This window comes from Phalangium opilio, unplaced genomic scaffold, assembly GCF_054372755.1.
Source record: "Phalangium opilio isolate 3A_F unplaced genomic scaffold, DU_Popi_V2 ptg000032l_1, whole genome shotgun sequence".
Taxonomy (NCBI): Eukaryota; Metazoa; Arthropoda; class Arachnida; order Opiliones; family Phalangiidae; genus Phalangium; species Phalangium opilio.
In genome coordinates, this window is record NW_028324159.1 from 1,875,485 (window position 1) to 2,119,277 (window position 243,793).

Consider the following 243,793-nt stretch of genomic DNA (forward strand, 5'->3'; position numbering starts at 1 on the left):
TATCTCAATTTAGGAACATTGGCACATGGTTAAAATTACAGTTTTCTGCTTGGGATGATGGTGTATCCCGTGTCTTTCCTTGGTTGTAGACATACAAAGCCGTGGGCGCATCCATTATCAGAACCGAGTATATCCGCAGAAATACACGAATAACTTATGATAAGTAGTTTTCCGGAAACAAAATCCTATATGGTGATATCATTCTACTAACTTCAGCCGTTATCAGTCCACTTTCTTCCAGGGTCTCCTTAATCTTTGCTCAATTGCTTTCAGACGAAAGTGCCTGCATTTTGTCCACATTTTTTAATCTAATTGCAACGGTGTGGTGCTGCGAATTTTCATGTATGAAACTGCATTTCAGTTCGACAATCTGGCCCCAACGAACGACTTCAAGGTGTTTTTCGTCCTTATTAATCTAGGATTACCAAAAATATTTAATGGATATGAAAATAACTATATTTAACACAAAAAAATATGAAAAAAACACACAACATTTTTGGTTGTTGGTTTTTCACCAGTTTTTGACTCCGATTAACAGCGACGACGAAGATGGCACGGTAACACGAGGTCTTCTTTTTGCGACCACCTATCGAAATCCCGGTAGTTCCACCGTGGAAAAGGGTAGACCGTTATTGGTCACCATGGTCCTCAGTGCTTTTTCGAAGTTCATTTGATTCGGCGAGTCAGCCTTGAACTTGATCACTTTTTTGACTGGAGCCACAGCTGCTTGCCGGACCTTTCTGCCTTCTTTTCCCTCAAAATGCCTTGGTGGGTTTTCTTTTGGAATAGATGAATGAAAATTTTAAAGGAAATGATAAATCTGAAAGTATATTATTAATGGATATCACATTACCTGGACGTTACGCTCCAAGTTACCTGCAGTGCTTTGCTAGACTTAGTCCATCAACACATGTTTCCCACTCGCACTACACCACGATATATTTCTTCACAGCACCAGTATCGCTTAAAAGATGTCCCCGATACTCGTAGTGCTGCGCACTCCCACACCACTCACTCTCTTTGAATTTCAAAACAAATGCTTTAACGATTTTCCGAGGTAAAGACTGAAGATTGGAGCCGCTATTTCCGTCGTCCTCGTCCTCTGAAGCATTAGTAATTTCAGGACTGCTTAACTTAGAGGCCTGGAATGTTTCCGCGGAAGAAACAGGTGACACATTAAGCACCGTTTCAGCAATTCCCTATTCATAATCTGAATCGAAATCGCTACTTAAAAAATTTAATATAGGATAAATAATATGGAATACAGTCTAGGAGATAGCCACTAAAGAATTTCCAAAACCTCCTGAAAGTGGATATCTCCTCGTATATTTCGTACATTGGTTCAAAAATTTAAGGAATGTTAAAAAAGTAATATAGAATATAGTCTAGGAGATAGCCACTAAAGAATTTCTAAAACATCCTGAAAGTCTTTGGCCCTCATATATGGCGTATATTGGTCCAAAAAGAGGGTGATACGGGTTCCATAGAACTTAGGGTAGACTAGTGGAAAAATACAAACATAATTTTATCAAAATCTTTCCTGAAGCCATTTCCCGAGTTAACATAAAATTTAGCCTAAACAATGAGGTATGGGAAAAAAACTAGAAAACTCTGGCCTATGTTCCGCTATTCTAAGAGGGATGAGAGAAGAAAGGGGGTAAAAACTCCGAATGCTCGATTCCGGCCGAAAAATGATTCGGAGAGGTTTTCACCGTATGATTATTAGGATGAGGTTCTTACAAAATATGTTTTATTTCCTTTTTGATTCCATAACCTATCTTACGTTTTACTTTTAAGGTTCAATTCACTATAATTCCGAAACGTTATTAACGTTGTTAAACGTTTCAGGAGTTCGATGTGGCCACAAACCTAATTTCATCATATCAATGGTTGCGTGTCACTGGCTTTTAGATAAGTTGAATAAAGAGTCCCAAGGCTCGGTTTTTAAGAGTTTTGCGGAATTGCAAGGGACAAGTTGCAAAGATGCCAGGCTGCTTCGAATGTCGACGCATTTTTGATAGCAATTGGTAACAACACTTTAGTGATAGCCTTATAATGATCTTTGGCTAAAGCCTAGATTAGCAGGTTTCAATTGCAATTGTAAGGGGGATCTATCTACTTGCACCAGACCTTTAAAGAGGCAATGGTATTAGAAATCAATCTCAACATAAATATGCCTCAGTTTTGACTAGCTGATGTGTTTTTTATATGTTTGGTGAACAGCCATTCATTTATTTTTTATTCGTGCTCAGCCCTGGATCCAACATTGAAAATGGATTTTATTCAAAAGAACCACAGTAAAACTATGAGCAAATCCATTAAGGCTTTAATTGTAAGCGTTTTCAACACATTTTACGAAAGCAGTCAAATTTTAGCTTTACATACTTTTGTTAATATTTAGGGATTTACGCATTCTATCCAAAACATGTTGAACCTTTCTACAAATATATTATTTAAGTTTAAATAAGTTTTCAAACACAAGATCTAAATAGTGCCAATTCTTTCTAGAGGTCTAATAGTTTCCAAAAATATTATTTCATACTTGGGTTGCAATAATATTTAATGCACGATGACGTATCTTCCAGATAATTAACTAGAAAACATGAAAACAGCTATTGAAGAGTAAACACTATACTCTCCGTATACCTCAACAATAGATAGCTTTATTGATAATTTTTTAAAATACTGAAGCTCGATTGTGTCTAACCGTATGAAACGAGAAAATACATAAATATCTATATATTGTAAAGGCATCGAAATGAGGAATAATACTTTCCATATTTTCATTTCATATTGGGAAAAATTACAATATTAATGTTTGTACGATTACTTAACATATTAGCGGATAAAAAAGTAGTATAGGTATGAACCAAAGAGTAGAAGGCCTGGTATGTTATTTTACAGGTATTAAAAATCGAAGTACACATCGTATTGTCTAACCATTTCTTTTGCCCTTACAACTGTATAGTAGTTGATAATAATATTCAGCATACACACATTTATTATGAATACAATGTCTCAGTACTACTACTACTAATTTCTAGCCTTACTAACAAACTGATGGTTTTCTGTAAAAGAATCAGCTATAAAAAGTTTAGCAAAGATGTACAAATAATAAATAAGCGTTCGTCTGATCACATACACTCTGCATATTTTAGGGATTTTGAAAGAAACTGTACTAACCGTAGGAAGGTATAAAGGTAAACGTTCCACTTCTGGGAGTACCACGTGAATCCAATGTTCGTGGAGTAAACGTTCGCTAGACAATCCAACCTTATTTCGCAGGGAATTGCAGCCCTCCACTCTACATGGGATGTAGAGCTGGTTCCTATGCATTTTTTATGTAGTTTAAGTCTAAAATTGCATATAATTATAAACTAAATGGAGAAACCCTTATCAGAGTCCAAACCATAAGAGACTTAGGAGTCATATTTGATGAAAAACTAAATTTTATCGCACATGTTAAACATACCTTAGCTGATTGTTATCAAAAGCTAGGCCTAAGTCTCAAAATTGCAAAAGATATAAATTCACCAACTTGCTTTGTAAAACTTTACCTAACTCTGGTCAAACCAAAATTAATATTTGGAGGCCTGGTTTATAGCGACTGCAGTGAATATCAACTATCCAAACTAGAACCGGTACAGAATAAATTCCTGAATTACTACAAATACTACTTTTTGCCGAAAGATACACATAAGACAACCCAAAGTAAATTAAAACTAGATACCATCAGTAAAACCCTAATTAAATTAGACATCATATTCCTGCAAAAGCTAAATGGAAATTTTATAGACTGCTCCATGTTGTTAGAACAAATCAAGTTCCATGCTCCCAACCTGAAAACTCGCCACAGAAGCGACAGATTATTGAAACCCAACATAACTTCACTAGAGCCAATGAGCAGAATGATGAAAAACTATAATATTTATGGATCTCATATAGACATTTTTGACAAAGCAAAACCCTCCCTGAAAGATATTTGTATATAACCCTATAACTCTAATTTTTATCTTAGGACTTCTGTTTTTACCTCGCGACATTTATTCTTATGTATTTTCATATTCCGACTTATATTTTTAACTTATTTTTATCTTATGTTTATATTTTATCCTATGACATATTCTTACATTATTTCTAAATAAGTATTCTAAAATATACCCTTCACCCCTAACTTATTACCTTATCCCCGTGTAAATACTTGTAGGTCATATACATGTACCGTTTATTTGCACGTAATAAACACTATTATTATTATAAGAAATGAAAATTCTTTGAAGAGTTTGTGAAAAAATAATCTGACACCATCTTGGTGTCAGTCGTCAACTGGGTGTCACTGCCTCAAGACTCTTTTCTATACAACTCCTTTGTAGAAGCCCCACCATTGGGAGGCTAGACGTTTCTCGTAACCCTAGCCGTTCGCCCCGTACATCTTAACCTTAACGACGACGACGATGATGGAGATAGAAGCCAGTATGGACAGACTGGTGTCCATGTGGGCTGGACAAAAGAAGAGATGATGGTGGTCATTAGAAGCCAGTAAGTTCAGACTGGTGTCCATAAGGGATGGACAAAAGACCAGCTGATGTTTGTGCTTAGAAGCCAGTATGTACAGATTGGTGTCCATGTGGGATGGACAAAAGACAGGACGATGGTGGTGTCAGAGAGACAATGGAGTAATATCTAGTGTAAAAGAGGAATACATTTTTCCAAATTTCCGGGAACTGTAACAAAAAGACAAGATTAAGTTCAAAGAGTTAGTTTAATTAATTTAAGTGAATCAAAAATTACATCGAACCGATCGCGTTACTATGAGCCGGCGGCGGCGGGAGGAGTGAACGAAGAATTGAAAATATTACAATGCAGTACATGTACAAAATAGGTCGGTTTTGCGATTGTTGCGCCACCACACCAAAACTGATTTTAACTTATGTCAAAGCCTTACTAATTTATAAAAAATAAATTCACAGGCCGGAAATTGAGAAAACATAAGCTCCGATTTGCAATCTGTGAACGCAGTCCCCTGGGGTGTAACAACAGACAGGTCGAAATTAGAGCCTCTCCGTGACATACGTCACTTTCCAGCATTGGTAGCCAGGCGGCGCTACTATCGACTTGCCTACTTTTTAATTTTACACGTAATTTTAATTACGGTAAAATTTAAGAAACGGCACCAAAACCCCTGTCCCTGTCCCGGACGCGTCCGCGAAACCGGTTTCGAAACGAACGCTTACGATGAGAGAGAGAGAGGGAAAACGAAAGCGTGCGGGGAGAGAGATCGCTAGCGTACGCGATGGCGATACGAAGAGAGATGGAACCCAGATCGGAGGGAAACGAAGCTCCGCTGCCTGCCTGGTATATTAGTGAGAGGGGGAAGAGGGAGAGGGGCATCCCGCTCGGAGAGGAGAGAGAGAGGAAAGAATGGTAGTTTAAATCTCGCGGGCTTTTTTAATTTTACACGGAATTTTAATTCCGGTAAAATTTAAGAAACGGCACCAAAACCCCTGTCGCTGCCCCTGTCCCTGTGCCGGACGCGTCCGCGAAACGAACGCTTACGGTAAGAGAGGGAAACCGGTCGCGTCCGCGAAACGTACGCTTACGATGAGAGAGAGAGATCGCTAGCGTACGCGGTGGCGATACGAAGCTCCGCGTAGAGAGAGAAGTGCCTGCCTGGTATATTTCTCGCGGGCTTTTTTGAGTGAAGGGAAACAAGATGATAATTTTCGTGCACTACTGCACTTTGTGCGCGTGATACATCAGAGATTATGCTGGATGGTTAGGTTAGGTTTCGTAAAATAGAGGGGACGCTTTACGGTCATAGTGATTTCTGGTTTAGGGGATCCAGGATTTTGTTTAAATACATTATTTGATTCGTATGGTTTTTAAAAATTATACTTTAGTGGGGTGCACAATTTAGTTTCATTAATATTATTTGAAATGTGACGTTATTAGCAATTAAAGGGATACACGATTGTGTTTCAGAAATGTTTTTAGTTGTGCGATTTATTGGAAATCAACTATACGGGGGGTCACGTGAGCCGTGTAAAATTACTATTAAGGCCCAGCCCTTGGGCCATCTTGTTAGGATAGGGAATTGCACATCCTACAGAGCGTGGAATGTTTCACACGCGTATCCTTCATCCATGACTCGACGATACACGTGGTCAGAAGAAAATCAGTTCTAAAATTTCTTCATTGAATACGTGGGTATATCTGGCGATTTCATTTGATGTTAACCAGCAGGACTAAAGACTGGCTGACTCCGATCGGGTATTATTAGCCCGATAAAAATCGTGTCTCAAAATTTTATTTTTTTGTTCCATTATTTCGTCGAGCTAGGGTCACAAAGGACCATACAGCTCCAATAATATATGCATATTGTTATATAAAATTTGTGTCTGAGGGTTAAATATTTAGAAATTTTTTTAGTCCTATTTTAAATGTGGGAATGGAAGTCTAGTTCATTAGGTAGTGAGTTCCATATGGGAATTGACCTTCGAAAAAACGAGTGCTTCATTGGGTCCTTACGGGAGGGTGGAAGAAACAGCTTAAAGTCGTGGCCGCGGGTGGTATACAAAGTAGGGGCATTTTTAAAATAAGGCTGACCGGGCGTGTGGAGTATGCGAAACAAGCTGGTGATGTCGAGAGAAGTACGTCGCGAGGACAAAGACCCCCACCCCAAGGAAGAAAGTCTAGAGGAGCGAGGGAGCTGCCGTAGATGAGAAGGGATTTTCGAAGCACGAGCTTGGATGTTGTTATCTAATTGGATATCACGGGCTTGATAAGGGTTCCATAGTTGACTACCGAATTCTAATATGGGAAGAACATAACAGTTAAATAGGCGTGTCATTAAGGGATTCGAGATTTTGGGGAAATAAGCTTTGATCGTTGCTAGTAGGCCATTGGCACGACTACAAGCTTGCTTTATGTGACTATGAAAAGTTAAATTGTGGGAGATGTGCACACATAGATCGCGACACTCATTGACCCGCTGTATGTTATGATTGTTAAGGAAGTAGGGGAATGGAAAATTGACGTCAATTTTTGAACGCTGGATGGACAATACTAAAGATTTTGGCCATTGAAGGCCAGAACATTTGTTTTTGACCAAGCTTCAAGGCAAATAAGGTCAGACTGCAATAGGTAAACATCGTTGTAACAAGGGATCACTCGACAAATTTTTAAATCCTTCGCAAAGAGGCATAGCTGGGAGACGAGGTTAGTAGGGAGAACATTAATATATATTAGGAAGAATAGGGGCCCAAGTACGCTTCCTTGGGGGACACCGCTAGTGACTGGAAGGGGATCACTAAGACAGGCACCAACACGTACCGATTGGGTTCGATGGAGAAGATACGACTGAATCCAACGATAAACATTATTACGGATGCCTAAGGCCTGAAGCTTGGCCAAAAGACGCTGATGGGGTACCGTATCAAAAGCCTTAGCATATCCAGATAAATAATGTCCACACTGTGACCATCGTCAAAAGCCTGAAACCATCTGTGAAGCGCACATAGGAGATTGGACTCAACTGACCGATTGTTTAGGAAACCGTGTTGAAACGAACTTAGGTGAGGGGTAACAAACTCTAGCAGGGGTACGCGGAGACACCTCTCAAAAACTTTGCAAATAGTTGAAGTAAGGCTAATCGGTCGATAAGTTGTCGCGTCACTTCGACTGCCCTTGCCCTTATAAATAGGGCTTACATGAGCGGTGCACCAATCCAAGGGGAGAATGCCTTCGGAAAGGGAGAGGCTAAAAAGAGCGTGACAGGGGTGAGATAGGGACGAAGCACAGTTTTTTAGATGGCGATTTGGTATGTCATCCGGGCCAGAGGCACTTTTCACACGTTTAGTTAAAAATGAACTTTATTAAACTTAATCAAACACGATAAGTTGAATGTTCCAATTTAGATATTTTTCCGCATATCCCTACATTTTACTTGAACCCAGAAGTTTCCCCGGTTTGATTATTTTGTCAGCTTAACTCTCACACACGTTTATTCTATTCAATCTTGTTTACCAGCGTTTCCCACACTACCAGCCTAGCAACGTTCCTCGAACATTATCAAAGTTTTGGTTCAGTCAATAAGCATTCGTATTTCACTAGGCTACGTGACTATAGCCTGTCAAATACAATTTGTGTTTACAGTATGTTCAAAGCTAAAGAGCCGTGTCTCCACCTCTATGAATCACTAACCTTCGCCTTGGATTATCAATAAACACCCGTTACTATTTCAAATCACAGTAATGTTTCTTTATTTCCCTTCCTTGTCTCCCAAAACCCCACCCACAAAAAGTGGATAGTTTTTAATTTTCTCTCCTCTCCAAAAGCGTACCTTAAAGGAGAGAACCCCCTCTCCAAAAGCGTACCTTAAAGGAGAGAACCCCCTCTCCAAAAGCGTACCTTAAAGGAGAGAACCCCCTCTCCAAAAGCGTACCTTAAAGGAGAGAACCCCCTCTCCAAAAGCGTACCTTAAAGGAGAGAACCCCCTCTCCAAAAGCGTACCTTAAAGGAGAGAACCCCCTCTCCAAAAGCGTACCTTAAAGGAGAGAACCCCCTCTCCAAAAGCGTACCTTAAAGGAGAGAACCCCCTCTCCCAAAACATTTTTCGTCCCACTCACCTCTCACACTCACGAGCCATTGCTAAACGTATGGTTTTCAAACTCACCCACTTTTGCACCCCTTCTACGCCCGTAAAAACTCGCACTCTTTTAAAATTTGTATTTCGAATTGGCCAAGAGGTTCACTCCAAGGTTTCGTGATATTAAAACGTTGCACTCATTTTCTTGCCTATTGTTTTCTTAAAGGCCTACCACTCCCACTCACCCTCCACTCACAATAGTATAATTTCTGAGTCTCTCCTCTCAAAACGCTCATTTCGCTCCAAAAGGAGAGGAGAGCGTCCATGTCTGCTTGTATAGGACGCAGATGAAAATGCTGGTACATTAGTCCAACGGGCGTGTTTTACTTATCAGGGGTAATTATGATACTAATGGTTTGATAAATATAAATTTCATTTGTGGTAAATTATAAATAGCAACGCCTACCAAGACACATCTTTTTTATCAGTAACATCTTTTCTAATTTACGGTGAATTTTGAATATATCTATTAACTACTTTGGAACAGAGAACCTCCAATGAAAATTTAAAAAATGGACGCGCGTAGCTTCAATAGAGTATGACATACCACAACAACTGGAAGAAAATGCCAAGACCCCAAACCTCCGAAAACGGAAACTGGCCGCCAAACGTAATTTTGTTTTCCCCTGCGTGTGTTTTATTAGGGGTCCACCCGCATTTTGGAGATAGACAAAAGCCACTCTCGTCAGCATTCCAAATGCGGTCTCCGCAGTTATGTATCATCCCAAGGCTTGAAATAAAGGCGTGATATCCTTGAAACCACCTATTGATCACGGATGGAGTACACGCAATGGCTCGCGCAATATGCAATGGCTCTGGTGTTTTTAATTTGATGGTTGGGTGCCGTTTTAGAAATACACGGAACCATTCTCTCCCAGGTCTGTTATTTTTGAATGAATTTTTGCGCCGTTCTCTTTCAATCAACCGTTGAACCATTTTCATAGTTTGGCACTTAACCCGTCCATAACCAATTTTGGACATGTTAACAGCCCAATCTGATAATTCATTCTCCTCTTCGGTGGTCAATATTGTTTTCCTTCCGGCTTGTGAACTCCCGTACTTCATCGTGACCTTGCTGTGTAAGGTGGTTTTTGGTATTCCATAGGAAGCAGCGGCTTTTCGCAAGGATATTCGCTTTTCAAGAACATCTTTTGCGGTATTCTTAAGATCTTCATCCACGTATTTAGATTTATTTTTACGATTTTGATACGCGCCTAAAATTAATTAGGAACCTAAATAATGGTCCTAAGCATAAGTTAAATCTTAAGTGGCACGCGGTAGACATAGGCCTGTAGTTAGGCTTATAGTTTTTCGACTAAAACCAAGGTAAAACTTATAATAAATTCCCTATTTATTTAATAATTCTTTTTATGGTCTTATGCATTAAATTATAAAAAAAATTTCGTTTAATAAACATAGGTACCTACCGATTTCGTCCAAATCCATCTTTAGATGATCACGATGATTTTTGCTTTGAGTTTGAATCTCGCGGCCTAATGTTAAAATGCTTTTAGTTGACGCCTAACCCGATAGAGGCCGCGAAATAGCGGTGGAAATACCGCGTTTTGGCGCGAAGCGAAAGAAATTAAAGAATAGTCTGCTAATGGTGTTATACAGTCTTTAAAAGTTTGGTCTTTTACTTAACGATGTTCACGATTACCATAATTATATGTTAGGATGAGTTTAGTACAAGTAATCAAGAGGGCAAGCGGTGTATTTTTCATCGTTCCGAATTAGACGTAATGGACATATTTTTTTGATTAGGAATTGTGAGTGAAATATCTTTTCTACCATATTCCCAAGGGTCATAAATTGTAGCTAAGGAGTGGTACTTTTGTTTGAAATCAGGTGAGTGAGCGTACCTTTCCTCAGTAGTTCTCGAAACCTTATTTGCTGAGGCCGTGGCAGTGACATTCCCTAAAATTTCCATAAATTTAATATGCTTAATTTGGGTACTCTGCTAATTATTGTCGTATCTTCTCGGGATGTTTTCCTACAATCTCGGGATGATTTTTAATAGATTCGCGATGAATCGTTGATATTTTAGGCCTCGTTTTCTCCGAATTGAAGCCCCCAAAACAAATTTAGGCCGATTTTTAAAAAAGTGTACCGAATTAGACTTGTTCGGAATTAGACGTCACCACCATACATGGAGCTAGTTTTTTTTTCTTCAAGGTTTCGTCGGCTTTAATTTTTATCAGAGTAGAACTGTCAGATTTGCCATTAAAATTTTTCTTTCTTTGTCACTTGTTTCAAGATAAATTAAATTGCACCGAACAAAGCTATCCATCTTAAATTGTAACTAAATCTAGAATAATATCTACACGGCGGCTAGGAGGATTTTTTTGTTTGTTATTGTTCGTAGTTCGGTATATCACGGTATGGTGGCGCACAGTCAAATATTTCTCTAGGTTCTCTGCCTCTCGCTTATTGGCTCATTTGAATACATTGTGGCGCGAAGTACGTTTTTACTCAACTGAATATCCTCCATGTTCAATGCTAAAATCACAGCTGGGTTGGGGTGTAAACACTATCCTCTCGTTTCACCTCAACAATATACTTAGTTCACCAGCAAGGCTGTTAAGGATACCATAGCTGATTTGTGGCTAGCGCACTAAATTTACTAGAAACTCCAAAGCTATAGCACGATCACAATCACACCCTTTACTGACCTTATTTTAACAACAACAGTAACTTCTATTATAATACCTAAACCTGTTTCTTTAGATGTGTTTCTAACTTTTAGCTCACTCTGAACAGTTAACGTGTCTTCATTGAAGACACGAAATCCCAAACCCAAAACTCAATAGTCCACTGTTAACGAATGAAAGTTAATTGGAACGATTCTTCTTTCCATTTTGTTTTCCAAATATCAGTGGAACGATTCTTCTTTCCATTTTGTTTTCCAAATATCAATGTAGCATAGTTTAATTTATATGTAAACACCCATTTCAAATATTAATATCAAATAGGATCGTTATTCTTCTATTCAAATTCAAAATTACCAATATTAAATCTAAGAACTTAGTTTATCCACTAAGTTATCACATCAGGAGAAACAACACTTCCTCCAACCTTTTGAAGCTTTATAACTTTTTTTTTCGGGGGTTTTCTTGAAGAATCTTGTTTGTTAGCATTACTTTTGCTAGATTTGGTATTTTTTCATCGTTGTTGGCATCCGTCGAACTCTTCTATTACTTTTTCGAAATCATCCGTATTTATAGTTGGTACCCCATCCTTTGTATTTATCAATACTACACGACTAGTCTTTCCGCTCGTTTTGTCTGCTTTCGTTTGCTTCGGCGTTGGATAATCTTCACCAGATTCTTCATTGTCGGTTCAATTTCAACTGTTGGTCCTGCACATCAATTGCTTCCCTTGACATTTAAAAATCCTACTCGACGAGTCTTTGCGCTTTTTTTGGCCTATTTTCCTTTTCTTTGGCAGGGGATCATCTTCAGCAGATCTTACGCAAATGGGAGCGATTCGGTTTCAAATAAAGGTTTCGGAAAATCGTCTTCACTCAAGTCATCAGAAGAATCACTCGGAAGTGTTGTGGCACCGATAAACAGTCTCGATCCTACTTCGTTTTTGTCATAATCCGATGTATTGTCTACCAAAATAGTTTCGTATAATTCTTTGACAGCTGTTAGTTGAAGGTTTTCAAATTTGGGCGATTTCAAGTCTAATTTTTTGGATTTTTTCCCTGTCGCAAATCGATTATAAAATGTAGTTTGAGAGATAGGGCAAATTGGCAAGTTACGTTAACAAACAATCTAGAGCAGTGCCGTCACGCGTCAGCAAATTTGTTTTCACGCTATAGGATAAGCAACTAATTACTATTATTCTATATATACTCTGTTCCAGCTTCGGTTCTCAGCATGCAAAAAGCTAGAACTTTATGTAACATAGCTTTGTGCCTGCTGACAAGAGACGAAAACAATGCGGATGTTCAGGATTTAAAATCTCGAAATCTACATCTCTTGTAGCACAAAGCTACGTTACAAAGAGTTCTAGCTTTGAGCGTGCTGACAATCGATGCTAAAATAGGAGTATATATCGAAACAGCTGCCGTCGGAGAAAGGGAGTTGTATATCTTATACCGTGAAAACAAATCCCCACACGCGCATTCTTTATCCACCCACAGCCGACTCGATCACGCTTTTGGCTGCACGCGCTATAGAAGCCCGTTCAATCGGCCTAAAAACGCTTATCACACATTTGAACCCAAAAAATCAAAGGGTTACATGGCCGTCAATGGGAGGAACACCGTTTTTTACCCTTATTTAGAAAATACTAGTTTAAATATCTTGAAATTTTAATGCGATGTGCAAAATCAAGTTTGTTTTTTTTCCAAAGTTTCAAAAGTTCATCTTTTTATACTTTTAATGTAAAAAAATTAAAACGGAAATTAGCCAAAAATAAAGGTCTTAGTCTTCAAACAGATTGTGTTTTTTTCCATATCACTGGTTCGAATCTCTTGAAATTTTAGGGAGAGGCATATTGAACAGTTTTTAATTATCATGCACTACCATCTCCCTCTGCTAACTTGTAGCAAACTTTCCTCTTATTTTGCTGCTCATTACCGGTGTCATTCCCTTGAGTTTCAGTTCGTTATAACTACCATCATAAGTTTATTTATTTCAAACCTAAATAGAAAAAAATTGGATTGTTTTTCTTTTTGTGCTACTTAGAATTTACAAATGTATATAACGTTGTGACGTGCCATATCAAATAGTCTCTAACCACTTTTAGAAACTAGACAGAGAAATTGGGGAGTAACACTGATTATATCCTGAACTATGAGAAAGAACAATACGACGGTTGACTAAAGTACACTTGATATTACATCACTTTGCAAAACCACGAGTAAAATCTTACTGCCCCTATTGAATTTGTCGCCATTGGTTTTAGACTAATTAAAATGTTCCACTGCGAAGCGTGCCAGGCACGAATGGAGATATAACGTCTTGTCTTTAGGAACCTTTTAAAACGAAATTCCAAATACGTACTCTCTCAAAGTAATTAATGTAATGATAAAATGTTTTCGGGGAATGGAATTGTGGTCGTAAGGCGAGATAAGTAAATTTTTAAAATTGATTACCAGTAAAATAAGTTATTTCAACGGAAAACGGTAGTGGAACGTTGTTTTTCTTAAAAGAATGGTTCACCCATAAACTTTTTCCCTGTAATCCCTTTAATTACACCCAAAACCAAGATTTCGAGAGTTGAAAAACTTTTACATAAAGTATATTTTAAATTAAATCAGAAAAACTAAGGGCATTGAGGCTGTATGGTGCTTTTCCGCAAAGCCAGAGAGAGTGTGATACGTCACTCTCATATTCTAGGAGAGCGGTAGCTCTCTTAGATAAGACCTCATACTGACTTTAATGTATAAGGATGGTTTTTTGATTGGATATAACTTTTTTTGTATTGTATTAATTGCTTTAACAAAATTCCACAGAACTACAATTGGGGCCCTCAATATGTGGTTAAAATTTCAAGAAGATCCAATCATTAGTTTATTTTATAAAAAATAAAGTTGCTAAGGGTGGTTTTCATTTCCATAAAATTAATCAGCCCTTTTGGTGAAAAAGTTAAATTTTCCCATAGAAATAACATGGAGTTTTTTTTAAATTTGGCCATTTTGTCGCCACCCTTTTGAAATGAAATATTCGTTTGTTACGTTTGGGAACGGTTTTATATCAAAATTTAAACCTTTTTCTAGGACCATTTTTAAGTATGTTTAATTTTAAATTTTAAAAACTACCCCAATCTGCGATATTTTAGCATTTATACACTGTTTTATTAGGAAATATCAGCGAGACCAATGTTGGCCTTTTTTACCGACGACCGGTAATTAAGCTAGATTACCGACGACCGGTAATTAAGCTAGATTACCGATGACCGGTAATTAAGCTAGATTACCGACGACCGGTAATTAAGCTAGATTACCGACGACCGGTAATTAAGCTAGATTACCGACGACCGGTAATTAAGCTAGATTACCGACGACCGGTAATTAAGCTAGATTACCGACGACCGGTAATTAAGCTAGATTACCGACGACCGGTAATTAAGCTAGATTACCGACGACCGGTAATTAAGCTAGATTACCGACGACCGGTAATTAAGCTAGATTACCGACGACCGGTAATTAAGCTAGATTACCGACGACCGGTAATTAAGCTAGATTACCGACGACCGGTAATTAAGCTAGATTACCGACGACCGGTAATTAAACTAGATTACCGACGACCGGTAATTAAGCTAGATTACCGACGACTGGTAATTTAGTCGCATTACCGACGACTAGTAATTTAGACGTATTACCGACGGCTGGTATTTAAGCTAGATTACCGATGGACGCGCAACGCCCTAGGACTTTTTCTCCCATATTTTCTAAAGAATTTTAATTAATATGAAGACTGAAGTGACAGATATTAATAAAAACTGTCATTGTAGACAATGACTGGAAAGTGTAAAAGATAAGGTTTGAAAATGAACTGCCTGAAGTAACAGATATTAAAATTTTCACTTTTGAAGACATCATTATAAAACATCAATTATTTTAAAAAATTCTTATCTTACTTTTTTTCACCAAAATTACTTCGGGAATGTATTTTAAAAAGGAACATGCGCGTTATTTTAAAAATACTACGGCTTTACATTTTATTTTTTATCAAAAATTTAAAATTAGGTAGAAAATTGACCCTATAACGTGAGAAAATCGTTGAGAGCTTACAAAATATAAACCGTATTAAAACTTTACAAAACGTATTCTTAAATTGTAAAGCTTTCAAAGTATTAAATATTAACGTGCTGTGTTGCTCTCAAAGATCACGATCAATCTACAGATCTTTTCGACACTAATAACTAAATCACAAAGAAAAGGCCTATATTATTTTCCGCTTCGCAATATTTTCAATTTTAAAATATAAAAATTTAAACTCTTCAAGAGAAATCTTTTCAGATATCCAAGCATTTGAATCTCCTAGAATCAAATGTTAGTTGTAAGTAAAACCAGTACCAAGCTAGTATCCCTTAAACCCTTCTAGGTGACAACTACTATTGAGGACAAAATAGTTGGTAAATATTGCTGAAAAATATTTTGGGAAAATGAAATTTTGGTGAAAAAAAGTAAGATAAGAATTTTTTAAAATAATTGATGTTTTATAATGATGTCTTCAAAAGTGAAAATTTTAATATCTGTTACTTCAGGCAGTTCATTTTCAAACCATATCTTTTACACTTTCCAGTCTTTGTCTACAATGACAGTTTTTATTAATATTAATTCAGTCCTGAATCTTATTGGCCAAGGTATGTATTGGACAAGCTTCTACTAAAAAGTAAACTCGACTATTACGCGGTTGAGCACTAGACCGGCGACAAGGTATGTTGGCTACTAATGTAGCGCCGTAGAGCGCCGTAGCAAAGGCCTAGTTAGTACGCTAGCGAATCGTGGCATATCGTAACCATTTTGATGCACTACAAGGGTACTTACAGTGATCGGGAACAGAATAAAAACTAACCGCACACCTAGAGTTAACACTCTGACAGTCTTTTATAATACAACTTGGCATTTCGGCAATTAATTTTGATTCAAATTGATCAACGAAACGACTAACGAGAGCTAAACATACTCTAAGACGAAGTTGTCAGACTCAAAAAAAAACCGGACCTAAATTCTTCTGCTTGGAGTGCTTAAATCTCATTGGCTAAACTTCTTTTTAAACCCGCCAGGCATCTGGCAGGTCTGGTCAAGCACGACAGTAAAGTTTAGAGATAGGGGTTAATGGTGATGTCCGTATAAAATTTTATTATAATTATAAAATGAAAACTATCGCTAATAATTTAATTGCAGTAGTACCACTATCTTTATAAAAAAAACTATTGAGCTAAGAGACAAAAAAAAAGTTTAAGGGTGAGCCATTCCTTTAAGCATGCCTTTAAGTTTCAGTTTAAAAGAAAAATTAGTATCTGACCCTTCAGTCAAGTGATAACCTCAGTCTTATCGATACTTTTTAGGTCTTGATTCTAACCAAGACATTTTTGATTAATACGTAGAAATAGCCATTGTGCCAGTAGCGTGTGCGTAGTAACTAAGGAATGCTTACTATGGCGTGAGGCAGCTAAGGCTTAGCGTAGACCCGTGACTAGTGAAATAAGAGCTGAGAGGTTTATTATACGGTTCTGACTGATCCCACCTCCGTCGCCAATTTGTTGTGTCGTTGTGTAATTAAACGTAAGACGTGTATTTAATTTAACATCATTTTAATTACAAAATCAGCAACAAAAGTTACAAGTGGTTCGAATCAGTCAGTCGTGGCGTAGTAGTGTTTTTACTCTGTCCCCTATCGATACGTACATCATACTTTTGCCGAACATAATAAGAAATAGGTTTAACCGCGTTATTTAAAATGCAGATACGACAAAAATGAAGTTAGAAAAATTCGCAGTGAATCAATAAATATAACTTAAGCTCACCATGATGTGTCGCTCCAAATTGCCCGCAGAACTCTACTGAGTTTTGCTTATTTTTTTGCAAATTTTTCATTGGACAAAAATGTTTTCGTTTGAACTCCAGTGGTCATGAATTCATGACCCAAGTAAATAAAATGGTCTCGAATGTTACAAATACCGACTCTTTCACTATTAAATTTCTCGGCAAATGATTTTCTAATTAAACTTCGAAGCTTGCTCTTCTTGAGAAGTACCGGACGTAGTTGCCAGTGAGGTATCAAGCTGAAGCGACTCGGTTGAGTAGTCGAAAGACATATGTTTGAAATATATAAGAAATTTCTGTTTGATTCTAATCTATAAACTCTTAATATGCCCGAATATGCACAAATCCATACTCACCGACTTGGACGTATGTAAAATATATTTCGTTAAAACTTTCAATGTATATTACAAATAATCGATTTCCAACTGTATTTTAGGCTCAAACAAATTGAAATAAGTTTCGTTTTTGAAACTTAGCGAGACACGAGCATTAAATAACGAGAAAAGGTCCATACCGGTCTCTAGCCACGCGATATTCAAAACATTGTATGACTCAATAAAATTTTAATCCCCATTTGTCAGATCATTCATCATCTTATAAATTTCGACTTCATGCAAGTTGTTGAAATTTCTCGTTTTACGTCCGCTAATACTTCCAATATTGTTATAATAATAGCCCTTAATTGCTGTATTTTTGGATATGCATTTGAATAAGGAAAAAACTCGAGAATAGAAAATGTTTTATGAAACATTACTTATTGAAATAATATTATCCCTTCAACAGAATCAACACTCACGAAAAAATGGCCGCAGTATTGTATACATTTTACCAGAAAAACTTTGTGATATTTACACATCTGGTTGCCTTATTTCTGGTAATTTTAAGAAGGTTTAACAGACTCTTTGTGAAACCACAATCCCCTTTAAAATTACTTAACGAAACCACATTTTCCCTTTAAAAAACCGAAATAACCAATACGCATACTAGTTATACTTTAGGCGACGTGGAAAAAAAAAGAACAACACGTATGTTTGATTGGTTTTAATTTTCAAAAATGTTGCGTGTCTAAATAAAACAACGGTTTACTACCAGGGTTATAATTTCCTCTGATAGAATCTTGAGTTTTGTTTTGGTATGACTGAAAGTCTAACATAGGTTGGCTTCCGGGATGTTTGCCGTTCTCTGAGTGGTGATCAAAACCGAGAAATTTCACGCAAGACATTGGTTCGATGTATTTACAGTGAGGCTGTAAGTCTTCAACCGCTTTCTAAGGTCATTTTTCAAATAAGTAATAGGGACCAACGTTTTTCGTTAGGAACATACTAGTATTACTTTGGAAAAAAAAATTTCAAAATAAAGTAAAATATTAGAATGATTTAAGCAAAGCCGGATATAAAGAAATGCATCAGACATTTAGAGCAATAGGGCTCGAGAAGCGGTTTTAGGAGTTCGATGTCAATTCATTGATGACATCTGGTATTTTTGCAATTGCTTAGCTGGTTTTTCCTTTTTCCTGGCAAAAATGATAGCGAAGCAATTCTAGCAAAGTTTAATGACATGACGGAGGCTGCTGGAATTGAGCGCAACAAGATAATATAATATTTATTAAAAAAAATATATCAAATCTGTTTTAAAGTCTTGTAAAGATCTATAGCGTTTGCGCCGACAACACGGGGAATATCAGTTGCGCATTTAATATGAACGATGTATTCGAGGACCCATGGCCTGTCACACTAACTTTTGTTAGGGCAGAAGATGTTACATCAGAAAGTGAGGAGGAACTTGTATTTCAAGGACGTAAACTGAAATTTCAATTGCCTTCATAACTCATAGGTTGGAACAACATTGACGATATATTGTTAGATGCCACTACTGAAGTAAGTCACCGTCAATCCACACCAATCGAAGAATATGACGAGTCGTCTGACGAATCCTTAAACGAGTCACGGATGATTCATTTGGCGTATCATCTGACCTCGACCACCCAGATGAAGACTTCGGGGCATTAAACCATAGCATATTCGCAAAAGATTTTCACCTTTGGAGTATTGGAGCTAAGACCATTAACAACCCCTCGGACTTGCAACGCAATAAGATCCTCGCAATGAAATTTCCTCCTATAGGAGTTACGGCTGTTTTCGCGACAACGAATAGAAACTTATAGGGTGTACAGAACTTCCGTTACCGGATATCGCTTAAAATAAGAAGAAATAAGATCGTCTTCTTCTAAATTCAGAGGCCGAGGTCGCGACGGTTTAATGTGCAATTATGATAAAATAGGAAAATAATATATTGCTAAATTAGCTTCATATCTACAATATGCGGTAGTTAAAAAATATGCACACGCGTTAACATTTTCGGTCTCATCTTCATGCATCGTCGTGATCCGCCATTTTTTAATAGCCAAGAGGAACCTATAAACCGGAAATCCGGTGGACCCTAAAAGTTTTCTCAATTTACCGCAAGGGTCGCCAGGATCGCGCGTAACAGAAAGCCATGAAAAGTAGAAAGCTTGCGTTGCGAGTCCCGGGGGTTGTTAATGGTCTTAGATTGGAGAATCAAGGAAGGCAGATTTCCAACTTTAGCCAAATTGGCAAAAAGATATATGTCCATTCCAGCTTGTTCAGCTGATGTTGAAAGCGTGTTTTCGATTGTGGGCTATATTTTGAGGGCGAGGAGGTCTAGAATATCACTTCAACGTGTTGCTCATTAGTTACCTCTGCGAGAGTATGGCTATCTAAGCAGAAATCAAAGGCAGAGTAACTTGCTACAATTTTGCCTTGAATCGGACACATAAAAGCAGGGATTAGGGCTACTGGCAAAATCCCGCGGGGGAAGTCTATGCTTCCTCAAAATAAAAGCGCGTCAAATATCGAACTAATTAAAGCAAACCGCGCGTCCAGTGGGTCCCTGAATATGTGACTTTCCACCGGAACCCCAGTTTCAGCATGGCGAAGACACTGGCCATTTTTGGGTGTGTTTTTTAATGCACTTATAAATCGCGCCCACTAGCCTTCGTCAAGCTAAACCTGTGGTTTTGGAGTACAGTAACATTTTTTGGGGATTGACTGAACTCGCGCTTTAAGTCTTGAGAATAACGCTTCCACGTTATGCTCGATACTATTTTGACTCATAGTACCTCTTGGGTTGACGTCGAAACAATGGGCTTAAAATAATAACGCGAGAAATTGTTATTTACAAGTATCTACGCTAATGGCCATTGGCAAAAAAGATATCCGACTGCGGTCATCACGGAGGAAGATGTGGGCCCAATCCAGAAGGTGATTCTAGGGGCGCTTGATGGGATAGCTTTGGGGAGCCCTCTACCGTGCCTTGGGAATTTCAGCCTGATGGCCGGGGCCCTAACGTACTCCTGTGAAGATGCGTTTACTGGGCAATAGTTGAAGGAAAACATATCCTACTCGGTGGTGGGGGATGCCGTGCTCTCAGTAAGGAGAACTAGCGAACTTCCTAAGCCGTTTAAGGTGATGTTCCGAACCAGGGACCAGATTACAAAGGAATCGGCGGTGCTATTCCGGCGCCTGAAGGTGCTCAACAGTGGCTTTGCCACTAAACTTTGGAGATGTATCCGGACGTACGTGGATCGTGCGTACGGTACTGGGTACTGTCCATTGATGGTTCCTCTTTGGATTCCATTAAGAACGCTTGTTTTGTGGGCTTTACTGGAGTGGATAAGGGTACTTTCAAGCTCCTGCAGCCCACGGAAACCACGTCAACGGCTGCACCTGAGTCTTCGGCAGCGGACTGGACCAGCGAGCTGGGAGATCTTGCTGTAGAACTCGCTGGTGTCGCCTTAGGTACAGAGGGAGAGGGAGGGGCTCATTAGGAAGATTTATCTTCCTTGGATGAGTCCACCCTACTGGAAGAATCGGATGCAACCCTTCAGGGTCCAGCCGATGAGTGTTCTAGTGATCATGACGATGGGAGGATCTTGGGACTGGGAGCTCGCCTGTCATGGAAGGAGGTGCTACTGCCCCTCTCAGGACTGATGAGGTGTAGCCAGGTCCCTTCTGAACCCCTTTCTTAAGGAACATGGGGACGCTACGTGCCATTCAAACCAATCTGCACCATAGTAAGGCAGCTTCCGCAGTAGTCTTTAGGAGGTTTGCTATAGAGGGTCTTGATACAAGAACAGGTGGATTTGCCATGGCAAAATCCTCGGTCTCGACACAGCGGGGCGGCTCTTCTATGAAGGTACTGCTGTTAGACCTAAGGCGTGTATTCTGGTCCGGAAAAATCTCGGCTGTATCTCTCTACCGTTATACACGTCTCAGGATACGGCGGCCGTGAAGTTGGTACTGGGCTCTAGGCGGACCGAGATGACGTTCACAGCTGCCCACGATGCGGACTCTCTCCCGACATTGGAGGTGATCTGTTTGGTCGATCAATGCGAGAAGAGAGGGGATAAAGTTTTCATTGGCTGCGACGCCAATGCTCATCACATCACGTGGGGCAGTTCTGACTGCATCAGGAAATGTGATCATCTTTTGGAATGTCTAGATGGCTTTATACTCCATATTCTTAATCAAAACAAGGAACCTACTTTTGTTACTTCTAAGAGAAGGGAGGTCATTGACCTTACGTTAGCCACGGAAAACCTTGCGTCTTCTGTGTCTAATTGGCATGTATCTAATGAGCCGTCTCTGTCCGATCTAGAGAGCTGCACGGAACGGAATTTTTTCCGTTTTCCGCGGAGTTCGTTTCGTTCCGCCGGCTTAAAACGGAATCGGAAGGAAGAAAGATCTATATAACGGAAACGGATCGGAATCGGAAAAGCTAATGAAGGAGTTGTGGAAACGGAACGGAAACGGAAAAGCTAATGAACGATTTTGTGGAAACGGAACGGAAACGGAAAAGCTAACGAACGATTTTGTGGAAACGGAACGGAAACGTAAGAGGTAATGAAGGAATTGTGGAAACGGAACGGAAACGGAAGAGCTAATGAGCGATTTTATGGAAAAGTAACGAAACCAGGAAAAAAATGTGTTATGCTTACGGCATGGATAAAGAATACCCCTGAGGAATTTTCACTCTACAGGATAGGACACTCCCTATCTCGAACTACAGCTTATTCATACACTCTATTACAGCATCGGTTTTCAGCACGCGCAAAGCTAGGTCTCTATGTAACTTAACTTTGTACGTGATGTCACGAGACGAAAAACTTCAGCATTTAATGTATCCGCGAGTTTTTTTAGCTCGAGTGTAAGGACCTCAAGGCCTTAGTTTCAGATGCGTGTGAAATTGCATACAGCCTGCTGCGCGTCTTTGAATCTAAGGCCTGAGGTTTTTCGTCTCTTGTCAGCACGCACAAAGCTAAGTTACTTATAGACCTAGCAATGCGCGTGCTGACAACCGATCTTGTAACAGCGTATGTACAGAATAAGCTGTCCTTCGAGATAGGGAGTTGCCTATACTATAGCGTGAAAAGAAATTTCCTCACGCGTATTTTTTATGCACGGTTAAGGAATTAAATAGGATCGGACACAGATCTTTTGTTCTCTTCTGCTCTCTAGTGAGCTGCACCGATAGGATTTTTTCCGTTTTCTGCGAAGTCCGTTCCGTTCAGCCGGATAAAAACGGAAACAGAACGAAACCGGAAGAGCTAATGAAGGAGTTGTGGAATCGGAACGGAAACGGAAAAGCTTATGAACGATTTTATGGAAATGGAACGGAAACAGAAAAGCTTATGAACGATTTTATGGAAACGGAGCGGAAACGGAAAAGCTAATGAACGATTTTGTGGAAACGGAACGGAAACGGAAGAGCTAATGAAGGATTTGTGGAAACGGAACGGAGAAAGGAAAAAAATATGTTATGACTACGGAATTGAAACGGATCGGACACAGATATTTTGTTCTCTGCAGCTCTCTAGTCCGATCATAGGCATATTTGCTTTACTGTCGCGACTACTTCTGTTCCGGTGGGGACGGAGATACGAAATCCAAAGCGGACCAATTGGGCCGGCTATAGAGAAGACTTACTCCTACGCTACGGAGAGGGTCATACCCCTAAGCTAACATCTGCTAAGGATCTTGATAGAGCGGCTGCTGTCTTGTAGTGCTCTATCATTGAGTCGTTTCACCGAAACTCTCCACTTAAGACCGTAAGCCGCTCGAAGCTTTCCCTTGGTGGAACGCGGATCTCAGCCGGCTTCGGAAGGGACGCGCAAGCTATTTTACAAGGCCAAGCCTATTGGTGACTGAACTGGCTTTAGGCAGTCCCTTAATACCTACAACAGGGCCAATAGAGCTGCTGAGAAAGGCTCCTGGAGATCTATAGACTTTGCATTGCTCTCGGTCACATACCTCGTGACTGGAAGCGCTCTAGGTTCATCTTTATTCCCAAGCCCGGGAAGTTCTCCTATCTCGAGGCAAAGGCATTCAGACCCACATGCCTGACCTCCTTCTTCCTCAAAATTTTGGAGAAGCTGGTGGACAGGTACATTAGAGACAAGGTACTCTCGGTAACTACTCTCTCTTCTTCACAATTTGCCTGTCAAAAAGGCAAATCCACTGAGACAGCCCTTCACGGCCTTTCGAATTTCCTGGATAGGGCATTCGAGTTTCAGGAAATTTCACTGGCCATCTTCCTCGATAATGAGGGAGCCTTTGATATGGTCTCTAGCACGGTTATTCCTAAAGCTGTTAAGAGATTTGGTATCAGCGACACTCTTGGCCGATGGATCAAGTCCATGCTTACCGACCGCGAGGTGACGGCGTCCCTCCTTGGGGACTCTCTGGGGCTGACCACCAGCGTGGGCTGCCCTCAGGGTGGAGTTCTCCCCCTCTGTTGTTGAGCCTGGTGGTGGACGAGCTCTTGGGGTTGCTCGAAGGTGTAGGGGACTGCCGGTTCTTCGGGTATGGGGACGATGTGGCGATAGTAATTACCGTGAAATTTCCGGCTACTATCGCCACGCTTATGAGCTCTGCTCTCTCTAACGTTGAGCAATGGTGCCGAGTGGTTAAGCTCACTGGCAAAACTGCCCTTGTTTCTTTTACCCAGGAAGAACACTAAAGACCTGTTCAATGATATCTTGGTCAGGTCCTGACCAAGTCCTCCTTGGTGAAATACCGGGGGGTTATTTTCGATTGCAGACTTACATGGAAGCCGCACCTTGCATCAAGAAGGCCAAAATGCGTTTCTGGAGAACCAGGAACTCTGTCGATCAGACTTGGGGCCTCAACCCCAAGGCTGTACACTGGCTCTATACTGGGATCATTAGACCCATAATATCCTACGGGGCATTGGTCTGGTGGACGAGGGTCCGGCTCAAAACGGTGCAGGCTGACCTGTGCAAGCTTCAAAGGCTGGCCTGAATTGGTATCACGAGGGGGGCATGAGATCGACCCCGACCGCTTCCCTGGAGAAACTCCTTGACACGGTTCCTCTTCATCTCTTCGCTGAGGAGGAGGCTGTCATGGGGGCCTACAGGCTCTACAATAATGGCTGCTGGGTACCCAGATTTTGGGATCACAGCCATACTAAGCTCTTCCGGGAGTATGCCGTACATGAGCCATCGCTGACGATGTACTCTGACAAAACCGTTACCAGTTTTGATTTTACAAAGCCATTCAGCATCCACTTTCCCAGTCGGGCCGAGTGGACTAACTCGATGCCTCTTGGTACCGGGAGTTAAACTATTTGGTTCACCGATGGTTCTAAGACTGATTCGGCGCTGGTGCCGGCTACTACTGCCAAACCACAAGGGTCGGTTTCTCAGTTAGCCTGGGCACCTAAGCAAGTGTGTTACGCTAGACGAAGCCTGCATGACTGGTTGACTGTCATTCAAAATCAGCTCTGGCATAATATGGAGGGCCAGAGACAGAAGAAACTGTTTGTCAAGGGCCCCTGCAGGTCTCGGGAGGGATATTTGGCTGGCCACCGGTCTTTTGACCGGACACTGTCGGCAAAATAGACACTCCATCTGATGGGCCTTGCTGACGACCCTCTCTGCCGGTTGTACCGGGAGAAGGAAGAAACTCCCTCTCACGTACTGTGCGAGTGCGATTACTTCGTTTCACTCAGACTAGATCACTTTGATTCACATACTGTGGAACCATCGCGGGTCTCTTCCATGACGGTGGAACGAATTTTACGTTACGCCGCGGCCACGGGTCTCTTTAAGGCCTGAATATGAGGGTGCACAATATGCCTCTGGCATCGGTGCTAGGACGTGAGCCACCAACTCCCCCAATAATAATAATAATAATAATAATATAAGGAATTCTTGGCATGTAAGCAAGCCTTTGTAATTTTTAAACGTAACTTGTTAGGCCGTACAAAACTAGGCCCTAGTAGTTATTAAAGAGAACGAAAATGGAGGAATAGATTTAAGCGCGCAATCAAGTTAGGCTGACTTCTGACTCAAAACAAATTCTTCACGTACTTTTTAAATTATTTAAATAACAATGCTTAGACTTCATTTAATAAATAACAAAGCCGGTAAGTTTCTCATTTAATAAATGCTTGTTAATTTGAGAATATTCCGAAAACTAACTTCGCTGTAGTTTTTCAGTAAGGCTTTTCTTATTTCCCTTAAAAACCGGAAAACCTTTAATGCTGTTACGAAGGGACGCTAAACCTAAAAAGGTGTTTTTCCGTTTAGCATTACAAACGGGTGTGTCAAGTCATATAAGCAATGGGATACCATCCCTTTAGAGTCTATGGCATGTTTATCAGGGACTTGCAGACACCATATATAAATATTTTTGCAATTTTCGTCTGAAATTATGAGACCGCAACATTTTTCATCATTAGCGTTAAGTTCAAGGCTTCAACCAACTTGGCTCCACTCTGCTGGAAAATTAGCTGACGCGCTTACGTTTTATCATTAAAAAAAATGCCATAGTGGTACCTATAATTGTATTCATTCTTTAAAGGGGGCATTGTCAAATTTCGGAAAGTTGTTTTACTATAATAAAGCCTTAGTAGTAGGAAAACCCCAATTCAAAAACAGGGGGGTGCTGGGGGTGCCAAGGGGTACTGGGGTGTGGTGAATTCATCGTTTTCAATGTCTTCTTCTTATTTTTAAATCAATACGTTGCCTTGTAAACTATGTTAGGCTTAACAACGAAGTAGGCGGGAAATACGAACGGAAAAAAGAGTGTACGGTTTTCGGATACGACGGTGCACGTGATTCCTCAAGAGGACTGGGTGAACTATGAATTTCGTAACCTGCAATGGTTTAGAATGGAAATAAAGTGTAAATACGAATATATATTATCTCCGATATTGAAGTTGAAAATTGAACTTTTCGCTAGCCCTTGTCTTACACGTGACTCGGGGCTTTCTATGTCACGTTGACTTTCGACAACGTGGTGGTGGAAGGGGAAATTATATATGTTAGGCTTAAAGATTAAGCGTCATATTGTCTTTCGTCAACGTGTTTGAGGGTGCCATGGGGTGCCGAGGGGTACTGGGGGTGTCTCGAGGGAATGTAAATGATGCGGGATACAAAGGTCATTTTTAAAGAGTATAAAAGAAGTTGATACAGATAAATGATCATTAAAAGGCTAACGGGTCTTTCTTCGAGAAGTTACTCCTACAACAGGACATTTATCATTCATGTAAGTATATCTAAAATATTTTCTTTCTTTAAATTAATCATATATAGGATTGATCTAAAGTGATCTGCATCATTTAAAAAGATGGATTTAGGTTTGATACACCCTTTCACTGGGCTCGTGGCTGGTGTTACCGGATGTGGGAAGAGTGTGTTTGTTGCGAAATTAATTGAGCATAGGATAATTTGTCTTTCACCCGTTCCTGAAAGAATAATTTGGTGTTACACTGAATATCAAGCGAAACTTTTTGATACTATCTTAAGCCACACACCAATTGTGGAGTTTCACGAGGGATTATTAGATGTTAACGTTTTAGAGAGTAATACGAGGAATTTTGTTATATTAGATGATCTTTTATGTGAAATTGCTAATAACAAAGATGTGACAAATCTTTTCATAAGGGGTTCCCATCATAGAAATACCTCAGTTTTAATATTAATGCAAAACTTTTATTACCCGGGGAAAGAAATCCGTACACTAAACTTAAATGCGCATTACTTAGTTATATTCAAAACACCTCGTGACCAGTCGGCCATTATTCAACTAGCGAAGCAAATTTACCCAACAAACAGCAAATACGTCGTAGACGCATTTAAGCAAGCTACGTCTGAAAGTTTCGGATATCTCTTTGTAGATCTCAAGGCAGGTACTGCTGACAATCATAGATTGCGTTCCGGAATACTACCAGGAGAGCAAGCTGCACTGTATATTCCAAAATGACAACCATCATCGAAGTAAACTTTTTCAGGGTAGACAGTGAATGGGTGATTAAGGAAATGTGTGTGTACTTTGAGGAAACATCAGACTATGAAGTTTGGATTTTTAAGTCACCGTGTCCCTTTTCGCAACTCTCACGTAGTGATAAAAGACAATGTGCATGGTTGACCCGCAATATTTGTGACTTACGATTTGAAGAGGGTGACCACGATTATAATTCTCTACCAAAAGTAGTCCAAGACATCCGTAAAATAGCCAGTACCTTTGTGACTAAAGGACTCGAGGAAGCACAAGTGTTATCACGTTTGTTGGGAACTGAGGTAGTGAATGCCGAGGACCAAGGTTGTCCTCGTCTCTCGACTGTAGTGTGTAAATCCCCCAGAGCGTGTACTTTTCACCGGGACGAGAATAATTGTACGCTGGTCAAGGCATTTCACTTAGCAACATGGCTCCGTCGGAAAGATCACACAACCATTTAGATTTTCTAAATACCTTCACGTGGAGATTAAAGAATTCACTAAAAGTCTTATCAGTTTGGTCTTTCCTTGACCCTTGTCGAGGATTTGAATTCTTACGCATATAATGTAAATAAAGTGTTTGGATAAACCATAAAATGGAACTAGAACTGATAAGATAAATTGGAAGTGGTGTTTGTAGTTCCCACGTGGAAGATATTTCTAAATCGCATCTAATGTAAATAAAGTGTTTGAATAAACCATAAATGGAACTAGTACTGATAAGATAAATTGGTAGTGGTGTTTGTAGTTCCCACGTGGAAGATATTTCGAATTCGCATCTAATGTAAATAAAGGGCAAGAACGAACTTTTTCTTGTGAAACTCAAAGGCTTTTATCGTAAAACTGAAAAATTCTAACTGATAACATCATTCTACTGCGTCTTCAGCTCTCTTTCACACATCAAACTTAAAACTAGAAAACTAAAGTCTAGTGTTAGCTTCCGGATACCTTCAATTGTACTAAAAGACTCTAATATTAATAATGTAAGTACACATTTTCTTTTAATTATTATTCCGTGAACCCTCGCTCCTTCTTAATTGGTTTTATTTATAACCACTAATACTTTATAGTTATTATATTGTTAATCCTCGATCGTTTTTTATCTGCAGGGACAATACGAACGTTTTTGAAATATCGTCAAGTAAATCTATTACCATCACGCCCAACTGCATGATTAGACTAGGATTTACGGATGGGTCCACCGGTATTTTTCTAACCGAGGGCGAATACTATCAACTGTACCGAATGAAAGAAGAAATATTCTTCCAAAATGATGACGCCAAGCCAACTTCATCTTTCTTTGAGGGGACAACCACCAAACGGATAGAACTGAAAACCTACTAGGAACGTAAAATGCTGAATATCCGCGAAATGACAATGGGAAGCTGTAAAAACTACGGAATGTTTTTCCCTACCAAAAATGGATTTGCCATAGGACTTAGGATATGGCAAAATCTTAAGGAGAAACACCCCCAAGTTGATTTTATGCTTAACGAGACCTAGAAGGTTTTCCACGCGATAAAGGAAATTGTTGTTCTTCAGCTCACGAACCTAACTAAAAATTCGTGCAACGGATGTTTCATCGATCATCCGTCTCAATTACAGCATGAATGTCTTGTACACGATTGGGCTGGACGGGTTGAAATGCACTTTTCAAGTGCAGTTAGTAATTGAAATATAAAATCAATTACCGATGTTTTCAGTAAATCAAAATTAAGTTTTCACTTCTGTAAACAAATGGTAACTAAAATTGTTTGTGACTCTAAACAATATCTGTGAATAAATAAAATTTTCTTATATTCAAATTGAATTATTACTTTGTACCAAAAAGATTTAATTAAATTATTGAAAAACAAACCTTGATTTAATAATTATTTATTTAAAAAGTTATACAGGGTGTTACAAAAAGATTTGTCACAAATTCAGGGGCGCATTGTACGGGTCATAACAAGACTAAGTCACCAAAGAACTGTGGTCCAAAACTGAACACCCGCGGAGATACGGGCCATCAAAGTATCACGTAAAATGCGATGAATTTTCCCTTCAAGTGAAACGACGAATATGGCTTGACCATATTGTTTTCAATTAATTGGTCATAATTGAAAAAGATTCGATATTTAAGAAACGATCGATTCTGGGGGCAGAGCTAAAAGCATTTTAGACCAAAAAATTAAACATTTAATTTGGTAAAGTGTTTTAATGTGGCCTAAAGTTACAACGACGTTTTCAGATCGCTGTAGTTTCTGAGTGGCTTGGTTTTTCATTCATTAAAACGATGACCCATTCAACTTCTTTGTCAAGCCAACGAGTAAAGCGCTTTTACGTGTAAGCAAGAGCGCCTAGTTATTTGAAAGATGTCGTGATAACGGCATGAACCTAGTAAAACCGGCGTTTTTAACCAGACCGTGGTATTTTTACCCAATCTCGCATGTCTGTTATCAAACCCCTGTGGAAGTTACGTTTGCCATCGAACATTCGTGGATATCTGTGTCGTGGGACATTCTTCTAAGACAGATTCACTATCGGCCACGAATGCAATAAATGACGCATACGGCGACAAACGACAATGCTATTTCTCACGTGATTGTAATACTGTATGACGCGTAATCTTTCGAAAAGTAGTCAATTAAGTACATTGCTGCTAGTAATGATTGGTAACTACACCTGCTAATACATTACAATGTTTTTTAAAGGGTCTTAAAGTAGACCAATTAAAAAACAATTGTTTTGCTATAAGAAGGGACTGTGCTAGTTTCAAATCACTTCAGAAAAAACTTACAGTCCTAAAAGTTATGGAAAATTATTCAAACGAGGAGCTAGCCGATATGCACCTTATGTATGGACGAGCATTAGGGAATGCTCTGGAAGCCAGGCGCCTTTACCAAGAGATGTTTCCTCAACGACGATTGCCGTGTCGTCAAACTTTCGAGGCGGTAGATCGACGTTTGCGAGAGACAGGGCAACTACGGCGAAGGGGTGGAGATGGAAGACCGCAAGATGTACCCGAAAACTTAGAAAACCAAGTCCTGCAAATCGTACAAAATGATCCCGGAACCAGTACCCGCAAGGTGGCAGATCAACTTGATGTGAATCATGTAAAGGTTTGGAGAATCCTAAACAATCACGGATTTCACCCGTACCACCACCAGAAGGTTCAGGCTTTAAATCCAGATGACTATCCAAGGAGGCTACAGTTTTCAAACTGGTTTATCCACCAATGTGTTGCGAATCCCCAATTTCCAGGCATGGTCTTAGTGACCGACGAGGCCACGTTTGCCCAGGACGGAATCATCAACTCTCACAACATGCATCAATGAAGCCAAGAGAACCCGCACGCCATCGTGGTAGCAAGTCATCAAGTCAAATTTAGTTTAAATGTTTGGTGCGGCATTGTTGGTAATCTTTTAATCGGACCGCACTTCCTCCCACAAAGACTTAACGGTCAACATTATCTCCAATTTCTAACTGAAACGCTACCGGAACTCTTAGAAGATGTGCCCTTGGCTCAGTGGCGCGACATGTGGTTTATGCACGATGGCGCTCCCGCTCATTTCAGGCGCGACGTTCGGGCACATTTGGACGCCACCTATCCTGGAAGGTGGATCGGTCGTGGACGACCTGTTGCTTGGCCAGCTCGTTCGCCCGACCTCAACCCTTTGGATCTCTTTCTTTGGGGTCATTTGAAGAACATGGTTTACGAAACGGAAGTTCCAAACATCGAAGAGTTACGTAGAAGGATCACTGAGGCATGCGAAACCATCAGAAATACACCAGGAATCTTTGAACGAGTTCGTGGGTCTTCCGTTAAAAGGGCCGAAGCTTGCGTAAGAGCTCAAGGACAACATTTTGAACAAATTTTGTAAAATTTAATTAATAAAATACTATCTCGATGCTCATTGCACCCTTTAAAAAACATTGTAATGTACTAGTTGACATTTGATCTAGCAGGTGTAGTTATCAATCATTACTAGCAGCAATGTACTTAAGCGACTTCTTTTCGAAGGATTACGCGTCATACAGTATTACAATCACGTGAGAAATATCATTGGTCGTTTGTCGCCGTATGCGTCATTTATTGCATACGTGGCCGATAGTGAATCTGTCTTAGAAGAATGTCCCACGACACAGAAATCCACGAATTTTCGATGGCAAACGTAACTTCCACAGGAGTTCGATAACAGACATGCGAGATTGGGTAATAATACCACGGTCTGGTTAAAAACGCCGGTTTTACTAGGTTCATGCCGTTGTCACGACATCTTTCAAATAACTAGGCGCTCTTGCTTACACGTAAAAGCGCTTTACTCAATGGCTTGACAAAGAAGTTGAATGGGCCATCGTTTTAATGAATGAAAAACCAAGCCACTCAGAAACTACAGCGATCTGAAAGAGCCGTTGTAACTTTAGGCCACATTAAAACACTTTAGCAAATTAAATGTTTAATTTTTTGGTCTAAAATGCTTTTAGCTCTGCCCCCAGAATCGATCGTAATATCGTATGTTTTTCGATTATGACCAATTAATTTAAAACAATATGGTCAAGCCATATTCGTCGCTTCACTTGAAGGGAAAATTCATCACTTTTTACGTGATACTTTGTTTCTAAAGATGGATTCCATAGCTATTAGCCTAAACATTAAAACCCTAATTGAAAAATGTTTCGCACACTAGGCAATATTGATCAGCATTATGGTGTTACTTACCGTCGAAAAGAGAGTGTTTTTCAGAACTACAATTGAGTACCTATTTCCATAGCTTACCAGGCTCAGGTCTGAAATATTTTCGTTTTCAGTACAGTTTTATAACTGAGTTCGGTTTAGAAAAGGGGCAGATGACTAGTACCGTTCGTTCTGTTAGTTCTTATTTTTATAAATAATAATCTTCAGCTTTGAATAAAGATGTTTGTTTTTCAGGGATATTTATTTTATATTCCGTATACTATCGTTAATGCTGGCAGACTATTAACTATGTCAAAGTTTTTCGATGAAAGATGCACTTACAAAAATATGGTACCTAAGTAGTGGTGTAAATTTTATTCTGCACTATTTCTACACCTTCAGGGTGTTGAAATCATGAGAAAATAGTGCGATATTTTATTAACACCATTAGCTAAAATGAGTTCAAAAACATTATCCGATAATTAAACCTGAATGGATTAAAATAACAACTTCTATTATACCATTAAATGGTGTTAATATAATATGAAAATTGAGCCAGTTTTTTTAATAAGCATTGGTTTCCATAAATAGTGTAAAAAAGGCACAAAAAACTTGATTTGTTCAAAGGTGCCCAATTGATACGTAAATGAAATAAAATAACTTCCAAATTCCAATACCATAATAAAAGTGTTAAACTAATTTGAATATGAAGCATCATTTTAAATGCCATTATTTTAACTAAAAAATGTAAAGAAGGCACCATTTAATTGATGAAGTTTAAATAGTGCATCAATTCACGCCATATTCAAATATTATTGCAAATAAAAAGGACATATTTGGCATTTTTGCAACATTTAATGAGCTTTTCAGGCAATCTGCCGAATTTTTTATTATTACTAAGTTCAATCGTGTTGAAGGTAGTCAAAAATTGCGCCATGTCATATTACTAACCAAATCGAGTGAAATATTTAATTTTTCAATAATTAGCACAACGTTTGCGGTGTAACACAACCCCTTTTAAACACCATTTTAAGTACCTATTTACAACATTGAAAACCACTATTTACAAAATTTAAAACCCCTATGTAATAAAGAGTATGCTTTGTTTATAATGCGCCACTTTAAAATCTTTCTGTATGTGCAGTTTTTCGTTTTGCACTCTTAAGGTGGTTCCGTTTTCCTGTGGCTGGGCGCCTTTATCCCCCTTTCTTCTTCATTTTTTTGGTGTGACGTAACGCATTTTGTTATAAATTAGATTCTCGCATTTCAAATTTCCTGTAAATTTTTCACTCAAAATTCTATTCTAGTTCACGTTACACCTCATAGGTGGCGTAGTATAATATATTTTCAAATGAAACAAATTTTCTGCCACACCGGGAACTGATCCCGCGACCCCTGATCCATACATGACGCCAGTTCTGACGCCTTAACCGTCTGTGCAACGATCTAGATCCCCAATCCCCATATAAAGTTTATTTATCATGGGAGCTGATTAGTTTAGTCAGAGATTACGTATTATTAGTCCGGATTACACACATCCCATCTAGCAAAGCTAAACTAAAATTTTTAAAATTAAACTATGTATGCTACTTTGGCTAAATATTTGAACATAAATTCAAATTTACAAATGATTATAACTGTTTCGCACATTTGTATTTGCACTCGCGAATATGGTCTAATTGGTTAAAATATTTATCTACATAATATAAAACATCCATCAAATTAAACACTAATAACAAATTCAATTCATTTTTCAAAAGTTTACCTTTCCATCCAATCTTGCTGAAGTTAGCGGTAGTAGTTAGTAGAGGGGAACGCCGGTTAATTGTGGTATAGGGAGTATCCCCTACCCTTCAATGTATTTTAAATTAGTCACATGCTTAGTTTGGATATTCCTTCATAGGAACTATACTACTATGAATTGGAAATTTAAACAATCTATCTTAAAGAAGATGAAAACCATAATGCTAATTAGAGTAAAACTTAATAGAACAGTGAAAAAACTGCCAATTTGGAGGTCAATAATAAAATGTTGCGTTAGTGATAAGGCTAAGAAACTGTGAATGTTTCAGTATAAAATTATTTAGAATTACTTAATGAATATAAACTTAAAATATATCATTCAACGTCTCGTTTGAAACATCAATTTTTTATGGAGCCTGTTGTTGCCATAAACAAATCCCACTTGCCGTGGGAACAACAGGAGGCAGTATGTTTGCAAGTTACTGTAGCAGTTTGAGATGACTGAAAAATAAGTAACGCCCTGACGGCAAAAGATCCACGATTAGAGCGAGATTAGTCCCCTACCTCATTTACCCCACACATCGCAGCATAGGCTTAGATAAGACTTGAATGTATAAGAAAGGTTTTTTGATTGGATGTAGCTTTTTTCTTATTATGTTTACTTTTTCAAAAAATTCAACTGAACTAACATACGGGCTATTGATACGTGGATAAAATTTCAAGAAGATCCTTCCAATAGTTTATATAATGAAGCCTTTAGACGCTCAATATTTTTCTCAAATAAAATGAGGGACACATATAAAATTCATCATCTTATAGACTATTCCCAAAACATTTCTATAATTGTGCAAATAAAAATCAAACATGATGTTGAATGCACAATATTTAGAAAAACCTTAAAACTTTATTGGACAAATATCTTAATTAAACTCTACATGATTTATTCAATTATATTGAATATATTTTTTGGACACAATATAAATGTTGACGTTGAGTCCATAAACCGGGTAAAATTTAAATGACCAAACACTACATATAAAACTTCAAAAACACAGACTTTGAGTTATTCGAATGCAAAATATTTTTCAATGGTTTGAAAAACATGAGCAATAAAAAGACTTATTCAATATATTTTCAGTTAACTACGGAAATTTTATCCAAAATTAACCGTAAATGGTGTTTAATTTCTTAAAAAAATAATGTGGCATAGTATTTTAACTGTCTATAAATGTTTGTCTGGATAACGTTTTTAGCCATATCGTAGTATACGATAGGCTCTTAGTTTGACCCGAGCCGTCGTAGTAGTAGTAGTAGTAGTAGTAGTGGCCGGGGTTGTCGCTTCGTTATCGTCAGATTTTAGCTTAAAAGGAACTTTATATTACCACAACCCACCCATAGGGGTTACTGGGCTGGGTTAGAGATTTAATTTTAATAAAAAAATTTTCAGGTCAGACCCGGGAATCGAACCCGGGTCGCTGGCGTAGTAGACAAACATTCTACCACTCAACCATAGAGACTTGATAGAAACCCCGAGTATTTTATCATTTATTTTTATCTCTAAAATGTCGGGGTGATGTGGGGTGGGGTACCTCTTAATCTGTGGGGTCGGATACTTTTGAATTTTTATCTGTGGGGTCGGATACTTATGAATTTGTATGTTTGGGGTTTTTATATTCATTTTCTTTTTATGTGTGTGCTAATTAAATAGATAACGATTTTCCCCGACTGTTTAGAGTAGGGAATCGAGGGCAATTCATTCTGACTTTATGCAAGGTAAATCATTTAAGCATTGAAAAAGATAGCGCTATTCACTCATTAGGGTAAGGTATAGAGGGGTTATCCACTCATTAGGGTAGGGTATAGAGGGGCTATTCACTCGTACGATATGGCTACTATTACAAGCCCTTGGGCCGTCTTGTTTCATATACTTTTTATTAACCAACGGGGCCTCCCGTTCTTCGCGCGAATTATTGAGTGTGTAGGGTCCTCTATATAAAAAATTAATGTTGCTAAGGGTGGGTTTCATTTTCATAAAATTAATCACAGATTTTAACCAAAAACTGGAAAATGTCCATAGAAATAGCATAGGAAACTTTCCAAACTTTCATATTTTGTTTATACCCTTACAAAAATAACTATACGTTAGATTGATTTGAAACGGTCTTAGCTGAAAGCCCCTTATTAAAAACTGGCGCCTATTTTTTATAATTAAGAAAAATCAAGTCTAATTATTGTTTATCATAGTTTTAATTGCATGCTCTGACTTACGTGGTTTACCCTCAAACTGTGGATCTTAAGACGTTTTAGCATGGGTTAAGTAGTGTAGAAAGCCACTCTTGGACTCTCGTCGTTTTACCGCTGATATAATCAAAAGTTTGAGCAATTATCTTGCTTAAAGGACATTTTAACTTATGTGTGTCCAACTAATTTAGTTGCGAAGTACAGATTAAAGCTAATTAAACTGGATTAAGAATAAAGTATAATTAATCTAGATTAGCCTTTAAAGATATTTATACTTGATTAACAGATGAAGATAATTAAAATTTATTACCAATTAAAGATAATTAAAATTTATTACCAATTAAAGATAATTAAAATTGATCCCCAAATAAAGATCATTAAAACTGATCGCCAAATAAAGATAATTAAAATTGATCACCAATTAAAGATAATTAAACTCCTACCAATAGGAGAATATTAAACTAGATTACCAATAAAAGATAGATACAATTTTTTTTAAAATAATTGATATTAATAATCATGTCTTCAAAAGTGAAAATTTGAATATCTGCTACTTCCGGCCATAAATTTTCTACATTCGTCTTTTACTCTTTTTCGTCGTTGTCAACAAAGACAGTTTTTATTAATGTGGCTTTGCGCCCATTCCAAGGAGGGGTATAAATTCATATTTAAACGGATAACAGAATCAAAATATTCAGTTATTGGACGGTTTCATATATTACACTCTAGATTTTGCGGACGAACAAAATGGGAACAAATGAAATGGAATTTCTGGGAAAATATCGTTTTTATAAATACAGGTATATAATTGATAATAAGCAGCATTAGAATAAAATTTAAAGTGAATTTCAACTCAATAGATACACGCAAGAGTTCCCGGCAAATTACGGCACAATCGAGGTACTAAAGTTAAAGTTTAAAAATCATTTTAAAACGTAGTTTTCATATTTAAATGTGTTCCGAAGCAAACATGGACAATGTCTAATCAAGGGTCGAGATACGAAGACACGGCTGATTACTTACGAAGAGCGTTCAACATAAGGTACATTCCGAAAAAATATATATTGTCGAATTTTAAATTGTACGCCACTTTCAGAACGCTTTTCAACGAACACAAAATTGGGTATTTCGATTTGTTACAAGGTTTGGAGAATCCAGAAAAATTCTATGTAAGTGAAACATTTTCGGCTAGAAGGGTTTTACGATAATTATAAACTGCACTACCACATTTTGAGTTTATTTAGGATAAACATTGCGTTATGTTTCCGGTACCACTTTCTTACTTCTCCGACCTGGTGCCTAATTACAGCCCATCCTCGCCATTCGAAACTGTGAAGACGATAATCGTGACCACTGGTCCCAAAAAAGTCGTTTCTACTTCCTTATCTTTGCTAGCTTTGGATAATATAGTGAATTTTACTCTTCTTAAGTGAGCTTAAACGCGTACAATTCTCATCAGAGTTTTTCTAGGTGGTGGCATTAACCGGGTTGAGCATTCTTATGATGTCAGTTTTGCTTGTATTTTATTTCTTGGCGATGAACCGATACAAATTCTTGTCTTTCAAAAGTATGGCACACGATACGGTGGAAAATATCTGGCATTACTCGGCCTTAATGTCTAATGAAGGTAATTGTTACTTTTGCTACAAATAAACCTTAGTAGGAGAGTATTTAATATTCGGCTAACTGTCTAGCACTTCCTGTCGTTTTGCTCCAAATGACACCTCGTTTGCTTGCTTCGTCGTGGATCATCGGACTGACTTTCATTCTGTTTTTCTTCGGTTGCTACTTGTGTACGGAGTTCACGATCGAGAGTTACAATTACATCGATACCCTATCGGACCTAATTGAATCGGGAGTGCCTCCTTTAACTATTGAAGGAGGCGGGGCTTTCGCTGCTCTTAGAGTTTTGGTATCAACACTTCCCTCTCTCTTTTGTACCACTTTGGCGGCATGAAACCGTTATTTTCTGTATCCCAACAACGTTAGAGCACAAGTGCAACTATCTTTTTTACATTTTCATTATAGTGCTCTATTCTCATATCCAGTAATGCATTGTTTTGGTTGATTATTCATTGTTTCTCGCTTCTAGGCTAACGAAGACCAGGTTGTAAAGAAATGGTTCGAAGGGTTGACTGGCGAAAATTTCATTACTCTGATGGACCTTCTGGATTTCGAAGGCTATATTCCAGTTATTTCAGGGGAGAAAGCCTTCATTATAAGCGCAACCTATCTAATGTGGCTATTCGGAGAAGTTCTGAACTCTGATCCCTCTAATAAAGCGTTTTTTGCTGACCAAGGGGGATTTTATTTTTCTAAAGAACAAGTCTGCTTTGATAATTTGAGCGTAATTTACAATACTTCTTGGATCACTAGCTTTCCAGAACTCGATGAATTCGGACAAACCAGGTCAGCATTATTTTTACGTTGATTCCTACCTTTCTTAATGAAAACTAATTTTAAGACGAATAGCAGGGAATACCGTTTAGGGAACAAGAAGCACGTGATAATCACGTTCATTTTAAAGCATTATCCCAACAAAAACATCTCTGTAAAAATATGCCAAGTTGTTTGGCCGTAAAATGAAGTGATATCTAAATTACGGCCAAGTTATTATCTCCAGGTGAACCAAAAAGAAGTGAGATCTAAAATACGGCCAAGTTATTATCTTCAGGTGAACCAACATTTTATTCGACTTAAAATTTCTCAAGAATGTTTTTCTGACTTGGCCATTAGAATTTCAAAGATTCGTTTAATTCCAGATATGGATCGGAATTAAAATATTAAATCAAATTGGTTAAATATTCTTGAATAGCCTTCGTGGTTAAACTTGTAACTTCCGTTCTTCACCTTCACGGGCGCAAAGAAGAAGGATGCAAGTTTGGAATGCTAATGGCCAAGTCAGAAAAACATTCTTGAGAAGTTTTAAGTCGAATAAAATGTTGGTTCACCTGGAGATAATAACTTGGCCGTATTTTAGATCTCACTTCTTTTTACGGCCAAACAACTTGGCATATTTTTACAGAGATGTTTTTGTTGGGATTTCACTCCTTTTTGTACGTGCATGTTCTTGTAGATTTATAGAAGTAGGATTATGAAGTGAAATAAACATTTGTACTTTTAGATTTTTATTTGTTCTTCAACAGAATAGATTTAAGAAAAACTAAATGAATCAAAACACGCTTAGAACCATTTCAGACGAAATGAAAAGGAAATGAGTAAAAAATTCATTTACTAAAACATTGTAAAAAACATAAATTTTACAATACGAAAGAATCATTTTAGTGAAAAATATTAATATTAAAAGACGAAAAAATTAAATTATAATGTCCTATTACGAGGGGATCTAAATTATAAAACTCCCATTTCAGGGGCTAACAGGAGAAAATTCCCGCATTTGGGACTTTTTCCTTTCTTTGTATTCTAAGTCCTGCTTGTATGCCAAATTTTATCATTTCCCCAACACCGGAAGTGCCCTAGAGGTTTAGATGATGACTCCAGTTCTAAACCCCCATTTCAGGGGCTAAAAGGGGAAAACTCCCGCTTTTGGGACTTTCTCCTTTGCTTGTATGCTTAGTGGTACAAGTATGCCAAATTTCATCATTCTAGCACCACCGGAAATGCCCTAGAGGTTTTGATGATGTGTCAGTCAGTCAGTCAGTCTCATAATGTGTCATTTTCACATGGGATTTTCACAGAAACCAAATGAGTTAAAAAGCTGAAAGTTGGAGAACTTCCTAGGATTAACACTGTGCCCTTGAGGTGCAAATATTAGTGGTGTACTATTCCCCAGTACCGAGTTACAAGGGGGTGAAAATGAGGCTGAAATGTTTCGGGTAAAGGATTGCTGGTAGTGCACGACAACTTGGCGGGTGCACTGCCTGTAGTGTTGTTACTTTATCAATAAACACTCAGAATAAAGTTATAACCATTCTTTATTCAAACCCGTGGACTACTGCCTACTACATTGATAACCAGGTTTATTTTTATGCCCTTATCTAATCGCTTATCTTATCTTATCTATACTGACGTCACTACATCACATCACATCTTTCTTTTTTTTTGAACAGGAAACTAAATTACAACAGTAGACTAAAACTAAAATTATTAATTAACAAACTTTGGGTATTACCGTTAATGCAACTATTCTTATTAAAACAAACTAAATACAAATATACAAAACTAAATACAAATATACAAGTTATAAAATGTTAATGTCCAGTAGTCTCAGAACGGCACGGCCCCATATCTGCTGGGAGGGACTCCGCGACGTTCTCTTTCAGGATAGCGTCTAACTGCCGGCGTAGTAACTTCCGAAGTTCGATGCCAGGCTGGAAGTTCCGATATGTCCCCGGCCTCGCTACCAATTTCCGAGCGAGACCTCTGACTCACTGCAACCTCAGGGACTGCCTTGAAAAACGACGAGTTCCTTTCCAGAAGCTTCCCTCTGCGTGCCGCCGTGATTTGGGACCCTTTTACTTCGATGATCTGATACGGGTCGGGATCGTAGAAGGCCGTCAGCTTGTTTCGTTTTTCTTGTCGGACCAGGACCTTGTCGCCAACTTGGAATGTGTAATGGGACGAACGACGCTTCTCGTCCGCGTAACCCTTCATGGAGGCCTTCTTTCTTCTATCCTTTTGCCGGACTTCATCATCAGACTTCGTCTTTCCGACCTCGGGAAACCAAGACCGAATCTTACGTCCAAACAAAACCTCCGCTGGAGATTTCCCCGTTGTCGAGTGAGGCGTCGTACGGTAGTTGACTAGGAAATTGCTCAACTCTCCTTTCCATGGCCGCTTTTCGACATGGGTTGCTTGTATAAATTTATTAAGAGTCCTCATGAAGCGTTCCACTTCACCGTTCGCCTGCGGCCAGAGTTTCGTGACCTTCTTATGGTAGCAACCCAGCTGCCCTAATTTCTTGGTAAAGGTGTTGGAATTAAATGGTGGTCCGTTATCTGTCTTTATTTGCTTCGGAAATCCAAACATGGCGAACACCCGTTCTAACTTGTCCAGAATGTTCGAGGACGAGAGTGACGTCACAATCTGAACTATAGGGTAGCGGGAATGCTCGTCGATTATCACCATCAGATGGCATCCATCCGGGAATGGGCCAGCGAAATCCATAACCAAGTGTGACCATATTTCTTCAGGTAGCTCCGTCATAGACAGCGGCTCTGTTTTCACCTCTCGAACCACGGCTTGACAGGCAAGACATCGTCGGATTTTTGCTTCTACCAAGTTGTCTATTCCCGGAAACCAGACTTTCTCCCGTAACAGCATCTTTGTTTTTACTATTCCTTGATGTCCAACGTGGGCCAATTCGACGCACTGATCTCTCAAAGATTCTGGCATGACAATTCGGGTTCCTCTAAGAACGATTCCGTTTTCATGCAGTGATAGCTCCCTGCGTATCTTCTTGAAAAGCTCCAGCCCCTTGTCAGCAAAGCCGAGCTCACTCCTCCCTGGTTTGAGAAGCTCCTGTATAAGTTTCTGCATGACTGGATCTTTGGCAGTTTCCTCCACTACCATCGCCTTACTAATAGCCTCCGGCATGGCGGTTTCTACTATGCCAATAATGTATTCTTCTAGATCGTCTTCTTCCAGGTCATTACTAGGCATCGGGTGACGTGACAAGTAATCAGTGGGATTGTCCTTCCCCGGCCGGTACACGGTATCAAAGGTATATTGCTGAACCTTAAGGCACAGCCGTTCTATTCGTGCCGACGTTCGTAGGTGCGGCTTTCCCAAAATATGGACCAGAGGTTGATGATCAGTATATACTGTGAACTTGAGGCCATATACGAACAAATGATAATGTTCTACCGCCCATTGTACCGCTAGTAGCTCGCGTTCCACTTCCGAATATCTCCTCTGGACTCCGGTAAGCGACTTGCTTGCATATGCCACCACTCTAACTTGCTTCGAGACTGGGTCCTCTTGACTTAGGATCGCTCCTAGCCCCACCGGACTTGCATCAACCACAATATTGGTTTTGTAAGACGGGTTGAAGTAGGCCAACTTAATATCCGCACTCAGTCTTTCTTTGAGTGTCTCAAAGGCTTGCTGCTGTTGTGCAGTCCATTTGATGGGGGCCTCCGTTCTCAATAGCTGCCGTATAGGGTATGTGATTGTAGCCAGGTCTGGAATGAACCTTCCACTATATTGTATCATTCCTAATAGACTTCGCACCTCTTCGATGGTGGTTGGAGATTCGAGAGATGTGAAAGCCGTGATCTTGGCTGGATCAACTGAGACTCCTTTGTCCGAGAGAGTGAAACCGAAGAATACCAATGATCGTTTTCCAAATTGGCATTTACCTTCATTCAGAGTCAACCCCGACTCCTGCAATTTCTGAAGAACCGCCTCTAGGTTTTGGTCGTGCTCTTGATCCGTTTGTCCACAAACCAGGATATCATCACTTGCGTTTATCGTTCCCGGGATTCCCGCTATTACTCGTGCAATTATTTCTTGAAATTGCTCCGCGGCTGAAGTGATCCCAAATATTAAGCGTTTATACCTTCTCAAACCCAAATGTGTTGAAAATGTCGTGATGGCCCTAGACTCTTCATCCAGTTCGATCTGGTGGTACCCCATTTTTAAATCGATTTTCGAAAACAGCTTTGCCCCGTTTGCCAGGGCCAGAATATCCTCAGCCGTAGGAGTTGGGTGGCGTTCTCTCATGACTGCCTTATTGGGAAGTCTCATGTCGACGCATATCCGATATGTCTGCCTTCTCTCTCTGGATCCCTCTGTTCCAACATTGTCTTCCGGATTCTTGTCTCTTTTGGGTATCAATACAATGGGAGAGACCCAAGGCGTAGGTCCCGTGACCCTTTCTATGATATCTTCGGCCTCCAGTCTCTCTAGTTCCTCCTTTACTATTTCCCGCATGGCAAACGGTATTCGACGGTGCGGCTGGACCTTCCCCGGAACAGATTGATCGACATGTATGTGTGCTCTGTATCCTTTCAGCTTTCCTACTCCTCTGAACAGGTCGGGGAACTTTTCTTTCCAGTCTATGGTCGTCGTGACTGACCGTATTTCCAGAGTGTTTGACGTCTTCCCTTCCGTCATTATTTTGATTAGGCCCAGATCTTCTGCGGTTCTAAATCCCAGAACCGGTATCGTTTTGCATCGAACCACATATATGTAAGCGGTTTCTCTACTTCGCGGGGTCTTAAAGACCACTTCACAGCGTCCTATTACTGGTAAGAATCCCTTGGAACCATACGCCCGGAGCTTAATTGTAGTTGTCTTCAATGGTGGCAACTTGAGGACTCTATACGTCTCTTCTCCCATGACGTTGACCGTCGCTCCCGAGTCGATCATCATGTTTAGCTCTTTACCATTGACAGAGAGGGTGATTTGCGGGGATCCTCCTTTTGAGCTTTTGACTGTGTTGACGTACTGTTCCTGTGATACTTCTTCCTCCGAGCTTACTTCATCAGAGTCCGCCTTTTCCAGTACCCGAACCCTTTGGGTTTTTCTTGTAACAACTTTCCGTTTGACTTTGCAGCACCTTGCGAAGTGATTCCTTCTCTTGCAGGCGGAACAGATCTTTCCCTTCGCTGGACAACCTTTTTCCCCATGTGGCCATTCGTATCCACAGTTAAAACAAAGTGTATCACGCTGCGATGAAGTATGTCTTGGCTCAGTTTCGAATTTTTGTGCCGACTTTCCTGATCTGTACGTTCGCACCGAATCAACCCGGTCACTGAACTTCTCGACCTTCACTGTTTCCGGTTTTTCCATGTCCGCTGCTTGCCGATCCGTAGCTTCATCTAACCGTCCTTGTTTCAGAATGTCGTCCATTGTTAGTTGTGGATCTCTCAGCGCTGCTCTCCTTAGACGTTTCGATTTGACTCCAAGTATGAACTGGGACTTGATTTCTCTATTTGCGCTATGAAAATCGCAGTGTACTGACAGCTTCCGAAGACGGGTGTGGAATTCGTCTATTGTTTCGTTGTCCTCTTGCTTGGCTCGTTTAAACTGAAATACCTCGTATTCAATATTTCGCTGGGGAGCGAAGTGAGTCTGCAGTGCTGTTTTAGCTTGATCATATGTTGTTCCTACGTCAGGGAGAGTAGTGAAGATGTCGTATACTTCCTCACCAACCGTATGAAGAAGCATGGCACGTTTCCGTGCGTCTTGTGAGATATTCATGGCAAGTAGGAATATGTCGAAACGCTCGATCCATTTTTCCCAGCGTGAAGCTACTGAGGATGAATCGTCATGCGGGGTGAAAGCTGTCAGTGCTGGTATATTTGCCGTCGCCATATTTCAGTTCGTCCGTACGCGGTTAAAGTCCCCGGCTATCAGAAGAGCCACCAACTGGTTGCGCGTCACTTGAACTGTTTAAAGCGAGATTCGTCCGTCCGCGATTGAAGTCCCCGGCTATTTAAAACCACCGACTGTATACGCGAAATCTCGTCCGTACGCGATGAAAGTCCCCGGTTATATTGAAAACCACCGACTGTATACGCGAAAAGCTCGTTTCCGTCGCCAAAATGTAGTGTTGTTACTTTATCAATAAACACTCAGAATAAAGTTATAACCATTCTTTATTCAAACCCGCGGACTACTGCCTACTACATTGATAACCAGGTTTATTTTTATGCCCTTATCTAATCGCTTATCTTATCTTATCTATACTGACGTCACTACACTGCCGTGCACCCAGATACCTCCTGAGAGTATGAAGCACATTTTATTAAATATTTTAAGAATAAAACACATCACATATTATTTGCGCGAAATACGAATCAAAATACTATAGATTCAATAATTTTTCCAAAGAATTTTAACCTTAAAAACTCAGCGATAGCGCAGCTTTTATTAGTGAAACAATTTTTAGAACTTTATAAGTGTGAAATTTATTAGATTACACCTACATACAAGAAAAAATAATTACCTATTTATATTATTGGTATAAAGAATAAAAGTCAACGATAACGTTATTATATTAGATAATGTACTTTCAAACTTTTACCCGTATTAATTGGATCGAAATTGATATAGTCTATCCGGTTATTTTCGTAATGTTTTCGTAAAGTAAAACTTTCAACTATCTGGACTTTGAATCCCGTTATCCCATGTACTTTGTCACCTGGAAGAAACTCATGGAGGAATCGACTAATATTGACATCAGTAGCATCGTCGTTCCGTTCTACATGCTCTTTTTGTTGATGTCAATATCTTTGGCCTTAACTTTCTTCGAGATATTTTTCCAAAATTTATTTTAATTTCAATCAATAGAACCTCATTTGGACACTGATTGATCCAATGCTAGAGAATATTTCCTTATGATTATATCCTGTTTATATTTATATTTATTTATATTTAAATATAATTTTATTGTTTGTTGTTCATGTTCGTTATAAAAAACCTTTTATTAAGGTTCACCGTAATGCAACTACCAGTGAATTTAATATTTATTAAATTAAATTATATCCTAATTTGATATGGGAATAAATTAATTTTCTGGATTTGGCACTGAACGAAACGCTAGTCTTATTGTTAAGCATTGAGTTAAGAATCTCTACTATGAAATGTTTCAATATGCATTTCCAAAAAACATATAACGCAAATTTTTATAATAAAACTGGAAAACTCTCGTGTGGTATTTCAAATGAGCAAAAGTTAAGAAAATATTCTGAATATTCGAATTTAAAAATTATACACATTAAATACGCCGAATGTTTTATTAACATCATCTTTATATCTTCAATATTAATATTGATGTACAAATGAAACCTTTCTTGGCGTTGCACGCTTCTTGTAAATACAAATAAACTTTTTGTAAAATTATTACTATTTTTATTATCGAATTTTGCAACATTTTATGTATCACTGTGGATTCATCAGACTTTTTGGCACATTATATATTTGTTTATCCGGAACATACAAGCTCTGGTTAGTTTGGCCACGATAGTTCTGACAGGGCCTACAAGAAATTAAGTGTTTAAACTCGTCGATGATCAATATATTTCAGGGAACATCATGTGGAATTAACCTGCTTTCGTTTTTATAATGGAACATTAAATTTAATCAAATTCAGCGATATCGTAACTTTTAATTTGTTTGTAAAGTTTCAGACTTTTAACAGATATATAAGATATATATTTAAAACTGAAACGAATTTTTTTATTTAACTGAAATTTATATCTTAACAAAGGCAATAATATGTAAATATATGCCAAGCCTCGCTCTTGAACTGCTAAACATCCACATTATAAAATGCTTCATGTTCAATTCAGAACTACTATTTATTGAAAAATTATTTTAGCTTAGTTTTGCAACGGTTAAGCTGAAATAGATATTGACTTAAAACTACTAAGGGCTCTCTTCAGTGCACACAGAAAAAAGTTAAGAAAATAACCCTTTTGCCTTAATACGAAAATGCAAAATATTTTTTATCATGTTTTAAAATGCTCATGTTTAAGAAGGAATAGTGTTTGAGTTTTAAACACCGTATGTTTAGGTCATATCTAGTAGGAGTGTGCGAATACCACTTTTGGGTATCGAACCGGTTACGGAGTACCAAAAGATTTTCGTTATCAAAATCCGAATCTAATAGTTTATTGCAAATCGAATACCGAATATTTTTGCTAACCGGTTAATCGCGAATAGTTAAGCCTGGTATTCGCCAATATTTAACCCTAATTCTCGCGAACACTAGGCTTAACTATTCGCGATTAATCGGGTAGCAACCCTAATAGTAGGGTATTCGTGCCGATACCAAAACATACAGTGGAAGGCAGGGAGGAGCGAGGAGCAAGGGGTAAGATGGTGAATGAGAAAATATTTAAGATGGAGGTCTGTGTAAAGGAAACCTTTAGGTTAAGCTTCTTTGATTGACGCACCCCGCTCTCGCAGCTACAAGCGGGCGTTGATTGACAGGTCAATGAAGCGTGTTCGATTTTCGGCTGTCGTTGTTCATACAATTCAGTACGAAGATAGAGTGAATTACGATTCAAGAGATAAACAGTATTTTGATATGTTAATTAGATCAAAATTCGAACCATTAATTTCACCTGTATTAATTAAATGGGTAAAGGGGATGAAACCCAAGATTGTGTTGAGGGTGAAATAATCTCATCCAAAAATCCATCTGGGAAAAATTATGGTCGTTTGATTGATGGTACGTTTTCTCGGATAATATTGGGAGTAAGTGAAGTTTAAGCATGGTTTTACGGGCTACTTGACAAGTTGACATAGGTTCGATAAGTTTTGATTTTTTAATTGCATTGCTTCTGACTAATTTTATGGTGCTAAACACGAATTTATTTTCAATTTAAAAAAATGCCTGGTAAACGGCACTTATATTTGCTTATTTTATATACCCTATACATAACTTTAAGACTTGGAGGATTGATACCTCTTATACCAGGAGGCCAAGCCACGTGGCGAACAAAGTGCAGTACCAACCAGGAATGAAAGATGAACCATCTTGGGTACAAATGAAGTCTTTCTGCCACACGTTTCGTCTTGCCATTAATGATTGCTCCAAAAACCTTCAAGTAGATGACAGAAAACGTACCGATATCTTGAACAAATGCAGAGGTACTGTGGGTAATTTCAAGCACAGTGGTCCTTCAAGTATCCTACTTAATAAAGCTCAAGAAGAAAAGGGTGCAGTTGCAAAACATTTAATACAAGAAATTGCAAGCAGGTGGAACTCTACTACGTGCTAGAATGAATGTGGGAGATACGGGGTTTCATAACCAGCAATCTCTAGAAAATGTTGAAATTATTGCGTCTGGTGAATGGAAAAGCCTAAGAACGCTGATGGACATTTTAGAACCTTTTGAAGTAGCCACCAAAGAGCTTTCAGGGGACCAATATCCAACCATTTCAATGGTGTTTCGTGCTTTTCACTGTATTACCCAAAATGTGCTTAAACTCACACGAGCTTCGAAGCTTCTGAAATGTTTTTCTAAGAAATTTAAAATTTAGATTTTTAGGTTATAGGAACAACCAACTGTTGTTGAAGGCAATGGTACTAAACCCAAGCGTGAAAGACGTGATTCTTTACAAAGAGGAAATCAAGGCGAGTGCAGGGTTTGCTGAAAAGTGAACTCTGTATTTTTGAAGATCAAACTAAAACCAATGCAGAAAACAATTCAGCCCCTGAACCCAATGGCTTGTGTGTCCGTATTCTGTTGAAAAACGATTCTGCTCCTACGTCCGTAACCTCGCTCATTGGTCACTGGTCAATCCCAATCAAAGCTAAGGACTTTAATTAGCGGTGGTGGTTGAGAGGAGAAACACTCTTAAGGCCTGTGATGGTGTGGACGCCTTTGACATGTGTCGAAACATAAACCAAATTTGAAGTACTATTGTCTGAACTCGGTAAAACGTTCAGTGTTCATAAATCTGATAATTGACTGGTTTTTAGTTTTACCGCTCTTTAGAGCTGGAAAACTATTGTTCCGACTGTTTGCTGGTCGGCTGGCTGGAAATGTTGTGACCTGATGAATTTTGTCGCAAATGAACATTTCGAATTTTAAATTTCCCGCGAATTTTTAACTCGAAATTCACCCGTAGTTCACGTTACACCTCATAGGTGGCATAACGTATTTTATTTCAATTGAAATTATTTTTCTGTCGGTGCCGGGAGGCGAACCTGCGATGTCCCAATCCATACGAGACGTCAGTGAAGACGCCCGCGCGCGCTACCACGTAGCTACGCTCGCTTATAATAAAGAGCGAGTTAAGTTAGAGACTAGAGAAGAGAGAGGTAGCAGGATCTGACCCCCCTCCCCGACGCCCGACATTTTCTGCGTGGCTGTAGCGGGAGACGAGAGAGAGAGCTGTCTGGCTTTAAGGCGGCGGGGCGTTGCGCGCCCCAATTTTTTAATTTAGCAATATAATTTAAATCTATGAAACATACTCATTTAAAGATAAATAATTATTATTAGCTAATATGATTATTATTATTGAAAAAATTATATAATTTAAGTAATAAATTTAACGTTAGTTGTTGAGAGATTCAATAGAGGGCAATATGAGATGTCATAAATACAGAGTCACTATCAAGTATCAACACTAACTGAGTCATTTCACTTCGGTTTAACAAACTGCGTTAACACTGAACCAGTTCCGATTCCCCTTCGTCTTGTGCCGACGCCATTTTGGTAGATATAGGCTCGTCGGTTTAACGTGTTGTGTTGTGTACCCAGTTTTTAAGAATAAAACGGTTAGAATTTGTTCTTTGAAGAGATGTAGAAGCTGCTCAAGTGAAACAGAAAACGAGCTTCTTTCGAATACCGGGCATTTTAAAAAACCAAGGGGAAGCATCGTTCAAATTATCCGCTAAGCGACGTAACCTTTGGTTACAAAAGTTGAGCCTTGGACCTGAGTTCTTAAGAGAACATACTAGAATATGTTCAACGCATTTCGTCTCGGGTAAGTAGAATGGTTTTAAGATAATACCAATTTAGAATAATATTTTATGTTATCAACACTGTTTGACCATACTCACCCAGACTGGTTCATAATAAATATTATTGGTAAGATCAGTTACTCCATACTCTTGGTATTTCGAAATTTAGACTCTAAATCTGAGCTGATGATGTATTGTTAGAAGAAGAGATTTGCTCTGAAGCTGAAAATGAACCAGTGATAGGAAATGTTGGCCAGCGTTCACAGGATGTGTGTGATATTAGCATGTCAAATTTTTCTGTTGACAAATGTACCCAGACACGGCCAGAATTGAATGTTATGGACCGTAGCCCCAGTTTTCTGTTAATTAATTACATTTAAGTTGCGGAAACTATTTTAATCAACTTTTTCATAGCTTTTGTCGTCCATATCGGCAGAGTTTATTAGAAGGATTTCTGAAGATATAATCTTTAAATGACGGCCAAACCTGAACCTAACCAAACCAAACCTTAACCTAACCTAACCTGAACCTAATCAAAATTTTGGAAAAGGGGCAAAATTATTTCGGAACTTAAGTGAAGATAACAAAATACAATATTTTGTAAAATGCATAATATTATTTGGTAAGTAAATAAAGATAAACAATATCTTGGAAAAGGCGTAATATTATTTGGGAAGTAAATGAAGATAAACAACAATATCTTGGAAAAGGCGTAATATTATTTGGGAAGTAAATGAAGATAAACAACAATATCTTGGAAAAGGCGTAATACTATTTGGGAAGTAAATGAAGATAAACAACAATATTATGGAAAAGGTGTGAAGTAGGGGAGAAGGGCCGGTTCTGGGACAATGTATTTTTCTATGCAGGCTTCGACCCCCTCTCCCACCCCCTTCCTTAGATTGATGTCGATAGATTGTGCGGGCATGCGTATTCTCGGTGACTGTATGGTCTTGCTCCACTTGTTCGAACTGATAAGATTAACTCGAACTGATAAGATTAACTCGACCGTCGATAAGACATTTCCGGAAATTCCGTTATAAATAAATACCGGTTAGATCCGGTTTACCAATTTTTAAATGGCATTTTCCGAGGTAAGATAATAAGGAACCTTCTAGAACGATTTCAAGTATATAAAGGGTCTGACGCAGTAATTTCAGAAAAATTGGTTAGACCTTTGGTTTGAATTATTATTAGTATTATTTTGTGAGTGTGAGTGTATTTTGTCTCGCTCCTCTTGTTTATAAGAGATTAGAGTCTCGTCGAACTGATAAAGCTCGTAAACATTATTTTTCGCCTCCGTTTTGACTCTTGTTATTCGCAGATAAGATAAGGGAGAAAATTTGGAGAATTTTCTAGAAAAACTACGCGATTTATTTTAAACCATATGCTAGAAAAAACTCTTTCTTTAGAAATATTAAGATTTTGGAAGTTACCAAATTACCACGGAATATCGCGCCAACCGCGGGATCTATTTTCAAGAGTTCAACGACATTTCAACATCAAAAAAGGTTAAGCGTGAATTTGTTTTTTGGGAGAGGACGCTATTCAATTTTTGTTTATACTCAATTTCACTGAAACAATGAACCTATTTGGTGCTAGTATACTTACGGAATAAAATCGAAGTTTCGAGATTGAAAGAACTTGAATGGAGTTAATTAATCCAACGTATTCTCGAATAATTAGACGCGTAATATATTGAAGTGATTGAGAAATATGGTTTTCTCGTTTATTTATTTCCGAGTGTTTCGTTTTATGACGAATCGAGAGGGTGACGCATGGAAATTTCCCGGAAATCGGTCTTGTGAAATATTTTGTCTGGAGGAGTTGGTATAAGATTTCGCTTCACTTATACCTTCTGACAAAGTGTAAGTCGTATTGGTCCTTTTGTTTTCCTGGATGTAAGCTGAGAATGGGTAAGGTTGTTACATTGCTTGGTACATTTTGTTTTATTGATTGATGTCTGGAATGATAAGACACTTCCGATGGAGTGTTCTAGAATCTCATTCGCGAAGTATAAGAAACCACGTTCTGCATTTTAAATTTCATATTTGTTCATCGTCTTCCCTTTTTTACTCGCGTTTATTATTTATACACCTGTAAACCGTAGCAAAACAAACACACAAACACGTAGTTTTTGAAAACAAATAGAAACAATGATTTTAATTCAAGTATTTATTTTAACCATCATCCACTCCGTATCGCGCATTATAATTTTTCATTAATTTTTCTCTAACTAAAGGTTTTGGATACTTATCATATTTATATATATATATAGAACATGAATTAAAAATTACATAATAATCCTATTATCAAAGATGTGATCTTTTATTATTGTTATAAATAAAGGAGTTCGAGGTAAATGTTCACCTATTTTTATTTTTTAAAGTTTCTTCAAATTCCGGAGGATAATTAACTTCATTCCAAACCAATACTCTTTTGTCAACACATAGATTAAATGGGAATTTATTATGGTGACCAGGATTAAACATATGTCCGACATTTATATAGAACGTTGAGATACAGTCGATCAAATACGACTTGTCGCTTTCGCGGGGTCCTATCATCATTAGCGTATTCTTTTTTGACAACTTTCTATCTAAATGTTGGGCATTTCCCGTAAAAATGGATTCAACCTGGGCACCATCACCCAATTCATGATATAATTATTTTTCAACGACCTCCAAATTCGGGTTCAAATCGAAAAACTTGTTTTCGGTAGATTTACCGATGTAAAGGGGAACGACAATACTCGAGGTACCGTTAGGTACACCAGGCTCGCATTTCCCCCAATACGGTACTTATTGCCCACGTCATTATACCGTTCGAACCAAAATTCGGAGTCCATATATGCCACTCATCTACGAGCGTCGCCCAAGGGAGAACATCCTAGTCCGATGTACTTTTTTTGTAAACGGCGGAGTAGTTCTTTTCTTTTAGCGACGAGTTGCCCACTACCTCCTTCTCTATTCTGTCCATCATTGACATCGCCATCTTGAATTCATCGTCGTTTTCATCCACCTGCATGGTTAGACATCGCTTCGGGATCTCAGACCACCGGCCTTTGGCATACTCGAGGTGCATTTCGGTAGACAGTAGTCGCACTTCCAAAGTGAACTTTTTCCATGCAGTCTCTATCTCGCGCACATGACATCTTCCTCGGAGACTTGAGCAACGGAAAGGAGCTTATTAAAGGTCATATAATAGTCACTCTCTGTTACTTACGTTTGTGAGATACGACACGATCCAGTAGAGGTAGATTTCGGAGCACTACTCTGCCGGGCACATAGTATTTCTTCCATGGGATCTACACTGGAATTGGAGACCGAGGGCGCCGAGATTGACAACAACGGTACATCGACATCTAACCTGATGGGATGCGCACTGATGGACGAAAGACGTGTATCCGACTGATCCTCTGATTGTGTGCTTTTCAGGGTGGAATGCAAGCAGGACAATGCTGTTTTCAAATTTTTCTTTTTCCACTCGAAGAGCCAGTTCTTTAGCCATCGGGCGACTGATTTTGGATACAATTTCGTGAAAGATGATTCCCTTGAATGAGCGATAACATAATCTCTCAATATAGTCAAAGATATCGGCTGATCAGGTTGAGAACCACTCTTCCCAGCTATTTCCTCATACACCCGTAGCATCAAAGTAGTCATATCAGCTGCGATTGAGACCTGGTTCTTCGATAATACAAATAGGTTCGGTAAGTCCCGTAGTTGATTCTCCATTTCCGCCAAGTTCATCTTCGTGAATTCTTCATCTTGAGAGTTGGGAGACGCTTTGAGTATCAGGCTGTCCAGTATCCAAAGAAGGTTGAATACCTTCTTTGCTACCGGAGGTTCGGATTGAATTTTCCTCTTCTTCTTCGCCCTAAAATCGCGCTCTTCGTCGGTCCATTCCGGTTTCTCCATTATTATATTAACGTAACTAAGTAATAGAGAATATCGCTTTCACGAAAAAATCCGGCAATCTCGAAAGGAGACGACGCAAACATTTGTTCGGTCATTGTAGAAAAACGCGCTATGTGAAAAGCCTTTTTCATATAATAGCGTGCTAACTGATTTGACGCGGACGTTTGATCACGTATATATATCTGTCTAGTGTATTTCAGCATGGCGTATAGCGATAGAGTATAAAAGAAATTCAATACCAAGCGAAAACGGTTTAGTCCGTGAAATTTATATCCTCCATAATAATATCCTTCTACGTCGCAAGTATCGGAAAACGAGTGAAACGGACCTAGTCCGCAAGGGGTACCCTCGTACTCTATGTTTAAATTGGTCATGTCGACTTCGCGTTTTAGGACGATGTCCAAAGCATCGGGGACCTGATAGAATTGCTTTTCCGAGTTTTCGAGATACATATCATATTGCAAAGCATCACCGTCGTATAAATTATTTCGCGTGTACCGAAAGAGCTTAAAGTCAAGATCGATAAATTTTTGTTGTAAGATGGAATATCTAACTAAATAACTGTCATTAATTAACTTGGCATTGACTAGCGGGATAGGGTATAAACTATACTGTTTAGCTTTATTCAGGGAAATTTGAATAATTTGACCCTGTCCGGTTTTTTGGGCAAGAATGGACCATAATATGGGGAAGGGTACGTCCTGTCTTCATAATCACTAACCCAGTCTTTAACATCTATGCGATGGAGAAATAACGTATTAGCGAAGATCTTTTGCATTAAGGGTATATTGTAGGGAATGCGCCTCATATGGATAAATTTAAACGTGTCAAGAACCCATTTTACATCGCGGCAAGATTTCATTAATTCAAATCTTAAACTTCTATCATGGGGGCTAACCCAAGCAGCGAAGCTTTGAGGAGGAAACATATCGTCTACGTTAAAGTTTGAAAAATCCATACCTTTAAGCAATTTCTAGCACACGCACTGGGTGAGTTATGACATGAAGCGAACGTCGTAGCAATTCTCCGGGACCTTTAAAGTAAATTGTGTCTATAGAAACAGTCGAAGTCTATCGATAACAATCGCGGACATGTTCAAGTATCACTCGAACAAGCAATATGGATGTCTAAATTTATTGCACATCGCTAGACTCAGACCGCCTCTTCAAAGACAAATTGAGCAAGTTCAAGTGATGGTATACGTGCAGTATTTTTTTATATCGCTCAACTAAACTGTTTTGAAACGAGCGATGTGGAAGTCTAAATTTATTGGACATCGCTAGACTCTCTTCGTTTCCTTAAATTTACCTGCACATACGACAGAGTTCAAGTAAACTTTCAAGATAACTGGGGGGGGGGTTTAAGCGTACTAGGGTCTCTTACAAAATATCAAAATGCGACCAAAGGAAAACTATCAATAATGCACAGACAAAGCTATAATGACGTGCAAGATGATAATACAATTTTACGGTATAAAAAGCCAAGTTAAATAGTCATTCTATTACCAGTAAAGTTCGATGAGAAAGGATCATTCAACAAATACAATGTAAGTACAACTCTGTTTTCTTAGATATTTTATGTCAAATATATTTATTATATGCTTGGAAAAAAACCGTGTAAATGGTACTTTGATCATTCCCACCGCTAGGTTTAAGAAATCCATCGTCGTAGAGTTCGATTTCCTCGACGGGCGTGCTACAATTAATGGGCGAGAAAAAGTTGCAAAAGAAGTGGCGGTTACCAGTGTGGAGGAATCCCCGAGAGTGGGATCATGGACATTCATGGCACCCTACCCTGAAAACGAAATAACGCTGGAGGCTAAACATCAAAACCGGTGGTTGTTTAATAATTTACACGGGCTTGGATGGGACGATGGTGTAACTCCCTACGATAAACTCGGGGAGTGTCTGAGAAGCGCCGTGCAAAATTATGATCATATATTTTGTAAGGGAGATGAAAAATGCTTATTTTTGGCGGACATTATACACCGGAACGTTATTGAATTAAGTGGGGTAGGGTGCCCAAAGGCCATCGAAATCAACGAAGATGGTCCGATGATCACGTGCATAAATAACCATAAGACTATCTTTAATAACAAAAAATATTTGTGTGCGTTGTCAAAATGTATTTTATTTTCTGAATGGGTCTATAGTCACAAGGCTATAGTAAGCAGTAATTTAGAAAATGAATAAAAAATGATTAAAAAATCAATGTAATGTTTTTTATTTTTCAATATTCATATTTGATACGAAATATTAAAATATTTCAAAATGCTGATGGGTGATGTTGGTGGGTTCCAGTAGCGCTTTATCCAACTAGGACGTCATTATCCTCCATCAATTTACGTGGTCAATACGGGATTAGCAAATACACCGGGTGAACATGAACGGTCATTTATTTCTCGAGAAAGAAGAATTGCGAATTCTACGATAGTTTCGGCAACCCACTGGATTTCTTCCATTTTAACAATTTTGTCGAGAAAGATAGTTTAACCGCGACTTTCAATTCGAAGCAACTGCAAAACAACACCGACGAAACGTGCGGGGGTATTGCATATATTTTACTTTAAATAGGTGTCGAGGAATAAATTTGTACGATATCGTTATTAAATTTACCAATGATACAAATATTATTGAACTTGTGATTTCCGAATTTATGGAGAAAAAGTTTCCAATTTTTTACCGTAACAAATCGTTTTTATTATTGTACAGTTTATACAGCTTATTCATACTTTGATAAACAATAATTTTACATATATAGGTAAACGTAAGTCTCTATGAAATATATACATTATTAAACATGAGACAGAAACTATATACAGCTATATATATATTCTAATGAATAACGTCATCGTTAAGAATTGAAAGGTCTCCGCCGGGGATTGAGTCGGATACCGGGTCTCTGGGAGTTTCTTCGTGGCCGTAAGCTAACGTCGAGACACCGTCATCCAGGATGAAACGTTTATCGTCGAACGGGTTCAAACACAGCTTGTTTTGTTGAACCGTGTATAGATCGTGTTTTACTGAGGATCCGCTTCATCTCCGCTACGGTAACTCGACGGTTAAGAAGACAGTTCTTATAGTCTTCGTGTAAAACGGTCTTTTTGACCACCCGTTTGCAAATTCCCTTAGCAGTCTTTTTCTCACCGTCCACCGACAAGATCGAATACATTTTCGATCGTAAGCCGCAGAATTCTTTAATCGGCACTCCGTTCAGCTCGTCCTTGAATTTCCCGAGTACCTTTTTATTGACGTTGCTAAAAAGCGGATGGTCGGTTGGGTACCCGGAAAAATCGTAATGGTCGGCTTGTTGACCCATGTCCTCGTACAAGTCTTCGGTTTCGATGGAATACGTGAGACTATCTGAAATATTTACCGTTTCTCTTAGTAAACGAGATCGCGGATTACAAATATGCGGTAACGTACCGGTATCGGTGAACAAAAGTTTCGCTTTGTCACCGTACTGAGCTCGGATGACGTCGTAGTGGAATCGGAATATTAGGAGTTTCGAGAGGTCCAAGATGGTAAATCCGGTGTAGATGGGTCGATTCAATGTGATTTGTTTCTTCGTTAAATGAATCCCCACCAAGTCGTTGTGAAAAATGGTAAATTTTTCGAAAGCCGGCGAATTGGCTCTTTTCGTGGCTATTTTCGGAGTTTGAACCAACTCGAATCTGATCCTGTTCCTTAAATTTTCCATCGTTTTACCTACAACGAGAAAATAATATTAATTCACTGAAAATAAATTAACCTCGTAATATACCGACCGAAGACGGCGTTATTCATCAGTTTGAAAAAATCTTTCTCAAAGTCATTGGCCGCCATTTTCCTTTTTTCGGTGTTGAAAGCGATGTAATCGGCAAGCCAAGCTCCTTGCTCGAAGGATAAAATTCGATGGACACGGGCGACTTTCATGCCTTTTTCGACGTAGTACTTCAGATTACGGTAATGTACTACCAGAAGTAATATAAGAAACCTCCCCACGGGAGGGAAGTATACAAGACGCCATAGGCATAACGTTAAAACACGCGAGACATCCTCGAACCTCCAAATACCATATTCAGACACTATTGCTCATGGACAAGGTACGGTAGATCTTAGTCCTTTGATATGGTCGTTGGAAAGGGAAAGAGGAAACAGCGCTTCAAACTCGTGTAGTCTGCTTAGCCGTCTGTCGTAAAGAAATAGAAGATTCCTGATTTTGTTAATAAATATTCACATACGGTTATTTCGAAACGAAAATCTAGTTTGTTGTGAAGCCAAGAAGATGAAAATTATGAATACAAGAATCAAATTTCGAGATAGATAATAACACCATTTTAAAATCTATCTATGTATAGTGTTAGTCATATACCTTGGCAAGGTAAGGGTTTTATTCAAATTTTATGCAAAGACCTTTGAAAATCCTATAATCGAGTCACTGCCTGATTATTAATGATATATTATCATCAAAATCTAAAAATACTGCATGAATTATTTCATTGGAAATGTTAAAAATTACAATGAATCTGTGAAATTGACATAACTTAAGCAGCCGACGCAATCGCGAGATCAGAGAATGTATTCCTACGCTTTACGCGGCCCGGGCCTATTTTTTAACTTTGTTTACGGCCGTATAAGTGCGCGGGGACATTCGCGGTACGAGGATGTATCGTGAAGTATTCGCCTTTGTATACTTTCCTCCCGAAGGGAGGTTTCTTATATTACTTTTGGTACTACGTATTTGGTTTTAGGATGGAGATCGGAAACTAATTTAGGCAGAGAGTCTTTACACGGAATGCTTAAATGGTCCAGTTCTTCTTTGCAATAATTGGACAGCTCTGACTTTAAGATGGTACGTTTTTGCGGGGCTAAAGGTAGATCGTTATGGTCCCGGTGTAATTCCGCAGGGTATTCCAAATCAACCTCTACGATGAATCCGAGTCGGTCGTCGTCCGGGTGATTGAGGACGTTTTCGATAGGAAGAGAGTTTTCCCATCTGAAATTTTTCATCGGCATTGGATCCATCATGACGGTACCGTATAAGTTGTTACAATCCAAATAAGATAGATATGTCGCTGGTTTTTGAGGATCGAACGTTTCGGGGATGTATTTGTTGTTAGCGGTAGCTAAACGGTGACTGATGGTAGAAACGCCACCGCGAATCCCTTTTTCGATCAAGAGATGCATATCCGGATCCAACAACAAATCCAACTCGACACCCGTCATGTAGAGAGCGCTTTCCCAAGCGAAACCAGGACTGGTGTAAGAATGGGCGCTGTCTAATTTGTAATAGTTCATACAGATGGCTCGGAACGATTCGAATACGTCGGCCAACTGCAAGGTATCGGCGGTGACGTAAAGGTCGTGATATTCTCCCATATTTCTTATCTGCAAAGTTTCCCAGACTTGACGCGCGTGATGGTAATCGGCGTCGGAAATATGCGAGTCGGTGAGAATACTGTAGAAATCTTCTTTGGCCGGTAGATAAGTTTGGTCGAATTTCTCTTTGTTGTCCATATAATCGTATGGGTAAACGCATTTGCGTAGTAACAGCGCGACTTTGTCCGGGGTATAGACGGAATTTAGAATAGGGAACTTGTTCGGACCGTCTTTCGCTAAATTTTGAACGAGGGTTTCGAGAGGAGCCGACAAGAATCGAAAACTGTCGACAAAACGTAAATGACCCAAAGAGAAGGAAATGTACGTTTCGCTATTACTCGGGATGCATTCGATTTTTTTATCTTTGATTTTACCAATTTGCTGCATTAAAAGATGGGCGTCGTAATGACTTAAATTATGGAAAAATACGGGTATGAAACTCGGGGGTTTTAGTTTTAAATTACACGAATTATGGGCAGCTCCCCTATAAATTCCCGAGTAATGGTCGTGATCTCGAACTTTCCAGTCATCTCTCGAAAATCCTTTTCCGCAGAGGTAACAGAGGCTCGCCTTGTGGTGTGTTTCTTCCTCCGCGGGGGATAAATCCATCGGTCGATTCTCTTTGATTTTTTCGAAGATAAGGTCCGATTCCCGCCCTAATTTATCGAAAAATACCATCGTTGCGTCTATACCCCAATAGGTTGCCGGTTTACTCGCGGTACCTAATTACCACGTAACTAAACCCGCAAGAAACGTGCGAGGCTAAAGCGGTGGTCGACGAAAGCGACGAGTCGGGAAGACAGGTGTTAATTTTCGACATAATCGACTCGAAGTCCGCGTAGATGACGTACGGGACTCTCATACACCACCCGAACTTTCTGAATTTGCATATAGGCTGCTCCGTGGGCATGGTTATACGCTGCGGACCGTGGATTTTACATTCTTTCACGTGCTCGGTGTAATTGTTTTTAGCGTTGACGCCAGAGAACCGATGTAAACAGTAGCGACAGTACCACACTCTATGTTCTTTTCTCGTAAAATCGCTCAATAGGCGGCTTAGACTTTTAATTAAACAATAATGTTGGTTCTTGCCCCGCGTAAGTAGTAACAGATCGATTTGCCGGTCTTTCGCGACTCGGTTTTCGCTGACGTACAGTGGAAAAATGCATTTTTCCAATGAAAAGACGTTTATCGACAGATTGTTCATTCGTTCAAATTTCGATAGTTTGTAGGAGTCGAATTTGAAAGGAAGCGATATAGTGTCTAAATTTAGTTCGTTGATATAAATTATATAGTTATTTACGCGCTCGGGGTGAATATCAACGGGATGTAATTTCGCTAGAATACTATACAAGAAACACTTATCGTCAAAGTTTCGAATATTTACAACAGCCTTTTTATCGGCGATCCACTTTGGTAGTTCAATATGGGACCCTCCAAGGAGCGGGACGTACGCAATAATATTTAGTTGTAAAAATAAAATTTTATCTAGGACCCACCCGCTGCCGGTATTTTCGAATTCCGACATGGATTGTTCGATTTTTTGGTGACTTTCGGTGATTTGACGCGGAATTACTTCGACATTTAAGGAGGTACAATTAAATCCTCGAAAGTAAGGTAAGGTTTCCGCGACCGAATCCGTATCGGCTAGCGGGCGGTCGAATCGCGCGTGTATGACTAGATACCATTTAACACCGCGGTGCAATCGAAGTCTATCGTTAATATATTTAGAAATAGAACGTTCGTGCGCGTTGATTAATTTCACCGGGTCAGTTTCCGTCTCCGTCAGTGTCACGCGTGCGGCAAAAACTATTTCGTCCAGCGCTTGAACTTCCTCCCATTCGTCTTCCGACGACCACCAGCGTTTGGCGGGTGGGAGATCCTCTTCGTCCGAATGGCGTCGTTTCCCTCTGCGAGAAGTGGATGGAAGGTCGTCCGATGCGTTGGAGTGACGGCTTTGTAGGTGGCGATGCAAATTATTTAGACGAGTAAAAGACGCGGAACAAAAGGAACAAGAAAATCTTATTCCATCGTGTCGCGAATGAATGTGCTGGTTCAAATGACCGCGAGTCGAAAAGGTATCGGAACACTTTTCGCAGTTGTACATCTTGATCTTAATCCACCGAAAACCCCCGAAAGAAAGATTTCGGAGCTCTGCGTCAGACCCTTTATATACTTGAAATCTTTCTAGAAGCTTCCTTTTTATCTTACCTTGGGAAATGCCATTTAGAAATCGGTAAACCGGATCGAACCCTTATTTATTTACAACGAAATTTCCGGAAATATCATATCGATGGTCGAGTTAATCTTATCAGTTCGAACAAGAGGAGCAAGACCATACAGTCATCGGGAATACGCATGCCCGCACCATCTATCGACATAAATCTAAGGAAGGGGGTCGATAGAATTTTCATTACTTCAGTGAACTTTCTTACCAAAAAAAACTCTAACCTCGAAACACGAAATAAGTTTTAGTTCTACAGCTAACATGGCTACTTCGTCTCCGCAAAACTACAAGCTGAAATACGTGAAAATATCATCGAACGCATTTACCGTTACCAAAACATCGGATAAAGCGGCAGGATATGACTTGTACAGGTAATTAAATAAATAAATAAATAATTATCTTTTTTCAAAATCAACCTTGTTACGGTGCGTACGATTATACAGTAAATTCAATGTCTCGGACGTTAGTCAAAACGGATTTACGAATCGCGGTTCCAGACGGTTGTTACGGGAGAATAGGTAGGTAGAACGTTTAATTTTTAAAATTTACGTCTATTTCATAATTTACTATGGTTTACAGCACCAAGATCGGGACTGGCGTTGAACAATTTCTTACATATTGGGGGTACGAAAAATATACTTTAAACCCACGAACCGTTAGGTTACAATTTTGCTCCTTAAATTCGTTGTAGGGGGTGTAATTGATCAAGATTACCGTGGAAATGTGGGCATTATAGTTTTCAATTTTGGCCAAAGCGAATTTAAAGTTATAAAGGTATGAGAGTCGCTCAACTTATCTGTGAGAAAATCGCATACCCAGATCTAGAAGAGTGTAAAGTAAGGAAAAACATCTCATTAAATGGTGTCAAAATAATAACTTCATTTTCATTTTAAGACTCTCCAACACACCGATAGAGGCGAAAAGGGGTTCGGCTCTTCCGGACTGAACTGATGAAACTAAAATATTGTATCTACATATTAGCCAAATGTTTTGTTTTTTTTGGAAGACTGGTAAATAATATAATCATTCCTAATTAACGGACGCTCAAAATTTGATTGAAATTGATAAAAGTCGCGCGGTTTTCTTTGATTATTATTGTGGATACGCCACAATAGATCCCGCGGTTGGCGCGATATTCCGTGGTAATTTGGTAACTTCCAAAATCTTAATATTTCTAAAGAAAGTTTTTTTCTAGCATATGGTTTAAAATTAATCGCGTAGTTTTTCTAGAAAATTCTCCAAATTTTCTCCCTTATCTTATCTGCGAATAACAAGAGTCAAAACGGAGGCGAAAAATAATGTTTACGAGCTTTATCAGTTCGACGAGACTCTAATCTCTTATAAACAAGAGGAGCGAGACAAAATACACTCACACTCTCAAAATATACTTGAAATCGTTCTAGAAGGTTCCTTATTATCTTACGTCGGAAAATGCCATTTAAAAATTGGTAAACCGGATCTAACCGGTATTTATTTATAACGGAATTTCCGGAAATGTCGAGTTAATCTTATCAGTTCGAACAAGTGGAGCAAGACCATACAGTCACCGAGAATACGCATGCCCGCACAATCTATCGACATCAATCTAAGGAAGGGGGTGGGAGAGGGGGTCGAAGCCTGCGGTCGCAGCTGCGACCCATAGAAAAATACATTGTCCCAGAACCGGCCCTTCTCCCCTACTGTGTGATATTATTTGGAAAACTAAAATAATCTAACCAAAAGGTAAAGGGTAAAATATTAAAAAACATGGAAAATATATATATTAATTAGTTTCCGCACCTTAATTTTAACAAATTATCCTATAATTAACCTTGAATAAATGATATTTATTGAAAAAACTGTATTTAAAATGCGCGAGCTAAAGTAAAGTTTAGATATTCTAATTAGTTTCCGCACCTTAATTTTAACAAATTACTAAATTAGCCTAAAATTAACCTTGAATAAATGATTTTTATCGAAAAAACTGTATGTAAAATGCGCGAGCTAAAGTAAAGTTTAGCCCGATACTCACCCAGACTGGTTGCCAACCCCAGATCGTATCAAACAAAAAGTATTTAATTATAATTTAGAATTTCAATTTTAATGAATCCTAGTTTTTAAAATACCCATTGAGAGTCTGTAAATAAACGTTAACGACCTCTAGTCTCTGCCAAGTGATTTAAATTTCAGACCTCTGTGGGAAAGGGGGAATTCAATTAGCTAGATTTACAAACTGACATCACATTTAAATTAAGTTTTCATTCTAAAAACTTAGTTACTCAACTATAAATAACGTTGCTAGGAATAAATCAAATAAAAAATCTACAACTTAAGTTCCTCAAAAAATGAACATTAAGATAATAGGGGAGTAGTAGAGTTCGGTGTGAGTGGTCGCATTTTTTATCGTCTCCTCACGTAATACTAAGCCTCGGCTAAGTCGCGCAGCATTAAGCCTTAGGGTGAATTTATTTTCACGAGTAAACGTTCCATGATCAAAATTATGTCTCATAACTTTCCGCATAGTACAATCGGGCCTCGGGAAAAGTGTAGTGCTTGTAATAAAGCAATAAATGGAGCCCAGTCAGTACCCTGCAAGAACTGTAAAAAATTAACGCACGCTGAATGTACCGGTGCCAAGACACCCGACGAACTGGAAATACTTTTTAATGGATCCGTCAGCCACTTGAAATGCAAAAAGTGTATCAATGACCAAAATGAGAATTCTCTGGTTTTCACCCCGACAAAGGAAGCCCCCACAATGCTTGAATCTTCCGATCGGAACATCCAGGTGACTTTAAAAAACCCAACTCTCTCTAGTGAACTTCTAGTCCACTTAAACGAGTATTTTAAAAACGAAAGCCTAGTCCGCGAAAAAAACAGTACTGTTGACAAAGTGCTCTCCACACTGTCCTTTCTTGTGGAAAACACTCTTGACCTTCAATCAGAGTTAAAAAAAATAACTGAGAACTTAGCAACAGTCAATAATCAAAATCTTGAACAGATAAAAACAATCCAAGCTCGGCCCGAGTGTCAGTGTAAAAAAGATACTGAAAGTGTATCCCGCTGCCACAGTGCCCCCTACTCGGGAATCATGCCAATTCCTCAAAATAACACAGCACCGTATGTAAGGATGTCCACTCATTCACAAGGAATCCAACCTAATCTTCGAAACGCCACTAACCCAGTAGCCTTACACAAAAAGTCGTACACTGAAGTAGCCCACATAAACCTCAAAGAACCCCAAGACTCACAGACGTCAACTACTGAAACCGCAGGCAACTCCGAAAGGCAAAAGCCCTCTCAATATTTACGCAAAATAACAGTAGGCACATCAAGCCCTAACTCTACAGAAAAGTTTGGAGTTGGAGAAGCATCTACGCACTACCACCTCTCAAACCTATCAAAAACTATAAACGCTACTGACATTAGAAACTATTGTGCAACTCTAGGACTGAAGGTAATCGCCTTAGAAGAAACGGGTCGCCGTTTATCCCAAGCCTGGAAAAGTTTCAGGGTCAGAATACAAGACAAAGTCGATGTCGATGTGCTCGCCTCAGACCTCTGGCCCGCACGAACCTCAGTGGCACTCTCCAACTTAACACACAAAGGCCCTACTCCACGAGTGTTTGGAACGAAAGTAGACGCAGCCCTCACCCATTTCCCTCACCAGGCCTCAGTATCACTAATGATAGGACACTGCAGAGACTCTACGACAACCCAAGGTATACAAAACTGGATAACAAGCAAAGAAATTAACCCTGTGATTATCACGGAACTCGAACTGGGCCGTGACGGGTACAAATCCTTTCGTGTCGATGTACGACACGAGGACCTCACCAAAGTGAGAACGGCGGACTTCTGGCCTGCGGGCGTGTCGTATCGCGTATACCGACCAACAGCCACAAGTCCAAAAAGGGCAGAACCGGACGAATTTCAACCCATGCCCCAAACTACGGCAGTTGAAGTACAAAATGGACCACGGTCTCCTGCTCAAAACGCAGGATACAAGAAACAGTGCAACAAATGACAAAATAATTCAAAGTCGGCAAAACTCTTATACCTCAACGCATGCTCACTGGTAAACAAGCTCACAATTATCAGTGGGCTAGTATCATCTACAAACTCCACTATTTTACTTGTCACCGAGACACACTTCGACGATACTATTAGAAATTCCGAAGTTGGTTTACCTGATTTCGAGATTTACAGAAGGGACAGAAACAGACATGGCGGAGGGGTCCTTATTGCAATAAAATCAACAATCAAATCTGAATGCATTCCAATAGACAAGAAGCACGTGGGAATAGAACTACTTCTAGTCAAAATTTGGCTCCCAAGATGTCCAATCCTACTGGCTTGTTTCTATCGTCCTCCATCCGCAGGACTACTTCCATTACAAACCCTAGCATCTTGTTTAAGAGATGTTTGCTCTACCTACATAAACTTACCGCTAATTATACTGGGCGACTTCAATCTACCATCTATGGACTGGACCACACCTTACGGTAGTGGCTGCTTAAACTCACTGATGCTAGACATAGTTGTTGAATTCTCGTTAACGCAAATGATACAAGTCCCTACACGCCTAATTGGGCACTGCCAGAACACCCTGGATCTACTACTAGTATCTAACGTGAATCACATTCAATCTATGCTCGTGACACCGGGGATTAGTGACCACCAGATGATCCTGGCAACGATTTGTAGCAGCTTACCTATACCAAAAAGAGAACCAACGGTAGTCGCGAGTATTCGGAAAACGGACATACCAGCTTTTAAGGCTACTCTGCTACACCAGTTAAAATATCTAGACCATCTCACCCACTCGGGAAATGAAACAGAAGATATATGGAACTGTATCAAAGATTCCTACAAAATGGCCAGTGAACTACATACCCCACAAAGAATGACAAAGGGGCGATCCACAGCCCCTTGGTTAACACAGAAAAACCGAAAGACAATTGATCGTATTACCCGTCAAAGGAGGCACGCAAAAGTCATCGACACGATGGACGCATGGCAATCTTTCCGAAGGAACAGTAACACCATAAAAAAAAACACTACGGCTTGATTATAAGAACTACATGGCCTCAGCAGTAAGGAATAGCAACGACGGGAAGAAATCCTTCTTCCGAGCAATTAACGCACGACGCCAAGAAAATACTTGCATACCAACACTGAGGTCAGCATGCAATCAAACTTTTTCACTCCCTCATGAAAAAGCTGAAAAACTAGCCATAACGTTTGAGAAGTCTTTTACACCGAAAACATGTGACTTAGTCCCACTACTACCGAGACGTGGGCCACCCTTACCTAAAATTGAAGTCACAAAACTTGGAGTCTACACGGCGCTACACAAAATAAACAAAAACAAATCTGCGGGTCCAGATGGGTTGCACCCTTTTCTCCTAGCTGAATGTGCCACTGAACTAACCGACCCAATATACCTGCTACTTAAAAAATCCTATGAAACTGGACACGTCCCTCAAGACTGGAAAAAAGCCCTGGTAACACCAATCTTCAAGTCCGGATCTCGGTCAGATCCTGAAAAATATCGACCTATCTCTATCACGTCTATTTTGTCGAAAGCAACTGGCGAACACATATTCGCCTCTCACTTAATGGCGCACGTTGAAAAACATGGTCTCCTATCATTTGAGCAGCATGGTTTCCGTAAAAATCACTCAACTGAAACGCAGCTAATCCTATGTGTAAACCAATGGACTAAAGCACTCGACAACGGGCACGAAATACATGTAATATTCCTTGACTTCAGACGCGCTTTCGACAGCGTAGATCACGAACTCCTTAAAGCTAAATTCCGGTCCTTTGGCGTCACCGGTACAAACCTTCTATGGATATCAAACTTCCTTGAGGGTAGGACTTACAAAGTCGTCGTATCTGGTCACGAGTCAACTACAACAAAGGTCTCATCGGGAGTCCCCCAAGGATCAGTCCTGGGCCCACTACTTTTCCTCCTATACCTCAAAGACTTACCAGAAGTAACCAGTGAAGGTACCAAGATGCCGCTATTTGCAGACGACTCCTCCACATACAGGGTCATCAAAACGGACCATGATTCAGCACAGTTACAATCCGACCTCGACAAAGTATTTACCTGTTCTAAGAAATGGAACTTACCGATTAACATTCCTAAATGTGCCTGCTTGCGCATCTCGCGCCGTAACTCTCAACGACCGTTAACATACACGCTTAACAATACACAAATTCCCGAAGTAGAACAATTCGACTATTTGGGAATAAAGGTTAGTAGGCGATTATCCTGGGAACCACAAATAACAGCAACAGCTGCTAAAGGAGCTAGCGTACTAGGATTCCTCCGAAGAAACTTAGGAATCTGTGATGAAAAAACAAAAAATTTAGCCTGCCAAACACTCTTGCGCCCATTGCTCGAATACGGCTCTGCCATATGGGACCCACACCAGGCGTACTTGATCCATAGACTAGAAGTAGGCCAGAATAACGCAGCACGATTCGTAAAAAACAAGAAGCACGACCGTGGAGTATCCAGCATAACAGAAACCATATCCAGTTTAAAATGGCCGAAATTATCTATTCGACGTAACACTCGACGATTAACTATTTTTAATAAAATTTACCATGGAGCTACACCGCTCCACCCGCTGCTGAAAGACATAAAACATAACCCGTCAAAAAGTAGACACGGCCACCCAAAACGTCTTCTAACTGAAATCCCTCGAACAAACCTAAGGAAGTTCTCTTTCCTGCTTAGTACTGCACGTGATTGGAACGCACTACCGGACGCCGTTATTTCGGCAGAAACCCACGCTGACTTTATAAATGCGATAACGAAGCTGAACTACAGCTGAAAAACTCTTTCTTAAAACGTTTTTAGCATATCTTTTAAACCATAACTGTTACTTATAGTTGGCAAACATCTTAAGACACTGTCACCGCGATGTATCGGGCCCGTGGCTCCCTTTTGCGAGTATATTAAAGTAAAGTAAAGTAAAGAATACATAGTTAACAGACTAGTAGGATTCATACTATTTACACAAGGAGGCCTGACTCACTGGGTGAGTTTAAAGCTGGGCCTCCTCGCGTAAATGGTATAAATCCTCCTAGTCTGTAAACTATGCAACCTCAGCAAGATCAAATTTTCAAATCTAGCTATATAGCCAGCCATCTATCTATTTTTAACATAATTTGAATTAACTGATCGTGATGATTTAAAGTTAAATAATTATATATTGCTAATGTAATTTTATTTAATTTAGATAGTAAATTTAATGATGGTAATTAAGGGTTTCACGAGAGGGTAGAATTTTTTTAAAAATTCAGTAACACATTAAATATCGAATAAGCTGCCGTCGAAAAAAAATTTCCTCACGCGCTTCCTTTATCCAGGTTTTTACTTTTGTGCGTTTTAGAGGTTCTGCAAAATATAGGTCCGACCCTGGCTGGCTGAGCGTCCCTTCAACCCCATTTTTAATTCTAAAATTGTTTTAAACCAAAAAAGATAAATGCTTTTATGCATATAATAATAATAAAAAATTCATTAACTCTGAAAAACAACATGCTTTCGCACTTTTTACAGTTATACAGAGTTTACATTATAGCTATACCATTTAATTAATATATACAAAGAAAAAATTAATTTCAATAAAAAAAATAAATAACACAGTGATCATTTTGCAATTCGTCTGATATAAATATTAAACTCATAAAGACCTTATTTGGTTCATTTCCATTACAGCAAGATAGTAACAAATAATCAAATTAATTTGACCTAAAAATTTAAAAATTTAAAATTCGCCTACTATTAGTTTCTAAATTTAAAGAGCTAATCTAGTTCGTTTTCATTAATACTTCTTTTAGTTTCCTCTTAAATTTTTGTTTACAAGGGCTAAATAAATTTAACTCATCACCTAACGTGTTTGCTCTTTCCTGAGCTCTTTTGACACTATGTAGTCTTGATTTATGGGGGACGTAAAATGTATGCCTTTGTCTTGTCTCAATAATGTTAACTTTAAAGTTTAATAATGGGGTAAACTCCAATCAATTTACGTTTTTATGTATTATATTATGCAAAAACATAATTTCAGTGTACTTTAATCTAATTGCTATGGTTAATAAATTCAATTTTTGTAAAATTTCCAAATAATCGTATTTTAGATTCCTGAAAAAGTATTTGTTAATCAACGAATTTACGTTGGATCCTTTCCATTTGCTTTACTCCTGTTTTGGAGCAACCACCCCATATTACTGAACAATATTCTATTTTTGGACGGACTATTGCTGTATATAATTGTGAAAAAACTGTTGCATTTTTTAGGTTTCTGGCTATTCTGAGGATGGCATAAAGCGTTCTTAAACTTTTGGATACTGTTTCCGCTATATGTTCATTAAAGTAAAGTTTGGCGTCAAGTAAGCAGCCCAAGTCCTGAGTTAGATTAGTTCTTGTAATTTCTGTATTATTGATTTTGTATAGGTAGTTAAGGGTATTAGTTAGGTAATAATAATAATAATAACCTTAAAATAAATTTAGTTAGCCTAGGCAAAACGTTTTATGGCCGGGGCCATCTTGTTTGCTATAATTTTCGAGAGGAACGTAGCAGACTGCACTTCGTCTTTGCTAATGGTGGTTAAGACTAACATTTTGCTTGGTGTTGTTGACTTTACTCGCCCGCTCGGACCGATTCTACATCCATCCCATTGCCCCTCTCTCTCTCTCTTAGAGCTAACTCAGCACGTCGGTATATAGTCCCTTTTGCTAAAAATTACCCTCAATTTATTTGAATTCTGAAATAGTGCAGTGAGATGAAAAGCGTGAAACCCTTACTGTTGACGGGTGACTGGCTCGCGGGACAAACTAATAGCCTCATCGTATATATATGATGTGGTTAAAAATAAATTGGCAACAATGGTGGTGAAGCAATGTTACTATGGAAGAAAAATATCAAGTGGAAAGTAACAGGGAAAAAACTGCAAAATATATTTATGTGACTTATAATTTGAAAATTCGAGTAGCCCCAAAAAGGCTTTGGAACTACATGATTTCGACAATTTGATTTTAAATTAGTTTTGTCGTCACTGTTTTTGGTTTTCGTTTCGCCAAGTTTTTTGTAGAGGGGACGTTGGAAGTTTTCACCTTTTTCTTCGCTGGCTCCTCAAGTGACTTTGGCTCTCTTATTTCCAGTGATCTGAATTGCGAGAGTCAATGATTTCTGACAGAAGACATTCCTCATAAAAGAAACGAAGCTTGGGATTGCTCTCTCTCAGTAACAAGGATCTGGGAAGATTCTTTCGATACTCAGTCCTTTTAGGATCCAAATAACAAAGTCACAATAGTTTCGCTTCGTTATATGTAGCTGCCCCTGAATTTGATGAAAATAGTCGTGATTTCTTTTGAATTTCAGCTGACCATTGACGATGCTTGAACAAAATAGTTTTTTTTTATTTGGCGCGTCATGGGGGTGACAAAAACGGACCGAATGGGGACATTTCATCTCTAAAATACCATCGTTATCCACCAATGCATCTGGGGTAGCGCCCAAACAACCCATATCGGTGTCAATGAAAATTCCACTTTTTGTCACCTGTTTGTTAGAATGCATATTGTATTCTTCTATCGCCTTTTGTTCTTTTCTTTTGCCCCATTCAACCGCCAAATTTGAGAAAGCTTTCGGGTATAGAATTGTTTTCACTAAATTTCGGTATAATGTTTGCGGCCTTCTTTTCATTATTTTTCCAAAATTAGACGCTGCAATTCGATTCTTTCGTAACTAGTGTCATTCCTCGCCATTAGCCTGGTCTTTGGTCCTCTTTTTGATAATATCTTGTTGCTCCTAAGTTAGGCGGAAATTTCCTTTCTCCTTCTTTCCATAGCATCAGGGACCATATCTGGTTTTTCTGAATTTTCTCCGTAGTTTTTGAAACCACGCGTCTCATGATTGCGTTCTTCGGCTTCTTGGCTTTCTTTCATCTCTCTTATACGTTTTTCCAGGCTCATTCGTTCTCTTGTTATTTTTCTCCCTCGCATTTCGACTACCATGAGTTTTAATTGTGACGCAAGGGCTCTCACTGGTCACAGTTTTCATAATTTTTGCATGCCAATTTCTACCTAGTTGAAATTGTAGCGCAGCTGCGATGCAACGCGTGAAATAGGATCCACGTCTGTTGAAACATATATGGTTTCCTCCAACAGTTTCTGCGACCAAGGACATGAAGTTTTCCGCCAAATTATTTGTTTCGTTTTGCAAAAGAGCCGTTGCTAGGTCCTGCGCTCTTTGCGAAGCGTTCTTCAGTTTCATTTCTAAAGCTGGGGTCAAGAGAGAAAACCTATCTGGACCCGCAGACTCGCAGAAATAGGGACGACAATTATCGTGCCGACCATAAACATGGAAGTAGATATTTCTAATATCTTGCCTTAGAATTTCAGCGTATTTATTTTGAAGAGAAACAACTTGTTTAACATCACCATGCAACTGTATGGTGGTGGCTTTTAGTTCCGCGGCGACGTGGGCGATAGCCCCTCTCATAGCTTTCCCCATTCGAACTATCCTCGATGTTGTCAAGGCTTCTGGGTGAAATTTGGCTATAGCGTAAAGCTTTGATCGGTAGTTTCGTGTCACGTGATTGGCGCACTCGCTTTTTTTAATTTTATCTCCGTATTCCACTTTTTCTTGAAGCTTTGAATGTACAAATGAATCACCATCCCCTATTACAGTTCTGCATAAGTGAATCATATTACAGCTCCCTATAAGTACTGGACGTAGGTTATGCTTTTTTATACAGCGTTTTCTTCCAAGACATCCAAGCCCGCCATCTATAGCTCAGTTTTACAAGTATAGTTTTCCCATAAACCCAGATCTTGAGTTAGGTTAACCTACGGAAGTTCCGGTTGATGATAATGGCTGTCAGTGTCGTGATTAGTGTGAAGCTTATTATCGCGTTATAATTTTGATTTAGAATGCCTTATGTTAGGATCAATGTAACTATTTGCAATGGTTGCATGCCCACATTAAAGAGACATCTGAACACGATCTATGTGATATTAAAAGCACTTAACCGTAAGAAACTAAAAAAACGTTTTGTAAAACTGAAAAATATTGACCAGCATCTTTCGCAAACGGAAAACGTTAAAGCATTGAAAAAATTTGTCACACTTAAAAAAGGAAAACAAATTTCTATGTCGACGCACATAACCTTTAATTATTAATAAATCGGTCCAAATATCCCCGCTAACCTTTAAATCGATCGGTAGAAGCTTAGCTCAGTGCTGTACTGTACTAGGGATACATTAGAAATATTCTAGCATGATGAAGGCTATTTTGATAATTTTAATTCATATTAATTTCCTTTTCAACACAAGCGTTTAAAAAATACCTATAGACCGCCAATTATTTTTTTAAATCGGAAAAATAAAGTGGACTTCCACTATTATATTCACAACCCAACACTTTGTATGGAACAACTTGTTTCCCTCCGCGCTCTTCCCTCTCAAACCTTTCCTCATTGGCTACCAGCCTACCACTTACTTCCGTTTGCTTCGCCCGCTTATTAAAAATTAATTTCGCGCCAAAATCATTCCTCTGATTTAGTTCACAAATTCGCCGCTGCGTTTCGCATATACCCTTTTCTCTTCAGTGCTAGGAGACAATGTTGATGCACGGCGATGTTATATCGTCCAGTACTTCTAGGGAGCTGTAATATGATCCACTTCTGGTATGCCAAATCAAAGTGCTAACAAATAATATATGCCGCTTGCTAACGGCACCTTTATTGTTTTGTTTTTGTAAATAAGATAAAGATCCCTTTCATTGGATAGTTTTTCAACCACCACTAATTGTGGGGCATCTTTCAAGGAAGACTCTGGTTTTTCCTTCGGAAAAATTAATGGCAATATTTTTAATACATGCTTATTTTTTGGAAGCTAAATAGTTTTTCTTACCTTAGATATGTTTATCATGGAAAAAGGCCCGCTTTTCCTGCCTCTGCCCCCTTGGCTTTGAGCCCCCTTTAACCAGTGGGGTTGCGTTTCAATTTTTCTCCAAAAAGATGATGAGAGCTAATGTTTCACTCAGCTCAACGCAATCTTCATCGTCCTTTCAATTAGAATTATTACCCGATGAACAAATAAGTTTGAGTTATAAACTCAAATATTACTATTTGCAAAGCTTCTTTCAAAATCGCTGATAGCTTTGCTATGTTTTTTAAATGCGTTGATTTTGAATCTTCAACCTTCAACAGCATATTAAACTCAGCTTCATGCTAAAATAGAAGTAAATTATTTCATATGGATATTGTCTTATTTAAATGCTCTTATACAACATACAAGGCGTATGTCCATAAAGTACGGAAATTTGTCCAAAAAGGCCTCAAAAACCATATTATTTTTCTATATCCAATTTCGTCTCTTAAGAAAAGGCTGGCGATTTAATTTTAACATTTTCGGTACATCTGGATTGTCTTCATGATATTCTGCATTTATTTGTGTCAGAGCTTCTTCGTACGGTATATCTGATGTTTCTTCTTTTTTTTTCAAATTCTAAAATTCTATGCTGAATGCCGCGACTCGTGTATTTTTTCTCTTCTTTGTGGGCTTTTGAATTTCACTTTTGTCTTGTGGATGGGTTTCCCGCCGCTTCTCAAGCCATCTAATGTGTCGGATTTTTGCAGATAGCCGGTCTATAAAGTAACGCTAAAAGGCATATTAAATATATTTTAAGTTCAACATTATTCCAATTAATCGCTGTCTGTTTGCCCTATCTTGTTGAACTCACCGTTGCATCATGATTCTCATTTCTCTTGACATCTATGCATGGGTAATTTTTGTAAAGCAAATTTGCAGCAGCCTGGTATTCGGCGTGCGTTCTCATTTCATAATTAAGAAGTAGCCCATATGCCATTTCCTTAACCAGTTGGTCGTAAATGGCCATTGGTTTTCCTTCCATTAATTTTTTTATTGTATAGTCAGAAAGTTTAAGAAAAGTGTACAGTAGGCTAATAGGGTTTCGAGTTAAAAGCTGTACAGAAATTTAAAAACAATTATTATCACATTTAAGAAAGTATAGCAACAATCAAAACCAGTATGGATTTAATATAAAGATAACCTCACCGAGCTAGTAGAGGAACTTGACGAGGTGCAGTTATTTTCTGTTAAACAACTATTCGCTAATGCAGTTTCAGTACCCAGGTGGGGCGAAATCTGTGCGCAAGTTTGATGAGTTACGTCATTTTCTTCGAACTCCAACAGCTCGTAGCCAAGGATAATGGATGATACATCGGAAAAAATGACTGGGATATCTTCCAAACTTATCGACTGTAAGAGCAGTAACTTGTTTATCTTATGAACAGGAGTGAGACTTACTTTAGAATATTCTTCACCCACCATGGAATTAAATATGCTTGCCTCGGAGCTTTTCAATTGGTATTTTTCATTTCTTTCGAGAAGCATTAACAGCTCTTTGTTAACTAGAGAAAGTGTTTCCCAGTCATCCACTTCTGCTGCATCTGATTCTAAAACCACAGTGACTCCTTCACTCGTTCGTAGACCAAGCTTTCCACATGCTAAAAAATAGAAATAAATGTCTTAAGACTATTCTACAGGGCCGGTAGGCCCTTGTAGATATGATATGACACCCTTCCGTAATGTTAAAGAAAAAGTCACACCTTTTAGGGTTAGCGTCCCATAGAAAAAGCATTAAAAAAATTTCGGTTTTTAAGGAAATTGAGACAGGCCATACGGAAAAACTATACCGAAGTTAGTTTTAGGAATGCTTTTAAATTAACAAGCATTTTTTAAATGAGAAACTTACCTGTTTCGATTTTTAATTAATGAATTCTAATTTTTGTAATTTAACTAATTAAGATAGTACGTCAAAAAATTACTTTTGGGTCAGAAGTCAGCCTAACCTCCTAGCGCGTTTAAACTTATTTCCCCATTTTCGTTCTCATTGATAACTAGAACGGCCTAGCTTTTTGCGTGCTAACAAGTTACGTTGAGAAATTTCAAACGTTTGCTTTTATGTGGAAAATTCCTAATTTCATAGCAGACGACAGTAAGGCAACTAAAATTAATTACTTTGGTATTTCATCCGAGCTTGAACACCTTTATTTGGATTTGCTAATTACCTATAACACCCTTAAGAACAAATACTTTGTTATCAGGTCGAATTTTCAGGTAAATAATTACAGTTAATAGAGGTTTTTATATCTTTTGAAGTAAGTTTTTCGACGTTCTTTACGGCCAAGGCTTAAGTTGTATTTTAGCTAGTCTATGAAATTATAGTCTTTATAGTGTCTGTCCTCTTCAAAGATTATTAAAAAGGCTCATTTCCAGCTCTCATTTGTTTTGGAATTCTTTATATAGTCTGCTCCGTTTTATGCTAGAAACATTTCCTAACCAGGCTAACCACAGGTTTTTTTACTGTATTTACCATGTGCGCTTCCAATTTGAAGTCAAAAAATGGCATATTTATTCAAATTATTAAGGTGTTGAAATAAAGATAGTGCTTTTCACCCTTTGAAAAGATCGAGAACTTCAAAATACTACTGGAAAGATGACAAAAAGTTCAATGTGTTTTCCTTACGGCAGTTTTAAGAGTCGTCGTGTTTACGTTAGCGCAGTTAATTCAACATTCTCATTTGAGGTATACAAGGTTTCATTATTTGTTAATCTCACTAAAATGCTACTAATTGTGAAGGTGTGTGATATAATTCCTGAAACTCAACCAACGTAGAGGATCAGATCATTCATTTAAACAATTTCTATACTATTGAAACAGTCAGTATGTTATGTTACGTTAATCATTCTAAAAACTATTTGTTACCAACAGTGGATTTTGTTAATATATAAATATAACAGTGGTGCTGGTTAATCCAGGAGGACAGTGTCGTTATGTAATTTAATTAGTCAAATAATTTCCATGTTTACATCTGCGCAGATTTTTCAAACGTAACCACGTGGGAAACGGAGGATTATGTTGTTCACTATTTCCACAGTTCACATTGCCGTTTGTTTATTTGACTAAATTGCTATGAATTGTTTAGGTATTTAATTTAATTACTGGTATTCAAGTCAAAGTTGCCAAAATATAGAATCACATAATTCATTAACATATGTTATAGATGATCTTTATGTTACCGAAAATTTAGCACGGGGTGTGATAAAAATTGAACGCAATGTGTTGGCAAGAATGAAAAAACTTTTCTGAACTTTACTATAAAGGTAATTTGAAACTCATTTTATAAGCTAAATCAACACTGCCAAACCTCAATCCTTCATAAATTTAAACTTAATTAAGTATAATTAGCGTGAATTTAAAGATGAAATGTACATATTTTGGATGAGAACTCGAGTAGCTTAAGATTTAAACTGGACAAGCTGTTGGTATAGCCCCATGTTTTCTATTTCACACTTAAGTTAATTTAAATTATCTTTAAAGTACATTAATAGGCGCGAAATTCGAAAGTGTAGGGTAAAATAAGATTCAAAAGCTCCACTAAAAATTGCAATTAAAGTGAAGTATATATTGAAAGTCATTTTATAACCTAAATGTACACTGCCGAAACACAATCCTACGTTAATTGTCACTCAATTAAATATAATTAACGTGAAATTAAACCAAATATATTCATTTTTCGGATAAAAACTCAAATAACTTTTAATCTTATTTAAAACTACCCAAGCCATTGGTAAATCTGAATGTTTTCTATTTCACACTTAAGTTAATTTAAACTATGTTTAAAGTACATTAACTGGCGCGAAATTCAAAAGTTTTGGGTAAAATAATGACTGGCAAAAATGTTAAACTTCACTAAACGTTGCAATTAGGGTAAAAAATGCCAATAAATTATACTTTTAAGCTATAACCTGTGATAGAGGGCGCTAGCCTCTCCATATTTGGGAGCTATAGTTTTCCCTCTCTTATTCCTTTGTTTGTAAAACAAACCCCAGTAGCGTGCCTGCCTCCACAGTAGTAAGAACCTACGCTGCTCCTAATTACAAGTCTCTTGATAATAAAAGATTATAAGATGTTATAAACGGACTCTTTAATAAGTATTAGCCCCTCTTAAGTTTAGACTATAATTAGTTAGTTCAGTGATAAACATTAGCTATGAGATAAATTTAGTTATACAACAAATATAACAATTGGCGACGGAGATTCAGTCGAACCTTAAGCCTTAGCTCACGTTTCTCCAACATCGAACCGTTCGACTCCGCCAACTGTGATTGGCCTACGTACATGGAGCGGGTGGAACTTCTCTTCATCGCGCACGATATTGCCGCAACCAAACAGGTTGCCACGTTCTTAACGTTGTTGGGTCCGCGTACATACACGTTACTGCGTAGTCTCACGGCTCCGGAAGCGCCGTCTAGTAAGACTCTTGCTGAACTAAAAAAGAAACTCGGTGATCATCTGTACCCTTAGCCTCTGCTCGTCGCGGAGCGTTTCCGATTTCATCGCTGCCGCCAATCGTCCTCTCAGCCCGTATCTGCTTTCGTCGCGGAACTTAAACAATTATCCGTCCGCTGCGATTTTGGCACGAACCTCGACGACGTTCTCCGAGATAAATTTGTCTCGGGCCTTGCCAATGAAGGTATCTTAAAACGCCTTTTATCCGAAAATGCCTTAACATTTCAACAAGCTGTAGACATTGCTGTATCTATGGAAACGGCAGCCAAGGATTCAGTGGAACTACACGCTTCTACCGCTTCCAGCGCCGTCAACGCCCTTCACCTTCGCGGTCGCTCATCACCTTCACGTCCACAACGCTCTCTTCCGGCGTCTTCGCCCTGGCCGCACCCTTCTCGTCCCGGCGGGAATGCTGCTGGCCGACCAGCATGTTTTCGTTGTGGGGGAAGTGACCATACAGAAATGGCTTGTCGTTTTAAACGAGCGCAGTGTAATCGTTGCCACCGCCACGGACACATCCGTAGGGTTTGTAAATCTAACTTACCACAAAATGATAAAAGACGTACTCACAAGGGGAAGAAACCTGCCCATTCGCTTGACTCGGAAGTGCCGCAGGAGGTTTCCGAACCAGAAGACGACGATTCCTTTCGGGGAAATCTTTATCACATTCACTCCGATCGTCCCGGTGAGGATTCTCCGATCATAATCGACGTAATGATCAACAACACGCTTGTCTCAATGGAATTGGATACTGGAGCCGCAGTCTCCGTACTTCCTAAAACGCTATACGACAAAGACTTTGCGCATACTCCCTTGACACCAACGAAAAAGAAATTGTCTACTTATACTAAAGAAACCGTCAAACCACTAGGAGTATTATCAGTTTCCGTTCGTTACGGTTCGCAAGTAATCCAAGAATTACTCTACGTCCAAGAAGGTGACGGAACACCGCTCTTCGGAAGAAGCTGGCTTTCCAAACTACAACTAAATTCGAAACAACTAACTTCACCTAAAGGTCAAGTTTCGCTTTTGGCACTCACTGAACATCCGGATAAACTGAAGGTTATTTTGGAAAAACATAAGAATGTCTTTAGTCCGCCTATTGGCAAACTGGCTACCTTTGAAGCCCACCTTCACCTACGAGAAGGCGTTGTACCGAAATTTTGTAAAGCACGTCCAGTTGCGTATGCACTTCGCTCTAAAGTTGATCAAGAATTGGAGCGCCTAGAAAAGGAAGGAATAATAACGCTAATAGCCTTCAGTGGTTGGGCTACACCAGTCGTACCCATTGTTAAGCCTAACGGCTCAATCCGACTTTGTGGGGACTACAAAATTACGGTTAATCCCTCGTTACAGGTTGACCAACACCCTATGCCCAGGATTGAAGAGATGTTCGAAAAATTGTCAAAAGGAAAACGTTATACCAAAATCGACCTCAGTGAAGCCTTCATGCAAATAGCAGTTGACGAAGACACAAGTAAAATATTGACGATTAATACCACTAAAGGTTTATACAGAGTCAACAGGCTAGCATACGGTATAGCCTCTTCTCCAGCGATTTTCCAAAAAGCACTTGAGCAAGTTTTGTCAAACTTAGTTTCCGCCAGCAATTTCCAGGATAATATCCTCGTTACCGGTGCAACGGAAGAAGAACATTTGGATAATCTAGAGAAGGTCCTTCAACGATTAGAAGATTTTAACCTGCGAGCCCGTAAAGACAAATGTAAATTTTTCGTCGAAAAGCTCGAATGCTTGGGACACATTATCGACGCTCAAGGCTTACACCCAAATCCTAAGAAAATAATGGCTATCCAAAACGCGCCCGTACCAGTCAACGTATCCCAGTTGCGTTCATTTTTGGGTCTCATCAATTATTATGGCAAGTTCATCCGCAATATCAGCATGAAATTATATCCACTCCATCAACTTTTGAATAAGAACACTCCCTGGAAGTGGACTGTCGAATGTAATGACTCCTTTGAAAACATCAAGAAAGAATTGACTTCCGATCACGTCTTGATCAATTATACTCCGGAATTACCGCTCATTCTCTCTTGCGATGCCTCTCCTTACGGCATAGGCTGCGTTCTAGCCCACCTAATGCCGTCAGGCCAGGAACGACCGATCGCTTACGCGTCCCGAACAATGACAACAACGGAACAAAATTACGCGCAAGTGGAAAAGGAGGCCTTGTCTATAATTTTTGGAATTAAGAAATTTCATTCGTACATCTACGGCCGTTCGTTTACACTGTACACTGATCAACGGCCCCTGACTAAAATCTTTGGTCACCATTCTGGTCTACCCGTTTTGGCTGCTTCCCGTATCCAACGTTGGGCTGTAATGTTAGCGGCCCATGACTACACGATTAAATACAAGCCTGGGTCTGCACATGCAAATGCTGATGCTCTTTCGAGACTTCCTCTACCGATTACGACTTCGGACAAGTTAGATGGTGCCGATATCTTCAACCTTCACCAAATCGCCTGCCTACCGATTACTAGTCATGACATCGCACAGGCTACTCGCACGGATCCAGTTTTATCCCGTGTTTTGGACTACACCTTGAACGGTTGGCCTCCATTACCGAAGGAGGAGGTAGAATTGCAGTTTTATTTCTCCAAGAGAGATTATCTTACCGTAACCCAGAATTGCTTGTTACGAGGAATGCGTGTTATCGTTCCGGCCAAGTGTCGACCACAAGTGTTAGAAGAATTACACAGAAACCACCCAGGTATTGTGAATATGAAATCAATTGCCCGCAGCTACGTCTATTGGAAGGGAATAGACAAAGACCTGGAAGCCCAAGTTAAATCCTGTTCTGAATGTAAACTACTAAGTAAAAATCCCGAAAAAAGTCCTCTGCATCCTTGGATACACGCAGATAGACCTTTCCAAAGAGTGCATATTGACTATGCTGGCCCCTTCCGTAACCGAATGTTTTTCGTCGCTGTCGACGCATAATCGAAATGGCCCGAGGTTTACATTTCAAACACATCTACAACTGAACAAACTATCGAGTCCTTATCCAATATCTTTTCACGTTTCGGATCGGCTGAAACTCTCGTTAGTGATAACGGACCATGCTTTACCAGCGCCGCATTTGAAAATTTCACGAAACAATTGGGCATCAAACACATATTCTCCGCTCCGTTTCATCCATTCACCAATGGACTAGCGGAAAGATTCGTCCAAACGCTAAAGAAGGGACTCAAACATTCCCACCATTCCACATCCCTCCAACAACAACAACTGGATGACTTTCTTCAGACATATCGTAATACGCCTCACGCTACTACCGGTGAAACCCCGGCGAACATGTTTTTAAAACGTACTCTACGAACCCGGTTGACACTACTTAAACCCGATATCAACACGACGGTGCGTTCACATCAGACGAACCAAGTCCTACGCCGTAACTCTACTAGGGACACGAATTTTGATGTAGGAGATAAGGTATTTGCGAGAGATTACCGCACCCAAAAGCCTGGCTGGACACCAGCCAAGATAATTGAAAGAACAGGTCCATTGTCCTATCGAGTAGAAACCCATGAAAACATGATCTGGCGGCGCCACCATGACCAGATCATAGATCGCAACGCACCTGTTACTTTACCAATACCATTACCGGCTTTAACGGAACCTGAACAAATCTCTTCGGAACCAATCATTGAACAAATACACTCTCCCTTGACTCATCCAACAATGCCACGACCAGTAGTCACTACCGTTACTCCGATTCGGCAAAGCCGTTCGCCTTCACAAACACCGCAACTACCTCAAGAACATATTCAAGTGGCTACGCCAAAGCTTCGACGTTCCAAACGTCAAATCAACCCTCCCAAGAAACTCAATCTATAATTGACTCTAGAAACTAATTCATTGATAAATCATTTGTTAACGGAATATCAGTTTTAAGTTCCTATTTTGCATTCTTTATTATATAATGATAATATTATATAATGATAATATCACTCATTTTGTTCACGGACTTTAAAGTTTAAGTTCCTATTTTGAATTTGTATTTCAACCATTTTGAATTTGTATTAACTTCTAATGTAGATTGGGAGGAGTGTGATGTTCATAACCTGTGATAGAGGGCGCTAGCCTCTCCATATTTGGGAGCTATAGTTTTCCCTCTCTTATTCCTTTGTTAGTAAAACAAACCCCAGTAGCGCGCCTGCCTCCACAGTAGTAAGAACCTACGCTGCTCCTAATTACTAGTCTCTTGATAATAAAAGATTATAAGATGTTATAAACGGACTCTTTAATAAGTATTAGCCCCTCTTAAGTTTAGACTATAATTAGTTAGTTAGTTCAGTGATAAACATTAGCTATGAGATAAATTTAGTTATACAACAAATATAACAAATCCACTCTTTCCTTACCGCGCTCAAATTAAGATTAAAACATCACAAGTTTTTCGCACAGCCACAGATGTTTCCTATTTCACTTTCAAATTAATTTAATTCATCATTAAAATACATCGAAAGCTCTTACATATTTTAGGGTAATTGCAATTAAAGTTAATATTTTATCGAAACTTGTATCCACACTAGACAAACCGTTAAATTAAACTTAATCAAGTATAATTAATGTGAAATCAACCCAAAACACGAATGTTTTTGGGAAATTCATGGATACCTTATAATTAAACTAACAAATTATAATTAAAACTACACTTATCTTACACTCAGCCTCCATTTTCCTGTTTAATTCTTACACTTAAATAAATTGTCATTTAAAAGCATTTTTCCCATATTGAAAAGAGAGCCATTGAAAAGGAGCGAAACTTAAAGTTTGGGGGGGGGAGGTGTTACAGTATTTGTGCCTTTTTAACAGGAGTATTGTTACAATTTTAACACTACCAGACTTAGAAATAGCACACGTCCACTGGTCCAAAACCAGTTTAATAATTGCTTGGACCAGTTTTTTGATGGGAATTGAGGCGGGACCAGTTTAAAAATTCAAGCTTTCTTCCAATTTCTACTCTTAACTTTTCTCTTTCAAACACAATAAACCGTATCACTCTAGAGTTTAGACCCAAATAAAGGGCTTGCCAAGTGGTACCAGCTTTTGGTAGTGGTATTAAGTTAGATTTAAAACTACGCGGCAGTCGGCAGTCTCGGCACGATTGGAATTTTGAAGTCTCGCAGAGTCAATTTAGTCAAACCTATCCTTTATGGTCAAACTACCTTGAACCTTCTCGCAAGTGGGCTAGCGCCTATATATATCATCAAAAAAACTTTACAATGGGGCCAGTAGAAAGAATATTGTGGTAAGAGTCACTGGTCCTAAGGACCAGTTTATTTTTTATAGACGTTAGGGGTCACTAATCCTGAGGACCAGTTTATAAGACCACGTATTTCTAAGCCTTAACAATACAGACCTTGTATTTCTAATGGGACCGGCAATACCGCAACACTGAGCCGAAAAACCAGGATGGTAATTGGTTGGGCCTATCGGAAGAGGACATTGAAGCACCAAAAACATACCGCGGTGTCACGTGTCGAAAGTCAAAGCAACCTTCACCACTATAAACCCAATGACCCGCTCAATCTGGCAATCTTTGAAAACTTTGAGGTACTTCCGGTCCCTTTTGATATACAGGGTCTTCAGCGTAGCAGCTAAGTAGTAGAATTATAGCAGTTAGTTTCGTTTCCTAGCAAAATGCCAACCTATTCAAACCAGGAAAAATTGGACATGATGTTTATTTTGGGTGAAGGTCGCAGTAACGTTCAACTAAAGGCAGTGCTTTATGCCGAACTGTTTCCACACCGACAACATCCGGTGCGAAGCACCTTTGCCGACATTGGCGAGCACCTTCGTGATTTCGGTAGTGCAAGATCGTGAATGTAGAAGAGACTGTATAGTCTGTAATGAGGATAGAGATTTTGACATCGTAGCACGTTTTGAAGCCAATTCGTGCTAATAAGTAATAATAGAGCGGTGGAACAAGAAGTTGCACTAAGCCTTTCTACTGTTTGTGCCAGTTTACAATGGCATCACTACCGGCATTATCATACCCCTTACATCATGCCTTAACGGACGAGGATTACCTAAGACGGCAATACCATTAGTCTTACCAGGCGTCATGAGTTTACTGCTTGCAAATGTATTGCAAGACATGGATAGTCGACTGCCTCAACCATAATTCTAGAAACGTCGAATATTTTCGTTGATGTGTTTACCAAACAGTTAAGAAGTTTAATTTGAGGCCCACGTTCTAAGACCAATCGTAGGACTGTGCTTTAAAATATTTTGTTGTGTTCAGGCATATTCTCCAGTATTCTTTTTGTAACTTGTCACTAGCATATAATAATCATGAATTCCAGACATTTATTTACACGCTGTATAATTTAGTATGACATCAGCCGTTGGCAGTATTGGGGGTTATACATAAAGGAAGGTGTTGGTCTGATCTCGACCACACTGTATATGTATAGAGTGTACGAAACAAATAAACATTTTTATTCTATATTTTATATATTGTAATTTTTAAACTTTATCTTAAATAAAGTACAAATTATATGCTTATCGAAACCTATGTTTTTTATATAAGTTAAATGTAATTAACGATACATAAGTTCTTCTTCCAACCCAAAATGTATGACGGTAGAGCTAACATAATTATTCAAAATTTAATTACATTAAGACTGAAGTGACAGATATTATAAAAAAACGTCTTGGTTTGGACCAAGACCGAAAAAACAAACGATATGTGTGAGGTTTATCAATTGGCTGAAGTTTCAGATATTGCAATTTTTTTTTAGTTATTTTTATCCATTTAATCCTTAAAAAATATAACTTATTTTACTGTTAATCGACCTATTCCCTCTAAATTAATTGAAAAAATTACATATCTACGCTTTTTCAAGAACAATTACATTTTCCGAAAACATTTTATCATGAAATTAATTATTTTGAAGGGATTTCGTGTAAGCACCTTGACGGACATAGATTTAATTGTTGCTGGCTTGACAAATTTTCAAATTTGCACCCAAAAAACTTTAAATCTGTAAGTTGCTAAGAAGACTGATGATCAAAAATCATGATAATTTAAACTTATTTTGTTCAGACTAGTTAATAGACTAAATAACTAATGTCGTCTATTTAAGACAAAGCAACATCGTTTATCCTGTGTGGTTTCATTTAGTATAGCTATCTGTAACACTGGACAAATATGATATCAGTATATAACCAAAGGTAAGGGTTAAGATTGCATAAAAAGAAATACGTTTCAGTACCAATGGCTTGTTATATTCATCTCCATTCATTACCAGTTAAACGAAGAAGGTCACACTTAACTTAACCCCCCCCCTGCCTCCATTTCCCCAATATATAAAATTTTACAATCACCAGTGGTTCCAGTGTTTTGGGTTATCTGAGCCGACGCAATACACCCAGCAAATATTACCATATAGGTCGAAACCTTTTCACGTGACATTAGTGAACGGTACATGACTCTCCGGACTTGCCCGCCAACCTTAATAACCTAAAACTATAAAACGTTCGTGTACAAGAATGATTATTGTTGTGGCTTGACACTCGCTAGCGCCTGAAGGACCGATCACTCAGTCCAATGGGTCTCGTACATAATCCCCCTGGACATAATCCCCCCGGACAAAATCCCCCTATTTTGGATTTGCCAAGACTTTTTCCCCCCGATTTTAGACGTGTTTGTACAAAATCCCCCCAGAGAAAACGTCCAGGACAAAATCCCCCAAAAGGAAAACTGTTCAACAAAATCCTACCGAAAGGATCATTTTATTGAAAATCCCCCAGATAATAGGCATTTAGAAGTAAAGGTAAACGGAAGCCCAAATCCAAAGATTATCTTTAATAATAATGCAAAAGTATAATTCACAAGAGTGAAAGGTATTGCAAACAATGTTCCTAAACCAAAAGAAGTAAACTACTGATTTTGTTTTAACTTATTTCCAAAATTCCAATATTTTGGAAAAGGCGGCATTTTATGGTTAGTCAGCAATATTTTGGAAAAGGCGGAAATTTATGGTTAGTCAGCGATATTTTGGAAAAGGCGGAAATTTATGGTTAGTCAAAAATATTTTGGAAAAGGCGGCAATTTATGGTTAGTCAGCGATATTCTGGAAAAGGCGGCAATTTATGGTTAGTCAGCGATATTTTGGAAAAGGCGGAAATTTGTGGTTAGTCGGCAATATTTTGGAAAAGGCGGAAATTTATGGTTATCAGCAGTATTTTGGAAAAGGCAGAAATTTATGGTTAGTCAGCGATATTTTGGAAAAGGCAGAAATTTATGGTTAGTCAGCAATATTTTGGAAAAGGTGGAAATTTATGGTTATCAGCAGTATTTTGGAAAAGGTGGAAATTTATGGTTAGTCAGCGATATTTTGGAAAAGGAGGACATTTATGGTTAGTCAGCGATATTTTGGAAAAGGCGGAAATTTATGGTTAGTCAGCGATATTTTGGAAAAGGCAGAAATTTATGGTTAGTCAGCGATATTTTGGAAAAGGCGGAAATTTATGGTTAGTCAGCAATATTTTGGAAAATGCGAAAATTTTTGGTTAGTCGGCAATATTTTGGAAAAGGCGGAAATTTATGGTTATCAGCAGTATTTTGGAAAAGGGGGAAATTTATGGTTAGTCAGCGATATTTTGGAAAAGGCTGAAATTTAGGGTTAGTCAGCGATATTTTGGAAAAGGCGGAAATTTATAATTAGTCAGCGATATTTTGGAAAAGACGGAAATTTTTGGTTAGTCAGCGATATTTTGGAAAAGGCGGAAATTTATAGTTAGTCAGCGATATTTTGGAAAAGGCGGAAATTTATGGTTAGTCAGCGATATTTTGGAAAAGGCGGAAATTTATGGTTAGTCAGCAATATTTTGGAAAAGGCGAAAATTTATGGTTAGTCGGCAATTCATACTGTTTTCTCCATCATTGGTTCCGCTTTTCCTCGTAGGGGGAATACTACTATTTTTACTACTATCCTACTAAAAATATTTCCACTGTGGAAAACGACCTCTAAAATAGGAACGACCCCTGAAGGGTTCGTCTCCAAGGTGGGGATTTCGTTCCGTAAGCGGGGGATTTTGTCTCCAATTTGGGAGGGATTTTGTCTCCAGTTTGGGGGGATTTTGTCTGCAAATGGGGGGATTTTGTCTTATGCCCATTTGGACGGGGGGAAATTTTTGGGGGGATTATGTCCAGGGGGATTATGGGAGTCACCCCAGTCCAATCGGTGTACATTTGTAAGAGAGTAGACCATTTTAGAAATTACATACAGAGAATTAAAACACAGGTGTGATGCCGCCATTAAGGTCCTCTCTCTCGCCTAGAAGCACCGCTATAGGCAGTGAAAGTTGACTAGCCTCCTGCCTGTAGTCAACTTTGTTACCGTCTGGCGGCGACACTTGGTGCGAGGGAGAATACCCAATGGTGGCCTCGCCACTGTGTGTTTTCCGAAATGGTATTTACGCGTGCTAAAATGATTATGCGTAATACGTTACCGGTGAACAAGTAACGCCAACAATGTAGAAAGGGGTGGTGACGTTTCAAATTCTAAAGTACGAAGAGGGAAATTGCAGTGCAACCTTTACTTCATAGTCGCGACATTGGAAATGTAGCATTTCGTAGTACGAAATTAAATGTATGAATTCGTGCAACACCCTGCTTTGGAATCCACTTTTAAAAATTTACATTTTCCTTTCGAATTATGTCAAAGTTCGCTTGGTCTTTTTAGACAGAGTATTTCAAATATTCATTATTGATCCCTCAGCACGTACTCCCTTCAAAATAATTAATTTCATGATAAAATGTTTTCGGAAAATGTAATTGTTCTTGAAAAAGCGTAGATATGTAATATTTTCAATTAATTTAGAGGGAATAGATCAGGGTTGGCAACTACCTATCCAGTCCGGTTTAAACCACCTGGTTTAATCCGGATTAATCCACTTAAAAAAATCCACCTAAAATATCCGGCTTAATTACGAATGGGGAAAAATCAATTTTGTGCCATATAAATAATTAAAATACAACCAGAAACAAGGCAAAAATATATGTAGCGACAACTAAAGATTATTTATTATGAATGATAAAACTAATAGTTATGTTACCGGTTACTGTCCAGTTAGGCAGGACGTTACGCGATTGGCCGGAGGACCTTCTTTAAAATTATCCTTAAAATCTGAACCTAATTCGAATTTTAAAATCATTCGGAAGTATTTCCTGGATGTTTGACTATGCAGACTAGTCTTATAATTAGTAGAAAAATCGATAAAAAATCACTTGATTTTCTACTTCACCCTCCCTTTAAACTGTGGGCAATACGTTTAATATTATTTCGATTACAGCAGTCTATTGCATTACATATCTATTATTCACGTTATCAATCCTGCAACACAATATGGTAGGAAACATACTATTTTCAGTGGAATAATACTATCCCATAGAAGCTATTGGCCACTAATACCGAAGCCACCCTGTATACTTAATATAATAGAGATTTCCCTCCCTATCAATCACAGTTTGGGCGGAAACAGCAACCGCTCTTTTGGGAAATTGCGCTGTATTGAGAAACGCGGAAACAGCAACCGAGATTTTGCTTCCACGCGGTTTTGCAAACCGCTGTTTTGGGAACCGCTTTATTCCAAAACGCTCTTTTGAAAACCGCTCAACTACCCGTGAACCGGCATTTATACGTGCATGTATAAATCCCGCCCACTAGCCTTTGCCAAGCCAAACCCGGAATTTATAAGGAAAGTCCCCTTGTAAGGGATCCATTTCGTGAAAACATTTTATCAGTTAAACTAGCAGACTATATTGGAATCGGGGCTAGGGGTCGGGGAGTGCCCCAAAACTAAAATAAGACCTAAACAGAAGTACTTTGCCTTCAAAAAAACCTAAAATAACTCGTGTTTTTAAAAAATCCGGATAAATCCAATAAAATCCGGTTTAATCCAATAAAAACCACTGGTCTGGATTTTATTCAAATTATCCGGATTTTTGCCAACCCTGGAATAGATCGATTAACAGTAAAATCAGTTGATTGAATTTAATATTTTTTAAGGATTAAATGGATAAAAATAACTAAAAAAAATTGCAATATCTGAAACTTCAGCCAATTGATAAACCTCACACATATCGTTTGTTTTTTCGGTCTTGGTCCAAACCAAGACGTTTTTTTATAATTATGATTATGATTTGTTCTCGTGAGTAATATTCTCACCATTTTTCAAGGAATCTTCAAAATTTTCGCCAGTGACTATTTTTTTTGTTATCTCTATTTTTTTTAAACGTAATTTTAAAAAATAAAAGCATCTCTATTCTTCTAAAAACATAGTAATTTTTGAAAACATTTTGTGTTGCAGCAGTTATTTTAAGGTATCTATTTATTCCAAGAAACAGTAATTTTATAAATATATTTGTATCACATATGTTGTTGAGATGGTGACTAAGCCTTTAAAGTTTTTAAAGTGTTATGAAACTGGTTCAAGGCTTGGAGTGTTTTAAAGCATAATATAAAACCGGTCCTTATAGGGAGGGTGAAGTAGAAAATCAAGTGATTTTTTATCGATTCTTCCACCAATTTTAAGACCAGTCTGCATAGAGAAACATTCAGCAAATACTTCCGAATGATTTTAAAATTTAAATTAGGTTCAGATTTTAAGGATAATTTTAAACAAGGACTGCCGACCGTAACGCTCTGCCTTTTTGTTTACAAAATTCTCGTGGCACGCTCCATGTCTCGCGCCACGATTTTCACGTCGCGCGAAAAATTTTATCAAATCTCGTGATAAATTTCATTCAACACGGAACGTGCCACGAGAATTTTGTTAACAAAAAGGCAGGGTGTTACGTGATTGGGTGGCAGTCCTTGTTTCAAATTATCCTTAAAATCTGAACCTTATTTGAATTTTAAAATCATTCGGAAGTATTTGCTGAATGTTTCACTATGCAGGCTGGTCTTATAATTAGTAGAAGAATCGATAAAAAATCACTTGATTTTCCACATCACCCTCCCTTTAATAATGTGAGCGATATGTGGCCATTTAAACGGAAGTGTTTCAATTTGGTAAAGGAGTTTCTTGGTTTTTCGAGGTCTTTCAAAAAATATAGCGATTCAGATGGATATCATAGAAGTCAATTTTAGCTTTTAGGCAAATGACGTAACATTTCAGGTTAATAGACACAGCATCTTCAACCACCATAAAGGTGGGTCCACATTCATCAGAATAACCCTCAATTAAGAGAGTGTCTTTTTTGAAACAATGTCCGAACACTTTGATTTCCGGGCTTACATGCATCGTTAGAGTTGCACCAACATTTTAATCGTAGATGTACAAAGATGCTTTAATATCATGGCAAATGTCAAATTCAAACCCCTCCTTAATATCATTTAAACTCCCTAAGAAATTTAGATTTTTCCCTCCACATTTGTTTGTTGAAGGCACAACCATCGTTAATGCCTTAGGGCCATTATTTTGGGAACAGACTTAAAACATTTCCATTTTTTTCCTTTGAAGTACCCGTGCTTACTTTCAAGCCTCATGCAATAATGGTACCTTAAAGGCCCGTATTCTTCCGTTTGCTTTGGAAAATGCACTAAGTAGTGCATTTAAACATGCAAGTGTTATGGGCACACTTTCGCTTGCTAGACCTGAAAAGCTGATCTGAGTCATTTGAGTCAATCTTAATATATTTATCCAATATGGATTTTCTCTCCGTATAAAATGGCCTATATACATAGGTAGAAGGAAAAGTAGGGTTTTCATGGCTGAAGCCGTTTGCTTTAGTTCATCATTCCCTTTCAAATGCTTCTCTTCAATCAATGAAGGTTTTACTTCAATTTCATGTTTATGGTACGGAAATGACTGTATGGAAAAGTTTAGCTCATCTAGTTTGAAAAACTTCGCTTCGTAAATAAAATGAAAAAGCATTAATTTCACTTCGTATTTAACCACCGACTCTAGTATCACATGCATTGGGTCATGAAGTAACACTTTTGTGACTTTAAAATCTACAGTATTAGCGATAGGGCTCAATTTGTTAACTCCACACATTTTCGACCAATACATTCTAGTTTTCTTAGAACACTGAGGAAACATTATGTTCAACTTCATCTCGCAAAGGAAATGTATCTGATGAAATGGATTCTCTAATTTCAGGTCTAGTGGTCTAGTGATCTCGCATGTTCTACATAGTTAATATTTAACAAGCGCTGCCAACAACCTCTTTGATGCCTCTAATTTCCTAGAAAGATAAAAAATCTCCGAGAACATAGGCTATTTTGCCTTTTGTAAGTCTCTCAACGCCATTAATATTTAACATCACCCCACCTTTAAGTAACTTTATGTCTTTTATGAAATCCCTCAGCAAAACCTCTAAACCAAATTTTTTATATCTTTGTGTTTACACAATAACAGTAGATATATGGAAGTTAATTTTGATCGCAAAAATGGAGGTATATTAAGAAGTCGCCAGTTAAGAAACAGTAACTTTTAGTTTTCGCGTGAGCCCCAATAGGGTTTGCTATTTCCAAATCATCCAAATACAAGTCAAAAAGTAAATTTATAGCGTTATCAGTAGAGTTCTCAGCTATGAACTTTTGTTTGATTTTCTCACCGCTAAATATATCTGACATTGTACCACGATCGTTTTCAAATTATTTAAAAACCGTTCAACTTCTGGCATTGTCACAAGAATCTTGAGCGATTTCAGAAATGAGATATAATACGACTTCGCTGGCTTAAAACATTTATCAAAAATTTCAACTGCCACAGGTGCCACATAACTCATTTCAGATTGGAAAAACCTTTCTCTTTTATACGCTGTTTCTAGTCCATTGAATATAGTTCTGCCATTAATATAAATATTTTCTGAACTACTAGTTTTTAACAGATCAGAAGTGGTCTCCATTTCGTCATGAATTACTTCATCTGATAATTCATGTTTCACTTTTAACTTCAAAATATAAGTGGCTTCGATGAACTTTTGGACTTGATTAGCAGTATATCTTAAATCCGTACAGTTCTCAACTATATTCGAGTCTTTATTCCTCTGTGCAATATCGCCCTCATCTGAAACATCAGCTTCAAACGGGTGCTTGCGAGATTTGTGAGTATTAAATGAACTGAGATTTTTAATCACTGTACCACAGGTGTGGCATCGGACTCCAAGATCGGCGACCAATCGGTATCTCTAAGCCTTGTGTATTGTAGGTGCTAATTCCCTGCCTGATAGCGATAGTGCGATCCTGTAGGTTCAGCATGAATGAAAGGGGTGACATTATATGAGATCGTGAATGGTGGATGAAACTTGTCCACTGTGACTAATGGGTCGTCTAGTTTTGAAACGTGAAGACCATTGACATTTGATAGGCATAGATCTAAAATATTTCCTGAGCTATTTACAAAATTATGTTATTGAAGTAACTTTAGGGAGTAACAGAGATCAATGATAGAATTTGCCTTAATTTTGGTAGCATGGGTGCAGTCCTAAGTGTTAAACAGCGCCCAATCCAACCCTGCTTAGTTGAAATCGCCTACAATGATTAAATCATTAATGGTGTCCAATAGAACCTTGCTCAGATGTTCCGAAAGCAGCCGATAAGTTGTAGCGTCATACTGGGGTCGAAAATAAACAGTTCCCACTATGAAAGACTTACCAGCGGTTGACTTGACCTCTATAAATACGCCTTCATTAAATATTTCTAGGTCATGGCGTCGCGTACTAACAAATGACTTTTAACCGCAATCAGATTCCCACTCCCCTGCCATTAACAAAATTTGGATCAAAGCGATCAGCCCGAAAAACGTAATAACAATTTGTGAAATAATCCGAATCAAAGTGTTGTTCATTAAGCCAGGTTTCGGTAATGCAAATTATGTCATAATTATCAGCAACAATATTTTCCAGAAAGTCATAAGCCTTGTCCGCAAATCGCGAAAGTTCTGATAAGCGATTGTTAGGTCGCTCATTGTTCTTCCGACACATCCGAACGGTCAGTCGCGTTGGACGACGAATCGCCCTTGGCACAAACCGCGTCATTACCCTTGTCTTCCGAGACGTGTTTATGTTCATCACACGGCGTTCCAGTAAAATCGGCCAAGATGCAGTTGACGGGCCAGAGATGGATAGGTCCGAAAGCTTATCAAATTCCGACTGGTCCGTACAGGTAACGTAGAATGAAGCGTGACGGGCCGTAGGAAGTTTAGGTTTAAGTCAAATGCAGTGGACAGTAGTAATTCCATAGTCGTCGACAAGAGCCTCCTTTAGTTCGCTTGACAATAGAGAACCTTCTAGCCTACTGACAAACAGAGCTTTTGGCACGACTCCAAAAGGTCGACGACCGGTAGGCACTGCCTTCACCCGGCAGTTTACTGCTGAGCCTTGTCTCACTGGCAGCCGGGTCCGAGTAGCCTCCCGAGCACTCTGCTGTAGAAGCGCAGGTTGCTGCTTGCTGGGCGGTCATAGATTTGGGCAAACCATTAGCAAATGAAGTAACCAATCCACGAGGCCAATTTAAATTCATCGAATCAACTAGTTGGTCCTTGCAAAGTTGGTCGTGGGAATTCCTTAAAATGTATCCCAGAAGCCAATGGAGGCCTTATTTTTTGAATGCCTGTACTGATTGTCTCAGACTGGCATTATCCTTCTCCAAAGAGTCAATTCGTTTTAGGCCCCCCCAAATTCCAAACTTAGCCCCCCCCAAAAAATAATCCTTAAACCCTACCAAAAAGTTGCTGTTAGCAACCTAAAATTCTGTAGCATTATTTAAAAAATTTTAATGATAGATTCGTTAAGTTTCATCTCTGCAGAGATGAATTTCAATATCAAACAGTACAATTTTGAAGAAAAGAACAGATGGAGACAAGTAAAATGTTTCATGTTCTTTCGAAGGGAGTCCCAATAGTGTGGACTAAAAGCTAACCAATACTAAAAATAAACGAGTGAAAATCCTTCATAATCGGTTCCGTAGTTTTTATCAATAAAAGGTTGTATATCTTTAAAATACGAATAATTTCACGTTGACACAAATTTACGGATAGTTTTAAAGGTCTATACATTTTCCAATGAACACATTATGCAATTTTTTTTACTTAGTTCTTATAATAACTAGTTTGCCCAGATTAAGTCCCCCCAAATTTCAAACCCTAGCGACGCTACTGGCTTGACACTTTCGGGATTATGTCCCTTTGGCGTGCGACTTCGAGATTGTCTATTCGATCTGGCAATTCTTTTACATTCATGGGAAGTATAAGAGGAGTCTTTCGAGCATTTTTCATGGACTCTTCTCGAACATTCCTCACCAGTGCACCAATGTACCTGTTGTGCTCCAAAGAAAGCTTTGTCGCAGTTAAGACACAGATCCTAAGACGGTGCCATTAAGATTCAGGTTTTGGAAACATGTTTTGACATGATTTTGAGAGAATTACATCAAAAACTAGAGTTTTGCAGAAGACACAATAAATTTAAAATATTTTAGCAGCGTCTTAAACCAGTTTATAGAAAATACCACCGCTAGCGTTATTGCTTCACTTTCGGCCGAAATATGGCAAAAAAATGGCAAAAATGACCAAAATAACGTAAAGAAGACACTCAAAATGTTAGCAACCGTTAGCAGAAAGAGAAGAGCATTGCAAGTATTGAAAACCGCACATAAAATAAACCAAATAAAAAAAACACCGAAAACTACTAAGTGAGACGGGTTTCAAACCAGTGCGTAACTGATGGCACTGGCAGAGAAAAACGGTGGAAAAAGGCGAGAAAAGGTTAATTGGGTAAAATAAAGTTTAAATACCTTGACCGGAGAGCTTTATGTGTCGAAATTGAAGATCGACCGCTTTGAAAAGCATAGAAAAACCGATTTACGAGCACGAAAAACTGAGAGCACATTGACCGGGGCTCGCAGCAAGTATCGTCCATGCGTATATATATATTGTTTGTTATATAAATATTTATATTGATTTACTATTTCGGACAAATTATAAAGACAATTTTCCGAAATCTGCCCATATTTTTGGACACATTAACTAAGGTTATTGGTTTTATATAAAAATGCTTACCTTCTGGAGTTGTCGAATTGCATAGTACTACTATTCTGAGAAATTTCTAATAAATCAATTTCTGGAATAGCTCTTAGCTTTGTTTTATCAGCAGGTAAATCGTCAGTTTTTCATGTTGATCCAATCTTCCCACTCTGACGAATATTGTTGTAGATAATGAATTTGTTTTCCGAATTCACGAGTGACACTTTCGATTAACATTGGAACTGTTGAACTTGAATCAATAGAAAGAACTAACTTCGACTCGTTGCAAGTCACGTGGTATTGCATTTCACTCATTGTCCTGAAAGAGCCAATGTTCTAATTTTACGTAATATTTCCCTTCGCAGTGAAGCAATTTCAGTAGAGTATGCGCCAGAATATCATCTGGGTAAATTGTTTTCCAAATTCAGCCATCTTTCACGCAATAAGAAGCTAAATGATTTTCGTATTCAATGATTTCATAAATTCGTCCACAAGTTACATGTAAAAAGTTCACTTCTAGGACATAGACCACATTAAAAAAACAGGTCCATCGTCCAATCTTTTTTATATTTCACTTTGCCATGAACTAAAAATTTCAAAGCAAGAACAGTACTGGGTTCTTTTTCCAACGGCAAACATTCCAAGAGTTTTTCTCTCAAACTTCGAGGGAGTATTCTGAGAGAACGGTAGCTCTCTTAGATAAGACTTCATACTGCTCTTAATGTATAAGGAGGGTTTTTTGTTTGGATGTAGTTTTTTTGTATTTTATTAACTGTTTTGAAATAATTCCACAGAACTACAATTCAGGCTCTCAATATGTGGTTAAAATTTCGAAGAGATCCATATATTAGTTTATTTTATAAAAAATAAAGTTGCTAAGGGTGGTTTTCATTTCCATAAAATTAATCACACCTTTTGATGAAAAACAGGAATTTTTCCCATAGAAATAACATGGGAAATTTTTCGAAAAAAACAAATCGGTTACTCGTCATTTAGAAAAACCATACGTTGGTTAGTTTTGGGAACGGTCTTAAATGAAACTTTACACTATAATTTTAAATGACATTATCGATGCTTTACCCTGGTCAAATTCTGTTTCAAAGCTACAACTACCACTCTGCTGCCAACAAAGCATGTGTTGATGTCTTTGACTTTGTGTTTTTCCAATATTTTACTTTAGCTGCCAAGTTTTTATTATATTGATGTTTTGCCTCGAATCTCATAAACCAAAAGTTGATCAAGGGTCTGAATTGTTCAGTTAGACGGGCATAATGAATGAGGAAGTGCATTTTTGGTATAAATGATTGAGGGGATATTTCCTTTAACAAATCACTTAAGTTCTTAACAATTCATTCTAAATAGGCCAGCCACGACCTACAAATTATGGGCGCTATTACAATTTGAACAATTTCTGTGAGAATTGGTAATAGCATCCAGTATTTGTTGTCTTTTGGAACAGCATTTCCGCATATCATGGGAAGAATGTAAAAGAGACATTTCTTTTGTGACGCACTACCAATTATCTTTCCTTGAGGTGTTAAAATGCTTTTATTTAAAGGTACTGGTCTATTTTTCAGTTCAAGTTCCCCATAGCTGAAGTTCTGAATTTTCCAATTAATTAAGTTCAAAGACATGTATCCTTCTTTAACAATTGACTTAATTACTATCTTTAAAATTTTTGGCACAATGCCTTCAAAAATATCATGCATTATGTCAGGCGGAAGAGATTCGGTTATTTTGAAATGTAGTAGGGTTTGAAACGGGGACTCTTTATTAACACCATAAATAATTTTATTATCAGCGTTAAGCTTAACCTGAGATAAATGATAATTATGTACTTCCTCCGTTCTCAAGATATATTTTGCCTCTTCAAATATGGAATAAATTTCCTCTTTTTTGGCCATGCAAAATCTACAGATTCGATTATGCGAGAAATTTGTACTAAAACCACCAAATGAGTGGCTTGAAAGATTGTCACCGCAAATTGTTCCAACGGTTCCAGTTACATGAAAATCATACATGGATAAATAAAACCCTCGTGTTTGAAGACTCTTAAGATCTTCACAGATTGGTTTGAAAACCATATCATAACCATATTTTTCTACATCGTTATATTTAGCAATAGCCGATAGGTATATTTGAATGAGCTTGCTTTTTTTGATGGGCTAACATTTCCGATAGTAAAATAAACTAATGTTAATTTATGAAGCCCTCTTTTGCCGCCTAACGGATTGCACAACTCGACTTCATCCAAATAATAGTTTAAATTTAAACAAATGTTATTTTAATTGCGTTTGTGCGTGGCAAAAAAGCCATGTCGTTTAAAAATTTCACCATCATTATAAGCTTTCAACACTGCACCTGATCTAGCATGATCTGAGTTCTCTACAATATTTTGAAATATATCATTGTGTTGAAGTAACAACTGAAGCAAGGGAAGTAACGGTATTACCATAAATGTGTCTTGAACTTCCTTTCTTTTAACAATTCTAGAATAGTGCTCTTGTGCCTCTATTAAATTCAGGGAACTTTTACAGAAAGAATTTAAACGATGTTCGCTTTTTAAAATCTGCAGCACTGGTTCAGACATGTAAATCCCTCTCATTTCATTACAAGTATTAACATAACTTTCAAAAAAATTAAAGAGATCATTAGAATTATAGTTTGCCGTTGATAGTGGGATCTCATATTTTTCTCTGATCTTTAACATAAGCATAGCTTCTTGATACTCAGGCCTTGCCATTTCTAATTTTTCAGCATTTATGTGACCAATGTTAACTTGTGGCTCAGTTTCATAATCTAAATCATCGCTATCAACCTCTTCTGTTCTTACATCTTCACAGTATTGAAACTTATGTTTGCGATAGACATGTTTTTTGTAAGACTCAAAGTTTTTGTATTCAACTCCGCATCCACCAACTGCACAAGTTTTTCGAAAGAATGCACTTGTCATGTGAAGATTATTAACATGAGACAAGTGCTTTCCTAGGGTATGCCTCGTTGAATTACATATAGAGCAAGAGTATCGGCTTATTTCTTTAGCCATTGTGTCCAAATGTACAGCATTATTTGTCAATATCAAAGGAATTCTGTTAAAAAATAAATGGACCTCAGTGTTAAACTAAACAATAAATTCAGGTTATGAGCATATACTGCAATAAAGATTTAATTATAGAAGACTGGTGTCTATTATGGAAATTATGACCTCCCTTATAATACTACCTTGCTAGTACCGGTATTTAGTGTTTCTTTTTGACTTTTCCTAGTTTATTTTTAGAAAGCCGGTTTGCTCTAAATAATCTAGGTTAAATCGAATATAATCAGCCTCTTAAAGGCCTTGCTAAACATTGGCCGGCAAGAGACCAGTTCTAAAACCAGGGTGGAAGGTAAAGCTTTTGAACCATTACCTCCGTTCGAGACTCCATTTGAAATTGGGCTATATATTTTGCCTTGTAAAAATTGTCTGACTTTCTCTCTTTCGGTTAGGCCTAAAATTCATTTTGAAAAAGTTGTAGCTTGCAAAGTAAAGGAACGGCTTGGTCAATTTTCCAAACTAGGTGTTTTATCTCGACGGAGGACTCGATTTTCCAAGAACAGGGCATCTCTTTTCTGAGCTATTTCCTCTGCTGATGAGCTTGACAGTAACTAAAATGAGAGGGCTGGGATGGAGAGAAGTTTGGCTGTCCCTGGATTTTATCGCAGAGTGTGGCAAAGGCTCAACAAAAGCAAAAGAGTAAAAGACCGAGAAAATTGAAAATAGTTTCAAACCCGAGATGTCGGACTCTTAAACCTTAGAGGTTTTAATGAAAAATTTCATCAAATGTCCTAGCCCTAGAAACTAGAACTATTTTCTTTCCCTTTAACCTCCCCTCCCCAATGAAGGCGACAGGGTTCGACCTAGCTAATTCCTTCGCGACTCCCAACATTCAAAGAGAAAAAATATTTTCATAATTTCAATAAGCAGTGCACTATAACAATCTTATTTTCGAACGTCGAGATTTGCTTTAATAGAACTACATCGACTTCACGTACACCGTCACGCTACCACAGAAATTATTGAGATAGTTATAGTTTAGATAGTTTTCAGTTTAAGTTTTCGGTTTTAGGAAAAATCTGAATTATTATGTCTAAAGGAAATGGATGGCTTTCGAAAGTAAGTAATATGAAGTACCTAGTAGTGGAATACCGAAACACACAAACTAAAATTACTTAGCCGTTTTTAAGATTAGAGCGTCAGAATCTGGAACCCGAGCAATTTTGGAGAACCAAATAATAAAATTGAGGAGGGAGCACAGTAAAGAAATTAAAAGTGAACCCAAACGCAAAGACATTAGATTTACACTTGAAAAGGAAAAATAATAGGCTTGGTTTATGAATATCTGTAGCCAAACAAGAATCAATTTTTCAATTGAAAAGAGAACTTTATGTGCAAGAGTCACAAAAGAAACATGAATTAGATGAATTAAAAAGAAAGCATGAAAAATAGGTTAATGGTAATTTTGAAATTTTTCCTGATAATCCGTTTATTTTTTATGAGTTAAATATTGTATTATTTTATTATTATATTTATATTTGACATAGAGTACAACGCTGTTATTCGACGATTAAAAGAAGACAACGCGGAGTGTCAGGAGGAAATAGATTTGCTGCTCTAAAGGAGTAGAAAACGACCAAAAATTGAGAAATCAACAGCTTCAACTTTGGTTTTGATAGTGAACCCCCCCCATACCATTCTTCAATTTGGTAACACTTTTGGGTACTACAATCATATTAAAGCGACTGCTCGGAAGTTTGCTTTCAAAAACGTTTTACTCGCCCGTACCAATTAAGAATATATACTAATTTCTAGGCTAGTAAAACCCGCAAGCTTCCTTAGTCACTTAATGCCAACTATGCCTATAGGTTCATATTGTTTGTAATTTAGTGTTGGAACTCAAACTCAGATTACAGACTGTCCAGAAGATAGTCATTGCTCTATAAGAGCAAACATAGACTGTCTGCCAAGTTTGGGCCAAGATAGCGAAGACGCTGACTACGATTTTTGTAAATAAAATAATATTTTTAAAAACCGTCTTCCTGAACGCACTATCATGGGGGTGGACACACTGACATGGTATTTGGAAACATCTGCGTATAGAGCTATCCCAGAGTAGACCGCGAACATGCTATGCAAAAAATTACAGCTTATAAATATAAATACACTTACCTAGTTTGAGTGAACAATTCAAACTATCTTTCGAACTATATGTAATAAAACACCTAAAAGAAACGTTTTCATTTCAGCAAATTGTGAATGGGGAATTTTGTTGCAATTAAAACTACCTCTACTTACTATTTGGACACTTCCGGTTTTGCTACCGCCAGCTCTTCTCGTTGTACGACGCTTAGTCCACTCTTGCCAGAGCTGTTCCTTTCCATTTACTTTGGGGAACGCGCCCCAATACGGCATTTTAATTTTCAATGGGCAAGGTTGTTCAGAAGTGAATTCTCCCCCTACTCGTATTTTTATCTCCCTGACCACGCGTTGTTACCATCACGGGATAAAAGGAGTATTTCTTTGAAGAAGAAGAAACAAGGCGACCCAAGGTCTCGTAATAGTAGCCACATCGTACGAGTGAATAGCCCCTCTATACCTTACCCTAATGAGTGAATAACGCAATCTTTTACAATGCTTAAATGATTTACCGTGCATAAAATCAGAGTGAATAGCCAATCGATGCCCTACCCTAAACAGTGATAAAAATTTCTGTCCGGTCGGTAAAAATTTATTTAATATGATTTTGCCTCTCCAACCGCGAAGTTAGATCTCCTGGCCTCGGATAAGATCATGAATCCTAGTTGAAGAGATAGAGAGAGAAGGGGACCATGTCTGTGAAAAACCTCTCTCTCCGAGTATAGCGCTTTATTCGAGACCGTTTCTTAACAAGCGATGTTGGGCGAGGCTGTATAGTACTGGGCTGGCAAATGAAAGGTCCGCGGTACGATTCTCCGTGGAGGAAGAAAAGTTAAAAAAATAATTTCTTCCCAGTATTAAGTTTAAAACTCCACCTGTGAACTGTAACGTTAACTAAAAAGAAAAATATTCACTCTCTACGTTCAAAAATGACGATCGAAAAATTTGATACTGCCAAAGGCAGGACTGTGACACCCCTACTACTACTACTACTACAAGAACAATAGGGCAGGTCAAACTAAGAGCCTCATCGTTGATGTACATCATACGATGTGGCTCAAAACTAAAAGTCCTGTATGTTCTTCCCATATACTCTCTTGTAACGTTAGAAACACTAAGTTTACCCTTAGAAAACCCGGTTTTACAGGTAAATCAACAGCAAAGCAAGAGTGTCCGACATAGTGTGGAAGAGTCCAACTTTCTATAGGTATCAAGTGGGTGTGTTGTTACTCCATTAAATCTAGTTCACTTAAAAGTATTAATCTGAATGAAATCTTAAAATTGAATTAATTCCGACAAATCACTTAAATCTGGAGAAACAAAAGAAACCCCAGTAGCACATGGGCTCCGTAGTACAATCTTATAACAGTCCGTGTGCTTTCTAGGTGTCTTAAAAAGTCGGGACTGATAATACATGTAAACACAAGCCTAAAAGCAATAAAGTAAACAGTCCACTATTATTACTAATTTTATTAGTCACTTAACAGTCTTCCGAATGCTCTAAATTCAGCCTTTTTCTTACACTAGATTAAATTAAGTCAGTCCGCCGGCTTGACTATATTAAGTCTCGGATTTTCAGTTTTAGTCTGGTTATTTACATTCTGCTGATGTAAATTTGAACTACAAGCAAAACGTTCTTTAAAAATCCATTATATTTCAACAACTAACTCTAAAATGTTAATTTACCCAGATTTTAATATAAATTTATCTTTATAAGCATAATTTTACAATAATATCAAAGAAAATGTTACGGATTATGGCTTATTTCACCATTCCCTTATATTTACATAAGCCTTCAAATCGTTTGAAAATATAACTCTTTGCTACTCTGTTATTATTGGAGATAAAATAGCAATGAACACCTTCGATAAGTGCAGTCTTTTGAAGCTATTTAACACTTTTCGAAAGTCGCCAAAACTGCGGGAGTGCGGTCCAATGGGCCCTCCCAATTATGGTTTCGATCGAAATGTTAGGAACTGTCCGTTTACCAGCCGGTATCGTGTCCATTCGAAATCCGATATCTTGTCCATTTGCCAGGCGATATGTTGTCCATTCGCAATCCCATATGTTGTCCATTTGCCAGGCAATATGTTGTCCATTCGCAATCCCATATCTTGTCCATTTTCTAACCGATATCCTGTTCATTTGCCAGCCGAAATCCTATTCATTTGCCAGCCTATATCGTGTCCATTTGGCTGTAGATATCATGTTCATTTACCAGCCGATATCGCGTCCATTTACCAGCCGATGTCGCGTCCATTCGCCAGCCGATATCGCGTTCATGGTGTCCATCCGCAAGCCATTTTTGCGTCTATTCACCATGCGCTTTCATAACCGCATACCAGTTGATTTCGCGTCCATCCACTTGCCGATTTTCTGACCGTTTGATTGCAAATTTCGGGTCCTCTAGACTACCAATTTCGTGTTCATTCGCCTGCTGATTATATGACCGTTTGATTGCAAATTTCTTGTCCATTAGCTTACCAATTTCGTATCCATTAAGTGTATTTTGCAATCAACCGTAGTAAACGTGCGTAGATACTGGGATAGCAAGACACTTATCTAGGAGGACATTTCGCAATGTAGGGTACGGTCTAAGGTCACAAATCAGGTTATCTAAAAACTGTCCAGCTATTTAAAATTCAGTACTGTCCCAGCAGTTGATTTTTGTTGCAGGAGAAGGCTCGAGGCTCGGCTCGAACCCAAAAAATCAAGGCTCGCACAGCCCTAGTAATTTTATCGTATGATTCCCTGATAGTCATCTGCTTCATCGACTGGCTCTTCTCTTCTGAAGACTGAAGCTTAATATATTCTGTCGAGTGCTTCTTACTGAAGTGTCTCCACATACTTGATGTGTTTCCACACACGCAATTGAGGGTATTTTCACAAAGAGAGCACGTCGAAAAGCCTTCGTTAGCAGTGTTAAAATAATCCTGAATTTTATTTTTTTAGACCGAGGCATAGTTGGCCGTTCGTCGTTATCTTCGTCTTGACTACTGTCCCCGTCTTCATTTTGTTTTTCCATCTCCTGATCATCAGATAATTCTTCAAGTAAGTCCGACATTGTGTTTAAGTTATTTAACTTAACAATAAAATAAAAATTCTACTATCACAATGACTATCACATTTTTTTTCTCTCTCTGATTATCGTTATCTTATTAATATGACGAAACGCGCTACGGGTGTCCTCGGAGTGTGTATTGCGTTAATGTTTATTTTACCGTTTTTTTGCCTCAAAGGCTCAGTTAATTCTCTTGCGTGTGAACGTGCTATTCCTGCGTTTCCTTTTCGGCTACGTCGCATTGTTTTGATGTGGTTTCTTTCAATGGCCATCACTTTGTTAAGAGTAAACCTTTGACTATTAAACCTCTATGCAGCCAGTGCTGTAAGTTAACATTTGTCTTCATTATTTTGATTGTCAGCCACAGAGTCTAGTTACCCCCATTCTCTATAGCAAAAGCTCACTCATTGGCTATCGCTTGCATGCATAGGGTTACAGTTTGCTCTTATGACGGTATAAGGCGTTAGAGAGTCGAGACCTAACCGTTAAGATTCCCAAGTGAAACTAAAATTATCAGGCATAAAGGATAGTGATCGTCTGCGTCATTGTAAGGGAAACGAGGTGTTATGTTGTTAATGTTATTTAGTTTGATAACCCTGTTTAAAGTCACAAATTATGGGAAAATCAACCACTAATATTTGGCGGAACTTTAATAAATCTACTAAAGATGGAAAAATAACTGGAGAATGTTTTAAATCTTTAAAAGTTTGATAAATTGACTCAAAGCTCACTTAATTGCTGGTTTTATATTTTTCCGATTAGCGGAAAATTTTCCGCGTTTCATTTTTCCGGAAAATTTACAACCCTAAAAATTGTTGTTTTTGTTTTAATTTAATTTATTATAATTTAATTTTTGTATGTCTGTCTTGGCAACCATTGCGATAATGGGTCTTGTCCTTAATCAGGTTGCCTTCAGTGGAATTTATTTTTTACTGAAAAGTAAACACTATTATTATTATTATTATCGCGTCGTCTGCTACGGTTTTCCTGCTGTCAATGCGGTTCCGCTTCAGTTTGCTCGTTCGCTGGTTCCTTTCGCGATTTAATTGCGGTTTTTTGCATCTTCCGTTATATAATCACCTCCGCTAAAGGTACTTAAACTTTTGTCGGCCTTAATTGCCTTTATTTTCGTTTTTTTTACGTTTTTCCTCCGGTACTGACGGTCGTGGTTTGCCAGAGTGTGAGTAGGGTATTCCGCCGGACTCGCTCCGTAGCATAATGGTATAACCTTATTTCAGACGTTACTAAAACGGGTTTTTTCACGTCGCGCCGTCTGCTACGCGCGATTTTCGTCCGCCTAGAGTGGTTTTTTCTACTCCGCGCGGTATTGTGCCTCTTTTTGTGGTATTTAAATGCCTCCGCCTAAGGACCCGTGCGTCTGTTGTGGCCAGCCTCTTTTCGGGAAGCAGAAGCGTACGCAGTGCTCTGCTGGGTGCCATAGGCAAGCTCATTCGACTTGCTGCGCGACTTCCTTTACCTACAAAGAGTGTAAAGCGGCTCGGAAGGCGGCCCGCAACAGTAAATCTTCCGATAACTCCTCTCTGGACGAACTTTCCGACTCTTGCGATGTGGGTCAAAACAAGTACAACTCCCAGTGCCACTGTATGACTGTTGATGAATTACATGACGCACTTTCGAAATACTTCACCTCTGATAGTCTCCTACGTGAACCTGACTCAATACTGAACAAACTCCTTTCCAAAATGGATTCTCTAGAAACTCTAGTGATGACCATCGATTCACGCGTTGTTGAACTGGAACGGTCAAACACACAGTTGCAGAAGGAGCTGGCGGAAGCTCGTTCCGCCTCCTCAAATGGCCCAGTTCATAGAAACCAACCTCCATCATTCCCACAAAGTGCATCATTCGCTGGCAAAGCGGCACAGTTCCCTTTGATGGGACTGCTCCCTCCGTCGGCTGCAAATCGTACGTTTGTTGCGCCATCTGCAGTAAACGCACCACCTACCATTCAGCCTCCGAACCGTGTCCGCAAGCCCACTGTTGCGGGCTCCGGAACCAATTCCAAAATCAAAGCGGCGTGTCGGGAACCACGTCGCCCTCGTAAGGCCTTATTTGTAAGTTGGCTCGATCCTGATTTGCTCTCCAAGGATCTTCGGCGCACTCTTGTTGAGGACGAGGGCCTCCAGACAGCTATGTGCGTCCGTCTTCGGCCAAAGAATTCCAACGCGAGTCACTCCTCCTTCTATGTAACCTGCTCTGATGACGACGAATTCTCCAAACTCTCCGATCCTGCTCTATGGCCGGTGGATTGTTTGCTCACTGATTTCACGGGACCGTTGCGAGACACGTATAAACATAGCAGTGAGCTTACTCCTACACACCCAGTTGACGAATAACCTCTTTGAACGCCATGGACAATTTGACTATATATTACCAAAATGTTCGCGGTTTACGTACGAAATCAACTCAGTTCCTAGATAATATTGCCTCTCATGACTTTGACATAATATGTTTAACCGAAACTTGGTTAAATCAGAATCATTTTACGCGGGACTACTTTCCGAATACCTACCTAGTTTTTCGCGCGGATCGCCCAGATCCCAGTTTTAAAAATGTTCGTGGAAGTGGCGCCCTGATTGCCATCAAGTCTTCCTTAGTTTCTCTTAGGCGTAAGGATCTTGAGACTATTGACGAATGCGTAGTAGTACAAGTTAAGACTGCCAATGGTGGCTCTTTAATTATTGCTAATGCCTATTTCCGCCCGGCTTACGATTTCGGTGTTTATAAGCGAATGTCCGATCATCTTGTAAAAGAGCTTTCGGCCGTCGATATAGATTTTATTTTCGTCGGTGATTTTAACCTTCCCGGCATAGATTGGATACTCAATGGCACTCAGGGCTGCACCTCTCCTACTAAATCTAAGGCGCTGCCAATATTTGACTTAATGTACTCTTTAAATCTTAACCAAATTAATCCACTTTCGAACAAAGCTGGCAATACCTTGGATCTTTGTCTTTGTAATATAAATGGTCTCGCAATCACTGCCGTTGTTGATGCATTGGTGAATGTGGATGCTTATCATCCCCCATTTACCGTGGATTATACGGTTACATTGTGTCAACCGGTCAGAGTGGCGGGGCAGTCATTTCGATATCATTTGGGTGATTACGATCTTTTGTATAGAACGCTTCGTGACTCGGATTGGGCTGTAATTCATGACAATGACGACGTTAACTTTTGCGTCACTGAGCTAACCAACAATGTCACTAACGCTATGCAGTTAGCTATACCTAAAAAGGGCTCTGTCGGGTCTCTGAGGTTTCCTCATTGGTATTCGGCAGAACTGAAGCATGCTATTAACCGTAAAAAGTATTACCACAAGAAGCGTAAGCGCACTGATGCATTGGATGATTTCATTGCTTTTAAGAAATATAGGGCTATAGTAAAGAGACTGTCAGTTAGGGATCGTATGGAGCACTGCAAAGCGGTTTGTGAGGAGGCTGTTGCACATCCGAAGAAGTTCTGGAGTTACGTAAATGGAAATATTCGGGATAAATCGCATTCCATAGCACTGAAAGTTAACAACACTATAGTCACTGACAACGACGCCATTGCTAGGGTGTTTCGGTCGCAATTCTCCACTATTGCGACAGATACCACCTACGTTAATGATCGTTACGATTACGACTGTCCTCAAATTGCGAGTAATTCATTTACCTGCCCTAGAATTTCGGCGGACGATATCCGAACGGCCATTAAGAAGCTACCTGCAAAATTCTCCACTGGCGTGGATGGTATTCCGGCGTTTATTATTAAGGGATGTGAGGATACATTTGTACCGATATTGCAGCATATTTTTAATCTATCCCTTCGTAAACAAACCTTCCCCACTCAATGGAAATCGGCCATAATGGTCTCTATCTACAAGAGCGGGCCGGCCTGTGAGGCTAAGAATTATAGACCTGTTTCACTGCTTAGCGTATTTGCAAAACTGTTCGATATGGTTATGCACTCTTGTCTGCAGAGATGGTTCAGCGTTTTTCCCAACGATTGCCAACATAGTTTTCTACCGGGGAAAAGCGTTGACACTAATCTGACATGTTTTTTGGACTTCGTGGGACCTGTGGTCGAGGGTCAAGGCCAGGTCGATGTAATCTATCTCGATTTGGCTAAGGCGTTTGACCGTATCTCCCACGGAGTCCTTCTCCAAAAACTGCATTTTCTGGGCCTTGGCGGTGAATCTCTGGGTTGGTTACGCAGCTATTTATCAGACCGTGTTAATGTGTTAAAATGTAACGGTCAACTTACAGATGTGTCCTATAGGGTGAATTGCGGGGTCCCACAAGGATCCTCGTTAGGACCATTGCTTTTTAATATTTATCTGTACGACTTGCAATTCTCGGTTAAGCATTGTACGCTATTCCAATTTGCGGATGACAACAAAGTTTGTCATCTTATAAATACACCTGAAGATTCTGCGAGACTACAGGGAGATTTGCATGTCATTGCCCAATGGTGTACTCGCAACAACCTAGCGATCAACCCTTCAAAGTCCATACACGTGACTTTCACGAGAAGGTTTTGTCGTGAGGTGCATTCCTCATTTAGAGTTGATGGCGCGGTAATTCCGCAAAAATCGCAAGTAAATGACTTGGGAGTTATTTTTGATAGGGGACTATTTTTTCACGAGCAAATAGCCAATTGTGTTAATCGCTGTAGGCGGACGCTAGCTGTCTGTTATAAATTATCACGCTCACTTAAGTCATTACATCATTTTCGAATTTTATACCTTAGTCTAGTGCGCTCTCGTGCCCTGTATGGTTCTCTGGTATGGGGAGGGTGTAGTCTGTACCTTCGCACTCGCATAGAAGGAATACAAAGAAAGTTCGTTGAATACGTTCATAGTTTTTTTCTAAGTCATTTACCATATAATTACGACTCCCTTTTAAATGAACTAAACCTTAAGTCCTTGGAATACACCATGAAAATTAACGATGTCAAATTTTTATTCAAGTTAGTTCGTAATATTATACCACTGAGTGCATTATTAGTCAAACTAAATTTTCTAGTCCCTAAAAGTCTGCGACGAACTCAGACGTTTTATGTCAAGAACATTAAACTCGATCCCATGCAACGTATGCAACGACATTATAATTCATTTAGCAGTTCTTTCGTCTTGTTTTGCATGCGTTACAAAGATATTCGATAAATAAATGTAATAAATCTATTATACAAGTTTTAAATCACGAAATATATGTTAACAAAGTAAACTATTTTAACAAAGTATGTAATTAATGTTTCGGCACAATTGACATTTTTCTTTATTGTATTGCACTGTATGTAAATTGTATATAATGTGTATATTCTCGTGAACCCTCGCGGTTTTTTGTATACACAATAAACAATACTTTCATTTCATTTCATTTCATTATTATTATTATTATTATTATTATTATTAAGTCCATCCTGGCTGGCCAGGTTTGCCAAGACGCACTAGCCCATCCCAAAAAGTTTTGGAGATTTGTAAATAATAATATATTGACTCGGGAGAATGTAATTTCATTGAAAATTGGTACCAATTTTATATCGGATTCGGAAGATTTAGGGCGTACCTTTGTTGATCATTTTTCAAACATTGCTGTTGATAAAACCATACCAGGCACAAAGTACGATATGGACACCAGAAACTTAGTCACTGACTCTTACTGTGATCAGATTATCTCCCAATCCGATATTTATCACGCTATCATGAAATTACCAAACAAGTTATCCACTGGAGTTGATAAAATTCCTTCCTTTATAATTAAAGGCTGTGGCGATTTGCTTCTGCCAGTCTTAGAACATATTTTTAATTTGTCTCTGCGCACGCGATGCTTTCCTGAATTTTGGAAAAAGGCAGTGGTCGTTCCAGTTTTTAAATCTGGAGCATCATGTGACGTCAAAAACTATCGTCCGATATCCTTACTTTGTGTTTTGGCCAAGATTTTCGACGGTGTTCTGCACCAACATTTGCAACGATGGTTTGGTGCTTTACCAAATAATTGCCAACACGGCTTTGTCCCTGGCAGAGGGGTAGATACAAACCACGTGGCGTTTTTAGACTATGTAGCTCCTCAGGTCGAAGGTCAAGGCCAGTCCGACGTGATTTTCCTCGATCTCGCTAAGGCTTTCGATCGGGTTTCTCACGCCTACCTCGATGATAAGCTTGAAGCACTTGGATTGACGGGCAATTTGTTGGCTTGGGTGAAGCATTACTTGGCTGGTCGCGTTAACGTCCTGAAATGTAACTCTCACATTACTACATCTACGTACGCGGTCTCCTGTGGTGTTCCGCAAGGTTCCTCACTGGGACCGCTGTTATTTAACATCTATCTCTATGACTTACAATTTTCGATTCGGCATTCTCATTTATTACAACTAGCTGACGACAATAACATTTCCAAAATTATTAATTCCAAATTTGATAGCCAGCTCTTGCAACAGGACCTTGATGCGACTGCTATTTAGTGCTCAAAAAATAATCTCGCTATTAATCCAGCCAAGCCAATCCACGTGTCCTTCACTAGGAGGGTCTCACGTGAGATAATCAATTCTTATTCGGTCTCTAATGTAGATATCCCTTGTAAAAATTCTGTTAAAGACCTTGGTATTCTATTTGACCGTGGATTATATTATACAGACCATATTACCCGTACGGTTGGTTTGTGTCGCCGAACACTTGCTGTCACTCTAAAAATTTGTAAGAAAATTAAATCTTTAAGACATTTTCGAATACTGTACCTGGCGTTAGTTCGGTCTCGAGTGTTATATGGTTGTATCGCTTGGGGTAGTAGCGCTCTGTACCTTAGAGCTAAATTGGAAAGTGTCCAACGTAAATTCATAGAATATTGCCATACATATTTTCTTCAGAATGAACTATATGACTATCACCATTTACTCGAAGTTCTAAATTTAAAAACCCTTTCTTACCTTTGCCAATTAAATGACTTCAAATTTGTTTACAAATTAATTAATAACCGGTTGAACTTGCCCAATTTAATAGAAAAATTAAGTTTCCATGTGCCTCGATCAACGCGGTACCCTAAGACTTTTACTGCCCCTAAAAAGATACTTGTTCCTTTAAATCGGATGCAGGCTACAATTAACACCATAGGTGATAAATTTGATATATTCTCAATTAACTTTAAAGATATTAAATAGCACGGCTTAATTTTACATGTCTTAAAACCTATGGTAACTAGTCGAAGATTCCTCAACATGGTAAATATTTGTATATTTGTATTCTGTTGTTTTTTCTTATCCCTGTGTATAATCTCGTGAGTCAGTAGGCTTTTTTTATACCCAATAAACTCCATTCATTCATTCATTATTATTATTATTATTAATGCCGTAAATTCGGGCGATATGCCTTTAATCCTTTCTAATATTGAAGTAAAAACTGTGAAAAGTAATCCCGAGTGTATTTCCGCGTTATAAGGCTTAATACGCTTCCCATTGTACACCCTCAGAAAGACTTTATCACAGTGTGGCTTCTCCCTCGTCAAATTTTCCGTTTAGAGTAAAATGTTTGCAACGCCATCTAGATGGCGAGTGCAAAAATGAAAATTGAGGCTTCGGTACATTGTCGTCTGCAACGGTAGGCCTAAACCGTTGCAACGTCATTATCACGAAAATTAATCAAAAACATACCGTCCTGTGACTCCTGTCGTAGAATATTAAACACCATCCCTGGTTTATGCCTAATCCGTGTATCCCGGGCCTCTGTTTAAATAACTATATGAAACTGGAGGCTCTGTAGCTAATTTCTCATAAGAATAAGAAATCCTCTAGCTTTTACAGTCGCCCATTGCATAGACAAACTCAATAGTTTGTCTAAGGAAGGCAATTAAGCCTAGGTCGAAACTAACATCTAAAAAATAAATTAAAATGGTATCTTAAGTAAATAATTTCACCTGATACACTTAAATAAACGAAAATTAGACCCGCCAGTAAAGTTTTTAATCATTAAAAGTGTTACATTAATTAAATAATATCAAGTAAAAGTTTCAAGGCGGTGAAATGGCAAAATTAGCGTCGTCTGCTGTAGAGTAATCTTTTGAGGTACTTACATTTTTAATTAAATTATCATACTTAGACTTAATTAATTTTAATGAAACCTGAAAAAGGCACACCTTGAATAGTACGCTTTAATTTGAAAGTAATTCGAAACGTAAGTTCGCTTTAGTTTTTAAATGATTCGAAGTGCTGGAGAACCAAAAAACCCATGTTATTCCTATCGTATCGACAATCGTTCGATAGCTTTTTAAGTCGATTCTTGCACCCTTGGTGAACGTTGCAACCTCGTCGTGAAGTTGCATTGTGTAAAGTTATCAATGGCTTAGCAAATATCAATGCATAAATCCATAGTGTCTTTTTAAATCATTTTAAGACAATATAAACATTTATCTAGGAAGCACCATAAATAACAAAACCAATATATGTATAAATGCACTCAATTAAATACGTAAATTGAGGTGTGTTTGCTAATAAATATGATTACTGCCAAACCAACATCTTACTTTTCAAAACAATCACGGAAAAGGAACTGATGAGGTAGGGCCAATGGGAATAAACGTCATGATTAATATGGTTTTACAGGTACACCAAACTCACTAATGTTCACATTTTCAAGTAAAAACACGAATCTTTATCGTGGGAACAATTATTTCCTATGAAATTTAGCATTAGGGCAATGAGAAATGTCGTATTTATTGACATTGCGTTACGACCAGTACAATTTCACTTTCATTGCAAATAGACCTAAAAATTTTACATTTCTCGAAAGAAAATTTAACTTCAACAATATTTTCATTGCAATAAATTAGAGTTCGACGCCGCCGATAGTACGCCGGCGCGCCCCCACATTTCTAGTTTTTACCGCGACGCCGAAATATCACCGGCATACGCCGGCGTGCCAACCAGTCTTGGAAATAGCACAGGTCCAAAACCAGTTTATTAATTATTCGGACCAGTTTTTTTATTCTACATCCGGGGGCTACAGGTCCTTGGGATCAGTTTATTAATTGAGAACTTTAAAGAAAATTGAGGAGGGACCAGTTTAAAAATTCTAGTCATTATAAATTTGTACTCCACGGATCTAGAGACCTAGCCTTGACTGGTTCTCATTTTTGCCTTCCTTGCTACAACCACAGCCCACTCGATCACTCTTTGGCTTCACACGCCAATGTTTTTCCTATGTAAAAGCGCGTGTTGATAATTTTGGGCTTTTTCGCTCGAAAAATCCTAGAAGCCATAGGCGGACTATGGGAGGAACAGAGCTATTTAGCCAGAATGTTGAAACTACTGGTTCAAATCTCTTGAAATTTTAAAGAGATGTGCAAAACAACGTTTGCTATTTTTGGAAATTTTCAAAAAAATTCCTTTTATAGTTTTTCTATAAATATTAAAACGAAAATTAGCCCAAATTATTAAAGGGCTTGGTCTTTGAACGGTTTAAAAGTTTCTTCCGTTTCACTTGATCGAATCTCTTGAAATTTTAGTGAGAGGCATATTGAAGGGTTTTAAATTAGGATGCAAAGTTTCAAAGTTTTCAAACGAACAATTCACTTCCAAAAAATTCATTAAAATTTTGTTTGTGCATAATCCTACAACCTATTTAGTCGCTTAGGGAAATTTTAGGAAAAGAACTATTCGTTTTAAAACTTCGAAATTTTGCACGATAATTTAAAACCTTTCAATATGTCTCTCACAAAATTTCAAGAGATTCGAACCAGTGAAACTAAAGGAAACCAATTTAAACTGAGACTAAACCATTAAATTATGGTTAACTTTCGTTTAAATGTTCTTACAGAAAGCTTTGAAAAAGAAAAACTTTAAACAAAAATACCAAACATTATATTGCATATCTCATTAAAATTTCAAGAGATTTCAATAAGTATTTTCAAAATTAGGACCAAAAAACGGTGTTCCACCCATTGACGGCTATGTTAAGAGTTAACTCTGATTTTTGACATAATTTTTTGCATTTCGCGTTTGCTAGTTAATCCAAATTTTCCCCTTCTTGGGGCTAGCCCGGACAGAGTCATACTAACAGACGACAAAATCCACCTTGTTAAAATTAAATGTCCCTTTTCATTGTACCAGAAAAAGACAACGGTTGCTCAAAGAGCGCAAGAAAAGGATTTTTACTTGACTTTTAATGAGTCAAGTAACAAGAACAAGTTGAAAGAAAATCACGATTATTTTTACCAAACTCAAGGACAACTGCTTGTATCCAATGTTGACGAGTGTTTTTTTGTTGTATATGTCCCACCGTCCGATTTAGACTATGCAATTGTAAAAAGAAATGTTAGCTTCATTAAGTCGATTATGTACCCAAAACTTTGCACTACATATTATGACTTTCTGTTGCCATATTTTGCTCAAGAATTAGCATTCGGGAACAACAAATTGCCAAGCAAAACAGTTTCGATAACTTAATAAATATCCAAGTTGGGAAAAACAAAATATTACTTCTCCGTGTCGAGAAGATTATATAAACTTAAGTATCCAATGAAAACGTCGACCTTTTTGCCCTCATCCTTTCTCACGCTTTGCGCTTCCACATTTCATCCTTACTCTCAACATTATCTTCCTCCATTTTACATACAAAAATAAATACTCACAAAAAGAAGCGGCAAAAACCTGCTGGCTCTTTACAACCATTTAATTTGCCTTAATAACCAACTGCCAAACACAAATATTTACTGGTAGATAAATTGACAACATACAAGCAAAGAAAAATTCTCAAAAATGGCTCCCGCAAATTTAAAAGGCCTATTTTCAACAGGTGGGCGTATCTGATTAGATTTAAAATATAAATTTTTGAAATTTTTGGTCTGACCTACACCTAGATGGTTTTCAGTCAAACAAACAAGGAGCATAAACACAATAGTGGAAGCTTCAGTCTTATTTAAAACATGTAAAACAATTATCATCTCTGCAAATAGCTTACACATGTCTTTTTTACCAATGATTAACCGTTTGCATTTTTCTAAAGCAATCTCAGCACCAAAAAATATTTTTTGATACAAAATAAATGTTTTATATTCTTATTAAGAACAAAACAAGAGGATAAACAAGACGGCCCAGGGGCTCATGATAGTAGACACATCGTTCGAATGAATAGCCCCTCTATACCCTACCCAAATGAGTGGATAACTCCTCTATACCTTGAGTACAATGCTGAAATGATTTACCCATGCTGTAATTGTAATATTCCGGCAAAAAAATTTAGAGATTATTAATGGTTATTTTAAGAATTATATTCGCCACTTTCATTTTAATTAATAAAGTCAGGTGGACTATACGACCCCAGACATACGATGTGGCTAAAACCCCAAACATACAAATTCAGAAGTATCCGACCCCAAAGATACAAGTTCAGAAGTATCCGACCCCCAAAGATAGAAGTTCAGAAGTATCCGACCCCAAAGATACAGGTTCAGAAGTACCCGACCCCCAAAGATACAGGTTCAGAAGTACCCGACCCCCAAAGATACAAGTTCAGAAGTACCCGATCCCCAAAGATACAAGTTCAGAAGTACCCGACCCCCAAAGATACAAGTTCAGAAGTACCCGACCCCCAAAGATACAAGTTCAGAAGTATCCGACCCCCAAAGATACAAGTTCAGAAGTATCCGACCCCAAAGATACAAGTTCAAAAGTTTCCGACCCCCAAAGATACAAGTTCAGAAGTACCCGATCCCCAATGATACAAGTTCAGAAGTACCCGACCCCCAAAGATACAAGTTCAGAAGTACCCGACCCCCAAAGATACAAGTTCAGAAGTATCCGACCCCCAAAGATACAAGTTCAGAAGTATCCGACCCCAAAGATACAGGTTCAAAAGTTTCCGACCCCAAAGATACAGGTTCAGAAAATTTTAATTAATATTAAATCTCTAACCGAGCCCAGTTACCCCTATGGGTGGGTTGTGGGAATGTGGAGTTTCTTTTAAGCTTAAAAATAACGATAACGAAAGCGGTAACTCCGGCCACAAGCACTACTATTACTACTACTACTACTACTACTATGGCTCGGGTCAAACTAAGAGCCTCATCGTATACTACGATGTGGCTAAAAAGGCACCACTATATTTTATGACAATTTTCATAATGTTTTATTTACAAATTGTATTTTATTTCTTTATACAAAAAACAAAAAAAATCGGGAAAAAAAACGAATTTTGTACCATGACTTTATACAGAAAGAAAAAAAACAATACAAAAACAAAAAATAAATAAAACAAATTATAATTTTAATTGATACAACAAAACAAAAAAATAAATTAACTTGGCTTGACGCTCGTCTTGGGGGAGACGAGCTTTCGAGAAGCTCGTGCTTCTAGATAGCGTCCCAATCCGCGTAAAATGGGGACTGCCAGATTAACGAAAACATTAATGAAATTAATAAAGAAGTAAATTCTCTGAAAATTCCACGTGAAATATACCTTGGGGTCCGATGTGGAGCATTTTCCCGTATACCTCCACTCCTTTCCGCCTTTTTTCAACTATTCATAAGAGAGACGAAAAAATTTAACTGTAAACGCTTCCGAGGGACAACCCTTTAAGCTAACTTACTTTGGCTTTTTCCCAAGAAAAAGCGGGATCTTGGGCCGCCTCTCTGGGCTCATTAATGCCCGCTCCTCGCGCCAAGTCAGGACCCTCCTCCTCCTCTTGGGTGGAGGCTGGAGCCGGAGCTGGCGCCGGAACTGGGGCTCGAGCTTTGAACGGAGCTGGCGCTGGCTCTGGGGCTCGGGCTCTGGCTGGCGCTGGCTCTGGGGCTCGGGCTCGGGCTCTGGCTGGCTCTGGGGCTGGCGCTCGGTCTGGCGCTGGGGCTCGAGCTGTCCGATAAATTCTGAAAGGTTAAATACGAATATATACTTTTAACTTAAAGCAGTTTAGGAAATAGGAACATGCCCGCTACCCGCGAGATCAAAAATATTACGAGCCTTACCCTTTTTGCAATAGGCCTAACCCTTCCCGTGACGACTTACTCTAATCTCGTCCCTCCCTCAATTTGCCAACCTTTTTGAGTTAACTCGATGTTAAAACCTGCGAATTTTATCCTAAAAGAGTACCGGCAAGAGCGGTTAATTTGTTCTGGTTTAGGACATTACGTCTAATTTTAAGTTATTAAGTCCGTTTATAGAACACTAAATATCAGGGAAAATCAGTTGAAACACGTGGATGTTGGCCTACTACTACAAACTCAAAATCATCTTAAAGCGGATTATTTTTACTTATCGTATCTTCCATGAATGGAAGAAGTTTGTTTTCTACCGCGGTTTCTTCATAAGACGAAGGCGTGAGAATTTCTTCCTCGAAACTAGACATTGTGGCTCGAGGCGACAATCGCGGAGTATCTGAAATAAGATTCGAAAGCGGGAGCTTTTATATACTTGGCAAAATTTTTTTACCAAGCCATTCCATTTGGTATCGTTCCTCCCTCCCCCGAAAAGATTCCTTCGGCCAATCGGAGCCTCCGAGATATCTAGGCCCATGCACGTAGCGAAGCGAGAATATTTTTTTGACAAATTTAGTTCGCCGTGTTTTTCCGCTTGGTGGCGCTTTCAGCACCGTAAAATAAACAAGTTCAGCCTCATGACCCCGTCGACTGCTACAATATTAGGGCAAGGTATAGACGTAGAGCGGTGAAGCCGAGGTCGCGGATAGTTAAAAAATGTTTTTGAAAATTTCCGAAGACCTTTATTAAACAATCATTCCAAAGAAGTAAAGGATAAAATTGTTAAGGTTAAAAAAATGAAAGGTTTTGAAGGGGTAAAAAATCCTCTAATGGTATATGAAAACTGTGAATTAGCAACTTCAAGAAATTTTGTTTTACTAATAAAAATGATGTTAAAATCTCATAATTACTTTATTGTCCATACAATCTAACCAATAGATTCAATAAAAAGTGAATAGCCCCTAAAAATTACGTTAATTTAAAGGTGAAACCTTTTTCTTTCATGAAAGTTTTATAATTGGCTCCTAAAATGTCATCGATAATTTATGGAAGACCCCGGTCGCAACGGTCATTAAAGCGCCACCTCGTACACACAAAGGGTAAAAATATTTCCTCTATGAAACTGGAAATTTCCCCACGTAAAAATCGACACGCATGGGCCTAGATATCTCGGAGGCTCCGGGCCAATAAGCGGACTTTACACAATCAAGTGGGGGACATTTATAAAACTCATCATCTTATAAATTTATCTTAAAATTTGATTGGACAAATAAATTGATCATATTAAGCGCGATTATCACGATAAAAAAGTTGATGCTGAGTCCATGGACAGTGTACAATTTTATTGACCAAACGTAACGTATAAATCGTTAAACACACAGACTTTAGTTTTAATCCAATGCGAAATCTTGTTCAATTGTTAGAATAACATTTTGAGCAATAAAAACTCACTCAATATATAATTACGTTCAGTTTTTTTACGCGAATATTGTCCAAAATTTATCGCGAATGATTTTCCATTTCCTAAAAGGTTTTGTAGCGTTATATTTGAAATTTCCACACAAATATTAGTCCGGATAAGGTTTTATTTATACTTTGTAACTTAATTAACGGGCCCCACGTTTTTGCCGCAAATTATTGAGCGTGTAGGGTGCCCTCTACCGACGAGATCTCGTTGCTAGTGCTTCGGCTAATCCATTCACTATCGTTCCTCCCTTCGCCAAAAAGAAAATAATAAAGAATTCCTTCAGCCATTCAATTCACCAAAAATAAAATAATAATACTATTTTTGATTTACTCACAATAGTCTATTTAGTTAGAAACCATTATTTGTTGGTTGGCTCGCGTTAAGTGGCATTGAATACTGATTCAAACATCCCATGATTCGATGTTCAGGAAACTATCGTGTACGCTAACGGAGAATTTTCTCCCCCAAACTGATGAAAATAATTTATTTTGAAATAATAGATAATAGAAAATACTTGCAGCATGCTAGGAACAGTCTATGTTTTAGTTAGAAGCCAATGTTTGTTGGTTGGCTCAAGTAAAGTGGCATTGTACCAAATGAGGTTCATCCATCAAGCGTTACATTCATATAACCACAATTAATAAAACTTGTTAAAAGCGTGTCAATTATAGCCCTTTAAGTTAAAACTATAAGAAATGAGGGCTATTAGTTGTTGTTCTGTAGTAAGCGTGGTCTTTCATAAAACATTACCTAATTAAATATTTCAATTATTTAGGTAGAAATGTCATTCTCTATTACTATATTCTACCCTGATTAGAACAAATTAGATAACGGTATCCTGAAATTACAAGCGCTACTGTTACCTATGTTGACGAAATAAAGCATAAAATCCCATTTTTCGGCGGATTTTCATCCTAAACGTTATTTTTCACCAAGGGGGCCAATGGGGAGTAAAATACATATAATTATAATTAAAAATGATTTACATTTACCGAATTTAAGCTTTTCTATCATTCAAATCATCTAATTCTGCAAAAATTAAGGATTTACTTTGACGGCGTTAGGACCACTTAAATCTGCCCACAATTCTGTACTTTAGTCAGTTTAGGTCCCGTTATGTTTCTTAATTATCCCGGCCTAATTCATTTAATTATTTAAATTAAAACAAATGTTATGCATTAAAAACACCCCCTTTCACCCCTGTAACTTTACACTTTATTTTCTCAACTAATCCTTATTAAAACCACCCCAAATCACCCTTAGGCACCCGCTGAATAGGATATATTTTGTCAACCAATAATCAATCCGGATATTTCTGGCGGGTGATTCGAAAAATTCTGTACTTTAGTCAGTCGAGAAAATTCGAGTTGATTCCCGAAAATCGAGCAAATTAATCAAAAAAATCGATTTAGAACGAAGGAAAATCAAGGAAAATGGCTTATTCAACATCTTTTATAATTATTTAACGTCAATTTAAAAATCTCATACCCTTAGGCACCCTAAATAAAGGCCATTATTACAATTTAAACGCTTAAATTTTAGTTATCAATGTCTCCTTACACAATAGAGATTACAAATATAATTGTAATTAAACTAATTAATGAGGTAAACTTTCATTTTTACCCTTTGATAACCTCAAAACAACGAAAGCCCAATATGATAAATATTCATCTCTAATTGATACGATAAAGGCTCGACAGATGCCGGGAGTGCATGCACGAAAAATATCTTCAATTTAACTCCGCCCACAATTCTGTACTTTAGTCAGCTTAGGCCCCTAATGAAACGAATTATCCCGGCCTAATTCGTTTCATTATTTGAATATAAACGAGTGGTAAGTAGTAGGATTTTGAGAGTCCTGGATCATAAAAGCGGTGAAATTGTGGTGAAACGGCGGTGAAAAAGATCCCATAGACATTTAACATGGTTGAGAGTTCTAGATCAAAAAGCTATGAAAACTCGGTATAGCAAGGGTGAGAGAACTAAACCAAAAAGCGGTGGTTATGGTGGTAGCTTATCTATTGTGAGATAAAGATATCAAAAATTATTGGTATATAAACCTTCACTATCGGAAAACTAACATATTCGAGTAAAAAGGAATCTGAATGATATGAGTAAATTATACGTTCTTTTTATTTAAATAGATTTAAGCTATACTAATTAAATGATATTTAATTTCAAATAGATAATATACACGAATATTTCTTATTGGTAAAATCTTAGTGTCTCTTTCCCCTATTCGGCAGAATGTCTACCGTAGTTTTGTTTCCCCTCTCAGAAGAAAAAGTGATCGAGATTACTCCGAAGTTAGGTGTACGACTGGGGGTAAAAGATAGTTCGGTTATTGAACGAGCGCCTTGAAGAGAGCAGTGACTTCCGAGGGTGATCTTCTTATACAGAATGCGTTATATAGTGACGTATCAACGATTCAAAGGGCGCGAGGATTTCCAATATATGCACTCTCAAAAATCGAAGTGTATTTTAACACTTTTTTTCAATTTTTTCGTGGTGCCAAATACGACACCCCTGGATGTGTCATTCCACACCTTCACAACACACAATCTAAATATTTTGAGACTTTCATCTAACGTAAATGGTGTAGTATGACATATTTTTAAAGTGTGAATTTACACCTTTCTTATTCGTGTTAGACACGTAAAGGTGTTCATTATGGTTTTTTCAACACGTTTTTCTTCGAAGTGTTCAATACATGAAGGTGCTCTTAGTGGATCTTTATACACCTTTTTCTGCAAAGTTTCAGTGTGTTATTACACCTTTTCTAATAGAGTGTAGTGCATAAAGGTGTTCATAGTTTGTCTTTTGACCCATATTTGTGTATCGTTTCAGTGTGATATCACACCATTTCCAGTGGAGTATAGTGTATAAAGGTGTTCGTAGTAGATCTTGTTAATCCTTTTTTTCAAGGTTTAAGTGTGATTTCACACCTTTCTTTAATAGTGTTTGCTACAAAAAGGTGTTTATGATGGATCTTTTGACATATTTTCTGCAACATTTCAGTGTGATATCACACATTTTTAATATAGCATAGTTCATAGAGGTGTTCGTAGTGGGTCTTTCAACCTCTTTTTCTTCGAGGGTTGAGCGTGATTTCACACCTTTCTTTTATTGTGTAGGATATAGGAAGATGGTGAAAGTGAACCTTTTATACCTTTTTCTGCAGCAATTCACTCTGATATCACACATTTTCCAATAGAGTATAGTTCATAAAGGTGTTGGTTAGGGGATCTTTCTACTCCTTTAAGAAGTGGGTTTGTGTGTAATTTCACTACTTTTAGATCAATATTTCACACTGTTAAATATGTATTTAATAGCTCACACGCGCATGATTTGACACTATGTCAGGCATAAAAATGTTCTAAAATAAGTACATGTTTTCTCAATGAAATCAGATTATTTTTATTTCCTCGACTAATTGATTAACTCGAATTGCATTTCAAAGAACTTTAAATGGTATACAAAATAAAAAAAGTTTCAGTTATTAACGATTGAAAAATTATTAGAATAATTGAAAATCAAATTCCAGCCGAAATCTATCTTCAATTCACTCTACTTAAAATTATTAACAACTTTGAGCATTATTTTGGATATTGGGGTAACATTTATATCGAATAACACTTTTTCAATAAATGTAAGGGTTTTGGAAACAATTGGAGTGTAAGAATAATGAAAAACCCAGAAACTTGCAAAATAACATCCTATAGCGCATAGAATGTCAAAACATTCCACTATAAGTACTTGATCTACATAAAGTTCAAACGCATCGCTGTCCATCACAGTCTCTCCTTGGTAGATAATAATTGGTCCTACTTCCTTGGTGGTGCTGAATAGCATATGCTTGTCCTGTCAAATATTGATATTTTCAATGAAACAATGATCAATTTTATAATAAATAATAGTGTAAGAAAATGATGAGGTAGTTGTTTTCAAGAAGTTCATTTTTTGGGGTCGCAGATATTATATTGGAATTTGAAATTACCTGTTGAGAACAAAACATTCTCATGGAATTTTCATTGACCAGAGTTGAAATCAAAAGGATAGATAATGATCTTTTCACCCCGATGTGATCTAAGCAATTTAATTATTAGAAATGAAATGCATTTAAATAAATTCAAACAGTTGTGCTACCTTTCTTGGTTTCTTTGGCCTTTTGTGCTCTTTGAATGATTGCGCTCTTCAAGTAATTACACTTTTTTATTGGTGCCAAATCCCAAATCTTATCGCTAAATTTCTTAACACCACCATGAATTGTTTTATCTAGTGGCAACTTCGTTATTCTAATGAATTCCTGATCCAACTGAAGTTATCGGTAATTAGTTTATTTTGCGAATTCTACCACTTGACAAAGGACAGTCACCAGAAAAGCTTACAGCAATGCCTGACGCCACAATTGCCAATTTTACTCTACAATGTGACCTTTCTGCAGGTCACACATCTGATGTGTGTCCCATATTGAAAAAATAAACAGAAAACGTGTACATGCCTGTCTAGTATCTTTTAACGCAGGATATTCGTCCACAATATCTAGAATATTAGCTCCATTTTGAATTAACGTAGCTCTTGCACTGAATGTTCGCGTCATTTTTGAATTAATGGCTTCAAAATCTATCGATCGCTTAGATAGTTCATCTTTCATGAATTTAACGTGACTTTTAATGCTCATCTCATCTTCAAAATCGTAAGGAATCTAATCGGGAATAAAATAGTTATCCGGGATATTGAAAACTTTTTATTTTAATATTATACCACAAAGCGCTTATCCACTTTTTTCTTCGTGCTCTTCGTTTTAATTGAGAGATTTCGTTCTGTTTCACGATGAACTTTCCTCACCTTAATTTCATCTGAATTTGCTCGCTTATCAGTATTGCCACGTTTTCTGGGCCCGTGATAGTGATATCATCTGATTTTACATCATCAGTTGGGGACAAATGTCCCTAACTAGAACTATTGGCATCTTGACTAGGTCCCTCGACAAGCTGCTCTCGACTAGGTCCCTCGACAAGCTGCTCTCGACTAGGTCCCTCGACAAGCTGCTCTCGACTAGGTCCCTCGACAACTTGCTCTCGACTAGGTCCCTCGACAAGCTACTCTCGACTAGGTCCCTCGACAACTTGCACTCGACTAGGTCCCTCGACAACTTACTCTCGACTAGGTCCCTCGACAGCTTGCTCTCGACTAGGTCCTTTGACAATATGTGCTCGACTAGGTCCTTCGACATCTTGCGGTCGTTCATAATTAACCATTTCATTAATTTCCATCGCTTGTGATTCATGCTGGTGAGCAGGTATTTTCTGGTAAAAATTACCACCTTGTACGGGCAATTGCTGCTCAAGATTGCTACATTCTGGGAACACTTCCTTGTCTCGATTACCGCTTTTTGCTCGAGTTTGCTGCTCGAGACTACCATCATCTGCAGGTGTTTCCTGTTCGAGAATTACAACTTGTGCCAAAGATTCATTGTCAAGATGTCGTTTTCTTGCGTATTGAAATTTCTTTTCTTTCACTTTTTCATCATTTTTCAGCGGTCTTTTGAAGTTTTTATACTTGTTGCACAGGCGAGAGGCCCATATTTTCTTAAGAAAGAAACAATATGTATCTGATATGGTAAAATATGTATCTGATATGGTAAAATATGTCTAGCTAATCATGGAAAGGAACAAGTAACGCTAATTTCCTTCTTCCTACTAATTTGTCTTAGCAAGCTAGAACTCATCAGCGTGCTCAACCCAACATACCAATATGATTTAACTTACAAAGTCACATCCTTTCTTCTAAATGAGGATATTTTCTTACTAATAACTTCGCAATGACCACATGTGACGGGGGATATCTTAAAAAAAGTTTGAACTTTAACATTGGCATATGATGAAAGTGGAAACAAATACTGACAAAGAGCTATATTTCTGGTAGAAATCATTAAAAATTAGTGACACCACTTCTTTATCTGCTTGGTATTTTCTCTCTTTCGGTAGCGATTTATACGTTGCAGAATTTGTGATGTAAACAGGTAAAGCTGGTAATTCGAACTCAAGCGCAAAATTGGCTCTTGAATTAGATGTTTTGGGTACTTCTTTTTGACACAATTGTACTGACCTTCATTAAAGGAAACCTTAGTTTGAGTATATCATTCTTGAAATCTATTGAGGTGTCTGACACTGGCCTCTTCACATTCAAGATTTTAAGAGGTGTCGCGATACTTGTTAATTTTTATTTTTTAAAATTACCAAGGTTGTGTTGTGTCGCTGTTTTCTAAAGGTGTGGTAGTACTAAAGTTATCTAAATTTTCAGGCAGACCAGCAGTTTGCACTTGGGTTTCCAGGCGCCCATTAGTTAAATTTTCTTCATCGTTGACTAGTAACGTCTAAATATATTTGGAATTATTCCCATAAATAAGATCTACATGATTGCTAGACCTATATTTGGTGACCAACCTTTTTTACAACTCTTATTTTCATGTGATATTGGAGGACAGAAAATTTGTCAAGATCAACATGTTCCTTATAGTCTCGTCAAAGGTCTATTAAAGCAAAAAATGTGCAATTTGTAATTGTAAAATACCTTATCATAATCGGAACAACGAAAAGTGACAGGCCGTTTGTTGTCAAAATAAAGTTACGATGAGAATAATTATTTATAGCGTGCTAATGTTTAATATTTTAAGGGCGAATGAACTCTTAAAAGTATAGACTTTGAACCCCCCCAATATGACCATTTCCATGGACTCTACACACTTTTCTAAAAATAGCAAAACCTATTGAAAATGAAAGGTCATACCAAAAGTGGATGAGTGGAAAAGTATGAAAATGGCCAAAAGTCGCGAGTCATCAGAGTTTCGCCGTAGTTGACCGTTTTGTTGGCGTAGCTATACTGGGCCTGTTCACTTCCTTAAAATAGGTCTTGTGTTAATTCGCGGTTACGCGGTTACCGTCGTCTGCTATTGTGTATGCTAGAACTTCCTCGATTTGTGTTTGTAGTCAGGACAGAGTAGCTGATAATGTTTTAAAAGGTATTTGATTGTATAATATGGATTTAAGTAAGGTTATCGAAGCAATAGAGGAGCACATAAAACCAGGTACGTTTAAAAAAATCTCGGTAATTTAGCTATAGGGCGAGAAGCTTGCGTCGTGATTCGCGTGATCGAGAGGGCTATGGTTAAACCAAGGAGCATAAATGTCTGAACTACTTTCAATCGCGATTTCGGAGGTCCATCAGTCATTAGTAAACTAAATAGTTATTGGCGAAACTTTGAAGTCCGCGTTTTTTAACACAAGCTCTATGGCCATTGTCATACTTTCCCTCTCATCCACATTTGGTCATACCTTTACCATTAATTTCCTCATTATCCGGATACATTAAATATGGTTAATTATTATCATACTAAAGGAGGAGCCCATGACCAACCCCGTGTTTTTTTGTTTTTTTTTCGTTTGAATTCTGCGCCTTTTCAAATATTTTTTTTTATATATATGGCTTTACTACCACCATAGTTTACCTTGCCCTTCTCTCTTTGGGGAAAAAAATGGAAAACTGGTCCCTGGAAATTCCCAAAAATCTTTTGTTAATTTAAATAGAAATTTAAATCACGAAAATAGAGCCTTTTCCCGAATTTTTCAGTTGGCATGCGCATGAAAAAAAATTAGGCTCAAATAAGGAGAAAAACCTCTCAATCCGCTCTCCCCTCCCGTACCTTCTAATACCTCTTCAGTGTAATTTCAATATCAAAGTTCAGTAAAGAAGAACTTGTTCAAGCCTTAAGATGTGAGGTAAGCTGAAGATTATATTGAACTGTAGTTCTCAGACGCTTAGCTACGCGGGAACCAGGAGGGTCTGGTGTATATACTTAGTTTTCAGACTAGGAGATTCATACCATTTACACATGGAGGCCAGGCTTCAGCAGTTACACGAGGAGGCCAGGCTTCAGCAGTTACACGAGGAGGCCTGAATCCCTGGTGGAGTCAAAAGCCAGGTCTGCTCGTGTAAATGGTATGAATCCTTCTAGTCTGAAAACTATAAAAAGAATTTTTATATTCCTTTACTGGAATGGTGAGAAGCGTATGAAAAAATCCTAGTTTGGGTCACTATCTATATTATTAGTGGTTACTTCTTGGGAATATTACACTTTTGCTAATACTTAAGCGAAATTTAAACTCATTTTGAAAACATTTTGGCTCTCAGTCACTCACATAGTCAACGCTTAATATGATAAAAGTTTACCTGATATATTATGTTGTCTCTTACATCGTCTTGAAATTGCTCGCGTTCTTTAGTTAAAGTTAAAATTAAGCATGACAAATCTGTCCCATTAATTTTAACTTTCCTTCGACTTTCACCATTACACAATAGTACTTCAATGTTGTTTTTTGAAGCTGACATCTTCGGTACGCGCTTGAATAACTTAATGGTTAATTTCAAAATAAATGATTTGTTTCCCGCCAAATCGAGAAGCTGCGAAATTTAGAAATCACGTACCGCACAACCGAAGAGTAATAAAAAACTAAGGAATTTTGGCGCGAAATAAACCTGGATTTTCAATGATATGTGATATTGACGGATGTGGTCAAACGTATAAGAAAACCAGAACATATCGCCGTCATGTATTAAATAGACACCCTAGTTTCCATATCAATGAAAATGCCGAATACGCCTCGGAAGATGCACCAAGAAACGTTGACATTGAAATGCCCGACATAGTGTCAAATGAAACCGAACCAGAGGCAACCAGGACAAATCGAGAAAAGCCAATTTTCGATTTAAAGAAGTCCATTGTTACAATACTCTTGAAATATTGCGAGCTAAATAAACTCGCTCACTCCGTTATTAGTGACTTGACCAATGACTTGTTAGAATTGTGCAAAGATTTGACTTTACATCAATCCGAGACAGTAATTGAACGATGTAAAGAAAAAGGAATAGAGATATCGAAATCAGATATTTTGCCAGATTTAGATCGAATGGAGATAGTGTTTGACTCTCTAAGTTCTGTTTTCAAAATCAAAAGTGTCTGTCGAAAGGAGCTGGGCATGATAGAACCGCTACAAATAATGTTTATTGAAAGTGAAAATTCTCCGGAAAAGAGGTATTTCCAATACGTTCCCATTTTGAAAGTATTAGAGAAATTTTACGAAGACATAACCGAATTTGATTTCCACGAACAAGCGAATAATAGTACTGGAGTTCAAAAACTTTCCCACTTCTTAAATGGTTCCATGTGCGCAAACCTTGAAAAATCTGATCAAGGAAACGTGACAATACCACCAATATCAGCTCCTCTAGCTATTCATCTTCAGATATTTTTTGATGAATTTGAAGTCGCGAACCCTTTGGGGTCTAAACGAGGAAAACACAAAACTATGGGTTGTTATTTTGCAATTTTGAACCGTCGAAATAAATACAGGTCTAAATTACAAGATATCAATTTAGTATTTCTAGCCAAAAGCATTGATATTGAAAAATGCGGTTGGGCGGACGTGATGCAACCTCTTCTATTTGACCTAAGTATCCTTGAAAATGAGGGGGTGTATATTCCCTCTTTAGTATTTAACGTGAAAGGATATGTGTCAGTTGTATCAGGAGGTAATTTAGGTTTGCACCAAATCGGAGGATTTAACCCTTGTTTTAATCAAGGTCGTATATGCAGGTTTTGCATGGCCAGCAAAAGTGAAATGGCAAATTTAAAAGTAGAATCTGATGGCGTCATGAGAACAATAGAGAGACATAAATATCAGTTGAGACATATTGGCGATAACCGTCATGATTGTTTTGTTTACGGGGTATATACTGAGAGTCCATTGATGAGATTGGGTTATTTTGACTTAACCCAGCAACTACCACCAGACATCCTGCATGATATTTTAGAAGGAGCTATTCCTTCTATTTAAAAACAAATTTTGAAATTTCTGATAATTCAAGGGTCAGTTACGATCGAATTTATAAACAGGGCTATTTCGAAATTTCCTTATGGAAACATCGAGTCTAGTAAACCTCAGGACCAACTTAAGAGTGCTATTATGAATGGTAGTTTAAAAGGTTCAGCTAGTGAAATGTACTGTTTGTTCCGACTTTTTCCTCTTATTTTTCGTTCTGTTATACCTTTAAATACACCCCAGTGGAAAAATTACTTGCTTCTACGTGAAATATGCGACATTTGTTTTGCAGAACGTGTGTCTTTAAAAACTATAGCACATTTGGAAACATTGATTGAAACATTTTTGACGAGTGTAGTAGATGTTTACGGTTATGAAATAATAACCCCCAAATTCCATTACCTAATTCATTATCCAAGTAGCATTCGTAAATTTGGTCCTCTATTCCCTTTATCTTGTATGCAATTCGAAGCAAAACATTTTTACTTCAAAGTTATAGCGAATATATCTAAGAATTTCATAAATTTAAACAAAACAATGAGCGAACGTCATCAAATCTCACAATGTTACTACAGGTTAACAAAATATAGAAATCAAGCTGTGAGTGGAACAAGCAAAGGCAAGCAAGTTCTGAAAACTAAGTTTCCCGCATCACTCCAAGATAAATTGAGCCAAGTATTTCCCGAACTAACTTCATATTTTACTCTCTCTTCAGCTGTTAGTGAAGGTGTAGCGTACCGAGTAGGAAATATTTTAGTAATGCACTCGCTCGATGGAATTGTGAAAACATTTTGTGAAATAAATGACCTTTTTGATGTAAACCAAGTGATACATATCTGCGTAAATGAGCTTAAAGCTGTTAATTTCGATACAGCTTTACATTCTTATTAAGTGAAAAAATATCCAGACGAATGGTACATATTTGCAGCCGGAACCGAGGTTTATTACCACATGCACAATACACTCTTAAAATCAAAGGTGTGATTAAGCACCTTTTGTCTTGATGTTGACGGGTCCAAAAACAGCACCATTAATGTGGTTAAAGAACGCCTCTGAAAGTTTTAAATGGCCCATTTTCAACACTTTGCGTCTTAAAAATATTTTCTTCCGACACATTTATTACACCTTTTAAAGCTTTATCTTACACCTTTTAAGAACCATATATTTAAAATGTGTTCTTAAAGTGTCTGTATGTTATTTTAATATTCTTCAAAAGGCGTCAATTTTGGCTTGAAGTGTGAAATTGTGCAGAAATGGAATATTACACTCTTAAAAGGTGTGATTTAGTACCTTTCGTCTTAATTTAAAGTTGTTAAACAACACCTCTGAAAGTGTTAAATGGACCATTTTTAACACTGCATCTTAAAAATATTTCCCACTGACACATTTATTACACCTCATTGAGCTATTTCTTACACCTTTTAAAAACAATATTTTTAAAAGGTGTTCTTTAAGTGTATGTATGTTCTTCCAATATTCTTAGAAACGCGTGAATTTGAATTATTGAAGTGGGAAATAGTGCAAAAAAGGCGTGAAATACTGTAGGAAGCCTGTATTACACAGCGTGATTTTAATACAGTTTGACACCTTTACCACATGGTGCTACTCTCAACAAAGGTGCTATATATACTTTTCACTGTACACACACAAATATTTAGTGATTTTTAACACTTTTGAATGTAGTTTTTAAGGGTCCACATTTCACACGGACCGAAACCATAGTTGGGAGGTCCCATTCGACCAAACTCCCGCAATTTAGGCGGTTTTCGGAAAGTGGTAATTAGCCTCAAAAGACTACACTTAACCAAGTATTCATTGCCAAAATTTCTCTGATAATAACAGAGTTGCAAGGTGATACATTATGTAACGATTTGAAGGCTTATCTAAATATAAGGGAAAGATGAAATAAGCCATAATCCATAACATATCCTTTGTTATTATTGTAACATGATGCTTAAAAAGATAAATATATATTTAAATTATGGTAAATTGTTGAGATATTTATGGATTTTTAATGAAAGGTTTGTCTGTAGTTCAAATTTACATCAGCAGAATCGCGAAATTTTAGGGCAGAAGAAATTTTGTTATTATATGGGTTTTCAAAACTATTAATTCAACCGATAACCAATACTTTGGACCGTATACGCAGAGTGTGGGCGTCGTGAGCACTTAACGATAAATTAACCTTGTTTGATTGGATAAAAAATGTTAAACCCGGGACGCAATGCGTCAAAACAATTAATGATTATAGAACTTTATGGGTAATGTCAAATAAGGTGGACTTCGAAACTGTTCATTAGATATTAAGCTGAAAGGATTTAAACACACTTATTTGAACAATGGGTTTCGAAAATAAGAATGGAAATTGTTCAACAGAGGTGCAGTTTAACACCTTATCAACTCGCCTTTCGTAGTAAAAGATAATTGTTACTCTTTTATGTGTGTTGTGCAATTCCTTACAGGGAGCGTCTCAGCACCTTTGCGGGCTTAAAATAACACTTTTAAGCTTGCCGCATTACAACTTTAAGAGTGTCGCGTAACGCCTTTAAGAGTGTCGCGTAACGCCTTTAAGAGTGTCGCGTAACGCCTTTAAGAGTGTCGCGTAACGCTTTTAAGAGTGTCGCGTAACGCTTTTAAGAGTGTCGCGTAACGCTTTTAAGAGTGTCGCGTAACGCTTTTAAGAATGCCGCGTAACGCTTTTAAGAATGCTGCGTAACGCTTTTAAAAGTGTCACATAACACATTTAGCAGGTTTTATAAAGCTACCATACCACCTGATCACCAATTCCTTAGCTACGTTTTACTCAGGGATAAAAATATTTTCTTTTATCATCTTTAAAAAATGCTTAATTTAATACGAACAATTAAGTATTTTTCCTTGACTTAATAATCTTTGGATTGACTTCAAAATTAAAACATATACTGGAGACCTCATTTAAGAAACAAGCTATTGATTTTCTATCCCGCAGTATTATTATTTAATTTCCATGTTTAATTTCAAACGGTGTTTTAAAGGTTTTTATTACCGAATTTGTCCGGAAAAACTAAAGTGGACAAAACTCTGGATGTTTTTAATTTGTAAAAAAAGTGTTTTCTTAAAATACACTCTTTTGAAACTTCCATTTCGCTAAACATTAATTATCCACAAAACTATTTCATATTAATATTAATCATAATCATAAATCAATGAAAAAATGCGAAATTGTTCTCTCGCCGCTCCCGCGTTAATGTATGGTACTCTATGAGACAGTTTAACAATATATAGCAATTAAAAATTTACAGAATTTTGCTAAAAATACCAGTTTATAAAATTTAAAGTCTGAGATCTACCCTTATAACACCCTTTCCGAAAAAGGAGTAATTCCTGATAGATATTACACCTTTATTAACTAAGCTTTTTGTCGTAGATAATGGTCACCTTAAAATACCAATATAACACCGTTTTTGTTATTCATGTGAAAATGTTAGGCGTTATATAGGTGTATTTAAAAAGTACACCATTTTCACTCCAAAGAAACACTCAATTTTTTTTGTGTGTAAATACTCGGTTTTGGGGAAAGATTACGTCACTCTTTACTCAAAGCAGGATTAGATCTTTAGTCAAATTGACCTTGAAATGTCAGCATGTTTACAAAGCTGCATGGATTCCTCAAAACACAAATATCTGGTTCGAGAGACACTTATACTTTTTTTTAAAGAATATTGAAATTAAAAATTGAAACTCAATCAATTATATTGTAAATGGTGTGAAATATTCAGAAATTGAACACATCCTTTAACATAAAAATGCTGTTAAAACATATTATATTAACACCTTCTGTTGTATAAAAATAGTTTTAAATAAGCAGTTAGAACTCGTTCATTTAAAATAAAAATATTGTGAAAAATACTCCATTATAACAATTGTTAAATAAAAAAGGTGTAAAGTACACAACTCTAACCCATTCTTATAATTTAAAGTAAGGTGTTAAAAACACAAATTCAACACATTCTTTTCACAAAAAGTGGTGTATAATAAACCATTTCAACACACCATTTTACGTAAAATGGGTGTTGAAATTTGGTTTAGAAACTTCAAGTGTTACTTGCTTGAAAAAAATGGAACACAAAGGAACACTTTACGCAAGGGGACTTTTTGTTGTGACGGAAACGTCAGACGACAAGCTATAATTTGGATGTATAAACACCATTTTGATTCATAAATCGGGAAATGATGAAGTACTAGTTTACCTCAACTTATTTGAATCAAGGCGTTTTTTAACATTACACGTCTTTGAACTGTTAGAAACACATCGAATTTTACTGATAAACATTAACGATCTCTCTGACTATTATCCTCTGACGTGTTACAATATATTTGGGAAAAAAATTGTTACCTTGAAACACAGTGTTCATCATTGTTAAAACCCTTAAGTACATAATAGACATATCCACTAATTCATACAGGGCAGAAAACACGAAGACGCAAAGTATATTAGTACAAATATTTGCACTGTGCCACTTGCAACTTTGCCATATGTCCCTGAACTTCTGCGTGTGTTTAACTGAGTAATATTAGTATCTTCCAATTGTTTTATTGGCACTTCAAAACTCCTATTCCCTTGGCTTTAAAAATATTTCATTTCTAGATGGAAAACCAACCCCCTGGAATTCTTCAGGCTCTATTGGAAGACTTTATAAAAAGAGCACTACCTTCATTAGATTCAACTGCGGTGGAAGATGTGGCAAAAATGCTAATTTTTAACTGGCGTGGAAAATGAAAACGATGTACAACACGTCACGGAATCCGATTTTAAAGACTCAGACTTAAAGCCAATACACGTTAGAAAGTTAGTCATGTATGCTAAATCGCTAGCAAAATTAAGAGAAATTAACATTGAAAGTGGTAGGTTTCGATAAAGTAGTTGATTAAACTCAATGCGTGCGTAGCTTACTCTATTCTACGTAGTGTAATAGAAAAATATTAATCACATAGATAAAACAATTAACCCACCGATGAAAAACGCAATTGAAAACCCACGACCCGGACCTAGTTGCTCAAAAGTTTCTTCATCAGAGACAGATAAAACCGAACCTTCGGGAAGCAAACCGAGCGCGAATTTAATTATCAGGTATAATAAATTGTTTTTAAATTATTTGCTTCTCCTTGATGGTCTATACCATTTCATTGCAATTTTAAGGGCATGATTCGATTTTAAATTGTGGTTTTTGCAATAACTCTGACTCGAAGTATTTTATTTAGGAAAGATACTGGGCTGACAAATACAAGATTCGACTGGATATATTTTCCAAAGCTCTTCAAGGACGTTTACTGCAAAATAAACCTTTAAATCTAAGCGATAGAAGTTTAATTGTCCGACAACTAGTAGACGATTCTCTCAAAAAATGCAATCGACCGTCGAGGGCTGATATGCGCAAGATTGGTGCACATTTCATTAATCGCTTTCCTTTTGGCTGTCCAGGACTCAATAGGGGGAAAAGTAGTAGACACGAAAAATAAATGTTTCATCACTCAATTATACACTCGACTTGAAAATCTCTCACGAGAAGCGGCAGGTGCAATGCCGCCCGTGAAAAAAAGGAAAAAAGAAGTATCACCCAGGCTCAAGTTGGTAAATACTGAAACATTTAAGTACAGCCCTCAAAGTACGGATGAGCAGCTTCAAGAGTGTGAAAACTTAAGAAAAGAAATGCTAAAACTCTACTTGGAATTGAATCCCCAAACTAAAATGATAGAAGAGAAAATGCGAGACTCTTACAACCTGAAAAGGGTTGACATAAACAAGAACATGAACATTGCGGAACTAAAATCTCGCTGGCCATTCTTGTTTCAAAAAGAAGGGATGAAAATTCACCTTGAACAACTCTTGGGCCATGATGTTATTGGTCTATTCAAGGAGTTTTTTGGCCAAAAAAAAAGAGTTCTTTTTCAAGTTTCTTTTCAAGAAGCAAAAAAAAATATTGTCAGGATATAATAAAAATAATAAATGAGGGAGAACAGACTGAAGGACAAACAGAAGAACAAACGGAAGAACAAGTTGCAGCGTTGCTCATGCAGATGATTATGAACCACTTTAATGAGGACCAAAATTTAATTTTTCCCATTTTTGAAGTAAGAATTAACCCCCCTTTATTTATATTTTACCAACCAACATAATTTTTTATATAGCCAGGGACTCCAATCATGGAAATTGGGCGAAAATGTGAAAAGTATTCTTCAATGGCTGTGAAAGGTATAATTTTTTTGTGATAAATTAAGAAGATCCAAAAATATTTATCGATTCTTCTACTACTTATTAGACCTATTAGCACAGTGAAACGGTCAGGAATTGTCTCAAAATTATTTAAAAGCTTAAATTGTTAAAGATTGCATCAATAAATTGATAGTATCTCCTCTAACTCCTTTATTGATGAAAACCAAATCTCTTTTGATATCTTGAATGTCGATGTTTCACTATGTAGATGGGTCTCACATTTAGTAGAAAAATCATTAATAAATCACTTGATCTTCCTTTTCACCCTCCCTAAGTTAGTTTTATTTAAAATTAACTAATTCATTAAATTTTAAAACGTAAGTAACTTATTACCATTCAAATTTTAGGAGAGAGTTTGCCAGTTATCAACGATTATATTGCAAAAGAAGAGTTTTCGACCGCGATGGGAATGTTTTTTGGCATATATTACATTTTGAACATGCACTATCCACCAAAATGCCCTGCTACGTTAGAATTTCTTCAAAGGTCACTATTTATCTCAAAACTATGTTTTAATAATTTGGAAATAACATAAACCTTATAAACCTTTTCCCAAATTGGCCACACCTCCGTCTCAATGGTCTGCCTAGTCTTTGGGTTTAAATACATTAAATTGAAACAACTTCCCTCTACTTGAAAATACTTTTTTCGCTCGTTTTTTCTCCACTTGATATTTTTGGCGCGGATAAAGGTTTATAAGGAGACCATAAATATTCCTAGGTGGGATTTTGAAGTTTCAATGTAAATTCTCTTTAGGGATTTTGGCTAGTGTCCGACCCCTCGGGTTTTTACCATAGGAATATTTATTTTATTTTTTCAGATTTCCAAAAGGATGGAATTTAAGTGTTCGTTAAGTGGGTGTTCGTTTAGAACGAAAGCATACGGGACATATTATAGACATGTTTCGTTGCATAAACATATCCCAAACTTAAGCTTTATTTGTGATTTCCCGAAATGCCATTTAGTATTTTCTAAATTTGTATCATTTAAGTCTCACGCGAACCGATTTCACAAAACTTCTTTAAAGTCATTTGATATTGATAATTTAAAAGTTCAGGAAATTTCGTCAGATAATTTTAAGTGTACTGTTAGAATTTGCGACTATCACTGTGATAATTTAAAGACCTTTTACTTCCACGCAAAAGCACATTTCAAAAACGAGTCTTCAATAACTTGCCCATTCAAAGAGTGCTCTACGCGAAAGTATACTTCTATAAAATCGATGAGTTGCCACTTTGCTCGAAATCATAAGTATAGCCTTCAACTGAGACCCGAAAAAGTTCCAAGTGACTTAACACCTGACCATATTATTAGAGAAGAAAGTAATAGAACAGAAAATGAAGTTGATGATTATGAGAATGCATCTGATTCTTTATTACCTTCAACTAATTTTGAACCGTCTTGTGATGAATTTTCTCATAGCCTCGGTGTTTTTTATCTAAAATTGCAGGCGAATAAGTTTATGCCTAGTTCTACTGTGCAGTATGTAGCAGAAGAAATTTCAAATCTTAAATATTTAGAAAAGAATGCGATGATTGAGAAAGTAACAATGGAACTTAAAAAAATGGATTAAGTACTTATGTAATAACCAAGGTAGTTGGAATCTGCTCGGAAGAGTGCATTTGAAAAGGCGAATGAAAATTTTAAATCAATTTATCTCAGGCACAAGTTTTACAAAAATAATCTTAGTTACATATGCCCGATCCCTATTTTGCTAGGTTATCAAAATAAGAAAAAACAATTTTATCATTATGTTCCAATAAAAGATACATTTTTAGCTCTAATTTTAAATAAGGAAGTTGGAAAAGTTTTGAAATTTCCTAAGCCCACCTATATTCATGAAAAAACCAATTGTTGGAGGATATCAGTGACCGAAAAATATTTCAAAGGGATTATGTAAAACAAAATGAAAATGCATTCCACCTTCTTTTATTCCAAGATGCTTTCGAAACTGTTAACCCTTTGGCCTCGGCAAAAAGTAAACATAAAATAGTAGGAGTTCACTACACACTCTTAAACATTCCCAAAGAATTTCGATCAATAGTTGATCATATTCAATTAACACTACTTTGTAGAAGCTCACATTTTAAACGTTTTGGCAGTAACAAGTGCCTTGAGAAATTAGTAATGGATTTGAAGGTCCTTGAAACGTATGGTATTTTTGTAAATGGACACAATCACAAAGTTTTTGTAACCAGCGTTCTTGGAGACAATCTTGGAAGTCATGAGATTGGGGGCTTTAGTATGAGTTTTAAAAATGGCTATATTTGTCGCTATTGTTACATTCAAAGTAAAGAAATACACGATGAAAAAGTTTTCCCGAAGAGAACTATAGCCAAATACAACAATAATGTCAATGAAGTGCAATCATGAATTTATTCATTAACATGAATATACATCTGCATTGACTAGTTAAACTACATATTCAGGGATGGGAGGGGCTTAGTTTGAGTGACGTCAGAGAATTGCCGGCGGTTTGTTTTTAAAGCTAAAGCTCTTGTCATTCGAAAGGCTAATTATGCTGGTAAATTGATCAACTACCGCGTTAATTTTACCTCCAACAGCAGGAAAAGAAACCAGCAAGATCAATTCTCACCATTTCAGATGTTGGTAGTTAATTTTCAACCGTTTCATTTTCTTTATAGCCAAGGCTTAGCACTTTACCACCAGTTTTCAGTTTTAGATTAGGATAAACATTGCACGCACTTAATATAATTTCCTTTAAAAGATAAATATCACCTTTGGACATCGTGTTGAGATATTTATTCACGATCGGCGATCATTTTTAATATTCAGTTGTCCGTTGACGCAGTTTGGTAAACCTGACCGAAAATTGTATCCCTCATACAATTTTGTTAAACTGGTCGTCTGCTATTCGAACTTCCAGGTGTCTCGATTTTGATTGGCTATCGCGATGACGTTAAACGCATTTGTAATAGAAAGGTCCCTCCCATCCCTGAATAACATGATAGAAAGGCTAATGATACACATGCATATTCATGTTAATGAATAAATTCATGGTGCAATTAAATCCTGAGATAAAAAATCACGAATGAGTTAGATTAGATTCAGTTTTCAATCAATTAATTAATTTTCACGTATGCTTGCCTGCAATGCCTCCATGCTTAGCGCACGATTTGTTTGAAGGGGTAGTGGCATATGATCTGCACCGTTTCCTATTATACTTTATCAAAGAACGAAAATGGTTTTCTTGGAACTATTACAACTATGCAATAGCCGAGTTCAAATACCAAGGAAAAGATGCTGCCAACAAACCATGTTGTGCCAATGGTGGTGGTTATAAGCTGTCTGGGGACGCTTCTCAAATTTGGTGCATATTAAGACTACTTTCATTAGTGTTTCGAGACAAAATTAGAGATTATTCAGATCCAGTTTGGCACTTATATTTGCAACTGAAAAAAAATTGTTGAGGTCGTGGCTGCCCCTAAAATCTCAAAGCACAACGTCGCTTTATTGGTAGTTAGCCTATCTGAGTACAAACAAAATTTACTAAATGCATTTCCGGATTATCAATTGAAACCAAAACATCATTACTTCTTTCAACACTATCCAGAACTTATTTTGCAATTCGGCCCGCTTATAAGAGTGTGGACACTTCGATTTGAAAGCAAACATGCAGTATACAAAAAGTTTGCAAATAACACCAAAAATTTCATGAATATAACCAAAACGCTGGCTGAAAAACATCAACTTCAGCAAGCATATTTTTTGTGTGGTTCGCCTTTCCCACCAAATATCAAATACCACAACTCTCATATATTTCAAGAACATGTTTTCGGGAAATATTTGTTAAACGAAATCAGGGAGCTAAAACTGTCAATCCGAGACATTGTTTGTTCTACAAAGCTAGACTTCAAAGGTAAACCACTATCGTTAGCCCTTTGTTTTTATAATCAAAATGCAGTGTGATTGAAAGCAAGACCAGATGCACTTCACCGAGGGGGATGACAAGGGATACTTAGGTGTACAATATGTCGTGAATTCAATGCACTGTCAAAGCTGAGCTCTTTGAACTCGGGTGTATACACAGAGATCCAAAGAGTCTACCCCTCGACTTCACTAAGAAATAAACCTAACTAGAAGAAAACTATTTAGATTTAAAAATAATTTAAACAAATACAAATTTTCATATATAACAAAGTCTTATATAAAGCAAAGCGCGGCTCTTCTGGCGCCCCTAGCATTCTGGCTTATCTTCTGGACACGAATTTTACCTTGCCAAAGGCAGGAACCAATCAGAACTAATACTGCATTAGGTCTGATTGGTTCCTGCCTTTGGCTACAGTAGCCTTTACCAAGCTTAGCCAGGAAAGTGATCTTTAAGGGGCACCAACGGAGCCGAGCTTTCCTTTAAAACTTATGACTGAAGAATATCTGATTAAAAGGACAATGAAATGATGACGCAAGTTGTTTGTACTTGATTTCAAATCCATTTAAAAAACTTACCAGAACATTCCCTGTTAATTTAAATCTAAATGCATACTTCTGGGGATTTAGCTCAGACGCGAATCTGTTTGCAAAAATTTAAAACAAGACGTAACGTAGTGCACACTGCATGCATATGTCAAAGCACCACATTCTAAACCGTTTTCCGATATATTAACGCCTTCTTAAACAATTTGTAATTTCTGTGAAAGGTACTACTTATGAACAGGGACAACTTGTGGTTTGGGAATCAACAGAGGATGAAATTTTATTTGGACGTATCGAGACCCTGATAGTTCCTAACAAAACATCTGATGTAGTATATATTTGTGCATCTCTGTTTGGCTCCAAATATAATTGGGAATTACACCTTTACGAGTTATTCGAGATTAATCAAAGGCGTCTAGCAAATCTGGTTGATCTTGCTGATTTCTATCCTCTTCCGGTCTATTATATATTTGGGAAAATGTTTTTATCTTTAAAGCATAATGTTTGTCACCCCTAGAAGTTTCACAGTTGGTTAGAATTCCGGATTTGATGTTATTGGTGGGTACTTAATTGATTTTTTGAGAGGGAATTATGTTAAATATACTGCCAGTCAAGTAACATTACGTTTCAAGACATATTTATACCGTTATTTTAAGCTTCAAAATAATGGGGACTATATATATCGAAGTTTTAAATTGCGTTTGTTTTCAAAATTATTTTCATATAATGAAATTGTTTTATAGATGGCTGCAGCCTATTCAAGAGATGCTTCAGAAAACGTTACTGATTTTCTATCGAAAGCCTTGTCAAACTTGGATAAGGCTGCAATTAAAGATCTCACTGAACACCTTGCCAGTGACAAAATAGGCGTAGAGAAAGTTGACGATCTAAAATATGTATCATTGTCGGACCTTAACGACACGGCTCTAAAACCTATACAATCACGAAGGCTTCTGAGTTTCATAAAATCGAACCTTCTTGATGTAGCACCGGAAATAGGTTGGTGAAAAACCAAGCCCAATTTAGCATAAACTATACACAGCTACTTACAATACTTCAAATTTTGATTATTTTAAATAGTTTCGGAGAAAGCTCTTGGTCCAACAGCTTCTGGAGCTGAAGTCAATGACAAATTATCGTCCAGTAATGCAGCTTCAAATTTAAGCCAGCCTTCGGTAATATTTAAACCACATAATATTATTTCCCCACATTTTATTTGGTAATTTTTATTAACTTCATGTTAATATCACCCACAGAAATCAGGAACTTCATGTATCAATACTGACCAAACAATTTCGGCCTATGTATTAAATATGGAACAAGCAAGTTCAAAAAGCTTTAGCAACAGATGTGCAACTCTCACAAAAAAATCGGAATGCTGTTGTAAGGAATCTGGTAGATGATGCCATCAAACGATCCCCAAGGCCTAGTCGGAGCGACATGAGGATAATAGCCAGCCATTTCAACCAACGTTACCCAAACGCTGTAAAGGACGTAATTGATGGAGAAGTGTTAGGATGTGGTTATCATAGTTTTACGGTCCAACTGTACGTACGGCTTGAAAATCTTTCCCGACAAACCGAAAAAGTGATGCCCTTGGTAAAAAACATAAAGAAAGGAAAACAGGCTCGTTTGATTGATGTAAACAATACAAACCTTAAATTTAACCCGACAATAAATGAGGAGGAGTTGCAATCGTCAGAGGATGCATGTGAAATTTTAAAGAAAATGTTTTTTGAAATGAATCCTGATACTAATGTAGTGGAAGCACGAATGAAACAGACCTATCAGTGGTGTTCCCGACTCGGACACATTCTCAACTATTTCATTTTTCAATGTACATTGAACTTTTGGAAAATATTTGAATGTTGTATAAAATTAATAGGGTATGCAATATTGTACGTCGCACTCAAGAATGGGCCAAGAAGCCTACGAAAATCTATGCAACTTTAGTTTTGTTCTATCAGAGGTGGTAACGACTCAGATACACTCTACTATTTCAGTTTTCAATGTACCCCCAGTAGCACAACCCTTCCGCATAACAGTCGGTTAAAGGTCGAATAGTCGGTTTACGGTCCAGTCAGCTGTACCATGCTTATTCCGACACTTTTCCGACTCATGAAGCCGACTACTTCTTTTAGTTGGCAATGGCCACATCTATCTGACAGTTGGAACAGAGATGGTTTAAAGTAGGCTTGGCTACCGTCTAGAAAATTCCAACTTATTTTTTGCCAATTGATTACCGACTCTCTCGCGCTAGTCGGTATTGTGACGTTTAAAAAGAGTAAAATTAAAAGCAAAGTTGTGCTTAGGCCGTTTAGTAACCGACATTTATCCGACAGTTGGAACTGAGATCGTTTAAAGTAGGCTTGCCTACCGTCTAGAAAATTCCAACACATTTTTTGCCAATTGATTACCAACTCCCTCGCGCTAGTCGTTATTGTGACGTTTAAGAAGAGTAAAATTAAAAGCAAAGTTATTCTTAGGCCGTTTAGTAACCGACATTTATCCGACAGTTGGAACTGTGGTGGTTTGAAGTAGGCTTGCCTACCGTCTAGAAAATTCCAACACATTTTTTGCCAATTGATGACCAACTCCCTCGCGCTAGTCGTTATTGTGACGTTTAAGAAGAGTAAAATTAAAAGCAAAGTTATTCTTAGGCCGTTTAGTAACCGACATTTATCCGACAGTTGCAACTGTGGTGGTTTGAAGTAGGCTTGCCTACCGTCCAAAACATGTAACCCATTTTCGCCAATTGATTACCAACTCATTCCCGCTAGTCGGTATGGTCACGTTTTAAAAGAGTAAAATGAAACCATGCACGTCATCATCGAAGAGGGCGCTGCTAGTGCGAAAGCAAGTTAGCCTTTCCAGTATCTCTCACGCTGCTGGGTTGTTAGAATGTTTAAACGAGATTTTTGTGGTCGAAAATGATTAGTTATAGGCTTGCTAACTTTTAATTTCATCGCTAAGGTTCTTTGTCACACTATATAAACTAGAAACGTCTTCGTTTGTCACGTAAGGTTTGAATTTTGTTATTGAATTATCAATTTATCTACCTCTTAGAGCCAGTTTTATGCATAAGCCTTTGCTTTTTAACCAAGCTTCTCATCTGCTGGGAACCACACCCATAGAAAGTGAAACCAAAACTTAAACGTTTATGTATACCTTCAGTTTCTTTGTTTGAATATAAAAGAAGCAAGTGTTTTGGGGCGCTTGGAGCTCAAAAACCTTATATATTAAGTATTTTAAAGATTTTTGGTTGTGAAAATAAAACTGAATTCCAAAATAGATTTCAATTTGTTTTAATTTGAGAATTTTTATGCGGTTTCAAACATTTTAAGAGAAAAATGTGTCAAGTAATACCCTTTAGAATTGTATGTTTTTCTTTTTCCTTAAAAAATCTGTAAGTGTATATTTTTCATAAAGTTTTTTGTAATTTAAGAGATAGTAACTGGCCACATCGAAGATATTAACAATGAATATTAATAAATGCTTTATTGGATGTAAATATTATACTCGCCCTGAAAAATTTTACTTTTTGTTAAAACCAATTAGCTAGGCAGCTAATATTTCCATTCGACTAGTCGTGTCATATCGAATACATTGTTTAATATTTGAAATTGTTATAATTGACCTGCATGTTACTTGAAATATTCTAAGTACAAATTCTTAAGTGTTGTTCATTGAAAATGTATTAAAGAAATTTCAATACTAGGTATCAGTATCCTTTACTATAAGCGAATGAAGCCTCGAGTTAAGGCTTGATCGTCGCAACAGGCGGTTAAGTCGACTCTCAAACGTGCTGGATGAAGGTCGTATTTCATTCGTGTCGTATCAGTCGGTAAACCAGTGGGCCGTCGTCCCACCGGGCGCACACTTCGACTCTCAAACCCTTACTCTACCAGCCCTTTACCGACGATTTACCGTTCCTATACTAAAAAGCCGCGAAATCGTCGGATTCAGCGCGGCTTTAGGTAGGCATAATGACGCCGACATATAGTCGGCCAACAGTCGTTTTATAGTAGCCTCAAAACAGTAGGAAAACCGGCGGGCCGTCGTCCCTCCAGGCGGACATTTCGACTCTCAAACCCTTACTCTGCCAGCCCTTTACCGACGATTTACCGTTCCTATACTAAAAAGCCACGAAATCGTCGGATTGAGCGTGGCTTTAGGTAGGCATAATGACGCCGACATATAGTCGACCAACAGTCGTTTTACAGTAGCCTCAAAACAGTAGGAAAACTGGCGGGCCGTCGTCCCTCCAGGCGGACATTTCGACTTTCAAACTATTACTCTCCCGACTTATTAGTGACTTTTTACCAACTCGTCGGTAACACACAAAGCCGACCATGTAGGCCCTACGTCGGCAGTGCTACTAGGGACATTGAACTTTTGGAAAATATTTGAATGTTATATAAAATTAAGAGGGTATACAGTTACAGGCACATATATTGCACGTCGTGCTCAAGAATGGACCAAGAAGCCTTCGAAAATCTAAGTAACTTTAGTTTTGTTCAATCAGAGGTGGTAAAGACTCGGACACACTCTCTATTATTTCAGTTTTCAATGTACATTGAACTTTTGGAAAGTATTTGAATGTTATATAAAATTAAGAGGGTTTCCAATATTGCACGTCGCACTCAAGAATGGTCTAAGATGCCTTCGTAAATCTATGCAACTTTGGTTTTGTTGTATCAGAGGTGGTCCCGACTCGGACACATTCTCAACTATTTCAGTTTTCAATAAACATTGAACTTTGGAAAAATTTTATGTTATATAAAATTAAGAGGGTATGCAATATTGCACGTCGCACTCAAGAATGGTTCAAGAAGCCTTCGAAAATCTATGCTACTCTAGTTGTGTTCTATAAGAGGTGTTCCCGACTCGGACACATTCTCAACTATTTCAGTTTGCAATGTACATTGAACTTTTGGAAAATATTTGAATGTTGTATAAAATTAATAGGGTATGCAATATTGTACGTCGCACTCAAGAATGGGCCAAGAAGCCTACGAAAATCTATGCAACTTTAGTTTTGTTCTATCAGAGGTGGTAACGACTCGGACACACTCTCTATTATTTCAGTTTTCAATAAACATTGAACTTTGGAAAAATTTTATGTTATATAAAATTAAGAGGGTATGCAATATTGCACGTCGCACTCAAGAATGGTTCAAGAAGCCTTCGAAAATCTATCCAACTTTAGTTTTGTTCTATCAGAGGTGGTAACGACTCGGACACACTCTACTATTTCAGTTTTCATTGTACATTGAACTTTTGGAAAATATTTGAATGTTATATAAAATTAAGAGGGTATCCAATATTGCACGTCGCACTCAAGAATGGTCTAAGAAGCCTTCGAAAATCTATGCAACTTTAGTTTTTTTTTCTATCAGAGGTGGTAACGACTCGTACACACTCTCTACTATTTCAATTTTCAATGTACATTGATTTTTTCGAAAGTATTTGAATGTTATATAAAATTAAGAGGGTATCCAATATTGCACGTCGCACTCAAGAATGGTCTACGAAGCCTTCGATAATCTATGCAACTTTGGTTTTTTTCTATCAGAGGTGGTAACGACTTCGACACACTCTACTATTTCAATTTTCAATGTACATTGAACTTTTGGAAAGTATTTGAATGTTATATAAAATTAAGAGGGTATCTAATATTGCACGTCGCTCTCAAGAATGGTCCAAGAAGCCTTCGAAAATCTATGCAACTTTGGTTTTGTTCTTTCAGAGGTGGTCCCGACTCGGACACAATCTCAACTATTTCAGTTTTCAATAAACATTGAACTTTTGGAAAATATTTGAATGTTATATAAAATTAAGAGGGTATGTAATATTTCACGTCGCACTCAATAATGGTCCAAGAAGCCTGCGAAAATCTATACAACTTTGGTTTTTGTTCCATCAGAGGTGGTAACGACTCGGACACACTCTCTACTATGTCAGTTTTCAATGTACATTGATTTTTTGGAACATCTCGAGTGGAACACTGGCTTCCCCTCAGATTGCTTTTATTCAGATTTGCATTGGTGATTTTGAGTGTGTAGCTTTGTTTGACCCTGCTCCCAGCCAAGTCGAGCACTGACACCCTTTTCTCGAAGCAACTCACGACACTTTCAAGCCCACTGTAACTTCAAGATGAGTATAGGTAAAAGACTGAAATTTTGCTTCCCGCGAGGACTGTCAATCCTAGCTATAATTTCCAAATTTCAAGCTCCTACCCTATATACTTCTCGAAATATCGAAGGTGAAATTTACCTTATTTTGTCACTCACTCACTCACTCACTCACCGATCATCAAAATTCTAAGGTACTTATAGGGTAGATAGAAACTTAAAATTCAGGATTTAGTTTTCATTTATTTTATAAAGCACAGAAAAATTAAAACATCCCGAAATTTTTATAAAATTGTTCTTTAGTTCTTTATTTTAAAACTAGATGGTGCTGCCGTCTTTTCAACAGAAATAGTGTGTGTTCTTGAAGAAAGGACGTAATGGTCCAAAGTTAACCGAAAGTTAAATATATATTAAAGCTAATAAGAGTAGTAGTTTAAAAGAAATGTGTCGTAACTGATGTTACATTCTTATATTAGGATATCGCGTACAATCTTTATCACATATTCTCTGCGGGTCGAAAGGGGTAATTCAGCGTAAATATGGACAAACGTTAGCGATTATATTGGCAAACGAAGTACCACGAGTCACGATATTTTTGATACGAACAAAGATGTATAATAATGATAGAGTCAAAGAATATTGGTTATTAATTAGGAAAAGGACTTAATTTATAACATAATTGTTCAATTGGCGATTGAATGAGAACTAAATGCAGACTTGGTTCTACATAGGATCTCAGAACGTTTTACGGCGGAAAGGGCACGAGCGAGGCTTGGCCCATTTTTGTACATGTTAATGTTTTTCATAGGATATAATCTTCTCGACTCGGAGAGGTAATATTTTGGTTTTTCCAACTTGTTCAATGCTATTTTAGTGCTATTTAACGTTTTTTTACAATATATTTTTTAATTTTTTTTAGGCTTTGGTTTTAAATACATTGGGGGCAATTCTCTAACTTTTTAAGCGAGTTATCGCAGGTGATAACTATAATCTAAAGGGTTGATCATGACAACATTGTTCCATCTATGAGAGCGCGATATCTAAATAGGTGATTAGTCATAGGTGTCATCAATCCTTGAACGAAAAGCGGCGGAAGTCTCGCGAATTTCCCTCGTGCTAATAAAATTAAATTTTACCGTCTTTAATATTCACGAGAGTGATCTTGACAGCACCAATATGGTTAAATGATAGGAGTGCGGTAGTGATTTTTGGATTTCGAATCGGGTTCGGGTAATCAAAAATTTGCTCGTCGCGTACCCGAATTTGTTTCTGGCTAAGCCGATAAACATTTGTCGGGTATTAAAACCTCCAACGAATACTATCGGGTAAAATTATTATAATAAGAATTTGTCAAGCAGAGAAAATTACACAGGTTGGAAATATTAAATATAAAAACGTCTTGGTTTGGACCAAGGCCGAAAAAACAAACGATATGTGTGAGGTTTATCAATTGAGTGAAGTTTCAGATATTGCAATTGTTTTCTAGTTATTTTTATCCACTCAATCCTTAATCAATATTTAATTCAATCAACTGATTTTACTGTTAATCGATCTAGTCCCTCTAAATTAATTGAAAAAATTACATATCTACGCTTTTTCAAGAACATTTACATTTTCCGAAAACATTTTATCATGAAATTAATTGTTCTTGAAAAAGCGTAGATATGTAATTTTTTCAATTAAATTAGAGGGACTAGATCGATTAACAGTAAAATCAGTTGATTGAATTAAATATTGATTAAGGATTGAGTGGATAAAAATAACTAGAAAACAATTGCAATATCTGAAACTTCACTCAATTGATAGACCTCACACATATCGTTTGTTTTTTCGGCCTTGGTCCAAACCAAGACGTTTTTATATAATATCTGTCACTTCAGTCTTAATGTAATTAAATTTTGAATAATTATGTTTGCTTTACCGTCATACATTAGCACTCTAAAATATAATGGTGCATTCAAACACCATATATGCTGTTTTTTCCAGTGCCAAAAAAGACATCATTTAGGGTGTACTTTAAGCCCATTTCTATGATCAATTCACGCCATTTACTAATATTATTTGGAAGTATTAAGGAAATATTAGGCATTGAAGCACCATTTACAGTGGCTTTTAACATCTTTTTTTGACAATCTGTTGAACTTCTAATATTACTTAGTTTAATGGTTTTAAAAGTAGGGAAAAAGTATGCTACCTATGTCACATTATTAAACCAAGTGAAGTGAAATAATTGTTAAATATTTATTATAACCACTACACCACATACACGTGGTAAGTCTAAGTTTTCCAAGAGATCTAACTAATTATTATAACCAATCACGATGGTTAAAACATGTATCTACCTGGGCTCGAACCTGGGACTTTCCGTGTGTGAAGCGGACGTGATAACCACTACACCATAGATACGTGGTAATACTGAGTTTTCCAAGAGATCTAGCTAATTCAAGCGCCCAATCACGATGGTCAAAACATGTATCTACCAGGGCATGAACCTTTGATCTTCTGCGTGTGAAGCGGACGTGATAGCCACTGCACCATAGATACGTGGTAGCACTGAGTTTTCCAAGAGATCTAGCTAATTCTTATGTCCAATCACGATGGTCAATACATGTATCTACCAGGGCTCGAACCTGGGACCTTCCGCGTGTGAAGCGGACGTGATAAGCACCACACTACAGATACGTAATAACACTGAGTTTTCCAAGAGATTTAGCTAATTATTATGTCCAATCACGATGGTCAAAGCCGTACTTCTGTAATTAACTAAAATTAACATACTTAGACTTAATTGTTTTGATCAAACTGGCTGATAGCACACCCTGAATACTTAGTTGTTAATTTAAGATAATTCCGAAAAGTATTTTCGCTGTAGTTTTTAAGTTATCGGTGGGGAAAGATCACGAAAAACCCATGTTAATCTCCATAGGAAATTAGCAAAAGCGGGTGAATATTACTTTAACGTTACAAAACGGTATCAAGTCATATCTACAAGGGCCTACCGGCCCTGTAGAATGAAAATTAATATTTCCAACTTTGAAAAAAGTTCAATATTAGTTTCCTGAAATATTCCAAAGTGCCAGCTCATTTTAGTCAATTATGTAATTTAATGCGTGAAACCTCTGGTATGGGCAAGTTAAAATATTTAAATTCTTTATCTACAAATTATTATCAAAATAAAGCTATACGATATTCATACGATAACTTAAAATGGGTTCAGTCACCCGAACACAATTTCCAGCAAAGGTTTCTTAAATATCTGGCATCTGAACGAGGCGGAATATCTTTTAATATCCTTTACATATTTCAAATACGAGTGCCACTATCGCCAGTGCGAGTAATCCGAAGCATAGCTTTGATGCCTCAAAAATGATTTGTATGCCAAGTGGACTCCAAGCATCGTCAGGTTGCGCTGGCTGCTCAAATAACTTTCCTATATAAAAGTACTGTTTGCGTACTATAGCGATTTCATGACCAGTTTCATAAACTCCAAGAGCCCTGAAATACAATTTTTTATTTTTTCGTTTAGCTGAAGAAAATAGCCTACCCTGATATAAGCTAAAGCTTGGAATGCTTATACAAAGCCACAAAGACATTGCCTGAGAATGAAGGCATCTTAAAAGTGATCGAAATTGCGATTTTTTTCACTCAATCTTTACAGTTTTATTAACAACAATAAAAAACTTTGATGTTGGTGGTGCTGAGGAATATCATATGAAACTGACGTCATTTCGAAAGAAAGTTTTGGGAGTCAAACTAACGTTTAGACAGCGAATTTTTGATTTGACAATTGTCAATTCCGCGTTTAAAACGTCATACAGCTGGGATTACAAAATAATTACTTCAAAATCCCAAAAGTGTAGGACTTAATAGGACGATTTGTCTAATTATAGGGTAAAATAGGACATTTTCTAAAACATAGGATTTTATTGGAATTATAGGACCTCTGGTGCCCTGGACTGTACACCAGGTTTCCCCTCCCGCTCCATCGGGTTGTCACCCTGGTGGAGCAGAGCATAAGGGCTTATCGTGGCGGAGGGGGTCCGAGCCCGGTGTGCTGGTTCGGGAGTTTCTTGGATTCACCCTTGGTTCAGACCGTTCTTTACCTTGGGCTGCGAACTTTATGCTATGTGGAAAAAATCTCCAAAAAATAAATTCGAATATACTTTGAAAATGACAACTTGATCATATAACATAAAATTTCTGAGCGAGTGCTATTTCGGTCTAGTTAAAGGGAATGAGAATCTTCGTTTGAAAAACCTCTCATTTATATAACAAAAGATAGAATTGATTTCTGTGAATTCACAAATATCAAGCTTTCAATTATCCGATTTCTGGTTATTTGGCAATATGCATTTGAAAATGCTTCATATGAAATGATTTGAAGTCTTTTTTTATGAAAGGCTAAAACGTTTCCCGTAGGCCGACGTCACAGATATATTTTTTCAGTGAGATGGTGCCACTCTCTCTGCCATCAGACCCAGAGTTTAAACTGGCGACTTGGCGAGAAGCTCGAGACGCGTATAGGATTCCCGGCTCCCGCGCTTTTCTTTCTCACGTCATAGTGATGTCATCAATCGGGCGAACAAGCTTGACAAGACAAAATTATTGATATATCGAAACTGAGTTTTCGTGATTTATCAATGGATTTTAAAAATAGAAACTTTGGTTAAATTATATTAAAAACTTGATATTTTGAAAGTAGATACTTGAAAGTGTAATATAATACCACTTTCGTGCTAAAATATGATATGAAATTGTAAATTCGCATTCCCTTTAAATGTGGTCTCAAAAAAAGTGATGTCGAAATTTTTGTAAATTTGACGCCAAACTATACGAAAACTATAAAAAATGTAGGATATTATACGACCTTTCATGAAATTATACGGTAATATAGGATGGGTTCAAAAATAAAGGATTTCTTGGGAATTCTAGGACCGCTGAGCTCCCTGTGTAGAGTAACAAGGAAAAGTTAAACCTAAAACATTGGTCCAGCTATTTAACTTAACCATATAAACTTGATGGCTGTTGCAAACCAAAATAGCACAATATATTAATTTTAACCAAATGTATACTTACACTAAATTGAACTGTTCTTTCAAACAAAAATCCGCGTCAGGTTCTAAACGAATGGCAAGTGGTATGTCACTTGAAGGCTCTCCAAGACGAACGTAAAAATTCTTTTTGTCTGCAACAAGTTTTTCTTTTATTTCATCAAGTAACCACAAAATACGTGATCCGTAACCCAGAAAAATCATTTTCATGTCAGTGATATTCTTAATAAAGTTTTGAAAAACTCCGGGATTGTCGTAGAATTTTCTATGCAAGAAAGTCATGTCCATATCGTTTAAAAATTTGCAATGCTCGTTGGGCTAAAAATGTCATAAATTTAATACAAAAATAAATGTTTTATTTCCGTTTTTTTCTCATGTAAATAAGTTTAAACAGAAGTTCATCAAGGATGATGGGGGAGGATGAGTTATCTGAGAGAAATAGGCGCGCTAACTTTGGAACGGCACAGGTTGGGTGGGACGCCAAAAATGGGGAGGAATAGTTGGACTCACTTGTAATTTGCTCGTTTGAAGCCCTTCTGGACCAATTACCAATGAGTCCGACTATTCCTCCCTTATTCGTTGCATCCAACCCGACCTGAGCCGTTCCACAGTTAGACCGCCTATTTCTCTCAGCTGGTTACGCATCCTCCAGCAGCATCCTTGAGTTTATAAGCCTCTCCCAGTTCGACGTTGGCGATGAATTTTATTTTCGCAGCAAAGAGGGTTTTCGTGAGAGCCAGCAAGGAGGATGTATAATATGAATAGTATTAGTAGTTATGATCTCCTGGTAGTAGTTGTGGCCGGAGTTTTACCTTTCGTTATCGTTTGTCTTTAGCTTAAAAAGAACTCGATAGTACATCAACCCACCCATAGGTGGAACTGAGCTCGGTTAGAGATTTTATTTTTATTAAAAGTTTTCTTGGACGCAGCTAGGAATCGAACCCGGGTCTCGCGCATCAACTAAACATTCTACCACTGTGCCATAAAACCTCAATAGAGCATGAGCATTCAATCTTGAAGAACCGGAAACTGGGAGGTTTTTTCTGCTTACAACGTCTGTGCGCAGTTGCTTGCCAGGGTACGCGTAATGCGGTACAATGTAATTAAACCTTGCGGTTTTGGGAAGGGTTCAAAACGTATGTTTTTAAATTTCAATTTCCTTGAATCACTTTCACAATTGCCCAGCGCGCAAATCTTCATTTTTCCTATTTTTAATTACTTTATTAAACTTTACTTTCAAATAGATGCAAAAAATTAACATTAGTCCCAAGGCTTAGCGAAATGAGACCAAGCGGCCATTTTACTTGTTTACATTGTACCGTACGCTTTCTCCAAGACCTTGTCGTCTGCTAGCTTTTTTCTTTTCTTTATTATTTTGGGACACTTTAGCAAGAAAACTTTAACATGGGATACGCCATTAAGATTCTGGTCCATTATATAGAAGGTTCATGGGTAGAGACTGCGAGTTTTGTTCCTCTAGTTTATCTCTAAAGAGTTGGGTATGGCGGCGAAACCCTCTTTATTTGTAGGGTCGGATACTTCTGAATCTGTATTCGGATACTTCTGAATTTGTATTCGGATACTTCTGAATTTGTATTCGGATACTTCTGAATTTGTATTCGGATACTTCTGAATCTGAATTCGGATACTTCTGAATCTGAATTCGGATACTTCTGAATCTGAATTCGGATACTTCTGAATTTGTATTCGGATACTTCTGAATTTGTATTCGGATACTTCTGAATTTGTATTCGGATACTTCTGAATTTGTATCTTTGGGGACGGGTACTTCTTAACTTGTTACTATTTGAAGTTATGTGTATTTCTCCACAAATCGAGAAGAATTTCAAAAGAAAGTACTAGCTTGTCGACCCGGAAATTACAATTATAACGTAAGTAAATTAATTGAAGTAAGGATTAATGGGTTATAATTTTTGTCAGAGCATCGAGGGGCTATTCACTAGAATTTTCTGTACTTCTTTTAATGCGTATTTACGGGTATTTCTTTTTACCACTGTTAAAAGATGCTCATCGTTTCCCGTTCGTGTCACACTATTATAATTATAACAGAGGTTAAATATTGAAGTAATCATTTTAAAACAGTTAAAGGTAGCGCATCGAAGGACTATTCACTCAAATTTTCTGTATGCCTGTTTGGTACGGTACGATGTGGCTACTATTACGAGCCCAGCCCTTTGGTCGTCTTGTTAAATACACCATCACCATTTGAGAGTCAAATTGTTCACTTTTGGCATTTTAAAATTTCTCGTCATTACACTTTGCAAAATTGATTCGAACTGATAAGGACGTCTACCATGATTGGCACTGATAAGAGAATCTATCACGTTGACAAAGTCTTAACATGTATTTCCCTACCGGCCACGTTGTCAAAATCAACATGGCGCCAAGGGGTAAATGAACTACCTTATGTTTTTTCCTGACCACGCTGCTCGGGTAAACATGACGTCAGAAGGTCAATAAACTGCCTTGCGAAAACATAGAACGTCCTCGAAAATCGGGCGTCACTGAAAGTTTGAGGCTTCACTGGCACTATGATCTCATTTGTTCTAACTTTTATTTGGACTTTACCTTAATGCGATTCCGATCAGAATAACAAGCTGATCCCAAGCCATCGCGCAACCACAGCAAAAGTTTAGAATTCGGGTAAGATTCGAGGTCCGAAATTCTGTTGATCAAATACTTATTGACGGGCAAGAAGTTGGTTTTAACACCACAGATGAAAAGAGTTGATAACAAGAAGCAAGACCAACAAATATAAAGTTGTGCGATCCGAACCGATGTTCCGAACTTTTTAGTCTTGAATTCAATAGCATCTAAATTGGAAAAGAGAAGATCATGATGCAAAGATAAAATAATTAAACTTAGGCCTGCGAATTTTCCGAAACTTTTAATAATGATACTATTATCCAAAAGACAAACACTATTATTAAAGTCAGAATAGAAAATACACTCAAGATTTTTCGTGGTACCGTGAAATTAACGAGTTTAATTTATTGATCAAATTCTCGGAAACAAACAAAATATTGGCTATAAATGTATTCATTAAGATGAATTCCGTTTTATATCAAATTGCAACTAAGTCAGATGACGCACGTAGAGGAAAACCTATAGAGATAAACACATTTTGACTTACATTTTTGTGAAAACAGGCCCAGAACTTCCGGATATTTCATTAATATCACGATTATGAGCTTGTTATTCTGGTGAACGGAGTATTCACGCTTGGTGACAATGGTTAGCACACACAAATGCAATGCAAAAATAAAAATTGAAATACCCGTCAACAGGTAACTCTAAAACAAAAGAGAAATTTAAGTTGTTCAGGTTTTATCCCTAACAAGAGAGAGAAAAAAAAAATTGTGAAATGTATAGCGTGTCGTCTTTAATAGAAAAAGCCTCTTGTAAATCCTGTATTGAGGAAAAACGGTTATAATAATAAAATTGTTTTATCCATTTTTATGGTTGATAAATGTATTTAATTGTGGGAAACGGGGAGTTGTATTTAATAGAAGAGTCGCGACCCGTCTGCTTTATACAGAAAAATTATTAAAACCTTATTTCCCTGCCTGATCGGAAAACACTCTACTAAGTTGCCCACATATTGTTAGGTAGGTAAAAGAGGAGGCGATAGATTCTATGAATCGAACTTTATTTCCAAAGAATATATTTATTTACAAGTTTAAGTTATCTAACTTGCGGGGTTATCGCCGGACGGCCTTAAGGCTCGTTTTCAATCAAGCAAAAGCCCTAAATTACCAACGCGCGCTTTTACATAGGAAAAACATTGTGTGGAGGGGCTTCTATAGCGTGTGAAGCCAAAGCGTGGTTGAGTAGGCTGTGGTTGTAGCAAGGAAGGCAAGAATGAGAAAAAGTCAAGGCTAGGAGACTATATCCATGGAGTAGACATTTATAATGACTAGAATTTTTAAACTGGTCCCTGCTGAATTTTCATAAAATTCTCAATTAATAAACTGGTCCCAAGGACCAGTAACCCCCGAATTTTGAATAAAAAAATTGGTCCGAGCAATTAATAAACTGGTTTTTGACCTGTGGACCTGTGCTATTTCCAAGACTGCCGCCGACCTCTTTACAGTCCCTTTAAGGTGACAAAGCGCGGTCATTGCACAAAAGATTTAGTTTCTCCCTCTATACATAGTTTCCAAACCTACGTCATAAATGACGTAGCCACAAGTATAGACGAAATAGCAAGAACAGCGATAATGACATATAGCACTGCCTCCTTTACTAAAGGAGGCAGTGCATATAGGGTGCAACAACGTAAGTCAAATCATGATTAAAAAACATGAAATTTAGCACTTAAACTTAATTTTTCTCAAAAACCTTAAATTTGATCCTAGAAAAAGATTTATATTTTGATATAAAACCGTTTCCAAACGTAACAAACGAATATTTCATTTAAAAAGCGTGGCGACAAAATGGCTAAATTTGAGAAAAACTCCATGTTATTTCTATGGGAAAATTTAACTTTCACCCCAAAAGGGCTGATTAATTTTATGGAAATGAAAACCACCCTTTGCAACTTTATTTTTTATAAAATAAACTACTGGGTGGAACTTTTTGAAATTTTAACCACATATTTAGGGCCCGAATTGTAGTTCTGTGGAATTTTTGCGAAACAACTAATACAATACAAAAAAACCTTCGTCCAAACAAAAAACCCTAAATACACACTAAGAGCAGTATGAAGTCTTATCTAAGAGAGCTACCGTCTCCTAGAATAGAGAGAGCCAATGTATTTTCTTTCACAATAAGAGCTAGTGGATCTGGCCTTAGTCCTTTCCTAGCCACGGTTGTTTTTGGTGTACCCGGGTGTAGCAAAATAAATAATTTGCCACAATTAATTTTAAGTCAATCAATAATGATTTTAAATAATAGTTCAGTTTATCACTCCACACTCTGTATTTGTAAATACGACCAAAGAAATAGTAATTGGCTAGCGTAGCCTTTCCCTTTCAATTTAATCAATATTCTTTTATACCCAAAAAATTGCCACATCTTGAAGTCGTGAACCTTCTCAAAGCATGTTAATCTTGTAGGGGTTATTTGTTAGTGCATGCCCTCTATAAATACAATACGGTGCCAGTAGCGCGCGATGCCAGTAAAAGATAAAATTAGGCGCGGTATCCTTTGGACACCTGCATGGAAAGAAAGAGTTTAACAAACACGGGCATAGAAAGAAAGAGTTTAACACGTGCATAGAAAGCAAGAGTTTAAAACTCTTTTGAATATTCTCAAGTCCACGAGTGCGGGTCGTGACCTGGAAAAACCAACTAGAAGAGAGGTACGATTCTCTTAGCAACCAGGCTTAGTGAAGGTGTTGACACACGTGTATAGAAAGAAAGAGTTTAAAACTCTTTTGAATATAGTCAAGTTCACGAGTGCGGGTCGTGACCTGTAAAAACCTAGAAGAGAGGTACGATTCTCTTAGCAACCAGGCGTAGTGAAAGTGTTGACCTACGTCACCACGCGATACTTTCGGGAGCTGGATTACGATTGGATGGGACCATCCGGAGGCCCCAGAAGACCGAGTCCAACGCCCTTCAAGAAGACGGCTTAAAAAGCCAGAAACGGAGAGTAGTAAAAAACATTCTCGCTGATTCGGACTTGTAATCAAGTCACTCAAGAACTCGCTCCTGCCGGACACCACTGCTTGCCCATGCAGAGCCCCTGATGGAAACCCTGGAACCATAGCGCTGGCCGCAGAACTTCTGGATTCCTTCTGGCTCTTGACCGGCTAAACTTGGAACCTTTCCCGGCGATAAGCAAGCATGAACGTCGATCCTTTGCCTGGCACCGTCAACTAATAGGACGCAATTATCCTGACGCAAACCGCACTCACCACCTCAACATCAACTTGAAGAACCCAGTGATGAGTACTCTTTTCGAACTATCGCGAACTATCGCAAGAAACGACGTAAAGTCGGCCGACAAACTCTAGTAGAACATTAGTAGTTTAATTTAGGTAGTTTATACAAAAAACTGGCATCGTTTTAGTTTTGCATGCTGTAGAATATTTTGGGGGTTATTCCGCGTAAAGTTATCAGTGTCGCGTAATAGTATTAATCATGTCGCGGATATTTAATTATGTTAATTTATGCTTAAAGATGAACCATAACCTGTTATTAATTAGTCAAAGTTAAAGCCTCAAATGTTAATTATCGAGAAATAAACAACTCTTGAGGTGTGGCAAATCAGTTTCCAAAATACTTATTCAACTAGGGTTAATTTATAACCAAAACTTAGTAGTAGTAGAAAATGATAGCGGATAACAGCGACAGCACAATAATTCCGTTACACGGGGTTCAGATAAACACATGCAGGACACACATAACAGTATCGCAAAACTTTGTGTTACTTATTCACACGTAGCTAAAACGTACCTTTTTGGTAAAGGCCCCATATAAATCAGAACTAAACCCAGTAACACGAGTGTTCCGCGTTCGAGTCGGTTCGAGGTAGATTCGTCGGTTTATGGTCTAGTCGGTAGTTACGAATAAATTCCGACTCTTATCCAACTTCAGTTGCCAACTCCGCTTTGCAGTCGGCCGTGATAACAATAATATAGTGTTGGCTGATTGTTGTATTTTAAGTCGGTTAATGTAATGAAGGATTAGGTCGGCTGCTCGACTCGTTACCAACTAACATGCGTTTCTATCAAATAAAAGATAACAATAAGGGTCTAGAGGTCGACATATCCGACGGCCTACCAATCACACTGAACATTTCAGATTTCGTTGTAATGAAGCTTCTTCCGCGTTTGAGTCGGTTGGAGGTAGATTCTTCGCTTTATGGCCTAGTCAGCACTTGCGACTAAAGTCCGACTCTTATCCAACTTCAGATACCAGCTCCGCTTTGAAGTCGGACGTGAGAACAAACAAATAGAGTTGGCTGATAGTTACATTTTAAGTCAGTTGGTGTATGGAAGGATTAGGTCGGCTGCTCAACGCCTTACCAACTAACATGGGTTTTTATCAAATTTACAACAAGGGTCGAGAGGTCGACATATCCGACTACCTACCGTTCAATACTAATCATTTCAAATTTCGTTATTTTAAGCATAAGAAAATAATATATAGCTCTCTATAAGTATGAAACTCTCAATTTAAGCCATGTAAACAGCATTTTCTTCCATTGCAATTTGTAAAAAGTTTCTAATGCCACCTATTAAGAGCTTTTGGTGTTAAAAAGTTGAAATATTTGTTTAGAAAATTTTCAAATTTTATATCGTAATTAAATAGTTAAACGTCTTCAAATTATTATTATGATAATTATAGCTGATTAAGTACATTGCAAAATTATCATAATAAATTAATAGATGGCGCGAGATTTTGACGAACGAGGCTAGCGCCAACACTGGTACGAGGTAAGGAGTATCTTGTGTCTCTACTTGCGCAGCGATATTTCCCCGGCCCATCGTGCCTTTCGCGGGCACCTTAGGTGGCGGCGATGGTTTCGCCCCCCTTTTACTCGTAGTACCGAAACTTCTCCCACGGGGCATAAAAGCGTAAGCGCGCCAAATTTGGGAGCAAATGCTGTATTATGAAAATGTACTACGTTTCATACTTATGGGGAGCTATATATTATTTTCTTATGTTTTAAGACAAATCAAAGATACTTGGATTTGTATCACAAACAAAACATAAAATAAAATTTTAGAATCAACAATATAGTGTAATATGTTTATTCACCTTGGTATAAATATAAATCTCTCGTTTTAAGTATCATTTTAAAGTAACATTAAAGAAAATGTTACAGTTTACGGCCTATTTTAGCTTTCCCTTAAATTTACATAAGCCTTTAAAACCGTTTCCACGGTTAACTCATTGCATTTGTTTTTATCGGAGGTAATTGCAGTGTGCACTAACGTTAAATGCAGTCATTCATGACTATCTCTACTTTTCGTAAGCCGCCCAAGGTGCGGAATTCGGTCCAATGGGCCCTCCCTTCTTTGGTGTCGGTTGAATGGGATTTCGGTCCAATGGGAGGGAATCATCAGAGACACACATTACCTACAGTAAAAGATCTCTAAACCGACCTTTAAAAAATTCTACAGCCGACCATTAACAATCCATCAAGCCGACCATAAACAATCCATCAAGCCGACCATAAAGCCGATTATGAACAAGTCGTAAAGCCGACCATAAACAAATCGTAAAGCCTACCATAATCAAGTCGTAAAGCCGACTCTAAACAAGCCAAAAAGCCTGCCCTAAACAAGCCATAAAGCCAACCACAAACAAGCCATAAATGCGACAAATAACAGTCGATAAAGCCGACTGCAATTAGATTAATAATCCGACCATAACCAGAAAACAAAGCCGACGTCTACTTTGATAATGTAAGAGCTGGTCACGCTTACTTTTCAGAGTCGGTTAAAGTGCTGGCAAAATTTCTATCCCGACCTCATTTTGGAAATCCCGAAATTTTTCCGTGCACGTTTGAAAAGGTTGGAAAACCGCCGGACCGACCCATTTTCGGGTAGGACATTTCGACTGTCAAAAGGAAAGTCTCCAGACCATTTTGCGGCAGTATAGGGCAGTGTCGGTTGAATCTCGAGCCGACTCCGTTGTCCCAACGTCGAATTTTCTACTGGGGAACGTCTGTCAAATAGGGATTTCCTGTTAACGTTGTTAAATGTATGTATCGAATCGGAAGTGATGTATGGTTCAAATTCTCGTCTTTGTAGCGTGTAATATCAAGGAATTTCTGAAAAAATTAGAACGTCAAAATTTTTGAGTTCACCCTTCATTAATAAAAAATCCGTGGATTTAGAATTATTTACAATCAAACTTAAACTTGTCTTACATAGTAAAAGAGATGGTTCGTAAATTGGTCAAACCTACAAAAAAATATTATTAACAAGTTGGGAAAACCAAAATATTACCTCTCCGAGTCAAGAGGAGGCCTACTTACAAACTTATTTACCCAGATGTGGAAATGTTTATTTTTTTATGAACAAATACTGAAGTTAATTTTATGAAATATTAAAGAGGTATACAAAGCATAGCGAATATACTGTAAATCAGACGAGATTTTACATCCAATAAGGATATACTTGTACACATGAAAATCATCCGATGGGGGAAAAACGGGAAATGAAGAGATAAAACTTTGGAGGGATCATATTACCTTTACGTGTTTGTAAAGGCCCAATTTTCTACTCCTCAACTCTATACCCTCTATGTTCAAAGCCAGATTCACAACAGGGTTGCCGTGTAAACACTATCCTCTCGTTTCACCTCGACGATTTTCTTAATTTGTCAACATGACTGTTAACGTTACATAACACCAAAGCTTATTTGTGGCTACACGCACTGAAAGTAATTGCGCGCCATATAACGCATGAAAACACGAAGCTAGAACCCGATAACGATCAGACCTTTCACTGATCCGCGCTGCCTTCAGCAGAGCTCACCAAAAAAGACAGCGGATTTTGGAAAACGTTAACCGGTGAGCTCTGTCGTCATAGCTTTGCTGAACGCTTTTCTCCGGTCATCGGTGTTTTAAAAATTACGCTAGTGCAATAAAGCGTGCAAGGTACCAAGGCTTAACAAAAATTGTATGATAACATATTTATAGAAATAGATAAAAACAACTTTTATAATTAAAATTAGAAAGACTAACATGTCTCTTAAAATTCTCGCGTGATCAACTGGTTTCACGCCAATTAAATAGGTATAGTCCCATCAGAATCAGCAAGAGCTATTTGTAATAATACCTCCATGTTTTTATCGCTAAGCTGAGAACTACGCGTTTTACGTCACGTTATCTAAAAACCCGACTATTTTCTTTGGTGACCGCAAAGAGAATATAAGGGAGGAGTGGAAGCTCCTCCGCTCCACAAGCGTAAATAGTTATGTCTCGCCTAAATTATACTAGCGGTACGAGGTAGTTTCCGGCGCAGTCGCGCCACCTACGATACCGTTTAATGTCTCAAACGGAAATGCATCGGTACTGCGCATTGAAGATGCGCGGTAGAAAAGCGTGACAAGATTTTCCCCTCTTTCCACTCCTCCCCTATACTCTCTTTGGTGACCGCGCTGGCTCAGCGCTGAGCGCTGAGCACCGTGACGTCAAAATTCAAAAACAAAATCCCTTTCTTTATGACATTGCTAACAGCGCTGAGCTCTGCTGAACGCGGCCTAGATTTTGACCATGATGCTTTATTCAATTATTTAATCTAAGCCTGATTATTTAATAGTGTATTTAACTTTCGGCCCACTCTGAACCGTTAATGTCTCTGCATTACAGAAACGAAAACCAAACCCAAGCGTTCACTTTGGGATTCACTAGGCCTATTGAAAGATATAAGTTCATTTTTCACCGACGTAGTAGCGTTCTTCTTGTTATCAATGACGAAAGGATTATGCTATAAACAGATGTAGTATAGCTTAAGTAATATATAAACATCCATTTCAAATAATAATTATATAAAATATTCCTGGGATATCAAAATGAAACAGAGCTTTAAAGCTACAAAACTACTAAAGGCATCAAAATTACGAAAAATATTTCCATATATTAATTTTACATTATGAGGAAACCAAATATTAAGGTTTTGTAGAATTTCTTTCCACATCAACACAAGGCGAACTGCTAACGCGAAGCACTAGTGTAACAACGGACGGACACACACAGACAAACACATAGACTGCTGTTTTACCCTTTCCGTATTAATTTTGTTTTGAGAGACAAGATTACTTTAAATACTAAAATAAATATAATAATTATAATTATTATAATATATTTTCTTAGTTAGTTGTTCGCCTTATTGAACGTTACATCGTTTTGATAAAGAACAATTAAACATTCTTGAGAGACTTGAGTCACTTGACTAATATTGGCGTTTGAAATGAAGCATACGCCGTTTGCTTCGCCTTACTCAAATAGGTAGTATATAAGGGTGTCGAATCGCAGCTATGGATAAGAACATCGCAATTGCGTGAACCTTGGCGGAAGACCCCGTCAATGGAAGGCTAGACGTTTCTCGTAACCCTAGCCGATTGCCGCGTAGGTCTTAACCTTAAGGATGATGGTGGTGTTAGAAGCCAGGTGTGCAGACTGGTGTCCATGTGGGATGGACAAAGAATAGAAGATGGTGGTGTTTTGAAGCCAGTAAGTACAGATTGGTGTCCATGTGGAATGGACAAAGACGAGAAGGTGGTGGTGTTTAGAAGCCCGTAAGTACAGACTGGTGTCCATGTGGAATGGGCGAAAGACCAGAAGATGGTGGTGGTTAGAAGCCAATAAGTTCAGACTGGTGTCCATGTGGGGTGGACAAATGAACAGAGTTGTTAAACAGCCAATGGAGTAATAGCCTGTAAGTCGAATACAATTTCCGGGACTGTAAATGCGGTCTGGAAATTGAATACACGTTTGCTCCGATTTGCAAACTGCGACCGCGGTCACGTGGGTGTAACAACGGACAGACAGACACACAGACAGACAGACAGACACACAGACACGTCGAAATTAGAACCTCTCCGTGACATACGTCACTCGGAGAGGTAAAAAATTTACATTTACACTTGTAAGTTATCATTTTGTAATACGTGTGAGAATACAAATTTTGGAATTGTAGCATTATTAATAACAACGAACACAACAATTAAACAAGTTGGAAAAACTAAATTATTACCTCTCCGAGGACTCTACTACAAACCTATTAACCTAGATATAGAACTATTTCTCTCTCTCTTTTTTTGAAGTAAAAATTTACGAATTTTAAGCATAGCGAATAGACAGTAAAGCAGAAGACATTTTACATCCAATAGAGATATGTCTTGGACACATGGGAAAAAAAGGAATTGAAGTGTATAACTTTGGGAGAGATATAACCTTTATGTGTTTGAAAAGGCCCAATTGTCTACGCCTCAACTGTTAACCCTATATTCTCATAGATACATTCACAACTGGTTTGCAGAATAAAAATTGTCTCGTTTCACATCAACGATATTCTTAGTTTGCCAACATGAGTGTTAACGTTAAATATCACAAAGGTGAGTTGTGGGTAGACGCAATGAAAGTGAATGCGCACCATAAAAAGAATGAAAACTCCGCAGCTACAACCCGTTTACCATTTAGCCGATTCACTGATCTAAATACAACCATGATGCTTTTTGCTATTATAAAATCTAAACCTTATTATTTAAACGTGTATTCGGCTCACTCTGAACCGTTAATGTATCTTCATTACAGACACTAATTTCAAAACCCATATTTGTTTCACCTCGGGCCTCAATTGTCTACTCTTTGGTTCACTAGGCCTATTACGGATAATACTAAATTTAACTGAGAGAGAATAAGCCCTAGCGTTCATTTGTAATCATTTTAGCAAGGATTATTCTATATACAGATGTAGTATAGCTTAAGTAATATATAAACAGCCATTTCAAATAATAATTAATCAAAAATGCCTTGATTAGAATCAACACCTAAAAAGTATCGATAAGACTGAGGTTATCACTTGACTGAAGGATCAGATGTTAATTTTTCTTTTTAATTGAAACTTAAAGTGTTAGAGTCACCAAAAATCGCTATTTTTAAAACTAAAAGTTTTATTCCCATCTGAAAGATCAAATCTTTCTGATTCAGAATATCCATTTATATAATGCATTATAATTTTTCAAATATTATTAAAACCCCGGCTTTCGGAACCTACTCGCAGAATTTTTTCAAACAATTTTGACAGTTAAATTTCGCGGTACTTCATATACCCCTGGTGACGTCACGATTCGAGCGCGCGTGAACCGCGACTCCGCAAGTCCTATTTTTTTATTGATAGGTGGTGATCGAATTTGACGCGCGCGTGAACCGCGACTCCGCAAGTCCTATTTTTTTATTGATAGGTGGTGATCGAATTTGACGCGCGCGTGATGTTTAAAAACTAGGCTTAGCTCTCGTAATGAAATCTGTCTCGCGCTGGTCAACCTCTTACGACGTCACCAGGGGTATATTTATAATTTATTCCGTCTTAATGAGGTATGTGAAATATCAATTTTATTTTTCATATTACAAAATGAATAAATTTCTATAAGACTTTTTAATTTGGATCTACTGTTATTATAACCCAATTGATGTTTTAAAACGAAAATTAGCCACTTTTCAAAAAACGTGGCTCTAACACTTTAAAGGCATGCTTAAGAAAAAACAACGTTCCATTACCGTTTTCCTTTGAAATAACTTATTTTACTGGTAATAAATTTCAGAAATTTACTTACCTCGGCTTTTTGACCACAATTCCATTCCCCGAAAACATTTTATCATTACATTAATTACTTTTGAGAGAGAACGTGTATGATTAGAGTTTTGAAAGGTTCCTAAAGACGTTACATCTCCATTCGTGCCCGGCAAGCTTCGCAGTGGAAAACCAAATTCATTCAAAGGGACAGTACGATTTTTACTCGTCGTTTGGCAAAATGATGTAATATCAAGTGTAATAATAATAATAATAATAATAATCTAAGCTTTGCCTACGAAGGGATTTCCACACTAAGCCTGTGGCTTGTTTACAGGTGGGTCCCTTTACAATCCATAGAGGGGTGGTGGCTAGCCCCTATGCCACAGCTAACCGACAGCGCCCTATACTAACTATTACCGTTAACCTCTGCAAGTTTTGATGGAAAGGAGAAACCGGGTTAGACCGCGGAGGAAAACTCCTTTAACAAGCGGGGAGAGAACTTGCAAACTCTACGCAGAAGGATTTGTTCCCAGATTTTCACCCGGTGCCACAGTCCGGGATCGAACCCGGGATCCTCTTGCTGCGAGGCGAAAGCGCTAACCGCTACGCCACCCCACTTCTATGGTCTACCGTCGTATTGCTCTTTCTCACAGTTCAGGGCATGACCAATGTTACTCCCCAATTTCTCTCCTTAGTTTCTAACAATGGTTAGAGACTATTTGATATGTCACGTCACAACGTTATACACATTTGTAAATTCTTAGTAGCTCAAAAGGAAAAAGAATCCAATTTTTTTATATTTTGGTTTGAAATAAATAAACTCGTGATAGTAGTTATAACGAACTGAAAGTCAAGGGAATGGCACCGGTAATGAACAACAAAATGAGAGGAAAGTTTGCTTCAAGTTAGCAATTATTCGTTAAAATCTTAATATGTCATGAAAAATTGAAGTGAGGAGGCGGCACTATCTTCACAGATGGATTTGGCGTGAACGAGTGGTCCGTGGAAATAGCAGATAACAGCAGCTGGCACCGAAGTCAACCCAGCATCCTCAGCGTTTAGATGATGCATCACAAGGTACACTGGGAGAGTTCCAGTATCACACGTCGCACATGATGATATTTCAACTCCAGTTTACATCAATTCTCCCTGGTCGTAAATTGGTGACGTGTTATTCTAGCAGCCTCGATAGCGCAGTAGTTAGCGCGTCAGTCTCATAATCTGAAGGTCGTGAGTTCGATCCTCACTCGGGGCATGAATTTAGCGCTGATTTCCGTTAATATTATACTTCATGGATAAAGAGATGAAATGAATAATAACAGCCTCGATAGCGCAGTAGGTAACGCTTCAGTCTCGTAATCTGAAGGTCGTGAGTTCGATATTTACTCAGGGAATGACTTTGGCGCTGATTTTCGTTAATAGATTACTTGATTGATAAAGAGGTGACGTGTTCTTCTAACAGCCTTGATAGCGCAGTAGGTAGCCCGTCAGTCTAATAATCTGAGGGTCGTGAGTTCGATCCTCACTCGCGTTATGATTTTGGCGCTGATTTTCGTTAATAGAATACTTGATTGATAAAGAGGTGAAGTGATCTCATAACAACCTCGATAGCCCGGTAGGTAGCGCGTCAGTCTCATAATCTGAAGGTCGTGATTTCGATACTCACTCTGGGCATGAATTTAGCCCTGATTTTCTTTAATATTATACTTGATGGATAAAGAGGTGAAATTATCTAATAACAGTAGGTAACGCTATAGTCTCATAATCTGAAGGTCGTGAGTTCGATCCTCACTCGGGGCATGATTTAGGCGCTGATTTTCGTTAATAGAATACTTGATTGATAAAGAGGTGACGTGTGATTCTAGCAGCCTCTATAGCGCAGTAGTTAGCGCGTCAGTCTCATAATCTGAAGGTCGTGAGTTCGATCCTCACTCGGGGCATGATTTAGGCGCTGATTTTCGTTAATAGAATACTTGATTGATAAAGTGGTGACGTGTTATTCTAGCAGCCTCGATAGCGCAGTAGTTAGCACGTCAGTCTCATAATCTGAAGGTCGTGAGTTCGATCCTCACTCCGGGCATGAATTTAGCGCTGATTTTCGTTAATAGAATACTTGATTGATAAAGAGGTGAAGTGATCTAATAATAGCATCGATAGCGCAGTAGGTAACGCTTAAGACTCATAATCTGAAGGTAGAGAGTTCGATTCTCACTCAGGGCATGATTTTGGCGCTGATTTTCGTAAATAGAATACTTGATAGATAAAGAGGTGACGTGTTATTCTAACAGCCTCAATAGCGCAGTAGGTAGCCCGTCACTCTCATAATCTGAAGGTCGTGAGCTCGATTCTCACTTAGGGCATGACTTTTACGCTGATTTTCGTAAATAGAATACTTGATTGATAAAGAGGTGAAATGTTTTAATAACAGTCTTGATAGCGCAGTAGGTAGCGCGTCAGTCTCGTAATCTGAAGGTCACAAGTTCGATCCTCACTCGCGTTACGATTTTGGCGCTGATTTTCGTAAATAGAATACTTGATTGATAAAGATGTGAAGTGTTTTAATAACAGCCTCGATGGTGCAGTAGGTAACGCTTTAGTCTCATAATCTGAAGATCGTGAGTTCGATCCTCACTCGGGGCATGATTTAGGCGCTGATTTTCGTTAATAGAATACTTGATTGATAAAGAGGTGACGTGTGATTCTAGCAGCCTCTATAGCGCAGTAGTTAGCGCGTCAGTCTCATAATCTGAAGGTCGTGAGTTCGATCCTCACTCGGGGCATGAATTTAGTGCTTATTTTCGTTAATAGAATACTTGATTGATAAAGATGTGAAGTGTTTTAATAACAGCCTCGATGGTGCAGTAGGTAACGCTTTAGTTTCATAATCTGAAGGTCGTGAGTTCGATCCTCACTCGGGGCATGATATAGGCGCTGATTTTCGTTAATAGAATACTTGATTGATAAAGAGGTGACGTGTGATTCTAGCAGCCTCTATAGCGCAGTAGTTAGCGCGTCAGTCTCATAATCTGAAGGTCGTGAGTTCGATCCTCACTCGGGGCATGATTTAGGCGCTGATTTTGGTTAATAGAATACTTGATTGATAAAGAGCTGACATGTGATTCTAGCAGCCTCGATAGCGCAGTAGTTAGCGCGTCAGTCTCATAATCTGAAGGTCGTGAGCTCGATTCTCACTCAGGGCATGACTTTTACGCTGATTTTCGTAAATAGAATACTTGATTGATAAAGAGGTGAAATGTTTTAATAACAGTCTTGATAGCGCAGTAGGTAGCGCGTCAGTCTCGTAATCTGAAGGTCACAAGTTCGATCCTCACTCGCGTTACGATTTTGGCGCTGATTTTCGTAAATAGAATACTTGATTGATAAAGATGTGAAGTGTTTTAATAACAGCCTCGATGGTGCAGTAGGTAACGCTTTAGTCTCATAATCTGAAGATCGTGAGTTCGATCCTCACTCGGGGCATGATTTAGGCGCTGATTTTCGTTAATAGAATACTTGATTGATAAAGAGGTGACGTGTGATTCTAGCAGCCTCTATAGCGCAGTAGTTAGCGCGTCAGTCTCATAATCTGAAGGTCGTGAGTTCGATCCTCACTCGGGGCATGAATTTAGCGCTGATTTCCGTTAATATTATACTTCATGGATAAAGAGATGAAATGAATAATAACAGCCTCGATAGCGCAGTAGGTAACGCTTTCAGTCTCGTAATCTGAAGGTCGTGAGTTCGATATTTACTCAGGGAATGACTTTGGCGCTGATTTTCGTTAATAGATTACTTGATTGATAAAGAGGTGACGTGTTCTTCTAACAGCCTTGATAGCGCAGTAGGTAGCCCGTCAGTCTAATAATCTGAGGGTCGTGAGTTCGATCCTTACTCGCGTTATGATTTTGGCGCTGATTTTCGTTAATAGAATACTTGATTGATAAAGAGGTGAAGTGATCTCATAACAACCTCGATAGCCCGGTAGGTAGCGCGTCAGTCTCATAATCTGAAGGTCGTGATTTCGATACTCACTCTGGGCATGAATTTAGCCCTGATTTTCTTTAATATTATACTTGATGGATAAAGAGGTGAAATTATCTAATAACAGTAGGTAACGCTATAGTCTCATAATCTGAAGGTCGTGAGTTCGATCCTCACTCGGGGCATGATTTAGGCGCTGATTTTCGTTAATAGAATACTTGATTGATAAAGAGGTGACGTGTGATTCTAGCAGCCTCTATAGCGCAGTAGTTAGCGCGTCAGTCTCATAATCTGAAGGTCGTGAGTTCGATCCTCACTCGGGGCATGAATTTAGCGCTGATTTCCGTTAATATTATACTTCATGGATAAAGAGATGAAATGAATAATAACAGCCTCGATAGCGCAGTAGGTAACGCTTTCAGTCTCGTAATCTGAAGGTCGTGAGTTCGATATTTACTCAGGGAATGACTTTGGCGCTGATTTTCGTTAATAGATTACTTGATTGATAAAGAGGTGACGTGTTCTTCTAACAGCCTTGATAGCGCAGTAGGTAGCCCGTCAGTCTAATAATCTGAGGGTCGTGAGTTCGATCCTTACTCGCGTTATGATTTTGGCGCTGATTTTCGTTAATAGAATACTTGATTGATAAAGAGGTGAAGTGATCTCATAACAACCTCGATAGCCCGGTAGGTAGCGCGTCAGTCTCATAATCTGAAGGTCGTGATTTCGATACTCACTCTGGGCATGAATTTAGCCCTGATTTTCTTTAATATTATACTTGATGGATAAAGAGGTGAAATTATCTAATAACAGTAGGTAACGCTATAGTCTCATAATCTGAAGGTCGTGAGTTCGATCCTCACTCGGGGCATGATTTAGGCGCTGATTTTCGTTAATAGAATACTTGATTGATAAAGAGGTGACGTGTGATTCTAGCAGCCTCTATAGCGCAGTAGTTAGCGCGTCAGTCTCATAATCTGAAGGTCGTGAGTTCGATCCTCACTCGGGGCATGATTTAGGCGCTGATTTTCGTTAATAGAATACTTGATTGATAAAGTGGTGACGTGTTATTCTAGCAGCCTCGATAGCGCAGTAGTTAGCACGTCAGTCTCATAATCTGAAGGTCGTGAGTTCGATCCTCACTCCGGGCATGAATTTAGCGCTGATTTTCGTTAATAGAATACTTGATTGATAAAGAGGTGAAGTGATCTAATAATAGCATCGATAGCGCAGTAGGTAACGCTTAAGACTCATAATCTGAAGGTAGAGAGTTCGATTCTCACTCAGGGCATGATTTTGGCGCTGATTTTCGTAAATAGAATACTTGATAGATAAAGAGGTGACGTGTTATTCTAACAGCCTCAATAGCGCAGTAGGTAGCCCGTCACTCTCATAATCTGAAGGTCGTGAGCTCGATTCTCACTCAGGGCATGACTTTTACGCTGATTTTCGTAAATAGAATACTTGATTGATAAAGAGGTGAAATGTTTTAATAACAGTCTTGATAGCGCAGTAGGTAGCGCGTCAGTCTCGTAATCTGAAGGTCACAAGTTCGATCCTCACTCGCGTTACGATTTTGGCGCTGATTTTCGTAAATAGAATACTTGATTGATAAAGATGTGAAGTGTTTTAATAACAGCCTCGATGGTGCAGTAGGTAACGCTTTAGTCTCATAATCTGAAGATCGTGAGTTCGATCCTCACTCGGGGCATGATTTAGGCGCTGATTTTCGTTAATAGAATACTTGATTGATAAAGAGGTGACGTGTGATTCTAGCAGCCTCTATAGCGCAGTAGTTAGCGCGTCAGTCTCATAATCTGAAGGTCGTGAGTTCGATCCTCACTCGGGGCATGAATTTAGTGCTTATTTTCGTTAATAGAATACTTGATTGATAAAGATGTGAAGTGTTTTAATAACAGCCTCGATGGTGCAGTAGGTAACGCTTTAGTTTCATAATCTGAAGGTCGTGAGTTCGATCCTCACTCGGGGCATGATATAGGCGCTGATTTTCGTTAATAGAATACTTGATTGATAAAGAGGTGACGTGTGATTCTAGCAGCCTCTATAGCGCAGTAGTTAGCGCGTCAGTCTCATAATCTGAAGGTCGTGAGTTCGATCCTCACTCGGGGCATGATTTAGGCGCTGATTTTGGTTAATAGAATACTTGATTGATAAAGAGCTGACGTGTGATTCTAGCAGCCTCGATAGCGCAGTAGTTAGCGCGTCAGTCTCATAATCTGAAGGTCGTGAGCTCGATTCTCACTCAGGGCATGACTTTTACGCTGATTTTCGTAAATAGAATACTTGATTGATAAAGAGGTGAAATGTTTTAATAACAGTCTTGATAGCGCAGTAGGTAGCGCGTCAGTCTCGTAATCTGAAGGTCACAAGTTCGATCCTCACTCGCGTTACGATTTTGGCGCTGATTTTCGTAAATAGAATACTTGATTGATAAAGATGTGAAGTGTTTTAATAACAGCCTCGATGGTGCAGTAGGTAACGCTTTAGTCTCATAATCTGAAGATCGTGAGTTCGATCCTCACTCGGGGCATGATTTAGGCGCTGAATTTTCGTTAATAGAATACTTGATTGATAAAGAGGTGACGTGTGATTCTAGCAGCCTCTATAGCGCAGTAGTTAGCGCGTCAGTCTCATAATCTGAAGGTCGTGAGTTCGATCCTCACTCGGGGCATGAATTTAGCGCTGATTTCCGTTAATATTATACTTCATGGATAAAGAGATGAAATGAATAATAACAGCCTCGATAGCGCAGTAGGTAACGCTTTCAGTCTCGTAATCTGAAGGTCGTGAGTTCGATATTTACTCAGGGAATGACTTTGGCGCTGATTTTCGTTAATAGATTACTTGATTGATAAAGAGGTGACGTGTTCTTCTAACAGCCTTGATAGCGCAGTAGGTAGCCCGTCAGTCTAATAATCCGAGGGTCGTGAGTTCGATCCTTACTCGCGTTATGATTTTGGCGCTGATTTTCGTTAATAGAATACTTGATTGATAAAGAGGTGAAGTGATCTCATAACAACCTCGATAGCCCGGTAGGTAGCGCGTCAGTCTCATAATCTGAAGGTCGTGATTTCGATACTCACTCTGGGCATGAATTTAGCCCTGATTTTCTTTAATATTATACTTGATGGATAAAGAGGTGAAATTATCTAATAACAGTAGGTAACGCTATAGTCTCATAATCTGAAGGTCGTGAGTTCGATCCTCACTCGGGGCATGATTTAGGCGCTGATTTTCGTTAATAGAATACTTGATTGATAAAGAGGTGACGTGTGATTCTAGCAGCCTCTATAGCGCAGTAGTTAGCGCGTCAGTCTCATAATCTGAAGGTCGTGAGTTCGATCCTCACTCGGGGCATGATTTAGGCGCTGATTTTCGTTAATAGAATACTTGATTGATAAAGTGGTGACGTGTTATTCTAGCAGCCTCGATAGCGCAGTAGTTAGCACGTCAGTCTCATAATCTGAAGGTCGTGAGTTCGATCCTCACTCCGGGCATGAATTTAGCGCTGATTTTCGTTAATAGAATACTTGATTGATAAAGAGGTGAAGTGATCTAATAATAGCATCGATAGCGCAGTAGGTAACGCTTAAGACTCATAATCTGAAGGTAGAGAGTTCGATTCTCACTCAGGGCATGATTTTGGCGCTGATTTTCGTAAATAGAATACTTGATAGATAAAGAGGTGACGTGTTATTCTAACAGCCTCAATAGCGCAGTAGGTAGCCCGTCACTCTCATAATCTGAAGGTCGTGAGCTCGATTCTCACTCAGGGCATGACTTTTACGCTGATTTTCGTAAATAGAATACTTGATTGATAAAGAGGTGAAATGTTTTAATAACAGTCTTGATAGCGCAGTAGGTAGCGCGTCAGTCTCGTAATCTGAAGGTCACAAGTTCGATCCTCACTCGCGTTACGATTTTGGCGCTGATTTTCGTAAATAGAATACTTGATTGATAAAGATGTGAAGTGTTTTAATAACAGCCTCGATGGTGCAGTAGGTAACGCTTTAGTCTCATAATCTGAAGATCGTGAGTTCGATCCTCACTCGGGGCATGATTTAGGCGCTGATTTTCGTTAATAGAATACTTGATTGATAAAGAGGTGACGTGTGATTCTAGCAGCCTCTATAGCGCAGTAGTTAGCGCGTCAGTCTCATAATCTGAAGGTCGTGAGTTCGATCCTCACTCGGGGCATGATTTAGGCGCTGATTTTCGTTAATAGAATACTTGATTAATAAAGAGGTGACGTGTTATTCTAGCAGCCTCGATAGCGCAGTAGTTAGCGCGTCAGTCTCATAATCTGAAGGTCGTGAGTTCGATCCTCACTCGGGGCATGAATTTAGTGCTTATTTTCGTTAATAGAATACTTGATTGATAAAGATGTGAAGTGTTTTAATAACAGCCTCGATGGTGCAGTAGGTAACGCTTTAGTTTCATAATCTGAAGGTCGTGAGTTCGATCCTCACTCGGGGCATGATATAGGCGCTGATTTTCGTTAATGGAATACTTGATTGATAAAGAGGTGACGTGTGATTCTAGCAGCCTCTATAGCGCAGTAGTTAGCGCGTCAGTCTCATAATCTGAAGGTCGTGAGTTCGATCCTCACTCGGGGCATGATTTAGGCGCTGATTTTGGTTAATAGAATACTTGATTGATAAAGAGCTGACGTGTGATTCTAGCAGCCTCGATAGCGCAGTAGTTAGCGCGTCAGTCTCATAATCTGAAGGTCGTGAGCTCGATTCTCACTCAGGGCATGACTTTTACGCTGATTTTCGTAAATAGAATACTTGATTGATAAAGAGGTGAAATGTTTTAATAACAGTCTTGATAGCGCAGTAGGTAGCGCGTCAGTCTCGTAATCTGAAGGTCACAAGTTCGATCCTCACTCGCGTTACGATTTTGGCGCTGATTTTCGTAAATAGAATACTTGATTGATAAAGATGTGAAGTGTTTTAATAACAGCCTCGATGGTGCAGTAGGTAACGCTTTAGTCTCATAATCTGAAGATCGTGAGTTCGATCCTCACTCGGGGCATGATTTAGGCGCTGATTTTCGTTAATAGAATACTTGATTGATAAAGAGGTGACGTGTGATTCTAGCAGCCTCTATAGCGCAGTAGTTAGCGCGTCAGTCTAATAATCTGAGGGTCGTGAGTTCGATCCTTACTCGCGTTATGATTTTGGCGCTGATTTTCGTTAATAGAATACTTGATTGATAAAGAGGTGAAGTGATCTCATAACAACCTCGATAGCCCGGTAGGTAGCGCGTCAGTCTCATAATCTGAAGGTCGTGATTTCGATACTCACTCTGGGCATGAATTTAGCCCTGATTTTCTTTAATATTATACTTGATGGATAAAGAGGTGAAATTATCTAATAACAGTAGGTAACGCTATAGTCTCATAATCTGAAGGTCGTGAGTTCGATCCTCACTCGGGGCATGATTTAGGCGCTGATTTTCGTTAATAGAATACTTGATTGATAAAGAGGTGACGTGTGATTCTAGCAGCCTCTATAGCGCAGTAGTTAGCGCGTCAGTCTCATAATCTGAAGGTCGTGAGTTCGATCCTCACTCGGGGCATGATTTAGGCGCTGATTTTCGTTAATAGAATACTTGATTGATAAAGTGGTGACGTGTTATTCTAGCAGCCTCGATAGCGCAGTAGTTAGCACGTCAGTCTCATAATCTGAAGGTCGTGAGTTCGATCCTCACTCCGGGCATGAATTTAGCGCTGATTTTCGTTAATAGAATACTTGATTGATAAAGAGGTGAAGTGATCTAATAATAGCATCGATAGCGCAGTAGGTAACGCTTAAGACTCATAATCTGAAGGTAGAGAGTTCGATTCTCACTCAGGGCATGATTTTGGCGCTGATTTTCGTAAATAGAATACTTGATAGATAAAGAGGTGACGTGTTATTCTAACAGCCTCAATAGCGCAGTAGGTAGCCCGTCACTCTCATAATCTGAAGGTCGTGAGCTCGATTCTCACTCAGGGCATGACTTTTACGCTGATTTTCGTAAATAGAATACTTGATTGATAAAGAGGTGAAATGTTTTAATAACAGTCTTGATAGCGCAGTAGGTAGCGCGTCAGTCTCGTAATCTGAAGGTCACAAGTTCGATCCTCACTCGCGTTACGATTTTGGCGCTGATTTTCGTAAATAGAATACTTGATTGATAAAGATGTGAAGTGTTTTAATAACAGCCTCGATGGTGCAGTAGGTAACGCTTTAGTCTCATAATCTGAAGATCGTGAGTTCGATCCTCACTCGGGGCATGATTTAGGCGCTGATTTTCGTTAATAGAATACTTGATTGATAAAGAGGTGACGTGTGATTCTAGCAGCCTCTATAGCGCAGTAGTTAGCGCGTCAGTCTCATAATCTGAAGGTCGTGAGTTCGATCCTCACTCGGGGCATGAATTTAGTGCTTATTTTCGTTAATAGAATACTTGATTGATAAAGATGTGAAGTGTTTTAATAACAGCCTCGATGGTGCAGTAGGTAACGCTTTAGTTTCATAATCTGAAGGTCGTGAGTTCGATCCTCACTCGGGGCATGATATAGGCGCTGATTTTCGTTAATAGAATACTTGATTGATAAAGAGGTGACGTGTGATTCTAGCAGCCTCTATAGCGCAGTAGTTAGCGCGTCAGTCTCATAATCTGAAGGTCGTGAGTTCGATCCTCACTCGGGGCATGATTTAGGCGCTGATTTTGGTTAATAGAATACTTGATTGATAAAGAGCTGACGTGTGATTCTAGCAGCCTCGATAGCGCAGTAGTTAGCGCGTCAGTCTCATAATCTGAAGGTCGTGAGCTCGATTCTCACTCAGGGCATGACTTTTACGCTGATTTTCGTAAATAGAATACTTGATTGATAAAGAGGTGAAATGTTTTAATAACAGTCTTGATAGCGCAGTAGGTAGCGCGTCAGTCTCGTAATCTGAAGGTCACAAGTTCGACCCTCACTCGCGTTACGATTTTGGCGCTGATTTTCGTAAATAGAATACTTGATTGATAAAGATGTGAAGTGTTTTAATAACAGCCTCGATGGTGCAGTAGGTAACGCTTTAGTCTCATAATCTGAAGATCGTGAGTTCGATCCTCACTCGGGGCATGATTTAGGCGCTGAATTTTCGTTAATAGAATACTTGATTGATAAAGAGGTGACGTGTGATTCTAGCAGCCTCTATAGCGCAGTAGTTAGCGCGTCAGTCTCATAATCTGAAGGTCGTGAGTTCGATCCTCACTCGGGGCATGAATTTAGCGCTGATTTCCGTTAATATTATACTTCATGGATAAAGAGATGAAATGAATAATAACAGCCTCGATAGCGCAGTAGGTAACGCTTTCAGTCTCGTAATCTGAAGGTCGTGAGTTCGATATTTACTCAGGGAATGACTTTGGCGCTGATTTTCGTTAATAGATTACTTGATTGATAAAGAGGTGACGTGTTCTTCTAACAGCCTTGATAGCGCAGTAGGTAGCCCGTCAGTCTAATAATCCGAGGGTCGTGAGTTCGATCCTTACTCGCGTTATGATTTTGGCGCTGATTTTCGTTAATAGAATACTTGATTGATAAAGAGGTGAAGTGATCTCATAACAACCTCGATAGCCCGGTAGGTAGCGCGTCAGTCTCATAATCTGAAGGTCGTGATTTCGATACTCACTCTGGGCATGAATTTAGCCCTGATTTTCTTTAATATTATACTTGATGGATAAAGAGGTGAAATTATCTAATAACAGTAGGTAACGCTATAGTCTCATAATCTGAAGGTCGTGAGTTCGATCCTCACTCGGGGCATGATTTAGGCGCTGATTTTCGTTAATAGAATACTTGATTGATAAAGAGGTGACGTGTGATTCTAGCAGCCTCTATAGCGCAGTAGTTAGCGCGTCAGTCTCATAATCTGAAGGTCGTGAGTTCGATCCTCACTCGGGGCATGATTTAGGCGCTGATTTTCGTTAATAGAATACTTGATTGATAAAGTGGTGACGTGTTATTCTAGCAGCCTCGATAGCGCAGTAGTTAGCACGTCAGTCTCATAATCTGAAGGTCGTGAGTTCGATCCTCACTCCGGGCATGAATTTAGCGCTGATTTTCGTTAATAGAATACTTGATTGATAAAGAGGTGAAGTGATCTAATAATAGCATCGATAGCGCAGTAGGTAACGCTTAAGACTCATAATCTGAAGGTAGAGAGTTCGATTCTCACTCAGGGCATGATTTTGGCGCTGATTTTCGTAAATAGAATACTTGATAGATAAAGAGGTGACGTGTTATTCTAACAGCCTCAATAGCGCAGTAGGTAGCCCGTCACTCTCATAATCTGAAGGTCGTGAGCTCGATTCTCACTCAGGGCATGACTTTTACGCTGATTTTCGTAAATAGAATACTTGATTGATAAAGAGGTGAAATGTTTTAATAACAGTCTTGATAGCGCAGTAGGTAGCGCGTCAGTCTCGTAATCTGAAGGTCACAAGTTCGATCCTCACTCGCGTTACGATTTTGGCGCTGATTTTCGTAAATAGAATACTTGATTGATAAAGATGTGAAGTGTTTTAATAACAGCCTCGATGGTGCAGTAGGTAACGCTTTAGTCTCATAATCTGAAGATCGTGAGTTCGATCCTCACTCGGGGCATGATTTAGGCGCTGATTTTCGTTAATAGAATACTTGATTGATAAAGAGGTGACGTGTGATTCTAGCAGCCTCTATAGCGCAGTAGTTAGCGCGTCAGTCTCATAATCTGAAGGTCGTGAGTTCGATCCTCACTCGGGGCATGATTTAGGCGCTGATTTTCGTTAATAGAATACTTGATTAATAAAGAGGTGACGTGTTATTCTAGCAGCCTCGATAGCGCAGTAGTTAGCGCGTCAGTCTCATAATCTGAAGGTCGTGAGTTCGATCCTCACTCGGGGCATGAATTTAGTGCTTATTTTCGTTAATAGAATACTTGATTGATAAAGATGTGAAGTGTTTTAATAACAGCCTCGATGGTGCAGTAGGTAACGCTTTAGTTTCATAATCTGAAGGTCGTGAGTTCGATCCTCACTCGGGGCATGATATAGGCGCTGATTTTCGTTAATGGAATACTTGATTGATAAAGAGGTGACGTGTGATTCTAGCAGCCTCTATAGCGCAGTAGTTAGCGCGTCAGTCTCATAATCTGAAGGTCGTGAGTTCGATCCTCACTCGGGGCATGATTTAGGCGCTGATTTTGGTTAATAGAATACTTGATTGATAAAGAGCTGACGTGTGATTCTAGCAGCCTCGATAGCGCAGTAGTTAGCGCGTCAGTCTCATAATCTGAAGGTCGTGAGCTCGATTCTCACTCAGGGCATGACTTTTACGCTGATTTTCGTAAATAGAATACTTGATTGATAAAGAGGTGAAATGTTTTAATAACAGTCTTGATAGCGCAGTAGGTAGCGCGTCAGTCTCGTAATCTGAAGGTCACAAGTTCGATCCTCACTCGCGTTACGATTTTGGCGCTGATTTTCGTAAATAGAATACTTGATTGATAAAGATGTGAAGTGTTTTAATAACAGCCTCGATGGTGCAGTAGGTAACGCTTTAGTCTCATAATCTGAAGATCGTGAGTTCGATCCTCACTCGGGGCATGATTTAGGCGCTGATTTTCGTTAATAGAATACTTGATTGATAAAGAGGTGACGTGTGATTCTAGCAGCCTCTATAGCGCAGTAGTTAGCGCGTCAGTCTCATAATCTGAAGGTCGTGAGTTCGATCCTCACTCGGGGCATGAATTTAGTGCTTATTTTCGTTAATAGAATACTTGATTGATAAAGATGTGAAGTGTTTTAATAACAGCCTCGATGGTGCAGTAGGTAACGCTTTAGTTTCATAATCTGAAGGTCGTGAGTTCGATCCTCACTCGGGGCATGATATAGGCGCTGATTTTCGTTAATAGAATACTTGATTGATAAAGAGGTGACGTGTGATTCTAGCAGCCTCTATAGCGCAGTAGTTAGCGCGTCAGTCTCATAATCTGAAGGTCGTGAGTTCGATCCTCACTCGGGGCATGATTTAGGCGCTGATTTTGGTTAATAGAATACTTGATTGATAAAGAGCTGACATGTGATTCTAGCAGCCTCGATAGCGCAGTAGTTAGCGCGTCAGTCTCATAATCTGAAGGTCGTGAGCTCGATTCTCACTCAGGGCATGACTTTTACGCTGATTTTCGTAAATAGAATACTTGATTGATAAAGAGGTGAAATGTTTTAATAACAGTCTTGATAGCGCAGTAGGTAGCGCGTCAGTCTCGTAATCTGAAGGTCACAAGTTCGATCCTCACTCGCGTTACGATTTTGGCGCTGATTTTCGTAAATAGAATACTTGATTGATAAAGATGTGAAGTGTTTTAATAACAGCCTCGATGGTGCAGTAGGTAACGCTTTAGTCTCATAATCTGAAGATCGTGAGTTCGATCCTAACTCGGGGCATGATTTAGGCGCTGATTTTCGTTAATAGAATACTTGATTGATAAAGAGGTGACGTGTGATTCTAGCAGCCTCTATAGCGCAGTAGTTAGCGCGTCAGTCTCATAATCTGAAGGTCGTGAGTTCGATCCTCACTCGGGGCATGATTTAGGCGCTGATTTTCGTTAATAGAATACTTGATTAATAAAGAGGTGACGTGTTATTCTAGCAGCCTCGATAGCGCAGTAGTTAGCGCGTCAGTCTCATAATCTGAAGGTCGTGAGTTCGATCCTCACTCGGGGCATGAATTTAGTGCTTATTTTCGTTAATAGAATACTTGATTGATAAAGATGTGAAGTGTTTTAATAACAGCCTCGATGGTGCAGTAGGTAACGCTTTAGTTTCATAATCTGAAGGTCGTGAGTTCGATCCTCACTCGGGGCATGATATAGGCGCTGATTTTCGTTAATGGAATACTTGATTGATAAAGAGGTGACGTGTGATTCTAGCAGCCTCTATAGCGCAGTAGTTAGCGCGTCAGTCTCATAATCTGAAGGTCGTGAGTTCGATCCTCACTCGGGGCATGATTTAGGCGCTGATTTTGGTTAATAGAATACTTGATTGATAAAGAGCTGACGTGTGATTCTAGCAGCCTCGATAGCGCAGTAGTTAGCGCGTCAGTCTCATAATCTGAAGGTCGTGAGTTCGATCCTCACTCGGGGCATGAATTTAGTGCTTATTTTCGTTAATAGAATACTTGATTGATAAAGATGTGAAGTGTTTTAATAACAGCCTCGATGGTGCAGTAGGTAACGCTTTAGTTTCATAATCTGAAGGTCGTGAGTTCGATCCTCACTCGGGGCATGATATAGGCGCTGATTTTCGTTAATAGAATACTTGATTGATAAAGAGGTGACGTGTGATTCTAGCAGCCTCTATAGCGCAGTAGTTAGCGCGTCAGTCTCATAATCTGAAGGTCGTGAGTTCGATCCTCACTCGGGGCATGATTTAGGCGCTGATTTTGGTTAATAGAATACTTGATTGATAAAGAGCTGACATGTGATTCTAGCAGCCTCGATAGCGCAGTAGTTAGCGCGTCAGTCTCATAATCTGAAGGTCGTGAGCTCGATTCTCACTCAGGGCATGACTTTTACGCTGATTTTCGTAAATAGAATACTTGATTGATAAAGAGGTGAAATGTTTTAATAACAGTCTTGATAGCGCAGTAGGTAGCGCGTCAGTCTCGTAATCTGAAGGTCACAAGTTCGATCCTCACTCGCGTTACGATTTTGGCGCTGATTTTCGTAAATAGAATACTTGATTGATAAAGATGTGAAGTGTTTTAATAACAGCCTCGATGGTGCAGTAGGTAACGCTTTAGTCTCATAATCTGAAGATCGTGAGTTCGATCCTCACTCGGGGCATGATTTAGGCGCTGATTTTCGTTAATAGAATACTTGATTGATAAAGAGGTGACGTGTGATTCTAGCAGCCTCTATAGCGCAGTAGTTAGCGCGTCAGTCTCATAATCTGAAGGTCGTGAGTTCGATCCTCACTCGGGGCATGAATTTAGCGCTGATTTCCGTTAATATTATACTTCATGGATAAAGAGATGAAATGAATAATAACAGCCTCGATAGCGCAGTAGGTAACGCTTTCAGTCTCGTAATCTGAAGGTCGTGAGTTCGATATTTACTCAGGGAATGACTTTGGCGCTGATTTTCGTTAATAGATTACTTGATTGATAAAGAGGTGACGTGTTCTTCTAACAGCCTTGATAGCGCAGTAGGTAGCCCGTCAGTCTAATAATCTGAGGGTCGTGAGTTCGATCCTTACTCGCGTTATGATTTTGGCGCTGATTTTCGTTAATAGAATACTTGATTGATAAAGAGGTGAAGTGATCTCATAACAACCTCGATAGCCCGGTAGGTAGCGCGTCAGTCTCATAATCTGAAGGTCGTGATTTCGATACTCACTCTGGGCATGAATTTAGCCCTGATTTTCTTTAATATTATACTTGATGGATAAAGAGGTGAAATTATCTAATAACAGTAGGTAACGCTATAGTCTCATAATCTGAAGGTCGTGAGTTCGATCCTCACTCGGGGCATGATTTAGGCGCTGATTTTCGTTAATAGAATACTTGATTGATAAAGAGGTGACGTGTGATTCTACCAGCCTCTATAGCGCAGTAGTTAGCGCGTCAGTCTCATAATCTGAAGGTCGTGAGTTCGATCCTCACTCGGGGCATGATTTAGGCGCTGATTTTCGTTAATAGAATACTTGATTGATAAAGTGGTGACGTGTTATTCTAGCAGCCTCGATAGCGCAGTAGTTAGCACGTCAGTCTCATAATCTGAAGGTCGTGAGTTCGATCCTCACTCCGGGCATGAATTTAGCGCTGATTTTCGTTAATAGAATACTTGATTGATAAAGAGGTGAAGTGATCTAATAATAGCATCGATAGCGCAGTAGGTAACGCTTAAGACTCATAATCTGAAGGTAGAGAGTTCGATTCTCACTCAGGGCATGATTTTGGCGCTGATTTTCGTAAATAGAATACTTGATAGATAAAGAGGTGACGTGTTATTCTAACAGCCTCAATAGCGCAGTAGGTAGCCCGTCACTCTCATAATCTGAAGGTCGTGAGCTCGATTCTCACTCAGGGCATGACTTTTACGCTGATTTTCGTAAATAGAATACTTGATTGATAAAGAGGTGAAATGTTTTAATAACAGTCTTGATAGCGCAGTAGGTAGCGCGTCAGTCTCGTAATCTGAAGGTCACAAGTTCGATCCTCACTCGCGTTACGATTTTGGCGCTGATTTTCGTAAATAGAATACTTGATTGATAAAGATGTGAAGTGTTTTAATAACAGCCTCGATGGTGCAGTAGGTAACGCTTTAGTCTCATAATCTGAAGATCGTGAGTTCGATCCTCACTCGGGGCATGATTTAGGCGCTGATTTTCGTTAATAGAATACTTGATTGATAAAGAGGTGACGTGTGATTCTAGCAGCCTCTATAGCGCAGTAGTTAGCGCGTCAGTCTCATAATCTGAAGGTCGTGAGTTCGATCCTCACTCGGGGCATGAATTTAGTGCTTATTTTCGTTAATAGAATACTTGATTGATAAAGATGTGAAGTGTTTTAATAACAGCCTCGATGGTGCAGTAGGTAACGCTTTAGTTTCATAATCTGAAGGTCGTGAGTTCGATCCTCACTCGGGGCATGATATAGGCGCTGATTTTCGTTAATAGAATACTTGATTGATAAAGAGGTGACGTGTGATTCTAGCAGCCTCTATAGCGCAGTAGTTAGCGCGTCAGTCTCATAATCTGAAGGTCGTGAGTTCGATCCTCACTCGGGGCATGATTTAGGCGCTGATTTTGGTTAATAGAATACTTGATTGATAAAGAGCTGACGTGTGATTCTAGCAGCCTCGATAGCGCAGTAGTTAGCGCGTCAGTCTCATAATCTGAAGGTCGTGAGCTCGATTCTCACTCAGGGCATGACTTTTACGCTGATTTTCGTAAATAGAATACTTGATTGATAAAGAGGTGAAATGTTTTAATAACAGTCTTGATAGCGCAGTAGGTAGCGCGTCAGTCTCGTAATCTGAAGGTCACAAGTTCGATCCTCACTCGCGTTACGATTTTGGCGCTGATTTTCGTAAATAGAATACTTGATTGATAAAGATGTGAAGTGTTTTAATAACAGCCTCGATGGTGCAGTAGGTAACGCTTTAGTCTCATAATCTGAAGATCGTGAGTTCGATCCTCACTCGGGGCATGATTTAGGCGCTGATTTTCGTTAATAGAATACTTGATTGATAAAGAGGTGACGTGTGATTCTAGCAGCCTCTATAGCGCAGTAGTTAGCGCGTCAGTCTCATAATCTGAAGGTCGTGAGTTCGATCCTCACTCGGGGCATGAATTTAGCGCTGATTTCCGTTAATATTATACTTCATGGATAAAGAGATGAAATGAATAATAACAGCCTCGATAGCGCAGTAGGTAACGCTTTCAGTCTCGTAATCTGAAGGTCGTGAGTTCGATATTTACTCAGGGAATGACTTTGGCGCTGATTTTCGTTAATAGATTACTTGATTGATAAAGAGGTGACGTGTTCTTCTAACAGCCTTGATAGCGCAGTAGGTAGCCCGTCAGTCTAATAATCCGAGGGTCGTGAGTTCGATCCTTACTCGCGTTATGATTTTGGCGCTGATTTTCGTTAATAGAATACTTGATTGATAAAGAGGTGAAGTGATCTCATAACAACCTCGATAGCCCGGTAGGTAGCGCGTCAGTCTCATAATCTGAAGGTCGTGATTTCGATACTCACTCTGGGCATGAATTTAGCCCTGATTTTCTTTAATATTATACTTGATGGATAAAGAGGTGAAATTATCTAATAACAGTAGGTAACGCTATAGTCTCATAATCTGAAGGTCGTGAGTTCGATCCTCACTCGGGGCATGATTTAGGCGCTGATTTTCGTTAATAGAATACTTGATTGATAAAGTGGTGACGTGTTATTCTAGCAGCCTCGATAGCGCAGTAGTTAGCACGTCAGTCTCATAATCTGAAGGTCGTGAGTTCGATCCTCACTCCGGGCATGAATTTAGCGCTGATTTTCGTTAATAGAATACTTGATTGATAAAGAGGTGAAGTGATCTAATAATAGCATCGATAGCGCAGTAGGTAACGCTTAAGACTCATAATCTGAAGGTAGAGAGTTCGATTCTCACTCAGGGCATGATTTTGGCGCTGATTTTCGTAAATAGAATACTTGATAGATAAAGAGGTGACGTGTTATTCTAACAGCCTCAATAGCGCAGTAGGTAGCCCGTCACTCTCATAATCTGAAGGTCGTGAGCTCGATTCTCACTCAGGGCATGACTTTTACGCTGATTTTCGTAAATAGAATACTTGATTGATAAAGAGGTGAAATGTTTTAATAACAGTCTTGATAGCGCAGTAGGTAGCGCGTCAGTCTCGTAATCTGAAGGTCACAAGTTCGATCCTCACTCGCGTTACGATTTTGGCGCTGATTTTCGTAAATAGAATACTTGATTGATAAAGATGTGAAGTGTTTTAATAACAGCCTCGATGGTGCAGTAGGTAACGCTTTAGTCTCATAATCTGAAGATCGTGAGTTCGATCCTCACTCGGGGCATGATTTAGGCGCTGATTTTCGTTAATAGAATACTTGATTGATAAAGAGGTGACGTGTGATTCTAGCAGCCTCTATAGCGCAGTAGTTAGCGCGTCAGTCTCATAATCTGAAGGTCGTGAGTTCGATCCTCACTCGGGGCATGATTTAGGCGCTGATTTTCGTTAATAGAATACTTGATTAATAAAGAGGTGACGTGTTATTCTAGCAGCCTCGATAGCGCAGTAGTTAGCGCGTCAGTCTCATAATCTGAAGGTCGTGAGTTCGATCCTCACTCGGGGCATGAATTTAGTGCTTATTTTCGTTAATAGAATACTTGATTGATAAAAATGTGAAGTGTTTTAATAACAGCCTCGATGGTGCAGTAGGTAACGCTTTAGTTTCATAATCTGAAGGTCGTGAGTTCGATCCTCACTCGGGGCATGATATAGGCGCTGATTTTCGTTAATAGAATACTTGATTGATAAAGAGGTGACGTGTGATTCTAGCAGCCTCTATAGCGCAGTAGTTAGCGCGTCAGTCTCATAATCTGAAGGTCGTGAGTTCGATCCTCACTCGGGGCATGATTTAGGCGCTGATTTTGGTTAATAGAATACTTGATTGATAAAGAGCTGACGTGTGATTCTAGCAGCCTCGATAGCGCAGTAGTTAGCGCGTCAGTCTCATAATCTGAAGGTCGTGAGCTCGATTCTCACTCAGGGCATGACTTTTACGCTGATTTTCGTAAATAGAATACTTGATTGATAAAGAGGTGAAATGTTTTAATAACAGTCTTGATAGCGCAGTAGGTAGCGCGTCAGTCTCGTAATCTGAAGGTCACAAGTTCGATCCTCACTCGCGTTACGATTTTGGCGCTGATTTTCGTAAATAGAATACTTGATTGATAAAGATGTGAAGTGTTTTAATAACAGCCTCGATGGTGCAGTAGGTAACGCTTTAGTCTCATAATCTGAAGATCGTGAGTTCGATCCTCACTCGGGGCATGATTTAGGCGCTGATTTTCGTTAATAGAATACTTGATTGATAAAGAGGTGACGTGTGATTCTAGCAGCCTCTATAGCGCAGTAGTTAGCGCGTCAGTCTCATAATCTGAAGGTCGTGAGTTCGATCCTCACTCGGGGCATGATTTAGGCGCTGATTTTCGTTAATAGAATACTTGATTAATAAAGAGGTGACGTGTTATTCTAGCAGCCTCGATAGCGCAGTAGTTAGCGCGTCAGTCTCATAATCTGAAGGTCGTGAGTTCGATCCTCACTCGGGGCATGAATTTAGTGCTTATTTTCGTTAATAGAATACTTGATTGATAAAAATGTGAAGTGTTTTAATAACAGCCTCGATGGTGCAGTAGGTAACGCTTTAGTTTCATAATCTGAAGGTCGTGAGTTCGATCCTCACTCGGGGCATGATATAGGCGCTGATTTTCGTTAATAGAATACTTGATTGATAAAGAGGTGACGTGTGATTCTAGCAGCCTCTATAGCGCAGTAGTTAGCGCGTCAGTCTCATAATCTGAAGGTCGTGAGTTCGATCCTCACTCGGGGCATGATTTAGGCGCTGATTTTGGTTAATAGAATACTTGATTGATAAAGAGCTGACGTGTGATTCTAGCAGCCTCGATAGCGCAGTAGTTAGCGCGTCAGTCTCATAATCTGATGGTCGTGAGCTCGATTCTCACTCAGGGCATGACTTTTACGCTGATTTTCGTAAATAGAATACTTGATTGATAAAGAGGTGAAATGTTTTAATAACAGTCTTGATAGCGCAGTAGGTAGCGCGTCAGTCTCATAATCTGAAGGTCGTGATTTCGATACTCACTCTGGGCATGAATATAGCCCTGATTTTCTTTAATATTATACTTGATGGATAAAGAGGTGAAATTATCTAATAACAGTAGGTAACGCTATAGTCTCATAATCTGAAGGTCGTGAGTTCGATCCTCACTCGGGGCATGATTTAGGCGCTGATTTTCGTTAATAGAATACTTGATTGATAAAGAGGTGACGTGTGATTCTAGCAGCCTCTATAGCGCAGTAGTTAGCGCGTCAGTCTCATAATCTGAAGGTCGTGAGTTCGATCCTCACTCGGGGCATGATTTAGGCGCTGATTTTGGTTAATAGAATACTTGATTGATAAAGAGCTGACGTGTGATTCTAGCAGCCTCGATAGCGCAGTAGTTAGCGCGTCAGTCTCATAATCTGAAGGTCGTGAGCTCGATTCTCACTCAGGGCATGACTTTTACGCTGATTTTCGTAAATAGAATACTTGATTGATAAAGAGGTGAAATGTTTTAATAACAGTCTTGATAGCGCAGTAGGTAGCGCGTCAGTCTCGTAATCTGAAGGTCACAAGTTCGATCCTCACTCGCGTTACGATTTTGGCGCTGATTTTCGTAAATAGAATACTTGATTGATAAAGATGTGAAGTGTTTTAATAACAGCCTCGATGGTGCAGTAGGTAACGCTTTAGTCTCATAATCTGAAGATCGTGAGTTCGATCCTCACTCGGGGCATGATTTAGGCGCTGATTTTCGTAAATAGAATACTTGATTGATAAAGAGGTGACGTGTGATTCTAGCAGCCTCTATAGCGCAGTAGTTAGCGCGTCAGTCTCATAATCTGAAGGTCGTGAGTTCGATCCTCACTCGGGGCATGAATTTAGCGCTGATTTCCGTTAATATTATACTTCATGGATAAAGAGATGAAATGAATAATAACAGCCTCGATAGCGCAGTAGGTAACGCTTTCAGTCTCGTAATCTGAAGGTCGTGAGTTCGATATTTACTCAGGGAATGACTTTGGCGCTGATTTTCGTTAATAGATTACTTGATTGATAAAGAGGTGACGTGTTCTTCTAACAGCCTTGATAGCGCAGTAGGTAGCCCGTCAGTCTAATAATCTGAGGGTCGTGAGTTCGATCCTTACTCGCGTTATGATTTTGGCGCTGATTTTCGTTAATAGAATACTTGATTGATAAAGAGGTGAAGTGATCTCATAACAACCTCGATAGCCCGGTAGGTAGCGCGTCAGTCTCATAATCTGAAGGTCGTGATTTCGATACTCACTCTGGGCATGAATATAGCCCTGATTTTCTTTAATATTATACTTGATGGATAAAGAGGTGAAATTATCTAATAACAGTAGGTAACGCTATAGTCTCATAATCTGAAGGTCGTGAGTTCGATCCTCACTCGGGGCATGATTTAGGCGCTGATTTTCGTTAATAGAATACTTGATTGATAAAGAGGTGACGTGTGATTCTAGCAGCCTCTATAGCGCAGTAGTTAGCGCGTCAGTCTCATAATCTGAAGGTCGTGAGTTCGATCCTCACTCGGGGCATGATTTAGGCGCTGATTTTCGTTAATAGAATACTTGATTGATAAAGTGGTGACGTGTTATTCTAGCAGCCTCGATAGCGCAGTAGTTAGCACGTCAGTCTCATAATCTGAAGGTCGTGAGTTCGATCCTCACTCCGGGCATGAATTTAGCGCTGATTTTCGTTAATAGAATACTTGATTGATAAAGAGGTGAAGTGATCTAATAATAGCATCGATAGCGCAGTAGGTAACGCTTAAGACTCATAATCTGAAGGTAGAGAGTTCGATTCTCACTCAGGGCATGATTTTGGCGCTGATTTTCGTAAATAGAATACTTGATAGATAAAGAGGTGACGTGTTATTCTAACAGCCTCAATAGCGCAGTAGGTAGCCCGTCACTCTCATAATCTGAAGGTCGTGAGCTCGATTCTCACTCAGGGCATGACTTTTACGCTGATTTTCGTAAATAGAATACTTGATTGATAAAGAGGTGAAATGTTTTAATAACAGTCTTGATAGCGCAGTAGGTAGCGCGTCAGTCTCGTAATCTGAAGGTCACAAGTTCGATCCTCACTCGCGTTACGATTTTGGCGCTGATTTTCGTAAATAGAATACTTGATTGATAAAGATGTGAAGTGTTTTAATAACAGCCTCGATGGTGCAGTAGGTAACGCTTTAGTCTCATAATCTGAAGATCGTGAGTTCGATCCTCACTCGGGGCATGATTTAGGCGCTGATTTTCGTTAATAGAATACTTGATTGATAAAGAGGTGACGTGTGATTCTAGCAGCCTCTATAGCGCAGTAGTTAGCGCGTCAGTCTCATAATCTGAAGGTCGTGAGTTCGATCCTCACTCGGGGCATGATTTAGGCGCTGATTTTCGTTAATAGAATACTTGATTAATAAAGAGGTGACGTGTTATTCTAGCAGCCTCGATAGCGCAGTAGTTAGCGCGTCAGTCTCATAATCTGAAGGTCGTGAGTTCGATCCTCACTCGGGGCATGAATTTAGTGCTTATTTTCGTTAATAGAATACTTGATTGATAAAGATGTGAAGTGTTTTAATAACAGCCTCGATGGTGCAGTAGGTAACGCTTTAGTTTCATAATCTGAAGGTCGTGAGTTCGATCCTCACTCGGGGCATGATATAGGCGCTGATTTTCGTTAATGGAATACTTGATTGATAAAGAGGTGACGTGTGATTCTAGCAGCCTCTATAGCGCAGTAGTTAGCGCGTCAGTCTCATAATCTGAAGGTCGTGATTTCGATACTCACTCTGGGCATGAATTTAGCCCTGATTTTCTTTAATATTATACTTGATGGATAAAGAGGTGAAATTATCTAATAACAGTAGGTAACGCTATAGTCTCATAATCTGAAGGTCGTGAGTTCGATCCTCACTCGGGGCATGATTTAGGCGCTGATTTTCGTTAATAGAATACTTGATTGATAAAGAGGTGACGTGTGATTCTAGCAGCCTCTATAGCGCAGTAGTTAGCGCGTCAGTCTCATAATCTGAAGGTCGTGAGTTCGATCCTCACTCGGGGCATGATTTAGGCGCTGATTTTCGTTAATAGAATACTTGATTGATAAAGTGGTGACGTGTTATTCTAGCAGCCTCGATAGCGCAGTAGTTAGCACGTCAGTCTCATAATCTGAAGGTCGTGAGTTCGATCCTCACTCCGGGCATGAATTTAGCGCTGATTTTCGTTAATAGAATACTTGATTGATAAAGAGGTGAAGTGATCTAATAATAGCATCGATAGCGCAGTAGGTAACGCTTAAGACTCATAATCTGAAGGTAGAGAGTTCGATTCTCACTCAGGGCATGATTTTGGAGCTGATTTTCGTAAATAGAATACTTGATAGATAAAGAGGTGACGTGTTATTCTAACAGCCTCAATAGCGCAGTAGGTAGCCCGTCACTCTCATAATCTGAAGGTCGTGAGCTCGATTCTCACTCAGGGCATGACTTTTACGCTGATTTTCGTAAATAGAATACTTGATTGATAAAGAGGTGAAATGTTTTAATAACAGTCTTGATAGCGCAGTAGGTAGCGCGTCAGTCTCGTAATCTGAAGGTCACAAGTTCGATCCTCACTCGCGTTACGATTTTGGCGCTGATTTTCGTAAATAGAATACTTGATTGATAAAGATGTGAAGTGTTTTAATAACAGCCTCGATGGTGCAGTAGGTAACGCTTTAGTCTCATAATCTGAAGATCGTGAGTTCGATCCTCACTCGGGGCATGATTTAGGCGCTGATTTTCGTTAATAGAATACTTGATTGATAAAGAGGTGACGTGTGATTCTAGCAGCCTCTATAGCGCAGTAGTTAGCGCGTCAGTCTCATAATCTGAAGGTCGTGAGTTCGATCCTCACTCGGGGCATGATTTAGGCGCTGATTTTCGTTAATAGAATACTTGATTAATAAAGAGGTGACGTGTTATTCTAGCAGCCTCGATAGCGCAGTAGTTAGCGCGTCAGTCTCATAATCTGAAGGTCGTGAGTTCGATCCTCACTCGGGGCATGAATTTAGTGCTTATTTTCGTTAATAGAATACTTGATTGATAAAGATGTGAAGTGTTTTAATAACAGCCTCGATGGTGCAGTAGGTAACGCTTTAGTTTCATAATCTGAAGGTCGTGAGTTCGATCCTCACTCGGGGCATGATATAGGCGCTGATTTTCGTTAATGGAATACTTGATTGATAAAGAGGTGACGTGTGATTCTAGCAGCCTCTATAGCGCAGTAGTTAGCGCGTCAGTCTCATAATCTGAAGGTCGTGATTTCGATACTCACTCTGGGCATGAATTTAGCCCTGATTTTCTTTAATATTATACTTGATGGATAAAGAGGTGAAATTATCTAATAACAGTAGGTAACGCTATAGTCTCATAATCTGAAGGTCGTGAGTTCGATCCTCACTCGGGGCATGATTTAGGCGCTGATTTTCGTTAATAGAATACTTGATTGATAAAGAGGTGACGTGTGATTCTAGCAGCCTCTATAGCGCAGTAGTTAGCGCGTCAGTCTCATAATCTGAAGGTCGTGAGTTCGATCCTCACTCGGGGCATGATTTAGGCGCTGATTTTCGTTAATAGAATACTTGATTGATAAAGTGGTGACGTGTTATTCTAGCAGCCTCGATAGCGCAGTAGTTAGCACGTCAGTCTCATAATCTGAAGGTCGTGAGTTCGATCCTCACTCCGGGCATGAATTTAGCGCTGATTTTCGTTAATAGAATACTTGATTGATAAAGAGGTGAAGTGATCTAATAATAGCATCGATAGCGCAGTAGGTAACGCTTAAGACTCATAATCTGAAGGTAGAGAGTTCGATTCTCACTCAGGGCATGATTTTGGCGCTGATTTTCGTAAATAGAATACTTGATAGATAAAGAGGTGACGTGTTATTCTAACAGCCTCAATAGCGCAGTAGGTAGCCCGTCACTCTCATAATCTGAAGGTCGTGAGCTCGATTCTCACTCAGGGCATGACTTTTACGCTGATTTTCGTAAATAGAATACTTGATTGATAAAGAGGTGAAATGTTTTAATAACAGTCTTGATAGCGCAGTAGGTAGCGCGTCAGTCTCGTAATCTGAAGGTCACAAGTTCGATCCTCACTCGCGTTACGATTTTGGCGCTGATTTTCGTAAATAGAATACTTGATTGATAAAGATGTGAAGTGTTTTAATAACAGCCTCGATGGTGCAGTAGGTAACGCTTTAGTCTCATAATCTGAAGATCGTGAGTTCGATCCTCACTCGGGGCATGATTTAGGCGCTGATTTTCGTTAATAGAATACTTGATTGATAAAGAGGTGACGTGTGATTCTAGCAGCCTCTATAGCGCAGTAGTTAGCGCGTCAGTCTCATAATCTGAAGGTCGTGAGTTCGATCCTCACTCGGGGCATGATTTAGGCGCTGATTTTCGTTAATAGAATACTTGATTAATAAAGAGGTGACGTGTTATTCCAGCAGCCTCGATAGCGCAGTAGTTAGCGCGTCAGTCTCATAATCTGAAGGTCGTGAGTTCGATCCTCACTCGGGGCATGAATTTAGTGCTTATTTTCGTTAATAGAATACTTGATTGATAAAGATGTGAAGTGTTTTAATAACAGCCTCGATGGTGCAGTAGGTAACGCTTTAGTTTCATAATCTGAAGGTCGTGAGTTCGATCCTCACTCGGGGCATGATATAGGCGCTGATTTTCGTTAATGGAATACTTGATTGATAAAGAGGTGACGTGTGATTCTAGCAGCCTCTATAGCGCAGTAGTTAGCGCGTCAGTCTCATAATCTGAAGGTCGTGAGTTCGATCCTCACTCGGGGCATGATTTAGGCGCTGATTTTGGTTAATAGAATACTTGATTGATAAAGAGCTGACGTGTGATTCTAGCACCCTCGATAGCGCAGTAGTTAGCGCGTCAGTCTCATAATATGAAGGTCGTGAGCTCGATTCTCACTCAGGGCATGACTTTTACGCTGATTTTCGTAAATAGAATACTTGATTGATAAAGAGGTGAAATGTTTTAATAACAGTCTTGATAGCGCAGTAGGTAGCGCGTCAGTCTCGTAATCTGAAGGTCACAAGTTCGATCCTCACTCGCGTTACGATTTTGGCGCTGATTTTCGTAAATAGAATACTTGATTGATAAAGATGTGAAGTGTTTTAATAACAGCCTCGATGGTGCAGTAGGTAACGCTTTAGTCTCATAATCTGAAGATCGTGAGTTCGATCCTCACTCGGGGCATGATTTAGGCGCTGATTTTCGTTAATAGAATACTTGATTGATAAAGAGGTGACGTGTGATTCTAGCAGCCTCTATAGCGCAGTAGTTAGCGCGTCAGTCTCATAATCTGAAGGTCGTGAGTTCGATCCTCACTCGGGGCATGATTTAGGCGCTGATTTTCGTTAATAGAATACTTGATTAATAAAGAGGTGACGTGTTATTCTAGCAGCCTCGATAGCGCAGTAGTTAGCGCGTCAGTCTCATAATCTGAAGGTCGTGAGTTCGATCCTCACTCGGGGCATGAATTTAGTGCTTATTTTCGTTAATAGAATACTTGATTGATAAAGATGTGAAGTGTTTTAATAACAGCCTCGATGGTGCAGTAGGTAACGCTTTAGTTTCATAATCTGAAGGTCGTGAGTTCGATCCTCACTCGGGGCATGATATAGGCGCTGATTTTCGTTAATAGAATACTTGATTGATAAAGAGGTGACGTGTGATTCTAGCAGCCTGTATAGCGCAGTAGTTAGCGCGTCAGTCTCATAATCTGAAGGTCGTGAGTTCGATCCTCACTCGGGGCATGATTTAGGCGCTGATTTTCGTTAATAGAATACTTGATTGATAAAGAGCTGACGTGTGATTCTAGCAGCCTCGATAGCGCAGTAGTTAGCGCGTCAGTCTCATAATCTGAAGGTCGTGAGTTCGATCCTCACTCGGGGCATGAATTTAGTGCTGATTTTCGTTAATAGAATACTTGATTGATAAAGAGGTGAAATGATCTAATAATAGCCTCGATAGCGCAGTAGGTAAGGCTTAAGACTCATAATCTGAAGGTTGAGAGTTCGATTCTCACTCTGGGCATGATTTTGGCGCTGATTTACGTAAATAGAATACTTGATAGATAAAGAGGTGACGTGTTATTCTAACAGCCTCGATAGCGCAGTGGGTAGCCCGTCACTCTCATAATCTGAAGGTCGTGAGTTCGATCCTCACTCAGAGCATGAATTTAGCGCTGATTTTCGTTAATATTATATTTGATTGATAAAGATTTGAAGTGTTTTAATTACAGCCTCGATGGCGCAGTAGGTAACGCTTAAGTTTCATAATCTGAAGGTCGTGAGTTCGATCCTCACTCGGGGCATGATTTAGGCGCTGATTTTCGTTAATAGAATACTTGATTGATAAAGAGGTGACGTGTGATTCTAGCAGCCTCTATAGCGCAGTAGTTAGCGCGTCAGTCTCATAATCTGAAGGTCGTGAGTTCGATCCTCACTCAGGGCATGAATTTAGCGCTGATTTTCGTTAATATTATATTTGATTGATAAAGATTTGAAGTGGTTTAATAACAGCCTCGATGGCGCAGTAGGTAACGCTTAAGTCTCATGATCTGAAGGTCGTGAGTTCGATTCTCACTCAGGGCATGACTTTTACGCTGATTTTCGTAAATAGAATACTTGATTGATAAAGAGGTGAAATGTTTTAATAAAAGTCTTGATAGCGCAGTAGGTAGCGCGTCAGTCTCGTAATCTGAAGGTCGCAAGTTCGATCCTCACTCGCGTTACGATTTTGGCGCTGATTTTCGTAAATAGAATACTTGATTGATAAAGATGTGAAGTGTTTTAATAACAGCCTCGATGGTGCAGTAGGTAACGCTTTAGTCTCATAATCTGAAGATCGTGAGTTCGATTCTCACTAAGGGCATGATTTAGGCGCAGATTTTCGTTAATAGAATACTTGATTGATAAAGAGGTGACGTGTGATTCTAGCAGCCTCTATAGCGCAGTAGTTAGCGCGTCAGTCTCATAATCTGAAGGTCGTGAGTTCGATCCTCACTCGGGGCATGATTTAGGCGCTGATTTTCGTTACTAGAATACTTGATTAATAAAGAGGTGACGTGTTATTCTAGCAGCCTCGATAGCGCAGTAGTTAGCGCGTCAGTCTCATAATTTGAAGGTCGTGAGTTCGATCCTCACTCGGGGCATGATTTAGGCGCTGATTTTCGTTAATAGAATACTTGATTGATAAAGAGGTGACGTGTGATTCTAGCAGCCTCTATAGCGCAGTAGTTAGCGCGTCAGTCTCATAATCTGAAGGTCGTGAGTTCGATCCTCACTCGGGGCATGATTTAGGCTCTGATTTTCGTTAATAGAATACTTGATTAATAAAGAGGTGACGTGTTATTCTAGCAGCCTCGATAGCGCAGTAGTTAGCGCGTCAGTCTCATAATCTGAAGGTCGTGAGTTCGATCCTCACTCGGGGCATGAATTTAGTGCTTATTTTCGTTAATAGAATACTTGATTGATAAAGATGTGAAGTGTTTTAATAACAGCCTCGATGGTGCAGTAGGTAACGCTTTAGTTTCATAATCTGAAGGTCGTGAGTTCGATCCTCACTCGGGGCATGATATAGGCGCTGATTTTCGTTAATGGAATACTTGATTGATAAAGAGGTGACGTGTGATTCTAGCAGCCTCTATAGCGCAGTAGTTAGCGCGTCAGTCTCATAATCTGAAGGTCGTGAGTTCGATCCTCACTCGGGGCATGATTTAGGCGCTGATTTTGGTTAATAGAATACTTGATTGATAAAGAGCTGACGTGTGATTCTAGCAGCCTCGATAGCGCAGTAGTTAGCGCGTCAGTCTCATAATCTGAAGGTCGTGAGCTCGATTCTCACTCAGGGCATGACTTTTACGCTGATTTTCGTAAATAGAATAATTGATTGATAAAGAGGTGAAATGTTTTAATAACAGTCTTGATAGCGCAGTAGGTAGCGCGTCAGTCTCGTAATCTGAAGGTCACAAGTTCGATCCTCACTCGCGTTACGATTTTGGCGCTGATTTTCGTAAATAGAATACTTGATTGATAAAGATGTGTAGTGTTTTAATAACAGCCTCGATGGTGCAGTAGGTAACGCTTTAGTCTCATAATCTGAAGATCGTGAGTTCGATCCTCACTCGGGGCATGATTTAGGCGCTGATTTTCGTTAATAGAATACTTGATTGATAAAGAGGTGACGTGTGATTCTAGCAGCCTCTATAGCGCAGTAGTTAGCGCGTCAGTCTCATAATCTGAAGGTCGTGAGTTCGATCCTCACTCGGGGCATGATTTAGGCGCTGATTTTCGTTAATAGAATACTTGATTAATAAAGAGGTGACGTGTTATTCTAGCAGCCTCGATAGCGCAGTAGTTAGCGCGTCAGTCTCATAATCTGAAGGTCGTGAGTTCGATCCTCACTCGGGGCATGAATTTAGTGCTTATTTTCGTTAATAGAATACTTGATTGATAAAGATGTGAAGTGTTTTAATAACAGCCTCGATGGTGCAGTAGGTAACGCTTTAGTTTCATAATCTGAAGGTCGTGAGTTCGATCCTCACTCGGGGCATGATATAGGCGCTGATTTTCGTTAATAGAATACTTGATTGATAAAGAGGTGACGTGTGATTCTAGCAGCCTCTATAGCGCAGTAGTTCGCGCGTCAGTCTCATAATCTGAAGGTCGTGAGTTCGATCCTCACTCGGGGCATGATTTAGGCGCTGATTTTCGTTAATAGAATACTTGATTGATAAAGAGCTGACGTGTGATTCTAGCAGCCTCGATAGCGCAGTAGTTAGCGCGTCAGTCTCATAATCTGAAGGTCGTGAGTTCGATCCTCACTCGGGGCATGAATTTAGTGCTGATTTTCGTTAATAGAATACTTGATTGATAAAGAGGTGAAGTGATCTAATAATAGCCTCGATAGCGCAGTAGGTAAGGCTTAAGACTCATAATCTGAAGGTTGAGAGTTCGATTCTCACTCTGGGCATGATTTTGGCGCTGATTTACGTAAATAGAATACTTGATAGATAAAGAGGTGACGTGTTATTCTAACAGCCTCGATAGCGCAGTGGGTAGCCCGTCACTCTCATAATCTGAAGGTCGTGAGTTCGATCCTTACTCAGAGCATGAATTTAGCGCTGATTTTCGTTAATATTATATTTGATTGATAAAGATTTGAAGTGTTTTAATTACAGCCTCGATGGCGCAGTAGGTAACGCTTAAGTTTCATAATCTGAAGGTCGTGAGTTCGATCCTCACTCGGGTCATGATTTAGGCGCTGATTTTCGTTAATAGAATACTTGATTGATAAAGAGGTGACGTGTGATTCTAGCAGCCTCTATAGCGCAGTAGTTAGCTCGTCAGTCTCATAATCTGAAGGTCGTGAGTTCGATCCTCACTCAGGGCATGAATTTAGCGCTGATTTTCGTTAATATTATATTTGATTGATAAAGATTTGAAGTGGTTTAATAACAGCCTCGATGGCGCAGTAGGTAACGCTTAAGTCTCATGATCTGAAGGTCGTGAGTTCGATTCTCACTCAGGGCATGACTTTTACGCTGATTTTCGTAAATAGAATACTTGATTGATAAAGAGGTGAAATGTTTTAATAAAAGTCTTGATAGCGCAGTAAGTAGCGCGTCAGTCTCGTAATCTGAAGGTCGCAAGTTCGATCCTCACTCGCGTTACGATTTTGGCGCTGATTTTCGTAAATAGAATACTTGATTGATAAAGATGTGAAGTGTTTTAATAACAGCCTCGATGGTGCAGTAGGTAACGCTTTAGTCTCATAATCTGAAGATCGTGAGTTCGATTCTCACTAAGGGCATGATTTAGGCGCAGATTTTCGTTAATAGAATACTTGATTGATAAAGAGGTGACGTGTGATTCTAGCAGCCTCTATAGCGCAGTAGTTAGCGCGTCAGTCTCATAATCTGAAGGTCGTGAGTTCGATCCTCACTCGGGGCATGATTTAGGCGCTGATTTTCGTTAATAGAATACTTGATTAATAAAGAGGTGACGTGTTATTCTAGCAGCCTCGATAGCGCAGTAGTTAGCGCGTCAGTCTCATAATTTGAAGGTCGTGAGTTCGATCCTCACTCGGGGTATGATTTAGGCGCTGATTTTCGTTAATAGAATACTTGATTGATAAAGAGGTGACGTGTGATTCTAGCAGCCTCTATAGCGCAGTAGTTAGCGCATTCAGTCTCATAATCTGAAGGTCGTGAGTTCGATCCTCACTCGGGGCATGATTTAGGCGCTGACTTTCCTTAATAGAATACTTGATTAATAAAGAGGTGACGTGTGATTCTAGCAGCCTCGATAGCGCAGTAGTTAGCGCGTCAGTCTCATAATCTGAAGGTCGTGAGTTCGATCCTCACTCGGGGCATGAAGTTAGCGCTGATTTTCGTTAATAGAATACTTGATTGATAAAGAGGTGAAGTGATCTAATTATAGCCTCGATAGCGCAGTAGGTAAGGTTAAAGACTCATAATCTGAAGGTTGAGAGTTCGATTCTCACTCTGGGCATGATTTTGGCGCTGATTTACGTAAATAGAATACTTGATAGATAAAGAGGTGACGTGTTATTCTAGCAGCCTCGATAGCGCAGTAGTTAGCGCGTCAGTCTCATAATTTGAAGGTCGTGAGTTCGATCCTCACTCGGGGTATGATTTAGGCGCTGATTTTCGTTAATAGAATACTTGATTGATTAAGAGGTGACGTGTGATTCTAGCAGCCTCGATAGCGCAGTGGGTAGCCCGTCACTCTCATAATCTGAAGGTCGTGAGTTCGATCCTCACTCAGGGCATGAATTTAGCGCTGATTTTCGTTAATATTATATTTGATTGATAAAGATTTGAAGTGTTTTAATAACAGCCAAGATGGCGCAGTAGGTAACGCTTTAGTCTCATGATCTGAAGGTCGTGAGTTCGATTATCACTCAGGGCATGACTTTTACGCTGATTTTCGTAAATATAATACTTGATTGATAAAGAGGTGAAATGTTTTAATAACAGTCTTGATAGCGCAGTAGGTAGCGCGTCAGTCTCGTATTCTGAAGGTTGCAAGTTCGATCCTCACTCGCGTTATGATTTTCTTTAATATTATACCTGATGGACAAAGAGGTGAAATGATCTAATAACAGTAGGTAACGCTTTAGTCTCATAATCTGAAGGTCGTGAGTTCGATCCTCACTCGGGGCATGATTTAGGCACTGATTTTCGTTAATAGAATACTTGATTGATAAAGAAGTGACGTGTGATTCTAGCAGCCTCTATAGCGCAGTAGTTAGCGCGTCAGTCTCATAATCTGAAGGTCGTGAGTTCGATCCTCACTCGGGGCATGATTTAGGCGCTGACTTTCCTTAATAGAATACTTGATTAATAAAGAGGTGACGTGTGATTCTAGCAGCCTCGATAGCGCAGTAGTTAGCGCGTTAGTCTCATAATCTGAAGGTCGTGAGTTCGATCCTCACTCGGGGCATGAAGTTAGCGCTGATTTTCGTTAATAGAATACTTGATTGATAAAGAGGTGAAGTGATCTAATAATAGCCTCGATAGCGCAGTAGGTAAGGTTTAAGACTCATAATCTGAAGGTTGAGAGTTCGATTCTCACTCTGGGCATGATTTTGGCGCTGATTTACGTAAATAGAATACTTGATAGATAAAGAGGTGACGTGTTATTCTAGCAGCCTCGATAGCGCAGTAGTTAGCGCGTCAGTCTCATAATTTGAAGGTCGTGAGTTCGATCCTCACTCGGGGTATGATTTAGGCGCTGATTTTCGTTAATAGAATACTTGATTGATTAAGAGGTGACGTGTGATTCTAGCAGCCTCGATAGCGCAGTGGGTAGCCCGTCACTCTCATAATCTGAAGGTCGTGAGTTCGATCCTCACTCAGGGCATGAATTTAGCGCTGATTTTCGTTAATATTATATTTGATTGATAAAGATTTGAAGTGTTTTAATAACAGCCAAGATGGCGCAGTAGGTAACGCTTTAGTCTCATGATCTGAAGGTCGTGAGTTCGATTATCACTCAGGGCATGACTTTTACGCTGATTTTCGTAAATATAATACTTGATTGATAAAGAGGTGAAATGTTTTAATAACAGTCTTGATAGCGCAGTAGGTAGCGCGTCAGTCTCGTATTCTGAAGGTTGCAAGTTCGATCCTCACTCGCGTTATGATTTTCTTTAATATTATACCTGATGGACAAAGAGGTGAAATGATCTAATAACAGTAGGTAACGCTTTAGTCTCATAATCTGAAGGTCGTGAGTTCGATCCTCACTCGGGGCATGATTTAGGCACTGATTTTCGTTAATAGAATACTTGATTGATAAAGAAGTGACGTGTGATTCTAGCAGCCTCTATAGCGCAGTAGTTAGCGCGTCAGTCTCATAATCTGAAGGTCGTGAGTTCGATCCTCACTCGGGGCATGATTTAGGCGCTGACTTTCCTTAATAGAATACTTGATTAATAAAGAGGTGACGTGTGATTCTAGCAGCCTCGATAGCGCAGTAGTTAGCGCGTTAGTCTCATAATCTGAAGGTCGTGAGTTCGATCCTCACTCGGGGCATGAAGTTAGCGCTGATTTTCGTTAATAGAATACTTGATTGATAAAGAGGTGAAGTGATCTAATAATAGCCTCGATAGCGCAGTAGGTAAGGTTTAAGACTCATAATCTGAAGGTTGAGAGTTCGATTCTCACTCTGGGCATGATTTTGGCGCTGATTTACGTAAATAGAATACTTGATAGATAAAGAGGTGACGTGTTATTCTAACAGCCTCGATAGCGCAGTGGGTAGCCCGTCACTCTCATAATCTGAAGGTCGTGAGTTCGATCCTCACTCAGGGCATGAATTTAGCGCTGATTTTCGTTAATATTATATTTGATTGATAAAGATTTGAAGTTATTTAATAACAGCCTCGATGGCGCAGTAGGTAACGCTTTAGTCTCATGATCTGAAGGTCGTGAGTTCGATTATCACTCAGGGCATGACTTTTACGCTGATGTTCGTAAATAGAATACTTGATTGATAAAGAGGTGAAATGTTTTAATATCAGTCTTGATAGCGCAGTAGGTAGCGCGTCAGTCTCGTAATCTGAAGGTTGCAAGTTCGATCCTCACTCGCGTTATGATTTTCTTTAATATTATACTTGATGGATAAAGAGGTGAAATGATCTAATAACAGTAGGTAACGCTTTAGTCTCATAATCTGAAGGTCGTGAGTTCGATCCTCATTCGGGGCATGATTTAGGCGCTGATTTTCGTTAATAGAATACTTGATTGATAAAGAGGTGACGTGTTATTCTGGCAGCCTTGATAGTGCAGTAGGTAGCGCGTCGTTCTCATAATCATAAGGTCGTGAGTTCGATCCTCACTCGGGGCATGATTTTCTTTAATATTATACTTGATTGATAAAGAGGTGAAATGTATTAATAAAAGTCTTGATAGCGCAGTAGGTAGCGCGTCAGTCTCGTAATCTGAAGGTCGCAAGTTCGATCCTCACTCGCGTTACGATTTTGGCGCTGATTTTCGTAAATAGAATACTTGATTGATAAAGATGTGAAGTGTTTTAATAACAGCCTCGATGGTGCAGTAGGTAACGCTTTAGTCTCATAATCTGAAGATCGTGAGTTCGATTCTCACTAAGGGCATGACTTTGGCGCTGATTATCGTAAATAGAATACTTGATTGATAAAGAGGTGACGTGTGATTCTAGCAGACTCTATAGCGCAGTAGTTAGCGCGTCAGTCTCATAATCTGAAGGTCGTGAGTTCGATCCTCACTCGGGGCATGATTTAGGCGCTGATTTTCGTTAATACAATACTTCATTGATAAAGAGGTGACGTGTGATTCTAGCAGCCTCTATAGCGCAGTAGTTAGCGCGTCAGTCTCATAATCTGAAGGTCGTGAGTTCGATCCTCACTCGGGGCATGATTTAGAAGCTGATTTTCGTTAATAGAATACTTGATTAATAAAGAGGTGACGTGTTATTCTAGCAGCCTCGAAAGCGAATTAGTTAGCGCGTCAGTCTCATAATCTGAAGGTCGTGAGTTCGATCCTCACTCGGGGCATGATTTAGGCGCTGATTTTCGTTAATAGAATACTTGATTGATAAAGAGGTGACGTGTGATTCTAGCAGCCTCGATAGCGCAGTAGTTAGCGCGTCAGTCTCATAATCTGAAGGTCGTGAGTTCGATCCTCACTCGGGGCATGAATTTAGTGCTGATTTTCGTTAATAGAATACTTGATTGATAAAGAGGTGAAAAGATCTAATAATAGCCTCGATAGCGCAGTAGGTAAGGCTTAAGACTCATAATCTGAAGGTTGAGAGTTCGATTCTCACTCTGGGCATGATTTTGGCGCTGATTTACGTAAATAGAATACTTGATAGATAAAGAGGTGACGTGTTATTCTTACAGCCTCGATAGCGCAGTGGGTAGCCCGTCACTCTCATAATCTGAAGGTCGTGAGTTCGATCCTCACTCAGAGCATGAATTTAGCGCTGATTTTCGTTAATATTATATTTGATTGATAAAGATTTGAAGTGTTTTAAAAACAGCCTCGATGGCGCAGTAGGTAACGCTTAAGTTTCATAATCTGAAGGTCGTGAGTTCGATCCTCACTCGGGGCATGATTTAGGCGCTGATTTTCGTTAATAGAATACTTGATTGATAAAGAGGTGACGTGTGATTCTAGCAGCCTCTATAGCGCAGTAGTTAGCGCGTCAGTCTCATAATCTGAAGGTCGTGAGTTCGATCCTCACTCAGGGCATGAATTTAGCGCTGATTTTCGTTAATATTATATTTGATTGATAAAGATTTGAAGTGATTTAATGACAGCCTCGATGGCGCAGTAGGTAACGCTTTAGTCTCATGATCTGAAGGTCGTGAGTTCGATTATCACTCAGGGCATGACTTTTACGCTGATGTTCGTAAATAGAATACTTGATTGATAAAGAGGTGAAATGTTTTAATATCAGTCTTGATAGCGCAGTAGGTAGCGCGTCAGTCTCGTAATCTGAAGGTTGCAAGTTCGATCCTCACTCGCGTTATGATTTTCTTTAATATTATACTTGATGGATAAAGAGGTGAAATGATCTAATAACAGTAGGTAACGCTTTAGTCTCATGATCTGAAGGTCGTGAGTTCGATCCTCATTCTGGGCATGATTTAGGCGCTGATTTTCGTTAATAGAATACTTGATTGATAAAGAGGTGACGTGTGATTCTAGCAGACTCTATAGCGCAGTAGTTAGCGCGTTAGTCTCATAATCTGAAGGTCGTGAGTTCGATCCTCACTCGGGGCATGAAGTTAGCGCTGATTTTCGTTAATAGAATACTTGATTGATAAAGAGGTGAAGTGATCTAATAATAGCCTCGATAGCGCAGTAGGTAAGGTTTAAGACTCATAATCTGAAGGTTGAGAGTTCGATTCTCACTCTGGGCATGATTTTGGCGCTGATTTACGTAAATAGAATACTTGATAGATAAAGAGGTGACGTGTTATTCTAACAGCCTCGATAGCGCAGTGGGTAGCCCGTCACTCTCATAATCTGAAGGTCGTGAGTTCGATCCTCACTCAGGGCATGAATTTAGCGCTGATTTTCGTTAATATTATATTTGATTGATAAAGATTTGAAGTTATTTAATAACAGCCTCGATGGCGCAGTAGGTAACGCTTTAGTCTCATGATCTGAAGGTCGTGAGTTCGATTATCACTCAGGGCATGACTTTTACGCTGATGTTCGTAAATAGAATACTTGATTGATAAAGAGGTGAAATGTTTTAATATCAGTCTTGATAGCGCAGTAGGTAGCGCGTCAGTCTCGTAATCTGAAGGTTGCAAGTTCGATCCTCACTCGTGTTATGATTTTCTTTAATATTATACTTGATGGATAAAGAGGTGAAATGATCTAATAACAGTAGGTAACGCTTTAGTCTCATAATCTGAAGGTCGTGAGTTCGATCCTCATTCGGGGCATGATTTAGGCGCTGATTTTCGTTAATAGAATACTTGATTGATAAAGAGGTGACGTGTTATTCTGGCAGCCTCGATAGTGCAGTAGGTAGCGCGTCGTTCTCATAATCATAAGGTCGTGAGTTCGATCCTCACTCGGGGCATGATTTTCTTTAATATTATACTTGATTGATAAAGAGGTGAAATGTATTAATAAAAGTCTTGATAGCGCAGTAGGTAGCGCGTCAGTCTCGTAATCTGAAGGTCGCAAGTTCGATCCTCACTCGCGTTACGATTTTGGCGCTGATTTTCGTAAATAGAATACTTGATTGATAAAGATGTGTAGTGTTTTAATAACAGCCTCGATGGTGCAGTAGGTAACGCTTTAGTCTCATAATCTGAAGATCGTGAGTTCGATTCTCACTAAGGGCATGACTTTGGCGCTGATTATCGTAAATAGAATACTTGATTGATAAAGAGATGAAATGATTAATAACAGCCTCGATGGTGCAGTAGGTAACGCTTTAGTTTCATAATCTGAAGGTCGTGAGTTCGATCCTCACTCGGGGCATGATTTAGGCGCTGATTTTCGTTAATAGAATACTTGATTGATAAAGAGGTGACGTGTGATTCTAGCAGACTCTATAGCGCAGTAGTTAGCGCGTCAGTCTCATAATCTGAAGGTCGTGAGTTCGATCCTCACTCGGGGCATGATTTAGGCGCTGATTTTCGTTAATAGAATACTTGATTGATAAAGAGGTGACGTGTGATTCTAGCAGCCTCTATAGCGCAGTAGTTAGCGCGTCAGTCTCATAATCTGAAGGTCGTGAGTTCGATCCTCACTCGGGGCATGATTTAGAAGCTGATTTTCGTTAATAGAATACTTGATTAATAAAGAGGTGACGTGTTATTCTAGCAGCCTCGAAAGCGAATTAGTTAGCGCGTCAGTCTCATAATCTGAAGGTCGTGAGTTCGATCCTCACTCGGGGCATGATTTAGGCGCTGATTTTCGTTAATAGAATACTTGATTGATAAAGAGGTGACGTGTGATTCTAGCAGCCTCGATAGCGCAGTAGTTAGCGCGTCAGTCTCATAATCTGAAGGTCGTGATTTCGATCCTCACTCGGGGCATGAATTTAGTGCTGATTTTCGTTAATAGAATACTTGATTGATAAAGAGGTGAAAAGATCTAATAATAGCCTCGATAGCGCAGTAGGTAAGGCTTAAGACTCATAATCTGAAGGTTGAGAGTTCGATTCTCACTCTGGGCATGATTTTGGCGCTGATTTACGTAAATAGAATACTTGATAGATAAAGAGGTGACGTGTTATTCTTACAGCCTCGATAGCGCAGTGGGTAGCCCGTCACTCTCATAATCTGAAGGTCGTGAGTTCGATCCTCACTCAGAGCATGAATTTAGCGCTGATTTTCGTTAATATTATATTTGATTGATAAAGATTTGAAGTGTTTTAAAAACAGCCTCGATGGCGCAGTAGGTAACGCTTAAGTTTCATAATCTGAAGGTCGTGAGTTCGATCCTCACTCGGGGCATGATTTAGGCGCTGATTTTCGTTAATAGAATACTTGATTGATAAAGAGGTGACGTGTGATTCTAGCAGCCTCTATAGCGCAGTAGTTAGCGCGTCAGTCTCATAATCTGAAGGTCGTGAGTTCGATCCTCACTCAGGGCATGAATTTAGCGCTGATTTTCGTTAATATTATATTTGATTGATAAAGATTTGAAGTGATTTAATGACAGCCTCGATGGCGCAGTAGGTAACGCTTTAGTCTCATGATCTGAAGGTCGTGAGTTCGATTATCACTCAGGGCATGACTTTTACGCTGATGTTCGTAAATAGAATACTTGATTGATAAAGAGGTGAAATGTTTTAATATCAGTCTTGATAGCGCAGTAGGTAGCGCGTCAGTCTCGTAATCTGAAGGTTGCAAGTTCGATCCTCACTCGCGTTATGATTTTCTTTAATATTATACTTGATGGATAAAGAGGTGAAATGATCTAATAACAGTAGGTAACGCTTTAGTCTCATAATCTGAAGGTCGTGAGTTCGATCCTCATTCTGGGCATGATTTAGGCGCTGATTTTCGTTAATAGAATACTTGATTGATAAAGAGGTGACGTGTGATTCTAGCAGACTCTATAGCGCAGTAGTTAGCGCGTCAGTCTCATAATCTGAAGGTCGTGAGTTCGATCCTCACTCGGGGCATGATTTAGGCGCTGATTTTCGTTAATAGAATACTTGATTGATAAAGAGGTGACGTGTGATTCTAGCAGCCTCTATAGCGCAGTAGTTAGCGCGTCAGTCTCATAATCTGAAGGTCGTGAGTTCGATCCTCACTCGGGGCATGATTTAGAAGCTGATTTTCGTTAATAGAATACTTGATTAATAAAGAGGTGACGTGTTATTCTAGCAGCCTCGAAAGCGAATTAGTTAGCGCGTCAGTCTCATAATCTGAAGGTCGTGAGTTCGATCCTCACTCGGGGCATGATTTAGGCGCTGATTTTCGTTAATAGAATACTTGATTGATAAAGAGGTGACGTGTGATTCTAGCAGCCTCGATAGCGCAGTAGTTAGCGCGTCAGTCTCATAATCTGAAGGTCGTGAGTTCGATCCTCACTCGGGGCATGAATTTAGTGCTGATTTTCGTTAATAGAATACTTGATTGATAAAGAGGTGAAAAGATCTAATAATAGCCTCGATAGCGCAGTAGGTAAGGCTTAAGACTAATAATCTGAAGGTTGAGAGTTCGATTCTCACTCTGGGCATGATTTTGGCGCTGATTTACGTAAATAGAATACTTGATAGATAAAGAGGTGACGTGTTATTCTTACAGCCTCGATAGCGCAGTGGGTAGCCCGTCACTCTCATAATCTGAAGGTCGTGAGTTCGATCCTCACTCAGAGCATGAATTTAGCGCTGATTTTCGTTAATATTATATTTGATTGATAAAGATTTGAAGTGTTTTAAAAACAGCCTCGATGGCGCAGTAGGTAACGCTTAAGTTTCATAATCTGAAGGTCGTGAGTTCGATCCTCACTCGGGGCATGATTTAGGCGCTGATTTTCGTTAATAGAATACTTGATTGATAAAGAGGTGACGTGTGATTCTAGCAGCCTCTATAGCGCAGTAGGTAGCGCGTCGTTCTCATAATCATAAAGTCGTGAGTTCGATCCTCACTCGGGGCATGATTTTCTTTAATATTATACTTGATTGATAAAGAGGTGAAACGTTTTAATAAAAGTCTTGATAGCGCAGTAGGTAGCGCGTCAGTCTCGTAATCTGAAGGTTGCAAGTTCGATCCTCACTTGCGTTATGATTTTCTTTAATATTATACTTGATGGATAAAGAGGTGAAATGATCTAATAACAGTAGGTAACGCTTTAGCCTCATAATCTGAAGGTCGTGAGTTCGATCCTCACTCGGGGCATGATTTAGGCGCTGATTTTCGTTAATAGAATACTTGATTGATAAAGAGGTGACGTGTTATTCTGGCAGTCTCGATAGCGCAGTAGGTAGCGCGTCGTTCTCATAATCATAAGGTCGTGAGTTCGATCCTCACTCGGGGCATGAATTTAGCGCTGATTTTCGATAATATTATATTTGATTGATAAAGATTTGAAGTGTTTTAATAACAGCCTCGATGGCGCAGTAGGTAACGCTTTAGTCTCATGATCTGAAGGTCGTGAGCTCGATTCTCACTCGAATTATGATTTTGGCGCTGATTTACGTAAATAGAATACTTGATTGATAAAGATGTGAAATGTTTTAATAACAGCCTCGATTGCGCAGTAGGTAACGATTGAGTCTCATTATCTGAAGGTCGTGAGTTCGATATTCACTCAGGGAATGACTTTGGCGCTGACTTTCGTAAATAGAATACTTGATTGATAAAGAGATAAAAGATCAATAACAGTCTCGATAGCGCAGTAGATAGCGCGTCAGTCTCATAGTCTGAAGGTCGTCAGTTCGATCCGCACTCGGGGCATGATTTTCGCGCTGATTTTCGTTAATATTATATTTGATTGATAAAGATGTGAAGTGTTTTAATAACAGCCTCGATGGCGCAGTAGGTAACGCTTTAGTCTCATTATCTGAAGATCGTGAGTTCGATTCTCACTAAGGGCATGACTTGGGCGCTGATTATCGTAAATAGAATACTTGATTGATAAAGAGATGAAATGATTAATAACAGCCTCGATAGCGCAGTAGGTAACACTTCAGTCTCATAATCTGAAGGTCGCGAGTTCGATCCTCGCTCGAGTTATAATTTTGGCGCTGATTTTCGTAAATAGAATACTTGGTTGATGAAGATTTGAAATGTTTTAATATCAGCCTCGATGGCGCAGTAGGTAACGATTTAGTCTCATAATCTGAAGGTCGTAAGTTCGATTCTCACTCAGGGCATGACTTTTACGCTGATTTTCGTAAATGAATACTTGATTGATAAAGAGGTGAAATGTTTTAATAACAGTCTTGATAGCGCAGTAGGTAGCGCGTCAGTCTCATAATCTGAAGGTCGCGAGTTCGATCCTCACTCGAATTATGATTTTGGCGCTGATTTTCGTAAATAGATTACTTGACTGATAAAGAGATGAAATTATTAATAACAGCCTCGATAGCACAGTAGGTAAGGCTTAAGACTCATAATCTGAAGGTTGAGAGTTCGATTCTCGCTCTGGGCATGATTTTGGCGCTGATTTACGTAAATAGAATACTTGATAGATAAAGAGGTGACGTGTTATTCTAACAGCCTCGATAGCGCAGTGGGTAGCCCGTCACTCTCATAATCTGAAGGTCGTGAGTTCGATCCTCACTCAGGGCATGAATTTAGCGCTGATTTTCGTTAATATTATATTTGATTGATAAAGATTTGAAGTGTTTTAATAACAGCCTCGATGGCGCAGTAGGTAACGCTTTAGTCTCATAATCTGAAGATCGTGACTTCGATTCTCACTAAGGGCATGACTTTGGCGCTGATTTTCGTAAATAGAATACTTGATTGATAAAGAGGTGAAATGTTTTAATAACAGTCTTGATAGCGCAGCAGGTAGCGTGTCAGTCTCGTAATCTGAAGGTTGCAAGTTCGATCCTCTCGCGTTATGATTTTCTTTAATATTATACTTGATGGATAAAGAGGTGAAATGATCTAATAACAGTAGGTAGCGCTTTAGTCTCATAATCTGAAGGCCGTGAGTTCGATCCTCACTCGGGGCATGATTTAGGCGCTGATTTTCGTTAATATTATATTTGATTGATAAAGATGTGAAGTGTTTTAATAACAGCCTCGATGGCGCAGTAGGTAACGCTTTAGTCTCATTATCTGAAGATCGTGAGTTCGAATCTCACTAAGGGCATGACTTGGGCGCTGATTATCGTAAATAGAATACTTGATTGATAAAGAGATGAAATGATTAATAACAGCCTCGATAGCGCAGTAGGTAACACTTCAGTCTCATAATCTGAAGGTCGCGAGTTCGATCCTCGCTCGAGTTATAATTTTGGCGCTGATTTTCGTAAATAGAATACTTGGTTGATGAAGATGTGAAATGTTTTAATATCAGCCTCGATGGCGCAGTAGGTAACGATTTAGTCTCATAATCTGAAGGTCGTAAGTTCGATTCTCACTCAGGGCATGACTTTTACGCTGATTTTCGTAAATGAATACTTGATTGATAAAGAGGTGAAATGTTTTAATAACAGTCTTGATAGCGCAGTAGGTAGCGCGTCAGTCTCATAATCTGAAGGTCGCGAGTTCGATCCTCACTCGAATTATGATTTTGGCGCTGATTTTCGTAAATAGATTACTTGACTGATAAAGAGATGAAATTATTAATAACAGCCTCGATAGCACAGTAGGTAAGGCTTAAGACTCATAATCTGAAGGTTGAGAGTTCGATTCTCGCTCTGGGCATGATTTTGGCGCTGATTTACGTAAATAGAATACTTGATAGATAAAGAGGTGACGTGTTATTCTAACAGCCTCGATAGCGCAGTGGGTAGCCCGTCACTCTCATAATCTGAAGGTCGTGAGTTCGATCCTCACTCAGGGCATGAATTTAGCGCTGATTTTCGTTAATATTATATTTGATTGATAAAGATTTGAAGTGTTTTAATAACAGCCTCGATGGCGCAGTAGGTAACGCTTTAGTCTCATGATCTGAAGGTCGCGAGTTCGATCCTCGCTCGAGTTATAATTTTGGCGCTGATTTTCGTAAATAGAATACTTGGTTGATGAAGATGTGAAATGTTTTAATATCAGCCTCGATGGCGCAGTAGGTAACGATTTAGTCTCATAATCTGAAGGTCGTAAGTTCGATAATCACTCAGGGCATGACTTTTACGCTGATTTTCGTAAATAGAATACTTGATTGATAAAGAGGTGAAATGTTTTAATAACAGTCTTGATAGCGCAGTAGGTAGTGCGTCAGTCTCGTAATCTGAAGGTTGCAAGTTCGATCCTCTCGCGTTATGATTTTCTTTAATATTATACTTGATGGATAAAGAGGTGAAATGATCTAATAACAATAGGTAGCGCTTTAGTCTCATAATCTGATGGCCGTGAGTTCGATCCTCACTCGGGGCATGATTTAGGCGCTGATTTTCGTAAATAGAATACTTGATTGATAAAGATGTGACGCGTTATTCTAGCAGCCTCGACAGCTTAGTAGGTAGCGCGTCAGTCTCATAATCTGAAGGTCGTGAGTTCGATCCTCTCTCGGGGCATGAATTTAGCGCTGATTTTCGTTAATATTATATTTGATTGATAAAGATGTGAAATGTATTAATAACAGCCTCAATGGCGCAGTAGGTAACGCTTTAGTCTCATAATCTGAAGGTCGTAAGTTCGATTCTCACTCAGGGCATGACTTTTACGCTGATTTTCGTAAATAGAATACTTGATTGATAAAGAGGTGAAATGTTTTAATAACAGTCTTGATAGCGCAGTAGGTAGCGCGTCAATCTCAGTAGTTAGCGCGTCAGTCTCATAACCTGAAGATCGTGAGTTCGATTCTCACTAAGGGCATGACTTTGGCGCTGATTATCGTAAATAGAATACTTGATTGATAAAGAGATGAAATGATTAATAACAGCCGCGATAGCGCAGTAGGTTACGCTTCAGTCTCATAATCTGAAGGTCGCGAGTTCGATCCTCACTCGAGTTATGATTTTGGCGCTGATTTTCTTAAATAGAATACTTAATTCATAAAGATGTGAAATGTTTTAATAACAGCCTAGATAGTGCAGTAGGTAACGCTTTAGTCTCATAATCTGAAGATCGTGACTTCGATTCTCACTAAGGGCATGACTTTGGCGCTGATTTTCGTAAATAGAATACTTGATTGATAAAGAGGTGAAATGTTTTAATAACAGTCTTGATAGCGCAGCAGGTAGCGTGTCAGTCTCGTAATCTGAAGGTTGCAAGTTCGATCCTCTCGCGTTATGATTTTCTTTAATATTATACTTGATGGATAAAGAGGTGAAATGATCTAATAACAGTAGGTAGCGCTTTAGTCTCATAATCTGAAGGCCGTGAGTTCGATCCTCACTCGGGGCATGATTTAGGCGCTGATTTTCGTTAATATTATATTTGATTGATAAAGATGTGAAGTGTTTTAATAACAGCCTCGATGGCGCAGTAGGTAACGCTTTAGTCTCATTATCTGAAGATCGTGAGTTCGAATCTCACTAAGGGCATGACTTGGGCGCTGATTATCGTAAATAGAATACTTGATTGATAAAGAGATGAAATGATTAATAACAGCCTCGATAGCGCAGTAGGTAACACTTCAGTCTCATAATCTGAAGGTCGCGAGTTCGATCCTCGCTCGAGTTATAATTTTGGCGCTGATTTTCGTAAATAGAATACTTGGTTGATGAAGATGTGAAATGTTTTAATATCAGCCTCGATGGCGCAGTAGGTAACGATTTAGTCTCATAATCTGAAGGTCGTAAGTTCGATTCTCACTCAGGGCATGACTTTTACGCTGATTTTCGTAAATGAATACTTGATTGATAAAGAGGTGAAATGTTTTAATAACAGTCTTGATAGCGCAGTAGGTAGCGCGTCAGTCTCATAATCTGAAGGTCGCGAGTTCGATCCTCACTCGAATTATGATTTTGGCGCTGATTTTCGTAAATAGATTACTTGACTGATAAAGAGATGAAATTATTAATAACAGCCTCGATAGCACAGTAGGTAAGGCTTAAGACTCATAATCTGAAGGTTGAGAGTTCGATTCTCGCTCTGGGCATGATTTTGGCGCTGATTTACGTAAATAGAATACTTGATAGATAAAGAGGTGACGTGTTATTCTAACAGCCTCGATAGCGCAGTGGGTAGCCCGTCACTCTCATAATCTGAAGGTCGTGAGTTCGATCCTCACTCAGGGCATGAATTTAGCGCTGATTTTCGTTAATATTATATTTGATTGATAAAGATTTGAAGTGTTTTAATAACAGCCTCGATGGCGCAGTAGGTAACGCTTTAGTCTCATGATCTGAAGGTCGCGAGTTCGATCCTCGCTCGAGTTATAATTTTGGCGCTGATTTTCGTAAATAGAATACTTGGTTGATGAAGATGTGAAATGTTTTAATATCAGCCTCGATGGCGCAGTAGGTAACGATTTAGTCTCATAATCTGAAGGTCGTAAGTTCGATAATCACTCAGGGCATGACTTTTACGCTGATTTTCGTAAATAGAATACTTGATTGATAAAGAGGTGAAATGTTTTAATAACAGTCTTGATAGCGCAGTAGGTAGTGCGTCAGTCTCGTAATCTGAAGGTTGCAAGTTCGATCCTCTCGCGTTATGATTTTCTTTAATATTATACTTGATGGATAAAGAGGTGAAATGATCTAATAACAATAGGTAGCGCTTTAGTCTCATAATCTGATGGCCGTGAGTTCGATCCTCACTCGGGGCATGATTTAGGCGCTGATTTTCGTAAATAGAATACTTGATTGATAAAGATGTGACGCGTTATTCTAGCAGCCTCGACAGCTTAGTAGGTAGCGCGTCAGTCTCATAATCTGAAGGTCGTGAGTTCGATCCTCTCTCGGGGCATGAATTTAGCGCTGATTTTCGTTAATATTATATTTGATTGATAAAGATGTGAAATGTATTAATAACAGCCTCAATGGCGCAGTAGGTAACGCTTTAGTCTCATAATCTGAAGGTCGTAAGTTCGATTCTCACTCAGGGCATGACTTTTACGCTGATTTTCGTAAATAGAATACTTGATTGATAAAGAGGTGAAATGTTTTAATAACAGTCTTGATAGCGCAGTAGGTAGCGCGTCAATCTCAGTAGTTAGCGCGTCAGTCTCATAACCTGAAGATCGTGAGTTCGATTCTCACTAAGGGCATGACTTTGGCGCTGATTATCGTAAATAGAATACTTGATTGATAAAGAGATGAAATGATTAATAACAGCCGCGATAGCGCAGTAGGTTACGCTTCAGTCTCATAATCTGAAGGTCGCGAGTTCGATCCTCACTCGAGTTATGATTTTGGCGCTGATTTTCTTAAATAGAATACTTAATTCATAAAGATGTGAAATGTTTTAATAACAGCCTAGATAGTGCAGTAGGTAACGCTTTAGTCTCATAATCTGAAGATCGTGACTTCGATTCTCACTAAGGGCATGACTTTGGCGCTGATTTTCGTAAATAGAATACTTGATTGATAAAGAGGTGAAATGTTTTAATAACAGTCTTGATAGCGCAGCAGGTAGCGTGTCAGTCTCGTAAACTGAAGGTTGCAAGTTCGATCCTCTCGCGTTATGATTTTCTTTAATATTATACTTGATGGATAAAGAGGTGAAATGATCTAATAACAGTAGGTAGCGCTTTAGTCTCATAATCTGAAGGCCGTGAGTTCGATCCTCACTCGGGGCATGATTTAGGCGCTGATTTTCGTTAATATTATATTTGATTGATAAAGATGTGAAGTGTTTTAATAACAGCCTCGATGGCGCAGTAGGTAACGCTTTAGTCTCATTATCTGAAGATCGTGAGTTCGAATCTCACTAAGGGCATGACTTGGGCGCTGATTATCGTAAATAGAATACTTGATTGATAAAGAGATGAAATGATTAATAACAGCCTCGATAGCGCAGTAGGTAACACTTCAGTCTCATAATCTGAAGGTCGCGAGTTCGATCCTCGCTCGAGTTATAATTTTGGCGCTGATTTTCGTAAATAGAATACTTGGTTGATGAAGATGTGAAATGTTTTAATATCAGCCTCGATGGCGCAGTAGGTAACGATTTAGTCTCATAATCTGAAGGTCGTAAGTTCGATTCTCACTCAGGGCATGACTTTTACGCTGATTTTCGTAAATGAATACTTGATTGATAAAGAGGTGAAATGTTTTAATAACAGTCTTGATAGCGCAGCAGGTAGCGTGTCAGTCTCGTAATCTGAAGGTTGCAAGTTCGATCCTCTCGCGTTATGATTTTCTTTAATATTATACTTGATGGATAAAGAGGTGAAATGATCTAATAACAGTAGGTAGCGCTTTAGTCTCATAATCTGAAGGCCGTGAGTTCGATCCTCACTCGGGGCATGATTTAGGCGCTGATTTTCGTTAATAGAATACTTGATTGATAAAGAGATGACGTGTTATTCTAGCAGCCTCGATGGCGCAGTAGGTAGCGCGTCAGCCTCATAATCTGAAGGTCGTGAGTTCGATCCTCACTCGGGGCATGAATTTAGCGCTGATTTTCATTAGTATTATATTTGATTGATAAAGATGTGAAATGTTTTAATAACAGCCTCGATGGCGCAGTAGGTAACGCTTTAGTCCCATAATCTGAAGGTCGTAAGTTCGATTCTCACTCAGGGCATGACTTTTACGCTGATTTTCGTAAATAGAATACTTGATTGATAAAGAGGTGAAGTGTTTTAGTAACAGTCTTGATAGCGCAGTAGGTAGCGCGTCAGTCTCATAAGCTGAAGATCGTAAGTTCGATTCTCACTAAGGGCATGACTTTGGCGCTGATTATCGTAAATAGAATACTTGATTGATAAAGAGATGAAATGATTAATAACAGCCTCGATAGCGCAGTAGCTAACGCTTCAGTCTCATAATCTGAAGCTCGCGAGTTCGATCCTCACTCGAGTTATAATTTTGGCGCTGATTTTCGTAAATAGAATACTTAATTGATGAAGATGTGAAACGTTTTAATATCAGCCTCGATGGCGCAGTATGTAACGCTTTAGTCTCATAATCTGAAGGTCGTAAGTTCGATTCTCACTCAGGGCATGACTTTTACGTTGATTTTCGTAAATAGAATACTTGATTGATAAAGAGGTGAAATGTTTTAATATCAGTCTTGATAGCGCAGTAGGTAGCGCGTCAGTCTCATAATCTGAAGTTCGCGAGTTCGATCCTCACTCGAATTATGATTTTGGCGCTGATTTTCGTAAATAGAATACTTGATTGATAAAGAGATGAAATGATTGCTAACAGTCTCGATAGCGCAGTAGGTAGCGCGTCAGTCTCATAGTCTGAAGGTCGTGAGTTCGATCCGCACTCGGGCATGATTTAGGCGCTTATTTTCGTAAATAGAATACTTGATTGATAAAGAGGTGAAATGTTTTAATAACAGTCTCGATAGCGTAGTAGGTAGCGCGACAGTCTCATAGCCTGAAGGTCGTGAGTTCGATCCGCACTCGGGGCATGATTTAGGCGCTGATTTTCGTTAATAGAATACTTGATTGATAAAGATGTGAAATATTTAACAATAGCCTCGATGGTGCAGTAGGTAACGCTTTAGTCTCATAATCTGAAGGTCGTGAGTTCGATCCGCACTCGGGCATGATTTAGGCGCTGATTTTCGTAAATAGAATACTTGATTGATAAAGAGGTGAAATGTTTTAATAACAGTCTCGATAGCGTAGTAGGTAGCGCGACAGTCTCATAGTCTGAAGGTCGTGAGTTCGATCCGCACTCGGGGCATGATTTAGGCGCTGATTTTCGTTAATAGAATACTTGATTGATAAAGATGTGAAATATTTAACAATAGCCTCGATGGTGCAGTAGGTAACGCTTTAGTCTCATAATCTGAAGATCGCGAGTTCGATCCTCACTCGAATTATGATTTTGGCGCTGATTTACGTAAATAGAATACTTGATTGATAAAGATGTGAAATGTTTTAATAACAGCCTCGATGGTGCAGTAGGTAACGCTTTAGTCTCATAATGTGAAGATCGTGAGTTCGATATTCACTCTGGGAATGACTTTGGCGCTGACTTTCGTAAATAGAATACTTGATTGATAAAGAGATGAAATGATCAATAACAGTCTCGATAGCGCAGTAGATAGCGCGTCAGTCTCATAGTCTGAAGGTCGTGAGTTCGATCCGCACACGGGGCATGATTTAGGCGCTTATTTTCGTTAATAGAATACTTGATTGATATAGAGGTGACGTGTGATTCTAGCAGCCTCGATAGCGCAGTAGGTAGCGCGTCACTCTCATAATCTGAAGGCCGTGAGTTCGATCCGCACTCGGGGCATGATTTAGGCGCTGATTTTCGTAAATAGAATACTTGATTGATAAAGATGTGACGCGTCGTTCTAGCAGCCTCGATAGCGCAGTAGGTAGCGCGTCAGCCTCATAATCTGAAGGTCTTGAGTTCGATCCTCACTGGGGGCATGAATTTAGCGCTGATTTTCGTTAATATTATATTTGATTGATAAAGATGTGAAATGTTTTAATAACAGCCTCGATGGCGCAGTAGGTAACGCTTTAGTCCCATAATCTGAAGGTCGTAAGTTCGATTCTCACTCAGGGCATGACTTTTACGCTGATTTTCGTAAATAGAATACTTAATTGATAAAGAGGTGAAATGTTTTAATAACAGTCTTGATAGCGCAGTAGGTAGCGCGTCAGTCTCATAACCTGAAGATCGTGAGTTCGATTCTCACTAAGGGCATGACTTTGGCGCTGATTATCGTAAATAGAATACTTGATTGATAAAGAGATGAAATGATTAATAACAGTCTCGATAGCGCAGTAGCTAACGCTTCAGTCTCATAATCTGAAGCTCGCGAGTTCGATCCTCACTCGAGTTATAATTTTGGCGCTGATTTTCGTAAATAGAATACATGATTGATGAAGATGTGAAATATTTTAATATCAGCCTCGATGGCGCAGTAGGTAACGCTTAGTCTCATAATTTGAAGGTCGTAAGTTCGATTCTCACCCAGGGCATAACTTTGGCGCATATTTTCGTTAATAGAATACTTGATTGATAAAGATGTGAAATGTTTTAACAACAGCCTCGATGGTGCAGTAGGTAACGCTTTAGTCTCATATTCTGATGATCGCGAGTTCGATCCTCACTCGAATTATGATTTTGGCGCTGATTTACGTAAATAGAATACTTGATTGATAAAGATGTGAAATGTTTTAATAACAGCCTCGATTGCGCAGTAGGTAACGATTCAGTCTCATTATCTGAAGGTCGTGAGTTCGATATTCACTCTGGGAATGACTTTGGCGCTGACTTTCGTAAATAGAATACTTGATTGATAAAGAGATGAAATGATCAATAACAGTCTCGATAGCGCAGTAGATAGCGCGTCAGTCTCATAGTCTGAAGGTCGTGAGTTCGATCCGCACACGGGGCATGATTTAGGCGCTTATTTTCGTTAATAGAATACTTGATTGATATAGAGGTGACGTGTGATTCTAGCAGCCTCGATAGCGCAGTAGGTAGCGCGTCACTCTCATAATCTGAAGGCCGTGAGTTCGATCCGCACTCGGGGCATGATTTAGGCGCTGATTTTCGTAAATAGAATACTTGATTGATAAAGATGTGACGCGTCGTTCTAGCAGCCTCGATAGCGCAGTAGGTAGCGCGTCAGCCTCATAATCTGAAGGTCGTGAGTTCGATCCGCACTCGGGCATGATTTAGGCGCTTATTTTCGTAAATAGAATACTTGATTGATAAAGAGGTGAAATGTTTTAATAACAGTCTCGATAGCGTAGTAGGTAGCGCGACAGTCTCATAGCCTGAAGGTCGTGAGTTCGATCCGCACTCGGGGCATGATTTAGGCGCTGATTTTCGTTAATAGAATACTTGATTGATAAAGATGTGAAATATTTAACAATAGCCTCGATGGTGCAGTAGGTAACGCTTTAGTCTCATAATCTGAAGATCGCGAGTTCGATCCTCACTCGAATTATGATTTTGGCGCTGATTTACGTAAATAGAATACTTGATTGATAAAGATGTGAAATGTTTTAATAACAGCCTCGATGGTGCAGTAGGTAACGCTTTAGTCTCATAATCTGAAGATCGTGAGTTCGATACTCACTCTGGGAATGACTTTGGCGCTGACTTTCGTAAATAGAATACTTGATTGATAAAGAGATGAAATGATCAATAACAGTCTCGATAGCGCAGTAGATAGCGCGTCAGTCTCATAGTCTGAAGGTCGTGAGTTCGATCCGCACACGGGGCATGATTTAGGCGCTTATTTTCGTTAATAGAATACTTGATTGATATAGAGGTGACGTGTGATTCTAGCAGCCTCGATAGCGCAGTAGGTAGCGCGTCACTCTCATAATCTGAAGGCCGTGAGTTCGATCCGCACTCGGGGCATGATTTAGGCGCTGATTTTCGTAAATAGAATACTTGATTGATAAAGATGTGACGCGTCGTTCTAGCAGCCTCGATAGCGCAGTAGGTAGCGCGTCAGCCTCATAATCTGAAGGTCTTGAGTTCGATCCTCACTCGGGGCATGAATTTAGGCGCTTATTTTCGTTAATAGAATACTTGATTGATATAGAGGTGACGTGTGATTCTAGCAGCCTCGATAGCGCAGTAGGTAGCGCGTCAGCCTCATAATCTGAAGGTCGTGAGTTCGATCCTCACTCGGGGCATGAATTTAGCGCTGATTTTCGTTAGTATTATATTTGATTGATAAAGATGTGAAATGTTTTAATAACAGCCTCGGTGGCGCAGTAGGTAACGCTTTAGTCCCATAATCTATAGGTCGTAAGTTCGATTCTCACTCAGGGCATGACTTTTACGCTGATTTTCGTAAATAGAATACTTGATTGATAAAGAGGTGAAATGTTTTAATAACAGTCTTGATAGCGCAGTAGGTAGCGCGTCAGTCTCATAACCTGAAGATCGTGAGTTCGATTCTCACTAAGGGCATGACTTTGGCGCTGATTATCGTAAATAGAATACTTGATTGATAAAGAGATGAAATGATTAATAACAGCCTCGATAGCGCAGTAGCTAACGCTTCAGTCTCATAATCTGAAGCTCGCGAGTTCGATCCTCACTCGAGTTATAATTTTGGCGCTGATTTTCGTAAATAGAATACATGATTGATGAAGATGTGAAATATTTTAATATCAGCCTCGATGGCGCAGTAGGTAACGCTTAGTCTCATAATCTGAAGGTCGTAAGTTCGATTCTCACCCAGGGCATAACTTTGGCGCATATTTTCGTTAATAGAATACTTGATTGATAAAGATGTGAAATGTTTTAACAACAGCCTCGATGGTGCAGTAGGTAACGCTTTAGTCTCATATTCTGATGATCGCGAGTTCGATCCTCACTCGAATTATGATTTTGGCGCTGATTTACGTAAATAGAATACTTGATTGATAAAGATGTGAAATGTTTTAATAACAGCCTCGATTGCGCAGTAGGTAACGATTCAGTCTCATTATCTGAAGGTCGTGAGTTCGATATTCACTCTGGGAATGACTTTGGCGCTGACTTTCGTAAATAGAATACTTGATTGATAAAGAGATGAAATGATCAATAACAGTCTCGATAGCGCAGTAGATAGCGCGTCAGTCTCATAGTCTGAAGGTCGTGAGTTCGATCCGCACACGGGGCATGATTTAGGCGCTTATTTTCGTTAATAGAATACTTGATTGATATAGAGGTGACGTGTGATTCTAGCAGCCTCGATAGCGCAGTAGGTAGCGCGTCACTCTCATAATCTGAAGGCCGTGAGTTCGATTCGCACTCGGGGCATGATTTAGGCGCTGATTTTCGTAAATAGAATACTTGATTGATAAAGATGTGACGCGTCATTCTAGCAGCCTCGATAGCGCAGTAGATAGCGCGTCAGTCTCATAGTCTGAAGGTCGTGAGTTCGATCCGCACACGGGGCATGATTTAGGCGCTTATTTTCGTTAATAGAATACTTGATTGATATAGAGGTGACGTGTGATTCTAGCAGCCTCGATAGCGCAGTAGGTAGCGCGTCAGCCTCATAATCTGAAGGTCGTGAGTTCGATCCTCACTCGGGGCATGAATTTAGCGCTGATTTTCGTTAGTATTATATTTGATTGATAAAGATGTGAAATGTTTTAATAACAGCCTCGGTGGCGCAGTAGGTAACGCTTTAGTCCCATAATCTGAAGGTCGTAAGTTCGATTCTCACTCAGGGCATGACTTTTACGCTGATTTTCGTAAATAGAATACTTGATTGATAAAGAGGTGAAGTGTTTTAATAACAGTCTTGATAGCGCAGTAGGTAGCGCGTCAGTCTCATAAGCTGAAGATCGTGAGTTCGATTCTCACTAAGGGCATGACTTTGGCGCTGATTATCGTAAATAGAATACTTGATTGATAAAGAGATGAAATGATTAATAACAGCCTCGATAGCGCAGTAGCTAACGCTTCAGTCTCATAATCTGAAGCTCGCGAGTTCGATCCTCACTCGAGTTATAATTTTGGCGCTGATTTTCGTAAATAGAATACTTGATTGATGAAGATGTGAAACGTTTTAATATCAGCCTCGATGGCGCAGTATGCAACGCTTTAGTCTCATAATCTGAAGGTCGTAAGTTCGATTCTCACTCAGGGCATGACTTTTACGTTGATTTTCGTAAATAGAATACTTGATTGATAAAGAGGTGAAATGTTTTAATAACAGTCTTGATAGCGCAGTAGGCAGCGCGTCAGTCTCATAATCTGAAGTTCGCGAGTTCGATCCTCACTCGAATTATGATTTTGGCGCTGATTTTCGTAAATAGAATACTTGATTGATAAAGAGATGAAATGATTGCTAACAGTCTCGATAGCGCCGTAGGTAGCGCGTCAGTCTCATAGTCTCAAGGCCGTGAGTTCGATCCGCACTCGGGCATGATTTAGGCGCTTATTTTCGTAAATAGAATACTTGATTGATAAAGAGGTGAAATGTTTTAATAACAGTCTCGATAGCGTAGTAGGTAGCGCGACAGTCTCATAGCCTGAAGGTCGTGAGTTCGATCCGCACTCGGGGCATGATTTAGGTGCTGATTTTCGTTAATAGAATACTTGATTGATAAAGATGTGAAATATTTAACAATAGCCTCGATGGTGCAGTAGGTAACGCTTTAGTCTCATAATCTGAAGGTCGTGGGTTCGATCCGCACTCGGGCATGATTTAGGCGCTGATTTTCGTAAATAGAATACTTGATTGATAAAGAGGTGAAATGTTTTAATAACAGTCTCGATAGCGTAGTAGGTAGCGCGACAGTCTCATAGTCTGAAGGTCGTGAGTTCGATCCGCACTCGGGGCATGATTTAGGCGCTGATTTTCGTTAATAGAATACTTGATTGATAAAGATGTGAAATATTTAACAATAACCTCGATGGTGCAGTAGGTAACGCTTTAGTCTCATAATCTGAAGATCGCGAGTTCGATCCTCACTCGAATTATGATTTTGGCGCTGATTTACGTAAATAGAATACTTGATTGATAAAGATGTGAAATAGTTTAATAACAGCCTCGATGGTGCAGTAGGTAACGCTTTAGTCTCATAATCTGAAGATCGTGAGTTCGATACTCACTAAGGGCATGACTTTGGCGCTGATTTTCGTAAATAGAATACTTGATTGATAAAGAGGTGAAATGTTTTAATAACAGTCTTGATAGCGCAGTAGGCAGCGCGTCAGTCTCATAATCTGAAGTTCGCGAGTTCGATCCTCACTCGAATTATGATTTTGGCGCTAATTTTCGTAAATAGAATACTTGATTGATAAAGAGATGAAATGATTGCTAACAGTCTCGATAGCGCCGTAGGTAGCGCGTCAGTCTCATAGTCTGAAGGCCGTGAGTTCGATCCGCACTCGGGCATGATTTAGGCGCTTATTTTCGTAAATAGAATACTTGATTGATAAAGAGGTGAAATGTTTTAATAACAGTCTCGATAGCGTAGTAGGTAGCGCGACAGTCTCATAGCCTGAAGGTCGTGAGTTCGATCCGCACTCGGGGCATGATTTAGGTGCTGATTTTCGTTAATGGAATACTTGATTGATAAAGATGTGAAATATTTAACAATAGCCTCGATGGTGCAGTAGGTAACGCTTTAGTCTCATAATCTGAAGGTCGTGGGTTCGATCCGCACTCGGGCATGATTTAGGCGCTGATTTTCGTAAATAGAATACTTGATTGATAAAGAGGTGAAATGTTTTAATAACAGTCTCGATAGCGTAGTAGGTAGCGCGACAGTCTCATAGTCTGAAGGTCGTGAGTTCGATCCGCACTCGGGGCATGATTTAGGCGCTGATTTTCGTTAATAGAATACTTGATTGATAAAGATGTGAAATATTTTAACTACAGCCTCGATGGTGCAGTAGGTAACGCTTTAGTCTCATAATCTGATGATCGCGAGTTCGATCCTCACTCGAATTATGATTTTGGCGCTGATTTACGTAAATAGGATACTTGATTGATAAAGATGTGAAATTTTTTAATAACAGCCTCGATTGCGCAGTAGGTAACGATTCAGTCTCATTATCTGAAGGTCGTGAGTTCGATATTCACTCAGGGAATGACTTTGGCGCTGACTTTCGTAAATAGAATACTTGATTGATAAAGAGATGAAATGATCAATAACAGTCTCGATAGCGCAGCAGATAGCGCGTCAGTCTCAAAGTCTGAAGGTCGTAAGCTCGATCCGCACTCGGGGCATGATTTAGGCGCTTATTTTCGTTAATAGAATACTTGATTGATATAGAGGTGACGTGTGATTCTAGCAGCCTCGATAGCGCAGTAGGTTGCGCGTCAGCCTCATAATCTGAAGGTCGTGAGTTCGATCCTCACTCGGGGCATGAATTTAGCGCCGATTTTCGTTAATATTATATTTCATTGATAAAGATGTGAAACGTTTTAATATCAGCCTCGATGGCGCAGTATGTAACGCTTTAGTCTCATAATCTGAAGGTCGTAAGTTCGATTCTCACTCAGGGCATGACTTTTATGCTGATTTTCGTAAATAGAATACTTGATTGATAAAGAGGTGAAATGTTTTAATAACAGTCTTGATAGCGCAGTAGGTAGCGCGTCAGTCTCATAATCTGAGTAGTTAAACCCTGTACTTTAAGAGAAAAGTAAACAACCACGCCCCCAAAATAAACAAGTGTCGTGTTAGCGAGCCCACCTCCCCGGGGTAGATATTTTTCCCGACTATAAAGTATGCACTTTATATGTAAAACAACAACACCGAGAGGATCTTAGTCGACTATCTATAATAACCTTTGCTCCTTCATGTTTATTTAAGCGACGTTCGAGATATATTTACTTCCTGAATTATGTAGCTTGTAAGATACGAGTCGAGTTAATTTTATTAGCCAATCAGTGATCAAAAAATGTCGTAGGTATTTGTACCACAATATCTTTACGTCTAAATATAATTACTTCAATTTCTTCTTCTTAACTATGTGATAAATAATACACAAATGTAATATTTTAGATTCATTTAAGAAAAATACGCATATAAGTTCAAATTTACTGTTAACATTATTCAACATGGGGGAGAAACCGCGCCGCAGCGCGCCGCTGGGGGTGAAATGGTTAAATACTACTACCCCGACTATAAAACCTTCACTCTTTCACCATTCTGACTCAGTATTCTTCAAATCTCTTAATTATGGAAGACTCGTTTTACGTCACTTTGCCCAGTAATGCGTCTATGGACGATTTCCCCGAGAACAACCAATCATCTTTTAAGGTGAAGTTACCGCAACCTATTAAACTCTTATCAAACTGGAAGGTTGGTTTGGCTGAAGTGGTTTTACCACCAGTTTGGGATAATGTTACTCAGGGTTATGATAGATTTTTAACCATGGCACCCTCTATCGACGATGATGCTAATTGGTTTACTTACAAGTTAGAAATACCACCAGGTGATTATGAGTGCAAAAGAACGAAAAAAGGTCATACGGTTAAATATTCTTTACATAATACTTTAATTGATATCCTGCGCGATCAAATAAAACCCAAATATAGAGATTTATTGCAAATGAAGGTGGATCGCCATCCGAATGTCGTTGGTCGAAAATCGGAAGAAAGGTTTCTTTTGATGAATATACACCCGGATGTGCAAGTAAGAATCCCGGAAGGACCTCTCTCTCTCGTGCTAGAGTTTCGAGAGAAAAATTTCGTCTCGGGTCGGTACGTTTCTCGGTTCCCCTTATCGCGTCACGCCAAAACTTTATCCATTTCTTACAAGGATAATTATATCGAAATAAGGTCCAGAAAAAAGGATTTCAAAGCCGTAAATCTACAAAGAACGGGAAGCGTAGACGATGAAGATGACAATCCGATTAATGCACCCAAAACTGTCGATGACGAGCTCAAAGCGATTGATATTAACGTAATACCAATTAGAAATAGAGGTCTTAGAGAAAAAGATGTAGCTCTTAACGATGCAAAAGGTGATCTACCTGATGATCATCCCTCTAATGATCAACCAGCTAAAGAGGGTGATACGTTTAAGGATGAATTACTTGACGATCAGCCTATGATGGATTCCAGCGACGACGATTTGCCAAATGATCAAGCCATCAAGCCATAGATAAATCAATTGACGCATATCATACCCGCGGGTGTTTATCATGATATTGAAGATATTTTAAGAGCTATGAAAAAAACAATTCCCGATGCTTATAGAGAAAAATTTAGATTTTTCGTTAATGAAGACCAAACCGTTACTATTTGGTGCGACAAAGGGTATAGCCTGGCTTTTCCCACTGGTTTTCCGGGTCTTGGTTTAATGTTAGGCTTCGCGAAGAGTCAACTCGGGGTTCAGCTGAAAGATCATACTACCGGAGAATACATTGCGGATTTAAACAGAGGTATCGAAGCCCTGTTCGTGTATACGAATATTATTCAATACCAATTTGTGGGTGACGTCGCTGCTCCTCTTTTACGAATCGTTGCTAGACCGGATAACGCTGACAAGAAAACGTTCATTCAAAGGTTTACTAATATTGATTACTATCCGCTAAGACTTAACGAACTAGAAATTATCGAGGTAGAAATAAAAACCGACGCAAATTTACACGTACCATTTAAACTAGGTAAGACTATCCTCAAGCTACTTTTCGTAAAAGATGGTTCAAAGGGATAGTTATCTACAGTATTACCTGCAGCAATCAGGTAGTGGCAGCTTTCCAGTATTTTCTGGACCTGTTTTCCAACGCGGGAGGGGTCTTGGAAATTTATTTCGCAAGCTAATTAAATTCATTACACCAATTGTAAAACCCGTGGCTAAGGCCGTCGGACGCGAGGCTTTAGGTATTGGTACCAGAATGTATACCGATATCCAGTCTGGAGAAGACCCGAAAAAGGCTTTTAAAAAGAATCTAAAACTAGCTGGAGGTAATCTTTTACATAAAGCTGGTGATCACGTAGCTAGTTCGCAGTTCGGTTCTGGTGCTCGTCGAAAAAGGAAAAGAAATTCACAAGGCGGAGCTAAAAAGCAAAGTAAACGCGTTAAGAAGAATCGCACTAAGAGAGATTTTCTACCATAATCAAAAACCATGGAGGTGAGAGAGGGGATGCGTAACGAGCTAGACATTTTTGAAATTCCAACGGAAAACAGCAATGTCATATCATCTACCGAAGTAACCTATCAACCGATTAGCGCGATTACAGACTCTGGACCGATAACCTTTTACGTTAAATCGAACGAAGAAGAGTATATGGATCTTGCCGAGACAAAGCTTAAAGTCAAAGCTAGAATTCTTCACGAAGACGGAACGGTACTCGAACCTAACGAGGTTAACGTTGGACCAGTCAATCTGTTTTTATTCTCCCTATTCAGTCAAATCGATGTTTTGGCTCAAAATACACCGACTCAAGCATCGAGCAACTGCGCTCAATACGGACCGCTTATTGAAACAGTTTTAAGCTGTTCCGAAGATGCTAAAAAATCTCAACTCGGTTTACAATGTTATTACAAAGACTCGCCAACTTCCCCGGACGAAATGTTTACTCAACAAAACAAAACAAATGAAAACGGAATGTTGAAAAGAGCCGCTAGAACAAAATTATCAAATCAAACTGAAATGATTGGGCATTTACCGGCAGATTTATTTCGTACGAATAAGTACATGCTTCCTGGAGTTGACCTTATGATTCGACTTTTCCGATCTCCTAAACATTTCCCTATTATTTCCAAAGTACCCAATAAGACGTACCATGTTGTTATTGATGAAGCTGTTCTCGTAGCTAAATTGGTTAAGGTACGCCCTGAAATTCTTTTGGCTCACGCTAAAGTTTTAGAGCAATACCCAGCTCGATATCCGATTAAGCAAACGGTTATTAAACATTTCCCAATATCTAAAGGCGAAGTCGATTGCACTAGGGAAAATGTTTTCATTGGGAGAATGCCCGATCTTATGATAGTTTTCTTCGTACCCACGAACGCTTTCAACGGTACGTTAGATACCAATCCTTACCATCTCACTCATAATGATTTGAGACATATGTCGGTCGCTATTGGCTCGACAAATTTTCCAGACATTCCTTTCGAACCCAACTTTGACAAAAGACAATATACCAGAGAATATGCCTCACTGTTCGACGTGTTAGATATACTAGGTAAAAACAAAGGCAATTATATTTCTTACGAAGACTATGGTAACGGTTATACCATATTCGCGTACGATTTAACAGCTGCCGGCGATTGTCAAGGTGATTTTATCAACCCCCCTAAGCAGGGAAATCTTCGTCTTAGTATGAAGTTTGCTAAACCACTTAACACCAACACCACTTGCGTAATTTATGCTGTATTTAACAAAGAGCTCTACGTGACCAGAGACAGAAGCGTTATTTATCCACTTGATTAAAACACAGATGTCAGCATCTAATTAAGAAAATAGCGACTATAAATGGAAAAATATCTCGACCAACTCTTCATTAATCTTCAAGATGTTCGTCAGTCACAATCTTTCCAGCGATCTGGAGATCGTAGTAAGGAATATCGTCGATCCTTACGTTACCATTCGAAGACGAGACAACGACTCGGAAGTTTCGTTTCATCATTCTATTTGGAACGATCTTTGGAAGGTGCAACCCGAAATTGATTCTCACTTCGATGGGGAATCTGAAAGGTTTCACACTTGGATGAGTAAAGATAATATTCTGCTAGAGTGTCTCACCGTTGGAAAAGAAAAGCAGTTGGACCTTAGACAATACGTTCGCGGCGCGAATCATAACTATCACATTATGTACTCTTCCGCTCGCGGATTCTCCCTGAATCAAGAATCGTGGAAAAGTTTAAAGTCTTTGAAAAGTACCATCGATCGCGAAGTCAAAGTTTTACTCGACGCTAAGGATGTTATGAAAAGGATCGTTTTGGAAAAATTGACGAATATACTTTATTCAATTACCATCAAATGCGAAAACAGTTGTTGTCATCACAAGTTAGCTCACGATATTTCCTGCGGAGCCGATAATATCAACTGGTGTCAAGCGGTGGAACAGAATATCGAACAGGCGCTTCCGCGGATGAATTACGACGAGGTTTTGGTCGAATTTTACGAAGAAATGGATGGAACGAAATTAGAAGACGTGTACATCCTTTATAGCGATATTATTAATAATTTAACCAATTGGAAAAATATGATTGTTTACGGATAAATGTTCTGAATAAAGAAATATAAATTTGACCTGATTGAAAGTTATTTACTCATTTTCCACACCAATGTCGAGACTCGATGAGTTGGCGAAGGTTTATTACAATCTCTCTCACCCGGCTGGGTTAGGAAGTATAAAGAAATTACAAAATAGTGTTAAAGGAATTTCGAAAAAGAAGACTAGAAATTGGTTGTTAGCTCAGAATACCTACATAACTCACCGACCTAGAAAACTCAAATTCCCCAGAAATCAAGTCTATGTAACTTCTAAAGATGAACAATGGATGTGCGATCTTATGGATTTCAACCGGTTTAAGCGGTATAATAATAAAAAACGCTACGTATTAACTATCATCGACGTGTTATCGCGCTTCGCTTGGGCTATCCCTCTTCGAGATAAAAAACCGGAAAGTATTGTTAAAGCTTTGTCTAGTATTTTTAAATCTCGCAAACCTTCCAAACTCACTTTCGACCAAGGCGGAGAATTTGTAAATAAAAGGTTTGACAATTTTTTAAAGAAACACAACGTCAGTTCATTCGCTTTAGTAAATGATACAAAAGCGTCCTTAGTAGAGAGATTCAGTGCTACACTGTCGTCAAAGATATACAAATACTTTACCAGAAGCGGGAAGTATGATTACGTTAAAGTTTTGCCAAACTTGGTTAAAAGTTACAATTCGAGCGTCCATTCGACAACTGGTTTTAAACCAAAAGATGTTAATATCAATAACGAGCATTTAGTTTGGTTTAGATTATACGGAGATAAGAAGAAGGGAAAGAGACCCGCTCTCAAACCAGGCATGATAGTTAAATTAGCAACTTCGAAAACTAGATTCGAAAAGGGAGGAACTGCCAACTGGACCAAAGAGAATTTCATCATAGATAAAGTCCTGCATCGGAGTCCTCCAGCGTACAACGTTAAAGATGGTCAAGGTGTATCAATCAGAGGCGCTTTTTACGAACCACAATTATTACAAGTGAGGCCATGAATACGCAACAACTCTCCGAAGTCTTGCACTGCGATCCTCGAACTTCACCATTTTTTATCGGTGTTTTTCCTTCGGACAAGCTACCACCACCCCCTCTAGAGAAAAATGTTTATCTTTTCGTCGTTAATACTTCACCTTCTTATATCGCCGATGGACACTGGGTTGCTTTCTTCATCAACCGAGAAAGAGCGGAATTCTTTTGCTCCTTTGGAAGGAATCCTACCCATTACGGATTTGATTTGACCCCCTACGCTTCAGAATGGATCTACAACGATTGTGTAATTCAGCCTATCGATAGCGATTTTTGCGGTTTGCATACTTTAATGTACTGTTTCGCCAAATGCGAGGGTTACAGTATGAAAGAAATAATCCAATTGCTTTATAAGAAAAACCTTTATTATAACGATAGCATATCATTGTTAAATTTGTGTACACATTTGTTAAATCACGAGTTTCGATATTGTAATGAATAAAATCAAAATTCTAGCCATTTGTTGGGTTTTTTTCCTTTCTCTCGCCTTAATTCATACGGGGATCTCTTGACAGTCCTTGGTGTTTTTATCTCTTTCAGAACAGGAGACGATTTTGCTGCTTCTAGAGATGGATTTGAAAGCTTAATTTTCTTTTTCTTCATCTTTTGAGAACGTCGAACTTGATAATTACTTCCAATGGTCTTTTTAACTAACACAATTTTTTTTCGAGGTTTCGTTTTGACAATTACTGGAACCGGTGGTTCGTACGATTGTCCGGTATATTGGTGAGATTTTAGATAGCTTGATGAAGGCATGGGTGTTGACGATACAGGCGTTGGCTGAGGAGCTATTCTAACTTCGGGAGGTTCAACCAAGTTTTTCATTGTAAGGTATTGTTGAAGAGATTTTAGATATTGTCTGGCTTTATCATCGGGATTCCCAGGTTGGTTGAGAATGGTGGTAATTTCATTATCCAACGAAGAAACCTGTTTTTCAACATCGGTCATAATCGAGGACGCCGGAACTAGAATCATTTTCTTCATTCTCCACCGGTTATAGCTGACAAAAGAGTTGGAATTATAGCACCAATCAGGCTAGGTAGAAAAAATCCTCCAGTCTGCTTGTACAACAACTGTCGAACCTGATTTGGGCTACGGCGTTTATTAGATAGCGATTTTATAATTTTTTCGTACCGCCTCAAATTTCTTTTTTTGCTTTGCGGAAGAGCGATGGCGTTTCTTTTCAAGTTGTAACATATAGTGCAAATAGATTTTAACTGATCTTTGCTAGACAACGATATTAAAGTTTTCCTTTGTTGAGGATTAATATCTCTCAGTAGTTTAAGGTAAGGATAATGTTTCCGAAATGACTTGGATGGCATCTTTCACTACAATGAATTGAATCTCCACCAGGGACTTTGTTTTAAAAAAACTATTTATTATTCCACAAAAAATATCATGTTTCCTTCATTGGGAAGTGCATTTGTTCTTAATCTCAAAGAGTCGTCGCAAGTTTGGCGCAAATCGCAAATTATGTAACTATACGGTTTGTCAGATGTAGCCATTTCATACGCTTTTGACATTATTTTTTTACCCGGAAATATCTGTCTTTCCAAGTGGGAAATCTGACTCCGAGACCTTAAATTTTTAAATATTACAAAATAAGATGTATTCAAACTTATGACTCTAGATTCCTTCCCCATAGAGAATAGATTATGAGTAATTAAAATTAAACTTAAATTTAAATGATGACAGCCAACCGTAAAAAGGTAAGAAATGAACGAACTAGCATTAGCAACAGGGGCTAAATCGTCCAACACTAGCAGGTTATTAACTTTGGGGTTAAAGAAATCCGTATCATCAGGCGGCAATCCTTCCAGAAATTCAATTTCTGGTATTTTTTTCCGTATTTCGTGAAACTTTTCTTGAAATAGAGAGTAGCAATATACGATCCTGTGAGGGGGTGGGTCTATCATTTTTTGACGATTTTTCAATAACTCCAAAACAAAATTCGTCTTTCCGCTCATAGACGCGCCGGAAACAATCATTTGAAAGGGTGCTACGAATTTCAACCGACAGGACATTGTCGACTATGATTCTTTTAATTTTCGTTCAAAAATTGGTTTCAAAAGGGTGTTCAAAAGAAATACTCTATCTTTAAATCGCGCGGCGGTGTACAGCCACTCGTTCCTTCGATCTTCGCTATCGGGTAGCCAATGAACTTTAACAATGTGATGAAAGGTAACTCGCTTCTTCTTCTTGGCAATAACTTGCTTCTTCTTCTTGGCAATACCCAAAGGGTAATGTAGTAAAGTCATCTAGAAGAACCCTTTTAGAGAAGGTGACCCCAAATTGTTTTTTTTTAATTTCCTAAGAGTAAAGTTAAGTCCCGCTTGCGTCGAACAACGTTAAACGGGATATCTACCGTATACCGTTTTTCTGGATTTTGTAAGGAGTCTACCATAGATTCAAAATTTATAATTTTTTCATTTTCGCGAGAAAGCGTGATACCTTTCGACTTCACCACGCATTGATTGTCTGATGTTTTATAAGCGTACGATTTCGGTCCTGTACTAACAAATTCTGTTATATGCGAAGCGCCTATTTCTGATTTCCACTCTCCCAAACTACTTCCTTCGGGAGGGATCCAATCATCTTTCCCTCCTTCTAAAAATATGGCACCATCAGTATCGATATAAAGCAAACGTTTCCCAAGCTTGTAAATAACGTTAAATAGCTCTATGCTAGCGTAGGTTGTGATAAAACCTCCAATAACAGGACTGCCACTTCGTAAAGAAGGAACGAAAGGTTTCTTATGTTTGTAAGTTAGCAAAGCCAATGAATCGTTTAGAGGCCGAATATCTTCCAGATCTTTAGTCTCATCGGTTAATATAGCCACTAGTTCTTCGTATTTATCTATAATAACAGTCTTCCCTCTGTCCAGATTTTGACACATTTTACCGAAAAGCGAGTTTAACGTTAGCTTGCAAATATTCCTTAAAGCTGGATTGTTAGTCACTTCTTCGATTGATATCGAGATGCCTTCTTTTTCGTAAATGGATTGTAAATAATCCTTTTTCTGACTTTCAGTCTCTACATTGTCAGGCCAACCGCTATTACAAATTTTCAATTTCAAAAACTTGTCAATGTAATCCCCAAACAATCCAGAACTTTGGTTTTTCACGTATCTGAATCGCTCAGGGTAATGCCAAACTTCGGATATAGAAATCAGCTCGTAACCGAATTCCATTGCCAAATAAATTTCGGGAGTATTGAACACACCTTCGAATATACGCTGCTCTCTCGAATGCTGACAAGGGCTTGATAAGCTTTTTTCTGCGCAGGTGCGACATAGACTAAACAATAATTTTGAATTAGATTTAAATGCAAGAATCGGAATGTATAGTTTTTTGGGGGCTAAAACCTTGCATTTTAACACGCCAAAATATTTATCTTTTTCTAAACTACAATTTCGCGTAAATATAGTAGGGTGCCCTTTTGGGAAGTCTTTAAATTTCATGACGAAACTATAAAGACTGCAGACGTCTCGATACAGTATCTTTTCACCCGGTTGACAGATATGCAACAATTTGAAGTTTTCTACCCTACCCCCGACAATCATTTCTCTCGATACTATAGAAGAAGGAAATGATACGGTATCGCAATAAGATTTATCTTCCTGATGGTTTCGAAGATATTCTTCAAAATCGCAACTCCACATGGTTTTAAATTCAGCATTCGGAGCGGCGTTTTTGATGTATTCTTCAATGTCTAGAGTTCTTTCGTATAACGCTTTGTTGGTTTTTCCAAGAAATGAATTGAAGCTAGACTGCTTTGTGTGTCTAACGCATCCGTGAAAAAAATCATTATGATATTGGAGAATAATTTCAGGATCGGGACAATAAGCATCGACTGGGAACTTTCCAAAGTATTTTTCACCCTGGATAGAAAAAGTAGTTTGGAAATTTACATTCCTTTGTTTAGCCTCGAGGGAGATCCATTTCATAGCTTCGCGACTTTGATTTTGATGTTGGTATAGGTACCCATTTTGCGGCACGATAGCTAAAGCGTATTCTTTCAAGTATGTGTGAAGGAAAAAACGTAGACAAGCACCCGAAATGGATATAGCGTTCATATTGAAAGGGTCGAAATTGGTAGCTTTTAGAAAAAGATTTTTAAATTTAACCATCGCTTCCTTTAAAACGGAAACATCCATTTGACAGTATTCCTCCAGCTCCTTGTTCATATCGTACTCGGTCTTACGCTTTTCTTCGTACCAAATTTCGAATTCTTTGTAATCCTTAGTCTTCATTTTTTCAGGTTGAAAATAAGATTTGTCAGGCAATTTTCCCTTATAATTCATAGTGTCGTGAGTCAAGAAAATAAACGGGAAAAACTGTTTCTTACATTCCCCCAGTTCAAAGGTTTTATTCAAAGATCTAAGAGAGCCGGCGACGAAATTCATCGAGTCCAAAAACTTGATATTTTGGTTTTTGATAAAAACAGCTAAAGCGCGGCTGCCGTTGAAAATTACTTGAGGTTTAATAAAGTAGTGATTAACTAAAGTGTTTAAAATCCAATACGAGTCGAAACGGGAACCGTTATGAGAAAAAATGACGTAGTTCTCAAATCGCGGTTTAATTTTCTTCATTCTTTTGGTATCATGCTGAACAAACGATTCCTCTGTTTGAAACAAGTAGTCCAAGTACTGTTTACAACAATCTTGCCCTTTGAAAGTCTTAAATTCATATGTTTCATCGTCCATCTCCATAGCACTGACAAGTAGGATGGCTACATGTTCTTTAGAGTCGGAAACGTAGCTTTCGCAATCGAAAAATCCATATTTCACGGGAGGATATTTTTCTTTTAAAGGCATAACGTAACACTGGTTCTTTTCATGCACAATCAAGCATTGCTTACATTTTTTTTCGCATTCGTGAATGCTATTGCTCAGAGTTTCAATTTCTTGACCGCATTGCTGACAACGTTTTAGTCGATCGCAAGTACCATTCGAAATATGTAACGATAAACACTCACTACCTTTAAAATAACGATTGCAAGATTTACACCTGATAACCTGAATTTCTTTAATCTCATGGAAGACGTTAAGTGATGAACATCTTTTACAATTTAATTCACCCTGCGAACAATGGTGGGCCCTTTTTTCGCTAGACTTATAAAAAACAACAAGGCATTTTGAACAATAACTTTCGCCGCCAAACATTCTCGAAATACTCTTTATCGCTACAGCGTGGTTTCGTAAAAGCAAAATAAAAATTTGTTTTCTACTCCATGGGCCGACGTAGTACTTTTGAAAGTTATCTTCCGCGTTGTATACAATAATTTGATATTCTCCTTGCAAATAATTTTGAAACCTTTGAATACCCGCTAAATTTACTGGACCGGGTAGTACACGAGCGTATGTAATCAGTTTAAGAGCTTCCACCTTCAGTAATGAACTCGTGGAGCTTTTCATTTTAACGAAATAGGTATAAAGATCCGATCTCTCTTTCGATTTACAACATCTCAAATCCGCCAAAACTTTCCCAATCACTAACGTCCTAGCAAAACAAAGATCGTCGCCATTTTGGAGAGTGATAAAATTTTTGTCAGCTTTAACAAATTTTTCCATTTCTACTATAGTTCTATTTCTAACACTTTTTCGGTTGGAAGGCCCGGATATCTCAAAATCGCAGTCGAGGAAAACAACATCAAATCTTAAAGAACTATCGAAAATAAAACCCCTTCTCGATTGTGCTACGTGCTCAATTGCAGCCAAAACACGTTCGCTAGTTAGCGAATTTAACGCCATTAATTTTAGATTTATAGGAGATTCGAGCTCCTCGGATTGAATGCATAAGCGAACTCTATCGTACGTTGGGTATTCATTTTTGATTTCCTTTAAAACACAATCGAGAATGTTTTGCAAATCTTCGTACATATGCGTTAATCTAATTTCGTCCGTGTTTTCGATATCAACGCGAAAATTAACCTGGTTACACTTGTATTTTCTAGAAGTTTTAACTGAAAGTTTCTCTATCTTGTAAAAATGTTTATAGTCTCGAATGGCTTCGTTTATCGAAACCATTCTGGGTAATGCGAAATATTAAATGCGCTCGAAAGAAAAAAACGTAAGGTTAAATATTAAAAACCGTCACCATTTACCTATAATATTAATAATACGAAAAAATTATCTGGTAATGCAAAAAGTATTTAGTCGTGCGATTTTGCCTTTTTAGCTTTGACGATATTTAAGATTTTCTTATGGGGATTTTCTTTTATCTTTTCTCCGAGCTTTTTCATTAAAATTAGAATACCTTTTAAATCATTTTCGCTCAAATCGCCTATGTACTGTACGCGCTTTGAAGGCGCTGTCCAAACATCCTGCTTGGCACATCGTTTTAAATCTTTATATTTAGTAGCTTTAATATCTAGGTAATATTCACCCTTTTTCTGCGGTATTTTAACAATCGAAGCGCATTGGTTAGAGCTTCGAGTATATACGCTTTCTAAACCACCTTCGTCATCCACGCAACTAACTTCAGTCATCATCGGAAGATTCATACTTTTCATTATCTAAAGATAAATATTCAGACTTGCCAGATCGTTTTCCCTTGCTAGAATCCATTTGGTTTTCTTCCTTTTCTTGATCCAAACGCGGTAAAGACTTGATCCACTCGAAGTGAAGATTGGAATGGATTTTGGGTGTTATCCATACCAGCTTTTATACACCATTTTTTTTTCACACCCCATTTTCGGTATTATGAAATTTGATTTCATAAAATGGTTACCATAAATTTAAGAACAGAGATTAGGCAATAGAGGGAATTACCAACATAATTACTTGAAATACCATGTCAAGATAAATTGCGGAATATATGTCAAGGAGAAAATTCTTGCATAAATTTATGCCATGATGAAATACCAAAGAAGTACAAAAAAAATTTCAAGAAAAAATTAATTAATTCTATACCATGATAAATTTTCGTGTCTAAAATTGAGTAATTATGTTGAAAACTTAAACTCGACTTGCGAAAATCATTTTAAAATTATTAAGCAAGAAATGCTAAGATTTTTTAAGATAATATACAGATGAATATATATTGAACAACGCTACACCCATTTGAGAAGAGTATATAAACGGAGGAGGAAAAATGGAGAAGTTCATCAAATTTTGAATCCCGATCAAGAAAGATCTGGTGAGATAAAAGAATCTGGCGCTATTTTTGTTATTCCATTGGATGTATGGACAATTTTGCTAAGAAACGAAAACATCATTTTAACCCCTTACGATGAAAATAAACAATATTCGGTTATTTTTTTGCCAACTCATCCAGAATACTTTGAAAAAATGCTTGTAGATTTTAAATTGAAAATAGAGAAAGATGGAGTTCATCTTAGACACGAAGTCCTTCCTATGTCTCAAAAACGCGGACTATGGAACCACGTAAAAGAGTTTTTCATTGAGAGAAAATGTATGGAAGATTTGTTTGGTTTTCGAGAATTGATTAACAATCACATCGCGCTTCTTGAATCTCAAAGAGATGAAATAAAACAAGCGTACGAGATAGTGTATGAGAAATTATCAAACTTCAAAGATGGCATTAACTTTTTAGAAATTAAGTCCCTCTCCGATGCAAAACCATCTATGAGAGAAATTTTAGAAATATTTTTCAATATCAGCGAGTATGACAATCTAGTTAACGCTCTGTCGCATCTCAATCTCGTCTTCGATGTTAGAGATGTTATAGGTTTTATTTTAACTCAGATTGAGTATTTGCATTCAAAATGTAACTGTTTAATATATTATTAAATCTAAAATAAGAAAACTTTATACCGGTATATTAAATATTTTTTATTTCGATTTTAATTTTTTTATTTTCTATTCAACTACATACAACACACCATGCCTGATTTTATAAATAATACAACCGTATCTTGTACAATGGTTGTTTTTACAAAATACGATCGTTTTTCGTCTACATACTGTTACCCTGATGTGGCTCGCGTTGTTGCAGTAAACACACATCAAAATGTCGCCCATTTTTGGCACTCGGCAATACCCAATTTGGGCGACTTGGTTCCAGTTGTAGACACTGCAAAAGATAAAAACTAATCAATTTTTGAATCCAATGAAATTTTCTAATTGCTTTAACTTGGTCTAGAAATATATCGTAAGCTAAACCACTGAACTAACACGAGAGTTTAAATTAAAGTGTTCGGAAAGTTAAAAATAGACTGTACTCAGGTCTTATAAGTGTAAGCGCTCCTGCATTAGTTCTCTCAGATCTCAAAAAGCCTCTTATTGCTTCCTCCCCATTGAATTCTTCAAATGCGTCCTCGCTAAATTATCATTAGTATCGCAATCAGTTATAGGTTTAATTGTAGAGATAAAGCAAACAATATACAATAGGGGGGACGGTGGAGATAAATTCTCCACAAACTCTCGAAGAAGTTCTTCATCTCGCAGAATAGGGCGTACAATCTGCGTTCTCCGCCTAATGTAGAAACAAAAACGGTGTTTATCATCTTATAGCTGTACTATTTTAAAACTTAAAATTTCTTTACTCACGCAGAATTGGATTGGGTGGAAGAGCTAACAGTGAAATAAATAAATAATAATTAAATATAGGGATATTTCTTAAAATAATTAGTCATAGATAATAATAAACCCTACACCTTCAGTACATAAGCTATCTCCTTACAAGATTTAGTAAATAATTGTTAGAAATATTTTAAACTTACCATTCATTTGATTGAGCATTAGACATTTTTGTTATTTATTTCGGATGTACTAGAGAAAGAATTTATGATGAAATATACTGATTTTCTTTAGCTTATATACCTTTTGAAAAAAACCCCGAGGTATAATAAAATACTAGATCTAACTTAAATTAACTGGAGTTATTTCAGTTATTGCGAAAGTGTAGTTAAATTTTACTATAGTAAAAACGAATCCGCCCCTTGACACAAGAAAAGGCGGTTGGTTTTATGTAGATTACCAAATTAAAGAATTTATTTTGAAAGCTGAGAAGGTAAAAAAAATATTATTTGACCCTTGACATAAGAAAAGGCGGCTGGTTTTATGTAGAATACCAAATTAAAGAATTTATTTTGAAAGCTGAGAAGGTAAAAAAAAAATTATTTGACCCTTGACATAAGAAAAGGCGGTTGATTTTATGGTAATAATAAATTAAAGAATTGATTTTGAAAGCTGACAAAGATAAATATTTAAAAAAGTAATTACATTGTTACAGTTATAATAAAGTTTTTATCATATTTTATATTCCAATTAAACTAAAAATATATAATTTAACACAGGTTTAGCGAAGTGTTTTAATAATATCTTTTGATTACAGATTTATACGAAAAAAAATAGATTTAATTCTAAACCAACCGCTAACATTGGCAGCTTTAGCCATGGACTATATCGAATCAAATAAAATCACACATTATGGTTATGCGCGAGAAGACGCTTTAAATATCCTATCTATAGGATATCACAACATATTGTTGAAATATTCGACAAAATATTCATCAATATCGAACATATTTTTTTTTGGTCGTCAATCGGTGTTAAAAATTGATTTGCGCGATTATGGAAGACATGTTTTAACATCAAAGTGTTACTCTCGCGCGCATCATAAAAACCAGATTTGTTGCGGACGACATGTGCTAATATACGAAAATATATTAGTACATGATCAGGAGATGGCTCAGGGAGCTATAAAATATTTTATCTTAAAAACTTTATACAAAATTTACAACAAACATGCAATGCCAAATCATTTTGACATTGAATTATATTTAAGACAAATCAGCACTCATGTTGAATACATGAGATGCAATTATGAGCTCTGTTTTTCTCAGGAAATACAGCTTCCAGACGGGAAGCCTGTATTTCCTATACTTCCTCAAAACAAGTTCGTCCATTTCGGTTTTTCTCAAAGTAAAGACAATGGGAGAAATATATTTATAATAGCAAAAAAATAATTTTACGAAACATGTCCCATTTTTTTTTTAAAATGTAATTTATCTGGTTAGGCGTTATTTAAATTAACACCCTGTTCCAAATAAAAAAATTAGTTAACATAAGAACAACAGGGCAAATGTTAAACTTTAACCTCGCATATCTCCAGAATTGAATTAAAAAAGGTAAATAATAGTATATTTTACGTTGGAGAGATTTAGTATAAATACCCCAAAAAATCATAGTTAAATCACTCATTCCTCGCTGAGAGTTTCACTGGGATCGACGAAATGATTTTCAACGTCATTGCTGTGATAATCAGCGCCAGTAAAATCGTTTTGGCAGTCTTTCTTGGTGCTGTTATCTTGGTAAGTCTCACTATATAATATTTTAATCACTACATTTGAATAAAATGTTCGGAGAATAATTAATATGGGTTTACAGCTAATCCACATTCATACCAAAGTTTGGAGAAGAGTAGCCTAACTTCTTGGTACCTCGGATCGGTAAGCCCACAGTCTTGAATGCATTATTTTAATCAGCTCATTTGAGTAAAATGTTCGGAGAAAAATAAATATCCAGGACTGTGGGTTTACAGATATCTATTCGATCATCGAGAAGAAACGCTACTGTTCAACATTTTCGAGATTTCTTCAGTCATTTTAGGAATAATCCACGTTGAAATTCCTGTTTGAAGACACTGAAACTCTACGTATACGGTAAACGAAACTTCTTAATTGTATTAATCTAATCTATTGTGTTCCGAAAAAACGCTTAGACGAACGTTAAATTAATTAAGAAGTTTGGTTTACAGAAACAACATTCACCGTGGCTTTCGAATTCTATTCTTCAGCGCGTTATAGCAAGTAATGCTATAGAGAATTACATTATAGACTACTTGAACTTAAATCTCGTCTCTTTTACAGAGCTTTCGCTATAAAAGTTCCGTGGCGCGTTGAAATTCCTGTTTGGAGACATTGAAACTCTACATATACGGTAAACCAAACTTCTTAATTGTATTAATCTAATCTATTGTGTTCCGAAAAAACGCTTAGACGAACGTTAAATTAATAAATAAGTTTGGCTTACAGAAAAAACACGCACCGTGGTTTTCGACTTCTATTCTCCAGCGCGTTATAGCAAGTAATGTTATTTAGAATTATATTATATTCTAGTTGAACACCTTTTTCTCCCTCTCTCACTGTTATACAGCGCGCCCGCCCTACACCTCCGCGGCGGCTAAACTGGTTTGGATGACTTTCACTTTCTCTCCGAGAGAGCGCGTGGGAGGATATTTCGGTTTAAAAGAAAATTCTTGAAACCATGTATAAATTATCAAAAAAAAATGTTTTATTTTTACAAAATTACTTATTTGATTTCGGTACAGAGTAAAAATTCATACGGGTGACATATTTATAATACTCGTGACTTAAACAAAATAACGATTCGGCTAACCAATACGGTAACAAAATTACTTTCTTTAATATCTCGTAGATGATGCGACAAATAAATAATAATGGCGAAAAAAATACGAGTAGAAAATATATATCATTTGTTAGCAAGGCTATTACGAATGATATAGGGATAGTAATCGGCATTAACAATACCAAAAACACAGCGATAGGATACTTTGACGGTGTGTTTAAAAGCATAATTACTATAATACCCACGGATATTAATACATGCTCAAAACAAAAATAAATTGGAGCATCTGGTGAACCTTTCATCTTGTCCTGTTTTATCGATGAAATGAGGCTTTTCACCAAAATCCGTCATTTATAGATATAGGAAAAATATCTACCCCGGGGAGGTGGGCTCGCTAACACGACACTTGTTTATTTTGGGGGCGTGGTTGTTTACTTTTCTCTTAAAGTACAGGGTTTAACTACTAATCTGAAGTTCGCGAGTTCGATCCTCACTCGAATTATGATTTTGGCGCTGATTTTCGTAAATAGAATACTTGATTGATAAAGAGATGAAATGATTACTAACAGTCTCGATAGCGCAGTAGGTAGCGCGTCAGTCTCATAGTCTGAAGGTCGTGAGTTCGATCCGCACTCGGGCATGATTTAGGCGCTGATTTTCGTTAATAGAATACTTGATTGATAAAGATGTGAAATGTTTAAACAACAGCCTCGATAGCGCAGTAGGTAGCGCGTCGCTCTTATAATCTGAAGGTAGTGAGTTCGATCCTAACTCGAGTTATGATTTTTGCGCTGATTTTCGTTAATAGAATATTTGAATGATAAAGAGGAGACGTGCTATTCAAACAGCCTCGATAGCGCAGTAGGTAGCCCGTCACTCTCATAATCTGAAGGTCGTGAGTTCGATCCTCACTCGAATTATGATTTTGGCGCTGATTTTCGTAAATAGAATACTTGATTGATAAAGAGATGAAATGATTACTAACAGTCTCGATAGCGCAGTAGGTAGCGCGTCAGTCTCATAGTCTGAAGGTCGTGAGTTCGATCCGCACTCGGGCATGATTTAGGCGCTGATTTTCGTTAATAGAATACTTGATTGATAAAGATGTGAAATGTTTAAACAACAGCCTCGATAGCGCAGTAGGTAGCGCGTCGCTCTTATAATCTGAAGGTAGTGAGTTCGATCCTAACTCGAGTTATGATTTTTGCGCTGATTTTCGTTAATAGAATATTTGAATGATAAAGAGGAGACGTGCTAATCAAACAGCCTCGATAGCGCAGTAGGTAGCCCGTCACTCTCATAATCTGAAGGTCGTGAGTTCGATCCTCACTCGGCGCAAGATTTTGGCGCTCATTTTCTTTAATAAAATACTTGATTGATAAAGAGATGAAATTTTTAATAACAGCCCTGATAGCGCAGTAGGTAGCGCGTCAGTCTCATAATCTGATGGTCGTGAGATCTATCCTCACTCGAGTTATGATTTTGGGGCTGATTTTCGTTAATAGAATACTTGATTGATAAAGAGGTGACGTGTTATTCTAACAGCCTCGATAGCGCAGTAGGTAGCCCGTCAGTCTCAAAATCTGAAGGTCGTGAGTTCGATCCTCACTCGGCGAAAGATTTTGGTGCTGATTTTCGATTATTAAGTACTTGATTGATAAAGAGATGAAATGATTAATAACAGCCTCGATAGCGCAATAGGTAGCGCGTCAGTCTCATAATCTGAAGGTCGTTGATAATTTCAATTATTTATTAATGGGTATTGATTGTTTCTCTAGAAAAGGTTTCATTGTCCCTTTAAAGCGAAAGACGGCCGACGAAGTATTGAAAGGTTTAAAAATTATGTTCTCTCCGGATAAAAGCAATTCGCCTCGCAAAATCTATTTCGATTCGGGTAAAGAGTTTGTTAATTTCAAAGAAAGAAAGAAATATTAAATTCGACACGATGACTTCCGAACCTCACCACGCCCCTTTCGTAGAAAGATTCAATAGAACGATTAAAACACGAATGCATAAATATTTCACCCATTATAATACTTACAGATATATCGATCAAATTGATAATTTTCTTAACGCCTATAATTCGGCTTATCATTCGAGTATTAAAATGGCTCCGAATAACGTCAACCCTATCAATATTTTAAGAGTTTATAAAAATATTTATAAAAAAGACCAGAAAACGAAGAAAATAATCGTTAAGACTCCCAAATTTCAATTGGGGGACTACATACGCGTGTCGAAACTGAAATCGGCCTTCGCTAAAGGGTACGAAGGAAACTTTTCGATCGAAGTATTTAAAATTGTCGGTATTTTAAAATCGAGAGTTCCACATTTACATAAATTGCAAGATTTGGAAGGTTCAGATATAAAAGGGTATTTCTACAGTCAACAACTCATTAAATGCTCCAAGCCTCGTAGCTTCAAAATAGAATCTATTCTCAAGAAAAGAAAACGTAAAGGAAAACTAGAATATTTCGTGAAATTTTTAGGTTTACCCAAATCTCAAAATTCTTGGGTGTTAGCCGAAAATGTCGAACAAATCGGGATTTTACCTGACGCTACCGAGTGATTCCTCTATGGATTTTTTCCCTTCGAACAAAATCTCGTCGTATATTACAAAATTACCTAATCCTATTAATTTAGAAAGTTCCGATAAAAATTGGGAAGTAGCTTTAGTAGAAATTATATATACAAACAGTTTCTATAACGTTTTAAAAGAAAACGAAAAAGAAAAACTCGCGAGGAAAAAAGAAATACATTCAAAAGCTTGCAAACGAAAGAAAGAAAAAATCAAAAAACCTCTCCCTTCTAAACGCCCCTTTTCTAGTGAAAGGAGCAAAGTTTGTTGGAAAACAATTAATAGGCACGTCTCAAAACGTTTTAAGCGACGTAGTTAAAGGCGAAAATCTTAAATAATCCGTTAAAAGAAGAGCTACCGAAACGTTAGAAAATGTTAGAAAACAATACGGATCTGGTCTTAAAAAAAGAAAAACTACTAAGAAAAAAGATAGCCTAAAGAAGAAGAAGAAGAAGAAGAAGAAAAACACTATAAAACGTCGTGTCAAGAATCATTTGAAATCAGTTGAAAGAAAACTAGCGTTTAAGACGCCACGTGATATTTTCTCCAAATTTTAATTAAATAAAAAAGAAATTAAAAATGGCTGAAATAGTTCTTTCGGAATTGGACATGCATACAATTCCTCCAACGCAAACGTCTGTCGAAAATATAAAAACTATCGCTGTACAACCTTTAACATCTCTGAAAGGAGATCAACCTATCGAATTTGATTGCCCAGGTACGGGTAACGAATATACCGATACTTCTTTAATAATGTTATACACTCGAAATAAAATAACCGATGAAAATGGTGACGATATAGGCGTTACGGATAACGTAGGTCCGGTAAATAATTTCGGACATAGTCAATTTGAAAGAGTAGATTTATACGTCAGAGATTGTCTCGTTACGGCTTCCGCTAATATGTACGCCTTTAACGCCTTTATATCTACTATAACGACTTACGGTTCCGACGCTATGAACTCTCATTTACAAACGGCTATGTTTTATAAAGATACTGCCGGGAAAATGGATTCTCTCACGGAAAACCAAGGATACCTAAAAAGAAAATCGTTTTGCGCGAAATCTAAAGAATTCGAAACATATTTTGCTCTTTGTTCGGATTTTTGTAACGTTTCAAAACTTTTAATTAATGGTGTAGGGTTAAGATTGAAACTTTATAGAGCCAAATCTTCGTTTTTTTTATACACGGAAAAGTGTATAAAAACGAAATAGTCGAAGCTATTCTGTACGTTCCTAAAGTTCAAGTCGCTCCTAAAATATTATTGGCACACGAGCACGCCTTAAGTGTCAAAGCGGCTCAATACGCTTTCACTCGCACCGAAACGAAAGTTTTCACAATTTCTCCTAACATATTAACTACTTCTATCGAAAATTCTAAGGGAGCGGTAGCTCCCTTAGATAAGGCCTGATGACGGCTTTAATGTATAAGGAAGGTTTTTGGATTGGTTTTAACTTTTCTCGTATTAAGTTTACTGTTTCGAAATTTTCCTACTGAACTAAAATCCGGGCCCTTAATATGTGGTAAAAATTTCAAGATGATCCACCTAATACTTTATTTTATAAAGCATAAAGTTGCTAAGGGTGGTTTTCATTTCCATAAAATTAATCACAGATTTTGGCGAAAAACTAGAGAATCTCCATAGAAATAACATGGGAAATTTTCCAAACTTACCCATTTTGTAACTACCCTTACAAAAATAACTATACGTTTGATAGATTTGAAAACGGTCTTAAATGAAAGCCCCATTTCTAAAGTGGGCGCCAGTTTTTGTTTCATTAAGAAAAACAAAGTTTAAGTATTGTTTTTAATAGTTTTAAGTACCTGCTCCAAATTACAAGGTTTACCTTTAAACTGTGGAACTTAAGACTTTTTTGCTTGGGTTAAGTAATAAAGAAAGTCATTCCAGGACTTACGTCGTTTTACTGCGGATAATCAAATTGGTAGGACAATTAGCTAGTTTAATTGTCATTATAACTATTGCGCGTCCAACTAATTTAGTTGCGAAGTACAGATTAAACTTAATTAAACAAAATAAGCAATTAAAGATAATTAAACAAAATAAGCAATTAAAGATAATTAAACAAAATAAGCAATTAAAGATAATTAAACAAAATAAGCAATTAAAGATAATTAAACAAAATAAGCAATTAAAGATAATTACCAATTATAGGTAATTAAATTTTTACACGAGTCTAAACTATAACATCTGTTTGTGTACAAGTCTACGGAATCTGTTTAAGCGCAGACCTACAGAATATTTTTGTGCAAAGGAGTATAAAATCATTTCGTTCACAGGCCTAAGGAATATTGTTTTACACAGGCCTCTGGAATATTGTTTTACACAGGCCTATGGAATATTGTTTTACACAGGCCTATGGAATATTGTTTTACACAGGTCTACGGAATGTTTTTGTGCAAATCTGCATGGAATCCTTTTGAGTATAGGAGTATGGAATCTTCTGTGCACAGGGCTATGGAATTTTTTGTTCATGGGTCTATGGTATATTTATGTGCAAAAGTCTGAAGAATCTTTATGTGCACACAAGTCTGAAGAATCTTTATGTGTACACAAGTCTAAAGAATCTTTATGAGCACACAAGTCCTAAGAATCTTTATGTGCACACAAGTCTGAAGAATCTTTGTGTCCAAGTGAAAAATCTTTATTTGCACAGGTCTATGACTTCTGTTTGTGCACAGGTCTATGGAATCTGATTTGCTCATTTCTATGACATCTCTTTTTGCGCAAGTCAATAACATTTGTTTATGCTCAAGTCTAAAACATCTGTTTGTACACAAGCCTAAAACATCTGTTTGTGCACAAGTCTAAAACATCCCTTTGTACACAAGACTAAAACATCTGTTTGTGCACAAGTCTATTCCATCTGTTTGTGCACAAGTCTAAAGCATCTGTTTGTGCACAAGTCTAAATCATCTGTTTGTGAACAAGTCTATAAGACCTGTTTATGATCAATTCTATAACACCTACTTGTGAACAAGTCTATAACATCTCTTTGTGCACAAGTCTATAACATCTGTTTATTCACAATTCTATGACATCTGTTTGTGCACACGCGAATGACTTCTGTTTATTCACAATTCTATGACATCTGTTTGTGCAGACGCGAGTGACTTCTTTCTGAGCAAAGGTCTACGGAATATTTTTGAGCACGGGTCTACGTATTATTTTTCTGCAAATGGGTTTGAAATCTGTTTGAGCATAAGGGCACTGAAAATGTTTGTGCATAACTCTATGGAATCTGATGTGCACATGTCTATAACATCTCTTTTTGCGCGAGTATGCGACATTTCTATGTGCACAAGCCTGTGATTTCTATTTGTGCACAAGTGTACGAAATATTTTTATGCATTGGTGTACGGAATATTTTTATGCACAATTGTACGGAATATTTTTGTGCACAGGTGTACGAACTGTTTTTGTTCACAGGTGTAGGGAATATTTTTGTGCATAGGTGTATGGAATATTAAGGTGAAAATGGATTTGGAATATTTTTGTGCACAGGTGTACGGAATATTATGGTGAAAATGGATTTGGAATATTTTTGTGCACAGGTGTAAGAAATATTTTTGTGCACAGGTGTACGTGATATTTTTGTGCACAGGTGTACGTGATATTTTTGTGCACAGGTGTACGTGATATTTTTGTGCACAGGTGAACGTGATATTTTTGTGCAAATGGGTAAGGTACATTTTTGAGCATAGGGATATGGAATGTTTTTGTGCAGAGGTCCATAGATTATTTTTGTGTACAGGTATATGCAATGTTTTTGTGCAGACGTCCGTGGAATGTTTTGTACACCGGTCTAGGACATATGATTGTGCACAAGTCTATGGCATCACTTTGTGCAAAAGTCTAAGGGATGTGTTTTTGCACAAATATTTGACATCTATTTTTGCACAAGTCTATGGTATCTGTGTGTACAGGTCTACAAAATATGTTTGTGCACAAGTCTGAAGAATCTTTATGTACACAAGTCTACGGAATCTCTTGTGCAAATGTCGGTGACATCTCTTTTTTGAGGAAGTCTATGAAATCAGTTTTTTACACAAGCATATGACATCTGTTTGTGCACAAGTCTATAACATCGGATTGTGCAAAACCGTGTGACTTCTGTTTGTGTACAAGTCTGTGAAATCTATTTGTGAACGAGTCTGCGTAATATATTTGTGCGCAAATCTATGGAATCTGTTTATTCGCTAGTCTACGGCATCTGTTTGTGCACGGGTCTTCGGAAAATGTTTGTGTAAATGAGTGTGGAATATTTTTGAGCATATAGGGGTATGGAATGTTTCTGAACTGGTCCAAGGCATGTTTTTGTGCACAGGTCTATGTCACATGTTTATACAAAAGCCAATTGAATATTTTGTGCATAGGTCAATGGAATATTTTTGTGCACAGCACGGTTTTATGAAATATTTTGTGCGCAGGTCTAGGAAAT

At 38.5% G+C, this 243,793-nt stretch overlaps 10 protein-coding genes, 1 long non-coding RNA gene, 157 other non-coding genes and 1 pseudogene across 168 annotated transcripts; 161 read left to right on the forward strand and 8 right to left on the reverse strand.

Moving 5' to 3' along the window:
- Positions 1-52,245: 52,245 nt before the first annotated feature.
- On the reverse strand, positions 52,246-53,565 carry LOC149684746 (uncharacterized). Its single transcript, XM_089871109.1, has 2 exons — positions 52,728-53,565; positions 52,246-52,668 (listed from the first exon to the last, which is right to left on the reverse strand). Exons 1-2 carry the CDS (start codon positions 53,420-53,422, stop codon positions 52,392-52,394), a joined length of 972 nt encoding a protein of 323 aa, XP_089727235.1. The 5' UTR covers positions 53,423-53,565; the 3' UTR covers positions 52,246-52,391.
- Positions 53,566-56,383: 2,818 nt separating this feature from the next.
- LOC149684747 (uncharacterized) lies at positions 56,384-59,460 on the reverse strand. The gene is made up of 4 exons (XM_089870969.1): positions 58,129-59,460; positions 57,189-57,354; positions 56,848-57,129; positions 56,384-56,784 (listed from the first exon to the last, which is right to left on the reverse strand). Exons 1-4 carry the CDS (start codon positions 59,458-59,460, stop codon positions 56,384-56,386), a joined length of 2,181 nt encoding a protein of 726 aa, XP_089727095.1.
- Positions 59,461-61,367: 1,907 nt separating this feature from the next.
- LOC149684748 (deoxyuridine 5'-triphosphate nucleotidohydrolase-like) lies at positions 61,368-62,719 on the forward strand (annotated as a pseudogene).
- Positions 62,720-80,709: 17,990 nt separating this feature from the next.
- Positions 80,710-81,252, forward strand: LOC149684749 (uncharacterized). Its single transcript, XM_089870970.1, has one exon. It carries the CDS (start codon positions 80,710-80,712, stop codon positions 81,250-81,252), a length of 543 nt encoding a protein of 180 aa, XP_089727096.1.
- A 37,307-nt stretch (positions 81,253-118,559) lies between these two features.
- Positions 118,560-121,958, reverse strand: LOC149684750 (uncharacterized). Its single transcript, XM_089870971.1, has 6 exons — positions 121,834-121,958; positions 121,571-121,774; positions 121,216-121,384; positions 121,067-121,155; positions 120,826-120,930; positions 118,560-118,568 (listed from the first exon to the last, which is right to left on the reverse strand). Exons 2-6 carry the CDS (start codon positions 121,748-121,750, stop codon positions 118,560-118,562), a joined length of 552 nt encoding a protein of 183 aa, XP_089727097.1. The 5' UTR covers positions 121,751-121,774; positions 121,834-121,958.
- Positions 121,959-122,390: 432 nt separating this feature from the next.
- LOC149684751 (uncharacterized) lies at positions 122,391-123,175 on the reverse strand. Its single transcript, XR_016384055.1, has 3 exons — positions 122,977-123,175; positions 122,841-122,917; positions 122,391-122,660 (listed from the first exon to the last, which is right to left on the reverse strand). It is a non-coding gene; the product is annotated as an uncharacterized LOC149684751 (long non-coding RNA).
- A 2,443-nt stretch (positions 123,176-125,618) lies between these two features.
- On the forward strand, positions 125,619-126,965 carry LOC149684752 (uncharacterized). The gene has a single exon (XM_089870972.1). The coding sequence runs from the start codon at positions 125,619-125,621 to the stop codon at positions 126,963-126,965; it is 1,347 nt and encodes a 448-aa protein (XP_089727098.1).
- Positions 126,966-146,104: 19,139 nt separating this feature from the next.
- On the reverse strand, positions 146,105-146,177 carry TRNAV-CAC (transfer RNA valine (anticodon CAC)). Its single transcript has one exon. It is a non-coding gene; the product is annotated as a tRNA-Val (tRNA).
- A 203-nt stretch (positions 146,178-146,380) lies between these two features.
- On the reverse strand, positions 146,381-146,453 carry TRNAV-CAC (transfer RNA valine (anticodon CAC)). Its single transcript has one exon. It is a non-coding gene; the product is annotated as a tRNA-Val (tRNA).
- Positions 146,454-163,226: 16,773 nt separating this feature from the next.
- TRNAM-CAU (transfer RNA methionine (anticodon CAU)) lies at positions 163,227-163,299 on the forward strand. Its single transcript has one exon. It is a non-coding gene; the product is annotated as a tRNA-Met (tRNA).
- Positions 163,300-163,911: 612 nt separating this feature from the next.
- Positions 163,912-163,984, forward strand: TRNAM-CAU (transfer RNA methionine (anticodon CAU)). Its single transcript has one exon. It is a non-coding gene; the product is annotated as a tRNA-Met (tRNA).
- Positions 163,985-164,051: 67 nt separating this feature from the next.
- Positions 164,052-164,124, forward strand: TRNAM-CAU (transfer RNA methionine (anticodon CAU)). Its single transcript has one exon. It is a non-coding gene; the product is annotated as a tRNA-Met (tRNA).
- Positions 164,125-164,611: 487 nt separating this feature from the next.
- Positions 164,612-164,684, forward strand: TRNAM-CAU (transfer RNA methionine (anticodon CAU)). The gene has a single exon. It is a non-coding gene; the product is annotated as a tRNA-Met (tRNA).
- A 67-nt stretch (positions 164,685-164,751) lies between these two features.
- On the forward strand, positions 164,752-164,824 carry TRNAM-CAU (transfer RNA methionine (anticodon CAU)). The gene has a single exon. It is a non-coding gene; the product is annotated as a tRNA-Met (tRNA).
- A 67-nt stretch (positions 164,825-164,891) lies between these two features.
- On the forward strand, positions 164,892-164,964 carry TRNAM-CAU (transfer RNA methionine (anticodon CAU)). The gene has a single exon. It is a non-coding gene; the product is annotated as a tRNA-Met (tRNA).
- A 67-nt stretch (positions 164,965-165,031) lies between these two features.
- TRNAM-CAU (transfer RNA methionine (anticodon CAU)) lies at positions 165,032-165,104 on the forward strand. The gene has a single exon. It is a non-coding gene; the product is annotated as a tRNA-Met (tRNA).
- A 67-nt stretch (positions 165,105-165,171) lies between these two features.
- Positions 165,172-165,244, forward strand: TRNAM-CAU (transfer RNA methionine (anticodon CAU)). Its single transcript has one exon. It is a non-coding gene; the product is annotated as a tRNA-Met (tRNA).
- A 207-nt stretch (positions 165,245-165,451) lies between these two features.
- Positions 165,452-165,524, forward strand: TRNAM-CAU (transfer RNA methionine (anticodon CAU)). The gene has a single exon. It is a non-coding gene; the product is annotated as a tRNA-Met (tRNA).
- Positions 165,525-165,591: 67 nt separating this feature from the next.
- TRNAM-CAU (transfer RNA methionine (anticodon CAU)) lies at positions 165,592-165,664 on the forward strand. Its single transcript has one exon. It is a non-coding gene; the product is annotated as a tRNA-Met (tRNA).
- A 613-nt stretch (positions 165,665-166,277) lies between these two features.
- On the forward strand, positions 166,278-166,350 carry TRNAM-CAU (transfer RNA methionine (anticodon CAU)). The gene has a single exon. It is a non-coding gene; the product is annotated as a tRNA-Met (tRNA).
- Positions 166,351-166,963: 613 nt separating this feature from the next.
- On the forward strand, positions 166,964-167,036 carry TRNAM-CAU (transfer RNA methionine (anticodon CAU)). Its single transcript has one exon. It is a non-coding gene; the product is annotated as a tRNA-Met (tRNA).
- A 67-nt stretch (positions 167,037-167,103) lies between these two features.
- Positions 167,104-167,176, forward strand: TRNAM-CAU (transfer RNA methionine (anticodon CAU)). Its single transcript has one exon. It is a non-coding gene; the product is annotated as a tRNA-Met (tRNA).
- A 487-nt stretch (positions 167,177-167,663) lies between these two features.
- On the forward strand, positions 167,664-167,736 carry TRNAM-CAU (transfer RNA methionine (anticodon CAU)). The gene has a single exon. It is a non-coding gene; the product is annotated as a tRNA-Met (tRNA).
- A 67-nt stretch (positions 167,737-167,803) lies between these two features.
- TRNAM-CAU (transfer RNA methionine (anticodon CAU)) lies at positions 167,804-167,876 on the forward strand. Its single transcript has one exon. It is a non-coding gene; the product is annotated as a tRNA-Met (tRNA).
- Positions 167,877-167,943: 67 nt separating this feature from the next.
- On the forward strand, positions 167,944-168,016 carry TRNAM-CAU (transfer RNA methionine (anticodon CAU)). Its single transcript has one exon. It is a non-coding gene; the product is annotated as a tRNA-Met (tRNA).
- A 67-nt stretch (positions 168,017-168,083) lies between these two features.
- On the forward strand, positions 168,084-168,156 carry TRNAM-CAU (transfer RNA methionine (anticodon CAU)). Its single transcript has one exon. It is a non-coding gene; the product is annotated as a tRNA-Met (tRNA).
- Positions 168,157-168,223: 67 nt separating this feature from the next.
- Positions 168,224-168,296, forward strand: TRNAM-CAU (transfer RNA methionine (anticodon CAU)). Its single transcript has one exon. It is a non-coding gene; the product is annotated as a tRNA-Met (tRNA).
- A 207-nt stretch (positions 168,297-168,503) lies between these two features.
- Positions 168,504-168,576, forward strand: TRNAM-CAU (transfer RNA methionine (anticodon CAU)). Its single transcript has one exon. It is a non-coding gene; the product is annotated as a tRNA-Met (tRNA).
- A 68-nt stretch (positions 168,577-168,644) lies between these two features.
- Positions 168,645-168,717, forward strand: TRNAM-CAU (transfer RNA methionine (anticodon CAU)). The gene has a single exon. It is a non-coding gene; the product is annotated as a tRNA-Met (tRNA).
- A 613-nt stretch (positions 168,718-169,330) lies between these two features.
- TRNAM-CAU (transfer RNA methionine (anticodon CAU)) lies at positions 169,331-169,403 on the forward strand. Its single transcript has one exon. It is a non-coding gene; the product is annotated as a tRNA-Met (tRNA).
- A 67-nt stretch (positions 169,404-169,470) lies between these two features.
- TRNAM-CAU (transfer RNA methionine (anticodon CAU)) lies at positions 169,471-169,543 on the forward strand. Its single transcript has one exon. It is a non-coding gene; the product is annotated as a tRNA-Met (tRNA).
- A 487-nt stretch (positions 169,544-170,030) lies between these two features.
- TRNAM-CAU (transfer RNA methionine (anticodon CAU)) lies at positions 170,031-170,103 on the forward strand. The gene has a single exon. It is a non-coding gene; the product is annotated as a tRNA-Met (tRNA).
- A 67-nt stretch (positions 170,104-170,170) lies between these two features.
- Positions 170,171-170,243, forward strand: TRNAM-CAU (transfer RNA methionine (anticodon CAU)). The gene has a single exon. It is a non-coding gene; the product is annotated as a tRNA-Met (tRNA).
- Positions 170,244-170,310: 67 nt separating this feature from the next.
- TRNAM-CAU (transfer RNA methionine (anticodon CAU)) lies at positions 170,311-170,383 on the forward strand. The gene has a single exon. It is a non-coding gene; the product is annotated as a tRNA-Met (tRNA).
- A 67-nt stretch (positions 170,384-170,450) lies between these two features.
- Positions 170,451-170,523, forward strand: TRNAM-CAU (transfer RNA methionine (anticodon CAU)). The gene has a single exon. It is a non-coding gene; the product is annotated as a tRNA-Met (tRNA).
- A 67-nt stretch (positions 170,524-170,590) lies between these two features.
- Positions 170,591-170,663, forward strand: TRNAM-CAU (transfer RNA methionine (anticodon CAU)). Its single transcript has one exon. It is a non-coding gene; the product is annotated as a tRNA-Met (tRNA).
- Positions 170,664-170,730: 67 nt separating this feature from the next.
- Positions 170,731-170,803, forward strand: TRNAM-CAU (transfer RNA methionine (anticodon CAU)). Its single transcript has one exon. It is a non-coding gene; the product is annotated as a tRNA-Met (tRNA).
- A 207-nt stretch (positions 170,804-171,010) lies between these two features.
- TRNAM-CAU (transfer RNA methionine (anticodon CAU)) lies at positions 171,011-171,083 on the forward strand. The gene has a single exon. It is a non-coding gene; the product is annotated as a tRNA-Met (tRNA).
- Positions 171,084-171,556: 473 nt separating this feature from the next.
- Positions 171,557-171,629, forward strand: TRNAM-CAU (transfer RNA methionine (anticodon CAU)). Its single transcript has one exon. It is a non-coding gene; the product is annotated as a tRNA-Met (tRNA).
- Positions 171,630-171,696: 67 nt separating this feature from the next.
- Positions 171,697-171,769, forward strand: TRNAM-CAU (transfer RNA methionine (anticodon CAU)). Its single transcript has one exon. It is a non-coding gene; the product is annotated as a tRNA-Met (tRNA).
- A 487-nt stretch (positions 171,770-172,256) lies between these two features.
- TRNAM-CAU (transfer RNA methionine (anticodon CAU)) lies at positions 172,257-172,329 on the forward strand. Its single transcript has one exon. It is a non-coding gene; the product is annotated as a tRNA-Met (tRNA).
- Positions 172,330-172,396: 67 nt separating this feature from the next.
- Positions 172,397-172,469, forward strand: TRNAM-CAU (transfer RNA methionine (anticodon CAU)). Its single transcript has one exon. It is a non-coding gene; the product is annotated as a tRNA-Met (tRNA).
- A 67-nt stretch (positions 172,470-172,536) lies between these two features.
- On the forward strand, positions 172,537-172,609 carry TRNAM-CAU (transfer RNA methionine (anticodon CAU)). The gene has a single exon. It is a non-coding gene; the product is annotated as a tRNA-Met (tRNA).
- A 67-nt stretch (positions 172,610-172,676) lies between these two features.
- TRNAM-CAU (transfer RNA methionine (anticodon CAU)) lies at positions 172,677-172,749 on the forward strand. The gene has a single exon. It is a non-coding gene; the product is annotated as a tRNA-Met (tRNA).
- A 67-nt stretch (positions 172,750-172,816) lies between these two features.
- On the forward strand, positions 172,817-172,889 carry TRNAM-CAU (transfer RNA methionine (anticodon CAU)). The gene has a single exon. It is a non-coding gene; the product is annotated as a tRNA-Met (tRNA).
- A 207-nt stretch (positions 172,890-173,096) lies between these two features.
- On the forward strand, positions 173,097-173,169 carry TRNAM-CAU (transfer RNA methionine (anticodon CAU)). Its single transcript has one exon. It is a non-coding gene; the product is annotated as a tRNA-Met (tRNA).
- A 68-nt stretch (positions 173,170-173,237) lies between these two features.
- On the forward strand, positions 173,238-173,310 carry TRNAM-CAU (transfer RNA methionine (anticodon CAU)). Its single transcript has one exon. It is a non-coding gene; the product is annotated as a tRNA-Met (tRNA).
- A 613-nt stretch (positions 173,311-173,923) lies between these two features.
- On the forward strand, positions 173,924-173,996 carry TRNAM-CAU (transfer RNA methionine (anticodon CAU)). Its single transcript has one exon. It is a non-coding gene; the product is annotated as a tRNA-Met (tRNA).
- Positions 173,997-174,063: 67 nt separating this feature from the next.
- Positions 174,064-174,136, forward strand: TRNAM-CAU (transfer RNA methionine (anticodon CAU)). Its single transcript has one exon. It is a non-coding gene; the product is annotated as a tRNA-Met (tRNA).
- Positions 174,137-174,623: 487 nt separating this feature from the next.
- Positions 174,624-174,696, forward strand: TRNAM-CAU (transfer RNA methionine (anticodon CAU)). The gene has a single exon. It is a non-coding gene; the product is annotated as a tRNA-Met (tRNA).
- A 67-nt stretch (positions 174,697-174,763) lies between these two features.
- On the forward strand, positions 174,764-174,836 carry TRNAM-CAU (transfer RNA methionine (anticodon CAU)). Its single transcript has one exon. It is a non-coding gene; the product is annotated as a tRNA-Met (tRNA).
- Positions 174,837-174,903: 67 nt separating this feature from the next.
- Positions 174,904-174,976, forward strand: TRNAM-CAU (transfer RNA methionine (anticodon CAU)). Its single transcript has one exon. It is a non-coding gene; the product is annotated as a tRNA-Met (tRNA).
- A 67-nt stretch (positions 174,977-175,043) lies between these two features.
- Positions 175,044-175,116, forward strand: TRNAM-CAU (transfer RNA methionine (anticodon CAU)). The gene has a single exon. It is a non-coding gene; the product is annotated as a tRNA-Met (tRNA).
- Positions 175,117-175,183: 67 nt separating this feature from the next.
- TRNAM-CAU (transfer RNA methionine (anticodon CAU)) lies at positions 175,184-175,256 on the forward strand. Its single transcript has one exon. It is a non-coding gene; the product is annotated as a tRNA-Met (tRNA).
- A 67-nt stretch (positions 175,257-175,323) lies between these two features.
- TRNAM-CAU (transfer RNA methionine (anticodon CAU)) lies at positions 175,324-175,396 on the forward strand. The gene has a single exon. It is a non-coding gene; the product is annotated as a tRNA-Met (tRNA).
- A 207-nt stretch (positions 175,397-175,603) lies between these two features.
- Positions 175,604-175,676, forward strand: TRNAM-CAU (transfer RNA methionine (anticodon CAU)). The gene has a single exon. It is a non-coding gene; the product is annotated as a tRNA-Met (tRNA).
- Positions 175,677-175,743: 67 nt separating this feature from the next.
- On the forward strand, positions 175,744-175,816 carry TRNAM-CAU (transfer RNA methionine (anticodon CAU)). Its single transcript has one exon. It is a non-coding gene; the product is annotated as a tRNA-Met (tRNA).
- A 67-nt stretch (positions 175,817-175,883) lies between these two features.
- Positions 175,884-175,956, forward strand: TRNAM-CAU (transfer RNA methionine (anticodon CAU)). The gene has a single exon. It is a non-coding gene; the product is annotated as a tRNA-Met (tRNA).
- A 67-nt stretch (positions 175,957-176,023) lies between these two features.
- TRNAM-CAU (transfer RNA methionine (anticodon CAU)) lies at positions 176,024-176,096 on the forward strand. The gene has a single exon. It is a non-coding gene; the product is annotated as a tRNA-Met (tRNA).
- A 67-nt stretch (positions 176,097-176,163) lies between these two features.
- Positions 176,164-176,236, forward strand: TRNAM-CAU (transfer RNA methionine (anticodon CAU)). Its single transcript has one exon. It is a non-coding gene; the product is annotated as a tRNA-Met (tRNA).
- Positions 176,237-176,583: 347 nt separating this feature from the next.
- Positions 176,584-176,656, forward strand: TRNAM-CAU (transfer RNA methionine (anticodon CAU)). The gene has a single exon. It is a non-coding gene; the product is annotated as a tRNA-Met (tRNA).
- A 67-nt stretch (positions 176,657-176,723) lies between these two features.
- Positions 176,724-176,796, forward strand: TRNAM-CAU (transfer RNA methionine (anticodon CAU)). The gene has a single exon. It is a non-coding gene; the product is annotated as a tRNA-Met (tRNA).
- A 67-nt stretch (positions 176,797-176,863) lies between these two features.
- Positions 176,864-176,936, forward strand: TRNAM-CAU (transfer RNA methionine (anticodon CAU)). The gene has a single exon. It is a non-coding gene; the product is annotated as a tRNA-Met (tRNA).
- Positions 176,937-177,003: 67 nt separating this feature from the next.
- Positions 177,004-177,076, forward strand: TRNAM-CAU (transfer RNA methionine (anticodon CAU)). Its single transcript has one exon. It is a non-coding gene; the product is annotated as a tRNA-Met (tRNA).
- A 67-nt stretch (positions 177,077-177,143) lies between these two features.
- Positions 177,144-177,216, forward strand: TRNAM-CAU (transfer RNA methionine (anticodon CAU)). The gene has a single exon. It is a non-coding gene; the product is annotated as a tRNA-Met (tRNA).
- A 67-nt stretch (positions 177,217-177,283) lies between these two features.
- Positions 177,284-177,356, forward strand: TRNAM-CAU (transfer RNA methionine (anticodon CAU)). The gene has a single exon. It is a non-coding gene; the product is annotated as a tRNA-Met (tRNA).
- A 67-nt stretch (positions 177,357-177,423) lies between these two features.
- On the forward strand, positions 177,424-177,496 carry TRNAM-CAU (transfer RNA methionine (anticodon CAU)). Its single transcript has one exon. It is a non-coding gene; the product is annotated as a tRNA-Met (tRNA).
- Positions 177,497-177,563: 67 nt separating this feature from the next.
- TRNAM-CAU (transfer RNA methionine (anticodon CAU)) lies at positions 177,564-177,636 on the forward strand. The gene has a single exon. It is a non-coding gene; the product is annotated as a tRNA-Met (tRNA).
- A 207-nt stretch (positions 177,637-177,843) lies between these two features.
- On the forward strand, positions 177,844-177,916 carry TRNAM-CAU (transfer RNA methionine (anticodon CAU)). Its single transcript has one exon. It is a non-coding gene; the product is annotated as a tRNA-Met (tRNA).
- Positions 177,917-177,983: 67 nt separating this feature from the next.
- Positions 177,984-178,056, forward strand: TRNAM-CAU (transfer RNA methionine (anticodon CAU)). Its single transcript has one exon. It is a non-coding gene; the product is annotated as a tRNA-Met (tRNA).
- Positions 178,057-178,669: 613 nt separating this feature from the next.
- On the forward strand, positions 178,670-178,742 carry TRNAM-CAU (transfer RNA methionine (anticodon CAU)). The gene has a single exon. It is a non-coding gene; the product is annotated as a tRNA-Met (tRNA).
- A 67-nt stretch (positions 178,743-178,809) lies between these two features.
- TRNAM-CAU (transfer RNA methionine (anticodon CAU)) lies at positions 178,810-178,882 on the forward strand. The gene has a single exon. It is a non-coding gene; the product is annotated as a tRNA-Met (tRNA).
- A 487-nt stretch (positions 178,883-179,369) lies between these two features.
- Positions 179,370-179,442, forward strand: TRNAM-CAU (transfer RNA methionine (anticodon CAU)). Its single transcript has one exon. It is a non-coding gene; the product is annotated as a tRNA-Met (tRNA).
- A 67-nt stretch (positions 179,443-179,509) lies between these two features.
- Positions 179,510-179,582, forward strand: TRNAM-CAU (transfer RNA methionine (anticodon CAU)). The gene has a single exon. It is a non-coding gene; the product is annotated as a tRNA-Met (tRNA).
- Positions 179,583-179,649: 67 nt separating this feature from the next.
- TRNAM-CAU (transfer RNA methionine (anticodon CAU)) lies at positions 179,650-179,722 on the forward strand. The gene has a single exon. It is a non-coding gene; the product is annotated as a tRNA-Met (tRNA).
- A 67-nt stretch (positions 179,723-179,789) lies between these two features.
- TRNAM-CAU (transfer RNA methionine (anticodon CAU)) lies at positions 179,790-179,862 on the forward strand. Its single transcript has one exon. It is a non-coding gene; the product is annotated as a tRNA-Met (tRNA).
- Positions 179,863-179,929: 67 nt separating this feature from the next.
- TRNAM-CAU (transfer RNA methionine (anticodon CAU)) lies at positions 179,930-180,002 on the forward strand. The gene has a single exon. It is a non-coding gene; the product is annotated as a tRNA-Met (tRNA).
- A 207-nt stretch (positions 180,003-180,209) lies between these two features.
- TRNAM-CAU (transfer RNA methionine (anticodon CAU)) lies at positions 180,210-180,282 on the forward strand. Its single transcript has one exon. It is a non-coding gene; the product is annotated as a tRNA-Met (tRNA).
- Positions 180,283-180,349: 67 nt separating this feature from the next.
- On the forward strand, positions 180,350-180,422 carry TRNAM-CAU (transfer RNA methionine (anticodon CAU)). Its single transcript has one exon. It is a non-coding gene; the product is annotated as a tRNA-Met (tRNA).
- Positions 180,423-181,035: 613 nt separating this feature from the next.
- On the forward strand, positions 181,036-181,108 carry TRNAM-CAU (transfer RNA methionine (anticodon CAU)). Its single transcript has one exon. It is a non-coding gene; the product is annotated as a tRNA-Met (tRNA).
- A 487-nt stretch (positions 181,109-181,595) lies between these two features.
- Positions 181,596-181,668, forward strand: TRNAM-CAU (transfer RNA methionine (anticodon CAU)). The gene has a single exon. It is a non-coding gene; the product is annotated as a tRNA-Met (tRNA).
- Positions 181,669-181,735: 67 nt separating this feature from the next.
- Positions 181,736-181,808, forward strand: TRNAM-CAU (transfer RNA methionine (anticodon CAU)). Its single transcript has one exon. It is a non-coding gene; the product is annotated as a tRNA-Met (tRNA).
- Positions 181,809-181,875: 67 nt separating this feature from the next.
- On the forward strand, positions 181,876-181,948 carry TRNAM-CAU (transfer RNA methionine (anticodon CAU)). Its single transcript has one exon. It is a non-coding gene; the product is annotated as a tRNA-Met (tRNA).
- Positions 181,949-182,015: 67 nt separating this feature from the next.
- TRNAM-CAU (transfer RNA methionine (anticodon CAU)) lies at positions 182,016-182,088 on the forward strand. Its single transcript has one exon. It is a non-coding gene; the product is annotated as a tRNA-Met (tRNA).
- Positions 182,089-182,155: 67 nt separating this feature from the next.
- Positions 182,156-182,228, forward strand: TRNAM-CAU (transfer RNA methionine (anticodon CAU)). Its single transcript has one exon. It is a non-coding gene; the product is annotated as a tRNA-Met (tRNA).
- Positions 182,229-182,295: 67 nt separating this feature from the next.
- On the forward strand, positions 182,296-182,368 carry TRNAM-CAU (transfer RNA methionine (anticodon CAU)). Its single transcript has one exon. It is a non-coding gene; the product is annotated as a tRNA-Met (tRNA).
- A 207-nt stretch (positions 182,369-182,575) lies between these two features.
- On the forward strand, positions 182,576-182,648 carry TRNAM-CAU (transfer RNA methionine (anticodon CAU)). The gene has a single exon. It is a non-coding gene; the product is annotated as a tRNA-Met (tRNA).
- A 67-nt stretch (positions 182,649-182,715) lies between these two features.
- On the forward strand, positions 182,716-182,788 carry TRNAM-CAU (transfer RNA methionine (anticodon CAU)). The gene has a single exon. It is a non-coding gene; the product is annotated as a tRNA-Met (tRNA).
- Positions 182,789-182,855: 67 nt separating this feature from the next.
- TRNAM-CAU (transfer RNA methionine (anticodon CAU)) lies at positions 182,856-182,928 on the forward strand. The gene has a single exon. It is a non-coding gene; the product is annotated as a tRNA-Met (tRNA).
- A 67-nt stretch (positions 182,929-182,995) lies between these two features.
- TRNAM-CAU (transfer RNA methionine (anticodon CAU)) lies at positions 182,996-183,068 on the forward strand. Its single transcript has one exon. It is a non-coding gene; the product is annotated as a tRNA-Met (tRNA).
- A 67-nt stretch (positions 183,069-183,135) lies between these two features.
- TRNAM-CAU (transfer RNA methionine (anticodon CAU)) lies at positions 183,136-183,208 on the forward strand. The gene has a single exon. It is a non-coding gene; the product is annotated as a tRNA-Met (tRNA).
- Positions 183,209-183,275: 67 nt separating this feature from the next.
- On the forward strand, positions 183,276-183,348 carry TRNAM-CAU (transfer RNA methionine (anticodon CAU)). The gene has a single exon. It is a non-coding gene; the product is annotated as a tRNA-Met (tRNA).
- Positions 183,349-183,681: 333 nt separating this feature from the next.
- TRNAM-CAU (transfer RNA methionine (anticodon CAU)) lies at positions 183,682-183,754 on the forward strand. Its single transcript has one exon. It is a non-coding gene; the product is annotated as a tRNA-Met (tRNA).
- Positions 183,755-183,821: 67 nt separating this feature from the next.
- TRNAM-CAU (transfer RNA methionine (anticodon CAU)) lies at positions 183,822-183,894 on the forward strand. Its single transcript has one exon. It is a non-coding gene; the product is annotated as a tRNA-Met (tRNA).
- A 207-nt stretch (positions 183,895-184,101) lies between these two features.
- TRNAM-CAU (transfer RNA methionine (anticodon CAU)) lies at positions 184,102-184,174 on the forward strand. The gene has a single exon. It is a non-coding gene; the product is annotated as a tRNA-Met (tRNA).
- A 67-nt stretch (positions 184,175-184,241) lies between these two features.
- TRNAM-CAU (transfer RNA methionine (anticodon CAU)) lies at positions 184,242-184,314 on the forward strand. Its single transcript has one exon. It is a non-coding gene; the product is annotated as a tRNA-Met (tRNA).
- Positions 184,315-184,927: 613 nt separating this feature from the next.
- On the forward strand, positions 184,928-185,000 carry TRNAM-CAU (transfer RNA methionine (anticodon CAU)). The gene has a single exon. It is a non-coding gene; the product is annotated as a tRNA-Met (tRNA).
- Positions 185,001-185,067: 67 nt separating this feature from the next.
- Positions 185,068-185,140, forward strand: TRNAM-CAU (transfer RNA methionine (anticodon CAU)). Its single transcript has one exon. It is a non-coding gene; the product is annotated as a tRNA-Met (tRNA).
- Positions 185,141-185,627: 487 nt separating this feature from the next.
- On the forward strand, positions 185,628-185,700 carry TRNAM-CAU (transfer RNA methionine (anticodon CAU)). Its single transcript has one exon. It is a non-coding gene; the product is annotated as a tRNA-Met (tRNA).
- A 67-nt stretch (positions 185,701-185,767) lies between these two features.
- On the forward strand, positions 185,768-185,840 carry TRNAM-CAU (transfer RNA methionine (anticodon CAU)). Its single transcript has one exon. It is a non-coding gene; the product is annotated as a tRNA-Met (tRNA).
- A 67-nt stretch (positions 185,841-185,907) lies between these two features.
- TRNAM-CAU (transfer RNA methionine (anticodon CAU)) lies at positions 185,908-185,980 on the forward strand. The gene has a single exon. It is a non-coding gene; the product is annotated as a tRNA-Met (tRNA).
- Positions 185,981-186,047: 67 nt separating this feature from the next.
- Positions 186,048-186,120, forward strand: TRNAM-CAU (transfer RNA methionine (anticodon CAU)). Its single transcript has one exon. It is a non-coding gene; the product is annotated as a tRNA-Met (tRNA).
- Positions 186,121-186,453: 333 nt separating this feature from the next.
- TRNAM-CAU (transfer RNA methionine (anticodon CAU)) lies at positions 186,454-186,526 on the forward strand. The gene has a single exon. It is a non-coding gene; the product is annotated as a tRNA-Met (tRNA).
- A 67-nt stretch (positions 186,527-186,593) lies between these two features.
- On the forward strand, positions 186,594-186,666 carry TRNAM-CAU (transfer RNA methionine (anticodon CAU)). The gene has a single exon. It is a non-coding gene; the product is annotated as a tRNA-Met (tRNA).
- A 487-nt stretch (positions 186,667-187,153) lies between these two features.
- On the forward strand, positions 187,154-187,226 carry TRNAM-CAU (transfer RNA methionine (anticodon CAU)). Its single transcript has one exon. It is a non-coding gene; the product is annotated as a tRNA-Met (tRNA).
- Positions 187,227-187,293: 67 nt separating this feature from the next.
- On the forward strand, positions 187,294-187,366 carry TRNAM-CAU (transfer RNA methionine (anticodon CAU)). The gene has a single exon. It is a non-coding gene; the product is annotated as a tRNA-Met (tRNA).
- A 67-nt stretch (positions 187,367-187,433) lies between these two features.
- Positions 187,434-187,506, forward strand: TRNAM-CAU (transfer RNA methionine (anticodon CAU)). Its single transcript has one exon. It is a non-coding gene; the product is annotated as a tRNA-Met (tRNA).
- A 67-nt stretch (positions 187,507-187,573) lies between these two features.
- Positions 187,574-187,646, forward strand: TRNAM-CAU (transfer RNA methionine (anticodon CAU)). The gene has a single exon. It is a non-coding gene; the product is annotated as a tRNA-Met (tRNA).
- A 333-nt stretch (positions 187,647-187,979) lies between these two features.
- TRNAM-CAU (transfer RNA methionine (anticodon CAU)) lies at positions 187,980-188,052 on the forward strand. The gene has a single exon. It is a non-coding gene; the product is annotated as a tRNA-Met (tRNA).
- Positions 188,053-188,119: 67 nt separating this feature from the next.
- Positions 188,120-188,192, forward strand: TRNAM-CAU (transfer RNA methionine (anticodon CAU)). Its single transcript has one exon. It is a non-coding gene; the product is annotated as a tRNA-Met (tRNA).
- Positions 188,193-188,679: 487 nt separating this feature from the next.
- TRNAM-CAU (transfer RNA methionine (anticodon CAU)) lies at positions 188,680-188,752 on the forward strand. Its single transcript has one exon. It is a non-coding gene; the product is annotated as a tRNA-Met (tRNA).
- A 67-nt stretch (positions 188,753-188,819) lies between these two features.
- TRNAM-CAU (transfer RNA methionine (anticodon CAU)) lies at positions 188,820-188,892 on the forward strand. Its single transcript has one exon. It is a non-coding gene; the product is annotated as a tRNA-Met (tRNA).
- Positions 188,893-188,959: 67 nt separating this feature from the next.
- TRNAM-CAU (transfer RNA methionine (anticodon CAU)) lies at positions 188,960-189,032 on the forward strand. The gene has a single exon. It is a non-coding gene; the product is annotated as a tRNA-Met (tRNA).
- A 67-nt stretch (positions 189,033-189,099) lies between these two features.
- On the forward strand, positions 189,100-189,172 carry TRNAM-CAU (transfer RNA methionine (anticodon CAU)). Its single transcript has one exon. It is a non-coding gene; the product is annotated as a tRNA-Met (tRNA).
- Positions 189,173-189,239: 67 nt separating this feature from the next.
- On the forward strand, positions 189,240-189,312 carry TRNAM-CAU (transfer RNA methionine (anticodon CAU)). Its single transcript has one exon. It is a non-coding gene; the product is annotated as a tRNA-Met (tRNA).
- A 347-nt stretch (positions 189,313-189,659) lies between these two features.
- On the forward strand, positions 189,660-189,732 carry TRNAM-CAU (transfer RNA methionine (anticodon CAU)). Its single transcript has one exon. It is a non-coding gene; the product is annotated as a tRNA-Met (tRNA).
- A 67-nt stretch (positions 189,733-189,799) lies between these two features.
- Positions 189,800-189,872, forward strand: TRNAM-CAU (transfer RNA methionine (anticodon CAU)). The gene has a single exon. It is a non-coding gene; the product is annotated as a tRNA-Met (tRNA).
- Positions 189,873-189,939: 67 nt separating this feature from the next.
- Positions 189,940-190,012, forward strand: TRNAM-CAU (transfer RNA methionine (anticodon CAU)). Its single transcript has one exon. It is a non-coding gene; the product is annotated as a tRNA-Met (tRNA).
- Positions 190,013-190,079: 67 nt separating this feature from the next.
- Positions 190,080-190,152, forward strand: TRNAM-CAU (transfer RNA methionine (anticodon CAU)). Its single transcript has one exon. It is a non-coding gene; the product is annotated as a tRNA-Met (tRNA).
- Positions 190,153-190,219: 67 nt separating this feature from the next.
- TRNAM-CAU (transfer RNA methionine (anticodon CAU)) lies at positions 190,220-190,292 on the forward strand. Its single transcript has one exon. It is a non-coding gene; the product is annotated as a tRNA-Met (tRNA).
- Positions 190,293-190,359: 67 nt separating this feature from the next.
- Positions 190,360-190,432, forward strand: TRNAM-CAU (transfer RNA methionine (anticodon CAU)). Its single transcript has one exon. It is a non-coding gene; the product is annotated as a tRNA-Met (tRNA).
- A 347-nt stretch (positions 190,433-190,779) lies between these two features.
- TRNAM-CAU (transfer RNA methionine (anticodon CAU)) lies at positions 190,780-190,852 on the forward strand. The gene has a single exon. It is a non-coding gene; the product is annotated as a tRNA-Met (tRNA).
- Positions 190,853-190,919: 67 nt separating this feature from the next.
- TRNAM-CAU (transfer RNA methionine (anticodon CAU)) lies at positions 190,920-190,992 on the forward strand. The gene has a single exon. It is a non-coding gene; the product is annotated as a tRNA-Met (tRNA).
- A 487-nt stretch (positions 190,993-191,479) lies between these two features.
- TRNAM-CAU (transfer RNA methionine (anticodon CAU)) lies at positions 191,480-191,552 on the forward strand. The gene has a single exon. It is a non-coding gene; the product is annotated as a tRNA-Met (tRNA).
- A 67-nt stretch (positions 191,553-191,619) lies between these two features.
- TRNAM-CAU (transfer RNA methionine (anticodon CAU)) lies at positions 191,620-191,692 on the forward strand. The gene has a single exon. It is a non-coding gene; the product is annotated as a tRNA-Met (tRNA).
- Positions 191,693-191,759: 67 nt separating this feature from the next.
- TRNAM-CAU (transfer RNA methionine (anticodon CAU)) lies at positions 191,760-191,832 on the forward strand. Its single transcript has one exon. It is a non-coding gene; the product is annotated as a tRNA-Met (tRNA).
- A 67-nt stretch (positions 191,833-191,899) lies between these two features.
- TRNAM-CAU (transfer RNA methionine (anticodon CAU)) lies at positions 191,900-191,972 on the forward strand. Its single transcript has one exon. It is a non-coding gene; the product is annotated as a tRNA-Met (tRNA).
- Positions 191,973-192,039: 67 nt separating this feature from the next.
- TRNAM-CAU (transfer RNA methionine (anticodon CAU)) lies at positions 192,040-192,112 on the forward strand. Its single transcript has one exon. It is a non-coding gene; the product is annotated as a tRNA-Met (tRNA).
- Positions 192,113-192,179: 67 nt separating this feature from the next.
- TRNAM-CAU (transfer RNA methionine (anticodon CAU)) lies at positions 192,180-192,252 on the forward strand. The gene has a single exon. It is a non-coding gene; the product is annotated as a tRNA-Met (tRNA).
- A 67-nt stretch (positions 192,253-192,319) lies between these two features.
- TRNAM-CAU (transfer RNA methionine (anticodon CAU)) lies at positions 192,320-192,392 on the forward strand. Its single transcript has one exon. It is a non-coding gene; the product is annotated as a tRNA-Met (tRNA).
- A 207-nt stretch (positions 192,393-192,599) lies between these two features.
- Positions 192,600-192,672, forward strand: TRNAM-CAU (transfer RNA methionine (anticodon CAU)). Its single transcript has one exon. It is a non-coding gene; the product is annotated as a tRNA-Met (tRNA).
- A 67-nt stretch (positions 192,673-192,739) lies between these two features.
- On the forward strand, positions 192,740-192,812 carry TRNAM-CAU (transfer RNA methionine (anticodon CAU)). The gene has a single exon. It is a non-coding gene; the product is annotated as a tRNA-Met (tRNA).
- Positions 192,813-192,879: 67 nt separating this feature from the next.
- Positions 192,880-192,952, forward strand: TRNAM-CAU (transfer RNA methionine (anticodon CAU)). Its single transcript has one exon. It is a non-coding gene; the product is annotated as a tRNA-Met (tRNA).
- A 67-nt stretch (positions 192,953-193,019) lies between these two features.
- On the forward strand, positions 193,020-193,092 carry TRNAM-CAU (transfer RNA methionine (anticodon CAU)). Its single transcript has one exon. It is a non-coding gene; the product is annotated as a tRNA-Met (tRNA).
- Positions 193,093-193,159: 67 nt separating this feature from the next.
- On the forward strand, positions 193,160-193,232 carry TRNAM-CAU (transfer RNA methionine (anticodon CAU)). Its single transcript has one exon. It is a non-coding gene; the product is annotated as a tRNA-Met (tRNA).
- A 67-nt stretch (positions 193,233-193,299) lies between these two features.
- TRNAM-CAU (transfer RNA methionine (anticodon CAU)) lies at positions 193,300-193,372 on the forward strand. Its single transcript has one exon. It is a non-coding gene; the product is annotated as a tRNA-Met (tRNA).
- Positions 193,373-194,419: 1,047 nt separating this feature from the next.
- TRNAM-CAU (transfer RNA methionine (anticodon CAU)) lies at positions 194,420-194,492 on the forward strand. The gene has a single exon. It is a non-coding gene; the product is annotated as a tRNA-Met (tRNA).
- A 67-nt stretch (positions 194,493-194,559) lies between these two features.
- TRNAM-CAU (transfer RNA methionine (anticodon CAU)) lies at positions 194,560-194,632 on the forward strand. Its single transcript has one exon. It is a non-coding gene; the product is annotated as a tRNA-Met (tRNA).
- A 208-nt stretch (positions 194,633-194,840) lies between these two features.
- On the forward strand, positions 194,841-194,913 carry TRNAM-CAU (transfer RNA methionine (anticodon CAU)). Its single transcript has one exon. It is a non-coding gene; the product is annotated as a tRNA-Met (tRNA).
- Positions 194,914-195,120: 207 nt separating this feature from the next.
- On the forward strand, positions 195,121-195,193 carry TRNAM-CAU (transfer RNA methionine (anticodon CAU)). Its single transcript has one exon. It is a non-coding gene; the product is annotated as a tRNA-Met (tRNA).
- A 601-nt stretch (positions 195,194-195,794) lies between these two features.
- TRNAM-CAU (transfer RNA methionine (anticodon CAU)) lies at positions 195,795-195,867 on the forward strand. The gene has a single exon. It is a non-coding gene; the product is annotated as a tRNA-Met (tRNA).
- A 67-nt stretch (positions 195,868-195,934) lies between these two features.
- Positions 195,935-196,007, forward strand: TRNAM-CAU (transfer RNA methionine (anticodon CAU)). The gene has a single exon. It is a non-coding gene; the product is annotated as a tRNA-Met (tRNA).
- Positions 196,008-196,214: 207 nt separating this feature from the next.
- On the forward strand, positions 196,215-196,287 carry TRNAM-CAU (transfer RNA methionine (anticodon CAU)). The gene has a single exon. It is a non-coding gene; the product is annotated as a tRNA-Met (tRNA).
- Positions 196,288-196,888: 601 nt separating this feature from the next.
- TRNAM-CAU (transfer RNA methionine (anticodon CAU)) lies at positions 196,889-196,961 on the forward strand. The gene has a single exon. It is a non-coding gene; the product is annotated as a tRNA-Met (tRNA).
- Positions 196,962-197,028: 67 nt separating this feature from the next.
- Positions 197,029-197,101, forward strand: TRNAM-CAU (transfer RNA methionine (anticodon CAU)). Its single transcript has one exon. It is a non-coding gene; the product is annotated as a tRNA-Met (tRNA).
- Positions 197,102-198,390: 1,289 nt separating this feature from the next.
- TRNAM-CAU (transfer RNA methionine (anticodon CAU)) lies at positions 198,391-198,463 on the forward strand. The gene has a single exon. It is a non-coding gene; the product is annotated as a tRNA-Met (tRNA).
- A 207-nt stretch (positions 198,464-198,670) lies between these two features.
- On the forward strand, positions 198,671-198,743 carry TRNAM-CAU (transfer RNA methionine (anticodon CAU)). Its single transcript has one exon. It is a non-coding gene; the product is annotated as a tRNA-Met (tRNA).
- Positions 198,744-199,090: 347 nt separating this feature from the next.
- TRNAM-CAU (transfer RNA methionine (anticodon CAU)) lies at positions 199,091-199,163 on the forward strand. Its single transcript has one exon. It is a non-coding gene; the product is annotated as a tRNA-Met (tRNA).
- A 67-nt stretch (positions 199,164-199,230) lies between these two features.
- On the forward strand, positions 199,231-199,303 carry TRNAM-CAU (transfer RNA methionine (anticodon CAU)). Its single transcript has one exon. It is a non-coding gene; the product is annotated as a tRNA-Met (tRNA).
- A 1,682-nt stretch (positions 199,304-200,985) lies between these two features.
- TRNAM-CAU (transfer RNA methionine (anticodon CAU)) lies at positions 200,986-201,058 on the forward strand. The gene has a single exon. It is a non-coding gene; the product is annotated as a tRNA-Met (tRNA).
- Positions 201,059-201,265: 207 nt separating this feature from the next.
- Positions 201,266-201,338, forward strand: TRNAM-CAU (transfer RNA methionine (anticodon CAU)). Its single transcript has one exon. It is a non-coding gene; the product is annotated as a tRNA-Met (tRNA).
- A 207-nt stretch (positions 201,339-201,545) lies between these two features.
- TRNAM-CAU (transfer RNA methionine (anticodon CAU)) lies at positions 201,546-201,618 on the forward strand. The gene has a single exon. It is a non-coding gene; the product is annotated as a tRNA-Met (tRNA).
- Positions 201,619-201,965: 347 nt separating this feature from the next.
- On the forward strand, positions 201,966-202,038 carry TRNAM-CAU (transfer RNA methionine (anticodon CAU)). The gene has a single exon. It is a non-coding gene; the product is annotated as a tRNA-Met (tRNA).
- A 67-nt stretch (positions 202,039-202,105) lies between these two features.
- Positions 202,106-202,178, forward strand: TRNAM-CAU (transfer RNA methionine (anticodon CAU)). Its single transcript has one exon. It is a non-coding gene; the product is annotated as a tRNA-Met (tRNA).
- A 601-nt stretch (positions 202,179-202,779) lies between these two features.
- On the forward strand, positions 202,780-202,852 carry TRNAM-CAU (transfer RNA methionine (anticodon CAU)). Its single transcript has one exon. It is a non-coding gene; the product is annotated as a tRNA-Met (tRNA).
- A 207-nt stretch (positions 202,853-203,059) lies between these two features.
- On the forward strand, positions 203,060-203,132 carry TRNAM-CAU (transfer RNA methionine (anticodon CAU)). The gene has a single exon. It is a non-coding gene; the product is annotated as a tRNA-Met (tRNA).
- A 347-nt stretch (positions 203,133-203,479) lies between these two features.
- TRNAM-CAU (transfer RNA methionine (anticodon CAU)) lies at positions 203,480-203,552 on the forward strand. Its single transcript has one exon. It is a non-coding gene; the product is annotated as a tRNA-Met (tRNA).
- A 7,588-nt stretch (positions 203,553-211,140) lies between these two features.
- TRNAM-CAU (transfer RNA methionine (anticodon CAU)) lies at positions 211,141-211,213 on the forward strand. The gene has a single exon. It is a non-coding gene; the product is annotated as a tRNA-Met (tRNA).
- Positions 211,214-215,187: 3,974 nt separating this feature from the next.
- On the forward strand, positions 215,188-215,260 carry TRNAM-CAU (transfer RNA methionine (anticodon CAU)). The gene has a single exon. It is a non-coding gene; the product is annotated as a tRNA-Met (tRNA).
- Positions 215,261-215,328: 68 nt separating this feature from the next.
- Positions 215,329-215,401, forward strand: TRNAM-CAU (transfer RNA methionine (anticodon CAU)). Its single transcript has one exon. It is a non-coding gene; the product is annotated as a tRNA-Met (tRNA).
- Positions 215,402-216,445: 1,044 nt separating this feature from the next.
- Positions 216,446-216,518, forward strand: TRNAM-CAU (transfer RNA methionine (anticodon CAU)). Its single transcript has one exon. It is a non-coding gene; the product is annotated as a tRNA-Met (tRNA).
- Positions 216,519-216,725: 207 nt separating this feature from the next.
- On the forward strand, positions 216,726-216,798 carry TRNAM-CAU (transfer RNA methionine (anticodon CAU)). Its single transcript has one exon. It is a non-coding gene; the product is annotated as a tRNA-Met (tRNA).
- Positions 216,799-217,005: 207 nt separating this feature from the next.
- TRNAM-CAU (transfer RNA methionine (anticodon CAU)) lies at positions 217,006-217,078 on the forward strand. The gene has a single exon. It is a non-coding gene; the product is annotated as a tRNA-Met (tRNA).
- Positions 217,079-219,514: 2,436 nt separating this feature from the next.
- On the forward strand, positions 219,515-219,587 carry TRNAM-CAU (transfer RNA methionine (anticodon CAU)). Its single transcript has one exon. It is a non-coding gene; the product is annotated as a tRNA-Met (tRNA).
- Positions 219,588-220,774: 1,187 nt separating this feature from the next.
- Positions 220,775-221,322, forward strand: LOC149684910 (uncharacterized). The gene is made up of 2 exons (XM_089871110.1): positions 220,775-221,192; positions 221,255-221,322. The coding sequence occupies exons 1-2, from the start codon at positions 220,778-220,780 to the stop codon at positions 221,257-221,259; spliced, it is 420 nt and encodes a 139-aa protein (XP_089727236.1). The 5' UTR covers positions 220,775-220,777; the 3' UTR covers positions 221,260-221,322.
- Positions 221,323-222,299: 977 nt separating this feature from the next.
- On the forward strand, positions 222,300-223,610 carry LOC149684911 (uncharacterized protein F54H12.2-like). Its single transcript, XM_089870973.1, has one exon. It carries the CDS (start codon positions 222,300-222,302, stop codon positions 223,608-223,610), a length of 1,311 nt encoding a protein of 436 aa, XP_089727099.1.
- Positions 223,611-227,721: 4,111 nt separating this feature from the next.
- On the reverse strand, positions 227,722-228,609 carry LOC149684912 (uncharacterized). Its single transcript, XM_089870974.1, has one exon. It carries the CDS (start codon positions 228,607-228,609, stop codon positions 227,722-227,724), a length of 888 nt encoding a protein of 295 aa, XP_089727100.1.
- A 130-nt stretch (positions 228,610-228,739) lies between these two features.
- On the reverse strand, positions 228,740-231,447 carry LOC149684913 (uncharacterized). The gene is made up of 2 exons (XM_089870975.1): positions 228,828-231,447; positions 228,740-228,783 (listed from the first exon to the last, which is right to left on the reverse strand). Exons 1-2 carry the CDS (start codon positions 231,445-231,447, stop codon positions 228,740-228,742), a joined length of 2,664 nt encoding a protein of 887 aa, XP_089727101.1.
- Positions 231,448-238,699: 7,252 nt separating this feature from the next.
- Positions 238,700-239,323, forward strand: LOC149684914 (uncharacterized). Its single transcript, XM_089870976.1, has one exon. It carries the CDS (start codon positions 238,700-238,702, stop codon positions 239,321-239,323), a length of 624 nt encoding a protein of 207 aa, XP_089727102.1.
- The last annotated feature ends 4,470 nt before the right edge of the window (positions 239,324-243,793 follow it).

What these genes read in the sequence shown, in the direction of transcription:
- LOC149684911 (XM_089870973.1), top strand. Translation starts at nt 222,300, where the DNA reads ATGGAGGTGAGAGAGGGGATGCGTAACGAGCTAGACATTTTTGAAATT.
- LOC149684746 (XM_089871109.1), bottom strand. Translation starts at nt 53,422, where the DNA reads ATGGAGAAACCGGAATGGACCGACGAAGAGCGCGATTTTAGGGCGAAG. An exon ending in TCGTGTCGTATCTCACAAAC is followed by an intron (nt 52,669 to 52,727) that starts GTAAGTAACAGA and finishes CCGTTGCTCAAG; the next exon opens with TCTCCGAGGAAGATGTCATG.
- LOC149684914 (XM_089870976.1), top strand. Translation starts at nt 238,700, where the DNA reads ATGACTTCCGAACCTCACCACGCCCCTTTCGTAGAAAGATTCAATAGA.
- LOC149684747 (XM_089870969.1), bottom strand. Translation starts at nt 59,460, where the DNA reads ATGGTATTTTTCGATAAATTAGGGCGGGAATCGGACCTTATCTTCGAA. An exon ending in CCAAATACGTAGTACCAAAA is followed by an intron (nt 57,355 to 58,128) that starts GTAATATAAGAA and finishes CGTAATCTGAAG; the next exon opens with TACTACGTCGAAAAAGGCAT. An exon ending in GATGAATAACGCCGTCTTCG is followed by an intron (nt 57,130 to 57,188) that starts GTCGGTATATTA and finishes TTCTCGTTGTAG; the next exon opens with GTAAAACGATGGAAAATTTA.
- LOC149684912 (XM_089870974.1), bottom strand. Translation starts at nt 228,609, where the DNA reads ATGGAATTCGGTTACGAGCTGATTTCTATATCCGAAGTTTGGCATTAC.
- LOC149684910 (XM_089871110.1), top strand. Translation starts at nt 220,778, where the DNA reads ATGAAGGTGGATCGCCATCCGAATGTCGTTGGTCGAAAATCGGAAGAA.
- LOC149684752 (XM_089870972.1), top strand. Translation starts at nt 125,619, where the DNA reads ATGATATGTGATATTGACGGATGTGGTCAAACGTATAAGAAAACCAGA.
- LOC149684749 (XM_089870970.1), top strand. Translation starts at nt 80,710, where the DNA reads ATGTTTTTAAAACGTACTCTACGAACCCGGTTGACACTACTTAAACCC.
- LOC149684750 (XM_089870971.1), bottom strand. Translation starts at nt 121,750, where the DNA reads ATGAGCATTAAAAGTCACGTTAAATTCATGAAAGATGAACTATCTAAG. An exon ending in GGCCAAAGAAACCAAGAAAG is followed by an intron (nt 121,156 to 121,215) that starts GTAGCACAACTG and finishes TAAATTGCTTAG; the next exon opens with ATCACATCGGGGTGAAAAGA. An exon ending in GAATGTTTTGTTCTCAACAG is followed by an intron (nt 120,931 to 121,066) that starts GTAATTTCAAAT and finishes AATATTTGACAG; the next exon opens with GACAAGCATATGCTATTCAG.
- LOC149684913 (XM_089870975.1), bottom strand. Translation starts at nt 231,447, where the DNA reads ATGGTTTCGATAAACGAAGCCATTCGAGACTATAAACATTTTTACAAG. An exon ending in TACTATATTTACGCGAAATT is followed by an intron (nt 228,784 to 228,827) that starts GTAGTTTAGAAA and finishes TTAAAATGCAAG; the next exon opens with GTTTTAGCCCCCAAAAAACT.